The 240,976-nt window shown below is 36.3% G+C and overlaps 7 protein-coding genes across 8 annotated transcripts; 1 reads left to right on the plus strand and 6 right to left on the minus strand.

The window, feature by feature from the left end:
- Window positions 1–15,455: 15,455 nt before the first annotated feature.
- On the plus strand, window positions 15,456–18,632 carry MS3_00008805 (uncharacterized protein; the record flags this gene model as incomplete). The annotated part of the gene is made up of 2 exons (XM_012943596.3): window positions 15,456–15,479; window positions 17,999–18,632. 2 exons carry the CDS (start codon window positions 15,456–15,458, stop codon window positions 18,443–18,445), a joined length of 471 nt encoding a protein of 156 aa, XP_012799050.3. The 3' UTR covers window positions 18,446–18,632.
- Window positions 18,633–24,244: 5,612 nt separating this feature from the next.
- On the minus strand, window positions 24,245–56,092 carry GIPC3_1 (PDZ domain-containing protein gipc3). 2 transcript variants are annotated; one of them, XM_051217147.1, is made up of 5 exons: window positions 55,648–56,092; window positions 46,544–46,928; window positions 40,069–40,166; window positions 31,717–31,798; window positions 24,245–28,282 (listed from the first exon to the last, which is right to left on the minus strand). In XM_051217147.1, the coding sequence occupies exons 1-5, from the start codon at window positions 55,858–55,860 to the stop codon at window positions 28,095–28,097; spliced, it is 966 nt and encodes a 321-aa protein (XP_051065786.1). In that variant the 5' UTR covers window positions 55,861–56,092; the 3' UTR covers window positions 24,245–28,094. The 2 variants fall into 2 exon arrangements, with proteins under 2 accessions (XP_051065786.1, XP_051065785.1); XM_051217148.1 differs by lacking the exon at window positions 55,648–56,092 and adding an exon at window positions 53,706–54,250 and having other exon boundaries at window positions 24,245–31,263.
- A 3,894-nt stretch (window positions 56,093–59,986) lies between these two features.
- GIPC2_1 (GIPC PDZ domain containing, member) lies at window positions 59,987–136,698 on the minus strand. Its single transcript, XM_051217149.1, has 27 exons — window positions 136,517–136,698; window positions 128,132–128,420; window positions 126,659–126,957; window positions 124,918–125,278; window positions 121,314–121,611; window positions 116,777–116,976; window positions 112,761–112,989; window positions 110,579–110,944; window positions 108,972–109,253; window positions 106,700–106,923; window positions 103,240–103,480; window positions 96,889–97,200; window positions 94,590–94,787; window positions 89,292–89,450; window positions 86,234–86,727; window positions 83,584–84,097; window positions 80,387–80,555; window positions 78,643–78,714; window positions 76,957–77,035; window positions 75,651–75,759; window positions 73,092–73,458; window positions 70,656–70,860; window positions 68,715–68,878; window positions 66,333–66,604; window positions 64,322–64,521; window positions 62,917–62,977; window positions 59,987–60,472 (listed from the first exon to the last, which is right to left on the minus strand). Exons 2-27 carry the CDS (start codon window positions 128,348–128,350, stop codon window positions 60,450–60,452), a joined length of 6,117 nt encoding a protein of 2,038 aa, XP_051065787.1. The 5' UTR covers window positions 128,351–128,420; window positions 136,517–136,698; the 3' UTR covers window positions 59,987–60,449.
- A 3,335-nt stretch (window positions 136,699–140,033) lies between these two features.
- On the minus strand, window positions 140,034–157,724 carry GIPC2_2 (GIPC PDZ domain containing, member). Its single transcript, XM_051217150.1, has 6 exons — window positions 157,532–157,724; window positions 156,108–156,387; window positions 153,219–153,679; window positions 152,739–153,166; window positions 141,664–142,526; window positions 140,034–140,294 (listed from the first exon to the last, which is right to left on the minus strand). The coding sequence occupies exons 4-6, from the start codon at window positions 152,943–152,945 to the stop codon at window positions 140,249–140,251; spliced, it is 1,116 nt and encodes a 371-aa protein (XP_051065788.1). The 5' UTR covers window positions 152,946–153,166; window positions 153,219–153,679; window positions 156,108–156,387; window positions 157,532–157,724; the 3' UTR covers window positions 140,034–140,248.
- Window positions 157,725–167,493: 9,769 nt separating this feature from the next.
- On the minus strand, window positions 167,494–173,057 carry MS3_00008810 (uncharacterized protein). The gene is made up of 4 exons (XM_051217152.1): window positions 172,793–173,057; window positions 170,745–171,060; window positions 169,937–170,611; window positions 167,494–168,820 (listed from the first exon to the last, which is right to left on the minus strand). Coding segments are annotated over exons 1-4 (1,308 nt in total). The 5' UTR covers window positions 172,795–173,057; the 3' UTR covers window positions 167,494–168,505.
- Window positions 173,058–196,970: 23,913 nt separating this feature from the next.
- MS3_00008812 (uncharacterized protein) lies at window positions 196,971–208,212 on the minus strand (the record flags this gene model as incomplete). Its single annotated transcript, XM_035733624.2, has 5 exons — window positions 196,971–197,249; window positions 197,652–198,326; window positions 198,662–198,989; window positions 201,991–202,021; window positions 208,137–208,212. 5 exons carry the CDS (start codon window positions 208,210–208,212, stop codon window positions 196,971–196,973), a joined length of 1,389 nt encoding a protein of 462 aa, XP_035587904.2.
- Window positions 208,213–225,214: 17,002 nt separating this feature from the next.
- MS3_00008811 (uncharacterized protein) lies at window positions 225,215–230,327 on the minus strand. The gene is made up of 4 exons (XM_051217153.1): window positions 230,063–230,327; window positions 228,014–228,329; window positions 227,205–227,879; window positions 225,215–226,097 (listed from the first exon to the last, which is right to left on the minus strand). Coding segments are annotated over exons 1-4 (1,308 nt in total). The 5' UTR covers window positions 230,065–230,327; the 3' UTR covers window positions 225,215–225,782.
- Between the last annotated feature and the right edge of the window lie 10,649 nt (window positions 230,328–240,976).

The following is a 240,976-nucleotide window of genomic DNA, read 5'->3' on the forward strand; positions in this document are numbered from 1 at the left end:
TCCATGTACCTAAATAATTGGTTGCGCCGGTTGTCAGAAAAGGCATCCGCTTCGTGATCTTCGAAAGAAACCCAGATTTCATCATGAAGCGTTATGGTTCTTCTAGATGAAGATATTCTGATTCCCAGGGCAGAGTTACAATTGTTTGAATAATTATTTCTGGTTCGAGTTTGTTTAATTAATACAGTTTTGTGTGTCAAGTCTGTTGGGTACCTCAGGTTAAACTCTCTGTAGTACTGTATTTTAACATATTTCACATTATGGTCAATGAGCAGTTTATTCATTCTAAGAATTTGGTAAGTAGCACAAGATATATTTAATGAATACAGTTTTGAGCGTCACGTGTGTTATGTAACTCGGGTTTATCTGACTTTATTGATGTGTTTTAAGCTATTTCATTCTATTGTGAAGAGACATTTCACTTAATTTCACAGTTTATATTAGAGTAAATAGTTCAAACATTCTCACAGTTTATATTGGAGTAGTCATTCATATGGTTTGGTGGAATAAGTGTTTTGCTCATAATACATTTCTCTAACACTGTTTGATCAATCTCTATGTGGTATATTGTCTTTCAGTTGTGCTGAGCTTCAGACATCGCCTTCCCTCCTTACGTTAGGGAAGATACAAGAATATGGCAAATATTTGTTTATTTCTTATGTTTTGTAAATTCGTTCCGTTTACTTATCAATTAGATCTGCTTTAGTGTTTAATCAACCTCGTTTTCTGTGTATCGCACTATATTACTCGCTAATTATAAGTAGATTGAGTCCATTTTAAGCATGTATCTATTTGGATCTCTTCTTTGTGATATGTCATATAATTGTGTATTTATATGAATCTATTACATTCAAATCATTTATTAGTATATTTGAATCTCCCTTATGTTTTGTAAAGTTATTCAATGTACTTGTCCATTCCGTCAGTTTAATTGCTTAGCCATCCTCGTTTTGTGTATATCGCCATAAGCTACATGCACGCACTGGCAAAACCGATGGCAGAACGGAGCAGGGGAGTGAGCGAGTAAGTGTTCTAGGTGAAATGTTCATACGTGTAAGGCTGTACCAGTCACAACGAACTAAGCAAATAATGTGAAACTCGGTGATCGATCAAGACAAATTCATTCAAGCCGAAAATTCGTCCAAATCACTGAGTACGCAAAACGTCATTTAAAAAGAGTGAGAGTTTTAAAATATCACAGTTATGGTCATTCAAATGATAGTCGGACTAATATATATGAATATTGATCATGTGATGAATAAATAGGAAACTGGTTTAAACTCGTTGAAAAAGTCGATAGACCACTTTAAACTACATTTGAAATTCAGTTTGTCACGAACCACTCCGATATGCTTACACAAGTAATTCATAATTTGGTGAAAATCATACTATCTATCATCTCACTTTCACGAAACCTGTCATGAATTAAATCTGACTGAATTCACTATATTTATTAATTGCCGGGATCATCACAATAATGTGGTGAATACCTAACACATTCACTGTAGAACGAAGCATTTTATATTATGTTTAAATCTCATTTATTTATGTAATATAATCACATTGTGGATACTTCAGATCTGAGTACGTGCTTGTGACTTTCGAAATTGTAGACTTGTCAGAATTGGAAGTATTTCGTTAGATTATTTCAAATTCACAAATGACTTACTTTGATTGCATTGGTTCATATAAGATTCTGAAAGGCCGTTGAAATTTGTTAACAGTGATCATTTAGTCTTCCAAACTGTCGCATAATACACATTACTTTCCTTTAAAATTTGTGTTAAGAAATGTAAAAGTTAAACTCAAGCTTCCCATGATACTTTACTAGGAACTGCGTTGAATTGAATTGAATCAGCACACATTTCACTTAGAAGTGGTGATGATGTCGTTCAGAAGAACGATGAGAGTTCCACGAGGAAACCATCCAGCCTAGAGAATGAAACTCCATCAAAGACTAATGACGATAAACCGTTAATCGTAACTTATCCACGATATCGAGACATTAATTCAAATAATCTTATTGTCCTTTATCAAACGCTTTAGTAAAGTCGAAGTAGAGAATAACAACTAGCTGCCCTTCATTGGTATTGCATATTATATAATCAAATTATTCTAAATCACGGGTAATGCATAACTTCTTGGAAAACATTGACGTTGTGGAGACAGTCAATTGGTGCTTATCTTGATGACCGTTATCTCCTTATTAATCTCCATTGCTTTAGATGAGAAAGAAGTATGGTTAGTAGGGCAATACTTGACTAAATGCAGTCTGGATGCTCTTTCAACGTGAGGGATGATGTATGTAGTTTCTACTGGCAAGAGAAGTGCCTCAATCAAAGGACAGCTTGAATATTTTAAAAGGCTGGACATGATAGTCAGAAATCCTATATGTAATGAAATTATCCGACATTCAATCATAATCACACACGAGGGATTTTAATAAGCTTATTGAACCTCTCAAAATACTCGGAGTGCATTACAGGTCTGCTGATGTGCGTGACTGGTAAAAAGGCTCTTTGTTTATTCTGATTACATTTACTGAATGCCTGAGCAAATGTGTTGCTCAGTATCCCACACATTATAGGCAAATCAGTGACTTTTGGGGATGATTAGACCGGGTACAAAGTTTCTTCTCCACAGCAGCTGTCGAAGATTTATTTTTATTTTGTAAATTGGAAGATCATTGTTCAGTCTCCAATTTCTTTGATATTGCTAAATACAGATTGAATGTTTAGAATAGCAGAAAATTCATGACGGACAAAAAACATGTTTCGCAACTTTCTCAGTTTAATTCTGAATTTGATAGGAGTATAATGAGGGATGTATGATGTTTTCCGTTATAATTGTGACGTTTAAGTGCTGACACGTTTCCAGACTAGATTAGCACTTTTATAAATTTTGAAAAATAAGAAGGACTGCGTAATGTATCCCTTCTAACGCCATATTGAGCTCGCCACCTGTTAATGACGATAAGTATGAGAATCCTTGGTTTAAATGTGTATCCATTACATGAGCGGCATTTGGTGGTCTATAAATGCAATCTATTATAAAATGCTAAAGGTTGCAACTGTCTGTAGTCACTAATATAACATCGTCTAAGAATTCATATTCCTATGGAAATTATAGTGTACACAATACGAGATCGCACATATATTATTAAGCCTCCACCTTCGTCTGAATTGTGACCTAAGAGGTACATTTTGTAACTATCAACACAGTCTCAAACCAGAAATATCAGGTGAGCACTTGGTTTCAGCATTTAAAATACACCATGGATTGACCTGATAAGCTAGAGATCTGAAATTACCCATATTATTACCGAGAGAGCGTTAATTGAATAAAACAATGGAAAGCTGTGAAGGAATAATCAAATTAGATAAATCGGCATCCAATCTATCGAGTCAAAGGTTACTTCGTTCAATGTTGTTGTGATTGAGATTTGCGGATTATTCTTTTATAATTAGTCACTCATTTTTGATTGCTACAAGGCAAATATCCTTCAACTTAATTGAGTGTGTGTGATCAGTGAGGTTGTATACAACTGAATTGCAGAAGTAAACCACTGTTTCCGTTAACTTTCCAGCCACGAACTCTAAAATACATCCAGACTTGGTGAGTTTTTCAAGACTTTTATCAATATTATGATACCATATATGTGTGATGTGTGTTAATTAGTTAGGTCAACCGTTAATTTCGGCTAAAGAGTTTTGTAACCGACAGATAACATTGCTGAGTCGATCAGCATATTGTTATGTATGAGATAAACCACTGGAGAGTTTGCCGTTTGAAATTTTGGATTTCGGCCTTAATAAAACATGCTGACTGGTAGATCACGTTGACAATTTTATTTATTAGGGTTTCGGGCTTTATACGGTAACCAGTCTTAGAGTTGGCATACTGTACGAAGAGATAAAGGAGTTGTTGCACGGAGAATCAGGTAGGAACAGTGATGTTTGTGGATAAGATGCGGAGTGCTCGGAAGATGGAGGTTTGACATTGTCAGGTTCAGAATCGTCAGGCAAAGGGATTACAGGTTTTGCTCATTCAGTTCACCTTGAAGGTGGTGATAGTTCTGCTTCACTGGAGCTACTGGCCATAATTTGAAGCTGGATGAGAACATGTTTAACCATTATAATACCTGTTTATGTTATTATTATTAAGTATCAGCCAGGTTAATGCCATTATCTGAGATAATAAGTGTATAGTAAATTTCAGATGAAGGGCGCTCAGTTATTACTATAAAATGAAGCACTGGAAATAATTCACTCTGAACCATGCGATCATGTGACTGAAATTGTGACTAACAAGCGTTGTGATGTTAGCAAGTGGCAGAGACTGTTCTATGGAGCTTTCAACACGACACTAGATGAAACAATGATACACAGAGGTTTGAGTGAAATATGCGACGGTTATGTAGCTGAGAGCGATGTTTCAGCATGTGCATTCTACAGAGAGCTGATGAGTATACATCCAAAGGCAAAGGTAGGATCCCTGGTATTTTTCTGAGTGTTATGATTTTTGAGAAGTTGTTGATTTTCCCAATGGTTGATGACAAAGTTACAAGCAAAGACCGTTTATTATATCATCATTTCAATTCAATGTGACCGTCTCGCTCCAGACTGACTTTATTCTCATCTGATACAATCACAAACTGAAAGAGAAGGATTTGGCAATCACACAAACTTATTATTTGTTTGTGTTTCCTCTCACAAATCACTAGTACACTTCACACATCAGTCACTGAATTTCCCAATAGCTGACGAATTTTCCAATTCACTGAATACTTCAAGATTTAGTGGTTCTACTTGTCTAACTTCGCTATTCAGATTTAGTTTATGAAATGTTGAGTTTAATCAGTGTATACTTATATGAATATGGCTCTAAAATGATTAATCTCATGAATCACGATATGGATTGGAATAGTAGCTTCCACTCAACACTCAATGAATCACTCAACTTTTAAGTTTGCCAGGTTATCTGAATTTGTGAACCAACAGTCTTCCAGATGTATTAGGCAGCGAAATCAGCTTAGTTGTCGAAAATTTAGCTCGTCGCTCAAGGAGCACACCTATTACTTAGTTGAGTTTTGTCGCTTTTCTATAGTGTCTGAACATGACTTCTTCTCTTTGCTGTTATAGTCCATTTGGCTTCGTTTTCTGTATTATCCTGTTAATGTGATGGGATAAAAGAGACGAAAGATTGTTTTTCCAAAACTCAGAATCTACTGAGACTCACAAAATAACTGCATAATTTGCATTTGACTGAAACTTTTAAATTATATTAACACAATATAGTAAATTTCATCTATTGATTCACTCTGTTGTAGTTTCAATAAAACTACATCAAAGATTTTCACACTGTTATAAAGTGTGCTCCTTAAATGATTAATTCATTTTATGATTCATCTTCCTATAATAAGTGAGTCCGATTGGTTAAGAGCATCATTCTGGTTGATAATATTGTGCAATAAAAACACTTGGTATGGATTGTTTGAATGAGATTATAATGTATTATTCTCTATCAATTATCCTATTCTAGAATTACTGCCTATCCTCATAAACTAGTTACTTACTTAGAACTTAAATGCATTACTTTGTTGGTTTATAAGTATAGATAAATCTATCAGTTTACACTTCATTCCTTTCTTATCCTGTTTCTTTGTATATAACATTTATACTACTTAATAATATTCAGTAAACCATATCGTTATTAGTCGTTTTTTCAGCATAGAACCTTGGATGTGATATTTTCAGATATGAATCTTTGACATCTAGCTAACTTAATAATGAATTTCATGCTTGATATTACAGTTGTCGTTGGAGTTATCAATACAAACTCCCCTCAGTAACATAAGTTTATTGATAAGCACTTTTGCATTTTGTTTGTTTAATTCTGTCTTCTATTTGTTAGCTATCGTGGTCGAGTTGACATAACTACTGGACATTACCCAGTTCATCGTACGCTTCATTGCAAATAAGTCTTATAATAATATTTCAGAGAGAAATCCCTGTCTAACTGTGATTTTATGCATGTGAATACCTTGAATTCTTCATGAATTGAAATTTGTAATCAGAATGGGTTTTGTGGAGAGTTTTAGAAACTTCACAGGTTGAAATCATGAGTCGATTGAAGCTAGACCACCATGGGAAACTTGGCAGCACTGTACGGCCGTTCGATCCTAGCATGGGACTACTCAGCAGTGCGCATCCACGACCTCGCACCATGCGGAGTTCGAACCCAAGACCTACTGGCTTCGCGCGCGAGCACTTAACCACTAGACCACTGAGCCGGCATCCGACGGTGTTAATGTCTAAGATAAATTGCTTATGTTGTCGTTTCGTAAGTTGAATGTTAGTTATCACTCACCGTTGGATTGACTGATCCTAGTCTCTCAGAAAACTCAATGGTACCACTGCTTTTTGGAGATGTTTGTAGAGATTCGTTTAAGAGTTAAAGGAGAGTCTTGGAATAAATCGTATCCCTAACTCAAAATGCTTCTAAACTCTTACATAAAGTGACTAAGTAATCTCATGGATTTGATGAAAGGTTGCTGGAGATAAATTGATGTGGAGGGAAAAATAATAGAGCAATGATGGGCGATGGAAGTAATTGTTACGACGTCAGCTCGAGTATAGTTTCGAACAAATCGACTTCTCTATCAACCAGTGCGATCATAGGTCAGTAGTAGTATAGTTTTCTATTGTCTAACTTCAAGCCATTTCAGATATAATTGGAACTCACGTATTGCAAGTTTCTGGGGTGTTCTACGTAAATTATCACCTCAAAATTGCAAATTGATTCTTGATAGTCCGTCCGTCCTTAATATTATTAATATACGAGTTTCCGCAAAAATCAAGAACGTACCATGGATTCTTTCGACAAACTGATGTTGTTTTTATGCATAGTCCTTAACAGTCATTGCTAGCTGACATGTTTACATCATGTGTCGAAGACATATTCGAAGGCCTGTTCGTAAATATGCAAACTTGTAACAGACATTTGGGACATATACACAACGAAACTCAAGGTTCGAATCGATTATTGAGTATAGTTGCGAATGTTTGGAAAAAAATACCATTCGTTTATGCCAAGGAAAGAAGTAGAATGAGCTTTCAATCTCAAATATAGCTAACAGTTGAAAAGAAGATTGTTTAATCAGATGATATGTATATGGAAATTTTATATGAACAGGGTAGTACTTTGGTTTGTACAGCTACTGTACAGAACAATGTAAATGAGTTTCACTAGAGTGCTTGTTTAGTAGGATTGGTTGTTTCTACACATGTGATACCGTTGTGGACTAGATGAAGCTGTTATACAAAACAATATGCATCTGTCAACTTAACTGCCAATTGATGTTGCACTGTCATTCAGAGAGAAGTCAAGTATCTTGCATTGATACAACAGCTTAAATCGATTATTAGAAGAATGTACTACCGAACTGAGGTATGAACATATTGAACTTATTGCGAAGACTTCAGGTAGTCTTGGAAAACGACATCCGATTGCGATTTGTTGATTTATTGTCTAGCGTCGAGATGACTAAGATCACTGAGTTTGTTTTGTTTTATCTATCCGTTTTCGCTTTCCTTTGAGTCAGTGTGAATAGAACGTTTATCGTACAGCAAAAAGATTCAGATTTTAAAGGGCACATAAACTGTTAAATGCAGTAAGAAATATTTCAACACACGAGCTCATGGTCTTGATTATTGTTGAAGATTGATCAACTGGAGATGAACTTTCCTGTTATAAATGCAGAAATTATTCTTTGTTTGCAGCCCTGTCACCTTTGAACTCAGTGCCCACTTGAGGTTATAATTTTGATGCAGAATGTATTCATAATGTGATGTATGTTGTTTGTGCTGACAGGCACTAGTAGTATTTAGTAGAAATCGGAAACAGAATGCCTGCCAGCAGAAGATTGGTTTGACAACACGGGAGAGAAAGCAGAGAGTAGTTAGAATAGCAACAGAATTGGAAGAAACATGAAATATGTAAATGACACTGAAGGAGGATGTGTGAATAATGTCAGTGAATGTATAACTTCCACATTTTACGAAAGCACCATGTAGTTTGGCAGAACTATGGTCTACTTCGTTGTTAGTACTATCTTGATCATAGACTTAATCCTAAAATTGTAGATGTGTCATGATGTGACTGACTAACCCCATCGTAACGATTAACAACATGACTGGGGTTTCTAAAGAATACACTCAGGCTGGAGATAAAGCAATATACTTAACATAAGTAAAGACACGTTATACAGAATGACCACACCTGCAAGGCTGAGCCATGCCATCCGATGAATCGAACTAATGTTCTGCGTTCTTCACAGTTAACCTTCTCTTCGTGTCAAATGTTGAATATCAGTTTTTTCGATAATTATATGCTTGGCTTCAAAAGTCGCGTGATTAGGGTTCGACGCCACTACATTTTTGCACTAACCAATAAACTGGTTTTCCCTATCAAGTCTCAGTTCACTATAATACCTTCGGAGTGTCGACCTTTATGTTGCATTGTAAATAAATCTCGATGGATACAATTCTTCATCAGCCACAATGTGACCAAGCTGTTACAGCATGATATTTCGCCATTCCGTGAAGGTTTTCTGCAAAAACGTTTCTTGGGTTTCAACCAGGTTTTCTCATTATTTTAATGTGCTGAAAACCGACTTCAAGTGTAAAACAAGATGATTCTTGAAGATCTATAGAATATAATTCAAATCGCACTAATTTTCATAAGTGATAAAACTATTTTAACCTGCTATTCAGATGTGTAGGGCTAGTGAAATGTCACTGAACGCTAGCCAAGTCATCTGATAGTTGAATCAATGAATATAAGACAGATCATCAATCCCTGCCAAGGCCAAGGACAGCCAACGCGCATCGATTGATCGTATGTTATGGACTGGCACATGTGGTAGTGGTCTCACTATCTTCTCTGTACTCATTGTTACTAATATATTTCCTTGGTAACTCATTTCGTGTTATGAGGTCTTCAAAGCAGCCATAGTACTTTGATACGTTGAAGGAGCAATTCACGTAAGATGTTGACCGCGATGTGTGACTTCGAAATTAGATGGTTCATCACACCATTCCCGTCCGACTGGAGTAGGACCCTAATCATTCGAAATAGATCATATACGTTGGTGATCTACAGGCGAAAGATATGAATAACTGTCTAGTACTGTGCATTTTTTAAACTGTTCATTAAAAATATGATAAAAACAAACTAAGAGGCTATGTCATTGGTATGCTTTTATTTTTTTGTAAGGTTTGTCATGGAATTCACATTGTATGATCAATATTTATAATAATAATAGGTCCACTACATGTAACTTTGGTTTTCCTATATTTATCAGAATAAGGTTTTGTGGAGAAATTAGTAATTTATAAGTTGTATTCATGAGTCAATTGAAGTTAGACCACCATCGAAAACCTGGAAGCACTGGACGACCGTTCCGTCCTATTGTGCGACTCGTCACAATATTCAACGGTGGCAATCCCTAGCTTCAGTTAATCCACGAAAATGACTGACATATCCACCACTGTCGTTAATGAGTTACTATCTCACAACAGACCCAGGTGAGCTCCACTGGTCACTGCTTCTCACTAAAACTCCAGGAAATACCTCTTGAAGCCAGTCACTATTGGGCAGATGTTGAATGATATTAGAAGTTTCTATGGATATAATAGTAACCTCAGTGGTTGAGATCATGAGTCAATTGAAGCTAGACCACCATGGAAACGCTGAAAGAATTGGACGGATCTTTCTTTCTGAATGTTATTTGTAAATGAGATCGCATATGTTACTTACTTAGGAAGTTTGAAATCATTTTTTGAAGTCATCCGTTTTCTTCATTAAACATATGGGATAGACACTAACAAATTCTATGTACATAGCAAACCTGAAACAGCTTAACATTACAAGAATATTTTTGACGAGTGTTGGTTGTATTAAGTGTAAACTAAAAGGCTTACGTCTGACTACCATGGAAAACCTAGATATATTGGATGGCCATTTCGTTATAGCATAGGATTCCTCAGAAGTGAACATCCACGATCCTGCACGTGGCACTCGTACTCAGGACCTTCAGTCTCAGGGGTGAACGTTTAACTTCTACACCACTGAGCCGGCATCCAGTAGTATTATTATCTATAGTATAGTATCAATTCATGATATAGCTCGATATTCTAATAAGAAAGAAACTGATCAACTGCAATCCAAAACGTCAACAGAAAGAATAAATAAACCAATACAAAAAACAACAAACTTTTACTTGATTCACTTGGTGTTGTTTTACTTGTATCCTCCAATCGATGTTTAGGACTGTAATAATCAGTGTCTTATTGGCATATATGCATTCTTTGTGTATTGCCTTCATATTGCCTTAAGTTACAAGCTTTATAAGCAAAGATGAATAGTGGCCATCAGTTGGATCCAGGACTCGCGTTTCGTCCTATTTTTGGACTCATCAGCTGGATGTGCTTGTATTTCACTTGTATAGTAAACTATTCTATTTCAATTTACCCTTGAATCCATTATAATTTTAACAAACGGAATGTACTACACAACTAATTTCTATCAAAGCATAGTTTCAATGTTTGAGATCATGAGTCAATTGAAGCTAGACCACCATAAAAGACCTGGAAGCACTGGATGACTGTTTCGTCCTATTGTGGGACTCCTCATCTGTGCTCATCTATATAGTTTAAACAAACTTAGTTTACTTAGTTTTAAATATAAACAAAATTATTTATATTACATGAATTGAATCGAAACTAAACGGTCTCATATTGTTTATCAAATGTGCAATGACAATAATATACACAAATAAATGGATAGTTTCACATGTCATAGCTTGTTTACAAAAGTAGTTCTTATCTTAACCATAAACAATATTCAGATTACAATGTTACTGATTAATTTGTTTCGTTTTATTATAGAATTATCCTTAACCTTATTTACCATTGATAAATTTAATTGTTTATCTGAACAAACTGTTTTTATTCAGATGTTTGTATGGTGAAACCTACAATCTATGAATGAGCTTCGAGCGATGCCAAATTTACCTCGAGAATGTCCATTGTAGATCACCAACGTATATGATCTATTTCGAATGATTAGGGTCCTACTCCAGTCGGACGGGAATGGTGTGATGAACCATCTAATTTCGAAGTCACACATCGCGGTCAACATCTTACGTGAATTGCTCCTTCAACGTATCAAAGTACTATGGCTGCTTTGAAGACCTCATAACACGAAATGAGTTACCAAGGAAATATATTAGTAAGAATGAGTACAGAGAAGATAGTGAGACCACTACCACATGTGCCAGTCCATGACATACGATCAATCGATGAGCGTTGATTGTTCTTGTCTTTGACGTGGATCTCTGATTTGCTCAATATTCGTTGACTCAACTACCGTATACTTTGTCTTAGGCTCGGTGACATTTTATTGGTTCTACACCGTCTACTGACTACGACCAAATGAGTGTCTTAAACCTATGTGAAAGATACAGATTATGATTTTCAGTTGATGATTAAGGATAGGGATTAGATTTTGAGATTTTCATCATGAAATGACATCAGCTAAAATGTTTAAACGATATTAAGCCTATTGGATAATTGAATTTCGCGTCAAAATCCAAGATCTGTTATCATAAATCTGATTGATTGACCCATAAATTATAGTCTGGCCGATGTGTTCGATTTGGAAGCTAAGAGATTATTCCATTTATAAGTTTTTACATCTAGTGTCACGATATGATGTGTATCCTTCAATTTGTAGCGTAATGAATGTGTTCGAAGATAAAATTACAGAACGTCATACTTAAATCTGACAATCCTACAGTAAATACTTCATTTGCAAAATATCAATCAATCATCTCAGACTTCATTGTTGTTTTTTTTATTCCACACCGATTATTCTTTGTTCTCGTTCATTTTTCTTCAATGTTCCTATTCTTCTAGCGCTAGAAGTTTCACTTTCCATTGGTGATACACATGTAGTAAGGCGTTGAGTCACGTTTGACTATGATCACCACAACAAGAAGACTACGTGCTAGATAACCGACAAGATCCTCCGTAAGCCAAATATCAGAAGGCAGTTGATGGTTGTAGTCGAGATGTATTTGTTGACGATCTAGTGATATCGAAAGGATACCGAGATCGTGCCAGGTTGCAAGTGTGGTTACTGAGCGCAGCCGAATTCGTGCAAGGTCACAATCAACAGAAGAATGTTTGTATTTTGATACAGTTAAACAAACGAGTACGGTAAAACAATCCCTAGTACAATTGGTTATAATAATAATTATATGTGAAAATTATATTTGGAATATTCTCAGCGACTGAAATATAACTAATTTCAAACGTTTCGTCCAGCTAACTTGTCTCGACTTCTTCAGGGTAATAATCAATCTCAAAATTATCAAAGAAATATATCGCTTTTAACAATCAAGATTATACTGTGTTAAACCAATCATATTTGGATGTTGATTTTTTTGTGTAAAATAGGATAAAATGTGTCAGTTAACTACAAATCATGTGAAGAATTCAACTACATGGAAATACTTAACTGAGTAACCAAGTTTTATGTGTGTGTGTGTGTGATAATGTGATAATTTTGATTTTGATTATTACCCTGAAGAAGTCCAGACAAGTTAGCTGGACGAAACGTTGGAATAACACATTAAGATCGACATTAGTGAAAGTTAAGGACAAATTAGCAAAGGAAGAACAACAGAACATTGTGTATGAGATTCACTGTCATGACTGTAATGCTACCTGTGTTGGAAAAACATCCAGGCAATTGAATGTAAGATTGAAACAACACAAACAATGCTTGAAAAATGTTCCAAAATCCTCGGTCGATTTAAAGAAACTTGAAAATAAGTCAGCAATAGCATTACATGCTTTAGAAACATAACACAAGACTAATTTTGAAAGGACCAAAATACTTCAGAAAGTTTTTAACACCCATAAAGAAAGATTGACAACAGAAGCGCTGCATATATGGGCGAACAAGAACAGCCTGAACCGAAAAGATGGTATTCAACTGGCAACTACCTGGCAAATTTCGTTTGACAAGTAAAATTTGGAACCTATCTCTTGTTTAAACCTGTTTTTTTAATATCACATGCATCGTTATTATTATTGAAAGAACACAATGAGTATTTTAAACAACACAATTTATGTTTTGACATGTACATCGATGTTTCATTATCAATTTTTTCATCCTTGAACTTGAACTTTATTTATTTATTCCTAGATATCAATCTCTCACACATACACACATTCACACCTACACACACACACGCACACACACACATAAAACTTGGTTACTCAGTTAAGTATTTCCATGTAGTTGAATTCTTCACATGATTTGTAGTTAACTGACACATTTTATCCTATTTTACACAAAAAAATCAACATCCAAATATGATTGGTTTAACACAGTATAATCTTGATTGTTAAAAGCGATATATTTCTTTGATAATTTTGAGATTGATTATTACCCTGAAGAAGTCCAGACAAGTTAGCTGGACGAAACGTTTGAAATTAGTTATATTTCAGTCGCTGAGAATATTTCAAATATAATTTTCACATATAATGACTTCTCTATACTCGGCGATCAATTACTGTCAAACTATTCGATCTAATCTTGACGAATATTCGTATATATAATAATAATTGTTTTAATTATATCAATCGCGTTCCGTTGATAAAAGTAGGTCGCTACACATATACTACTTATGTCTGTCAACATCAGTAACACACAGCACATTTTATTATGTATAAAGCATCTCTATTTGTTTAATGCATGAATGATATAGTCAAGAACATTATTTTCATTTCAAGTTATAAATATCACTTCACTTACTATTCTCATTGAAGCAAATAGGAATGTGTTACACCGAGATGTTCATAAAGCACATATGTATAAAGTACTAAACGATCGAAATGAAACTATGCTCTTATATTTAGTTCTCATTTATTTAGTTGACTGAATGTACCCGAAAATTCCTAGACATTGCGGTTTTATTGAACAACAACAACAACAACAACAAATTTGGTTATATTCACATCTGATATGTTCTGCATTACTTAGTTACACCTCTTACTCCTCATGAAAGAGAATACGTCGCCCACCAGCATTCTCAATCTAACTCTATACTCGACAATCCTTTCCAATTGTTTCCACTTACTATTCAATCATTGCACTAGAAATTGAAGACAGACACTGAAAGAATGAAGAGAATTTGAAAATAACTGGGAAAGATCGGCCATAATAAAGTTCGATGAAAGATCATGGTGGGCGGCCTATCATTCTCCGTGAGAGTTAGCGAGCGTAAGTTAGCAAGTAAGTAATCACTAGTGAGCATGTAATTTCGCAAATATTATTAAATTTTCATTGATTAAATAATGAATCCGTTTTAGTTGATGCCCAATTTCGAGGATAAAACAACGATCCAGTGTTTTTAAGTTTTTATTAATGATTTAACTAAGATCAGTTTTTCACACTTCAATTCTCGAGTTAGTCTTAGCTAAACCGCCATTGAAAACCTGAAACCACTAGCGTTCGTTTTGTTCTAGTATGAGACTAATTAGTAGCACACATCCATGATCCTACATTTCGGATTCGGACTCGAAACCTTTGGTTTCGAATGTCAATTCTTAATCTCTAGAAGTCCAGCTTGGATCGACTCATGAAATCACTAATTAATTTTAATACCCGTTATGTAATTTGATTAGACATATTTTAACATTTATTCACTTAATTAATAGTGTTATGTCATCATTAATTCATTTAGAGAATTTTATATGATTTTTGTAGTTTTAGCTAAATTTATTTCGATCCATCAATCTCACAATCTATCTATGCATCTATCTATCTATCCACCCGTCTATCTATCCACACATCTATCTATCTATCTATCTATCTATCTATCTATCTATCCACACATCTATCTATCTATCTATCTATCTATCTATCTATCTATCCACACATCTATCTATCTATCCACACTTCTATCTATGTATCTATATAATAAGCACAGACATGTTAAACGAGTATTTCATTCGACCTATTTAAAGTATAAATACTATGTCATTCTTTTAATGACAATTGATCCATTAGTGATTATAATGATGATGGAAACTTCACCATCAACAACATCAACAACAATCCAAGTTATTGGAGCTGGCCTACCAAGAACAGGTACAAATAGTATGAAAAAAGCATTAGAAATTATTTATTCAAAACCATGTTATCATATGTATGAGATTATATTTAAAAAACAATCTGATATATCAATATGGCAACAACTTATTGATGAAACACATAAAACAACATCAGATAAAAGAAAAATCTATAATGGTTTAAATGAATTATTAAATGGTTATATAGCTACAACAGATCTACCATCATGTTCTTTCTACAAGGAACTAATGACTATGTATCCTAATGCCAAGGTAAATATAGATGTCAATATTTTCGTTTCTTTATTCTAAGTCATACTACATACTAAGTATTTCATTATGTATTTTGCTATAGTTGTGAATAAGATTTTGAATTTACTCGAGAGTAGAATGATTTTATGAATCAGCAAAAGTCCTGCTACGGCTGAGGGCGAAGCGAGTCAGCTTTCTCTCTTGAAATGCTCTCACATGGCCACGTGCATAAAACCACCGTTAAGCAAGTTATAATCACTGCCTTCTCGCGGCAGGGTCATTGTTAATGGAACTGAGGGGACCGAAAGTGAATGTCCGATACTTTAACCGAGTCGATGGATACGGCGGACCCAGGAATGGGAGCTGAAAAACCCTAATTTCAAATCAGTGGTGCACATGGGCTCCAGGATCCTGAGGGAACAAATGGTGCATGAACCAATGACTGGTCACTGGCTACTGTCAGACTTCATCTCCTGACGTTGCTCCACTACCATGTGGATCAGACCTTCAAGTTAAAGACTCCGAGATTTGTCCCCTGAGAAAACAACATTTTTCGGTGTAGGCACTCGGAAAGTATCATAGCTCTCACACAAATCGTGTGATTTATATGGCGTATATCTATTTAGTGCCTTCTTGTGCCAATGTTTGTGTGTTTAAATAAATAATTAAATAATAATACGTTAGAACATGAATAATGAATATCACTATATGCAAACGTTATTTAGTATAAACGAGGAAAAAAGGAAAGTGGTCATTTATATTTTCCTAATTATATAACTGAAAACCTATGCATAAAATGTATATAAAGTTCTTACTTTATATGTAGTGAATATGATATTAAGGACGTATAAAAGGTTTGTCAAACAATTAATAATTGCTAGTGAGAAGCTGTGACCATTGGAGTTTAACTGCATCTGTTATGAGATAGTAACTCACTGATGACAATGGTGGATGTATCAATCAATTTCGTGGATTAGTTGAAGTTAGACATCAACACCGATGGATGCTGATCAGCTCAGTGGCCTGGAGGTTAACCGTTCACGCATGAGAGTAATAGGTCCTGAGTTCGAATATCGCGAGGCGAGATCGTGGATGTGCACTGCTAAGTAGTCACACAATGGGATGAAACGGCCGTTTGAAGACAGAATAGAAAATTGTAAACTTCTTTTTGCCATAATATAATGAAATATATTCATGTGATTTTCATTGCAACATATACTTTATTATCAGGATGGTATTTTTTGAATATTGTAGTAATTGTTTTTAACAGTTGAATTCATGAGTCGTTTAAAGCTAGACCACCATCATAAACCTACAACAACTGGAACGCCGTTTCACCCTATTATAGGGCTCCTGAGGTGCACGCATCGAGGATTCCGCACGCATGACTCGAAGATAAAACCTCTGGTATCGTAAATAAAGGTTGAACTTCTACACCACTGAGCCGTCATCCAATAATCTTAACATCTAACTTCAAACAATCAAAGAGATTACACGATTGTTCACTATTGTTTTCAGTGAGTAACTGCAACCACAACAGATACAAAAACCCTATTCTGATAATGATCACCATGTGCTCACCAGTGGCTTAATTCATAAGGTATTTCCAGGAGTTCTAGCGAGAAACCGTAGCCAGTGGAGTTCAACAGGGTCTGTTTTGTGACAGTTACTGACTGAAGACAATAGTAGACGGCCGCGCAATATTGTGGACTGGTTGAAGTTGATGCCGGCCCAGTGGTCTAGAGGTTCAAGGTTCGCCCCTGAAGCCGAAGGTCGTGAGTTGGAGTCCCTCATGCGGGATCTTGGGTGCGCACTGGTGAGGAATCCTGTACTAGAACTAAAAGACCGGCCAGTGTTTGCAGGTTTTTCATAGTAGTCTGGTTTTAATTGACTGATGAATTTAACTGTTAAAAATAATTTTTGCTCTTATTACATATTCACTAACGTTCAGTTTTTAGCATAACTTATACCTAATTATCACATTTGCTTACCCAATTATCATTCTATTTGCATGAACTTTAAATCATAGATAGTTGTATTGATGATCGACCAATCTGTATGACATATGTGTTGAGGCCTAATGATTCAGAGGCTTCCACTACAATGGTTTCCTTAACCTATATGGAATGGAAGGATCAGGTCATCTGCGCAGTTCAAATCATCTAGCCTCTTTCAACCAGTCCATGATATTCTATCGTTCTCCTAAATATCGAGGTCTTCATGATTCAATCGACCACTGGAAGAATGTATATATCATTAAAGAAAAAAATCTTTGTTTGTTTATTATTTAAAAGGTTGTCATTCATTTATCTAGACAGTGACATAGCTTCCCTATGTTTTAGATATCCTCATTAGTTAATCAATGATTTGTTTGTCTAATTGCATAGATCCACTAGACGACAAGGATGTGAATCTTTCAAGATAACGAATAGATTTTGTTAACAAGTGTTAACTTTGATCCATAGTTCTTTGTCAAGATGTTAAATTCATTCAATTCATTATTAACTTGTACATATTTTATTCATCTATTTATCATTTAGGTTCTATTAACAATACGTGATAAATATGATTGGTTATATAGTTTACGTAAAGTAGTCTTACCAAAATCTACGGATCCATGGAAACTTAAAATTGAAGAAGGTGATCAAGTATTAGGAATTGATTCAAATTTTTATAAAATGAGTGAAGATTCATTAAAATTTGCATTTCAAAAAAATCATATTAATTTAGATGATGATGAAATTTTACTTGAATGTTATGATGAATATAACAGGTTAGTACAAGAAATTGTACCACCGGAACGTCTTCTAATACATCATCTTGGTGATGGTTGGGAATCATTATGTCAATTTTTAAATGTTGATATACCGAATGGTATATCATATCCTTGTGCAAATTCACATCATCAAATGACACAATTAACGGAACAATTAATTAAACATAAATCATTGGATGATATAATCCATATGTTTCCTGGATTGATATAAAATGATTATATATAGTTGTTCATTGATATTAACTGTAATAAAGTTATTCAATTTGTCAAGGTTTTTTTGATGATACAAATTAGTAAGTCAATCAATCAGTCAGACATTCACCAACAACATAGAACTTTGTACGCACATACATCAGTTCGAGTTGCCATACCACATTAGCACAGAGATGCAGTTGTCGATTCAAATCCCGTAGTGGTAGAGGTAGTAAAAGTATAAGCAGTAATTGGAAACATTGAGGTTTGAGGATGTTATTCAACGAGTGTAATGCAACGAGACATAAAAGGATATGAAAAATTCAGAAGATTAGAATTTGGGAGAACACAAAGAGTGGATGCACTTGCACCATTGCAAATGATTTCAAGACATGTCATTTAAAGTCTGTAATCATCAGTTGCTACTGTCACGTAGATCCCAACTAGGCAGTCTGATTATACGAATGATTATATTTTTATTAGAGTGGGGGTTTGTGAAGACTGTAGTAATTTCAATAGTTGAATTCGTGAGTCAATTTAAGCTAGACTACCAATGAAAATCTGGAGTCACTATACGTCCGTTTCTTTCTCACCCTAAATCGAAGGTCCTACGTTCGAGTCTCGAGTGTGGATAGTGGATGTTCATTGCTGAGGAGTTTCATGTAAGGACGATTTGGCTATTCGGTGCTGGGATATTCCACAAGTGCTCAAACCGAAGCATATGGTTTTCTTAGGGGGCCACACCTGTAGCCTTCGACCTAAAGGTTTGATCACAAGGCAGTGAAGCAACGTTACGAGATGCAGTCTGATTGTAGCAAATGACCAACGTTTGGTTCATACATCGTTTGTTCCTTTAGGATACTAGAGACCATGTGAACCATTGGTTTGGAATGAGGGTTTTCCACCTCCCCTAGGTGTGTGCTCCATATTCAACAACCCGGTTAAAGCACCGGACATTCGCTTTTCGTCCTGTCAATTTCGTAAACAACAGCAATGCCGCGAGAAAGCAGTGAGTACGACTTCTCTGTCAGTGGTTGTGTGCATGTAGCCGTATAAGAACATTTTGAGAAGGAGAGCTAACTCTCCCCAATCTCAGCCGTACCAGTGCATTTGGAAGCATTTGTACATCCTTTGCTGATTAACTCAATAGGGTCATTATATTACAAGATTTTTATGGGATAGATTAAATGTGACTTGTAATAGAATTCAGGATGCACATTTCTTTCTGTTTAGGATTTATTAATTTATTACATTACCGAACATCTCAGGATTGTCATTCACACTGACAGTCGAATTTAGTAACCCTTCTTTGAAACGTCTAACGTGAATTCAAATAGCCACTCACTAGTGTTTTCGTTCTCTTTTGAGTTGTCAATATTTTTAACTGGACCATATTGTATTCAATTGTCTAAGTAAACATCAATTCTAGGATTCAGATTCATTCCAACTGACGAAGCACCAATTAAGGCGAAACACATGTCCTTTACTACACTTTTAAGAACATTTCGTCCCCATTTATAAAAACATATTAAAAAGATTGTATATTATTATTAGTTGTACAATGTAAAATACATTTTGAAGATTATTCCTATCACTGTTTGATTCTTTGAATGAAAACACATTAGTTTATCTCTATAATCTAGTCATTAGTATCTCATTGAATTACATCGTAGCCGGTGGTTAACAATAGATTCCATGAAACCCTTATCATTCGAGTCTAGGACCTTTCACTCCTAACACTAAGAAGTTATTTACTAAGCACTAGTAAGGTATTTTTTTCTATTGAGAGAAGTAGGATTAAGCATTATATGGAAAGCTTTAGTTACTATCCTTTCTTTCTAAATGGAAAAGCTTTTTTGCAATATTTTGATATTTTTGAAATTAATTTGGTGGTATTTGAAAATAGCATGAACTGCTATTGTCGATTTAATTTGAGGTTTATCCAATTCTACAGAAATACTAGGTGGTTTCTTTGTGTACCTACATTCTTTGGCCTGAGTCAGGATTTCGCAAGGTGACTTTACAATATAGAAGGTGTCACAATCGACACAACATAATTTGTAAGCACATTTTTGTGTTGATATAAGGGGGAGATTTTCTTTTAAGAGAACTAAAGTAGTTCGAAGTGCGTTCGTTGTTTTGAAATTCTTTGGAGTTCTATTGTTGTGTCATTACAGTATGGTAAAACTGCAGTACCAACCCATGGTATTTCAGTCGAATTATTATCCATGTCGGATAGAGACAGGTATCTACCTCGGTACAATGGAAGATGGTCGCACAATTACGTGGATTGGTTAATGTTAGACACTATCACCATTGGATGCTGGCTCAGTGGTCCAGTAGATTAAGCGTTCGCGCGCGGTACTGAAGGCCCTGGGTTTGAATCTCGCTAGCGGGATGGAGGGTATGCACTACCATGGAGGGGTCTCACATTAGAACGAAACGGCCTTCCAGTGCTTCCAGGTTTCCAAAAATGGTCTAACATCAATCTGTTCATGATCTCAATCAAAAACTTCATAGTCTCCATAACCTCTATACTACGAATTATTATTATTATTACGCAATGAAATATCATGTTTTAAAATACTTCTAATAATCTTCATAGGAAAATTATTAAATTGTAAGATGTCAGTCACACTCTTTTGGTTTTTTGTTTTTCGTCTTCTGATGTGATGATCTTGTTGGCTCTTCTAAAAAGATTTAAGACTAGCGAGATCTTAGCACTGAAAGGATAGGCTGAATGGGAGTCAATATAGTGTGTAGGCTTTCGGTATATAGATAGATTTGAAATTCCATTGAGATTTCTTTTCACTAATCAATCTAAAATTGTTAGCTCACCATGTTCATTTTGATTCTCATTAGTAAGTTTGATATGAGATGAATGTGTATTGATCCGTTTTGAAAAAGATCTTAGATGAGTTTTTTATCATAACAAAATGTATCATTTACATATCTAAGCCAAATTCATGGTTTAATGTCATGAGCAAAGATATTTGATTCTATGTGTGTCATGAATAGGTTGGCGAAAACCGGAGACACAGGGGATCGCAATGCTACACCGTTAGTTTGTTTGTATAACATCCCGTTAAAAGTGAATGGAGTCGAATTTAAGAACAGTTTTATTATTATTGATTATTTAGTTAAATGTAATGAGCGATTCAAACTATAGTGCGAGATATGTGTATAAGAAATAGGTTGGATTAATATCAGAATCGATTTTTGTGGATAGTTTAGACCATGAGTCGATTGAAGCTAGACCATCTTGGAAAACCTGGAAGCACTGGACGGCCGTTTTATACGATTGTGGGACTACTTAACAGTGCGCACCCTTGATCCCGCCTCGTGAAATTCGAACGACGGACGTATCGGACTCGCATGAAAACGCTTAACCTTTACACCACTGAGCCGGCCGACGTCCAACAATGTTAATGTCTAACTTCAACTAATCCACGGAATTGATTGACACATCCACCATTGTCATCAGTGAGTTACTATCTCACAACAGACCTTGTTGGACTCCAATGGAATCCCATACTAGGATAAAACGGCCGTCCAGTGCTTCCAGATTTCGCATGGTGGTCTGGCTTCAAATGACTCATGATTTCAACTATATTTAAATTAGTTAATTCACACAAATATAATACTTGAATAAAAATATTTACTTACAATTTGATTAACTACTTAATAATCTTAATAAGTAGTCTAAAGATGAAATGATCACATGAATATTTGAATTGTGTTAGTAAAGCTAAAATCTTACTAGAAATGATCACTGCATGAGAGAATGTTCTAACGCAACATTTATTATTTTACATACTCAACATTTGCACTGATGACTTTGTTCATGAATAAAGTGTATTTACTGATAGTATTAAGGATCTTACTGTTTCAAATATTTACAAATATAAAATTCTACTTCAATGCAACAGTGTTGTTTTATCACCATGAGGCCTAAATATAATGTACGTCTTGGAGATTTACTACTGAAGTCGAAAAAAATTGATTGCTTGGGTTGTATTAGATCTCCTGTTATCGCCACATAATGATGTGATTTAGTTGTCTGACCTCTCACTAGCCCAATTATAGACTAGTTCATCCATATTACCAATAATACCAGTGACCTATTTATCAATTTACAAATAGACCAATGAACAACAGTCACAAGAGCGTGACGTTTATTTGTGGTCCAGCTACTTCCAACACAGTGATCAATCAAAAGATGAAGATAGAAAACGAACAAGTACTCATTTGTGTTCATCCGTTGTTTTATAAGTCAATCAAGAATTTCAATGGAACGTGTAAAGATTTGTAAGATATTCCATATTTAAGATGATCCTCAAACACAAGTGTAAATGAGAATATATAGATGTGTGAAAGCTCATGGGTTTTCTGATTGTCATTATGTAGTGAACAAACACTCAGGTGGTCAGAGTAAAAAGTGTTTTAGAATTTGATGAAGATTACTTATGGACAACATTTACTCGGTTACGATGGATACAAGCGTAAGTTGGTAAAGTATGAAAACCATATATTAAATAATTCATTTGCACATTTTCCATCACCTGTCTCTTACAAACTCAATCGTTCATTCATTCCTATTTTTATTACAATAACTCCCTCGCTATTTACATTCCTATTCTCTTCCATTAGATCTTCTTAACCTTCAGTTGCCAGGCATTCCACTTCTGACTGGTGTAACATACTACTTATATCTGTGGATATACGAGGCATACATAACCAATTCATTGTCCATAAAATGAACATAGGAAAACTATCTGAGAACACAATTCAACGATAATACTTGAGGTTGAAAAGATGTTGTACTGACAGGAAACAACAACGGAACAACTAGAAACTGGTTATCCAGTACAAGTATTCTGAATAACTAGGGCAGGTGTTTTTAGGAAAAAAATAGTGAAGGATGTATTGTAACTCATAAACTAATTAACACGACTCCTACTTTATAAAGGAAATTACTTCTTATGATGTTCAGTCAGAGTTATTCATAATCTTCAGAAGGGGTTTTGTGGATATTATATTAATTTCGTTAGTTGAGATCATGAGTGAACTGAAATAAGACCACCATGGGAAACCTGGGAGCGCTGGACGGCTGTTTTATCTCATTGTGGAACTCCTCAGAAGTGCGTATTCACGATCCTACCCTTCCACAAGATTCGAACTCAAGACGTATCAGTCTCCCGCGCAAACGTCTAACCTTTACACCGCTGAGTTGGTCGACATCCAATGCTGTTAATGTCTAACTTCAACAAATCCATGGAATTGATTGACTCATCCACTATTGTCTTCATTGAGTTACTATCGCACAACAGACCCGGTTGAACTCCACTGGTCACTGCTTCTCACTAGAACTTCAAGAAATACCATTCGAAGTCAGTCACTAATGAGCATATGTTGATCATTATCAAAATACCATAATCTTATCAGCAGTTTTAAACTGATAATGTTATCATCAATCTTTTTTTCTTACAAATAACTACACTATTTTAAATTCAATTAGTGTTGTTTTACTTGTATCTTTCTATTGTTATTTAAGACTGCAATTGATCAGTTTCGTGTTGACAAATAGAACGAAACGCGCATTTCGGATTCCATTGCTAGCCACTATTCATATTTGTTTACAAAGAACTACATTAGTGTTTCAAACATTTCAATGAACTATTCATATCATTTATATTAGAATGATTTAATGCACTTTGGTTTTTGTAAATATTTGCCAAAAACAAAATAATGAATTATGTAAACAATAACATAAATCATCATTAAAATGTTTACTGCAAAATGACATAGAAAAAAATACCTTTTGTCAATCAACTAATTAATCATCATTACTGGTTAGAATTTATTACGATTATGTAGTGGTACTATCATACAAATTATTCATAAATAGTTTTTATTAACAAGTATGTTATTATTATTATTATCAACAGAATGGGGTTTATGAATCTCTCAAGTGCGATTGGAATCCAAGACCTACGGTCTAGCGCACGTACCCTTAACCTCTAGACCAATGAGCCGGTATTTCACGATGTTATTGTCTAAAGTCCATCGATCTATGAATGGATGTGCAAATATCCATCCATTGTCTGAAGCAGATACTTGTTTCTGTCTGACACCGATGAGTTCTACTGGTTAAGACTTCCCATTAGAACTCCGAGAATTTCCATATAAACCTAGTCATTAGTGAGCACATGTTTATTATTAATATGGATAAGTGGAGATTGTTGCGTTTTTCATTAAGACCATGAATCGTTCGATGTTTATCTCTTTAGGAAAGCCAATAAAAGTACAGCCTCTGCCAGGGGAGTCCTACTCATTGCCTTCTCGTGGCGTGGGTGTTGTTTACGAAAATGAGAGGACGAAAAGCGAATGTCCGGCGCTTTAATCGGATCCCAAACCAAATCAATGATGCACATAGGCTCCAGTACCCTGCGGGAACAAATGGCGTATGAACCAATTTTCGGTCATCGGGTACCATGAGACTGCATCTCCTCACGATGCTCCACTGCCTTGTGGGTTAAACATTTAGGTCAAAGGCTCGGGGTGTTGCCCCCTAAAAAAACCACCTGCTTCAGTCTGGGCAGCCTGGCGGTATCACAGCCCACACACAGATATGACAAACTGTCGATAATTATGGAAAATACTTTTCTCGCTTCAATTAACAATCAAACGATTCACATTATTATTATTACTATCATTATTATTCACTACGTCATTTATTCACTCTCTTTTATTCCTACTCTGTCTATCCTTATTTTTTGACTTATACAGCAGCTCGCGTATGGTGAGAATTCGGCTCTATCTAAGTGTTCTCGAGTAGAGACGTTATCAGATATGGCTCAGAATAGAAGGCAGTGGCGATCCTACTGTAACCTTCATTTACGTTCTTCATAAAAAGTGGTTGCTTTTTCGTTAAGTGAAAGATTTCTTCTGATTGTACGTTTCTGTTTCCCCCATTATTATTATTATTATCTGTTCGTTATCGTTCTTTCTTTACGCTACTTACCCTTTTTTCCTTCTCTTCAAATTCTCATTGTTTTGTGTGACACATATCTATTTGGTGCCCTCTTGTACCAATATTTATGTGTTCAAATAAATAAATAAATAAATGATCAATAGAATGAAAGATCTTTTGATTCGTAAGACATGTGTCTATAGCATTTTCGAGGTATATTAAAATGTTGGCTATAGGTGTTTGCATACGTTAACAAAATCAAGGCATAATAAAAGACCTAATCAGTGTACTTTAAACGTATCACTGTGATTCACTTAAAATAATACAATTCCAAGGTCACTGTCGCATTGAATACATACCGGAATTGGATGGAAAGTTCATCGGTGTTCCAAAACTCATAAACAATAAGAATGTTGGATTATACTCCTACGTACAAGATCTTAGAAGATTAACTAGTAAACTCACATCAATCATTCTTATGCGAATTACCGTATGAAATGATAAAGAGAAGAAAAGTCGAATATTATCTACAAAATGAGCTATTCTTATTAAAAAAAGACTACATCGAACAAAGTGGACGCCTCCTTTATCTTCACCTGCATGAAAACCAACTAGCGATGGAATGCCACAATATATCTTTGCTTATATCAATGCATGTGGGCAATTGTGAACACATTTTAATTGGGAAAATGCTAAGATTCTGTATAGAAAGAACGCTAAGAATGACAGAAAATTTTCGGGAGCTCGACGCTCATCTCAATCAGTAATCAATAATCATTGAGAAATCGATTCAATTCATTGAACAACTAGAAAAATAAATGACAGTTATATATAACCAATAATCAGATGAAAGGGAGTTACAATCAAGGATACTTGGGAACAACTGGAAAGGAGAACTCAGAACAGAGTTGGTTCTAGATTTCTGATCAACGGCTTATGCTCCAAAGGGGTAACAAACGTATCTAGGTAAGAATGTTGTGTATGCTACTTCTGTCGACAGACATAAGTAGTATGCAACACCGAGCAGAAATGGAAAACCTGGCAGCGGAAGTTCAAAAAGCTCGAATTAAAGAGAATAGAAGTGAAAATAGAAAAAAATTGTGAATTGGAAAAGTCAAAAAGAATGTGAAGGATAAATGATGTAACTATGCTAATGAAGTAATCAGTATTTTGCGAAGATATTCTGTAGTTTTATGTTTAAAATACATCTGGTAGTTCCCACATATAGTTCTCCTTCGCAAAAAGCATTATCGTTAGTTTCCAATAATTTACTGGGCTAATGTCATTTTATAATTACATTTTGTTTTAATATAAATTTTGATTTACATTTGCAACCTAAAGTGAAAATTAGCCTGTTATACAACAAACATTTGGTGTTACTTCTGATGATTGTTTCCTTCCATATGTGTAAAAAATCTATTACTTACTAATTTTCTTTAAAACAACAATAAGCTACTAAAATGCTGACTATTATTGTTTATTCGAAGTGTTTAGATGGTTGAGAAGCTCTATGCTGTGACGAAACACTAGTTCAATATTCGTCTTCAAAACGAACAGTCTGTGTTAGATACAATTTATAAATCAAACGGTTGCAAGTTAACCGTTAGGAATAATCACTGAATTTCTTAGTATCAGAAGGGATTTTGTGGAGATTTTAGTAACTTTAATAGTTGAATTCGCGAGTCAATGTAAGCTAGACTGCCATTGCGAACGTGAAAGAAGTGAATGGTTGATTCGTACTAGTATGGGACTCCTCAGCAGTGCGCATCTCCGATCCTACAAACGCGATTCAAACCGAAGACCTTCGGTCCAGCGCTCGGACGCTTAACCTTTACACCACTGAGCCTGTCAGCATCTAACTGTGTTAGTGTCTAGCTTCAACTAATCCACTAAATTGAGTGACCCACCCACCATTATCTTCAATGTGCCACTATCTCACAACAGACCCGACTGAACTCCACTTATCACTATTTCTCACTAGAACTTCAGGAAATACCTCTTGAAGTCACGTATATATAATTTTATACAGTAATCTGACTTCACTAAAAGCATACCCATATTCTTTGATGGTCTGAATGATATCCATCATCAACTTATTTAAATGAATAAATATTATTATTCATATATCAATAAAATGTACACACAATAATCAGATAAATTATGCATTAAAATAATTTCATTCAATATATATTCATATTTAAAGCGTTGAAAATTATACATCGTTCAATAAAGCGTTTTCAATTAAACTATTTTCCAAACTTATAATTACAAGTAACCTAGAAAGAAAAAGAGAGGGATATAAAGAGAGTGAGAAAGAGAACGCCCAGAAGTTTATACGAGGGATAGAGAAGAATAGCGCATTCAGAAGAGTAGGGGAAGGATAACAAGAGAGAGAGAGAGAGAGATAGAATGAGAGATAGTAATGAGGAACGGGTAGACATGCGACAGAGAAATAGAGCGCAGGCAGAAGAATAGGGGAAGAATAACGAGAGAGAGAGAAAGAGGGGGAGAGAGAGAGGGAGAGTGGATGATTGATAGATAGTAATGTCTTCTTTTCACCGGTAGTGAAAATTCTGTTTCACCTATTCTATATTATCACATACATGAAATTGTATATTTATTCATAAACCAACAATGATAGAATCACTATCATATATAATATGATATTCATTCATTTCATTAAATTATAAAACTTTCAATGGTAATGATCATTATATTTAGTATGATTCATTGAATTAGATTCATTGAAATGAGCTGTTTTCCATAATAAATGAATTAATGTTTTAGGTAATATAAATTCAAATAATTTATTATTTCTATTCATATGTTGTTCTAAATCATTTGGATTTATTGATGATTTAGCTAATTTATATAGATAGAATGCTAATTATTAAAAGAAAGAAAAGAAAGAAAAAAGAAAACAAAAACAAAAACAAACAAACAAAAACAAAACAAAAGAATAAATAACAATAAACATGAGATTAAACATGAAAATATCTTTTGAAAACTATATGATATTGCAGTTTAACCAGGTCTGTTGTGAGATATCAATTCACTGAAGAAAATGGTTTATGGTGGCACAACTTCGTGGTATGGTTGAAGTTAAACATTATCACGATTGGATGCCGGCTCAGTGGTCTAGTTGGTTAAGCACCTGGCGCGAGATTGATAGGTCTTGAGTTTGAATTTCGCGGGGTGAGAGATCATGGATGCGCACTGCTGAGGAATCCCTTACTAGGACGAAACGACCGTCCAATGCTTCCAGGTTTTGAATGGTGGTCTAGCTTCACTTGACTCATGATTTCAATCTGTTATATTGAAAAGTTTGAATTCATGAATCTCCTGGAGTGAGATCGTAGGTGTGTACCGCTAAGGCGTCCGATACTAAGACAAAATGTTTGTCTAATGTTTTTAGGTTTTTCATGGTAGTCTAGCTTTAATTGACTTATGAATTCAACTATTGAAATTACTAAAATCTTTACAAAACTCCTTTTTGAGAATATATTATATTTCAAAGTTCAAATTTCAGACTCGATGTAATACATATTTTGTAGTTATTTTTAGTAGTTGAATTGATGAGTCAATTGAAGTTAGACTATCAAGAAAAACCTGGGAAGCACTTGATGGTTGTTTTGTTCTACTATGGGACTCTTCATCAGTGCACACCCACGATCTCGCCTCATGGGATTCGAACCCTTAGCTTATGTGTCTCGCACAAGTGCGCCATATAGTCGAGAGGTATGTGTTCCAGAAGGCTTGAGCCCATCATAGGTATGCTCAGAGACGTATTGATGTTGTTTAAAAAATTTCTAATGCTGCAGTTCGTTGACGTTCCGTCTTTATATGACCCAAGCTTTTGGAATTTAGTTTGATCACTCAGTAGGGAATTCATCTTATCTATGTAGTCTATCTTGTTTAGAATAACGATGCCCGATCCATTATTATGTTTGGTGATAGGAATGTGTTCATTCAATTTTTGCTTGCGAATAGCTTCACGATGTCTATCAGTCAATATACTATGTGTGTATACCAATTCAACTGCTCCTGTGGAGCTAATTTCATAGACCGTACTCAGTGGGCTTTATTTTTGCGTGTTCGTGAATATGTACCAGCATCGTTAGGAAAAGAAGTCACTAAATCGATCAACAGCACTATCCTTTCTCACTTGGTAGATAATGAACATCATATCAAAATAGAGGAAGCTTTCTCTGTTTTATATCAAGTTCCAAAATATCTACCTCAAGGATCTACATCACGGTTACTCTACATAGCCCAAGCCATCTAGATCAACTCCAGAAAACCAAACTTATGTATCCAGAAAAGGTATAGCCAGCCTCTACATTTGCTGGATCACTGAATACCTAAACTGAATATTATGAATATCTTGCCCCCTTCTTTTTTTGATTGCCTTTATCTTAATCTTCACATCCATCATTCCTAATTCGTTTATCATAATTACCGTAATATCCCCCTTACTACATATTATATTCACACAACAATATTATTATCATTGCTATCTCAATTGACAAGATGATATTCTCCTACAATGCACTTTATTCAAAAAATTTTCTTTACATTTTCGTATTTACTATATTACTATATTACTATTAACCTTTCTGATATGGATCAACATATGGTCATTAGTATCTAGCTTTAAGAATTATTTCCTGGAGTTCTAGTGAGAAGTATTGACCAGTGAAGTTCAACTGGTCTATTATGAAATAGTAACTCACTGAAGACAATAGTAAATGTGTCGTTCGATTTGGTGGATTAGTTGATGTTAGACATTAACACTGTTGGGTACCAGCCAGCTCAGTGGTTTAGAGGTGAACCGTCTACGCACAAAAGTAATAGGTCCTGGGTTCGAATCTCGCGAGGCGAGGTCGTGGATACGCACTGCTGAGTAGTCCCAATGTTTCCAGATTTTCCATGTTGATCTAATTTCAATTCACTCATGATCTCACATACTAATAGTTTTATTAATATGAATAAAGAATTAATTTAGTATTTATTTATTCTTATGAATATAAATACTCTCAGTCAATTTCCTATGATGGATACATTTTATTATGTATTACTTATTATATAATATGATAATGTATCACATTGATTTCATTAAAGTACTCCATTTTATCAATAATAATACTATTGTTAAGTAGGAGAAAATAAACGATTAACGATTTAATTGCTTTTCTTTTCTCTCTTTTTTCTTTCTCTTTTTTTGTCTTTCTTTCAAGTGCTTTTCTTTTAATTATTTATGTACTACTTTTATGTCGTTCATTATGAATTCCAGTGAGCAAACAAAAGAGGTTACAATTTTTATTGTGTAAAGGAAAAGATGGTAGTGTAGTGAACAATCAATGATTTGATTTGACAATGACTGATATATATGAGTAGTGAAGTTAGGTATGTAAATAAAATTATTAACCGATAGCATACGGAGTTTGATGATTGAAAATGTGAGAAATATGTCGATGTGAAGTTTTGTTTTTATTTTTCATGATCTGTGTACTTGACATGAATCAATAATGAAGAAAAAGTGTTTAACACTAGTTTTATTTGTAGTTAGCAACCAACTAACAATGTCTATTTATAGAAATCAAAACAATTTTCTGTCAACTAATATCAAAGTCAAAATTGTCAATACGAACGTTCAGACAGTTTTAGTGTACGGAGCTGAAACTTGGAGAACTACTACGACCAAGTATTTATAAATAGTTATCTACGCAAGATACACAACATCCATTGGTCGGATATCATTAGCAACAACCAGCTTCTTGCTGAAGAGGAAATTAAGAAATGGATAGGACATATATTACGAAAATCACCAAACTGCATCACGAAGCAAGCTCTAACTTGCAATCCTGAAGGGGAGCGGAAGAGAGAAAGGCCAAACAACACATAACGTCAGGAAGTAGAATCAGACATGAATAAGAACTGAAAAAAACTGGAAAGGATTGTCCATGACAGAGTTCAATGGAGAATGCTAGTGGGCAACCAATGTTCCTCCACTAAGGAGAACAGCTGGAACTATCCTATGTTTAGAATACGCTAATAAAAGTATTGAATCGTTCATTACGAGTGTGATTTAGATTTTGAAACAACGATGAACATTTGTAGCTCAGAATTACGTATTTAGTATAGTCTCATTCTCTGCGCTAGATAATGCTATTGAGGTGCTTGGGTTCTGTAAATATGATATTAGATATGTAATAAGTGATCTGAGATGTGATGCAGTCATAAACTATTATCTTTAATCATTATTAAAGACAATAAGTTTCTTTAAAAATAATAAATGAATTACACATTTCACTTACCAAGCTCATTATCTTCAAAACCAAGACTATCACCAAGTATTTCATTAATTCTTTGAATTCCTTCAATTTCAACATCTACAATCTATACATATATAAAGAAAATAACTCATCAAATAATGAGTGACATAATAATTTAAATAAAGTAATTCAACTTTTTAGATAATGACATCATCCACTTGCATAACCTTCCTATATCTTTCAGGTCTTAGATTTTGACGCGAAATTCATTCACCCATTTGTCTAAATAGAATCTTGGCATTATAGCTAATATTAGTTCGTGATGTAAATCATGAATCGGATGCCTAATCCTAATCATAGTCCCTGTTATTCACACAAGTTTATAAACTTCATTTAGTTCTAGTAAGTAGGTGGACATTCTCAACGTCACTTTAACGTCAATCACAGAAATTAGATTTACGGTTTCGATCACGAACTGACATCAGCTATAATGCCAAAAACTCTGTTTATCTGATTGAATGAGTGAATTCCGCGCCAAACTCCACGACCTGTTATCTTATACGTGACTGATTCATTCATAAATTATAGTCTCGCCTAATTTTCTATTGGAACCAATCAATAAAGGATATAACGATATAGAGTTACCAATTAAAAATATGTCAAGGAATCAAGTCAACATAACGAGTTAAGCATTGAGCAACATATGAATAAATAAATGTTAATCACTATACATTATATTAGAAGTTGTTTCAAGTCTAAATATTGAACTGATAAGAAAAATTACACATTTAACCTTTATTAATTCACTCTATCACTGATACCGTTTAGAGTTCCATATGTTTATCAGAGGGTGAGTATACTGAACAATTATTATTATTATATGATTTAACTGTTGTGAAACATAATATTTGTGGGCAGAAGATAGGGATACATCTATATATTGCAGTGGTATTTCTAATATACTTAACATATACGGTTGGAATTTCGGAGATGAACTCACAGTTCCGAAATATAATTAGTGAATTGATTGGTGAGACTATACTGTGCGGCAGTTCGTTCTGTTTTAATTTACGGTTGCGAAACGTGGCCATTAAGAGTTGAAGATACTCGTAAGCTACTAGTATTTGACCATGGATGCCTTAGAAATATTGCTAGGATGACCTGGCAAGTAATAGTGGGGTTAGACGCAGGGTATTAGGGAATGATGGTCAATCAGTTGATGAGGTTGTGAATCTTCATCGACTGAGATGATTGGGCCGCGTGTTACGTGTGCCTGAACACTGATGACCACGACGTGCAGTGCTAATTGGCGTTGGGAATGGTTAGAAGAAAGTTAGGGTTAGCGAAACCAAAACGTATCAGTGCTTGAAGTCACTAACTTCTAGTCTGAGTCATGTTGGTAGATGTAGACTACTTGGTTGGATACTGTGTGTGACATAGCTCAGAATCGATCACAATGGCGTAGGTGCATACTTTCTCTGTCTAACATAAAAGTAGGCTGTAAAATAACAAGACATAATATGAATTCATAAACTCATAATTTATGTTAGACAAAGCCTATTCAACATACACAAACTTTTTAGATAGAATAATCATGATTATTGTAGCCTATTATTAAGAATCTAATGTAATATGAGTCGGAATATATTAGGATGACAGAGATATATGACTTGCCATATTGTTTCAGTATTATTGTTTCTTATTCTTTAACTCGGATCATTTTCTCTTGGTAGACTGTACGATCTGAAGATAAATTAACCAGTCAATTGACTGTTGTCATAATATTCACTCTTTGTCTAGTCAATCGCTTAAGGCATTCTTAATGTATACAGTGTAATTAGTTCAATTAATGAGACCGAGTTAGTTTCTTATACGAATTGGTTAAACCAAGGAGGACTAGTCAGACATGAGATAGGTCACTACTTAATGATCATTTAAATGTAAATCTCTTGATCCCATAGGTCTAACACAATACAAATAGCTCAATGGTTACGTCTCAAAATGTAAAGTTGTACGACTCGGGTTCCGGATTCAGTTTATTAAAAATTATATGTAAATTTTACGGACTAATTATATTTATCATGAAATTTAGGTTCATAGTTCCCAGTCATTTAGAACAGTAGCCACATTGCAACCAACGATAAAGGACTAGACATATGTGATATTATTCACTACTCAGAGTACAATCAATTGTTAAAGATAAGAAAATTGAAACAATGAAGATATCAATTATTTAAACCTAGTTCGTTTTTCCAGCTTGATTTTATAATTAAAATCAGAGATGGATGAGGGTTAGCAGTGGAGTTTAGAACGCACCTTTCGTCCAGTCCGAGGCTCATCAGCTGAATGTACCTGGATTCTAGCGTTGATGTTAAAACCCCAACTAGAACATAGTACCACTTGCTTTAAATGCCATCATGATATCCAATAAGCTACTGAGGCCAGATAGTCACTAGCATGTGCAATGGAGTGAATTTTTAGTTCATTTTGTATTGATTGATTGAATATTCTATTAGATGTGAAGGCGGGAATCGACAAAGCAAGAGCAGGATATCTTAAACGGAAGAACATCGAGAACTCAAAACAAATTCCAACCAATACCAAAGTCAGAATTTTCAATTCAAATGTCAAGACAGTTCTACTGTATAGGGTGGAAACTTGGAGAACTACAAAATCCATCATCCAGAAGATATAAGTGTTTATGTTGGAAACGTCAGATCCCCAGAACTCACTTGGGAAAGAACCTAATTTTGTAATTTTATTTAAAAAATTTGAATTTCTTTGTTTCCGCGCTAAAGGCGCTCTTGTCAGCTTCATGTCATACTTCCCACTGGGAAATATCTTGAATGCTATTAGTCCGGTGCGTCTTTTAGTATGCTGTTTGGTGACTCTCCCCAAGGACGGTTTTGTACTGTATATATACGTTTTGAATTGTGTTTGTTGTTATCGCTTGTTTTTGGCTGTTTGTAGAATACACTTCCCCATTCCAAGCTTGGACTTCTCCCTCTAGTTAGCGGGGCTGCGACGCATCATTAGCTAGCTTACTGGTCTTTGGTCACCGAGTCGTGTTTCTCGTTCGTAGATTAAGTGAACTCGTGATAGCTTCAACCCTAGCAGTTTATTAACAGTTTTCTATGCAAAATACTTCGGATCCGTTGGCCAGACACTATGAACAACAACCTTCTGTGGGAGAGAACAAACCAGATCCCAGCGGAGGAAAAAATTTGGAAGAAACACTTATAGTGGATAGGACACAAATTGAGAAAAGCACCCAACTGCGTCATAAAGCAAGCCCTCACTTGGAGTCTTCAAGGAGTAAGAGGAAGACCAAAGAACACATTACGTCGAGAAATGGAAACAGACATGAGAAGACTGAAGAACAGTTGGATAGAACTAGAAGGAAAGGCCCAGGATAGAGTGGATTAGAGAATGCTGGTTGTCAGCCTATGCTCAATTGGAAATAACAGGCATAAGTAAGTAAGTAATAGATATCGAGGAAAGAGTTTGAACCGAACGTTACTAGGTTCACATCGCGAAACAATCATCAACTTTGGCATATAAGTACATTTAACGGATGAGTCTCAAATAAAACGAAATGCGCATCCTGAATTCCATTGCTAAACACCATTTATCTTTACTTATAATAATGATGACGTAAATCAATATCAAGACAATTTGCACAACATACACATATATCTATAAAAAAAAGTGATTAACTACAATTCTAAATGTCAATAAAAAGATTCATAAAACTAACAAAAAATAAATGATTATATCATTATTTTTATACAATCACTTATTGATTAATAGTTACTGTTACCATGACAACAGTGAAATATTTTAAATAAAAAAAAATAGTTTGGCAAATTGTTTTTGGAGAACAAAAAACAACAATATGATGAATTGATTTAAATGACTTTTATAAATTAAAAAAGGAAAAAAAAGAGAAAAATCATATTAACATGTGATACATATATTACGTCATACAGATAGTAATTCATTACTCCATAATTACTTTATATGGTAAATATTTTTATTCACTATATGATAGGTTAATTAAGTGAATTGTTATTATGTCTACAGTTTAAATTCTTAAAATATTCTGAGTATAAATTAAGATCATGAGTCAGTTGAAGCTAGACCACTATGGAAAACCTGGAAGCACACTGTTGGATTTCAGCTCAATGGTCTAATGGTTAAGTGCTTGTGCGCGAAACCAGTAGGTCTTGGGTTTGAATCTCGTAAGGCGAGGTCATGGATGCGCACTACTGAGAAGTCTCACAATAAGACGAAACGGACGTCCAGTGCTTTCAGGTTTCCTATAGTAGAGTAACTTCAGTTGACTCATTTTTCAATGGAAAAATTCATCTCAAAAGTTTTCAGTTAAACAATCTATGAAAACTAGGGAACAGTAGAAAGCTATTTCATTTCAACACTTCACTTCTCACCAGTATACATTCAAGTATATTGAAAATATTAGCTAATGAAACATCATAGTTAAAATAATCGATAATGTAGTTAAAATATATTAATAAATGCCGTTTTGTTATACACTATATGAACCGATTTTATCGTTTATAGCCCTAAAGTTCAAAAAAACTGATAGTTTATTTAAAGACTTATAGTCATTTAAAAGCGGATTTTTTTCATGAATGGAATGGACAGTCAAGTTTACTCCACAAGTTTATCTCAAATAACAGACACTTCAGTTAAAGGAGGTTTTCATGTTTACTGATTTTACAGTATTCCATTTAAACTAATTTTATGCAGCTTCATAGATTGTGTGTCAGATAATACTGTGAAAAGAGTTATTAGATTTCAAGAGTGTACAACATAAGGTGTTAAATTAAAATAATATTTAATATAAGGCCCAACATTTTCTTCTAGTAAGATTGAGAATCTATTTCTAATTCCATGTTTGTTGTAGCTAACTGACAGAAAGATATTTGAGTTGTGGTGACAAATAATATGCTTTTCATGATAGCGGTTTACTTAAATGATAATACAGACTAACTTAAATCAGGTAACTATGGAATATCAAAAACACTATGCAAATGTTTTATCCCAGTGTAAGACTCATCAATAGTTGGCATTCATTACTCAATCGGCGGTCTAACTTAGAAGGTTCAGGACAAGCAAAGAGTGACTAACGTTTAGGCTATTTGGTCGGTATCCAATTGTTTTCATATCCAATCATCTTGTACTACCTTCAATAAACAAGTGCCTCACACTAGACATTATTGAACTGTAATAGTTAATGCTCCTCATTAGAACTCTGGAAAATATCATTCGAATTCAATTCCTAATCAAGAAGATCAACATTGAATTCTAGCAAAAAATAAGTAAATACTTCATTACGATTAGTCAATAGAACAGTGTATTATAAATCATTCAATTTAATTGTCTGAATTATGTATCGGTCTAATTCCAAATTAAAGGAAAGCTAAATTTTTTATTACATCAGTTAATATATTAATGTAAGATCAAAATTGTAAGGATAGTCTATGGATAAATTCTGGGAAGCTTTATGAAGCTCAGAAAAAGTCGAAGATATTCCATTTAATCCTCTTTTGGAAGAATATTCCAGAATCCCTAAGTTCAGCTTCCCTATTGAACAGTTGATAATAACCTCTTACATCTGGATTAGTGAACTCTATAAATACCTAATAGTTTTGTACAATAACTGACATCATTTCAGAATAGCATTCCATTCACTTGTCTTCTATTTTCTCATTTGCAACTTGAGAGGGTTTATGCGTTTGACTAATCAAGTAATTATATGGGTTTTTTGTGGATATTATAGTAATTTCAATGGTTAAGATCATGAGTCAGTTGAAGCTAGACCACCATGGAAAACCTGAAAGCACTGGGCGACCGTTTCGTCCTATTGTGGTACTCCTCAGCAGTGTGCATCCACGATCCTGCCTTGCGAGATTCGAACCCGCGCAAACGTCTAGTCTTTGCACCACTGAGGTGGCCAACATGCAACGATGTGAATGTTTGACTCCAACTAATCCATGAAATTGACTGACACATCCACCACTGTCTTTAGTGAGTTACTATCACACATCAGACCTTGTTGAACTTCACTGGTCACTGCTTCTCACTAGAACTTCGAAAAATATCTCTTGGAGACCGTCACTAGTGAGCATATCATGATTATTATTATAATTATCAGAGAGGGGTTTTCTGGTTATCATGTTAATTCTATAAATGCTAACTTAATGATTTTTCTTCTAGAATTCTAGAAAGAAAGGTTGAAATAGATGTTTGATTCTTCGGAATTAGTGGATAAAAACAAACAAACATCTACCTTAGAAACATATCAACTTAATACTGATACATTGATTATTCTAATTATAAATTTGTTCTTTAGTGTTGTATTCAAATGCAACAAAATGCACAAAAAGTACAATCACTCAAATTACGGCCTAAATAAAACTTGAAATTAATACCAATCACACACACATACACACACACATACACATGCATAGATACACATGAAATATACATCAGTTGAAATGTTCTACATCAAGTACAATTTCTGATTGTTATATGGAGTGAAAATTCAATTTCATTCGACAATATAAGACATTGATTGCTTGTTTTTGTAATGTACTTTGATGTGATATAAAAGAAACAAAAAAAGAGTCTTTTCATGAATAGAATGAAAGCGTGAAAATATATAGTCTCTAAGTTTACATTAAATAAGTGAAATATAATTGATAATGGAATTGACGATTTTGCTATTTTGTTGTATTTAAGTCTAATCCGCTAAAATTTGAGCTATAAACATTGATGCATTTAAACTAAGGTAAATGTACCGGGCTCGAATATAGAAGTGGATATTAACTTTACAGTAAGGGTGCCCCCAAATGCCCTGTTATGGCCGAGAGTGGGGTGGGCCCGCCCTCCTTCTCGAAATGCTCTCACACAGCCACGCGTATACAGCCTCTGCCAGGGAAGTCCTACTCACTTCCTTCTCGTGGCGGGGGTGTTGCTCACGAAATTGAGAGTACAAAAAGCGAATGTCCGACGCTCTAACCGGATTCCAAACCAATGGTGCACATGGGCTCCAGTATCCTGCTGGAACAAATGGCGTATGAACCAATTGTTGGTCACCGGCTACCATGGGACTGCATCTCTTCACGATGACCCACTGCCTTGTGGGTCAGACCTTAAGGTCAAAGGCTCGGGGTGTGACTCCCTAAGTGTGCACCCGGGCAGTATAACAGCCCTCATACAAATCGAATGAGATTTGTGTGGCGCACATGTATTTGGTGCCTTCTTGTACCAGTGTTTGTTTGTTTAAATGAAATAAAATAAAATAAATTACAGTGAGAGTATGTCTAATTGACAAAGTTGAATTGTGATAGAATGAATGTTCTAAATTCCATTGCCACCTAACTTACATCTATTTTGTGTAAACGTATGTCGTAATATCAAAGTCATGCCAAAATATCAGTAATGAAATAAACCAAACCATTAAAAATGAAATGGCATTTAAATCATTCCACTTGCTAACGTACTTGATGATATTATTGTCAGTTCAGTTTGTGGTTTATAAGTGAATGCTACTGTAAAATGAACGACTAGGAAAAAACACACATTATGCTCTCTGTACAGTTTTAAATTGTCTGTTGACTCTCTGATAATAGTAAATAATAGTGAAATGAAACTTTACCAATGATAAGTGAAGATTTTAGAATTGATAAGCTTTACAATGAAAATGTTTACGTTTGAAGTATATATAGATATGGGGAACAAAATAAAGTGATATCAGCACACAGTAGAACAGTTTTAATCAATTTTGTAAGTTATCTTTTTAGCTATTCATCATGTTTGTATGAAAACAGTAATTCTATGTTGAACTGGTGATATTGTACTGTAGATCACCAAGATTGATGATCTATGTCGAATGATTGAAGACCTACTCGAGTTACTGAGACAACCACCTCATTGGCCAGCCCATGGTATATGATTAACTGATTCGCATCGGTTGTCCTTGATCTTGACAAGGATCGATGATCTGTTCGATATTCAGTGACCCAACTGCCGGGGGATTTGGCTACGGCTCACTGGCCCTACAGCACGATCAACATCCATTGAAATTAATGATATCTCAATGGTTGAGTTCATAAGTCAGTTGAAGCTAGATCACTATGGAAAACCTGTAAGCACTGAACGACCATTCCGTCCTACTATCGGACTCCTCATGATCTCAACCATTGAAATTACTATAATATCCACAAAACTCCTTCTGATATTAATGATATTTGTCTTGATCCCAACGTTACTAAACTCCATCAATTACAGAATTATTAATGATAACGACATAAATCTATAAAGTTTGAATTATATTTAAACATTAAAATTATAATTATTATTGTTTACCTCATTTTCTTCTAAATTTCCATCTTGTTTAAAACGAATAGTTCGTTTGCCTGATCCAACATGACTATTTCTACTTTTTGAACGTGAACTTATCATATCTAAATTGTATAGAATGTACAAAAATGTAATTATATGACAAGTCAGTAAAATATTGACTCTTATGTAGTATAAAATTATTTAATATTACATTATTAAAATTCTCTAATTAGATGAATACTGGCTAGCAGTGAAAATTAGGACACGTGTTTCGTCCTATTTCGGACTCGTCAACCAAATGTACCCGCATTTCAGAGTTGATGTCCTCCCCGGGACTCGAACACAATAACGTTCGTTTCAATTGCTATCCTTAACAATAGCTACAGATTCTTGGGATGAAATCTTTGATAAAAATCATACTTTATTAAGTAGTATTCAAATATTTAATGGATTGAACATAGAAGAAATTGTAAGTATATTCAGGCACTTCTCTTAAACTAATTTGATATTTCATGGTTGCTTTATATCTGTGTATATGGAAGCCTCTTTTATTCACAAAGTATTGTTGAGATAAGGTGGTGGTTGGAGGTAGTCTACAGGAAACCCCAGACCCGAGTTTCATGCTATTTGGCACTCGTCAGCAAGGTGTACCTGTAATCTCGAGGGAACTGGTGCTCCCTGAACGATTCGATTCGGTTTCACCAAGCTTCACAGTCAGAGATGTTGCCACTGAGCTATCTAATTTGCTGAAATTTCATTATCACACAGATTGTTAAACATATCTTGTGAGTCTTATCAGCCCTTGTGATCTGGTGTGTGACAAAATCTAAGCACGGATACAAAAGGCTCGATTTAAAGTGATGTATTTTGCGCTATACATTTTGAACAATCTGGTCAAACATATGTGTCAAGGCATTTTATACAAAAAATCAATTAAATTATTCGTGAAGCAAATACTATACTCCATCGATACAGAGAGATAAAATTGTGAAGATAAATACCAAAGCAGTCTAAATAGTATCAGTAGTAGTAGTAGTATCAGTAACAGTAAAAAGGATTGGATATAGATTTTATGTATCATGAAGAAGAAACCAAACAAAAGAAAAAAGTTTAAAATAATTTCGTCTTCCAACGAACAGGTGAGTACACTGTATACATATCTACTCAGTACGAATTCATGGCTGTAAAACGTGACTTTTAAAGACAGATGACACTTGTAGTTTACCAATATTTAATAACAAATCACTTCAAAGCATTAATCGAGTATGTTGTGCTCATTGAATAAGTGGTGCCTAGATTAAAATCAAGGTATTATGTAAGGATAACATGTCCGTTAATAAGATTTTAAGCCTTCATCTACTGAGATGATGATGACAGTCAGAAAGCAAACAAATGTCGACTTACACTCAGTTCTACTCTTCATATGAAAACATTAAATAAGCGACAAAACAAATTGGTACATACTGAGTATTATCTATTTAGTATGACAGTTGTAAAGATTAGTGAATTTTTACAAAGATCACAAACAAATCTAAGTTACAGAACTATTGAAAACTCTAGAAACACTGGACAGACATATTTAATTTGAGTTTAACTGTATCAGGTGTCTCGAAGGTAAAGATGGCCGCGCAATACCACTGATTCATTGCATTTAGACATATACACTAATGCATAACAACTTGATAGTCTAGAAGTTAAGAGTTTGTGAATACGAGACTAAAGGCCATGAGTTCGATCTCCAGTGCTATCGTCGTGGGTGTACATTGCTGAACTTAATAAACGTTTCTATTCACTTGGCATGTGGAATTTATGAATAGTTGTAATTTTAATATTTACATATCTATACTTCCATTTCATTGAAATGGTGTTACATTGATTACATAACAAATATTGTCTATCATACTAATAAATTGTTTATTTTTATAATTTCATCATAATCACATGAATGTATTTGTGTTCATGTGTGTGTGTGTGCGTACATGCGTGCATGATTGTGTGCATAGTGTGAGTGGATGTAGGAGAGTAGTCACGATAATAATGGTTCCTTTTTGTTGCAATGAAAATTGATTTCTTAATATGACTGTTTTTTGTTTTGTTTCTTCGACTTTTCTATCTCTAATCATTTAATATTTCGTTTTACTTGTATTAAAAGATTTTATTCTTGTTGTTGTTGTGGTGGTGGTGGTTGTGGTTATTATTGTTGATGTTGATATAATGTGTGAATATATATATGTATATAGAAGTGTAATAACTCATTGATGAATAACGGAAAACAAGACAGGTTTATATGAAACATTACTTTCTCGACATTGCCTTAAGTTACAAGCTTTATAAGCAAAGGTGGATAGTGGATAGCAGTGGAATCCAAGACACGCGTTTCGACCTATTTGGGACTCGTCATCTGGATGTACTTGCATCCGAGTTGATGTTCAATGTGGAACTCGTACCCAGTACCGTTCGCTTCAAATGCCATCACGTTATGTACTTACATACTGAGTCCCCATGGTCACTTGCTTGTATAATGAGGTGAAGTTTTAATTCACATGGTATTGTTTGTTTGAATCTTTCCATTGTTATTTGGGACTGCAATTTATCATTCTCTTATTGGCATATGTACATCCTGTGCGGACTGCTTCGATATTGCCTTAATTCACAAGCTTTATAAGCAAAGACAGTAACTATTAGTGAAATTTAGGACTCATGTTTCTTCTTATCTGGGACTCGTCAGCTGGATGTACCTGTATCTCAGAATTGATTTTCAATCTGGGAATCGAACCCACTAACGTTTGCAGTACAATCCGCATAGGATGCACTTATGCCAATAAGAGAGAGACTGATCAATTGCAGTCTTAAATAACAATATGAAGATACAAGTAAGCAACATTGAGTGAATTTAAAACTTCACCACATGGCACAAGCAGGTGACTATCGGGACTCAGTAGCTAAGTGGATAACTCAATGGCGCTTGAAGCGAACGTTACTGGGTACGCGTTCTAGAGTGATCATTAACTCTGGGATGCAGGTACATCCAGATGACGAGTCCCAAATAGGACGAAACGCGTGTCCTGAATCCCATTGCTACCCACTATCCATTTTTGATTATTTAGAAATTAGTTTAATTACAATGTGTTCTGAACCCTGAACATTGTATGTCACATTAGGTCTAAGTTTATTTAGAAGAAGTTACTATGTAAAGATAGTTGGTTATGGAAAATTGTATTAACTAGAAAACAAAACTAATGTGGATCGAACACGCTAAGTCATCACTGGTTATAAATATTTTTGGAAAAAATATTGATTGCTTGGGTTATTTTCGGCTACGTGTTATCAATCCGTAATGACGAGAAAGCAGTTGTTTGACCTCCCACTAGCCCAATTATCGACTAGTTCATTAATTCTTCCAATAATACCGGTGACCTGTTTATCAGTCTACAAACAGACCAATGAACAACAGTCACAAGATCTTGACGTTTATTTGTGCTTCAGCTACTTCCAACACAGTGATCAATCAAAAGATGAAGATAGAAAATGGACAAGTGCTCTATTGTGTTTATTTCCATTATGACACAAAACTAATGTTTGAGATATCTGACCATATAGCAATACAGTGAGAAGATTACAATATGAACATAACTTAGATATAAGTGAAACAAAACAAGTGATGATTAAACAAATCACAATCCTTCGTATGATAGTTTAAAAGGGTATACTGAAACTATCCAAAAATGCCATTTGTGACTAGTCCTAAACAAATGTCTATTGTGCGTTATACTGTTTCTCTCAGGTCGTCAAGACCATCCCTCATGGAGTTTCCTTCTGATGCAACTCAAGAGCAAGCATTCTTCCACAATGAAGAGAGCCAGGATGTGATAATCATCTTTCTGTCATTAATAGAAATCGATATCATCTCTTCCGCTACCAGTTTTATTGATTTACATCCCCATAGTACTGTCCTACGTTTCTTGACTGATATCATTGGTAAGATATTTATTTAATCATAGAAATTAAAAGTTTCGTGTCTTTGATTTCTTTAGAATTAAAAACAAACCATTCATTCAATATTTCTTAGTTTTGGTCATGGTTGATATTCCTTTGTGGTATAGATTACTTTTAAAATTGAAAACATTTTCAATTGCAAATAAGGCTTAAAAAATTTCATTTTGAAGAAAATATCACTGGAAACTTATCATAATTGAGATTTAATTTGAAGAAAGTGTGTTGAGAATTTTTGAATAATCTCGTGAAATTAAAAGTTACATTTCTAAACCGTTGTTGCTACCTTGACATGCTGGTCTAGCTTGCATATTGTGATGAACCAATCAAGCAACACTGGCTGGAACAATCGTTTCTCAAGGTCCTACCATGCCAGACAGGTCGGTTGAAGAACAGTAAGACTAAAAGCAGCAAACCCAAGGTCTGAGGACGAAGTTGCACTGCAAACTGTACAGTGGTGTGACGGCAGTAAGTTGTTTCCTTCAGACAACCAGCATAACAACGATGCTGCCTTCCTACAAGGAGGGGTGGGGTTAGAAAAAGTCCACCCTAGAAATGCTCAACTTGCCTTATTCCACGGATATCCGTCTCCGGTGGTACGGTCTCAACAAGTACGAAGCTAACACTAAAACTACCCACAGAATGGTCGTGCATGACTGATTTTAAGCACTACAGTCACGATATCAGATCACTAAGACCACTTTTAATCCGATTCCGTTTTCAGGTACCTTCAGAAGAACCCTTCCACGGTATGGCCAACCGGGAAGTGATAACCGCCCTCATACCTCTAACACGACTCAAGACCATTTTATTCATAGTCAGCCTTTCTCTTCACTTCCTATAATTCCTCCTAAAACGACTGAAAAGTCACATTTAACGAATTTACTCCAGAAGTTTAAACGATATTTTGATAAGATATTATACAAAAGACTTCAAATGATAAATCTGCATATTTGAACTTGACGGAGTCTATTTCGATTTGAGTGATCATCCGATAAAAATACAATAAGACTTCAAATAGATCATATAGCTTAAAATTAAATACAGAAATTTGTACTGAATAGGTAAGTCACAATACATCATAATTATATTACATATTTACAAGCAACATACATCCAGGATTTAGATATTTCCATTATTTACATAATCTATAAACTGACTTACAGAAAGTAGTTTTTTTACAAGTGACTGATCAATAAGTAATAATCAGTGTTATGTTTGTCTAGTACCATGGAAATGAATGAATTCTATTAGTTAAGTTAGGTTACTTGATTTGTGGTATTATTTATTCGTCGAATTCTAACCTTAAGTATATCGAATGATTATCTGTGTTGACAAATCATATTCAGATAATCAGGTATTTATCTGGAGTTTATTTCGAGAAGATCACGATTATAATATTGTCAAATGATTAACTGAAATAATAATGATGAATTGATTAATTAGACGACCGTTGGAAACTTGGAAGCAACCGACGTCTGTTTCAGTTTTATATAGAACTATTTAGAAGCGCACATCTACGACCCTGTCACTGTAGGTCAAATCCACGAACTCCATGCTACGAAGCGCTGTGTTTGACCTCCAAGGATTAGTAGCCGCACACTATTTATGAGTCTTATACTGAAACGAATAGTTTTTTCATTGCTTCCCAGCTTTTTACGGTAAGTTTATAATGTAAAAAAACAAAACTCAACCATTTCCACAAAACGCTCATATTAAAATGGAATGGCTTTCGAAGATAAAAGCTTTACATTTTTTTCAGTTCATAATGAGAAGTAGCTGTGTACTGAGCAAATTTCACAAGCTATCCTCATATACCAATTTACCAGTGTCTACCTTCAATCTGTTATGTTCTAAGTTTTACCTATGAAATATAGTCTACGAAATTAGAAAATATGGTTAGATTGTATGTTTTTGAATGAAGGTGTCTTTGAAACATTGCTTGCATCATGTGGAACGACTGGGTAGACAATGTTTGAATCAAACACATGATACTAGGTAAAGATGTGAATCTTTATTTTATGAGTTCGTTTAAACGTCTACTATATATGCTTAATCACTACCTATCATGACAAGCCTAATAGGTTAGAAGAACGTTGGGGTTGTTAAACGAAGACGACACTAATCCGTAAAATTATCAACTGTTGAGCTAGACGATTCTGGTAAATATACACTACTTGGTTGTGGCCCATTAAACTATCAAACCCAATAGTTCGCTCAAAATGGTCCATAATGTTACAGTTACATTTGTCCCTTTTCCACTATACTTTCGTGCATACCTTTACCCCATGTCTTTTCAAATGAATGAGGTATGACGACTTGGACTAAGGTACATCTGTGGGAAGCTCTAAGTTGATGATGTCTGTGTATCTATCTTCTGAGTAACACTTCGTCAATGAAATGCATTGTCATATTTTATTAAGAGATTACTTGAATTTTATTTTATAAATGGAATAGAATTTTTTAAAAAAATTTGGCAAAACAATACATGATATAATAGACTTACACATAGGACAACGTTCTGGTGAAATTAATCGTAGACAAAATACATTTGTTATAGGAATACTTTGTAAATAAGATGCTACATGATAATGACGTCGACCATTAAATGAAATATCATCAATTTTTTCAATTTGATCACCAGGTTGTATTAAATCATGACATGCTTTAGATACTTTATCCATAAAACCTCCAGGTTTAATACGTTTTATAATGACTACACCACAACCATTATCTGTTAATGTTAAACCAAATGATTCACTTGTTTTACGTATTTTAATCTCTTTTGGTTGTCCTTTAATATGTGCAAATAAAAAATCATTTAAACCAATTTCATAACTTAATAATTTATCCATATCTAATTTATGTGTATTACGTGTGCAATACATGATCTAAAATAGTAAGAATAGATAAAAGAAGAGATAAAGAAATGGGGGGGGGAAACAATGAATACATAGGTCATATTGGTGTGGTTAATTAAAATTTACATTATTGTCTGTATTGAAATGTAACTCAGTTACTTTGAGTTTATGCTTAAAATCATACTGTTTATATATACGAGTTGGTGGTATAACCTGGTCACTGAAAGTAAAGAAGGTGAAATAGATTTTTGAATCTGTGACCTGTTTAGTTGGAAGCATATTCCTTACAACTTCACATCATTTTTATTGTTGATGAAGAGATAAAAGGAAGAGCGATATGATTAAATAAGTAATCTATCAGTAGACAAATGAACTGATCTATTTAATAAGAAAGTCACTGGTTACAAAACATGTAACTGGTTGAGGATCAGTTTGAGTCGTTGATTATTCATTTTCATAATACTCAACCGAAGTTATACATTGCTGATATTAAGGAATGTATTCGATTATTCTCTGTTAGGATAGGTGAATCATGCAAGGACCACTATGATAATACCGTTCGTTATACGTTTTAGTAAATTTCGATTATCTCTTGTATTGTAATCTTTTATGCTGACTAAATATGTTGTAGTGAACGAGAATGCGGGTGGCAGAGAAAACCAACTCATTGTTTTGTACAGGTTACTTTGATAAAATACGAAAACTATACATTGAACATATTATTTACACATCATCTTTCAATTTTGCTGTACATGCTTCATTATTCTTTCAATCCTTTTGTTATCACAATTGCTCTTTACATCCTTTCCTGTCCTCTTCAATCCAATCTTCTGTTGAAAGGCATTCTACTTCCAACTAATGCTACATACTACTTATATCTGTCAGCATAAGTAGCATACACCACAGTTTAATTAGTGAGTCCTGAACAGGAAGAAATATGATGTCTGGATTTTATTATATTGCTACAATCCAAGTTTATTTAAACTTCACCACAGAGTTTCTCAGAATTCCTCTATTTCAAATTAAAGTAAAATCATGTTGAATTGATAATGTTTGCTTAATACAAAAACCAGACCTGTTAGATGATAACTTACCAAATACCTAAGAATAAAGTCGCTGAAAGAAGTCAGTCAGTCGACTACAACCTAAGATCAGGCACATATATGCATCGGTCTAAGTTGCCACACAAAATTAGCACAACAAGATGAACATCAATTTCATAGAAGGAGTTGATTCGATGAAATTAATGTATAAAAGAAAGATTGTGTGTAATAAAGGAAGAAGAAATTAGAAAAAAAGGTGGAAAGCAATATTAATCTCACGATTTACGGGAACACAAAGAGTGTATACATCTACACCATCGTGATCGATTCTGAGCAATGTCACTCAGTCTCCAACCATTGGTTACGATAGTCACACGGACCCCTACCAAGTAGTGTGCGTCTAGCAACATGACTCAGATTAGAAGTTAGTAACTTCATTTTGACTGATGCGACTTGTTTGTTTGGCCTCCGTTAACTTTCTTCCAACCATCTCCAACACCAGATAGCATTGTGCGTCGTGGTAATCGGTGTTCAGGCATGAGCAACACGCGACCCAACCATCTCAGTCGATGATTATTCACTACACTATCAACTGATTCGCCAGCATTCCCTAATACCCTGCGTCTAACCTCGCTGAAAGAAAGGTACACACGGTAAAATATTAAGATGTATAGAATAAGGAAAGCTTTTATAAGGGTATGTCGTGATCCACGTTATAGATAGTTTCATGAATGAATGAATTAGTTATTATTGGCATACCGGTTCCTTTTCTTGATGCCTAAATTTTATTTCCATTCAAAAATGTTAACACATGTTAACACAAAGAAGTTTATGAAAACTGTGGAATCTTTATAGTTTAAATAATAAACTGAACCGCCATTGAAAACCCGAAAGTAATGATTGGTCGTTTCATCCTAGTAGGATACTCCTCAACATTGTGTCTCTACCTGTGATATCAGTAACTTATATCCACATAAGTAGTATATAATGATAGTCAGGAATAGAATTTATTTCAGTAGAAGATCGAGAAGGAATGAACGAGAACGAAAAGCAATTAGTGTCAAAATGCAGGGACAATGAAGTCTGAGACGATGGATTGATATTTTGCAAATTAAGTAGTTACTGTATTGTTCTCAGATTTTAATGAGATATTCTATAATTTCGTTTTCAAATACATTCGATTATTCCCTACTCGTATTCTTTGTTCAATACATTACCTATTTTCAATTCATCTCAGTACTCATCGACAGAGTTGAACATGAGAAACAACGTTTAGGTTAATTCAATTGATTGTTAGTTTTTCAAATTTTACACTTGATCTTTATCTTGCCTAATTAGGTGATAACTTTTCTTTTTGTTTTTGATTGAGATCATGAACCAGTTGATGTTAGATCACCGTTGGAAACCTGGAAACCCTGAACGGCCGTTACTTCCTATTGTGGGATTCCTCAACAGTGCGCATCCACGATCCCGTTCGCGGGATTCAAACCCAGGGCCTTCAGTCTCGCGCGCGAACACTTAACCTACTGGACCACTGAGCCGGCATATAATGGTGTTAGTGTCTAACATCAACCAATCCACAAAATTGCACTACCATCTCTCATCGTACCGAGGTAGATACCTGTCTTTACCCGACACGGACTGGTTTCATTGGTCACGGCTTTTCAACAGAACTCCAAGAATTTTCTCACTAAGCTAGTCACTAGTGAGCACAAGTTAATTACCAATATAGGAGTTGTGGAGATTATTAAGTTTTTGAATGAGATCATGAATCTTTTTGTATCTACATCATAGAATTATAATTAGAAATTGAACTCAATTCTATTAATACATGTATGTGAATAGGTTATAATGAAATTGAGAATGATTATTTCATTTCATTGTACAACTCATCAGTTGATTAGAATTGAATCTTAAACTAATTAGATCACTATGACAACCATTGATTCATTGAGTTTTTTTTCTTCCTAAACTATATAGAGATGAAAAAAAAGATCTTTCTTATCAATGGAACTTTTGTTATTACTGACTTCATAAATTCACTATTAATTTACATAATTTATTCATTAAAGTGAAAACAAAAATTGTAAACCAAAAACTTTTTCTTGATTTTAATTTATTACTTATATGTATACTGAAACTATAATGAATGATTCATATTGAATTTTAAACAGAATGAAAATGTATATAGATGATTATAAAATGGAATTAAGTTAACAACAAGGAAGCATTGGACAGCTAACCTATCAATAATATTGATTATTTAGATATAAACAATCACCGTTTGTAAATCTTCATCGACTAAGATGATTGGGTCATGTATTATGTATGCCTGAACACCGATTATCACGACGCACAATGCTATCTGGTGTTGGAGATGGTTGGAAGAAAGTTAACGGAGGCCAAACAAACAAGTCGCATCAGTCAAAATGAAGTTACTAACTTCTAATCTGAGTCATGTTGCTAGATGCACACTACTTGGTAGGGGTCCGTGTGACTATCGTAACCAATGGTTGGAGACTGAGTGACATTGCTCAGAATCGATCACGATGGTGTAGATGTATACACTCTTTGTGTTCCCGTAAATCGTGAGATTAATATTGCTTCATATCTTTCCTTCTAATTTTCTCTTCCTTTATTACACACAATCTTTCTTTTATACATTACTTTCATCGAATCAACTCCTTCTATGAAATTGATGTTCATCTTGTTGTGCTAATTTTGTGTGGCAACTTAGACCGATGCATATATGTGCCTGATCCTACGGTGTAGCTGACTGACTGGCTAGCCGATTTACCGGTGGTTTACGACAGGGTCCTTGGGTCTCGTGGAAAGGGCTTAACTCTAAATCTATTCCATTGGTATCTACTAGTTTATATTTTAAAGTTCAGCAGGTTTATGATATATTGCAACCATCATCATTTGATACTATGCAGTGAATGCTTTCTTCATGTCAGTTTTGAGATTTCTAGCAGCTTAAACTGACAACCCAGCTTGGGATCAAACCATGGACTTTCTGATTTCACAAAGAACGCCTTAATATTACAACCAATCTGTCGACATCCGGTTGTGCAGTTTCAACTTCATTTAGTTTACAAGGTAACAACCTTCTAATCCACCTCGTAGAAAAATGTTTTTCTTCACTCTCAACATATCTCATCTCAATTAAGCACTGAAACTTTTGAAATACTTTGAAGTACATCACCACTGAGTTGGTCATCATAGTTTCATTGAAGGTATTTCGTGAACATTGACTTAACTTGTAGGTTTACAAATTGTACGAGACAGGAAACTGTATAGATGGCAGTTTACACACACATGTTACAATAATAAACTATAATTGTTTGCTTTTGTTACAAGTGTTCCATTCTTACCGACATCACATGGTATCCATTTTGTACATGCAACCTTTGTTCTAGGTCACTCTGTTTATATATATGTATATAGATTATTTTATAACCAAGTGGTTCTATCACAATAATAACGAAAGATGAAAATAACGAGCAAATGAATTATAAACAGATCGATATAATTAAGTGGAAACGATCATGAAAATGATCCATCATTAATATTCTGTTTCAGAAATGTAATATGTAAACTGTTTTTTTAATGGAATATTAGAACTCTATGCTCAAGAGTAGATGAAGTGTAAATAAATTTACACTATTGTGAACGATTCTGATCAATGTTTAAAAAATGTCTCCAGTCACTGATTGCAGTTATTATATGGATTTTAACAAGATGATTTGCTTCTGTCAATGTAGATCAAATCAAAAGTAAATGATCACATGAACTAATTCCATATCTTGGTTTGGTTGCATATAGATTTTGACCGACCTACTTCTGAGTAAACAATCATTGCCCATTAAAATAGGCGAGAGTTGTATATCGATGGAGTTTTGTTCTCTGGGCTGGATGGACGAGCAATATGTTGATAGAATAGGGGCTGTATGTATAAGTACATCAACGAAATAGACAATTGGTTTATAATGGGATAGGTTGCATGATAATAAATTTGTAGTACATCTACTTCTCAATGTGTAATACTTGTGCGATATATTTTCATTCATCTAGCGAGTAGATGCCCCCAGATGTCCTGGTACGGCCAAAGGTGGTGAGAGTCCGCTTTCCCTTTCCAAATGCTCTCACATGATCACGCGTATACAACAACCATCACAACCAGTGGTGCATATGGGCTCCAGGATCCTAAGGGAACAAATGGTGTATTAACCTATTGTTGATGACCAGCTACCATGAGACTACATCTCCTGACGTTGCTCCATTGCCTTGTGGATCAGACCTTTAGGTTAAAAACTCTAGGCGTTTCCCCCTAAGAAAATCACCTGCATCGGTTTGGGCATCTGGACAATATCACAGTCCACACACAAATCAAGTGACTTGTTTGGTGCATATGTATTTGGTGCCTCCTTGTACCAATATTCATGTGTTCATATAAATAGGAGGATGTCTTTTGCTTAGGTCTTCATTTCAAGGTCTAATTTCCATCCGACCTGTTCTTCTCACACAAAACGTGGAGATGAGCTACATATACTTAATTTATATAATTAATATATATAATTACGCTAATAATATCTAGAAATAAGAAAAGGCATCGAAGAAACTTCAGTCACACACATTCATCGTCTATGATATTGACAGGTAATAAAATTAATCTGCCATCATGGTATGAATCATGTAAAATCAAATAATAATCTAAATCACGTCACAAAAGAAAAACGTTATCTCAATATTAAAGAGGAAGAATTTATTTGCAAAATCTCAGCGAAAGAATTTGAAGCAAATCTAACGTTTCTCCTGGCAATCTGATCCAAGCTTTATCAAGGAAATATAGAATATGTATGGGTTGTAACAGAAGGGAATCGCCTACTATTTAATATATTGTTGCATCTCATAAAATATCGTTAAAATATCCCTTTTGACGACAGCCTCTAAGTAACAACCAAGAGAATATAGATCTAAACAAACTTCACGGTCGCCAAAAATTGGTCGTTTTTGAGGATAAAAGTCGTTGTTGAAGAAAAATGTTTACTAATAAAGTGCAAATCATGTTCAAACATATTATAGTTAGACAGAAAATTACCAAATTTAAACCTCAACATTATTATTGAATCCTACTAATATCTAATTTTTCTACAAACATATCATCAGTGTGTCATTGCTCAAAAGCAATAACCAATGTTGTATCAAAAGAGAATAAGAAGGGTTTGAGGTAGGTGAAAGTTGCATCTTATGCCTGCAATATACTTGCTTGGACAGATCACTTCTACTCATATTGAATTTCTTGGCTCAATCACCGACTAAATGAGTCGGTTTGCATTAATACAATGACGAGAGAAGCCATCATGATGTTCAAGAATATATCTTGTAAAGCTATAAAGAATGGTTTGATAGAACACGACAAAACTGGACCAAGATAATATAAATATGCTACTCATTTTTATGTCATCACAAACATAACTAAATACTGAACTAGATTTAGGATTGAAAGAACTTGTTACATGGTACCAACCACAGATTTGAGATGATGTCATGAAAATCTTATTTAGAAAATGTATTTTATTAGAAAGCAAGTCAAATATATGGTGCTTGATTCAGTCTATTAGAAAAATGTTAAATTGTCACAGAAACTGTTCGTTCACAAACTAAGCGACTGTGAAATTACTTAACTAAAAGACGGGCGATATAAAGTAAAACCTTTAGGTGATACTCTTTCAATAAAAACACAAATAGTGATTTAACACACCTTGTATTGTGAGGAGGAGGTATTGTTGATGATGTTCATTTGTGAAAAACACCCCACTACTGCGAAATCTACGAACATGCGATAACAATGCTTCACCCCCGAACCTTACATCTACAATTTGCTTTCTCACTACCATCCAGTTGATCTCCCTGGTGGGGAAGGAATTTGGGCGATAAGTGTTTCAGTAAACATACCTTTGCTGCGTAGTCACTATTTAAAAAACCCAACCATCATAGCGAGGCAGAAGGTATTGTTGGGTTTGAATAGAAATTCAAAATATTTACCACATAGCAGTAAATAAATTTGCGATCAAAGGGAGAGAACAGTGAATGCATTTATGAAGTTGCAAACGATTTTGGCCCATTTCACCCCAAGTTTCAAACCGTCCATTGCGATTGTAGGGCCAGTGAAATGTCACTGAGCCCTAGCCAAATCATCCGGCAGTTGGATCACTGAATGTCGAACAGATCGTCGCTCCCTGCCAAGGTCATGTACAAAAAACGCGCATTAGTTAATGGTATGCCATGGACTGGCCCATGCGGCAGTGGTCTTACTTTCGCTTGTATCTAATTTAACTAATATATTTCTGTAATAACGTCCTTTGTGTTGTACAGTCTTCAAAGCATCTATAGTACCTTGTTACGTCAATGGGGGTAGTCCACGTAAGGTGCTGACCACGAGGTGTGACTTCGACGTTAGTTGGTTCGTCACACTATTCACGTCTAACTCGAGTAGGCCTCCAATCATTTCGACATAGATCATCTACGTTGGTGATCTACACGATAATCACTCGGATCGTAATGTGGCAGTCTGTATTTAATAAAATGGCTGAGTTTAACGAGTACTAACTCTATGGATTGATAGTGGTGGTTAAGAATGTGGATTGCTACCCAGTATCAACCATTCGACATCAATATTGCTCATTAGGCGGTCCCAACATAAAGAAATGCTTCGAAACAGTCCATGATCACTCACAGGTAACCTACAAATGAGCTTTATTTTGAAAGGATAATATTAGCAAGAGTGGGTCAGAGTACTTTTTTCAGAGAGCTTTTCCTGACACAACAGCTACATTCATTCACACCAGAAATACAAGATTATCACACTCAAGCCACAACTTTAGGATGATAACGATTAAAATAGCTAACACGTAAAAGAATGTTGGGTTTTCGTGGAGAAAAAATTAACTCATTGAACCAATAAACATAAATTTCATTAAGTTATTCTTGAAGCTAAGATTACAATCGTAACAAGATGTAACAAGATTTTTAGTGACAAACGTCTCAAAAACAATGAAATTCTTGTAAGTCAACAGACTTATGGCAAAAATGTATGATTCGGCATAAGAAACAAGTTTACATTTCAGTGATAATGTGTATAAGTGACGCAAAAGTAGTCAAATATGAAGGTGATGAGAATATGATTACAAAAAGTTTGTATCTTTGCATAACTTCAATAACTTATAACCTCTAGCTGGCCTCATTATTTCAATCGTCTTCGTCTATTTGAATACAGACGTTATCAAGCCAAATACTTCACAACTGTTGTTATTCATGACTAGTCGAGGATGAAAGAGAGGGTGAGATAAAAAACAGCATTTATCGATCAAAACACAAATGCTTCTTTTTCGTGCGCATTTACCCACCTTAAAATATGCTTGCATGTCGTTTCCAAAAAGATATTAACATCGGCTACATTCAAATTCATGCTATCACTTCACATTCACATGAAAATATGACACAGTCTCTCATATGATAGTTACAAGATACATCATTTGACGTATTATTATTAGATATGCTTGAATAATCGGAAAAGGGATATTCTAAGGCATTTGTATGATGAAACCATACATATCGAGAAGGAAAGCAGCTCATAACCATTTAAAAACGACAAAAAGCAATCATAAACGGAAACATATACAGTTGAAATAATTCAACTCTACCTGAGATGGATTTATATCAAAACACTCCGATATTTTCGTGTGGAGCTGGCGGACTGTTTTAAAACCATGTATAATTCCGGTAGGGCTTCCATGAGCAAGTTGACAGAAAAAATGGTAATCTGGAAGTGGTTCGCATTCTGGTATTTTTTGGTTAAATGTATTGGAACAATTAGGATCATTCCTTTCAGAATATCTGACTCCACTCGACATCATGTTCCGAAGAACAAAATGCCGCGTAAACACAAACAAACTGGTTATGTCCAATAGTGAAAAATCAATAAACTCGTGACGAGCTCAAGTACGTCAAATAGTTCCTTTATGCTGAAGTCTCAAAGTTTTCTAAAGAAACGCTGTACGCTTTGAAGTAAACTAACTCATTCATTATCCATTTTGAGTAAATCTATTTTTAGTAATATCTGTTTGAGTGTCATCCCGTACTTTTGACATATTGTCCAGTTCCAAATGGTCCTGTGAATATGTTGGACTATGAACAGAATCCACACTTTAAGAAAGTTCAGGAAAAGGAGAAGCTCACATCATGGTGTCTATAGGCATGAGAGTTTCCTGAGAATATTACAGCCAAATACTCTGTCAAATTCTTGAAAAGTCCGTTCGAACGCAACTGCTTACATTCGCCTAGACGTACCACGTGCCGATAATCGTCCTGATAGTGGTGATTTATTTAGTGCGTTCCGCTAGACACATCCTGTTTGACTACGCCTTTTTATCGAGGATGAAATAAAATAAAACAAGTCAGTCATTTGATTTGAACATTTGTGGAGTCGATATTTAGAACAAGTGGTGAGCGTCGAACTCGTATACGGATGGTATTTTACAGTAGATCTAGTCCTTTGTCGAGAAGAGCTTGTAGCGATTCACTTTTGTCACGAGAACACGACTGGATTAATGAGAATAATTATTATTATAACCAACTGTACCAGTTTTAATGTGCTTTTGTTTAACTCTGCTAATTACAGCCATTTTGTGCTTCCATTACCTTCCATCATGGTTCCGCGGTTTTTGGCTTTGTTCTCACGTACTCCATTCTCCTGTTTTCGCTTGTACCATTTCTTGGCACGATCTTGGTATTCGATCGATACCACGAAATCGCCAACGAAATAAATCTGGTTACGTCAAACCTACGCCTTCTGATTTGTTTGGTACGCGTTTCCTTGTAGTGGCGTTCATAGTCAATCTCGACTCGATACCACGCTACAAGCTTCTAAGAGATCTTCACGAAGCAATCAATCACAGCTTCTGTTTTGCTCTAACATTTCCGTAATATTTGAGATGGGCACTAACCACTGCTTGAATTAGCAAGTCAACGGTTGATCTTTTTTCTATATTTGGTGTTTACAAACAATCATTTCGGCTGCCCGATTGGAAATTAAGCCAACTGACATTGCAGATACCGTTCAGCTTCTAGGATTGTATTTATGTATCCGTTTCAAAGAGAATTGTATAGTTCTATCTTTTACGTTGTGTCAGGTTTATTGGGAATGTTTCAACATTTTTCCTCTTGTAGTATTGGTACTGTTCAGGGTATATATGGTTGAATTACTTAGTTGTGTAACGCTTCGCAGTGAGTCATTGCCCCTCCCAGGTGCGTATTAAAGTAAGTTTCCAAGTTTCAGTTGATTCTGTAGAGTAGTTTTTTATTGTGTTTGCCTAGAGCATCAGTTTATTAGACCATATCAGTAATGAACTTGACCTCATGGTCACTCTATTTTATGAGTGTAAAGAACTCATCACTATGCGTGAAAACTCAATCCAAGGCAGATAAGAAGCTTTGCAGTTCACTTCCAAAAGAAGTTTCTTATTTGTCGAAATAAAGCAATGGTGATCGTAGTTCTTAACAATTTGCAATTATATGATGATTTTGATGACCTTACTTCTAAGACTTCCCAGTTTACCTTACATAAACCTCAATATTAATTAAATAATATTCAATATAATGACTGGCTCACCGGTATTACAATGTGCATAGAATCTCTTGGTTTGAATTCATTTCAACTAAGGCGTGTGAATTAGCACTGTCTGATATTATCATTACCTCACTACAAGATATTTGTATTGTTAAATTTTATTTGTGTTCTTCCTTGCTAGTCCTTCCGCGTTGTTTAAAATGACCTTAAAAGCTTCAGAAATTTGTGATGTGTCCCACCGTGTTAGTATACACGCAGTAATGCAAGTGGCTTGGAGCAAAGAACTACTTGTCGCATACGTTTGTCTTTTTATTTCCATTAAACCCTTCATTAAACGAATGTCTACATCTTTAAAAATGACTAATTTTGCGAACATCAACGTACGCTGTTGGTCATCAAGAAATAAAATATCTTTTTGTTGTGTTTGCCTGATGTGAATTCTTTTTCATCAACTATCAGCCTGTGTTGTGTAGTTTTTGACTTTCATATGCCCTATTAATGGGTAAAGTGACGTGATTGTTAACACATTTTGATAATCTTGATAAAATACTATACTTCTCCTGGCTTTTGTGTCGTATACGTAATGGAATCTGTACTCATTATACATCTTTGCGTGCATCGATTGTGTGTATATGTTGCTTGTCATTGAAGTATGTAATAACTTATCAAATTTACATCTATTTACGCCATTCTCTGTTTCATTCTACTGACCGTGGCGGTTGAACGAAGAGTAACATTTTGGTTTGTATATTTTAGACTTGTGTAACCTTAAATTTTTGTTGAACGTTTATTCGTCCTACTGACGCCAAGTATAAAAAAGAAAAATTTTTGACTAATCTAACTCCATACGCTTAGATTGTTCGAAACGTACGCCAAGTAATATTTTTCATTGATTATCTGCTCTCCTCGCTATTCGTTATACGTACATATTAGAGTACATTCTCTGTTTTTTATGTATACGTTGCGACTTGCTGTTACTTATAATTTTATCTTATTTCAGTCCTAGGTCTGAGTCACTACACATTCTAAACCTTGCTTTTGTGTACGTCAGAATTAAGACTTTTACTAGACGGCTACTTAATTCTGAAGCCCAATACCTAATTTATTGCCTTAATCGTTAGTATCCTTAATTCACATAGGAGGTAGTTTGTCCTCTTACTTACAGTATATGACCTAATTTCATTCGTCTTCGCTCTCCTTGATCAAGTTTTCACGATGTCATATACTTTGTTAGGCGAGGTAAATGAAGTGATATTAATGCTGTTTCCTATTGTAACTCATTTTCAAGTCAGTCTCATTACAACATTTTATTTAGAAATTTATTGTCGTGGTTGAAAATTTCACATTTTTTATGCTTTTATGGTTCACTTCAGTAGCCAGACTATAATTTATGAATGATATTTTAGCAGCACTGAAGTTACTCAGTGAAACTTTATTCACTTTCCAAAGTAAAAATATGTATATAAACCAGTATGAGCAGTTATAATTAAGACTGGAGTTACGTTCTTCATCATGAACACTTTAAATTTTATTGTCTGTTAGCGCCCTTGGGACTTCCTATTTACATCTAAGACTATCCACGTTTGTTACCATTGAATAAAGCACTGTACGAATCTCAAATCGGCATATATAAAGAATGAATACATTAATCTGATAGGTTGAAGCGAAATTCTCGATGAAAAGTATATTCCTGTACACAACATTCACACATGAGATAAAAATAAAAATGTTAAGTGTTGCAGTCAGTCAGAGTTTACGAGAAACCGTCAGACTTAGAAGAAATCCATTGGATTTTTTTGTAACCGTTTGGTTTAAATCATCGGTAGATGTCACTGCTGTTTCCACAACTGTTTGTACATCTTTATGAGCAACATCTGAGCCAGACTCGTCTTTAAATGTACCTAAATGTGACCACAGTTGTTGCTGGGATCTACTTTCGGCATTTTTGGGTTTTTACCTATTCCAACCTCACCCCTTCTTGTAAGAAAGAATCATATCTGTTATGATGGTTGTCTAAAGGAAACACCTTATTGCCGACACACTGATGTACAGTCAGCAGTGCGACTTCACATTTGGACCTTGGGTTTGCTGCTCCCAGTCTTACCGTTCTTCAGCTGACCTCTCTGGCATGATAGAACTTCGAGGAACGATTGTTCCAGCCAGTATAGCTCGATCGGTTCATCACAATATTCAAGCCCGACCACCACGTCAATGTAGAAACAACGGTCGGGTTAAATAATGTACATGTATTGAACAGTAAAAGGCGGATATACTACACTTTCCCAAGTACATATCCTCTAATGTCATATATATGAATAGATTTGATGTCAGTACTCAAGGGTGTACTATTTCAAATCTAATTGGTTCTTCTATACACTTTTATATCAACTATTTCTTTTTTTTTAGTTTATAAGTAGTAAGTCATAATAATGGAAATGATCTTTTATTTCTTAATGCTTAAACTGTGAAAAAATCATTTAATTACATAATTATGTAACCATATGTAATACAGCGTATTTCACTCATTCAATCATAATTAAAAAATAGATGTAATTAATAACATAGAATAGATTTATAAAAAAAAAGGAACAACGTAGTTTCACATTTAAAATGTGACTATATTAGAGAATAGATTGATATAACAAAAACTGTATGTGTAACTGTTTGAATTGAATGTCTTATCACTGTTTGTCGGCCCTTTTTTTCATTGTTACCTAATTCACTTTTGTTCAAGAGACTTAAATGAAAGTAATCTTGTTACGTAATTTTAGTTAATTATTCATATAATACTTGAATAGATATTTATATGAAGTAATTACAATGATTAATATGTTTAAAAGAAAGTATTGGTAAACAATTGGAACTATTGTTTGTTCATTATATATTTTCATAGATTCTATCTGAAGAATAAAATAAATATATTTAGATAAAAGTATAGTAGAACATATTCATATTTGAGAGAATGATTACTGACTAGGTCATGTAGAACTGAACCGATTTCAGAAAATCTTATTTATTACGCTGAATTAGGAAGTCTTGGGTGTAGATCCTTAACCTGAAGGGATGAATTCATCCACGCTCCCAAATCCTCTGGTATGGCCGAGAGTGGAGAGAGTCAGCTCTCCCTCACGAAATGCTCTCACATGGCCACGTGCATACAACCACTGTCACGCAAGACGTATTCACTGCCTCGCAGCTTGGGTGTCATCTACGAAATTGAGAGGACGAAAAGCAAATGTATGGTGCTTTAGCTGAGTTAATAGATATGGAAGATTTACCTAGGGGAGTTGAGAAATCCTGATTCCAAACCAGTGGTGTATATTGGCTACAGGATCCTGAGGAAATAAGTGGTAGATGAACCAATCATTGATCACTGGCTACCATGGAAACGCACCTCCTGACGTTGCTCCACTGCCATGTGGATTAGACCTTTAGATCAAAGACTTCGGGTGTGGCCCTTTAAGGGAACCACCTGCTGCGGTTCGGGCATCCACGCAGTATCCCAGCCCTAACACAAATCAAGTGGCTTATGTCGTGCATTTCTATTTGATGCCCTCTTGTACACACGTTTATGTATTTAAATAATCACAAATAATAATATTTTATGAGCGGACTAAATAAACAATGCTACTTGGAATATTGTATGTATTTCATTCATCTACACTACTTCAGAACGTTAATACAGTTCAACTTTAAAATCACTACCCATAAATCCACAATTTCTAATCTAAACATTTAACCTTATCAGAGAACAATGTAAGGAATCTTGAAGATCTCATTGAGTTGTGTAAGGCTGAGATTAAACTAATCATTTCTAGCTGTATCAATGAGTTTTAAAGTGGTTATTCTTTCTGATTTCAGACAGGTTAATCTGTAAAAACTTTTATCAAATCAATAAATATGCGACCTCAATCTTCAATTTATAACAATAATGTCAAATAAAAAAGTCGTTTTATGTTTGACTAAAAAATGAATGAAAATTAATCAAAATTGTTCTAAACACATCTTTATACTTTTACTCTCTTCAATAAACACGATGTATTGTTGATTACTGTGAATGCTTTCAACAATTCAAAATAGAAGCAAAGATGCCACAACTGTGAACTGAAAGTGAACGACTAAGATCAAGTGTATGATATGATATAATACCATCCATACCTTGCATAACATTCCTTATCTAATCACTACTTACTCCGTGGTCTCGAGATACACTGGCAATGCTTCAAAGATACCTTCGATCGAATACTAGTGATCTATGAATTTCCTCTATTCTTACTTTCTGTGTTTCACACTCAAAAAATATGACGGAGCGAACTGCTGAGGACGGATATCTCGCCCGCGCCATTAGTGACGCTAGTTGGCGAGAGCCGATATTTCGTTAGATGCTGGACCATTAGGACTAATGAGACTCTCAGGATAATTAAAATGGTTGAGGTATTCAAATAATGTATTCCTTATCTTTAATTAACGTGCTTACTCAAGCTAATTTTGAACTAACAATTGTGGGGACAAAACCATATCCCAAACATACTTGCAATGCTGCTTAAGGTGGTCAAAATATTCTTCATTCTGGCAGTGTATTGACCAAACAGAAATATTTTATCTGCTTTTTCTAAGTCAACTAGTGAATATCCGGGTAGATGACCAAGCTTTAAGAAGTCAGACAATGAAAGTGTTATCTATTAAGGTATGTATATGACAAAGTAAAATAAAAATGGGGAAAGCGGACAAACCTTGAAGTAACCAGTTTCAATGATAGTTCGCCAACAGCTTAGAATTGACCATTATTGTTCGAGTAGAGAGCCTATGCAAGGTTAATGTACTTCCTTAATACTCCTTTCAGTGACAGCCGATATCACAGAACCTCAAGATTAGCACAGCCGAACCCACCGTGATGATCAAGGAATACAACTATACTCAGACGTTAATAAGTATGCATATTTTCCAGGACCTACGGATATGTGAATATTTGGTCCATACATCTACGGTCAAGTTTAAAACGAGCCTTATTTTGTCACGTTCGCTCTTTACAGCTTAATTTAGACGTCCGATATACACATAAACATTTACACTCATAATCCGATAATACTCTGTTCATAGCTCGACGTTTACAACATTCAATTCCGTTTCAGGTGAATATTCATCAACAATTAAGTGTAAGCTAAAATCAAATGAACTCTGTCTGAAACTCTTCCAGAATTCCTGTCAGTTTCACACCTCAGATAAAAGAGAGTTAGGGATGGTGTTTTAGTCACAACATTCTATAAAAAAAGAACCTTGGTAGAAACAAATCATTTAAACTATTTAAACTAAATAATAGAAAATAAAACATAATTAAACTCACTTTGTTCTTTCAATTGTTTAATAAAACATGATAAACATTCATAGATAAATATATACTGATCCTTTTGAAAATAAAAGAGAAAAGAGATCATGATTACTTTGTTTGTTTTTTTCTTTGAGATAACAACGCACTGAAGATAATGGTGGACGGTGGCGCTCTATTTCGTGGATTGCTTGAAGTAAGACATTAACACCGTTGAAAAACCACCTGCTTCGGTTTCAGCACCCGGGCAGTAACACAGCCCATACACAAGTAAAATGAAGATATTTACTGGAAATACTACTCACTCTTAGACTGACGGTAAAACAATTCACATTATTATTTTTTTACCACGTCGCTTACTCACTCTTTTTTATTCCCACTTTGTGTATCCTTATTTTTCAACTTATACAACAGCTCTTCCATAGTGGAAACTCTGTTCTATCTAAACGATGTGGAGTCACTGACTGGTCAAAATTGAATGCTACCACCGGATACAAATACTGAAAGTTTTTCTGAAATCGCGTGCACCATTCAAACTGTCTACCTTCAACGTCCACACACTTATGCGGATCAGACAACGGCTAAGGCTGGCTATGTCTTTAGAAAGCCTTAATATCGATGTTTGTTGTCTATCCAAGACACGTATTTAAGACTCTGGTGAAGTACTATAAATTCGCTCTCCATCTGTCGCTTCAAAAGGCTTGTTTTACGTGCGTTTATCCGGGGACCCTGTGGCATCTTCGTCTGGTCATACTGGAGGCAGCACGTAATCAGTTGGTATTTAGTGTCCGTAGGTACAGTATGTGCTTTGCACCTTCGAGGTGCAAAGTACTTCTACAAGAATTCTAATCATGTACTCACGCTGGGTGGTGAGCAGATAGAAGTAGTCAAAACGTTATCAGATATGGCTCAGAATAGAAGCCAGTGGCGTTCCTGCTGTAACCTTCTATTACTTCATAAAAAGTGGTTGTAACTTCCTCATCTGAAAGAATTCTTCTGATTGTACCTCTCTGTTTCTTCCATTATTATTATTATTACTACTACACTACCACACACTGATCTGTGGTCGTTATTGTTTTTTTTCCTATATGCACCCTACCTTCTTTTTCTCTTCGAATTCTCATTGTTTTATGTGGCGCATATATATTTGGTTCCCCCTTTGTACCAATATTTATGTGTTCAAACAAATAAATAGATCAATAAATAAAACCGTTGAATGACGACTCAGTGGTCTAGTGGATAAGTGCTCGCGCGCGAGACCGATAGAACCCAAGTTCAAATCCCGTGAGGCGAGATCGTGGATGCGCACTGCTGAGTAGTCCCATACTAGGATGGAACGGCCGTTCAGTGCTTCCAGGTTCTCCATGATGGTCTAGTTTCAGTTGAATCATCACTTCAACTACTGAAAATACAATGGACTTACCATCGTTTGTACCATATGACTACGTTTAGATCGTAGCCATAAAACAGTATTGAATATATTTAAAGATTGTGTATTATTATAATTTCGTCGATGAAATAAGAAACGTTTTGTACGTTTTTCATTGTCGATGGATATATTTAAAGAGTTTTTATGAAGAAGATTTTCGTGTATAGTTGAATGATGATCTTCCATGGATTCATCTTGATTTGAATGAAGATTTGAAAGAAAGAAAAAAAACACAAATGAGTAAAGATAATTGTATGAACACAGTTAACTCATAATGGAGACCAGTATAATATGAAAATATAGGTGGAGATATTAATGAAGAAGATGTTTTCGGTGTTGTTGAATACTTCGAAGTAGATAGTTTTGATAGAGGAAATTTTATTATTGATCTACACTTAATCATTGGTGTCTACATCATGTAGAAAGTTCTTAGTTATTACACACAATGTGCTATCAATGATCTCAATGCCTATAGATAACTAATAATATGAATGTGACTGGGAAGAGACAAACAAATTCTACATTGGGTGGTTTTGAAGTATATCAAATCCTTTTCACAGGCTTAGGATTCCGATTAATCAACAATCAAAATATCCATTGTCACAGATTCAATCTGTTAATTCTTAGGTAAAAGGTCACCAAACTGTCCGGTAACATGTCAACCGAATAAAGTAATCAGTGAAAACACATGAAGAGAACAAAAACATGGTGAGGATAACTGACTTATCGTTCAATGCAAAACCACACAGTGGTTTAGTTAAATGTAAGCATCATTCACACATTTTCTTTGAATTATTTCTTACACATTTCATAGGTTCTTTATTCTTATTGTTATCTAGATTGCTTTTAGTTTTATTCTCTCTTCTGTTCATTTCAGTTTTCTGAATGTTCCATTCACATGGCTCCCAACTTCCAATTGGTGCTACATACAACTCATAACTGTCAAGATAAATAGCATACACCACATATAGACAGATGGAGACAATGAAATCAACAAAATCAACCAGTCACAAACAATAACATCAGAATGAACTGCTTTAATACATGTGACACAACGTAAACTATCATTTCAAAGTGAAGTCGATGTTGATGTTTTTGTTTAGAATGACAATGCTTTGATGAATAGTCCTTAAATAAATGTGGCTAGAAGTGGGATCCAGTATGCATGGGTCTAATTCTTCACGACCCTCGTTCAATTCAATTTACTTGCATATTTGTGTTCATATTCACAATAAAGTTAAAATCATCAGCATATCGCTCAAAATATCAATGTAGAGTATTCATTTAACACCTGTTAAGTTCAACTCATTTTCATTTTCAACGCCTGTTACTCACAATTGAGCATAGGCCACTGAACAGCATTCTCCAACCCGCTCTGTCCTGGACCTTCCGTTCTAGTTCCATCCAATTTCTGTTCATTCTCCTCATATATGTCTCCATTTCTTGGCGTAATGTGGTGTTTGATCTTTCTCTTCTCCTCTGACCTTGAGGATTCCAGGTGGAGGCTTGCCTTGTGACGCAGTTGGATGCTTTCCTCAATGTGTGTTCTATCACCTATTAAGTGATATAACTTCAAATTGTTCGTGTGTTTTTGGCAGGGTTGTTTTCTATGGGATAGTGTTGCTGACCCCATACCCAACCCCCATCGCTTACTCAGGTTTTGGATCGACAGTTACCCTAGAAGAGCTATGGGTAAAAATAAGAAAAAGACGTTGGAGGTGGATAGGACATACATTCCGAAAATCATGAAACTAAATCGCAAGGCAAGTGCCAACTTAGAATCCTGAAGGGAAAAGGAGAACAGGAAGACCAAGGAACATATTGCATCGGAAATTGGAAGCATACATCAGAAGAATGAATCAAAACTGGAAATAACTAGGATCAGGACAGAGCTCGATGAAGAATGCTTATGGGTAGCCTATGCTCCTCCACGAGGGCTAATAAACGTAACTAAATAGTATATAAAATATTAAATTATTAAACTGTTGTATAGATCGTTACTTACTTTGTTTATTACTTGACAAATTCTCATTTCTATTATTGAGTTTTATTGATATTGATGATAATGATGATGATGCTGATGATGATTCTTCATTGAAATCACCTATTTCACCTTCATCAACTCCACTATCTTCTTTATTTAAATTAACATAAATTGGTTCATTGATTTGATTAATTTTATGTAGAAAAATTTGTAAATTTGGTTGTAAATAATATCGAACTTGTTGACATAATTGATCTAAACAAATAAATGTACCAGTTCTTCCAACACCAGCACTAAATCAAAAGAGAACAAAATTGATTGAAATGGAGTTAAAACAAAACAAAACAAATCTATCAGTTTTATAGTTGATCGATCAATAAATAGGATCAAGTCTTCCTTAATGTTGATTACATTCAAGTCGGAATGAGAATACTAGTCTAGGTGAGTTGACATCATGTGATTAGATGGTAGTTGGAGGTAGTCAACAGGAAATCCTGGATCCAGGTTTCGTGCTACTTGGCACTCGTCAGCAAGGTGTAACTGTAAACTTGAGGGGACTGTTGCACCCTGACGGATTCGATCCCGTGTCACTCAGATTCACAGTCAGAGACATTACCACTATGCTATCCTGGGCTGCGACCGACCTCCTGTAATCACAATTGATTGATCACTGGGTGCTGATCAATGTTATGTATGTCAAGTCCTTAAAGCAGATCGGATGCTTTCGACCAAGTTGCACCAGTTCCCCCAAGATTACAGGTACACCTTGCTGACGAGTGCCAAGTAGCACGAAACAAGGGTCCAGGGTTTCCCGTTGACTACCTCCAACCACCATCTAATCTCAACATAGTGCACGCAATGTGGAGGCAACTAGACTAGTGGCCACATTGAAACTTGGTCAATATGATTCGATCTGAACTAAGAAGGACTTGACACATATGACATTGATCATCACCCAGTGATCAATCAATTGTAATGACATCATATGGTCTGACTGTGAAGTTGTGCGACACAAAAATGAACCCATTAGGGAGTATCAAACTCTTTGGAAGGTAGCAAATAATAAGAAACTTAGGTCCAGCGTTTTATGTTTGTACAATTCAACCACCATCTTCAAAGACGAACGATTTATTGAGATTTTTATAGCTGAAAATTATTGTGGAAATCATTAGATTTAAGGTTTTATATCACTGACTGACTTTTGCTGAACAACTATTAAAAATCAAGAAGTTCTGGACAGTTGTTTCAATCCGAATACCTAGTGAGATATTGTGATCAATGAGATTCAAACATGTGGAGTGTGAAGCAAAAGTTATCAATGATAATGGAAGACATCAGCTCACTGGTACGAAGGTTAAGTGTTCGTTCAAAGGTCAGAATGACTTGTACACGATACATCGCGAGGTCCTGGATGGTCAATGCTATGGAATCCCATGCTAAGACGAAACAGATATCCGGTACCTGGTGGGTTTTAACAGTGGTATTATCAACGGTAGTACATGATGTGAAATGTCAACGTATTTAGATTATTTTAGGATTTGACGTGATGGTTGGCCTGAACAAACTATCATCATATATATAAATCTACTAACAATAAAAAAACACAGTAATTGCCTACCAATATTTGTTCAAAGTACACAGAAGGACAATAAGGAAAATATACCATCCTTTTAAATGATAGCTCTTGAGTTTCTCAGTAATTCACTATATGATGCGCTACAGCAGCATGTTCATCACAGAAGATAAGTTTCTTGATGCTTACTTACTTATTCCTGTTACTCCTCGTGAAGAAGCATAGGCCGATCACCAGCACTCTCCATCGAAATCTGTTGTGATCCATCCTTTACAGTTGTTTCCAGTTTCAATTCATTCTGATTATAAATCCCGGTGCAATCTGTTCCTTGATCTTCCTTTTTTAGTATTACCTTCAAGATTCGGAGTTAAGGCTCGCCTTGTGATGCATTTTGATAATTTCCTTAAAGTGTGTCCGATCCACTTCCACCATCGTTTCCTAATTTCCTCTTCATCGGGAAGCTAGTTTTATCTCTCTCATAGTAGGCTCTTGATGATGCCATCCGGTCAATGGACATTGAGTTTCTTACGTAGACAATTGTTTAGAAATATTTTTACGTATTTGATGACATCTGAAGTAGTTCTCCAAGTTTCAGCTCCATACAGTAGAATTGTTTTGATGTTCTTATTGAAGATTGTGACTTTGATATTGATCGAGAGATAGTTGTTTTAAGTCGTTTATATTCTTCAACTGTAGGAACACCGCCCTTGCTTTACCAGTCCTAGATGACTGAACTGAAATCCATCCGTGAAAATCATTCTCATTATGTTCAGTAGTCATCCAACAAATAAACGAAAAATGAAATGCTTAAAAATGCTAGATGTAATTACCTGCAATGTACAAGAACTGGTGAATTATTCATTGAAAGACGTCTTTCAGTCCAATAAGCATAAAGTAAACGAAGAAAATCTTCTTTTGATGGTGTTGAAAAGTCGGGCCAATTAAGCATATGCAATTGAACAATATTTCGATATTGTTCATTGTTTAATGTTTTCTATTTTTTTAAAACAATGTTAAAATACACAGCAATATGGCTGATAAACTTGAACAAAGTTAGACCAACAGATGGGATCATGAGTCAGTTGAAGCTAGACCACCATGGAAAACCTGGAGGCACTGGATGGCGGTTTCGTCCCATCATGGAACTCCTAGGCAGTGCCTACCTACGACCCCGCCTCGCAGGGTCCGAACCCAGGGCCTATCACTAAGCCGGTATCCAACGGTGTTAATGTCTAACTCCACAAAATTGAGCGACACATTAAATCAATAAATTTCATCGAATGAGAACGCGAAAAAGCAGAGAAAAGTAGAATGTTTCAAAAGTGTTTTGTGGTAGGATGTTTAGTTCAATATGGACTTCCTGGACTATTATGTCAGTCAGCTAAAACATTGGATCAGGTACATATATACATCGGTTCAAGTTGCCATACCACATTAGCACAACAAGATGAACACCGAATTCATGGAAGTAGTTACTTCAATAGATTTAATTCGGAGAAAGAATGATACAAAGTGATTTTGATCTCACGGTTTAAGGAAAGACAAGGAGTGTATACACCTACACCATTGTGATCGATTCTGAGACATGCCACTCAGAGTCTCCAACCATTAGTCACGATAGTCACACGAACACCAACCAAGTAGTCATTAACCAACAACATGGCTCAGACCAGAAGTCATTACTTTATGGAATGCGCATTCCACCTCGCGAGATCCGAACCCAGGACCTATTTTCTCTCGCGCGCGAGCGCCTAACCTCTAGACCATTGAGCTGGCACTTAGTGCTTCCAGGTTTCCCATGGTGGTCTAGCTTCAGTTGACTCATGATCTCATCTATTGAAATTACTATAATATCCACAAAAACCCCTTCTTATATTACAGTAATTTTATATAATATTATATGTTTTGAGCTGGCCAAAAAGATGCTCCGCTCGGCTCAGTTTTTCATGGTAGTTGTCACTTGTCAATAAGTTATACTTGTAATCCTGAAGGAACTGATGTTTGTTGAAGAATTCTAACCCACGTTACCCAGTTTCCGAATTTTATATTTTACCGTTGAGTAAAACGAGCCACAGTAGATATCATGTAGAACTGAGATAATTAAACTCAACTGACCGATGAGTAATAACAAATATTGTAATTATCTAGTTTTTAGTAGTGACTGAATGACTGATTAGGTTATACAATATGGTCACTTGTCTAAGTAATTGTATGCATTATGCTTAAATCTTACATAGTTGAATGTATGTTTCGCGCTAGTTGACACTTGTCATAGAGGGCATACCTGAAATACCGAAGGAGATGATGCCTACAATGGGATTAGAACCTTACTTACTTACTTAATTACGCCTGTTACTCATCGTGTAGGAGCATATGCCGCCCACCAGCATTCTCCATCCTAGATTATATATATATATATATATATATATATATATATATCCTTGAAGATGAGGTGGAAAAAATCATAATTACATATTTTTTGATTGAGATCATGAACTGATTGATGTGAGACCACCATTGAAAACCTGGAAGTACTGGACAACCGTTTCGTCCTATCGTAGGACTTCTCAGTAGTGTGTGTCCACGATCCCGCCTCGAGAGACTCAAACTCAGGGCCTTCAGTCTCGCGCGAAATCGCGCAACCGTCTTACATTGTACCAAGGTAGATATTTGTGTCTACCCGACAAGGATTAGCTCCACTGATCACGGCTCATACTCATAAATACATAATTAACAGATTCAATGTAATTAAACCAGAAATGTCAACTTACACAATCGTACAGTTTAAAACTACGTCTAATATATATTGAATAATTTGTTTTTGACAAAAGATGAATTTTAAACCGTCCAAATTGAACTATACGTTTTGAATTAGCTTGAAGATATTTATTGGAATATAATTCTGAGGTGTCATCATCATTATCACTATCTGTCGGCCAATAGACAGAACATTTTTCTTTACCATTTTCCATTGATCTATTGTATAGTTTTAGTGAAAAAGGAAAGTAGAGCTGAAGTAATCGTTGTGTTAATCCATTTTTATATTTTTTGCTTAAATGTTCCCCTTGTTATTTAGGACTGCAATTGATCAGTCCCTTATTGGTATATGTGTATCACGTACAAATTGCCTCATCATTACCCTTAGTCATAAGCATTATAAACAAGGATGAATGGTAGCTAGCAGTGGGATCCAAGATGCGAGTTTCGTCCTACTCTTGAACTCGTCAACTAGATGGATCTGCATCCCAGAGTTCAAGTCCATTCCGTGTACATTCAGTTGACGAGTTTCAATACGAATGAGATGAGCGTCCTGAATTCCACTGCTAGCCGCCATTCATCTTTGCCTATAAACGTTGTATCGTTTTACCTCTGTATGTAGATTTTGATAGTACTTAGTTAAACGATAGGTTTGATTAAAGGGAATATATTATTATTATTATTATTATTATTATTATTATTATTATTATTATTATTATTAATGGCTTTATTCAGTAGAATACTTTGGGTAAATTACAGAATTCTCAGCACAAAGTATTTCATTTCCTTATTTCTTCATCTATTCTCATGATAATTATTGAGTGATCACTATTTGGATGTTGGTATTTCAGGAATCGACGTCTGAATAATGTTCATTCTTTTCAATGCATATTGGTATTCACCGAATGTTAATTAAAGTAATGAGATTGCTGTAGTTAAGAATACGAAGATTTTTGGCGTGGTATCTGACTCCAGTTTGATTGTACAAATCTTAATGAGATATAAATCTTCAATTTAACTCCACCTGGAACCCCACTGTGGCTACTACTTGTCTCAGGCACCGGATAAAGGAGGAGGGTTGGGCATAGGGTTAGCGGCTCTATCCCATAGAAAACTAACTCTCCAAAAAAGCGCTAACCATTAAAACTAATTCAAGTAGGTATTGCCCAAGTTAATCCCGTTTGTATGACAGCGGCAATAAAAAGTCAAATACGGGTTGCGTTGACTAACTGTATTTTAAGCACTCATTTATCTAGACAGACGTTCGGAATAAGAAGCGGGAACGTAAAGCAGAGTGGAGAAGGCGTCGGAGCCAACTCCATTTGATCAAGCGAAACTCGATATTTACAGTCAGACGAAAATAAGTTATAGACATGTTATAACTAGGATATGCAATACATACGCATACACTTATAGAAAAACAGTCACGGTTACTAATTGAACAATTGACAATTGGTCTGAAAAGTATGAATACATCGGGCTGCCAAGAAGCTAAAATATCTCACGTAGGCTTGTCATAGTACTAGCCACTACGATATAACCACATGAGGAAAATCAGAATCCAGCACATAGATCCTACAAAGAGAGCTATACTATCATCATAAAGATATCTTTAAAAAACGTTACAAACCTCAATTGATAATGTATTTGCAACGGTTAACATGTCAGTGTATCGAGAAACAAAAGCTATCGCCTAAACTAATGACACAAGTATTATTTACAACGATAGTAGAACATCTGTGTTTGAATTTAACAATGAGTGTTAGCAATCGAAACGGATAATACTTATGTGTGTCACAAAGTGTGTTGAATCTTTTTCCTAAAATAAGTAAAGTAAGGTTGACTACTCAATATTATCAAGTAGTATAATGTATAATACAAAAGATTATTGAATTGTAAGAAAAAAAAGTGGAATTTATACGTAGCGTTAACGGTTACCAATTTAAATCAACTGGTCTAAATGAATTGATAACGTTCTACTTCTATTGTGTTGAAATATGTACAAGGTTCTTAAGATTGGACAAATCAATAATTTGAGTAACATCAGAAACAGATCGATGTAAATGCAAGTGATGATTTGTTTGTAACGTTGTGATATGGCTAAACAGATATCAAATGAACTATTAGTGGGTATGAGACAGTTATCCATCACTAACAATGAGATCAAGATTGTGTTGTATTGTGAACTGATCAAAGCTAGATATGTACACCATCGAATGACAGCTCATGGATCTAGAACTTAGATGTTCGGATGCAAAATCGGTGGTCCTAGGTTATATTCTGGGTTGCAATGTTATGGATGTGCATTGATAAGGAATCTCATATTAAAACGAAGTGGTCGTACAGCGTTTCAAAGATTTATTGATAGTCTAGCTAAGACTTATTTGTAATTTAATCTGCCGAAATTTGAGTACCAATGAAAAATATATCTATGAAAACTTGTGACTCACTTAGTAAGTGTGACAATCAAATGAACATGATGATCCCAAATCATTTGCCAGAATAAACTGCGTGTATGATCAACTGGCGCTTGTGAAGCAATATATTTACAAGGTAACTGTCCACTGCTAACTATTGTACTTGAAATTCCTGGTATTTTACTTGGGATCCAACTAGCATTCATATAATTGGATGGAATCCATTGTTCACTACCAATATCAGGCAGTCCTTGAGAGACATTGATAATGTCTTCATTCTGATTGGTATTTTCATCGTTATGCGTAATAACTCCATTTTCTTTTGACTGATCAACTGAATTAATCTGTTCCGATTCAGGTAATATCAAGGCACTTGACAATTGCACATAATTTTGATCAACTGTTGTTAGGAGAAACAAGCAAAGCCAAGTGAGTATTAAGATATATTTGAAAAAATCCATACTGTATAAGTCATTGTTAATTGACGTTTTCTTAACTCAAATAAAGATATTTTGTTGATATAGTGTGTGTTGTATGGTGCAGTTTGACTATTATTGTGAATATGTAAGGTATTCATATGACGATCATCTTCAGTTAATTGACACATTAACAATAAAGAGTAACGTATGAACCGCTTAAATTTGAACGAAATAAAACATACCGCAATTGAGATCTATACAGATCATCATGGAAAACCAGGAAGCATTGAACGTCCCTTTCGTCCTATTATGAGACACCTCAGCAGTACGCATCCACGAACCCACCTCGCGAGATCTGAACTCAGGACCTATCGATCTTCTAGGTTTCCCATAGTGGTCTAGCTTCAATCGACTCATGATCTCAACTAATGAAGTTAACATTCATTATCCTTATCCTCTTCATATTCGACCACATTTTTGCAAATCACTCTATACTACTTATTAATATTCAGTAGCTGAAGTCATTTCTAGTGACATTCAAATTTGTAGTGCTACGATATTTTTTGACTTTACATCAGCTGACAATATTTAGTTTATTTATCATTGTAATCGTATATATATATATATATATATATATATATATATATATATAATAGTGTATTTCCCATAACAATCCCCATGTTTCGATTTAATTCGTCTTCGACATAGTCATTACTTGTCAAGCTGTTCTATGTAACTGTGTATGGCCCTATTTTAAGGAAACACTTTTATCTTATTGTATACAAACTTAATAGATGCAATTTTCAATTGAAATTTATGATTTTTTTCAGATAACTTCATGAAAGAGAACTTTGTGTGAAACCAAGAGGTGCATAATACAGAAGTTGAGCGTTTAGAATTAGGTAAGGTTGGATAATTGAATAATTAAGTTTGAAATACCTGTTGACTGAAGTAGTTTCCATATGGATTACAAAACCTTATTTATCTACTCTGATAATAAGTTGGATGAACTGTGGATTAATTGAAAGAAAGAGGTTCGACAGCGCTAACAACTGTTTATCAACCATCAAAATGAGAACTTTGAACACAGAGTTGTGGTAGTTGTTAAGTTCAAACAAAGATTCAATGAAAGCAAATGAAAGCTGGAAATGATTGTTACAAGAATTGAAAGAAAGTGATTATAATATTAAATACAATAAATAGAATTGGCTTCTGTATATACACAACAGATAAATTTGCGCTACACTATAGAAATTATTAAACATTAACACCATTGGATGCCGGATCAGTAATCTCAGGTTCGAGTCTCATATGTGGAATCGTGGATGCGCACTGCTGAAGAGTCCCATATCAGGACGAAATGGTGCTTTAAGGTTTACTATGGTGATCTACCTTAAATCGAATCGTGAATTCAGTTGCGAAACAATGTGTAAATGTTTAGCCAAAATTTTTGTAAATTGTTAGTATCCTATTTGACAGAGATTTGTTCACTTCCTCTAAATTGATAGTATAAATTGGTATCACTATGGGGATTCGTGGCAGTTGTAGTATTTTCATTGTTGAATTCACGAGTCTATGTAAGCTAGACAACCAATGAAAACCTGGAAGCATTGGACAGCAATCTTTCCCTAATATGGGAATTTTCAGCTATGCACATCCAGTCACGCACTCAGAAATCAAACTCAGAACTTTCAGTAACGCGCACGAAGACTTAACTTCAAGATTAGTGAGCCGGTATCCAACGGTGTCAATCCTTAACTTCAGTTGATCCATGATCATGTGCAGCTATCCATCAATTATATGAGGTGGATAACTGTTTCACACCTGACATGGATTGGACTCCACTGGTCCTATACTACGACTTGATAGCCATCCAGTGCTTCCAGGTCTTCAGTGGTGGTCTACCTTAAGTCGAATCATGAATTCAACTGTGAAAGTATAGATTGTAACTTAGTTTCTGTCCAACTATTTTGAAGAAACATTTTTCTATTGACTGTTCCATAGACTATCTTATCGACATGATAGAAGTCTCGCAATTTGGAATTTGTAAACAATGATTAATTACAACGTATTTTAGTCAAACTGTATAATTTGATATCACGATTTTACGAATGTAGCTCATATATAGAATGAATTACACAAGGGGTAATGTAATAATTAGAAAAAAGCTTACAAGGTAAAAGATTACGATACTTATTACGAAGACGATTTTCTGGACGTTGACCAATGGCACATGTAAGATGTTTCGCTTGTTCTTGTCTATATGAATGAATATTCAATGACTAAAAGGTGATTTTTTTGAACAAACAAAAAATCCGTATTCAATAAACAAACAAATATATACATTAATGACAATAACTATTTATCAGAGATAATTACTGATACATCATTGTTCTAAGTGAGTAAAGGATGAATCCATGAAGTGGGTTTGGTCCTATTTAGGACTCGTCAACTGGATGTAAATGTATCATAGAACTGATGTTTACTTCAGGACACGAACTCAGTACTGTTCGCTCCAAACGTCACTTAACTACTGAGTCCACTACGTCACTGATTTGTGCAATGGGATGAAGTTTCATTCATATTTTTATCGGTTATTTGAATCTTCCGATTGATTTTAAGGTCTGTAATTGATCAGTCTTATTTTGGCACCAACTCTGAGTATTATATAAACTTATGTGAATTTACTTCGGTTATTCATTAACTCACATGGAATCCTCAAGGCCAACGGAAGAGAGGAAGAACAAAGAACACATTACGCTGAGAAATGGAGACAGACATGAGAAGAATGAAAAACAATTGGATAGAACTAAAAAGAAAGGCCCAGTACAGAGTGGGATGGAGACTGCTCGTCGGCAGCCTATGCTCCATTGGGAGTAACAGGAGTAAGTAAGTAAGTAAGTAAGTATTCATTAACTCCGAAGAAATGGTTTACATTTAGTTACGAAACGTTAGATATACAAATTTCCCACTCATTGGGATATAACGAAAATAGTACATAAGAAAGTATAATGTAGCACGATGATAATCCAATCCTGTTGGCGATAAGTATCTCATTGTCGATATGTTTGAACTCTACCTTTCAAGATATTTCGCCAGACCATGAACATAATTGAAGTGAGTTATCAGCGAACTAACTGCTATAGTTTATTAGGATAGGGATTTATGAAGATAATTGAATGTTTTACAGAGTTGATACTTTCAGTTCAGCGATGTAGAGGCTGAAATTTGAAGAGATAGACTGAAGATTTTTGGTAAAGTTCACTGTGCAATTGTGGATACGAACCACTGAGGAGTCTTCTGCCAAGATGAAACAACTTTATAGCGTTTCATAGTTTTTAATAAAACTAAGAAATATTGACTAATGGCTAGATCTAATCGTCTTAAAAAAGGTTTGAATTAAACTAATTACAAGTTAACTCTGTTATTTAAAAATCAAATATAATGATTTAACATGAACGGAACGTCTTTTCATTTACCTTGAATTCTTCTCTTAAACTATTCCTATTCTTTTCAGACCAATTCATGAAGTCGTGAATGTTTATCGGATCTGGTTGTCTGAAATAGAAAAAAACCCCAGTGAAAAAGAAACATTTAATGAATTGTTAATGTTGCATATCAGTTATATATAATAAGTTATATAATATACCCTTGTGGGCCAGGGTAATTTTACATTGGTTTTTAGGAGAACCAGACACCATCCGGATTTTCACATGACAACCCAAACAGTACAGCTCAACCCCGTTTAGCAGGAGAGCCAGACACCACCCAGGCTTAAATTTTATAAACCGAGCAGTACAGCTCAATCCCGCTTCACAGGAGAACCAGACACCATATAGGCTTTAACGCTACAATCTGAATAGTACAACTCAATCCTGTGGCGCAACCACACAGGTACCAAGCACCCTGGTGGACCATTAGCACCAATCATATACACATGCACATTACGTGTATAGTTATCGCGATCAATGGTCACGTGAATCAATTATGCACAGCACGAACAGGCCAAAGTTGACCTATTCCGCTTACACGACAGTTAAACTCGTTAATGTTAGCAATGGCAACATGCCTTACAATGTCCCAATGACAATGGTCCTCGGGAAAACTGAAAAGTAACCAACAGTATGAATGAAATCGGTTAACCAGCAAACCAATTTGTGCATGAACAGTAAGCAAAACTTGCCAAAGAAATGCTGAACCATCCACAATACCAATGACGAACCTCCAGCCTCATATGAGACCTTTAGCTCTACATAGCCATATAGCTTACACATCAATCAATCTTTATGGTTCACGTATTAACTTGCTTTGAAATGGATTTCCGAAGGTTCTTGTGAAATATTTTAGAATAAAGTGGAATCACATTAAGTTCATAATCGAATAGAAAAATAACCGATAGATGTTGTTCTTAATTGGTCTGGGCGAACAATGTCCTCTGAAGGGCATGAAGTTCCTGGGTTTAATGTTATTTAAAGCAGTGTTTAATTACTACGTTTGTTAGTTTACGTTACCAGCTGCATTTAGTCAGGGTTCCACTAATGCCAGCATGAGACTCTTCAATATTTGGCATACACGATTTGTATCCAAGACACTAAGAGCTTGGATTTTAGAACAATCAAACGGTATCCAGTAGTTTAGATTTAAGATTTTGATGAATGTACAGTTTGATGATGGCATCTCCCATTGCTACTGGTAAGTAAACGACTCATAGTCGACAATTTTGGACTCGATTGATCTGAACATCTCACTAGGACATCAGTAATTAACAATCAAAATTAGTATTTAGAACTTCGTCTGGAGCCCTTTTGAAGCTACTGTTGGTCGCAATCGTGGATGAAGGAGGAGGATTGGGCATGGTGTTAGCAACCCCATCCTTTAGAAACCTAACTCGCTAAAAAAATATTAACTAGAAAAAAAAACAAATGGTTATAACTGGCACAGGTATTTGCGAAGATTGTTGAATTGAATAGTTTGATCCTCAGTCGACTATAGGGTTCAGATCTCAGAGGAGTCTCATACTAGAATATGACATCAGTTCAGTTCTTCCCAGTATTCTAAAAACATTCCGTATAATAAACGATAAAATTCAACAGTTTGCAACAACTGAGATTCCATTTGTAGTGAAAATGAAATTATTAGTTAATAATTGATACAAATTAACTTACCGAGGAATTTTTAAGGGAATAACTGGGGATTTGTACTCTTCACGTAATTCATATCCATCTTCTTCGTCTTCACTGGAAAAATATGAAACATGATTTAAGCTTACCAAAAGTTCAAATAATAATTTCATCATAAATACTATTACTACTAACAAAAGTATTAGTAGTGTCAACAGTATACTGTCAAGAATTGACCATTGAGGAATAACTCACAGAAAGCATAATCTTGACAGAAATTTTATTAAAATAGAAGTGAAAAGCTTCTCGTTCAATCCCATAGTGGCCTCGCGTTGCTGAAAAATTCCAAACCCTGACATTACAGTTATCCGATGCACTTTGATTCACAACGATTCTGACTATAAAGTGTCAATCTCTGTGATGAAGTTTAATCTTAGATTGTGTTCATATAGCAGATCCAGTTAAAGTTTTTATTCAATATATTCAATTTACACCGGTGAAGTTCGATCTTCCCTCTACTTTTGAGAGAAAACTATTCAAATCCAAGCTAACAACAGTCTCAACAACGTTCTCAAAATGTCTCAAGTACGTCCATCGCTTTCCCCTCTAGAGAAATGTTAGTAGAACTGGTGGTGGAAGTATACGTTAATAACCAACTAATCAGTATTGAGATACCAGCTATTAGACGTTTGAGATTCTAAACCGGAAAGCGGATAGTCTATAACACATTACCGGTGAAGTTGAACCTATCAATATTTAGCTATTAAGAAGCTTCAAGTTGATATATCTGGGATCAATGAAGAATAGACACCGTGACTTATAAATCTTTCACAATAAGGCAAATATCGTCGAGGTTTAAAATCAAAGACCTAAGTGGACAAGCGAAAAAATGGTGGAAATATATACATCTACATAACCGTCTTTAATCTTCCCTAAAGTTCTGTATCGGAAAAAAACGATCTCAAGTTGAACTTTTACAAACAATGATTAACATCGTCAACTTATGGAAAATAATCCTGAACAACGGCAATACGTGGCCATAGTTGACTAGGTGTTCCAGGATTGAACTGTTGAATGACTTTCTTTCTCCGATACCCATGCCGGCAAGGGATCTGATTTTTCCGGTATGATAACTCCAAAGTTTGTAAAACAAATGTATCACTCTCTCTTTAATACACATTTGAATATCGAACTTTTCCCCATACGTATTTGTTTTCCATGTAACCGGCTGTTCGAGTTGATATCAGAAAAAAGTTCAGTTGTCATTATGGGGTTATGGAGATCACTGAATTTTGATGAAGTCGTGAACTGATCTAAGTCACACCACTAGTGAAAACCTAAAAGTACTGGGCGGCCGTCTCGTCCCTCAGTGGTGAATATCTAGGACCTTAAACGTGTGGATAAAACCTAGTACCAGTGGATCTAAAATGTGTTAGGTGTGAAGCTGTGACCCAACAAATACAATTGAAGATGGTTGCGTGATCCCGATTAGTTTATGTTAGACACTAACACCACTGGATACCGCTCATTAGTCTTTAAGTTATGTGTTCGCGCGCGAGATTGAGAGTCTTGGGTTCGATTTCTGAGTGTAGGATCGTGGATGTACACTGCTGAGAAGTCGCATACTAGGACGAGATCGCCGTCCAGTACTTCCAGGTTTTCAATAAAACCTTTAACTATATGGAAATGCAGTATGCTATAGACCAACACAAAACATCTATAGGTAATTATCCTTATCTAGATTTAACGTAATTTTAATAGGAAATAATTCAATCAACTAAGCACATACCAATATTCAACAGTATGTAGTCCAATGAATTTTGTCTGATTTAGACGATTTCTCTTAATAATAAACACAATGAATATTGTTATTGAAGTAAACAAGAGTAATAATATAAGACAACTGACAATAAACACGATATAAATTGTTCCCAATAGATTTGACGACATTAATTCATCTACGAATGCAATACAAAAACAAACAATGTATGTATATGTGTGTGAAAAATTAGCTTTAGTAAATTGTATACGAAGTTACTTTAATATTTAGTGACGTGGTGTTGAAGTTAGTCATCTGGATATCCTGCTTGATCCCACTTTCAAGCAAGTTGATACTTGTCAGAAAGATCTGGCATTCTTTTTGAGATTCAAATTAGCGTCATTCAGTTCGAAAGTTCGAGATATCCTATGTAAAGTGTTAGAGCCATAACTAGCCCACCGTACGACTGAGATATTTGCATAAATTCATTACTGTATAGTGATCAATGTCGGCTATCTTCAACCGCTTTAAGTCGTAACATGATGGACACTATGTGATTACGTTATGTGATTACGTTTCAACTTGGCCGTTAGAATTCGATCATAATCTAATAGTCCGGCACTGTACATGTTTCATCTATTGACTGAACCAATACTATAAGATATTCAGTTTACATGATTCAAGTTATATGAATTTGATCATCTTCAAGGCGAGACTGTGATTTACGGACGAGCCAATCAGAAGCGTTTGAGGGATTTCAAGGTCACGGCGCTAAATTCAGTACTTAATGCTAACGTACGATCAGTTCACAGCGGATTTTATACAAAACGTGATAATTGAAAGGCTACAACAAATAAAACGACGAAACTATAATTTGTGGACGACTCAACCAGGTATAAGATAATAGATCTTGGATTTTAGCGTGAAAGTCTTTCATCCATTTGGCTAAATAGAGTCTTGGCATTATAACTGATATCAGTTCGTGATGAAAACCCGATATATAATTCCTACTTAAGGCAAATTATGACAATTATTGAGAACTGGATAATAAAAGCAGCAGTAACACTGGTTTTAGCTACATTATCATGGCTTCAGAGGCCGACTATTCTGTAGCCATATGGATGATTTCCTCTGCTGCATGCATTACGATTTTAGAACCTCTGAACCATCTTCTAACCTTCACAAGTTTCTATTATTATTATTATTATTATTATTATTATTATTATTTTTATTATTATTATTATTATTGTTATTATTATTATTATTATTATTATTATTATTATTATTATTATTAATATCTTTATTCAATATTATATTTTGGTACAATATAGAATTCTCATTACAGGATATTTCAACAAGTTTCTTTTGCAAATTGAAGGAGGAATGGGTGAAAAAAGATCTGAATCTGTACAACTTTTCAAATTAGAGACATGGTTAAGAATACAGGTTATTGATTAGGTTAACTCTAACAACCTGTTCGTCACAGAGTATATTTGCTAGGTAAGATATTACAGAACTTTTATACTTTTGCTTGCGTGCATGGATTTTAATGTAATTACGTCACGTTCTACCAGAAGATATACAAGGAGAAAGGAGAGTGAAGGGGATGGTTAGTATCTGATAAAATAACACCTGCTAGGAGTTTGCATGATTTTAGATGTCTATGCACAACCATATTAATTATGACCTCAAAAGATTCACGGCATATCGTGCTAACTGCCTTCAGCACTTTCCGCAATACAGCAAAGTCTTTTCTCAAAAGCCTGGGAAAGAATGATGGAGAACAGTAAAGAATAATAGGTAATATGCAATAATTGACAAATTGTAAGAGTAAATGACGAGTAATCCCAAGAGCATGCAATCTCTTTATGTAGTAGGTCAGACGGAAAACCTTCTTCGATAACAATAAAACGTGATAAGACCAAGAGAGATCAGAGGAAAATGTAACACCAGGATAATTGACCTTCAACACTGAGTTTATCAAAGAGTCTCCAATGGCACAAGCATTATGGGATCTCAAAATGATGTTTAGATGCCGCTCATGTCCCATGCTAAAGTTAACAGCTTGACATTTACACGGATTAAGTATGAGACTGTTTCTATGGGATGTAAAGAGGAAAAGATAGGCATACATACAATGAGATCATCCACATAATTCATAAAAGTATTTACTGTGGAAGATGCAGATCATGCAGAAAAAAAAGAGAAAAGAAGAGATGCAAGAACAGTTCCTTGTGGTACACAGTCATGAGACAGTAGAGACTCTGAACACTTTGCTCCAGATACATATATGGCTGACGACTTTTAAAAAGTGAGGAATCACGCGTCTTGGATTCCCTACTGTTAAATTTAGTCCATTTATTCAAAAGAAAGCATATGATAAATCAGACCACGTATAACATTTTCAAGCAAGATTTTTATTAGTATCATCAGATTTCGCTGTATTGATTAAATGGTTGTATAATCCACTAATTGATATTTGTGGGCGTATCATTCAAAATTAAGTAGGACTGTAGTATGGATCCAGGATCATCAAAGCATCCTTCAAAACAAAGGAGGAGGGAAAAACGATGAATGTTATCCAATCTTATGCACCCACCAATGATAGCAACAACGAAAATAACGATCAGTTCTATGAGAGGCTGCAATCAATCATAGAGAAGTGTACAAGAAAGGACCTCACCATCCTGATTGGGAGAACTAAACGCCAAAGTCTGAATGAACAGCATCGTATATGAAGATATCATGAGCAGCATACACAGTCCTTCCTATAGATGTAACACCACCAGCAGTCGAAGAAATCAGGATGGCCATAAGACAAATCAAGAGTGGGAAAGCATCAGGATCAGACGATATATTAGCTGAAGCTCTGATGTCAGCCATAGAAGCAACTGCAATCATGCTCCACGTACTATTCAGGAAGATCTAGGAGGAAGAACAAGTGGGCGGCCTATACTTCTCGACGATGAGTAACAGGCGTAAGTAAGTAAGTTAGTAAGTAAGCAGTATGGGACTCAGGAAGCACGAAAGCTAACATCCCTGACAGAGTTTAAACTCAGATTATTCAGGTCTCGTGACGAATAGTTGTCCATTAAAACTACAAGATCTGCGTCTCATGGTATATTGATCTGTTAGGAATTCAACATACAGACTGGCAATAACTTTTCCATAAAAAACCTTTAACTAAAAGGGTTATTATTTAAATGAATAACTATTCAACTACTTACTATTTATTCTCCATTCATGCTTAATTGAATAAATAACATCATTTGCCGTGACCGAATATACAATAACATATCCACTATGCTGTGAATCAACAGTCTTTGAAGAAGACGACGATATTGTTGTTGTTGTTGTTGTTGTTGATGATGATGATGGCAATGATGATGGTGACGAAACACTTTGATTCAATGAATATAAATCTCGTTTTACAATAATAGATCTATGTGAATATTTAGAATTCATTATTGATATTATAGGATTGATTATGTAATAATAATAATCAAATTTGTATATTGTTTCATTGTATGCAATTTGATTGAATTCATTTAGTTGTAATGTATTTAATTTCATTTGTAAATTATCTATAGCTGATAATAAACTATTTTGATTAGTTAGATCATGAAATAGATTGTATTGTATAGAATAAGTATTCAATGTAGGTTGATATGGGTTCCCGTCTAATTTACAGATATCAATTAATTTTCTTAATTTTTCCAAAACATTCGGATGAACATTTCGCTAGAATGATGAATAAACAGAAGCGAAATCATTGATGAGAAAAGAAAAACAAAGAAGGATGGATGGACTCAATACATAAGTTGATAACATGATTATGTTTAAAGCAAACAACATTGGGTTTGAGTCCCGGAGTGACACATCAAGTCCAGGATGCAAGTACATCCAACCGATGAGTCCTGAAATAGGATGAAACGCATGTCATGTATTTCACTGCTAGCCACTATCCATCTTCGCTTATGAAGCAATATTCAGGCAATCCATAAACAGTTATTTTATTATAAGCAAAAGTGGATGGACTTAGTAGATATGTGGATAACATGATGGTGTTTAAAGCAAACGGTATTGGGTATTGAGTCCTGGAGTGACATATCAACTCTAAGATGCAAGTACATCAAACCGATAAGTCCCGAAGTAGGATGAAAAGCGTGTCTTGTCTTCCACTGCTAGCCACTGTTCATAATGCTTGTGACTTAAGATAATCTGTACAGGATGTACGTACGTCGATAATTGCAGTTATAAACATCGATGGACAACATTCAAACAACCAATACGAAAATGAATTAATTTTTTTATTAGATTTACAATATGGGTGTTGAAGAGATTATTGAATTTTATTGAGTTCATAAATCGATTCGAGTTAGAGAACTATTGAGAACTTGAAAGCATTAAAAAGTTGTTTTGTCTAGAGAGCTTACGGCCTAGGGTTTGATTTCCGATTGAGGGATTGTGGCTGAGCATTAATGAGAAGTCCTGTCCCAAACAGAGCGGCCGCTTAATGGTTCTAGGTTTTCAGAGCTGAACACAAGCAGTGTAGCAAAAAACCTCTACATCAGTAGGCCTTAACATACACAAAGGAAAACGCAAGATCCTCAAATTAAACATGGAAAACACCAACGCATTCAAAGTTGGTGGAGAAACTGTGGAGACATTCACGTATCTAAGTAGCATCATCGATGAACGAGCAGGATCCAATACAGATGTAAAAGCGAGGATTGGAAAAGCAAGGACAACATTTCTACAATTGAAGAACATATGGAACTCAAAACAACTGTTAACTAATATCAAAGTGAGAATCTTGAATACGAACTTCAAGACAGTTCTGCTGTACGGGGCTGAAACTTCGAGAACTAATTCAGTCGTCGTCATAAAAGCACAGGTATTTCTAAGCAACTATACGCACGATCTCGAATGTCTGTCGACTGGATACCATTATCAACACCCTACTGTGGGAGGAAAGAAACCAACTTTGAGTTGAAGAGGAAATTAGAAAACGATACTTCAGGTGGATAGAAAATACAATACGAAAATCACCAAATTTCATCACGCTGCAGCCCCTAACTTGGAATTTTGAAGGGAAACGGAAAAGTGTAAGGCCAAGGAACACACTGGGTTGAGAATTGGAAGCAGACAACAAATGTATGGATCACAATTGGAAAGGATTAGTTAGGACAGAGTTCAATCGCGAATGCTTGTGGACAACCCATCCTCTTCCAGGAGAGGTAACAGGCGTAAGTAAGCAAATAATTGGTTGAAGTTAGTGTTTGTCGCCACCAACGGCTAAAATCTTTACGTGTCTAGAAATCGTTCACAATAAACTCGCCTGAGTCTTTACTTAGAACATGTATCATAAAATCTCTTTATAGCTCTTTTTCTTTATATATATTCTTTAATACTAATACTGAAAACTTTGGATCAGAGAACCAGGCGAAACGTTGAATTTACTTCGAATTCTTTCACTGAGATTTTACAAATTCATTCTTCTTCTATAATACTGATACTGTTCAGAATATCATTATATACTATGGAATGAATATAAGCAGAGTGAAAAGTTTAGGATAATTTTAAAGCTTCAGATTTACGAGGCCAATAAATAGTAACCATATGTTCACAACCTCATTACGACTACCTCTGAGCTATGTTACCTAATGTCTGTAAATCAATTATTTTGATGATCACTCAGATCCAAAGTAGATTATTTGGATCTACCTACCAAACCAACAATATATGATTTAAGAGATAGATCTTAATTTGATCTAGTCTACTATAGTCTCCTTTCAATTTACTCTCTTATATCATTCATTATAACGTATTAAATGAAAGTGATCAATAGTAGAAGATACTGATAAGAATACATACCAATGAATAATTTCCTAAACATCCATTACATGGTAACCAAAGAAATTGTACACATTGTTGTAATAAATTCATATTATTATGTAATTGATCATCCATATTAGGTGAATTGAATGGGATAAAAAATTGTATTGCAAAACCTAATAATCCATATAAATTCCCTGAAATATTCCATTTCATATGTAAACAATAACTATTCTTATTTAATAAACTATGATTGATAGAATATTGTCGATCAATATAATGGGTATTATTATTATATTGATTGAAATCATAGGTTTTTAACATGGTTGTTGTGGTTGTTGTTGTGGGTGGTGGTTTTGTTGTTGTTAGTGGTGGTGGTGGTGATGGTGATAGTGAGTTGTTACTAAGATCATTGTTATATTCATTATTGAATAAACATTGATAATGATAATAATCATCATTGTTCCCATTGGATTTGTGAATTTCCATTGGACGTTGTACATTCAATGTGAAATTGTTAAATTCAAAATGTGCTGAAACAAAACAAAAAAAATAAAAAGTATAGTTTTAAAGGTTAAACCAATTACAATCAAATATCATGGATAACAATTGATATATGATGTATGCCACTTATGTAGACAGATATAAGTAAGTTAAAGTCACTGACAAGTGAACTGAATCATGTTGGTAGGTTTACACTACCTGGTTGAGGACCGCGAGAAGATAACAACCGATGGTTGGAGACCCTGAATAACATGGCTCAAAATCGTTTGCAATGGCGCAGGTGCATCCACTCTCTGTGTTCTCCCAAATTCTAATCTCCTGAATCCTCCTTGTCTCTTTTTTTTCTCTTTCCAAATTTATTTCACTGGATTATACTCCTTAATTAACATCTTCAAACCCCAATGTTTCCGATTACTGCTTATACTCTTACTGCCTCTATCGCTACAGGATTTGAATCGACAACTGTTTCTCTGTGCTAATGTGGTATGGCAACTCGAACTGATGTACGCACGTACGAAGTCCTACGTTGTTACTGACTGACTGAAGATGTAACACCAGTCGTATATGAAAAACCTGGTAGTAGAAGGCTACAAAAGCTCGAGTTGAACAGAATAGAAGTGAAAATAGAAAGGAATTGTGAAATGGTGAAATACAGTTCACTGAACCTTTCCTTATCTGATTTCCTCTATATGCAATTACTTGTTCACTTGTCATTAGGTCGAGCAATGTTCATAGTCTATAGTCAGATCTCACTTTCAACATGGATATGAGAATATATTCCGACTTGATTTTACAAGGTCAAGAAAATAAGTGGCTTGAAATTCAATTTTAAAAACTGTCCAGTGAACTCATATTATATTTAAGTTAAACAATTAATAAAATTGTAAAAGCACACGGTGAACGTTTCGTTCTAGTATGGGATTCCTCAGTAGTGTATATCCACGAGCTCCTGACCAAGAATCAAACCAAGGACTTTAAGTTTTGTGAGCTAACATTCCATCTCTGGAAGGTCGAATAGAAGTTCAGTGGTGTACAAGTCTAACTTCAATCAATCAATTATATTAAGATACTATTCTCCTTCGTCTAAAGTAGGTAACTTACATTCGACACAGCTTCTCACTACACTATCGGGTTCTGGGCCTAATAGTCTGAAGATTAGCCAGTCTTGTTCAAGACTGAATGCCTTGAGTTCCCTACTAAAAAACTAGGCTATCTAATGCTCCCTGTTTTTTTTCAATGATTGCCTAACCTAGATTCATTCGTGATCTTAATAAAAATCCTCAGAATCCCATATTCATGATTTAAGGATTGATGATAGAATCCCTTCTAATCAACCAAAATTTCTTCATCTTCAAACTGTCAAAAGTAGAAGTGGTTCTAGCTCTTCATGAAAAGGAACTTGAATTCTGTGTACTAAAATTGTACCATCTTGTCATTGTCGTTCACTGTGTTCTTCGCTTGTTTTTCTAGATATATTTTTATCTCATCGGTTCATCCTTCGAAAATTTGCCCTTTTCTCAAAAGATTTCTTAAACCCCTTTGATTATTTGTTCATCATTGTTTTCATACATCATTTCATCTTAATCCATTTATAATATAATCTAACACTAGCTTATCAGGTCTACATTGTTTTTCTTTCATATACACACATTCTGTACGATCTATACATTATTGTTGTTAACATTGAAGCAACACAACACATTACGAAAATCTTTCTATTACATCATCATCATTTATTGGAAATTGATTGATACCTATATCGTACATTGAACCAGCAGTGCGAAAACATTATTTAGATCCTACGACATCAAAAGATTCCAAGTTCAATCCATGTTAGGATTGAGCTTCAGCACTATTCTAAAAGTCGATGCAACAACAAAGCAATTATCTAGTCTTTCCTTACTTACTTACTTATGCTTGCTAATCCTCGTGGAGGAGTATAAGCCACCCACCAGCATTCACCACTGAACTCTGACCTGGGTAATCCAATCCAACTGTTTCCAGATGCTATTCATCCTTTTTATGTCTGCTTCCAATTCTCAGTGCAGTATGTTCTATTTTCTTCCGCTTTTTCGTTTCCCTTCAGGATTCTAAGTTCGCACCTGCTTTGTGATGCAGTTTAGTGATTTCTACAATGTATATCCTATCCATCTCTAATGTCTTTTCCTAATTTCCTCCTCATCTAAAATCTGGTTTGTTTTCTCCTATAATGGGCTGTTAATGATGATATCCGGTTAACGAATATTGAGTATCCTAAGTAGACAATTGTTTAGGAATAATTTTACTTCTTTGGTGATGGTTGTGGTAGTTCTCGAAGTTTTAACACCGTACAGTAGAAATGTCTTAATGTTTGTATTGACAAATGTTTTAAGATCCAAACTTTTTTCAACTGCAGTTATACTATCCTTGTTTTACCAATCTTCACCTTCACTTCTGCATCGGATCCTCCTCGTTTGATACTGCCCATGTATGTAGACGTTTCTACCACTTCCCGACCTTTTCCATCAAGTTTAGTCTTTCTTAATTTACAGTTATTGATTTTAATCAATTCATAATGAGAGATTGTAAATTATTAATCCAATTAAAAACTTACACATATTTGCATAAAATAGAGTAATTGGGGCCCATTGACTAAATTTGAACATGTCCATTTCATTATGTAATATTGACGTAGAAACTGATTCATTTGAACGTACTCGTCCACGTAATTGATATAACATTCCACGTTGTATATTATTACGAAGAATAACTTCTATAAATAACAAAAATATTTAATTCTTTGACGGAATATTATCAAACACATTTATTTAGTAATTTCAATAATTCATATCATGAGTCGATTGAAGCTAGACCACAATGGAAAACCTGGAAGCACTGAATGGCCGTTTCGTCCTATTGTGGGACTTTTCAGCAGTGCGCATTTACGATCCCGTTTCTCGAGATTCAAAACCAGGACCTATCAGTCTTGCGTGCGAGCGCTTAAACTCTAGACAACTGAGCCGGCATCCAACGGTGTTATTTAGATTAATTTAACTCAAATGATAATCTACATAAGTATGGCCCAACAATTAGGTTGATTATAACAATCAAACAAGTGATATTTGTATGAATTTGAGTGTGAGTTTATTTTTTAGATTGTACGCAGAGGATATAAATGTATTGAACTTTGTGATGTTTGTAGCTTTGCTATGTTTGAAGGATTGTGAAATCACCTAAAATCGGCTAACAGAACTAAAGTCTGCAAAACAACAGGACAAGCTAAACTATTTCAATGTATCCCAGCCACTTCAACTAGAGGGAGTAGACCGGATTCAGTCGAGGGAAAAGTATATTCTATAATCAGCCGAAAGCACGAACGAACCAAGAATGCCACTCAAGCGTATATATACAGAATAGAATGGTGAATAGGGAACGTCACAAAATAGCGTATTAAAAGAGGCAACAAACTAATGACATTTAGGGTCCTTTCAAGTGAGAAATATAATCTGAAGAGAAAAATTACAGAGATTTCTAAGGATCTAACATCCCTAACAGGTTTGAAAATAGTTTACAGTCTTCTAATTATAATTCTATCATCATAGATGTTTATCGGTATAGAAGGTGTATAGGGTAGGAATAGTTTATAATATTCTTGGGTTAGTGGTAGTGCAGGTAGGTGAAGTGCTATGTGTCCTGCACATCCTTCAGATATTGATTGAGGACCATATCACTATACATGAAGGTAACAATCTTTAACACAACATGAACGATATCCAACTGCTTGAATTAAAAACCGTACTTGTATGGTTGCGATCAGTATGTTTATTAATATATAAATGGTGATGTTGTCTATAAAAATATAGAATAATAGTGTGAGCTCGTGATTGGAGGTATTCATTAGGAAACTCGAGACCTATGTTTCAGACTTTTTGGCAGTCATCAATAAGGTGTATATGTAATCTTGAGGAAAGTGATACTCTATGGCAGACTCGGTCCCGTGTCACAGCTTCACAGTCAGAGACGTTACGGCTGGGACATCCAGGCCGCAAGATGTATTTACAAGTGGATGATCACTGAGTGTTGACCGATCAAGTTGCGATGTGGTCACTAGTCTAGGTAACGTAATCGATATAATTCGATCTGCACTAAGAGAGAACTGATATGATATTGATCATAACTCAGTGAATAATCAATTGTAAATAGAATAATGATGATATTGTTGCCTCCTCTAAGCTTAGATGAAATAATCGTTGACATAATTCGACAGAACGGTAAAGGAAGCCTCGCAATACAGATCAGTGAATACAACATTATCACAACCGCCTTTCTCATCATTTCATAAACGTTTGCGTGTATGATAAAATTGTTTTACTGAAACACTGAGCTCTACAGATTATCTTATGTTAGCAATATTCCGCCTGTTATGGAATAATAATAATAATTTCACCACAAAAGGATGCGAAAATCTCCATCTTTTGATCCATGGTCTTAATTAACAACAAGACAAGCGTTATATTGGTTGCTGATATAGTGGACCAATTAAAATTCACCCTAATGACAAAATCATATGACTAGCCATGAAATGGTGTTTTTTTTCTGAAGAGTGCATAAATAAACAAGTCATTATGGAAGTACATCAGTTAAGTTCAATAATCAACCTCCTTCATGATTAAACTTCTCAACCAGTACCCGATTGTAGGCTTGCGCGTTGAAAGCTTGTATTACCAGTATCAGTGTCGATAGAGCGCAAATTGAAGATCATGCCGTTTAACAATTAATGGAAAGCAATAAAGAAATCACTTGAAACAAAACGTTTTGATGCAAGAAGCGTTGGTTTGTGTTATGTCCCGATGAGAATAATGAATGGTAACTGTCAGAATCTATTTCTGAACTATTACTAAACGTATACTTTTATCGTATAATTTTTAAGTAACTAAACTACTCATATTCATATCCCTCGTAGTAGGCGTCGAGTCGCGGTTGACTGTGATCACCACTACAGAAAGACTACATGCCAGTTATTAGGTTAGATCCCTCTGTAGGCTGGATATCAGAAGGTAGTTGAAGGTTGTAGTAAGATATATTTGTGTGGCGATCTCGTGGTATCGAAATAATACCGAGGTCGTGCCAAAGTTTACAAGCGGGATTACTGGGCGTACGTGAGTTCGTACAAGGTTACAAAGAAACGGAAGAGTGTGTCTTTTAGTACACTTAAACAAACAGGTACAGTAAAACAATCACTGGTACAATTGGTTATGATAATAATTTTTTCCATTATATCGATCGTGTTCTCTTCATAAAAATAGGTCACTACACCCTCTTATTATGAGATTTATTTTGACCTATGAACTATTATTGTACGATTTACCATTCTTGAGTTATGCCCAGTCTATTTATTACAGTCTCCCACATTCACAGCCACTTTTGCCTAAATCTTGTACAAATGTTGTTTTCGATTTCATGATGCGACGTGGTTTGTCTGGTTGGTATATAAGCCCAGTATGCTTGAAATAGATGATTCATATTGCAGAGGCTAAGATTAGTGTTCTGGATTTAACTGGCTGGGGTTAGGCAGGAAACAGAACCGATAAGTACTCTAGACTACTTGTACGGGTTTTATGCGTTATTGGTCCGATCGATAAATTAAAGTTCTCTAATTGGCGGTATTATCACGTTATTACATTATCAGGAAACAGAGCACTAATTATAACAGTTAGTCAACTGGTTTTTAAACGGCAAAACAAAATAATTATAACTGATAAGTCGACATTAAACTATATGGAGAAATATGACACATGAAATACGATCAACTATTCTCAATTATTTTGATGTGTAATGAATTCGATTGGCCTGTTGTTGATATTTTAACTGAAATTTGAATAATCGTAGTTGGCACATGTACATTTTTTGTGTGGACGACTGTTATAACTGTGACGGCAGATTAAAGGACAGTGAGTTATCGATCGGATCAAAGACGCGTAAACACGTAAGAACAACCTAGAGTTCTGATTAGTGCCACTTCCCTGTCTAGCCTAGCCAGTTGAGTCCAGAACGCAAGTCTCAGCCTCGGAGAAATGAATCATCATATGTCAAACATACTCGGTTTATATACCAATCAAGCAGACCATATCGTACCATAAAATAGAAAATAACATTGTACAATATTGACCAGTAAGAAAACGACACGTGAAATAAATATTGACCAATAAGAAAATAACACCATTTCAAGTCCAAGGATAGCGTTAGACTTAACAGAATAATTTTTGGGATATTTTCCTGAATATCCCAACAACGACCTCAATATATTTATTATGACATAAGTTTATATCTAATGTAGACGGATATCACCTCTGAGATACGGTATATCCACAGCTGATAGGTTCAAAATATAACGAAACGCACGTGTTACATCCCACTTCTAGCCATTTTCCATTTATATTCTCAACCAATTTATTTGTGAAAACGAAACAATCACCAATTTGTAGTGAGCCAGAAATTAGATGTGATCAGTAATGCTAAAGTAAAGAGTTTTCATAAAGTCTTTACACTTCTTTGATACACCAATTAAGTGACAAATACTTCCTAGAAAACTTATCATCTACAAAGTTTATTTCTGTTACTCAGGTCGAGAAATGATATTATTGTCAAACGTTTATCAATATAAATGAGTTCCAAGAACTTGATGGAAGAAGACTAATTGACCGATAAACTGAAACGAATAGGAAAGCGTCAAAATATTGAATCAAGCACATTTAAAGAATCCTGGAGAATTTCTAAACATATTGCATTCAAATCAATTGGCAATCAACAGAGATATTGAAACAGATCTAAACTATCAATCATACCAAAAAGGTCAACCGACTAAACTAGACATTCAGTGGAAACAGAAAAAACAAACTGTTATATCCAAGAGAAGATTAAATCATGAGTAACTTCTGAGACCTATTAATTGACTAATATTATGTCTACATTCTTATGGTATAACTATTCAATAGTTAGATTCTGTATATTTATACTCCTCTTATTATAAGCTTTATTTTGACCTTTAATTTATTTTTGTACGATTTACGGTTCTTAAGTTATGTCCAGTTTATCAACTACTGCCTCCCACGTTCACAGACCCTTTTTGGCTTTATTGTGTGCAAATGTTATTTCCTATTTTATGGTGCGTTGAGGTCTGCTTGATTGATATATAAATCCAGTATCTCTGAAATAAATGATTCGACTCGATTCAATCCGCATAATGGAATCTGGTATTTGTGTTCTGGACTCAAGTGGACGGGCTAAGCGAACATAGGACCAATAAGGACGCTAGGTTGCTCATACAGGTCGAACGTCATTGGTTTGGCACAGTGCTAAGATTCTATAAGTCGTATTTTGATTGGTGGATAAATCACGTGATAAAAAACCGGACATAAAGTCATAACACCAACTCACACAAAGAAACCTACAAATACACTTGTTCACAAATTAGGCTATCAAAACGAACTCAGTCAGTCTAAAACAACCTGTATATCGGTTCAAGCTACCGTACCACATTGGGAAAACAAGATGAAATTGTCAAGTCAAATCTGTAAGTAGTCGAAGTAACAACAGTATAAGCGATCATAGAAAAGATTAGACATAAGAGATATGCTTCTATACAACATAACTTAGTGAGATAAAATAAATTGATGACCTTAGGATATAAGAGATTACAGAACGTGAATGGATCTATACAATTATGAATGATTCTGAACTATGTCACTCAAAGTCTCAAGCTAATCAAATCCCACAATTAAGTAGTTTCGCAGTGACCTTCTCAATATAACATAGATATCATTGATATTACCTTCTAAGATATTCAGTATTAAACCATCTATGTTAGAGAATTCAAAGAAAGAGACAACATTTAGAACATATTGAAACGTACCAGGATTAGATGAAATGATAATCATAGGATTTTCTTCATCATTATAAATATTGATTAGAAATTCATATTGAACAGGACAATAAATGGTATAATTCAAATGAATTTGTAAACTTAACATTATGATAGATGGGTTATTTGATGTTTGTTGTTTATTAGGTTGTATTATTTGACTTGTCAATATTGGTATATTTGTAAAAGCTGAAAAATATATTGAAAATGAAATTGAGATAATGAAGATTTATAGTTGAGGTGAATGATTTGTATGGAGAAGTAGACAATGATAAGTTTGAGGTCAACAAGAACTAATCAACATCAAGGTCTACAGGACAAGTTGTGAACCATTGTTAAGTTTGTCTAACATTGTTCCTAGTCGCTTCCTTTCCACTCTTTTGTATATTGGTTTATACTACTTATTTACATTGAGTAAGCAACTGTATTTTCAACAATTTTTGAACTTATGTTGTAACCTAGGTTGTAGTGTAATATTCTGAAATGCTCACATGTACTTATAGCGTTTATTGTACTTATCATTGTATTTATCATTATAATCACTGTACCTTAATCGATGTGGCGGTTATCCACAGTTTCATGCATTTGTTTAAACGCAACAGTTTCCATATTGTTTTGCTCTTGGTTCGGGTTTCGATTGTTCATAAACTGTTAGCAAATTTAGACAGCTATCAGCTGTCCTTTGTAATATCGTATGTTGTAATTATTCTTTATGTTACTGTTACAGAAAGCCTTTTTATTTCATACTTAAAGGACGAGTTTAAACGCCCGGAACACCTCACAAGTTGAGGTTTGTAACTCAATTTTGTGTATTATTCAATAAAGAACCGCTAATGTAGACAAATGATTGTTTTGGAAACTTCGGTTTTGCGCGTATCTCAATCGGGTAACTTGGACGCTTAGATAGATCTAACAACCATATATTGGAGAAATTCGAACAATTCACTTCTACTTGAAGTTTGTGCTGCCGATGATGTCGTTCAGAAAAACGCTGAAAACTCCATGACGATCCAGCTCAGAAAATGAAATTGTTTATCTTAGTTAAAAGAATCTCATTTAAATTATCATTGATAATCAGTAAGTATTGTGCAACTATCTTGTTTTAGAATAGGACATTAACAAAACACCAAGTAGAGAGCCTAGGATCTTCTGGTATTGTGGTGAATGAAAATTAGGTGGTGAAAACCAATTAATGGTTTAATGCAAAATTACAAAGTGAATTAGTAAAATATGAAACTCATATATTAAATAGATTATTTGCACACTTTCCTTCAGTTGTCATTTACATACTTCCTGATTCTTTCAATTATGTTGTTATTACGATTGCTCTCTGTTCCCCTACTTATATTCTTCAATTCAATCTTCTTCTGGCAGGCATTCCACTCATGATCAGTGCTGCATGCTACTTATATCTATCAGCAAAAGCAACATAGACGGCGACAGTACAAATGGAAATTTTTCGAAATAATTGTTCATCATAAATCTTTATATTAAGTGTACATTAATAATGATAACATTATCAGTAAAGATGGATTGTATCTAGCAGTGGAATCCAGGTCGCGAGTTTTCTTCTATTTGAGAATCATCAGTTGGATATACCTGAATGTCAGAGTTGATGTTCACTCTCGGTCTCGAACCCATTACTATTCGCCTAAAATGCCATCGCGTTGTCTCTTAGTTACTGACTACAGATAACCATTTGTTTTTGCAATGGAGTGAAATATCAATTCATTCTTTGTATTGATTGTTTGAAGAGAAAGTTACTGAGCTCGAGTCACCGAGTGACACATCGACTCTAGAATTCAGGTACATACGGATGTTGAGCACAAAAATAGGATGAAACGCGTTCCCTGGATTTCGCTCCTAGTTAACATCCATCTCTACCTATGATGTGTATGACTTAAGGCAATATCGAGGCGATTCGCACACAATACACATATGCCAATTTTAGACATAAACAATAATAGGAAGATTCAAACAAACAATACAGGAATGATTTCAATAGCTGAGATCATGAGTCAATTGAAACTAGACCATCATGGAAAATCTGTAAGCACTGGACGGCTGTTTCGTCCTATTTTGAAATTACTCCTCAGTAGTGCCCACCCACATTCCCGCCCAGCGAAATTCGAACCCAAGACGTATCAGACCCACGCACGAGCGCTTAACCTCTAGAACACTGAGCCGACATCCAGTGCTTCCAGGTTTCTCATGAATTATAAACATAATTGAAATGTAAACATACCAACACAAATATGTATTCAATAAAATAAGTAAGACAGTAACTAACCTGCTCGTTTAGTTCTATTACAAATTCTATTTGATATTGGTCCTATACCAGCTTGATTAATAAATTTCATTTTAATACAATATAATTGACATGGTCTTAATGAAGATATTCTTATATGTTCTAATGTATATTCTGTATCAATATTATACCATTCTTCATTCATATTATCACTATCATCACTATTCATATGTTTATAATAAACAATAATACGTGATGGATAACCACAATAAATATTTCTTGATAAATACCATTTAATTGAAAGAGCGTGTGATTCAATTTTATAGAATTCCATATTATCTGGTTTACATGGAACTATACATTGTTATGTCATAAGAAAATAAAGCAATAGTAGATCAAGAAATGATATACTTTGTTTTAATAAAATCATTCAAATCTCTAATTGAGATCATGAATTGATCAATGTTAGATCATTATTGAAAAATTGGAAGTACTGGATAGTTGTTTCGTCATAGTATAGAACTCCACGATCCCGCATGTCGGATTCGAAATCAGGACCTTCAATCTCGCTCACGAATGCTTAACCGCATACTTGATCGTGGATTTGCACGAATGAGGAGTTCTTTATTTGAATGAAACGGCCTTCCAATTCTACATTGATCGATTCATGAATTCAATCAGAACCCAACAATTTCCATAATCCTATACTGATAATTCAAATCTTATTCAATACTTTTCATTTAGGAATAATAGTACTATCATAAGCTAACAGACTGTAATAAAACTTCTTTAGAAAGGTCACTTATGACAAAGGAATAAAAAGTCAAATACTTCTAAAATGGATTTTAAACGATAATTTTGTAATTTGCCAAAAGGAGAGTGTTAAGATCAGTGGTATCCGAAATCTCATAGTGAGACACGACGAGCTACGCACTAACCACCCCGCAACCCAAATACATGAGCAAGAATAGAAGAGTGAATGAGAAATTATATAAGGCTACCGAATAATATGCACAAATACTCATGTATATATGTACAACTCTACCGTTTTACAAAATTAATCCATTTCTTAGCCAATGATTTGCACTTGTCCTACGGGTCACTTCAGAGTGCCATCAATCGACCATCTCATGAGGCTAATTCTGACTGAATTACCATATCAGAGAGAGTAGGACAGTATCTCAGTCATCATTACTAACGAATATCTCCCTTTTTCCATTTTTTTTTCAATATTCCAATAAAGAAATCGGTGAGGCTTACGAGGATCACAACGTAAACCAATTCTATTAGGTATATACTCTGGTAATTAGTCATACCACAACTTTTCAAAAGATGAGATGTTAGAAAAAGAAGAAGAAATAACAAATAATGAAAAGTAGTTTATATGACATTAGTTACTAACATTTTATGTACGTGACTGTCTGAATCTTTCCATCATAAGCCATTGTTTAATCTACAATCTAATGTCATATCGTCTTCAACTACAAATTTGATATAACTTAAGCATTACTAATGTATCCGAGATGTAGATTGGTTGAAGTTAGAATTGTACGCTAGTGGGTGGAGGTTTAGTAGTTTAGAGGTTTTCCTTCATGCGAAAGCGAAGCACCTTAGTTCGATTCTAGTTTGCAAGGTTGTGTAAAGGCACCGCTCAGAAGTCCCATGCAAGGATGAAACAGTGATTCATTGTTTTCAGATCTTCAATGATCATCTAATCAACATCATTTCATTATCTTAATGATATACATATTCGCTTGTTAAGTGATATTCATTCATATATCTTCACCACTATGTGATCTTTGGTTGTATGATTTCAGCCGTTTGTAGAAATAGAGCTACTGTCCAATCGACTGATTTACCAAGTATGATAGTTATTACAATCAGTTCTTTATTAAAGTGTTTATTTATTGAAAATAGTTCCCAATTACATTGTTTACAAAGATAACGGATGGATCAAATGAATTACAACAACATATCTATAAGCCTAGAAGCGATAATCTCAGAATTCATGAGTTAATCAGTGTGTCTAAATCATTCTAGCTACATTCAATAAATGTTGTCATATGAATTACTTCCAGCCCTGAAAATAAGGAACCACGTCTGATGTTGGAGACGGGTTAAATTAAAAACCAATTGAATCTAAAGAATAAAACATCTAAGAAGCATGACTTCTAAGAACACCTTACTAAAATCTGAGAACCATACAGTAAATACCTAATTTGCAAAATATGAATCCATTGATTCATTGGATTATATCCCTTGAATAACATCTTCAAACCCTAATGTTTCCGATTACTGCTTATACTCTTACTACCTCTACCACTACGGGATTTAAGTCGACAACTGCATCTCTGTGCTAATGTGATGTGGCAACTCGAACTGATGTACGTACGTACGAAGTTCTACGTTGTTACTGACTAACTGACTTCATACTAATTGTTTTCCGTTCCTGTTCTCTTTTCTTTCCGATTTTCTACTGAAATATATGTTATTCCTGACTAGCATTATATATACTACTTATGTGGATATAAGTAGCTCACATTACAATAATAATGATAAGTATCTAATACCATTTAGAAATGCATATTTTTTTCAAGGATCGGACACACTTTCAATCGGATAGAATAATCAAATTGGTTATGTACTACATAAACATTCAGTAAATATTTACAAATAAACAATTTTTTTCTTCATTTTGTTTTAAAATAAACATTCAAATTTTTCATTAAATACACTAAAACATTTTAAAATTGAACGGATCATTTAAATAGAACTAATATTCATTTCAATAGTTGAGATCATGAATCAATTAAAGCCAGATCATCATGGAAAACTTGGAAGTAGTGGATGACTATTTCGTTCGATTGTAGGACTATTCCTCAACAGCGCGCATCCACAATCTGGTCTCTTGTGAGATTCGAATCCAGTACTACCTTGAACTCGTCTTCAACTTTGGAATGCAGATACATTCAGTTGACAAGTCTCAAATAGAACGAAGCGCTCCTAGCCATCATTCATTTTTGCTTATAGTTACAGTTGAAATTCTAAATATTCTGCACAATGTTTAATGGTATTGTAGTGAACAAGAACACAAGTGAGGACAATCGGATGCTACTGACACGAAATTACAGAGCATCTCACTAAAATCTGTGAACCATACAGTAAATAGTTAATTTGCAAAACATAAATCCATCGACTCAAACTTGACTGTTCCTCTTGCAAATATCTGTCCATTATCTCAGATTTGATTGTTCATGCATTTTCATACAAATTACGTTCCGTTTCCGTTCTTTCCTTCTCGATCTTTTACTGAAATATATTCCATGCATGACCACCGTTACATACTCAGTCAATCAGTCAGCTACAACGTAGGACCAGGCACATATGTGCATCGGTCCAGGTTGCCATACCTCATCAGCACAACAAGATGAACACCGGATTCATAGCAGTGGTTAGGTCAAAGGTGGTAATATATAAGAGAAAGATTGCATATAGAGATATAGTACAAGAAGAAAAAATTGGTTTGTAGAAAGAAAGGTATGAAGCGATTTTAATCTCTTAGTTTAAGGGAGGATAGGGGGTGTATACACCGACGCCATTGTGATCGATTCTGAGCCATGTCACCAAGAGTCTCCAACCATTGGTTACGATAGTCACGCGGACCCCAACCAAGTAGTCTGCATCTACCGTTACATACTACTTATGTGAATATAAGTAACCCACACCTTAGTGTCAGAATCAGATGTCAGACACCATACATCAAAACAGTAAAATATTTCATTCAGTCAAACACAACATAGAACCTGGTATATATGTCCATTGGTTCACGTTGCCGTACTACGTTAGCAAAGGACCAATTCCGCAGTTGTAGTTGTAAAGATAAGAATATTATCAATTAAAAAGATTAAACATCAGAGATCCAAATCGATGAAACATAAATTATTGAAATGATAAAAAAAAGAGTTTAGAAACTCAGAACTTAAGGGAAAACAAACAGTATGTGTATCTACGCTGTTGATGGTGATTTTCAATCATCTCATCCGAAATCTTCAATAATTGGTTATACTAATCACTTGGAACTCAAGAAGGTAGTCATCGGTAGTTATGACGATGATACTCTCTGCCACTTGGTAATTCCTATTGGTTCTCTATGGATACGGTGAGTTATTTAAATTTCTGCCCCATTATTCTTAAAAATCCTAATTTTATTTCATACATTTGTTTTAATTGCAGTATTATTTTTGTTACAAGCTAGTACGTATGAGTTTTCGTTCAAAATATCAACTCACTCACCAGGTACTTGCATATAATACATACTCTAAGTGTGAGAGCTAATGATACCATCCGGCAGACCAAACCAAAGTAGGTGGATTAGGGTTCAAACTTGAAACTTATTAAGTGCAAGTCGAATAGTTTAGTCACTTAGCCTATCTGGTGGCGGTAGCAACAACAGATCAAGAAACTAAGTGTAATCAGGATCGTCATGTGCGCATTCGTTCAGTACACTCATCTCTTTTTCCCAATTGAGGAAATGAGAAACGACTTCAGTCGGATTCATGCAATAAATATATATGATGATCAAAATACTAAGACTAATAATTAACAGTTACTAACGAATATAAATGTCAATTAAACGCTGTTTAAAGGCGTTTTACATATACCTTTCCTATGTTCACAGGTTAAATGCTTATGATGGCGAAAGTGTTGTTGTAGCACTGTAAAACCTATACTGAGAATGCTTTGATGTAATAAAGCATATGCTATTGTATTAAGCGAGTACTATGAATACATAGTATTGTGAAAACTTCCGAACATATCTCCTTAATGATAGAGATTTGATTACTGATAGGACATTTGATGCGTAAACAGGCAGATATCATCAATGAAGATCCTGAAATAAATATGCGTTGACCTAACTGACCACATCACATTACCTATTTACTTACGTCTGTTATTCCTCGTGGAGGGATATAAGCCGCCCACCAGCACTCTCCATCCAACCCTTCATTCCTATCCAGCTCTTTCTATTTCTCGACGTGTTGTGTTCTTTGGCCTTCCTCTTTTCCGCTTCCACTCAGGATTCCAAGTCAGAGCTCGTCTCGTTATGCAGTTTGGTGATTTCCGTAATGTATATCCTATCCATTTCCATCGTCTTTTCCTAATTTCCTTTTCAGCTGGAAGCTGGTTTATTCCCTCCCACAATAGGCTGTTGCTGATGGTTTCCGGCAAATAGATGTTGAATATTTAGCGTAGACAACTCCGCATGTAGCTCTCCTAGAGTTAGTGCCGGCCCGAAGCTTGTGTAAAGGAGGAGGATTGGACATGGGGTTAGCGACCCCATCCCGTAGAAAATTAATTCGTCAAAAAAAGCTAACCAGAAAAAAATATTTCAAACCATTTAAAATCTGCCCTAGGAGTTAGAAGGTCTTCATTTAGAAGAGTTATGATGCCTCATGCAGAAAGCCGAATTCATTCAGAAGTCGTGAAGCTGATGCCCCTTCCAACAACCAAAGCAACAATTTTTATTGCAAAACGAAATGTAAGTAAAAAAACCGATCAAAATAATGTAGTAGTAGTGAATAAAAGAAAGAGTAAACTCGGTTTGAAAAGTTGTGAAGAAGTAATAAGGACTAAGAGAAAATGTAATTCAAGAGTGAAGAATAACTAAATCTTCACCAATACGAACAATTTTGAGTCATATAACTTAAAGCCTCCTAATCATTGATTAAGGTTATCTTGTGAACTTTAACCAGACAGGTTTCTATTTACTAATATAACTTCGAATAGAAGTCAATAACTTCACAGACTGATATCACAGATTGTCTTGGCCTTCCCTAACTTTCTTCGATTCTACTTTTATACTACTGTTAATGTTTTTATTTATTTATTTTAACACATAGATATTGGTACAACGAGGCACCAAATACATATGCGCCACACAAATCTCATTCGATCCGCAAGGCAGTGGAGCATCGTATGGAGATGCATTCCTATGGTAGCCGGTGACCAACGATTGGTTCATACGCCATTTGTTCCCGCAGGATACTGGAGCCCAGATGCACCATTGGTTTGGAACCCGGTTAAAGCGACAGATATTCGCTTTCCGTCCTCTCAGCTTCATAAATAACACCCCCACCACGAGAAGGCAGTGAGTAGGACTTCCCTGATAGAGGCTATATACACGTGGCCATATGAGAGCATTTCGAGAGGGAGAGCGGACTCTCTCCACTCTCGGTCGTATCAGGACATTTGGGGGCATTAATGTACACCGCTGAAGTATTTTATGACATATAGGGAAATCAATATGAAATGCTTCCTTCCTTTCTTATCTATAATGTACTGTCAGTGATAGAAAGTAACAATATTGATTATTATAATAAAAGAAATTCTTACTTGCAATTGTAGTATAGATTTCTTGTCTCCAATTTGATCCTGGTTTACCATATTTATTAAATGGTATAATATTAATCTCATATAATGTACTTGGTATAAGTTTATCAAATATTATCATATTGGATTGTTTTAATTCAGGATATGAATAGGTTGTTTGTCCAAGACATGATATAATTAATGATTGAATAATTAAATCATGAAAATAACTTTTCCAATTTTCATGAGTATCTTTGGAAATAACCTACAAGATTATAATAATAATGATAATAATAATACTCGAGTTACAAGTATTATAAGCAGAGATGGATGTTGACTAGAAATGGAATCCAGGAGATATGTTTCGTCTTAGTTTAGCACTCGTCAGCCGGATGTACCTGAATCCCTAAAGTTGATGTTCATCTTGGGACTCGAACATGGTGATTTAAGGCAATATCAAGGTAATCCGTATAAGATACACATATATCAATAAGCGATATAGGGGTTGTGGAGGTTATTAGGTTTTTGATTGAAATCATGAATCGATTGATGTTAGACTTAATAATCTCCACAACCCCTATATCGATAATTATCGTGTGCTCACTAGTGACTAGCTTCGTGAGGGAATTCTCAAAGTTCTAGTGAGAAGCCATTACCAGTGGGGCTAATCGGTGTCGGGTAGAGACAGGTATCTATTTCAGTACAATGGAAGATGGTCGTGCAATTTCGTGGATTGATTGAGGTTAGATATTAACATCATTGGATGCCGGCTCAGTGGTCTAGTAGGTTAAGCGTTCGCGCGTGAGAATGAAGTCTTGCGGGCGGGATCATGATGCGCACTGCCAAGGAGGAGTCCCACAATAAGACGAAACAGCTTTTCAGTGCTTCCAGGTTTTCAATGGTGGTCCAACTTCAATCGGTTCATGATCTCAATCAAAAACTTGATATGTTTTGTTGATTGAATACTACTTGTTATATCTGATCGTCGCTAATTGTTGTTTTGGAAACGCTTATCACTTATACTGGAAACGAGGGATCTCTGCAATTCCCACGAGGCGAAAGTACGAACACAAGGTCTGGTTAAAGTGAAGAATTATTAAACCCAAAACACAACCACGACGACAACAACAACTCTAGTCGAAAATACACTCATTTATATATTGCTTGTACATCCAATTTGATTAATAATTAGGATCAATTCATATATGAAAAATACTTACAGTTATCACAGATCACATATAGAGCATAGTTCATGTCAAATGGATACAAGAATATCGTATGTTATATATAATTAAATATCACTCTAATAAACAGAAACAAATACTACACTGAGTAATTAGCACATTGAATCAAAACGGAAGTTAATGTCGAACAAAACTCATAATAAGTAAATCAATCGAATTTTGACTTTTCTTTCCATCATATCACAATTGCAACCCTGAACATCAATGGAAAGATTTAAACAACCAATAGAAAAATGAATTAAACTTCATCCCATTTCACAAGCAAGTGGCTGTGTAAATTCAGTAGTTAAGTGAATATTGTGTTGGCGTTTAAAGAGAATGGTATTGGGTTCGAGTTTCAAAGTGAACATCAACTTCGTGATGCAGCCTGACGAGTCTCAAATAGGACGAAACACATCCTGGATTCCAGTGCTAGCCACTATCAATATATGCGCATAATAATAATAATAAAGATGATAATTTGCAAACCAATATACAATAAAATTCATAGGTCAACGAGATATTCAGTCAGTGAATTCACCGATTTCTATTAATATCAGTATGTTAGACAATCATATCCAGATCATTACTCAGTGACCGTTCAATTACTAAGTGTTAATCAACCTCGAAGATTATTTGAACTCTCAGCAACAAGTCATGAACAACGAACTAGATTAACTCGGAAGTCAGATATTAACCTATGATATATGGTAACTGTCGAAATGATTGTAGACAATTGACTACGGTCAAGCACATGGATTATTGATCATTTGACTTCTATTCAGTGTTAGTAAGGGTGAGACTATTAGTTATAGACAAACCAGTCGGATTTAAAGTAGCGAGCTTTTGAATTGGTGCGAAATTTGCATATCTATATGACGAAATAACGTTTTGGCTTTATAATTGATGCTAGTTAGTAGTAACAACTCAACAACAACAACAACTCTAATTCCTAAACCAAACTTTTAATTCTAAATTTTCACACTAGATCTTAATCCTATTTTGACAACAGTAGATTCATGAATTCTATCAGGGTCACTTTGATGTCACTCAAAGGTCGTTTACAAATTATAGTCTCACAGAAGTAAGAAATTAAAGTCTTTTATTCAACACTTAACACATTAGTTTGAGCACATGCAAATTACCACAAAATCCATTGTAAATTCAAGCTTAATATACGTCCATCTAGTTGTAGAGTTCATTAACTATGAGTTCACTATACGTTTATCAGAGTGATGATCTTCGCTCTAACTTTTATTGGTCCATGCAGTTCCTTCTATCTCCAGTAGCCAATCAGAAGACAAAGATAGCTTCCTGACTAACAGGATTATATATACATATATCGATTACATAACAACTGTCCATCACAGAAGTCACAGTTTCTGTACAACTAGGCTATCTGTAACATAGAACAAACCGAGTAGTAGAAGCCTGATAATTTACCGATAATTTAGAGATAGCAAAAGATATATCAAGAATTCCCCTGGAGTCTTTCAACGATTACCGTTGAATTCAAGCCAGAGATAAACGAGGAAATTCCAACATGAGATTAGCAACCCCTTCCTAATAAAAAGGAACTACGCCTACTAAAAACACCAACCAGAAAAAATCATCTAAACGATTTAAACTCTATCCTAGAAGTTGAAAGATTTTCATAGAACAAGAATCTGAGATTCTTCAGAACTTACAAGACTGATTCCCATCTAAAAAATCAGAGAAACAAAAGAACTATTTCAATAGTTTTAAAAGCAAAGATGGACAGCATTGGAATCCAGGACACGTGTTTCATCCGCTTTGGGACACGTCAAGTGGATGTATATGCATCTCAGAGTTGATGTTCAATCAAGGACTCGAACACAGTATCATTGGCTTCAAACCCCATCGCGTTATCCACTTATCTACCGAGTCTACCCAATTTTGCTTATGATAAAGTGTCTATGGATTGCCTCAATATTGCTTCATGAGCGGAGATGGATGGTGGCCAGCAGTGGAATACAAGACACACACTTTATCCTATTTAGGGACTCATCGGTTCGACGTACTTGCATCCTGGACTTGATGTGTTGCTCCGGGACTCGAACCCAATACCACACACTTCAAACGCCATCGCGTTATCTATTTAGCTACTGAGTCCTAATAGTGACTCCAGACAATATCGAGGCAGTCGGCACAAGATGCACATATCCAAACAAGAGACTGGTCAATTACAGTTCTAAATAACAGTGAGAGGATACAAGTAAATAACACCATGTGAATCTTACCACAAATGAATATTGAGCACATACTCCATGTTTAATTCCATAAAATTCATTCAACTGATTTAAAATAACTAAATAAGAATCAGGTTTCATTTGATCATTATTATGAAAATCTAGTTGAAATGAATTATTTCCTTGTAATGATAATTGAGTTGTTAACCATTCAATTTGTATGGTGGATGAATTAGCAATGATAGATTTTGGCAAAGTTACACATGGAATAACAGCTTGATATCAGCATACACATAGATACAACATAAAATAGAGAAAAGACAAGGAAAATTATGAGAACAAATGAAGAAAATACCTATAATAAACGATCATATGAGCCCTGATTGATGGAACCTATATGAATATCAGTATAGGGTTGTAGAGAGTTTCATTGAAAGCATGAACCGATCAATGTTTGACCACTATTGGAAACCTGGATCCACTGGATGGTTGTGTCGTCTGAAATATGGAACACCTCAGGAGTGCACGACTCCACGCATGAGAGTCGAACTCATGACTTTCGGTCTCGCGCGAGAACACCCAAACTGCAGACCACTAAAGCCGTATTCAATGGTGTTAATGCGTACTACTGAGGAAGCTAATACTACAATAAAACAGCCGTTCTGTGCTTCTAGGTAGTCTAACAATGATCAGTTCGTTGTCTCAGTGAAACGCAATATGAATACCTCAATCCTATGAGAAATCAGTCGCGACTATAATAACTCAATAGCAACTGAGTGACATGGTTGCCAAAATCAAGAAGCATTAGTTATCTCAGGGTTGTAACTAAACCTTGCTGACAATTTCTAACCAGCACGAAATCTAGGCTGTCGAGGGTTTTCTGACGATTAAATTCAATCAGCTTACATTAAAACACATGATGCTAAACTAATTAGACTTGTGGTCATATGTCAACTTGCTCAATAGAATTCCACCATGACTAAGAACGAGACATATATTACATCAATCACCGCAGACCACTGATACTTCAACACAGATCGAACAAAACGATTCATGAAGTGAAGTCGTTGATATTCCAATCATAAACTATGATTTATAGCGTCAAAAAAGTGGGTAGTAAGAAAGTAGTTCCTCATCAATAATAATGAATTTGGACAGTAAATGTAAAACATGGTTAGTCACTGAGCATAGATGGACAGACATTCAGCCCACTAACTATTTAGTGAGATTCTTTGCTGTTGTAAATTTCAGCCTGAATGTAGACTGCTTCAGTCATGGGCATGATGTGATTCTAGCTTGTGTACAATATACTGATCGAGTATTCATTCTGATGGTACTATAATTTCCAGCACTGGTCATACTAACGTATTATAGTGTGGTGTGCGCTACTGATGTCGACAGATATAAATATTATATATCATCAATAGAAAGTGAAATACCAAGTAGCAGAAGGCTAAGAAGATAGAAGAAAACAGGACGAGAACATAGAATGATCGCTGTGGAAATGACTGAACACTGAAGTCTGAGACGACTGATTGGTATTTTGCAAATTAAGTATTTATAGTATGGTTCTCAGATTTGACTAGGACATTCTGTAATACGTCCGGTTGTCTTTACTTGTGTTCTCGTTCACTCCAATAGTAGCACATTAGAATTTTCAGATATACTCACTTATTATGATGATTTATCACAAACTGACTAATATTGAACTTGAAGTCATCGGATATACTATACAATAGGCTTTCGTATGGCTAGACAGTCTTCGAAAAATCTACTACTCAGATTGTTTACACGAACTAGTTACCAAGTAGAAAAACATATTCATTTTGAATGATGCTTAGTGCTGATTATTAGTCATCAGTCATGTCATGACTAGTTGTTCATTTATAGCGATCTTGTCCAAATCCCATAAAGTGTGACATTTCAGCTTAGATTAAAGCTATCAAATGGTGGATGATTACCAACTAGAACTGAATTGAGATGAAAATCGAAATTCTGCTCGATCATCTTCAACAAAATAACATCTTAATGTACTACATTCTATTATCAAATGATTAAATGATTGAACAATGATCATAAGAGTTTTAGTGAATCAACAATGACTAACTAGATTATCTTGATGAAGTTTTGTTCTCTGAGCTGGATGGTTTGGTCGTGGAGCTTTCATCATTCTTCTGATGATAATGTCGTTTAGAAGAACGATGAAAGCTCCACGACCAAATCATCCAGCTCAGAGAACAAAACTCCATCAAAATCATCCACCTGAGCTACAAATCTTCTCCATTAACTAGATTATCATATAACTAGTATGCAATAAACTTACCAATTTCATCACATGTAGGAACAAAACATGTTTTAATAGATGAATAAGTATCCATACAAAATGTATACTCGGATAATTGTATATCTGAATTAAATTGACATAATCTAGAATGACTATTAACTTGATCTATCATTGTTGAACATTGAAAAATTTGTAAACTATTTTTTATGGTTTGAGGAATTACATAACTTTTATGTTGACCTATATAATTATAGTGATTTAGTATTTGTGTAAATCGATAATATGGAGGTTGATTTGGCCAAATACAATCTAAATAACAATCTGAAACATGAAAGAAATCAAAGAGAAATGTATGAATTATGATCATTTTAAATTGAAGCGATCATCAAATTGATCAATTTGTGTTGATGGTCTGAAGTCTATGGAATATTCTAGAACCCTACTAAACATATTGTAATAGGATAGGTAATCATACAATCAGAAATGGGATACGTAACTCTTCACTGAATAGTTTTACTAGTCTTACTGTATGATTGATTGATACTGATTCGGGTCAACTAATTTGGTGTATGATAAACTATCTGACTGGACACTTGAATCGATTTGTTAATAACCCCAAAATTTAATCTAAACAACAACTTGAACACGAGAGAAAAGGAGTGAAATATGGAAAGAACGCTCTACTGAAAGGTACTTATGGCATTTCAGATAGCCTTAGGGTTATGGAATATTCTGGAACTCTACTAAACATAGTAGCAGGGCAGGTATTTATCTAATCAAACTCTTAACTTTCTAGATCGTTTTGAGGAACATCTTTTCAATGTTGATTGGATAAAATGATTCCCAATTTTTTCTGAGCCTCTCTCAGCTTTTTTTTCGAAGAATACTCTGGGTCTCCCTAACGGTATATAGTTGATGATCATGGTTTTGTTACCATGTTGATTAAATCATCATCATCACAGCAAAAATCGGATACAACTGGAAAGGAAGGCCCAGGACAGGGTGGGTTGGAGAGTGCTGGTCGGCAGCATATTCTCCTCCATTGGGAGTAACAGGCGTAAGTAAGTAAGTAATCATCACAGGTAAACTTAATCATGTCATGAAACTATTCATCTGACGCATGATGTTAACCATTTAAATTATTATAATATCCACAAAAGACCCCTTCTCATATTAATCAATATATGCTCACTAGTGACTGGCTTCAATAGGTATATCCTGAAGTTCTAGTGAGAAGTACTGACCAGTGGAGTTCAACCAGGTCTGTTGTGAGATAACAACTCACTGAAGACGATGGTGGATGCGTCGCTCAATTTCGTGGATTAGTTGAAGTTAGATATTAACACCGTTGAATACCAGCTCAGTGTTCTAGTGGTTAAATGCTCGCGCGTGAAACCAGTAGGTCCTGGGTTCAAGTCTTGCGGGGGGGAGGTCGTGGATGCGCACTGTTGAGGAGTCCCACAATGAGACGAAACTGCCGTTCAGTACTTCCAGGTTTTCCATGATGGTCTAGCATCAACTGACTCATAATCTTAACCATTGAAATTACTATAATATCCACAAAACCCATCTGATATTATTCACTAAGCTTAGATCAATCATGACATAGTTATACATGACATAACAATTTATAATCTAACATTTACTTGAATTTATTAATGGAATGTTTAAATCAATCCAATTTTTATCATCCATTGGAATAGATTGAATACGAACTGAAATAGAACTAGCTGAAGGGTATGGATTATTAAGAAAGAATTGATCACTTGACATGGTATGATATGCATGTAAATGTGAATTCATGTTATTTTGTAAATCATTTAGATGAATAATTGTGAAATTTCTATAATGATATGATTGAATGGTTTGATATTCATCATTATTATTAAACGACAAAATATAACCATATGTATTGCAATGATTAAATGTTGATGGATTCGGTTTATTCATTTGAAATAGAATCATATTATTAGCTAATACTTTTGCATAAACATTTGATGGGGATTTGGGTACTGCAAGATAGATGGAGAGCGAGAAAGAGAGATGGGAAAAGAAATATGTTATACATAAACATATTGATTATATTGTTGTTAAAGTAATTTCAACAAAAATGTCAGTTATTTACAATGTGGAACCTCATACGTTTGTACACCGGTTTTCCAGTAGTTAAGCGTACTTACTTACTTCTTCATTTGCTTGGTTACTTATCCCTGTTGTTCCTCGTGAAGCGGCATTGACCGTCCATCACCATTGTCTATCCAACATTGTTATTGGCAATCCTTTCCAATTGTTCCCAGTTGCTATTCATCCAATTTTCGACGCAGTGTGTTCTTTGTCCTAACTCTCTTCAGTTTTCCTTCAGAATTCCAAGTTAGTAATTGCCTCATGATGCAGTTTGATGATTTCTTCGCAATGTGTCCTATCCAACTCCATCGTCTTTTTCCTAATTTTCGTTTCAACTGGAAGTTGGTTTTTTCTCTTTTACTCTCCATCGATTTCTGTTCTGATCCATTCTTTCCAGTTGTCTCCAGTTTCAATTCATTCTGCTTATAATTCCCGGTGCAATGTGTTCCTTGATCTTCCTCTTTTCCTATTTCCTTCAAGATTCGGAGTTAAGCCTTGCCTTGTTATGCAGTTTGATGATTTCTTTAATGTGCGTCCTATCCACCTACATTATAGTTTCCTAATTTCCTCTTCAACTGGAAGCTATTTTAATCTCTCTCATAGTAGGCTTTTGATTATGCCATCCGGTCAACGGATATTAGGTATTTTACGTAGACAGTTATTTATAAATACTTGTACTTCTTTGATAATGATTGCGGTAGTTCTCGAGGTTTCAGTTCTATACAGTAGAACTGTCTTGACGTTCGTGTTGGAGATTGTGACTTTGATATTGGTTGACAGACAGCTGTTTTGAATTTTATATGTTCTTCAAATGTAGTAAGGCTGCCCTTGTTTTGCCAATCCTTACCTTTGTGTTTGCATTAGATCCTACTTGTTCATCGATCACGCTGTGCAAGTATGAATCCATTAAGCATAGTGAGATTAAATTGTTCAAGTAAATTTCAGAGTAGTCAGGGTAATCATAGTATTAGTGGTAATAGAAAAGACTAACTATTCAAGATGCAATGAAGTATTTTCTAGAGAATTTAGAAATTTGGTAATTGTGAAGAAACGAAACGTGAATGTACCTGTCCTATTGAGAATGATCCTGAGGCATTTTACGTGATATCTCTGACCATTGGTTATGATACTCAAGTGGAACTCAACCATATAGTCTGCACCTGTTAACAGCGCTCAGACCAACAGTTAGTGTATTCATGCACTGATGTCATGTCTTGTTTTGGCTAGATCTAGTTTTCTTCCAACCTGCTCCTACACCAGACATCATTCACCAGGTTAGGGGGTGAATAGGCCTGTTTATCATGTGTCCCAACGACCGCATTTGATGATGATTTATTACGTGATCAGTCGATTTGCCATCAATACCTACTACCCTATATTCGCTCTTTGGTTAGCAGACGGATATCTAGCCTATGCCACAAGTGACTCAAATTAACTAACGTCAATCAAACATATCAAATGCATATCAACGTTTCATCAGACATCAACCAACAACAGCTAATGAGACTTCTAAAATAAGCGGAGTTTTCGATATGCTCAACTACTTCAGTCCCTATTATTAGTTTAGGTATTACCATAGATTAGTTCTGGAGTATACATTTCCATTCTTCATTGAACAGAACTATATCATTTGGATATTTTAAACCAACAAGTGAATCTCCTAATAGAAGATCAACATCAATGTGGTAAACAAACATTACTTACCTAAACCATTTCGTATAAATCGTCGTTTACAATTGAATTCATTAATAAATTGATTCTGATATAAAAGTCGAATAGAGATTTCATATAATTTACATGGTATTAATGGACAATTGAAGGTAAATTTTGTTGTTTCATTATAAATAGGTAGTTTAATTGTGAAACAATTTAAACGTTGTGGTTCATTTTCCAATTGTGGTAGAAAATTCAGGACTTTTTCTGATGAATTACCCTGTTGAAATATGTATTACCAAAGAGAATTAGAAAACAACAAATAGAATAATAAATTAATAGTTGAATTCATGAGTCAGTTGAAGCTAGACCAAACCTGGCGGGCACTGAACGGTTGTTTTGTCTTACTGTGGGACTCCTCAGCAGTGCGCATCCATGTTCCCACCCAGGATATATCGGTCTCGCATACAAGCACCTAATCACCAGACCACTGAGCCGGCCGACATCCAACAGTGTTAATGTCTAACTTCAACCACTCCAAGAACAGCATAATATTCATATGATCCGCATAAAAAATTTAAGTCATTCAAAATTAGATTTGATCAATTCTAGTTAGTATATACGTATTCTTTGAGGATTACATGGTTGTCAAATCAATGTATTTTCATGGTAATGTTAATGTTCACAATAAAACTCACACCTTTTAGCCTTAGCTTTAAACATCAACATGTTATTCACCTAGCTATAATGTCTAGAAAGACGCTAGCTTGTTCTAAAAGTTTAATTTTTATATGATCATTGAGAAGAGTTTGGAATTTTGATTTTGATTTTGATCAGCTCTAATTAGCATATGTACATCCTGAATAGATTGTTTCGTTGGCTCCGAAGCGAAAGGTAGTAGATTAAAGTCTTACTGTCGACATGAACACAGACTTGCAGATACATCCACCTAACAAGTCCTAATTACATCAAAACACATATGGTGATAAAGATAGTTCATATGACATTGTGGGTAAATGTCTCGGTATTTCGTTGTAGTTAAAGAATCATTAGCTACAATTAGTCCATGATGTAGGTTGTATATTTTTTAATTTTGAAAAACAATTTAAGAATTCCTTACATCAACACTACTGAACACTAAATTCATATTCTTACATCCTGACGAAGAATAAATGAATGGTAACGGCCAGGATAACCATTAAGTAACTAAATTATGTAAACGATTGATGTCTGAAACATACGATTCATATAGCGAAGGCTGATACCAATGTTCCGGACTCAAACGCACAGGGCTAGGCGAGAAGAACCAATAAGTACTTAGAGTTGACTCAAGGCAACTCGTACTGGTTAACGCGTCATTGATTTGGCACAGAGCCAAGGTAATATAAGTCGGTGTTCTACTGGCGTTTAGTCACGTGACATATTAACAAGTCTCTAAGACATGATACATATCCTTTAAATTAACAACGATTGATCCAACAATATAAAAATCGGAACTGTCAAAAACCAACTATATTATGAAAAAGACCACTGTAAACAATCAAAATTACCGACTGAATGAAAAATCAAAATTAAATTTAAATAGTTAACAGAAATAAAAAAGAATATAAACGAAAAGTAAGAGATCCTAGATGTAAGTAAAATAGTATATGTAACACCGCCGGGAAATACAACAAAACTTCATATACAACATGGCGAGTAAGGTGTAAATCGTCAAGTACAAATCTCAATGTACGTGTACATATTATACATCATTCAATAACACTCAATTAAATAAGTAACACCAAGCACGCCACATTGAAAAATATTAATCCGTTCAAAAGTTATGGAAGAAAAGGTGACCCGGAAACATCCTACAGAAAGTGCGCGAGTCAAAATCCTATAGAAATGCCCGAGATAGCCAATTTCGTCAATACACATTTGAACATAACTTTCGAACGGCTTAACCGATTTCGCTCATTGATTTTCTGTGGGAGTTCTCTTGCATATATCTGCTTGACAACTTACAACACATTGTAAGATGAATGAATGAAATGCAAGATGTATCAATGAAATCGGTTAATCAGCAAACCAATTTTACGTATGAGCAGTGAGAAAAACTTGCCAAAGTAATCATGCTGAACCATCCTTAGTATGAATGGTAAACCTCCAGTCTCATATGAGACCTTCAGCTCTACATAGCAATATAGCTTATACAGTATATCACATATATGTAGGGTAGTAAATGAAATAGCCCAGCCTGAAGCGTTAGGGCTTGAACAATGCTTAAAACCCATTGTCTGCTGTCGGAATACTATCAATTTTGACTGTGACGTTCGAACATCTTAATCGATTTTGCTCATTGATTTTCTCTGGCAGTTTTCTTACGTTTTATTTCGTTTACAATATGACGTTTACAGGTAACATTCTATGTTTGGATTTAAATTTATCTGATGAGAAGGAGTAATGGTTCTTTAAAAAGATCCATCTTTAGAAAACAAACATGGAATGGACAGCTAACCAACTTCTATAGCTGGGTTCCGTTAAGTAGAAAGAGAAATCTCATCCACTCTTTATGTTATCGAATACGTCAGATATGCAGTAAGGAATGCATTAACGAAGAACTTGAATTCCTCAAGAAAACCCTGACGGAAAATGGTTACCCAGAACGGTTCATAGAAAAGAATATGAATAGAAGTAGTTGTGATAAGAAACCTAGTTGCTCCGTTACGAAGAAAAACCTTTACATAAGTCTGGAATTTAAAGGTGATCGAACATCAGAAGTAATCAAAAATCGTCTAACAACAACTATCAGAAGAACATTTAATGCAGCTAAATTGCGAATAATCTTCACGAGTAGGAACTTAATTTCTGTGTCCATTAAACACAAGCTTCCGCGTCTGGTCGCCTCCATGTGCATCTACCAGTTCACCTGCTCTTGTGGAGCAAGGTACATTGGCCGTAGCCAGCGCTCGCTTTCAACTCGGATACGGGAACATGTTCCAGCTTGGTTCTATAAGAGGGTAAGGAAAGCAGTTAGAAGTTGTATACTTGAACACCTAATCGACTGTAACCATCCCACAGATCCAAAAAATGAATTTAAGGTTGTTTATATGATTCGTTCAAATCTGCCCAGATTTCTTCGCATCCAACTTTTAAAAATAGCCGAAGCTCTTACCATCCAGGAGCTTAAACCAGAACTATGCGTACTGATAGAATCACCAAGAAACAAACAATTATGTGAGGATTAATTACTAGTTTGATGATGGATCATTAGAATGTCTTGTCCAGATAGTTGTGATAATGTTACAAGTGACTAATTTATTACATGACCACTAAATGTCTTGATGATACTCAGTTAAATCGTTAATTTATCGTCTGTTTAGATGTGTCGGAGAGAATAAACATGTTTTTTTTGTTCAGTTGCTTGAGTCGTGTGAGATTGAACCATATAAGAGGAGAACAGTTAGGTTGATCTAATCTGGCTCTTTACTAGCTCATCTAGATAGTCCACTAATATAAGTGACCTGCGGCTAACCAATGATACGTGAAATATGAAGTAACAGCCGAGAGTAACATTAAAGGACTATTGGTCCAAAATGCAGTTCCACACATTCGTTCGTTCAATGAACAAAATAGAGAACAACCCAGCAAATAGATAAGATCTAAATTATGCACTTCGAATTTGTGAATCATTCATACAGTAAAAAAAAGAGCAAATTACTGATTACATATCCACAAGTGAGATTGAGCTGTACCGTTTAGGTTGTCACATAAAAGTTTGGACGGTGTCCGAATCTGCTGAAAACCAATGTAAAATTACCCTAGCCCACCAGATTATATTATATTATATAACATTAATGACCGAACTTTAAAAAAATAAGAACAATCAGATTCTCAATCAATGGTGCATAACTATAGTACATGTTATAGATCCTGAAATTAGGAGTGGGGGGGGGCCAGGGGAAGAATTCGATCACATCTAACAATGCTGTTGCTTATTGATAATAACTTACAACAATAAGTAAAAAAAAACTGTTTTGATCTTGAAAATGTACATCAAGTGATCAACATAAGTAGTATCTTACCATTGAACAACTATGTATAAAGCATGTCTTTTCTAAATTCTTTTCTGGTCTACCAATATGTGAAATTTCAATTAAATACATAGAATTATTTATTATATTCAATAGATTGGATCTAATTAAAGATGGTAATGACCAATAAATGAAACTTTCATTATGATTTATTTGTTCAAATGTTAAATTACAATCCATGGAAGGATTCACTAACAGAAAGAAAAAGAAAATATAGAACAAGAATAGTATAATTAATCCTTAAAACAAATATCATTGATACAATGATAGTTTGTAGTTTCTAGTACCATGGCATACCTACATAAAACTTGTATAAAAACACTGCCAGGCAAGTTCGACACACTGCCTTTTTGTGGCATTACTTTGATTTACGAAATTGAGAGGATGAAAAGCGAATATCCGGCAAATTAACCGGGTTGGTCCACCTAGGAGAGTTGGAAAATCCTGATTCCTAATCAGTGGTGCACATAGGATCCAGGATCGTCAGGGAACAAAAAGGTGTATGAATCAATCGTTGGTCACCGGCAACCATGAGATTGCATCTCCTTACGTTGTTCCACTACCTTGTGGATTAGACGTTTAGTTTAAAGGATCGGGTTGCGGCCTACTAAGAAAACCACCTGATTTGGATTAGGAATCCGGACAGTACCCCAGCTTTCGCAAAAATCGAATGATCGCATATCTATTTGGTGCCTTCTTGCAACAATATTTATATGTTTAAATAAATAAATAAATAAAGTAAGTAAATTTAAATCGGTTGTTCTCCCTTCTGGGCAGACCGATGTATTCATACTTTTCAAGTCAATTGTTCGATTATTAACCTTGACTAATTCTATGCGAGTGTATGTGTATTCATTATTTATCCTATTCATGACATATCTGTAACTTATTTTTGTCCGACTATAAATATCGAGTTATACTTGATCAAAACAAGTTGTTTCCCTCGAGTTCTTCGCTTTGCATCGCTTCCCTTTCCTGCTTCTTATTCTGAATGTCTGTTTGAGTAAACGAATGTTTAAAATATATTCCTGCAGCATGACGCATAATTGGCTTCTTATTACCGTCGTCACACAAACGGGGTTAGCTTAAGTAATAAATGGAGCTAAACGAAATATTCCTATTCATTTCTGTTCATCCAAACTGAAGTCAGACAATATCATCATACCGGGCATAAAACGTTTATGGTATAAAAAAGAAAGCAATCATATTGAAAAGTGTGTAACAATTTTGAGTAATTGATAGATCCATCAGTGTCTTCTACAAGTTTCTCTATCTATAAACTCTGAAAAGACAACGACCTGATGGATAAAGTGTGTTTATATTCTAGAAATCCCTCAAAAGATTCAAACAGGCTGTTAAGAGTTCGAACGATGTTCCTAGTAGTTAGAGCTAAGTTCTTAGGGTTAGCACTAAGCGTTTAGAGTCTTTTTTTGCATTATGAAACCACATCAGCTATAATATAATCAAACGGATATCGAAATTAGAGCCTGGATTAATCTTTTATATTTAATCTAAAGAGTCAAGATTAAGGGTTTGATACGCGGAACACTATCAGATTTATATAAATCGCGCTATGACCTGAAAGTCGAAATCTTGCTTCCGATTCGCTCGTCGTTATACACCGATTTCACCTGCAAATTAATCTGATATTGAGCCAATCGGAAATCGGTCAGATGATGGGTGTACGTAGTTGATCAAAAGTTGTTTTACATTGCTAAGGAATGAGACATAATAAAGACATAACGAATATCTTCCTCACTATATCTTTTCATCCGAGCAGCCCATTGGGTTTGCGCATAGGACGACTGTGTGTCAAAATTAAACTCACACAATGTCCAATGTAATACATAACATTCCGTTAACATGTATCATACTGCAATGTTTGATAGTTGAAGGTATTACATGGAAATCCAGCGTGACTTAGGTTTTGTGCTAGTTGAGATTTGTAAAAAAAAGTTGTTCCCGCAGTCTTCAGTTAGTGGAGGCTGTATTCATGATTCAAACCTGAATCAATCATTTTAATGATCTAAAAAATTGTCATTAAGATACTGAGTATTCAAACGACCAACTATAAGACTGGTGTTCGTACACTGATCAATAGCTGAGTGAGTAGTAACCAAGGACATATTTGTCTAGTCTATGAGTGTTAATCACAACAGCATTACTTCATTTAAAATATTAAGTCATTCCACTATATTTACAGAGGCTTCGAATTTGGTCAGAAAGAAGTCTTTGCGATTAATCAGTCATTAAATCCTAACAACTATAAGTATGTTTAACTACCATCTACATAGTTGTGTGATGTTAGTTAGTGTATAAGTAAGTTAGAATAAAACCAAACTACGATGTGACATCAGTCTATGAAATTATTAGTTATCGGAATGGGCTTCGTTGGTAAGTTCAGACTATCTGGTGTAAATGTCTAACTGATTCTCGTAGTTAATTGTTTGAGACATCGATTGGCTTGATCGAGAATCGGTTGTAATGGTGCATATAAATATATTCTTTATCTTTCCTTAGACTTCGATTTTTTTAGATAAACTTGGGCTTTTTACTTCACTAATTCCTTCCGCCTGACATCCCCTACCAACACTGATATTGTTGCTCATCGCATATTTGTCTTGATTACCTCATTGAAGATGTTCATTCGGTGTGGTATATCAGCTGATTCATATATGTTACGGATACTACGTTGATTATGACTGACTGACATATATATGAAGCTTATGTGTCTGAGTCTAAGTAGATTATAATTGGTTGTCAGTCTAACACGTTGAATAGATTTAAATGAAAAGCACATTTTATTTACTCGATGGGAAAAGTTAAGTTTGTGATCGATTGATAACTCGTCATTGTCAAAATCCAAAATGGTTCATTTCATTCTGTTAATGGTTTATAGTTTATTTTTTTTAGTTGAAGTTAGCAGTCCATGACGAATGAGTTATTATGGATTGATATCATGTCTTTGTTTAAAAATCATATGATTTGTCCTACTCGACTACTGCATTATTCGAGTCCAAGTAGGCGGTATTTGGACATACATATAACACACGTCGACAAAATGAGTCAACCGAACTATCACAATAACTTAGAAAGCTAGACAGGACTAGTCTGATTCACAGTGTGCAGTAACGACTGTCCTAGGGATTGAAATCACGAACCTTAGGTCGAACAATGGTTATTGATTCGAATTTCCAATCTCAATTAGGTCGTGGTACTGTATGAACATCAACTATTTCCATCCGTTATAAATTTTTATTCTTGAAAAGGTTAAGGAAAAAGGTTTATGAAGGCTACAAGTATCTGATCATGGGATATTTAGAGAACCGTTCTTGCATACTGTGGAACCATCAAATGAGTAATTCTGAGGATGAAGGCAAGGTACTAAGTGGAGAAAAAAACTCGCTGCTGAGGCTGTAAACTTTAGTCAACCAAGAAAATCATCACATCGGTGACACCTACTAACGGAGAGATCAATTTTAAAAAATGAAGTAGCAAAGCACAAATCAAAACGGGCTTTTAATCTACAAAGTCAAAAAATTTAACTTCTAATGGTTTGCTGTTGCACCGATATAAGTATTCTTGATCGAACCTTGGAATATGTATGTGTTCTGAGGATTTTCTCGATATGACCACTTTGTAACAGATTTAGTAGAAAAGATTAATTATGGCTAGCAGTGGAATCTAGATTGCGCATTTCGCCCTGTTGAAAACTTATCAGCTGGATGTAACAGAATCCCTGAGTTGATGTCCACCTTCATGAATCGAACATATTACCTTTCGTCTCAAGCCCTAAAGGGGTTATTCATTAAACTACCGAATCCACAGAGTCACCAGTCCGTGTAATACATTTGAGTTTAATTCGTCTCTTCTATAAAACTTGGCAAAAAATGGCTATATCTAGGCAGTTAGCACAAGCTACACCTATGGGTACTAAAACCGATTAAGTCCAAATATTAACAACCGGATAGTCCAAACTATAACAAATTAAAATTCATACCTGTTACACAAATGAATGGACTATCCGGCCTTAGTAGTTTACTGAGTAACCCATTCGGCATTTGAAACGAACAGTACTGAAGTTGATTTCCAGAGTAAACATCAACCATGAAATACAAGTTCTTCTAACTGATGAGTCGTGGATAAGCCGAAATGCACTGTAATTTATTATTCAGTAAAATCAAAATAATTTGGATTCATTCCTTCAAATTCAACAATCTTAGTTGATGATTAACATCATGAACTGACTAGCATTATAAACCTGGAAGCATTAAATGGCTGCTTCGTCCTATTGTGGAAATACTCCTCAGCAGTACTCATCCACGATTCCACCTCGAGAGATTTGAACACAAGGCCTTGAGTCTCGCGCGAAAACGCTTAACTTCTACACCATTGATTCGGCATCCAACAGTGTTCATGTCTAACCTCAACCAATCCAATCTTTGTTGAATAGATTATTTAAATTAATAATAACAATGACAAGGAACAACGACAACAACAAAAGGATAACAACTTTACACAATCTTACATTTATTCGTTGTAATTGATTCAGCAATTCCTTTATATTTATGAAATATTGGTTCAATAATTATGTCATATTCTTGTAATGGTGTAAGTTGATTTAATTCTATATTAAATTCATTAATAGATCCCCATTCATCATGATTAGTTTGTTGTTGTGATTCAATAAATGGATTCCATTCTGGCCATAAATTACTTAAAACATTGATTTCCTTATAAGTAATATTGAATGGACATTTCGAGGTAATATTATGTGAATAAACATATTGTACATATGACATTATAATTGATTTTGAATTGTAAGCCTTGTTTTATTTAATATAGAAAAAAAAGGGAGGAAAGATAGATTATCATATTTTGTATCAAAATGGTTGAGATCATGAGTCAATTAAAGCTAGATCACCATGGAAAACCTGGAAGCATTGGACGATCATTTCGTCCTATTGTGGGACTCGTCATTCATACATCTATCTCTGATTATATTAATTGTGACTTTAAGCAACATTGAGGTAATCCGCACAGGATACACAAATGTCAATAAGAGTCAGTCAGCTATAACATGCATCAGTTCAAGTAGCCATACCTCATTAACACAACAAGATAAACACCAAATACATAGGAGCTTTTACTTCACTGGTAGTAATATATATAAAGATTTTGTATAGGAATATAGTACAGTAAGAAAGAGTCAATTCATAGAAAGAAAGGTATAAAGTAATTTTAATCTCACAGTTTAAAGGAATAAAAAAAGTGTATACACTGACGCTATTGTGATCGATTTTGAGCTATATTTCACCCAGAGTCTCCAGTCATTGGTTACGATAGTCCTGCGGACCCCCAACAAATAGTCTACATCTATCAATATGGCTCAGACTATAAGTTATTGACTTCAAGCACTGATGCCACGTTTTGGTTTGACCGCCCTTAACTTTCTTCCAACCGTCTCCAACACTAGTCATCATTACGAGTCGTGGTAATCGGTGTTCAGGCATACGTAACAGGTGGCCAACACATCTTAGTCGATGAAGATTTCTTGCTTTAGCCATAAGTTGGCAAACGCCAAACGAGCTTTTTGAATCTGTACAGAAAATTTGTCAGACACCAACCCATTTGAGCTGATCAGACCTCCAAGATAAGTGAAATTGTCGACGCGTTCGACTACTTCACTCCCTATCCTTAGTTCAGGTGTTGGCATAGGGCAGTCCTGAAACAACAACTTGAAATAAAAGTGGAGGAAACGTATTGCAAACGTCCTGGAATTGTTGCTCAGTGCTACCAAAACACTTATCATTTTGTCAGCGTCTTCACCAAACAGTACTATATCATCTGCGTATTCTAAGTCGATAAGTGGACCTCCTAGAAAGAGATCAATGTCCGAAAATTCAGTCGATAAGAACGTTATTTCCAACAGTAGGTCTATGATTGAGTTGAATAAAAATAAAGATAGTGGACAGTCTTGCGGGACACCACTTGAAAATGCAAAATCAGATGACAGTTGGCCATAAGCTCTGACTCAACCGGTAGTGTTCTAGTCAACAGCCTTCACAAGGTTTATGTACTTCTGAAGTATAACTTTCACTGACAGACACTACCACAAAACCTCTCAGTCCAGAGAGTCAAATGTTGCTTTTAAGTCAAGAAAAACTACAATCAGAGACTGGTCAGTTCTAATCCTAAACATCAATGGGAAGATTCAAACAACCAATACAAAAATGATTTAATGATATATTTGATAATCATATTTTTACAAACAAAATAGATTATATAAGATTGCGATTACATTCGATACAGTGAATCTCAATCTATTGAAGTCACATCCGGTTTAATGTAGCCATTTAATAAACAAGTTCTTCTTTGTTTTAAGAAGTTTACAAAAACAAAATGAGAAAAACTGGTCACACATTCAATTATAGGATAATTAATTAATCACCTGACGTGAAAGATCACCTCTTCAAATCGTGACTTCATGAAGTATAGAGTAAGTGTCACAAATTGTACCGAACTATATTACTCAACATTGAATTGTACTTGAGCAATGACTGTTGATCAATAAGTAACGTTTATCAAAGTATCTAACAAAATAGAGCGATATCAATGTCATATACGCAAAGATAGTGAGACAAACAACTGGGAGTGGAAGGGAATTGAAAATCAATGAGAGGTAAGAGTAATGCATCGTTTTTTGCTCATACAAGTTTTTCTCTGGTTGTTCCAATAAAACATTCAATTATCTTGTTAAAAGGCAAATGAAGAGGGGGATATTTTTGTCCTTGTTGTTTATCAGTATAGGGTTGCGGAGATTATTAAGTTATTGATTGATGATAGACCACCATTGGAAACCTGGAAGCACTGGACGGCCATTTCGTTCTGTTGTGAGACTCCTCAGCAGTGCGTATCCACGATCCCGCCGGCGGGATTTGAACTCAGGGTCTTCAGTCTCGCAAGCGAACACCTAACCCCTTAGACCATTTGCTCACTATTGACTGGCTTCGTTAGAGAATTCTCGGAGTTCTAATGAGAAGCCGTGACCAGTGGAGTTATTCCGTATCGGGTAGAGACAGTTATCTACCTCGGTACGATGGAAGATGGCCCAAATAACAATGATGTTACCATCACTTTTGTTGAACAAGATAATGGGTATCTGGACTAGACTTTGGCGTTTGAATTGAAATGTCCACGGTTTAAATTTCGATAAATGAACACTGAAATTGCGATGTAGGTACATACATTCAGGATGACAGACATGTATTGAATTGGTCACAATTCATCTATTCAAGAAAACAGAATGGCTATATACAGGCAATCCGCACAGAATGCATATACACTATTAAAACTGATCAAAATTTAGTAATGATTATCAACAACTGGATAATTGAAACCCTTTATATTAGTTCATCTAGAGTAGATGGATTGTGGTTGGTTAGCAAAGGGATTCAGGATACGCATTATGTCCTAACTGGAACTCATCTGCTGAATGTACTCTACATTCCAGAGTTTATGTTCAGTCCACGACTTTAAGACAATACCGTTCGCTTCATATACTGAAATGTTATTCACTGAACTACTGGGTCCAAACAGTCACTCATTTATGAAACAGTTATGAATTTCAATTTCATTTGTGATGGTTGATATTTTGAATAAAAGTAGCTGAGTTCGAATCTCTGAGTGAATATTAGCACATGGATGAAGATGTATCCAGGTGACAAGTTCAAAATATGACAAAACGCGTATCTCGAATTCCCCTAATAACCACATCTTATACATTCCACAAAATTTTGTGACATAATTTACTACATTGTTACAATCCAGGCGATTTAAACCGTTTTAAACTTCTAAATAGTGATTTTCTATTTGAAAAGGATTATTGTTTATATAGAAGATGATTTTTAACTTTGCCTGGAGTCCTTCTGAGGTTACTGTCACTCCAAAGCCCGGATAAAGGAAGAGACTTGGGCATAGGATGAATACTGGAGAATGCTAGTCAGCGGCCTCTGCTCCATTAGGCGTAGGTACGTAAATAAGTAAGAAGGTGATTGTTAACACCAAATTCAAAGCACATCAATGAGTGTATAGTATGTAAATCCAAGTTTGAAAACTAAACATAAATTTACCCATGGTGCTTGAATACTATAAATTCGATCAGTACAATGAATGGTTTTAAATTTCCCCATAGCAACAATTAGATATCCCATAGGAATTTCATTAATTTGCCAATATAATGTTTGTGATATTGGTAACCATGTTAATTGTAACCAATTATAACCGAGATTTTTAATTTGTAATTGATTTATTGATTTTCGATAATGATTAATAGATCTTTGTATCGTTGGAATTGTTTTAATAATACAATTCCACGATGAACTTTTACATGTGTATAATGTTTCAACAATACAAAATTTATATTGACTACCTTCTGTTAAATTTTCTAAACATATTGATGTACTATGAGTTTGATATTGAAGTGTATGAGTTCTGAAATAGAACCAAAAAACGAAATCAACTAATCAATCAAAGGGAAAGAAGTCTCAGTTACTAAGTTACACAAATATATACATTTTGATGGTTATGTTAGTCATTGATTGACTTCAATTGATGGTACTATTGAAAATCAGAGAATAGTGTATTGATAGATGATTTGTCCAAATATTGAACACAATAACATTGACCTTTTATGATTCTAAAGGCAATCAAATCCCAGAATATTCAAGTCTGAAGGAGAGTATTTAACTATTGAACTACCCTGTAACGGCCAAGAGTGAGTAGAGTCCAGTCTTCTTCTAAAAATGCTCTTACATGGAAGTCGTACTAACTGCCTTCTCGTGGAGAAGGTGTTCTTTACGAAATTGAGAGGATGAAAACTGAGTATCCAGTGTTTTAACCGAGGTTAGTGGATATGGAGGATTCACCTAGAGGATTTCGAAAACCCTGATTTCAAGCCAATGGTGCACATGATCTCCAGGATCCTCAGGGAAAAAATGATGTATAAACTTATTTTTGGTGACCGGCTACCATGGGACTGCACCTCCTGATATTCCTCCACTGCCTTGTGGAACTAACCTTAACGTCGAAGGCTCCGGGCGTGGTCTCCTAAGAATACCAGAAGCTTCGGTCTGGGCACCTGAGTAGTATCACAGCCCATACACAAATCAAGTGACTTGTGTGGTGCATATATATTCGGTGCCCTTTTGTATCAACATTTATGTGTTCAAATAAATATTATAAATAACCGAAAAGCTTCAGAGGATTGATACTTCGTATGAGATTTGAACTTAGGTTATCTAGCATTAAAGCTGCTTATATTTACATAAGTAGTATATGACGTCAGTTGTGAACAGAAAGTCTGGCAGTAGAGAGACAAGAGGATCGAACAGTAAAGAATGGAAACAGGATGCAATTTGTATCAAAATACAAGAACAATGAAGTCTGAGTCATTTTTAGACAATCGATAGACATTTTGCAAATTAAGCATTTACTACTTTATGATTGTTAGATTTTATTAACAACTTCTGTAATTTCATGTTAAGTACATTCGATTGTTCCCCATCCATGTTTCGTTCATTAAACCATCAGTGAATATCTATCTCTTAATGATTGATCTCCACTCATTTTTTTATCTCCTCTCTCTCTCTCTCTGTGTGTGTGTGTGTGCATTATGATGAAACATGATAACCAATAACTCCGCCTAAAGTCCCTCTGTGACTACTATCGGTCCCATTTGAGGATAAACGAGGAGAATGAGAGAAGGGTTTGATATGCATAAGATTAGTGACCTCAATCCCAAGTAAAACAAAACAAACACACAAACCAGAATAGAATCACTAATACATAAATAAGATTGCAATTATCACTTACATATTGTAAATGAATAGAGTAAAATCAGTTTGTTTTAATGTAGACCAATATAATTGAAAATATTTAAATGATTTTTTATTCTCATTTAAAATTGGCACAAAATTTATTTGTAATTTCGATTGTACATTCATAGAATGATGTGCAATTAATTGTAATGTTAATGTTATACTAACTTGTCTTTGACTAGTTATATAGAATGCTTTTAAAATTGTATTGGATTGTGATAGATTTTCTCTTGTTCTATATATTCTTAATTCATAATTAGATAATTCATCAAATTCAATTGAATCTATTGAACCCTAATAAACGATAATAATAATATTAAAATAGATTATGTCATAATTAGGAATACGTAATGAATCATAATATGTATGTACGCCCCCAAATGCCCTGACCGAGAGTGGGGTGGGCCCGCCCTCCCTCTCGAAATGCTCTCATATGGCCACGTGTATACAACTACTGCCAGGGAAGTCCTACTCACTACCTTCTCGTGGCAGGGGTGTTGTCTACGAAAATGGGAGGACGAAAAGCGAATGTCCGGCGCCTTAACCGGATTCCAAATCAATGGTGCACATGGGCTCTAGTATTCTGAAGGAACAAATGGCGTATGAACCAATCGTTGGTCACGAGCTACCATAGGACTGCATCTCCATACGATGCTCCACTGTCTTGTGGGTCAGACCTTTAGGTCAAAGGCTCGGGGAGTAGCCTCCTAAGAAAGCCACCTGCTTCGGTCTGTGCACCCGGGCAGTATCACAGCCCTCAAGAAGAAGTATCCATCTATAATATGGGTAACCGGAAAGTGAAAACCACTCTTTTAACCCTTAACATTCACTAAACCCAAAACAGCCTTGATGAAAAGTAGTATTTTGCTTGGCTCTTGATAAAAATCATTGTAAAACCAGTGAAATGTTTCATGTTGTCTTCAAAATAAGTAAATAGGTAATTAGAGGTAGCTTTACGATTCAAACATTAAAGTTTGGATCAGCAATTTCATGATTCAATTCCCCATATAGACAGTGTAACTCAAAACTGGAAATAATTTATATTAATCAACATCTAATAATAGTAACAGTAGTAATAATAATAATAGTATTAGTAAAAATAATGCTGGTAGTAGTAATAGTAATAATAATAGTAATAATTTCAATAGTTGGGATCGTGAGTCAATTGAAGTTAGACCACCATGGGGAACCTGAAAGCACTGGATGTCGGCTCAGTGGTCTAGTAGTTAAGCATTCGCACACAAGACTGATAGGTTCTGGGTTCGAATCATACAAGGCGCGATCATGAATGAGCATTGCTGAGAAGTAATCCCACAATACGATGAAACGGCCATCCAGTGCTTCCAGGTTTTCCGTGGTGGTGTAGCTTCAATTGACTCATCATCTCAACTATTGAAATTACTACAATCTCTACAAAAACCCCTTCTGATAGCAAGAATAGTAATAATAATATTAATAATCAGCTTACCTTAATTTTCAAATTATATGACTGTTCACAATCCCATTTAATATTCATAGAACCTTGAAAACTAGAATATTTACATGTGAAACATGGTGATAATGAGAACGCTACACCTTCAGTTGGTTTAATCCATTGATTTAAACATTTCATATTGGAATTATCAATTACAGTATTATCAATAACATTGATAGATGATATAATAAAGTAAATGAATAAAATATGCATAGTTGATAAGTGTTTACATCTTAATTCAATTCAATTCAATTGATGAGAATGATGGAAACTGTTAAGAAAACTATAAAGGAATGATATAGATTACTAGTAATAATTTAAGTAGTATAAATAGATATACATATATGTTAATTTATCATTTATTGATTGAGATCTTGAACCGATTGATGATAGACCACCATTGAAAACCTGGAAGCACTGGACGGCCGTTTCATCCTATTGTAAGACTCCTCAGCATGCACTGTAAATCCACGATCTCGCTCGCGGGATTCCAACCCAGGGCCTTCAGTCTCGCGATCGAAAACTCAACCTACTAGATCACTGAGCCGGCACCCTAAGGTAATAAAGTCTAACCTCTTAATCCTAATCAAAAACCTAATAATCTTCACAACCCCATACTGATATTGACCATGTGCTCACTAGTGACTAGATTCGTGAGGGAATTCTCAAAGTTATAGTGAGAAGCTGTAACCAGTGGAGCTAATCCGTGTCGGGTAGAGACAGTAATCTGCCTCAGTACAATGGAAGATGGTCGTGCAATCTCGTGGATTGGTTAATGTTAGGCATTAACACTGTTGGATGTCAGCCGGCTTGGTGGTCTAGAGGTTAAGCGTTCGTGCGCGAGACCGGAGGCCCTGGGTTAAAATCGTGCGAGCGAGATCGTGGATGTGCGCTTTGTTGAGGAGTCCCACAATGGGACGAGACGGCTGTCCAGTGCTTCAGGGTTTTCAATGATGGTCTATCATCAATCGATTCAAGATCTCAATCAGTGACTTAATAATCTCCACAACCCTATATTGATATTTTATTATTTATCAAAAAACAATTCACAATTTTTTCAATACATAAAAATAATATGGAACCCGAACCTAAACACTTTCTAGCCCATCATTTAGTATGATATAATTAAAAATCCACAAATTGCATGTTCCTGATAGGCTAAGGTTATATAGACATATCACATGCCAATGTGTATACATCAACTGAATGTCAAACAGTAGGTGAGATCTTATGAATGAAATAGGTTATGTAAGAAGAAGTCTAATACATTTGTGTAATCTATATAGCTATTTACTCAGTTAGTCATTTACAGCTCCGTAACTATTTTTCCATCTTCTCACTCATATAGCTAGTTAAACAAGTGTATAGAAAGCATATGTAATTCAATTGAATATCACTGACTAACGAAAACACTTCTAAATGGCAATTCGAAGAAGTCATTTCAACTACAATTATCAGTTCAGCTAATGTGTGAACAAAGTGACTACCTAAATACAGAAATATGAATAAATGGACTTTATTTGTTTTTGATGGAGTTTTGTTCTCTGAGCTGGATGGTTTGGTCGTGGAGCTTTCATCGTTCTTCTGAACGACATCATCAGCACAAACTTCAGATAGACTTTATTTGTTCAATCTCCCTTTACAATAATTTATCTACAATTATAATTGTACCATAAATACTGTAGTGAAAATTCAATGCTGAGACTATAAATTATGGATGACCTTTGAGCAACTCTAGACTAAGCTTGAGATTGACCACCTAATAACCAAGACCAAATGAAGGTTATAAACCTGTGTAAGGAATTATAATTATAATTTACAGTTGAAGATTGAGATTAGGAACTAGATTTAAGGTTTTCATCAAAAACTGAGATCAGTTATAATGACAGGAAACTTTATTCAAATGGATGAGTAAATTTCGAGCCAAAATCCAAGATCTGTTATCTTATATGTGATTGATTCGTTCATAAATTATACTGCAACCACTATCTTATCTCAACACAATACATGCAATGTCAGGTCACCCTCAATGATGGCTACATGGTGACTTGGTCAATATGATTCGATCTGAACTAAGAAGGACCTGACACACATGACATTGATCCCCATCCAGTGATTAATCAATTATAAATTATAGTCTTGCCAATTCAATATTATTGTTTACTAAATTTCATTTATTTTTTCTAATAAGTATTAAACATTGATATTATTTCATTGATGAATTAAACCTTATTTAATGTTTATTTGTACTTTGATAGTTGTTATAGGTATAATGTAATGATCACATCAAAAACCGAGTGAATTTGGAATAATTAAAAGAAAAAAATCAATAATTTGCACCATGCCACGCTCTATCACATTTGATCAATAGCATTTATATAATAAACAGAAACAAATCAATCATAATGATCTATCAATATAGAGAGTTCGGTCTCATCTTTTACATATATAGTAGAAGTTATCGAGATTCTATTTAACAAGAAAAGACCTTGTTAACTATGACAAATTTTTTAACCCTTATCCTTATCTTGATTAGATTAGATTTGGCAAACAATTCTACTTATATGCTTCACTATTGATGAATATGTTTTTCTATCTTTCATGTTGATTGGACCATTGGACACTGATTGGTTTTGAAGCCAATTAGGTACATGGACGCGGTAATACTTGGATTTCCATGGTTTATGTCCACTGCAATACAAGTGAGGTATGATTAAATGTCTCTTAAATAGGATTCAAAGAATTTGCACTACTGATACAGCTAAAGAAGATGAGAAGTTTCTGACTGACAAATTAATAGCAGATTGTTATCCACTAAAACTATTAGCAACAACCTACTGCGGAAGAGAACAAACCACATCTCAGCTGAGGAAGAAATCAGGAAGAAGTGTTGGAATTGGATAGGACACACACTGAGGAAAGCACCGAACTGGAATCCTCAAGGACAAAGGAAAAGAGGAAAATCAAAGAACACATTACATCAAGAAATGGAGACAGACATAAGAAGAATCAACAGCAATTGGATAGAACTAGAAACGAAGGCCCAGGACAGAGTGGGTTGAAGAATGCTGGTCGGTGACCTATTCTCCTCCATTGGGAGTAACAAGAGTAAGTAAGTGAGGTTATCCACCCAAGTTTATTAATAGGTGCAAAAGTCAGTTAATGCCAAGACCTCTAATTTATTCAGTGCCAAAGAAAAAGGTTTATATCAATCTATCATATAGAGGTGAATCCAATAGTATAGTTTCGAGACAGAGATTGAAAGCAACCATCGAGAGAACCTATTATGCTGCTAAATTGGTTATAATTGAAAAGTCTAAGCCAATAATTCCAAATAGATCTAGACAATGTACAAATGATTACGTCACATGGCATTGTGTGGACACATATACATAGGGAGGGGTAAACGAACAATGCAATCAAGGGTCATGGTACATGTGCTTAAATGGCTTCAAAACCAATTCTACTTATTATTATTATTATTTTCTATAACCTTTGTTAGTCTATTTTTATAGACCTTATTTCAAGTTTGTTCTTTATTATCCAATTATTTGAATACTTATTACGTAATCTTAGCGGTTTTAGTAAAATGTATGTTTACATTTCCGATTCTATGACCTACTTCCGATTACAAGACATTAACACACACCTTTATTATTCTGACTATACTTATCATCACTGAGTAAGTTTGTACCTCTTACCTATGATATGTATCTATACAATCGTATTGTAATAGTTGGATTCACGAGTCAATCTATGCTAGACCACTATTGAAAACCTGAAAGAAGTGGATGGTCGTTTCGTCCAGGTATGGGGCACCTCAGCAGTGTGCATCTATGATCCCGCACACATAGTCCAATACTAGGACGAAACAGCTGTCAAGTGCTTCAACGTTTTCTATGGTGATTTAACTTAGGTTAACTCGTGAATTCAACTGTTAAAGTACTACAATCTCAACAAATGCTCATACTGATAATGACTTATTTTGTTGTAAAGCTGCTTAGTCCAAAATATAGTACGTTACGCATAAGGTAAAATCATAATCATGAGAACTATGGCATAAAATGAACACGTTTTCTGTAATTTAGCTAACATAATTTTGCGATGACAAGAGTGAGACATAAGGTTTAGGGAAGAGTCAAAAACCAACAGCAGTTTTAAATGTGAACATCTGGATTGCGAATAAGCGGAAAGATACGAATGTTTAGAGTTCGATCCAGCATATATTAAACTATATATGAGTTAAATTCAGTCAGTTCAAACCAGTGTAGAGTCTGGAATAAATGTTCGTTAGATTAAGTTATTGTACTACATTAGCACAAGATAAATTGCAAACAAGTTTAAATAATCTTAGCACCAATGATAGTGGGAAAGATAAGACATTCAGAATATGGTTGAATAACACCGAATGAAAATGTGTATACAGTGAGTAATTGAACTCGAAATCTAGAGACAGACAAAAAGTGAATACATTTGCTCCACTCTGATCAACTTTAAGCCTCGTCAGTCAATATCGCTAACCTTTGGCTTCAAGTAATCCACAAGCTTTAAGCAGGAAGTTTCTATTTTATAAGGACATGACTAAGACCAGAAGTTAATGCTTTCGTAGATTGGCTTTGTGCTTTAATTCATCTTTTCTAAACGAAATCTATGTCAAACAGTAGTGTAAGTCGGAGTACTCAATCATTGCTTCATGTACAAATGTGTCAATACTTTGTAGTTTCAATTAACTTATAATACAATATTTCCTCGTCCCATTCAGTATCTATTGGAAAAAATCACTTGGTGATGTGTTAAGATAATTCCAAAAGTCACTTAATGAATAGATAATTATGAGTTTTGTAATATTAATAGTTGAGATCATGAGTCACTTGAAGCCAGACCACCATGCGAAACGTGGAAGCAATGGACGGCCATTTCATTCTAGTACGGCACTCAGTGGTCTAGTGGTTAAGGGCTCGAGTGCGAAAATGATAGGTCCTGGGTTTGAATCTCGTGAAGCGGGATCGTGAATGCGCGCTTTGCTGAGGAGTCCCACAACAGAACGAAACGGCCTTCCAGTGTTTCCAGTTTTCCCATGGTGGTCTGGCTTTATTTGACTCATGATCCCAACTATTAAAATTACTATAGTATCCACAAAACCCCTTCTAATATTTTTGTAATAAACAAGATTTTCTGTGCTAACGGTGTTCTCTCTTCGCACGCCGGTCAATCTTTAGCTGCAATGGTGTGTTTTAAATGGATTTAGGTATTTCTGGGGGATACACCACATTCGGCACTGTTACTCTTTCCAATAACTCGTGGAGGATAGCTGATAGGTGACTAAATTAACTAGCTTTTAACACAAGTACAAAATCTAATTTTATTAGAACTAATAATCATGAACACAGAGTTTAATCCCAAGGCTATTGTACCACAAAAATGATTTTCACCGTGGACAGATACCTGGATACAATACACTGGAAAACATTGAAATGTTACCTGATGATTTAAATTTAACAATTTAATACGGAAGATATTAGTAATCATAATTGATTTGTTGGTAAACCATCTGTGATTGAAGTAAGCAGGTACATTCAACAAACATTCATCTATGTTTTTACTTAATAGAAACAATCTAAGAAAGTTATGAGCTAATCATCTAATCCACATGATAAATGCTTTGTTTTAGTCTCTCAGATGTGAAGGTATTATATACATTCTAGTTAGGTGTCATCTCACAGACTAATAGTAATAATGTTCTAGCTTTATAGTTATTTTTCTTAACTAATGCCGTGACATATATAATCGGAAAGGCAAACATCTACAAAAAGGACAATTTTCGGAAACCTGGAAGCAATGGACAGCCGTTTCGTCCCATTGTGGGACTCCTCAGCAAAGCGCGAATCCACGATCTCGCTCGCACGATTTTAACCCAGGGCCTCCGGTCTCGCGCACGAACGCTTAACCTCTAGACATCCAACGGTGTTAATGCCTAACATTAACCAATCCACGAAATTGCACGACCATCTTCCATTGTACTGAGGCAGATTACTGTCTCTACCCGATACGGATTAGCTCCACTGGTTACAGCTTCTCACTAGAACTTTGAGAATTCCCTCACGAAGGTAGTCTTTAGTGAGCACATGGTCAATATCAGTATGGGGTTGTGAAGATTATTAAGTTTTTGATTGAGATCATAAAGAATCCCACAAAAGGACGAAAAAGCCGTCCAGTGTTTCCAAGTCTTAGATGGCGGTCTAACATAAATCGGTTCATGATTTCAAACAAAAACTTAATAAGCTCCACAACTCCATACTGATAATTTTCGGAAAGACTATAATTTATGGACGAACCAATGAAATTGACGATAATAAGTCTAAGGTTTTGGCGCAATATTCATTCATCCATATAGTTAAATAGCATCTTAGCATTACAGCTGATTTGAATTCATGATGAAAATCCTAACTCTAATTTTTAACCCTAGATTCTAATTAAAACTTAGTCGTAATTCTTCATGATAATTTACAACTCGTTTTTGACCATTTTAATAAGTGGGTTTTCTCACAGTCAATATAGCGTCCCTCAAAGGACGTCTATGGAATGGAATGGAAGACCACAAAGTTTCATAGTGATCAAAACACATTTAGATCACTTAGTTAAATCTCTATAATCCAGTTTTTCAAGATTTATCAATTTGAAATCTACACCGGCTGTCTCATTATAAAGCTGATCAAGAAATTAACAAACTTCTAACATGGTTGATTCCACAGCTATGACCTCACATTAGAAATTAGAAAAATATCGGACGAAAATCTAAATTATCAGTTTGAAAGCATGAATATTATTGAATCAGGTGATGTAGAGAAATCTTGTTCAACATGAAGAGGGTTTTCGTTTTAAGCCGAAACTAGTTAAATAATCATAGGTTACAGTTGATTGATCTCTGGGTGGTGATTAATGTCATGTTTGTCAAATCCTTCTTAGTGCACATCGAATACAATCAACCAAGTTGTAATGTGGCCACCAGTCAGGGTGACTCGACATTGCGTACACTATGTTGAGGTAAGATGGTGGTTGGAAGTAGTCGACAGGAAACCCTGGATCTAGTTTTCATGTCACTTGACACTTGTCAGTATGGTGTACCTGTAATCTTGAGGGAACTGATGCTCCTTGACGGATTGGATCACGTGTCACCCAGCTGTACAGTCAGAGATTTTACCACTGAGACTTCAATGAAATCTCTATTGAAGTAGATACATCGGTAAGACAGTTAAACTATTCCGATATGTTCCAATCACGCCAATTAGAGGGAAAATGTCAGGTTCATACAACTGAAAGTATATTCTACAAGCCGCTAGAAGCACGAACAACAACAAGCACACAACTCAAGCACATATATATACAGCATTAAAATGTCCTTGAGAAATGTGATAAAACAGCATATAAAAAAAGCAACCAACCAATGACATTTAGGATCCTTTCAATTAGAAAATAGGCCCTTTTGGTGTGAAAACGAGAAATTGAAATTTCCGAAAATTACAAAAATCAGACGTTTACCAAGTGATTTCTGAGAATCTAGCATCTTCAACACAATAATGGTATCAAATACTATGTGACGTAGTAGTTTAATGGAATGGAACCAATAGTATAGAGAATTGCTTTTAGTACCTAATTGTATTGGTTTCATTTTCATTATACTTGAAACCTGATACGGATTGCACTGATGAGAAGTCCCATACTAGAATGCAACGACCGTCTAGTACTTCCAAGTATTCAATGGTGGCCTAGCTTAAATCGACTCATGAATTCAACGATTAATAAGCTTTGAAAAAAAAAACCGATGAACTTCATAAATTGTAACAATTTACATTATTTCTGTCACAGAATGGAGTTGATTTATACGAACTACCAATGTTAAACTTTTAAGTGACTTAAAAACTAAATCCCTATACTGTACTTTAACCACCAACAACAACACTACATCTTAGGCTATTTCCGTGTCATTTCAAGAAGGTATATTTTCAAAGGAACTTGGCTTTCACTGAACTATGCTCTTTCATGAAGAGTAACAAGTGTAAGTAAGTAATATATTCAAAGACAGAACAGTCTTGATTGTCAAAGAAAAACAAACAAAAGTACTAACTAAACTGATTAAACTCCAAATCTTTATGATGAAGTTTTGTTCTCTGATCAAAGTTTGTTTGTTTTTTTGATGCTGGTGATGTCATTCAAAAGAACGATAAAAGCTTCACAATTAAAATATTCAGTTCACAGAACAAAACTCCGTCGAAATCATTCAGCTGAGCTACAAATCGTCTCCATCATCTCAAAACTTCAACTTATGGAATAAGTATTATTATGATTATTATTATTAACTAATAAATCTTAATTACTCACTTGATTTTAATTATGATTGTCCAAAAATGTACATCATTTGTTTTCATTTAGATAGTAACAAAATTATGCAATATGATTACAAATATTCATACAGTCATTGGTACCAAACGAAAAAATCAATAATTTATTCATTCACTTGTACTAGTAACAACGAAAAAATGTGGCGTCTCTCTCTCTCACCCTCTCTCTGTACACACATATATATATATAGATTCACATCCTGTGACCTTGACAGATAGACCAATCATCTAGCGACTTACAAATAGTGGTCACTAATATATATATAATGAGTCAATCCAATAAACTGATAGAATGATATTAAAAAAAAACATGTCTAGTATTGTGTACTATTCATTGACTAATGGACGAAATTGAAACTTGAAAGGATTACAGTAAAACAAAACTTCAGGAATTGTATTGTTTATAAATAAAACTAGATAGTGGCTAGCAGTAGAAATCTAGGAGGCATGTTTCATCCTATTTGTGACTAGGTCAGGACATAGTAGCTAACTGGATAATGTGATAGTGTTGAATGCGAATAATGAATACTGGGTTCAAGTTGTAGAGTGAACATCAATTCTAAGATGCAGGTACATTCAGTTGATAAGTTCAAAATAGCACAAAACGCACTTCCTAGATTCCATTACTAACCACTATCCATATTTGTTTATACTACTTATGAATTAAGGCAATATAAACAATATGTAAATATGCTAATAATAGACTGATCAATTACAGTCCTAAACATCAGCCGGAAGATTCAAGTAAACAATAGCAAGTGTTTTGTTTATAGTTATTTCTCAATAAATTGTTTTCAATATAATATATGTATGGTCTGTATCCATAAGCTTCATTCTGATTTCGGACCTACATTCTGGTTTTCATATATACACACTTGAATATCAATGTACTACTTTATTCGAGATAAATAAGTACACTAGTACTATGATGGTGTAGTAAAATTTGAGTATAATTTCTCATGATTAGTTGATAGGATGGTCTAACAGGTACTAGATGAGTAATCTATATATTCTCTTACTCTTATTATTACTATGATGGATTGTTGTCAGCTGTTGGTATAGAAATAATATTTACACTCTAATCAAGCTAATCACATGTTCTTGATCTGAGTTGTATTGACATCTTGTAGAATAGACAATGCGAGTGAATCCAGTGTAAATATTTGTATAAGTCAAATTAGAGTCCTATTCGTGTAGACGAAGAAAATGTGAAAGTTATAAAAAAAACACCCCAACGGAATAGGCCAACAGTTAGATTGTCATTTAGCGATCTAGTACACCACAGTAACATAATATATATCCGGAATTTCATGCCCAGAGAAAAAAAAGGGAGATCACATAGACGGTTTATAAATTTGTATATAATTTCATATTGAAAATAATTTATTCTTAGTTACTAAGTATTGAAGATAATAAATTCTATCAGCAGAACAAAGTTATACTGCACATGATTATTTTTAGTTTCTGTGGTGAATTATCAACAAAAAGATTATAAGGATTGTGGAAACTTCTAAAGTCTATTAATTTATTTAGTGACGTGGAAAATCTTGATTGCTTAGATTGATAACGCTTTTCATCAATCAATCGATAAACTATATACTTTCTAGTGAAAATTAACTTGTCATTATATGTCGGGTAAGCAGCGGTACTCTTCACTTATAGACCTTACTTTGGAATTCGATAGTTAACCGAGAGAGGGGGAAACTGTTCCATCCTAATGTGAGACTGGTCAGTAACAGATATCGAGAACCACAAGGGTGATCGAGACAGAAATTTCAAGATTCGATAAGCTTATAAACACTATACCACTGAGTTGGCAATCAAGTTTATTCATTTTCAAACTCAATCAAAACAGCACAGTACAACGATAATTGGTGCAGTATACTTCAAATTCGACACAGTAGGGCTTTGGAAGTAACGAATTCCCGCGACCATAATTATTACAGAGGGTTGTGTAGATTAGTTTATTTTGTAAATGACATTCATCACAGATGGTTGTTTGGATTCTTATATTTAAACAAGTACATTTATTTCCAACTGTTATAATTCTCTCTTACGGTTATAACCCAACTATTCCTGTTGCTTAGTATCCTCAGACACCAATTCACTCGACAAGTCCCCACCCAAATCAGAACACGGCTGAACAGGAAAGATTACATTCCAAATAACAAGGTAGATGGACGTAAGAAGCACAACAGGAAAAACGTTAGTATATTTAGTTTTTACATGAGAAGACTTCTAGAGTATTCTCCAAGTATCGACTAGCGCTGATTGGATAACAATTAGGTAATCAGCGTGAACCAAAGCAATCGTGCATTAAGCATGCTTCAATCTAATCTATGTCCCACTAACACCCACAGTTCGTCAGTTGAACTGTTCGATTATGATAAGTGAATATATAACTCAGCCTATTAGTCTTTTGTTGATAAAACATGAAGATATGAATTCAGAATCGTTAGTTGATCTTCCACATGACATGCTTTATTTTACTTTATACAGTCGAAACTGAATATCATGTTAACGTTAACATCAATTAACCAATTTTAATTAACAGTTAGAGATTGCTCAACCACAAAATACACTCCTACGATGTTCTGTTATTTTAACCGATCTCAGAACTATTTAGCCAAAATTCACATTACATGCAAAACATAACTTGAGTACGTAACCATTTCTGTACGTCAAAATATCCTATTCTTACAAATCTGTATCTATATTGTTTAAAGCACTACGTAATGACTGACGGGTTATTTAAATGTAGTCACCAGCCAATTCTGTTTTTTGGCCTCTGACCTGTTTCTAGTATATATATATATATAGTTATTATTGTAATCCAGTTATTTACACTCACTTATGTCAATTGTTTCACACAATCTCCATGTAAAGAAATTCTATCACAATCTTGGTTTGTAAGCAGCTGACGATAAACCTCGAAATAATATGAATTCATACTATTCTGCATCAATGTTTGTTCTTGCTCTATTTCAATTCTGTTCCTCCTACTGTATTGGTTGTATATGATGCAATTATCAAGTGAGTAATGTTGAGGGTTAAATGCATATATTATGCTGATTTAAGTGCTTTAAGATCATTTGAACTCTATTAGACATTATTCCGACGTCTGACAAATTTTCACAAAATTCATGACTAACTGAAGTTAAAAATGACTTGATAATGATGTATGTTAATGGATTTTAAGATATACTTGTTAGTTAAGCTTAAAGAAGAGTTGCGCAAGATCATGGATCGAGTGAAGTTTGCCATTAACATTGTTGGATGCCGAGTCAGTGGTCTAAAGGTAAAATGTTGGAGCACAAAACCGTAGGTCTTAAGTTCCAGTCCTGAATGCTAGATCGTGAATATGCATTGCTGAAGAGTTCCATACTAGGATGAAAATGCAGTCCAGTGCTTCCAGTTTGTTTGTTTTTTCAATGGTAGTAGTTTAGTTTAAATCGACTGATGAATTCAATTATTATAAAATACAGAAAACATAATAAAACCAAATAAATATATTTATTTACTTATGAGTTATAAAATTTAATAAAAATATAGGGTACACTAAAAAAGAGATTGGTATACAAAAATAGTCTTGGGTAAAAGCACAAATAATATAACATTAATAAAAAGGTCATATATATAAGGATTGAAAATGGAGATTCATACGTGTGATGAATTAGGTGCACAAATTGTGTTGACATTGATCAATGCTGTCCTATAGTACTGATTTAACAGTTTTGTGAGTAGTAGGTTTGAAGAGCCTGATATAAAATACAAAGAACAATAGTAACAATAATAAGCATAATCATCTAGAGTTTCTGAGGAAATATAATAAATTATTAGTATAGTGGTTACTAGTTCTTATTTGCTCAACATTATGAAAGAATGATTCTTCTTGGAATGTTTAAAAAATAGATATGTGACAAAGATGATTTTGACGAGCCAAGAGCATGACTACAGAGTTCAGGGGTCGAATGCTTGAGGCTAGTCACAAAAACAATTTGGGTTCAGTTGATAAGTGTTTGGACACGTAAGGTGAAATGGTTCAATGGTGTTTACAACGGCACATATGGAGTCATTCTCCATCTTCTGCTAAATTTTAATTTTCCCAATTCCGTTAAATATGTTATTTTATTTTAATCTTTTCGAATAATATTCCTGATAATTATTCTTTATCATTACTATTGTGGATAATACGTTATTTCAATTCCTTTCCCATTCTCATCGTATTAATGTATTTATTTAAACACATAAACATTGACACAAGGATGCGCCAGTCATTCAACATGTGTGAAGGCTGAGGTACTGCTCGGGCGTCAAAACCGAAGCAGGTGGTTTTCATAGGGCATTACTCCTCAAGCCTTTCACCCAGAGGGTTAGTCCACAAGGCAATGGAGCTACGTGAGCAGATGCAGTCCCATGGTAGCCGGTGACCAACAGTAGCTTCGTACTCTATTTATCCCCTAGGATCCAGGAGCCCATGTGCACCATTGGTTTGAAATCAGGGGTTTTCAACTCCTCTAGGTGGTTCCTCCATACCCACCAAACTGGTAAAAGCGACAGACACTTGCTTTTCATCCTCTCACATTTGTCAACAACACTCCCGTTGCGAAAGGCCAATCAGCAGAACTTCCCTGGCAGGGGCTGTATATGCGTGGTCATGTGAGAACATTTCGAGAGGGAGGCATTTGGTAACTAACCAAAAATTAGGAAGTAATATTTTTACAGGTAATTCATGTTAGTGTAGTAGTGGATATTCGTGATTTGAGATCGAATATATAAAGTACAGGCCTGGATCATAACAAGTTGTAAATATGACATTTTTGTTCTAAGCAGCAAAATGTAGAGCACCTATTGATAATATTATCTAAAACGATAGTCTTCGCAAATTAAGCTATACAGTTCAAAGAACAAACCTTCATTACTGAGATTTAGATGCATCCAGGTGACGAGTTCTAGACATTCCTGGGTCCTACTGAAAGCAAAAACTAAACTTTTTTGCAACTATTTCAGCTATAATATCGTAATAACTATGCCAGGACTACAGACTTGTATTTCTAATTACACAATATAACATGAAAGAGTAGCTACATATGTGCAAAGAATAACAATAAACACATAAAACTATACCTTGATGTACAAATACTGTTGCGTTTATTTGATATTAAATCTAAATTTGAATTCGGTGAACAGTTGATTGGTGAATGCAATAAATCCATTGTTCTATGAGACAGAGATGGAGTTTTATTGCAACTACATGAAGGTGAACAAGTTAAATTATTTGATATACAACTACCACCACTACAACCACCTTCAAGTAATGGTTCATTACTTAAATTTATATTTTCTAAACAACGTTGAATATGTATAACATTTGTATCATCATTAGAACAGTGGTGTTGTTCATCAGTTACAGTAGAAATAGGATAATGATTTTGTATGTAATGATTTATATGTGATTGAAGACTTTCATCAGTATTTGAATCAAGACGTTTCAAAACATTATGCAATTGTACATCGATCGAAGCTAATGATACTGCTAGATCACGTGAAACTGAAGTACTATCATGTAAATGATGAGATGATATATGTGGATTATTTGAATTTCTGAGATAATTACATGAAATTGGAGAACGAGGCACTGACACTGAACGTTTTACGCGTGAAACATTAGGATTTTGATGATAATGATGACAATAAGATAAACGAGAATGTAATCTATTATTAACAGATTCATTTAAATCATTAATACATGTAGTGACAATTGAATCCTGAGGTAGTAATGGAATATTTGTATCGTTTTCATTCGTTAAATTTGTAAACACTGATGAATTTCTTTTCTCTTGGATATTTTTAGTATTAATATTTTGTTTGTCTGTTTTAGAGATTGGTAAAACATTAGAAGATGGTTGTTCTGTGTTAGTCTGCTCTTGTAATGCTGATAAACTGGCATCTAAATTGTCTAGACGTCGTTTGTAAGTTTTATAAAGTAACTAGGAAGTAATAAGAGTAAGATATAAACTTCAATCAAATATACACAAAGAATCAAACGTGATAAAAAAGGTAATATTAAGAAAAATTACATATTGTAACTATTTGTTCGTACATTTTTATCAGTTAATAAGAAAGTCACGGTTTATATTAAATACCGATTTCAGTTAAACAGAAACTGAAAACCAGGAAGCACTGTACAATTGTATCATCCTAGTATGGAACTCTTTAGCAGTGTGTCCATCCATTATACTAACAGACATCCAAACCCAGAAACATCAGGCCTCACAGCGATCGCAGTCACTGGTATACATATTTAGCTTGAATCGATCCACCATATTGTGTAATCATTTTCCATTGGATGGAGGTTCAGTGATCCAAAGATTAAACACGACGCAGGACCCTGATTTGATCTTTAATGGGGGTGTGGATATGCACTGCTGAGAAGTACCGTATTGGGATGGAAAAAGCTGTCTAGTAACCCCTGATTATCAATGATTGTCCAACTACAACCAGTAAGAGTTGTAAACTTTAAAATTTGGCAATCACTACAAACTCCTATTAATAATTCCCGATCGAAGCTGCTACCTTGACGCGGTGGTCGGGCTTGCCTATCGTGATGACCCAACCGAGCTATATTGGCTGGAACATATGTTCCTGCAGGTTCTACCATGCCAGGCAGGTCGATTGGCGAACGGTAAGACTAAAAGCAGCAACTCAAGGTCTGAGGGCGAAGTCGTACTGCTGACTGTAGAGAGGTGTGACAGCAGTAAGGTGTTTCCCTCGGACAACCAGCATCTGTAGTGATGCTGCCTTCCCACAAGGAGGGGTGGGGTTAGAAAAGGTCGACCCTAAAAATGCACACCTCACCTTACCTCACGGATTTCCGTCTCCGGCGGTAAGGCCCCTTGAAGAACGGAGCTAACACGTCAAAAACCTTCCACAAAAAGGCCGTGCGCGACCGGCCTCAAGCAGTTGTCCCTTGGGCTCTGCGGTCACGCTCCCAGGTCGTCAAGACCAACACTAATCCAATTTCCTTTTCAGGTTCATCAAGAAATACCCTTCCACGGTGTGGGCAGCCGGGAAGTGACATCAGCCCTCATACCCGTAACAGCACAAGAGACCAAGGTGGTCACATTCAAATCCTTCCTACACCTCCTAATACCTCTCTTATCCTCCCGACTAACCCTCCTTACGTCTCTTTATCACCTCGCACCGCTAGGGCAAACGATTCGAGTACGTGGAACGCCATCCCTGGTCTCCTGAAACCACGCTCTAAACTACACGTAGGAGCTTTTAACGTACGAACACTGTGCCAAATAGGACAGCAGGCTTCCTTAGCTAGGACTTTAGAATCTCGCGCCATCGATGTGTGCTGCGTCTCCGAAACGCGCATACAAGATCCGAGTAGCGTCATTCATTTGACCTCACCATGCCAAAATAAAGAACCGACTCGATTTACGCTTCGTGTATCTGGAAGCCCTGATTCTGCTTCCCGTGGCCTCGCCGGCGTAGGTATAGCATTGAGTCCTAAGGCAGAACTAGCTCTCTTAGAGTGGATCCCAGTAAACAGTCGTTTGTGCGCTGTCCGACTAAACGGAACAGTAAGAATCCGGAAAGATAGGGACACTCGTCGTTGCCTCTTCGTCGTCTCTGCCTATTCTCCCACTGACTGCAGCTCAGATGATGTAAAAGATGAGTTTTACAGAAAGCTTTCGGACCTTCTCCGAAAAGCTAAGCGCTCGGATGTAGTAATAGTGGCCGGTGACTTTAATGCTCAAGTAGGTAAACTAAGCGATAAGGAAAGACACCTAGGTGGATCCTATGGTGTCGTGGCTCAAAGAACAGATAATGGCGACCGTCTGTTGCAGCTATGCTCAGATAACCGCCTGTTCCTTGCAAATACTAACTTTAAGCATAAGGAAAAACATCTTTTAACATGGCGACCCCCTAATTCGTCCCAACGTTGGACCTAAATAGATCACATCGCTATCAGCCACCGATGGAGGGGCTCGATAGAAGACTGTCGCTCATTCTGGAGCACATGCCTAGATTCAGATCATGCTCTAGTGCGAGCGCGTATTTGTCTGCGTCTTACTGGACGTAGGAAAGATCCTGCAAGGAAACCTCTTAGGGCCCTACTTAATGATAGTCAAGCTAAGAATATATTTCAGGAACAACTAGGAAAACAGTTAGGCAGCCATATATGTGATGCCCACCCCGAGGCAGCATGGAACGATATCCGAAAAGCTGTGGAAACAGCAGTGATATCTGCTAGTAAGGTAAACCGTAAAGTTAGGGAGCAACACTGGATCTCAGCAGTATCTATCGCACTGATAGATGCTCAAAAACTCATTCCACCTGGCTCTGAACATAATGAAGAGCGGAGTCAGCTTAAGCGCAAGCTGACAAGAAGTCTACGCAATGATCGCGAACAGTGGTGGGTAGCGAAAGCAAGAGAGATGGAAAAGGCAGCGGCAATAGGTAATAGCAGACAATTGTTTAGACTCGTTAAGGAAACCGGAATTAGGAACCCGACCGTTAGCGAAACAATCTCAGAGAAAGATGGACATATTATTCATTCTCAATCCAGGAGATTGGATCGATGGGCAGAACACTTTAGGGATCAGTTCAACTGGCCTTCAGCCACACTTCGGTTTCCCACGATCTCCAGTCAACCTGAATGGCAAGTTAATTTAAGTCCTCCGACTGTTTACGAAGTTGGAAAAGCCATAGGAAATCTGAAGCGAGGGAGAGCAGCAGACACTGACAGGTTTACTCCTGAGATTTTTGAGGATGGTGGTCCAGTATTAGCAGTGAGATTAACTGAGGTCTTAGGTAAAATTTGGGAACTGGACGTAATCCCATCTGACTGGTCTCAATCACTGATTGTGTCAGTCTATAAGAAAGGACAAAAGTCCTCCTGTGACAATCACAGAGGAATCAGTTTGACAAATATAGTATCTAAAATATTAGCTTCAATAATACTTCGACGCCTAACTAAAGCTCGTGAAGAGCAGACTAGAGAAAACCAGGCTGGTTTTCGACCTGGACGTGGTTGTATAGATCAGATATTCACACTACGTCAGGTTCTAGAACAGAGACACACATTCAGACGCCCCACAATGGTAGTATTTCTCGACCTTAAGGCGGCATTCGACTCCGTTGATCGTGAGGTTCTATGGCAGTGTTTGTCACTGAAAGGAGTACCAAAGAAGTACATTAACCTTATAAAGGCTCTCTACTCGAACACAACAGGTAGAGTGAGAGCTTATGGCGAACTGTCATCAGAATTGATTACGTCAAGTGGTGTTCGTCAGGGCTGCCCACTCTCCCCATTCTTGTTCAACTTTGTCATTGACGTACTTTTAGAGATAACACTCTCCTCATCTAAATTTACAGGGGTTGAACTTCTACCAGGAGGTTCACTTGTTGACTTAGAATATGCTGATGACATAGTTCTATTTGGTGAAGACGCTGACAAAATGCAGAGTCTTCTGACCACTCTAAGCAACAATGCAAGCATGTTCGGGATGCGATTCTCTCCCTCGAAATGCAAAATGTTGCTTCAGGATTGGGTTACATCGACACCCGAACTAGTGATAGGGAGTGAAGTAGTTGAGTGTGTCGACCGCTTCACTTATCTTGGAAGTCTCATCAGCCCTTGTGGTTTGGTGTGTGACGAAATCTCAGCACGGATACAGAAGGCTCGACTAGCTTTTGCCAACTTGCGTCATTTATGGCGTAGGCGAGATATCCGTCTATCAACCAAAGGACGTGTTTACTGCGCAGCAGTTCGTTCCGTCCTACTTTATGGCAGTGAAACATGGCCGGTAAGAGTAGAGGATATCCGTAGGTTACTAGTATTCGATCATAGGTGTCTTCGAAACATTGCTCGTATATCATGGGACCATCGAGTAAGTAACACAGTTGTTAAGAAAACGGGTACTAGGTAAGGATGGCAAATCAATTGATGACGTAGTGAAACTTCATCAGTTGAGAAGGCTGGGACACGTGTTACGTATGCCCAACGACCGACTGCCTCGATGTGCGATGTTCAATGGTATAGGCGTAGGATGGAAGAAAGCTAGGAGCGGCCAGACCAAAACATGGCACAAGTCCATGAAGTCACAGACAATTGGTCTGAGTCATGTTGGTAGGTGTAGACTACCTGGTTGGGGACCGCGAGATGACAGCAACCGATGGTTAGAGACCCTGAATGACATGGCTCAAAATCGTTCGCAATGGCGCAAGTGCATCCACTCTCTGTGTTCTCCCAAACTCTAATCTTCTGAATTATTCATGTCCCTTTTTCCCTCTTTCCAAATTTCTTTCACTGGATTATACTCTTTAAATAACATCTCCAAACCCTAATCTTCCCGATTACTGCTTATACTCTTGCTACCTCTACCACTACGGGATTTGAATCGACAACTGCATCTCTGTGCTAATGTGGTGTGGCAACTCGAACTGATGTACGTACGTACGAAGTTCTACGTTGTTACTGACTGACTGACTGACCTATTAATAATTAGAAAAAAATAGTCTCTACATTTTTACTGTACTTGTATACCACTTAAATATCTAATAATTTTCAAAACTGAACAAAGGTGAACTTCCTATTTAAAAAAAAAATTAAGTGAATAGGAAATTCAAAAATATGGTTATTTATCAGTATAGAGGTTTGTGGAGATTACCAAATTTTATTGATATCACGAACCAACCTGAATTAGACACCCGTTAAAAACTAGAAAGCAACTGAACAGCAGTATTATCCTAGCATAGGGTTCACCAAGATTATGCATCCACAACTGCCACTGTGGAACACTTAACCTCTAAGTACACACTACTGAGGAGAAACAGCCGTCCAGTGTTTCTTGTGAATATCTACTTAGGTTATTTGTTGAAGTTTCGTAAACACTAGTTTTGTGAATTGGGTGTATTTTCAAAACACTGACTATAAGTTTTCTTCACTCTTTATCAGGTTGTGAAACAAAAACATACCTACTGACGACCGACTATAGTTGTACTTATTGATTTTAAAGCAGTATTAGATAGGCTTCATGGCAGTGCCTATCATTGAAAGATTTATAGAAGAAGTATGACAGCGTTGTACAAGCTCTATACACGAATACTGATCAAGTAAAAGCTAATAGGGAACTGTTCCCATTTTTCCATTAGTCATAGACATGCTTTTAAAGACAAAGCTCTCACCGTCTGACTTTCCAAGAGGTGGTCTCACTTGCTGACTTAGAATACACAGTTGACATAGTTCTGTTCGGTAAAGACACAGTCTTCGTGGTTAGCATCTGAAGAAATCTCGACGTGAATTTAAAAAGTTTGTTTAGCTTTTGTCAACTTGAGTCACTTGTTAAGAATTGAGATATCCGTTTGTCGACCAAATGATAAGTGCACTGTGCAAAAGGAGCAACTCAATGTCTGAGGACTAAGTCGTACTGCTGACTGTAGAGAGGTGTGACAGCAGTAAGGTGTTTCCCTCAGACAACCAGCATCTGTAGTGATGCTGCCTTCCCACAAGGAGGGGTGGGGTTAGAAAAGGTCGACCCTAAAAATGTCACACCTCACCTTACCTCACGGATTTCCGTCTCCGGCGATAAGGCCCTATGAAGAACGGAGTCAACACATTAAAAACCTTCCACGAAAAAGCCGTGCGCGACCGACCGCAAGCAGTTGTCCCTTGAGCTCTGCGGCCACGCTCCCAGGTCTTCAAGACCAACACTAATCCAATTTCCTTTTCAGGTTCCTCAAGAAATACCCTTCCACGGTGTGGGCAGCCGGGAAGTGATATCAGCCCTCATACCCGTAACAGCACACGAGACAAAGTTAGTCACATTCAAATCTTTCCTACACCTCCTAATACCTCTCTTATCTCCATGACTAACCCTCCTTACGTCTCTTTATCACCTCGCACCGCTAGGGCAAACGATTCGAGTACGTGGAACGCTATTCCTGGTCTCCTGAAACCACGCTCTAAACTACACGTAGGAGCTTTTAACGTCCGAACACTGTGCCAAATGGGACAGCAGGCTTCCTTAGCTAAGACTTTAGAATCCTGCGCCATCGATGTGTGCTGCGTCTCCGAAACGTGCATACAGGGTCCGAGTAGCGTCATTCACTTGACCTCACCATGTCAAAATAAAGAACCGACTCGATTCACACCTCGTGTATCTGGAAGCCCTGATTCTGCTTCCCGTGGCCTCGCCGGCGTAGGTATAGCATTGAGTCCTAGGGTAGAACTAGCTCTCTTAGAGTGGATCCCAGTAGACAGTCGTTTGTGCGCTGTCCGACTAAACGGAACAGTAAGGATCCGAAAAGATAGGGACACTCGTCGTTGCCTCTTCGTCGTCTCTGCCTATTCTCTCACTGTCAGTCAGTCAGTCAGTAACAACGTAGAACTTCGTACGTACGTACATCTCACTGACTGCAGCGCAGATGATGTAAAAGATGAGTTTTACAGAAAGCTCTCCGACCTTCTCCAAAAAGCTAGGCGCTCGGATGTAGTAATAAGGGCCGGTGACTTTAATGCTCAAGTAGGTAAAGTAAGCGATAGGGAAAGACACCTGGGTGGATCTTATAGTGTCGTGGATCAAAGACCAGATAATGGCGACCGTCTGTTGCAGCTATGCTCAGATAACCGCCTGTTCCTTGCAAATACTAACTTCAAGCATAAGCAAAAACATCTCTTAACATGGCGACCCCCTAATTCGTCCCAACGTTGGACCTAAATAGATCACAACGCTATCAGCCACTGATGGAGGGGCTCGACAGAAGATTGTCGCTCATTCTGGAGCACATGCCTAGATTCAGATCATGCTCTAGTACGAGCGCGTATCTGCCTGCGTCTTACTGGACCTAGGAAAGACGCTGCAAGGAAACCTCTTAGGGGCCTACTTAATGATAGTCAAACTAAGAGTATATTTCAGGAACAACTAGGAAACCAGTTAGGCAGCCATGTATGTGATGTCCACCTCGAGGCAGCATGGAATGATATCTGAAAAGCTGTGGAAACAGCAGTGATATCTGCAAGTACGGTAAACCGTAAGGTTAGGGAGCAACACTGGATCTCAGCAGTATCTATCGCACTGATAGATGCTCGGAAACTCATTCCACCTGGCTCTGAACATAATGAGAAGCGGAGTCAACTTAAGCGCAAGCTGACAAGAAGTCTACGCAATGATCGTGAACAGTGGTGGGTAGCGAAAGCAAGAGAGATGGAAAAGGCAGCGGCAATAGGTAATAGCAGACAATTGTTCAGACTTGTTAAGGAAACCGGTATTAGGAAACCGAATGTTAGCGAAACAATCTCAGAGAAAGATGGACATATTATACATTCACAATCTAGGAGATTGGATCGATGGGCAGAAAACTTTAGGGATCAGTTCAATTGGCCTTCAGCCACATTTCGGTTTCCCATAATCTCAAGTCAACCTGAATGGCAAGTTAGTGTAGGTCCTCCGACTGTTTACGAAGTTGGAAAAGCCATAGGAAATCTGAAGCGAGGGAGAGCAGCAGACACTGACAGGTTTACTCCTGAGATTTTTGAGGATGGTGGTCCAGTATTAGCAGTGAGATTAACTGAGGTCTTAGGTAAAATTTGGGAACTGGACGTAATCCCATCTGACTGGTCTCAATCACTGATTGTGTCAGTCTATAAGAAAGGACAAAAGTCCTCCTGTGACAATCACAGAGGAATCAGTTTGACAAATATAGTATCTAAAATATTAGCTTCAATAATACTTCGACGCCTAACTAAAGCTCGTGAAGAGGAGACTAGAAAAATCAGGCTGGTTTTCGACCTGGACGTGGTAGTATTTCTCGACCTTAAAGCAGCATTCGACTCTGTCGATCGTAAGGTTCTACGGCAGTGTTTGTCATTGAAAGGAGTACCAAAGAAGTACATTAACCTTGTCAAGGCTCTCTACTCGAACACAACTGGTCGAGTGAGAGCTTATGGCGAACTGTCGTCAGAATTGATTACACCAAGTGGTTTTCGTCAGGGCTGTTCACTCTCTCCATTCCTGTTCAACTTTGTCGTCGACGTACTTTTAGAGATAACACTTTCCTCGTCTAAATTTACAGGGGTTGAACTTCTACCGGGAGGTTCACTTGTTGACTTAGAATATGCTGATGACATAGTTCTATTTGGTGAAGACGCTGACAAAATGCAGAGTCTTATGACCACTCTAAGCAACAATGCAAACATGTTCGGGATGCGATTCCCCCCCTCGAAATGTAAAATGATGCTTCAGAATTGGGTTGCATTGACACCCGAACTAATGATAGGGAGTGAAGTAATTGAGCGATTCAATCACTTCACTTATCTTGGAAGTCTCATCAGCCCTTGTGGTCTGGTGTGTGACGAAATCTCAGCACGGATACAGAAGGCTCGACTAGCTTTTACCAACTTGCGTCATTTATGGCGTAGGCGAGATATCCGTCTATCAACCAAAGGACGCGTTTACTGCGCAGAAGTTCGTTCCGTCCTACTTTATGGCAGTGAAACATGGCCGGTAAGAGTAGAGGATATCCGTAGATTACTAGTATTTAGTCATAGGTGTCTTCGAAATATTGCTCGCATATCCTGGGACCACCGAGTAAGTAACACAGTTGTTAAGAAAACGGGTACTAGGTAAGGATGGCAAATCAATTGATGACGTAGTGAAACTTCATCAGTTGAGAAGGCTGGGACACGTGTTACGTATGCCCAACGACCGACTGCCTCGATGTGCGATGTTCAATGGTATAGGCGTAGGATGGAAGAAAGCTAGGAGCGGCCAGACCAAAACATGGCACAAGTCCATGAAGTCACAGACAATTGGTCTGAGTCATGTTGGTAGGTGTAGACTACCTGGTTGGGGACCGCGAGATGATAGCAACCGATGGTTAGAGACCCTGAATGGCATGGCTCAAAATCGTTAGCAATGGCGTAGGTGCATGCACTCTTTATATTATCCCAAATTTTGATCGCCTTATTTCTTCTTGTCTCTTTTTTTTCCCAAATTTATTTTACTGTATTATACTCTTTAAATAGCATCTCCAAACACTAATTTTCCCGATTACTGCTTATACTCTTATCACCTCTACCACTACGGGATTTGAATCGACCACTGCATCTCTGTGTTAATGTGGTGTGGCAACTCGAACTGATGTACGTACGTACGAAGTTCTACGTTGTTACTGACTGACTGACACTGCAACAGCTTGCTATGCTATACTTTATGACTATGAAACGTGGCCTGTAAAAACAGGGAATTCGTATATGACTAGTATTTATTAACAGATACTTTTGAAGTATTGCTCTTGTATGTTGGGACCACTGAGTGAATTGTTTAAATAAATAAAATCTATGTTCATATGCTTAAATAAAAAAACCTGCCTCGGTATGGGCACCGCGGCAGCCTCCCAGCCCTCGCACAAATCGAATGATTTACGTGGTGCATATGTATTTGGTGCCTCCTTGTACCAATATTTATGCGTTTATGTACTGTCTTGTACTTCGCTTTCTTCATTCATTCTTCATAAATTATATTGTCCATATCTAATCTTTTATACCGTTGCTCATTCTACCATTTTGTGATTTGCCTGCATAATTTTATCTTGCTGTGGTATGGTGTTGCAGTCTGAACGGATGCACATATCTACCAGGTTTTACGTTGGTTATAACTGAGTGACTGACTCTATCTATGAACTCGATCAACAAAATAATAGTGTAACAGAACAATTGCCTCGCTTTATGAGTTTCCTCTGCCGTTCTGCTGATTTGAAACTTAGCAACTTGGACCGAGGCACATTTGTCCTGCGTCCAATGTTGACCATAACTGAGAGTGAATGTAAACCCACAAGTAGTTTGTGAATCTAAGTTTATGCAATAAGATTTGGAAAGATGCTTACCTTACTCACTAACTACTTAAGTCACAGAGTATTGATAGAAGAGTTTTATTTCTCTGTGCCCTCCAAGTTGTTCAGTCATAAGTCGAACTCCTGTGTTACAATCCTCAAGGTTGTATCAAATAACTCATCATTTCAAGGTAGTAAACCGGGTCGAAACAACTATCTTATCTGCTCGATATATTAAGTATGACCTAGTGAGCAGACAAATCAAGATCGTAACAAGTAAAATAAAGTACTAGTCTTTAGTCTACCAAAGTCACTTGAATATAGTGACATAATTATATTCATCAAAAATAGCTTACCTTAAGACGAAACAATTTGCCTTGTACACGAGAACGTTCTTCAACCAAATGACTAATACATTCTGATAAATTAATCAAGCTTTTATTGGGCTTCGACTTCATATTACTTTGATCCACTTGAATTCCATCAGTCGATTTTTCTACACTGCCATTTTGTTCCGTTAAACACGTTCTACCTGGAGTGAGCTGATATGTAGAATTTTTCATATTTTCAGGAAGTATAGATGAAGATAATTTTGAATTGGCATCTAAAGACGATACACCATGGCCAATATATTTATCATTTCTATTAGACGACTCTGTTTGAATGACAGCAGTTGGAGATATACCAACTTCAGGGCATAGTATATCTTCATTAAATGTATTTTCAATTTTTTTCACAGGACTAGAAAATGCCTCTAATCGTTTACAATATGTTTGATTGTTATCTACAATGTTCAAAAGATCCGATGATGAGAAACATCTAGATAAATTGCTTACAATATGTGAATTCTTCGTTATTGTCGTAGGATTGTATTTAGTGAGTGAATTTGGTGTTGCATTACTGCAGAGATTTGAGTTGGTTTTTTTATGACTGCTAGTTAGTAACAAGGATTCTCTTATTTTTGACTGTAATACAGTTAGGTTTTCATCTGCTTGACGAAGATTTTCTTTGTACATTTCTGACCAATATTTAAAACCTTCTGATGAAAGATGGTCTTTACGAGAGGATCGTTGAAGTTTCTCATGATTATTAACAAGTGCTTTCTCATGTATCTTATTTTTGGATAATTTTATCTCAAGATATTCAGTAGGATCATCTGTAACTGGCAGATGATCATCGTTTCTAGTAGTAACAACTGGACATTGAAAGCGAGGTTCTGCAAGAGCACTGGTCGAGAGTTGATTATCGCTTTCGTGCTTTTCTACGAGTTCTTTGGAATTATTTGTATTCAGCTTGCCTACAGATAGTTTATCGAGAAGTAAAAGTGAATTTAAATGTAATGAAAATAGTAAATAAACATTAAATTAGTCGAATGCATTTGTATACTTGAATAAACATATCTTTAAGGTAAGATTATAAATGGCTTACATCTATCGTTTATTATCACCCGTTTGGACCAATATGAGATTACAGTTTGTAGACTTAGTCTAGAAACTGTAATCTCACCCAGAAATTAACTTGGCTTTCCCTCTCATTAACACGAACGCATACAAAGAACTGCTTTCAGGAAAGTGATGAACAGGAGTAAAATCCAATCTTGAAATCATGGGAGAGTAAAATGCACAAAAACTGGAATGTGGAAAAGTGAAAGGAAGAAAAAACTAACCACGTAAAACGTGTACAGGAAGAGTACCTGGTGTTGATGATACTCCCTGGATCCTAAAACTGAAGTATTTGAAACAAAATTTAAACTCGCAACTAAATGAATAAAAGGCAGTGTTTTTCACAACCTTACAGTTATCGTGGGATCACAATATACTCTCATGTTTGAGAGACTAAAATATGTGACGAGTGATAAGCGTATCTTACTATGTAGGCCACAAATCCATAAAGCACCCAGAGTAACGACTTCGCTTTATGACTAATATCCTTACGTCAAATAATGTAGTCATTCCAAGGACAGGCCTCTTAAACTTCACAATGTGTGGCGAATGATATTTTAAAACATCTAGATAAGGGAAAGTTAAGTGAGAAGGTTAACTCGAGTTATGCAAGAACTTTGTGGGTAGTTATCGATGCTCTCAACCACCGGAAATCCGTGTATCGAGGTCAGCTAGGATACTTGCAGAGCCGATCATCCTAACATATTTCCGTTATGAGGATGGATAATGTTGACTATCCACAAGAAATGTCTTACTAATACCACACCACAGTGCAATGCTTGTATGACTTCGTCCCTGGGTGATAAATTTCTTGATTGACTGACTGACTTGAAGTCTTAAAGAATCTCAACAGACTTATCTAATATAACAGAACCACAAAGAATCAACTTATTTATTTAAAGACATAAACATTGTTACAAGGAGGCACCAAATAGATATGCACCACATAATTTCTTCGATCTGTCTGAGGGCTGGGATACTGCCCGGCTGCTCAAACCGAAGAAGGTAGTTTTCTTTGAGGGCCACACCCCGAGTCCTTGACCTAAAAGTCTGACCCACGAGGCAGTGGAGCAAAGTCAGGAGATGCAGTCTCATGGTAGCTGGTGACCAACAATAGGTTCATACGCCATTTGTTCCTTCAGGATACTGGAGGCTATGTGCGCCATTGGTTTAGAGTGAGGGTTTTCCAACTCCCTAGATGGATCCTCCATATCCACCAGTTCGCCTAAAGCGCCGAACATTCGCTTTTCGTCCTCTCAATTTCGTAGACAACACCCTCGCCGCGAGAAGGCAGTGAGTAGGACTTCCCTTGAAGCGGTTGCATGGACGTGGCCATGTGAGAGCTTTTGCAGAGGAAGAGCTGACTCTCCCCATTCCCGACTTCATAAGCTAGTGTTTCAACCAATGTGCATCATCGCCACAAAATTCGATCACTGTCAGTGTAACAACCACAATAAAGGATTACGTAATTATACATGTATGATAGTTAAGGATGAGAACACGAGCCGATCTGAGTTGACGGGAGGGTAAAAGTTTAACTCTCCTAATCAGTAGGACATAAATTACTTTATTCAGGAACGTAAATCCCAATAAAGGCAGGGAAGAATTGAGAAATAAAAATAAAGCGACAAGATTGTGAAGAAATAGAATAGAAAAGTAGTAAAATTAACACAGAAACGAACAGTAATATTCATTAGTAAATGATAGTCTAGTTGAAAAATATGACCAAGGTAGACGGAAGATAACCTCAAAATAACTTACACAATGATTTTTTCTCGAGGATATCAGACACATGCGTGCTTTAAAATTCAATCGCAGGTCTAGGGAATCACAAATTTTCATTGATTCTTCCAGTCGACGGTTAGTGAAGAAATAACTTATTTATCAGTTAATCGAGGCTACGTATATTTACAGTAGCGATTCACCAACACAAGAACAGTTTATTAGCCATATATAGACGGAAACCTTTAATAGCTTATGAATACAATATTGAAGTCAGTTGGTTGGAGGCAATTAGCAGCAAAATCACTTATACGCACGACCTGAGCCAATTAGGATTCATCAGATGTGCATCCTTTATTATGAGGAAACTGCTATCAGTAGAACTAGAATCCGTTACCCAGCTTTGAACCGTCTGAGATGTTACCAGTGAGCTACTCGAACAGTTGCTAATCTCCTGTAGAACCGGTATATTGATATTTGCTGAATAATTCCGTTTCGATTGAAATAACGTTATAACAAACGCAGTACAAAAAAACCGAACGGGCAAAGAACAACACTCACCTTCATGAGGATCAGAATGGGTTGGTGTATATCCTCTTGCTACCTCTTTGTTGTTTATGGATGATTTCGAATGCGGGCGCATTAAACCATTTGACACGACGCAACCAGTTTCCACAGATTTATCATGAGCGATTTTGCCAGAACTACTTGTTGTATCAATGGCATCTTGTTTCTTTTGACGAGCTTTAGCAACACAATCTCGAAAGTATCTATCTAATGGATGCTCCCATAAACTAATACCAGATGCACTGTCATAATAGAATATTTGGTTATTTTCATCCTACGGAGAAAAATAATTAAATATAAATGTTAATTTAGCATATGCGAATAAATGGTTATGAATTGTTTGGTTAAAGTAAATATCACTCCAATAGTGATGAACAGTACAAAAATCATTACTACTTAGTCCAAGTATCTGGATAATTTAACTAGAAAAACAATGGTTCATATTATTTTGACACGACAACATATTGGCATCGCAATAAAACTCAGAAATAATCAGTTTCGTAATCTTCTAGTTACCAAGGGTGGCTCACAGACCAAACTACTAAGCTTTTAATTAGGTCGTAGCTTCGAATTTTATTTCCTCTGCCTCGACTTAGTCAATCAAAAGGGATTACTACTTTCCACATTCACACACACTGACATAGAGCTTTGTTAAATGTAGACTAGGAAGCCTTCGTCGTCAGAGTTTGCCGGTTGTATGATATCAGCGAAACCTGATCAAGCTACGGAATTGTTTTACGATACTGTTAAGAGATCTAATCATATCTTCAATTTGCTTACATGCTTAATTAAGTGAATTACCGTTGCACTTGAAACAGATTTGTATATGAATAAAAAAGTGACCACTGCAAGAGTGGCAGTCCCCTGGGTTACATGTTTTGAATTGTGCTGTTCCAAGCAGTGCCTGAATTCGGTTAAACTAAATACATAAACTTGTGACACCTGAATATAACAAGAAGCCAAATAACATGAGACTACATCTACTTACTGTCATTCTCCAATAAACAAAGCATAACTACTACAAAACATACCCAAATTAGGTCAAAAAAGCGTAGATTAACAACCAAATATTCCTGCCACTTATTTTACTTACATAGGCATAAGACTAACGTCAACAGAATATTGAGATTATAATATGAGTATCTAAAGAATATCTTATAATACTCAGATATTCTGGTTGGAAAAAATAGAATCCCAAGGATTTTCTAGCTCTTGATCTACAATGTAATTCCTACTGTGGATGTATATTATCTTGATATTTACAAAATTCAAAAAATCCCCTGTTAACGTTTTACACTTTTCAAGGCATGCAAATAGGATATAATGAAATAGGGAAATGAGGAGCGGGAACATTAAAGATAACTGATGCTATCAAGCAGTAAACTAGAAGTGGCAGTACTTCGTGAAAATATGGTTACCTTAAGAACTTGCCAGCCAGTCGGTAAATGTGCAGAAATCCCTTCCTTAGCGATATAAAGCAAGTCTTGCTCCTTTTCAACATCGATTCCCAAACTTTCAGCATACAACATCACTTCATCTTCCGTGGGTTCATCAAAGACACTCTCCTCCAACAAGACAGCCTTAAGCATTTCCAAAGTTGCGCACCTTTTCGAAATTCTTACTTCCGATCCGTATAAAAATGGGCAACAATTCAGTCTTCAATAATAGATAGTGTAGATAATATTCACTTTTTGGTTCTGCTATTTGGTGACCCCAGGTAATTGGGCAGCCAACCAGACTCTCATCTTCAAATTTATTGTAAAGGTTGGAAGTCATGTAATGTACAATTGTAAAGATCCAGTTTACCTAAAAATGTGTTGTCAGGTGTTAGTACGACGTACTCTGTAAAAAAACAGAATTCCAATATCACCGGAGCCATCTAGTAAAATCAATGAACTACGTATACACCGGTTATACGGCACGCTTTCAGGCCATCAGTAACTGTCAATGTACGCAGTGACCAGTTATCCGTAGAAGTCCTAGCAGATTTACAGCCGCTTTGTAGTTTTATTTCTCAAATTTGGCTTAAAACAATATTTCAGTGTGTTGGAACTACTGTAAATATTATACTTATGATAAAGTAGTCAAGTCATAATATATGGTAGAGCGAAACCAAAGAATGTTGTAGCGGTAAATCAATCCCCAAAATAAATAGCTCTGTAAGTCTTAAACATTGGACGCTGGTCACATTAATTTTAATGGACTCACCTAGCTGAAGGCGCTAGGTCATGCATCCGCAGCAGATCACGAGTGGGAACGCCATGCTCAACATCCTCTGCGATCACTAGTCAGATTTGATCAGTCGATTCACGGTACGTTGATAGCCTATCAAATATATCTACGAACTCACTGGCTTCTGTCTTTTGATTTCACTTGGTGAGTACAATTCATAATAGAATTTGTTACTGGTAAAAGCGCTGTCAAACTTTGAATGCCTGCGGCATATTCATTGCTGAGTCTGACGTGATCTGGTACGCCAAATCGCAAACGGTGAGTCTGTTCCTTTTTCTAGTTCTGTACATCACTGTTTTATTTTAACTTTGATATATTGTGATATTTTTCGTGTTTCTGGATATATATATTTTTTCACGCGTTCGTTCTCGTACTTGATATTTAACCATGACGGAATAGGCACCCAAGTTACTTAGGCTAAAGAATATGTTCACACCTTCGTCTCAACTAATGCTCTTCTGGCCAGATAACATCTTCAACGTGAAATAAATTTATCTTGTGGTATTTGTAAGTAACGCTCATTATGAACAGAAACGTGATTATTGTGCATCTATTTGAAAGGACTTAGGAAGAGTCTTTTTATCAAGTCTGTAACATGGGCGTTAGAGATAAAATAGACCGGTTGTGAGAAAAAACTACCCCTTATCTTGGTGTTCAGTGGCTGATATATATGTCTTTGAGCAAAATTTCTAGGTTGAAACGTTTTCACTGTAAAAAGATTGAGTTTGGCAGTATGGCAAATTAGACTGTTAAAATCTCTGATACTTACAAGCTTGTGTAACATTAAAAACTAATCTTCTGATAGCATAACGACCTTATTAGCTAACTAGTAGTTATAAGCAGGTGGAGATATCCAAGGTTCGCCTGAAGTTTTTTCTTCGGCTTGACTTCGAAAGACTTCTCATCTTCCCTTGCACTTAGACTGGATCTGTTCCTTCCAGTTTTATGACTAATTATGAAGTTGATACTCTAGTGTTTTGCGTTTCATAAAAATAAGCAAGAATATTTCCTTGTAGTTTTGATCTGTAAGCAAAAACGCTTAATCTACATTGATCTCGTCTTTTGGGCCAAGCCATCCGTATAACTAATTAAGGACGTATTATTATTTAACATTAGATGCTCTTATTGACTAAACGACACGCGAATATGATTTGTCCTGAAATGGTTGTTGTTTGCCGATCATTCTTGTAAAATGACTGATTTCATTGTGCACCATATTAAATATTGGATCTCAGAATGTCTGTCATAGTCCAAGTTGCCGAACGCCAACAACAACTTACTGTATTGCGCAACGCGAAATATCTACCAGTTTAACTCGATATATCATTATTCCAGATGGATAGATAAGAATCATGAACCACCGTGATAAGTCAACGTCTCTAACCCGAACACTGCTCAATAATCTATTATTTTGGATTAGTGTCCAGATGTCTTATATCACTGTGACTCAAATTCATTGAGGCTGGTGTGAATTTAAATGCGTTCATCACCTTCCTTTGTGTAGAAAAATGCAAAGAGACCTAATTGAATGTCCGTAGCACGTATGTCTGACATCCAGTTGTTTCAACAAGCCAATTTACTTTTGTTTGTTTGAACACATCATTATATCCATTTAAAACACAACCCATATAGACGTTTTTATGAAGCGTTTACAATCTTTCGCTGTCTGCTTACAAAAAGTATAATCAACAACATCGGAAAAGATGTACGTTTTTCAGATGTCAATTTTCGAACTGTTTAGTGAATATCACTCAAAATTTGCAGTTAGTACCGGTCAGCAAATAAGAGAACGAAACGTGTTGAAAAAAATTTGTTCTGATAATTTTATATTGTATCAAAAGCATAATAATGGATGAAGCTAATAGTGAAGATTGCTCAAACTAACAGACCATTATCTAAGTTTCGTATTCACAACTGTATTAAAAGAAACTTCGACGTAAACACAATTGACATACCCAAACATACTATCCCGGTCAAAAACAATAACTTCGTCTCATTTTATCATCCTAACAATCAGGAAAGAATAAAAAATTTAAACTTTAGTTAATCGAAAATAATGAAAGACGGATTTATAATTGAACGGTCGTTTTATTCCAAAAGTTTATTAAGTTTCACAAATGAAGACGAATTGCAACACAATTAACTGATTTATCAAAATTTATTTTGAATACGTCACAAGTAGCAAGTGCTGTAATTTACTTGGACACTACTCCTCCAAGACATTAAATCAAAACAAATAGGAAAGTCTCATGCTGATGATGACGGTTTCCATGAGTTTCCGTAGATATGTCTGTTCAAAGAAAAGAAGAAAATACTTCAAATATTTAGAAACCAATCTACATAACAGTGCAAGTAACTCCCATATAGATCATTTTGAGATCTGACGAATTCTGCCTGATGTCCACCTTTATCTTGATTTCTGGCCAATAAACGTGCATTACGTAACAGAGATACACTGAAATTATGTAATATGACCCTGTCAGCTGAGATCAGTAGTGGAGCAGCGAACATGCACCACATACCCATTTGCACTCGTTTATGATCGTCAAAAGAAATGAAAAATAATATTTTCTGATGCACACAGTTATATGATAAAAATTAGTCAGGTTGACCTCCGTGTGAATACTTTAAGTATACGACGCAAAATATTTTGTATAATGCATTTAAAAATAGATGTCTACGAACCTGACATACTAGTCACTACCTAGAATAGAGTCGTGATCATATAATTCAGTAATACGTATCACATGAAACGCTAAAGAATTGACTGCCCATCTGATCATTATCTTCATATCAACATTTAGTTATCAAACAACGGTGTAAAGCAGTCAGCATAACACATATTGGCATTTTCTATCTAAATCAAACATCTCAGTTTCTGTTTCAACTGGAATGGATTGTATGTATCTCCAAATGAAAACATCGGATATGCGTATTTAAAACTCTAGCGTCAATATGTTGATTAGTTGCAATGTGTGTTATGGATATCCACATACTCTAGATGAAAATTCATATAAGTGAAAATATAAATAGAGACTGGTGTACTTACTTACTTACGCCTGTTACTCCTAATGGAGCATAGGCCGCCGACCAGCATTCTCCAACCCACTCTGTCCTGGGCCTTCTTTTCTAGTTCCATCCAATTTTTGTCCATTTCTCTCATGTCCATCTCCATTTCCCGGCGTATTGTGTTCTTTGGTCTTCCTCTTCTCCTTTGACCTTCAGGATCCCATGTGAGGGCTTGTCTTGCGACGCAGTTGGGTGCTTTCCTCAATGTGTGTTCTATCCACTTCCAACGCTTCTTCCTGATTTCTTCCTCCGCTGGGATCTGGTTTGTTATTTCCCACAGTTAGTTGTTGCTAATAGTGTCCGGCCAATAGATCTGAGGTATTTTGCGTAAACAACTGTTAATAAACACCTGTATTTTCTGCATGATGGCTTTTGTAGTTCTCCAGGTTTCTGCCCCATACAGTAGAACTGTCTCGACATTTGTATTGAAAATCCTGACCTTGGTGTTGGTTGACAGTTGCTTTGAGTTCCAGATGTTCCTCAGTTGTAAATATGCTGCTCTTGCTTTGCCAATCCGCGCATTCACATCTGCATCATATCCACCGTGTTCATCAATGATGCTGCCCAAATACGTAAAGGTATTTACATCTTCCAAATCTTCCCCGTCAATTGTGATTGGATTGGTGCATTCTGTGTTGTATTGGAGAATCCTGCTTTTCCCTTTGTGTATATTGAGACCTATTGCTGCTGAGGCTGCTGCCACACTGTTCGTCTTCTCCTGCATCTGTTGTTGCGTTTGATATAGAAGGGCCAGATCGTCTGTGAAGTCTAGATCATCCAACTGCATCTTAGATGTCAATTGTATCTCGAGCTTCCCTTCAGACGTTGACGTCTTCATGATCCAGTCGATCACCAGGAGAAAGAGAAAGGGTGAGAGTAAGCAGCCTTGCCTGACACCGCTCTTCACTTCGAACGACTTTGTCAACTGTCCTCCATGCACAATTTTGCAGTTTGATCCATCATATGAGTTCTGTATGTTATTGACTATCTTCTGAGGCACGCCGTAGTGTCGAAGAAGTTTCCATAGTGTTGTTCTGTCCACGCTATCAAATGCCTTTTCGTAGTCAATGAAGTTGGTGTAGATTGATGAAATTCATTCAATTGATTGTTCCACAATGATCCGTAGAGTTGCGATTTGGTCTGTACACGATCTATCCTTACGGAATCCTGCCTGTTGGTCACGAAGTTGGGCGTCTACGCAGTCCTTCATCCTGTTTAACAATACCCTGTTGAAGACTTTTCCCGGTATTGAGAGAAGAGTGATGCCCCTGTAGTAATCACACTTGCTGAGATCGCCTTTCTTCGGTAGTTTGATCAGAAGTCCTTCGTTCCAGTCTGTTGGTACTTGTTCCTCATCCCAAATCTTATTGAAGAGAATGTGGAGTATCCTTGCAGTTGCCGCTACGTCTGCTTTTAGTGCCTCTGCTGGGATGTTGTCCGGTCCTGCTGCTTTGCCACTCTTGATTTGTCTGATGGCCATGCTGATTTCTTCAATTGTTGGTGGGCCAACATAGATTGGGAGGTCCGTGGGTGCTGCTTCGATGTTGGGTGGATTCAGTGGAGCTGGTCGATTCAAGAGTTCTTTGAAGTGTTCTATCCACCTGTTTTGTTGCTCTTCAATGTTGGTGATTACCTTGCCTTCCTTGCTTTTCACTGGTCGTTCTGGTTCGCGGCGATGTCCAGAGAGTTTCTTTTTCGTGTAATACAATTGTCTCATGTTTCCTTCTCTTGCAGCCTTTTCCGCCGTCGTTGCTAAATCTTCCACATATTTACGTTTGTAGGTTCTGATACTCCTCTTCACTTGTTTGTTTACTTCTGTGTATTCAGCTTATGCCTTGGCTTTTTCTGCTCTTGTTCGGCTGGTATTGATTGCGGCCTTCTTGTTCCTCCTTTCTTGAATCTTATCCAGTGTATCAACAGTGATCCATTCATTGTGATGATGCTCCCTGTGACCCAGGACCTCATGACATGTTGAAGTGATTGCCTCTTTGATCACCTTCCAGTTGCTCTCCACAGTAGTTCCTTCTGTATTGAGTAGATCATGAAAGGCCTTGAACTTGTTGCTGAGGACTATCTTGAATTCGTTGAGTTTGTTAGTATCCTGAAGAAAGGCCGTATTGAAATTTTGTGATATTGTGCGCCCCGTTGTCCAGTACTTCCTGACTTTCTATTTGATCGTGACGACCAGCGAGTGATGATCTGATGCTATGTCAACTACTCTCTTGGTTCTCACGTCCTCCATCGTCCTCCTGAACTTTTTATTGATGCGGATATGGTCAATTTTGTATTATGTAGAGTGATCCGGTGAAGTCCATGTGGTTTTGTGTATGCGTTTATGTGGGAATATGGTGCCGCCAATGACCAGCTTATTGAGGGCACATAGATATGCAAATCTCTCACCATTTTCGTTTCTTTCTCCCAGTCCGTATCATCCCATGATGTCTTCATATCCAGTGTTGTCCGTTCCAACCTTGGCGTTGAAATCTCCCATCAGAATGGTCAGGTCCTTTGTTGGGCACTTCTCGACGATTAACTGCAGCCTATCGTCGAAATGATCTTTAACGTCCTCATTGTAGTCGCTTGTAGGCGCATAGCATTTGATGACGTTCATTGTAGTGCCCTCTTTCTTTGTTTTGAACGAGGCTTTGATGATCCTTGGTCCATGAGATTCCCATCCTATAAGCGCATTTTGCGCTTGTTTGGACAGCACCGATGCAACTCCTTGTGTATGTGGTGCATTTTCTTCTTCATGGCCGGAGTATAACAGGAGCTCTCCTGTAGTTAGTCGTTGTTGTCCAACTTCTGTCCAACGTGTTTCACTGATCCCAAGTAACTCTAGGTTGTATCTTCTCCTTTCTGCAGCAATTTGAAAGGCTCTCCCGGTGTCCCACATTGTACAAACATTCCATGTACCTAAATAAATGGTCGCTCTGGTTGTCAGAAGGGGCATCGGCCTCGTAACTTCCGAAGGGATTCGGCTTTCATCATGAGGCGTCATAATTCTTCTAAATGAAGACCTTCTGACTCCCAGGGGTGAGTTTAAAAGGTTTGAATAATTTTTTCTGGTTGGCGCTTTTTTTGCGAGTTAGTTTTCTACGGGATGAGGACGCTAATCCCATGCCCAACATTACACTTTTATCCGGGCTTGGGGCTGGCAGTAGCCCCCGGAGGGACTCCAGGCGGAGTTGTGACTGGTGTACACATCGATAATTTTAAAAGAGCTTTAAGGATACGTTTCCATTTAAAAAATCATATGCAAAACATATTCCTGCTATCTATGAAAACTCCAGTAACTGAATACACGAAATCAGTCGTTTTCGAAACATGCTGATCTTAGCATTTACATCAGATATAATCTCTATTACAAGTCTACCTCCAGTCCACCGTTCCGTAAAAGCTGATTCATATATGAAGTGCACGACTTTTATGATGTCAAAACGGAACTTTAAAACAGGGCAAGTTACTAGCAAAACGATAAGTACCAACCTTCATAAGGAACTCTTTCAAGATTCATGAACATCTCAATCATGTCTAAATCACGTGTTTTGGCTGACTAACAGTCATCAACAAGACATATGGATAACCCGAATCTCTTCAAACAATGGATACATATATGTCGGCTGTACGTTTGATGAATCTCTCTCACTGATAAAATCTTCTGAATGGTCCTGACAATCATTTTGACTTCGATGTTGTTGCCATGTCATCCAAGTCGCTGGTTGAAATCTGGCTATTCTATTATCTAGACTGGACACACAACTGAGAGTGTGAATAAAAAAATACAAAACCAAAACCTTCGAATGTGAATTTCGAACACAATAGGTTTGTAAACATAAGTAACTTTGAGTATTTCGGCGTTTTAACTACTCTCGATTTGACGGCTGGTGTTGAACTACTTAGGAGGTAACTTGTGAATATAAGCAGATATTCATTTCTTATTAGAGAAGTCTTAGAATTTGTATCAAAAATTTATGATAGGCCACATGGGTAAAAATAAACTGATCGATAGTCAAATTACACATTTCAAAGAAGCAAAACAGTACGCTGTAGAGCGATCAGTTTTATGAATAATGAAAACTAATACTTGCCAAAGGGAGGGTACATGTAGAGATACACTGTTGTCGGAAACAGATCTTACTCGCTATCCGGTAGACTGAACGACAGTTGAATCAAAATAAACATACTACTTTTATAGAGTCAACTGATGTTTGATATTAATTAACTGATAAATAAAAACAGCATAACTGAGAGAAATGCTGAAACCTATTTCATGCAAATTACGTTGCTGGATGTTTTACTTGATGGAATTCACTGTGAGCTAGTAATAAACAGATTGTTATTGTGAATACATGCCAGACTGAAATAAAATGAACGTCATACAGGACAAAACATCAGACATCACTACGAGATTAAACAAGCGTTTTGGAATAGGGATAGAACATAAATCAACGAAATCACTTCAAGCAATCCTCCGCAATCCAAAGGACGAAATGACAAAAAGGAAAAGCCCGAACATCATCTACAAACTAAATTGTTTCGGACTGTGAAAAACACCACATCGGACTAAAAGGACCCCCTGCCTGCATAAATATCAATTGGCGGTCAAACGCTATGACATACTCTCGATTATATTAACGCATGTGGACAACTGTGAGCACACATTTAACTGGAAAAATGTTGAGAACTTGGGTATATAGAATTATAAAACACCAGAGAATTTTCAGAAGCTTGACATTCAGATCAATCAGAAGTCAACAAGGACATTGGAATCCACCCAATTTATTAGCCGATCAAAACAGATATGAACAAATAGAGGACCAAGAAACAAATCAACGAGATACACAATCAAAATAAAGAGGTTAACAATGACAAGATTAAAGTCAGTAATGACCAATCAACATCGAGGTCGACAGGACAAGCTGTGAGCCATATGTGGAAAAATTTGAACGCTTTACCATTACCTAAAGTTTGTGCTAATGAAAGATCCACGGCCAAATTGTCCAACTCAAGGAACAAAACTTTGCTAAAATCACCCGCCTGAGCTACAAATTTTCTTTCTTTCGATACGTCTCACACTTCTGAGACATTTTACCGACAAACTAATCACGTTCAAGATGTAATTCATCGATATACGTTTAAGGAAATTTGTTTAAAAGTGAAACAAAGATCTATATTTCACACTTGAAATCACTTATCTACCTGCTCAATAAACAAAAATATGGCAAAAATTGTTTGATGTGAACTTTAATCTCAATCAAATAAAGCATGGGTGTGTAAAGCACAGAAGGTGATTATGTAATAATGATTCAGCAATTTTATTACAGAACTATTAGACACCTATTAGGCTGTCAAATATTTAAGGGTTGACGTTGAAAATATTTGTGCTACTCATGAATTCTCTACATACTGACAACATAGATTTCATACAGTTTATAACATTTACAAGAACACATGAATGTTTTAAGAGTTATCAAGCTACCATGAATTCATCTGTACAGATCAAAAGCGTCCAGATTGATAAATTCGTGATCGGAAAGTATGATGTGTATACAAAGCGGTCTTTAATGTTCGGACTTAAAACCATGTGATGACAGATTATGAAAATATACATGTGAAATGCATGCATCGGTTAGGGTGTTTAGTGACTCAGTTTTGACAAACATTTCACAGACATAGACTACTTAGACAGATGCTTAGTTGATGTTCACCTAAAACTGATCTTCACGAATATCGTCAAGTATTGACTTATCATTCTTATTATACTATAACAGATATAGATGTACAATTCGAAAACCGTTTATCCCGTCATCTGACAAACGCTTTTACGAGTTAACTGAGTTCTGAACTCGACTTACTACCCCATCTCTATGCGTTTAACTGAAATATTCCAATAATGACTAAATAAAACAATGATACCTTTACATGTTAATGATAACTATGATGATGTAATTACTTATATTCTTCGTAGAATTGAGTTAAACACTTAAACAGTGCCTATGTTACTCAAAAGTATATGTAGTGAAACTATCGCCCTTCTGTTTAACTTAACTAACGACTTACACCAGCTAAAGTGTTTTGTATGAGTGAAATGACACTTCTGTGACGTAGATAGCAACAACAACCCACGAACCTACATACTTCATTCAAGTAGTTTCAACATTCACTACATTTATTTACTGATTGGGCAAACAAAGTTGGTCATCACTGATAATTGTTGAAAACAAGATGAAGTCAGTTTTGTTTGTGCCAATACAGTAATTTCAAAATATAATCAGAATTTCATATCAAGATAGTCTTGGAGAAACATTCGAGTTAATGAAAGTTTTTTCATATCCGATCATTTCACAACCGATATATAAATAAGCGGTTACGAATACCGACTATGACTAACACTAAGAAGAGTCCAAATCAACACATATGATTTAACCTCTGTTTAAAATAAGGTGACGCTACATGGATTCTTTTCACAACACAAAGTTATGTTGAACAACTCTTCAAATTTGTGCTACAAAGTCATGTGTTCTCAATGTAACTAACCATACAACTCAATATATATTCACTCTATGTACCTAAAACAGTAGACAGAATACACCGCGGTATAATATTGACTGAAATCCAGTCACTTAGTATTCCTTAACATTTTAAAGGAGAGGTCGACATGGAGCAGTACCTCACGTCTGAATAAACTTAAAAACAAAAAAGAAGTCATGAACAAAAGAACACTTGATGAGATGAGCAAGAATACGTTTATCAATAGTGGTCTCATTGAATTCACTACTCATCGAATATAACATCAGGTTTTCGTTCATTCATATACTACTGGCTCATTATCATTTTCATTCATGTAAGATCAATCAATAAATCCGTGCGTCACTGACTACTTCCAATAATTTCAGGGATTACTTCACAACATTACTAAAATATCGATAGTATTTTGCATCGTAGCAAGTGCTTCAACCGAAATAAAATCACATCACACTAATGGGATAAGTGACCGAATGGATTGACTTCTAAAACACCATGTATTAAAATAGTTATCTCAATTAAGAACTGTTCAGTTTATATGATATTGAAGCAATGAAGTGGATTTCTTAAGGCGATAACAATGTCTGAAACGGTCCATCAATTTCTTCAGAAACAGTCTCTAATTGAATACGTTTAACTCGATACATCATTATCCCATTTGGATTGATGGAAATCATAAACTTCTCTCTTCGTTGAATCACTTTCAATTTATCACCATTGAACACATCCAATAATTCAAACTGATCTCCAGATATCCTATACGATCGTGATTTGAATTCACCAAGACTTGTGTAAAAGTGAATTGGTCCACCACCATCAGTTGTGTAAAGAAAAGCGATTGCCCAACCAATTGGATCTCCATCTAATTGTCTCATCCACATCTATATGGGAGAAGCATTCAAACAAACGGAAAGGTTTTGTTCACGTAATGTATTTAAGAAACGTACCACCACTTCACCTCATAACATTTGAGGAGGACATGAAATGAAACGCAAGACAATGCACAAGAATGATAAGAACTGTGTCATTTAGAAAAGTGTATAATAGCTTGAAGCAATTGCTCACTTTCAAATTTGATACGCAGTCGTTAATGGCATATCAACATGGATTTCGATCATTTGTTATCGAGAGTCAACTCCTTGGAAACTGCATCCACTACTTTACGAAGTGGTTGGAAGTCACATCACTTTGTCTATTGTCTTACTGTGAATTAAAACCCGTTGATCTAGTTGTGACATGACTGCTCGTCTGTTTAAGTAGAAATCACAATCAAGTGATTTCGATTTCGTCAAGTTATGATTGGTTAGAACAAAGTCATCCTGTGTTATGCAGTGATGAAGTCTCTAAACCCACATGTATCGGTTGTTTGGATCTTCACATTGATGTTTAAGATTACATTTGATCAGTCTGTTTTGCTATATGTTTATTCTGCGTGAATTACCTGCATTCAAATTTTGCCAGTCAATATGAGACTCCAACCCATTACCACTCGTTATACATGTCCTCTAAGTCCTCAGTACCAAACGAAAGATTTGAATATCCATATATATATATATATATATATATATATATATATATATATATATATATATATATTATATATGAGATACTATAAAAATCATCCGACTGCACAAGCCAGTGGCTATCTGGACTCAGTAACGTAACGAAAGACGGGAAAACGTCTGAAGTACTGTGTTCCAATTTAATTGACAAACATCAAACTTTGATACAGGGACATCCGGCTGACGAGTCCCAAATATATCAAGACGCGCGTTCTGGATTCCACTTTTACGCATGATCCATCTCTGTTTCAGATAAATACTCTAACAGCCACATTTTTAAAAGCTTGTTTAAATCTCTGGAGGATTGTCACTCCAAAGAAGACCACAGTCTTATTTTACTGATATGTCCGAACAAGCACGAAAACGTATTCCACAATTTCACACTGATACACCACATTGTTGAAATTTATTAGTACAATAGTATGATAAACTCACCTGTACATCATTTCGTGATCTGATGAATTCCGCCTGATGTCCACCTTTATCCTGATCTATAGCCAATAAACGTGCATTACGTAACAGAGATACACTGAAATTATCTAACTTTTCCATGTCAGCTGAGATCAATAGTGGAGCAGCAAACATACACCACATACCCATTTGAACTCGTTTCTGATCATCTGAAAGACCGAAGTTTCCCATCAACAACATATCAGGATCATTCCAATGTCCTGGACCAGCCAACTTCGGTAACACATCATTTTGGAGTTTATATGCGTTTATAATACTGATAACCGATGACCAACTATCTTGAACGTCGCCCAGCATACGCCACAAGTTACAATTGTTCTTCAGTTTCTTCCAGTCAATCAAACTAGTATTTTTCATCCAAGGAATGTAAGCAGGATAACTGCATGAGAACACTATTGGTCTGCCAGTTGCATTCAATAATCTGGAAAACTTTCCATAGCCCTCTGGCATACTTTCTTGCGGACTGTTACATCCATCCATCTTCACATAATCTGCTTCCCACTTAGCCACACTATCGGCATCCACCTCCAAATAATTCATACTTCCTGGATAACCTTCACATGTTTGAGTTCCATAATCGAGATATATGCCAAATAGTAGATGTTTAGAATGTAAGTATTGTCCAACACTTTTAATGCCCTACAAACGAAACATATCATACAGATTATCAAATTGTGAACCAATCCAAATGGAAATGGTAACCAAACTACGACATTCAAACGAAAAACACGAATTATGCACCACATACGAAAGATAATAAATAACAACTCACATTGGGAAATCGTTTATAATCTGCAACTATTTCATTTGTCTTCGAATCCCGTTTCCATTCTGGCCAACAATCATCTATTATTACATAACGATAACCTAAATCTCTCCAACCATCTAATACTAGTCTGTTAGCAGTACGTTTAATCAACTTTTCACTAATACAATCATCTGGGTAGTTGTGACAATCAATTTGACATCGAAATCGTTGCCATGTCATCCAACCCATTGGTGGTAGTGTTGCCATTCCATTATCCAAACACAATACACATGAGGCAGTGAGAATGAACACTTCCAAAACTATCGTTAAAATGTGATACCTATAAACGAACAATAAAGGCTACATGATGACACAGAAAGAAACAATTAGTCAATTGAAGTGCTTACACATATGAAGTGTATGTAGGCATAACTTATTACACAATAAATGGTGTGTATTTTCATCTATCAACTTTTACTGAAGTAAGTATCATTATACATAAGCGAATAAACAACTAAGTAAATATCTATGTTACAATATGTGAACTATTGTAACGTGTATCAAGTACCGTTGACTAATTCTAGTGGTAACGTGGAGAATACAAATATCTGATCAATCCACATATTCAGCGGATGCAATTTAGGAATCACAGATTTTAATCAACCACAGTTAATATCTCAGTTAATCGAAGACGTCGACCATTTCAACCGAAATTATTGTGTTCCATATTTGAGTGAAATAGATGATTTAAAACATCGCTTATATATTGAAAATTCAAATACTAGAAAGAAAAGTGTAAACATGTCAAGACCATGTCGACACACACACAGTTCATCTAACTGTGATCTTTATATTGTCGAAATAATGAACAAATATTCAGAGAGCCAGCATTCTCAGACGGCACGTCTTCCAACTGACTATAAGACAGTGTAAAATTATGAGTTGAGGGAAGTGGTAGGAGGAATGATGATCTATGGGGTGGTCTCAGGATTGGATAAACAGTGGTTGGTCAAATGACATTAGTAAAATACGATACAAACTTGAGATTTTGTGCCAACTTAACTAGTAAATAAACGGTACATAATAATGATGTTAATATTGTAAAATTAAAATCACTTATTATGACGCTGTTTAATTGACGTAGTTAGTGACCTTTTATACGATAGGCATAGACAATAGGCTTTATAGTTTATGTTTTGTACGGACAACCAGCAATCCATGGTCTTATAAGTACTACATGGTATTTTATTTGTCGGCATGAAAATGTTAAATAGTCGATTATTAACATATCGATTGATATTTCTTCGATTAACTTAACGCCACATTGAACTCTCCAAATGATTCCTAAGTATATTTCTCAATTATCGTGTTCAATGTAAAACCGAAAGTGAAACCATTGAATGAGAGATAAGTTAAAATAAACAAGCAGGAATTTCATTCTCTGTCAACAAGGACTTTGAATGTTTATCGTAAGTGAGAATCAGTTGTTGGACACTCATTTTATTGAATTCATAACAACAAATTACCTTCTAAAAGAAATCGTATTGAATCTCCATGATTGATACTCTTTGATATGATGATTACAAACAAACGATTCCCTCAAATGCTCAGGTACGGCAGAGAAGTAGGGAGAGTACAGTCTCCCTCTTCAAATGCTCTCACATAGCCACGAGTATAAAGCCTCTCCCACGGAAGTCCTACTCACTGCATTCTCGCACCACGGATAATGTTTACCGAATTGAGAGGACAGAAAACGAGTAAATAACTGTCGAATGATGACAACATCACTGAACCTACATCATCTACTACACCGTGAACACACATAAAACACATAAAATCCTATACTTTTTGAACATTCATAAACATCTCAGTCTGTAATCAATGAGAATAATCATACAAAATTATAGACTCATTACAATCTGAACACGTGTTTGATAATTCAACACACACAATGCAACTGTAAAATGGACTTTAGTAGACACCTTCAATACAAATATTCTTATTCAAATACAATTCAATGTTATGCATTTGCAATGTAAAATTCAAACATAATTCACATTTACAACACTTACATTCTACTTGAATTATCCAGTTAGCTAAACTATGAACACACACTTATATATGTATATATATCTGATTTATTCCGTATGACATGGTAATTGGTTCAATCAGTCATATCAAACTATTCGTTAATTTGCCAATTGAACTAGTTATCTAGCGGATTAGTTACATGAAATAGAATGAAAACAATTTTCATTCTATTGATCATAGATCATGAATCAATAATGTGATTTGGGTGACTGAACTAATTCTATTCTAATATGAACAAATAAAGCGAATCATTCAGTTTTATTCATAATTATGAAGAATGAATTCAGATTGATTGATTGTTTAATAATTTTATATGATGACAAATGATGAAATGGTATACAATAAAAATAGGCAACTTAAAAGCAATACAGGCAAGATTTATTTATTATTATTTATTTGAACAAATAAATACTGGCACAATGGAGCCCCAGATACATATGCTCTACATAAATCTCATTTGATTTGTATGAAGGTTGTGATACTGCTTGGCTGCACAAACCGAAGAAGGTGGTTTACATAGGGGGTCAAACTCGGAGCCTTCGACCTAAAGGTCTGATTTACAAGGCAGTGGAGTATGGTAAGGAGATGCAGTCTCATGGTAGTCGGTGATCAACGATTGGTTCATACGCCATTTGTTCCCTCAGGATACTGGAGACCATGTGCACGATTGGTTTGAATTGAGGGTTTTCCAACTCCCCTAGGTGAACTGTTCGTGTCCACCAACCCGGGTTAAGTGCCGAGCATTCGTTTTCTGTCCTCTCAATTCGGTAAACATTATCCGTGGTGCGAGAATGCAGTGAGTAGGACTTCCGTGGGAGAGGCTATATACTCGTGGCTATGTGAGAGCATTTAAGGGCTTCAATTATTAATCGTAAAATTAAAATAAATGGCCGATCTATGAATCAGAATTTAAATTCATCTGTTGTATAATACTCACTACTGAAAGGTAGCTCTTTTTTACCTTCTTTAAGATTATCTGTGAGTCATTCTCTGCACTAACATATCCATTAAATTGTATTGTTATTTTATTTATCATTACAAAATAGATATTAGAATATTAATGATTCCCATTGTGAAAATTAGAACACCACATATAAGCGAACAATATTGTTTTCAACTAGATCGTCATCAGGCCTTTTCTCTAATATACGTGAATATTTATACGAAAATGTTAAACCAATCAAGGAAATATGGGTCAATAATCACAATGAAATAGAATAAGTCTACACATAATAAGTAAAATTACAAGTCAGTAATAGGGAAGACAAGTGTACTGATAGTGAGTAGTAAGAATAATAAAATATGATAACAAAAGTCTTATCAATAGTTAGACATTGGAAATAGAAGGTCAAACAAACGTGGGTAAATAGACTTGGAAAAGTAATCACAAAACATTAACATGATTATGCCAGTCAGTCAGTCAGTCAGCTACAAACGTAGGACCAGGCACATATATGCATCGGTCCAAGTTGCCATACCTCATTAACACAACAAGATTGACACCGGATTCATAAAAGTAGTTAATTCAGAGGTGATAATATATAAAAGAAAGATTGCAATAAGGGTATAGTACAGGAAGAAAGAATTAGTTCGTAGAAAGAAAGATATGAAGCAATTTTAATCTCTTAGATTAAGGGAAGATAGAGAGTGCATACACCGACGTCATTGTGATCGATTCTGAGCCATGTCACCAAGGGTCTCCAACCATTGGTTACGATAGTCAAGGGGACCCCGACCAAGTAATCTGCATCTACCAACATGGCTCGGATTAGACGTTAGTTACTTCAAACACAGATGCTACGTTTTGGTTTGGCCACCCCTAATTCTCTTCCAACCAACTCTAACACCCGTTAGCATTGTACGACGTGGTAATCGGTGTTCAGGCATACGTAACACGTGGCCCAACCATCTCAGTCGATGAAGATTAACAACCTCATCAACTGATTTACCATCATTCCCTAATAACCTGCGTCTAACCTCACTATTACTTACCCGGACGGACTGCCTTGCAGTATACTCGTCCTTTTATTGATAGACGGATATCTCGCCTTCGCCATAGGTGACGTAAGTTGGCAAAAGTCAAACGAGCTTTTCGAATCCGTGCTGAGAGTTCGTCAGACACCAACCCATTAGGGCTGTTCAGACTTCCAAGATAAGTCAAGTTGTCGACGCGTTCGACTACTTCACTCCCTATTCTCAGTTCAGGTGTTGACGCAGACCAGTCCTGAAGCAACAACTTGCATTTCGAGGGAGAGAAGCGCATTCCAAACATTCTGGCATTGTTGCTTAGTGCTATCGAAAGACTCTGCATTTTGTCAGCGTCTTCATCAAACAGGACTATATCATCTGCGTATTCTAAGTCGATAATTGAACCTCCTGGAAGAAAATGAATACCCGAGAATTCAGTCGACGAGAATGTTGTTTCCATCAGTAGGTCTGTGATGAAGTTAAGCAAAAATGGAAAAAGTGGACAGCCTTGACGGACACCACTTGAGGTTGCAAAAGTAGATGATAGTTCGCCATAAGCTCTGACTCGACTAGTAGTGTTCGAGTAAAGAGCCTTCACGAGGTTTATGTACTTCTGTGATACATCTTTCAATGACAGACACTGCCACAAAATCTCGCGGTCTACCGAGTCAAATGCTGCTTTTAAGTCAAGAAAGACCACCATTGTCGGACGCCGATAAGTATGCCTGTGTTCTTGAACCTGACGAATGGTGAATATGTGATCGATGCAGCCACGACCAGGTCTGAAGTCAGCTTGAGTCTCTTGTGCTTGCAGTTCACTAGTCTTAGTTAGGCGTCTAAGAACTATCATGGCTAGTACTTTAGATAATATATCAGTTAAACTAATCCCTCTATGGTTGTCACAAGATGATTTTGACCCTTTCTTATATATTGAGACGATAAGTGATTGTGACCAGTCAGATGGAATAACGTCTAACTCACAGATCTTAGCCAAAATATTAGTCAACCTAATCGCTGAAATTGGACCATCATCCTTAAAGACTTCTGGAACCAATTCACCTGGACCAGCTGCCCTTCCTCGTTTCAGATTAGCTATAGCCCTTTGAACTTCTAATAGAGTTGGGGGACCTACTTCAATGTTCCATTCACACTGTCTGGGAATGGAGGATAGTTGTAAAGTAGCTGAAGGCCAGCTGAACTGTTCTCTGAAATGTTCTGGCCATCGTTCTAAACGTCTGGACTGAGAGCAGATGAGGGTGTCGTCTTTTACCGAAATAGTCTGACTTACACTTGACTTATCAATTCCAGTTTCTTTTATTAGTCTGTAAAGCTGTCTTGTGTTCCCTATAGTCGACGTCTTTTCCATCTCTTTTGCTTTCGTTACCCACTACTGCTCACGGTCCTACAGTGGTGCGTGCTACTTATATTGATATAAGTAGTATATAACGTGAGTCAAAAGAACGTAATGGCTGGGAGCCGAAGATGGAGAAGATCAAGAAAAGAAGAGCGAGAAAACAATGGAATTTGTAAGAAATCGCATGGGCAATGAAATGCGAGACAATGGATTGATGTTTGCAACAGCAACAGCAACAGCCCGGTTTGATATGATAGAATGATATTTTGCAAATTAACGATTTACTATATGGTTTTCCTATTTTACCAAGTAATTCTGTAATTTGTCCTAAATACAATTTGGCTGTCCTCACCCGTGTTCTTCTTCACTACATTTGGTGTCGCTGCCTCCACTGAGGATGAAGATCCCATGGCCGAAGGAGTTTGAGGACGGAGATGTGCTGAGCTTCCTGAAGGAGTTTGAGGCCGTGGCGGAGCTGGTGGGAGTGAAGGAGCCGAAGGCGAAGTTGGTGGTCCTGGGGACGCTGCTGAGAGGCAGGGCGAAGGCGGCGTTTGACAGCCTGGACGGTGCTGGCGGGAAGACCACATGGGAGGCAGTCACGGAGCAGTTGGCGGCGGAGTTTGACAGCCCAGTGGACAGAGAGGACGCGCTGCAGAAGTTCCGGTTGGCGAGGTTGCCGGTCGATGGGGACCCACTGGTGCTGGCTGTGGAGCTTACCAGATTGTTACGCCGTGCGCTGCCGAGTCTGGATGAGGAGTCGGAGGCACAGTTGTTGGCGTCACAGTTTATCGAGAGTGTGCCTGCCACCGTCTCCCAACAGCTGAAACTGGTGAACGCAGCGCAACCGATGGATATCAGTGAACTGGCGAAGGTGACTCGTCAGCTGATGACGCGAACAGTAGCTCCGGTCGGGTGCGGAAAGCAGGAGATGAGTAATGTCGAGAAGAAGATTGAAGAGCTGGAGCGCGAGATTGCAGCAATACGAGTGAACAATAAAAGGAACGATAAATGTTACGCTTGTGGAGGGACAGGACATTGGAAGATAAACTGTCCAACAAGACGAAGACGCAGATATGTTAGACGTTACAACGAGTGTTCTTTCTATCCTAGGAATCTGGGGATTGTTGCGTTAGTAGACAGAGGGGCAGTATATACGAGAGTGAACATAAATGAGCGAGATTTAGTTTGTCTGATCGATACAGGTGCAGCAGTATCGTTAATAGGCAAAGAGCAATGTAAGAGAATCAAGCCGTGTACATTAGCTGTCCATACGATAGGGGGCCATATGTTAGAGGTGTTTGGTGTATCTAACAGTATCGTAAAAGTGGGGGATGCTGAGATAAATTTTCCGTTCGTCGTAACCACAAGCTTATCGAGACCGATATTAGGAGCAGATTTCCTAAGAGAAGTAAAAGCGATAGTTGACTTAAGAAGCGGTAAGGTGGTCACGAAATATGGTTCATTGACAATATACGAAAGTAGCGAAGTGGCTGAAATAAGAGTTGCAGCGGATGTCTCGTCAAAGAAACCAAACATTCACGAGTTATGCAAAAAGTATGCGAAACTATTCACTGGAGATGGGGAGCCGTATGGATTTTGTGACAGAGTAAAGCACGAAATACCGATAAAGAACAGTCGAGTAAATATATTTGCAACACGTCGTGTCCCGGTGCATTTAGAGGCCGAGGTAAATCGTCAGGTCCAGGAAATGTTAAAAGAAGGTATAATTGAGGAAGCGGACAGCCCATATAGCTCGCCGGTACTCTTGGTAAAGAAACCAAATGGAAAGTATAGATTTTGTGTCGACTTCAGAGAATTGAATAATATAACAGACCTGAAGCCTTGTGCAATGCCAACAGTGGTGGAAACATTAGATCGGTTACAGAATGTCACGGTGTTTACAGTGCTGGATTTACGGTCAGGTGATCGGAGCAAGACAGCGTTTACTGTACGGGATAAACAGTATCAATTTAAACGAATGCCGTTCGGGTTGGCGGGTGCACCGTTCACGTTCAGAAGATTAATGACACTACTGCTCAAGAATCTAGATAATGTCGAGGTATATGGCGACGACGTAGTTGTGTACAGTCAAACAGAAAAAGATCACATCAAACATGTGGAAGCGGTTTTAAAGCGAATTGATGAATTTGGACTTCGGATTAATAAGGACAAGTCGCAGATAGCGAAAAGTAGCGTCACATTGTTGGGACATAAAGTGGGAAATGGAGAAATAAAACCATTGCCGGAGAAAATTCTTACCATAAAAAATATTGCAGTACCTAATTCGAAAAGGAAGTTGAGACAGTTCCTGGGAAGAGCGGCGTTCTACAGTCGGTTTGTCAAGAATTTCAACGAAATAGCAGCACCCTTATATAAGTTATTGAGCAGCACCAAGTTTACGTGGACTGAGACTGCCGAACAAACGTTCAACCGAATCAAAAACATGCTAGACGATCGCCAGATGACGCTCAGACTGCCTGAACCGGGAAGACTGTTTACAGTGGCCACAGACGCGAGTGATCATGGTATAGGTGCTGTGTTGAGTCAGGCTGATAGAGTGGTGGAATACGCGAGTCGCGTCCTCACACCTGCTGAACAGAAGTATTCAACTATCGAAAAGGAGTGTTTAGCGATCGTGTGGGCAGTGGAAAAATGGAGACCATACTTTTTAGGTAGACGGTTTCACATTGAGACCGACCATAAACCCCTGCAGTGGTTGAAAACAGCAAGAGACCCCCGAGGGAAGTTGGCGCGATGGATGATACGCCTGCAAGAATACGATTTCAGTATCGGCCGCGTTCCAGGAAAAGAAAACGTAATGGCAGATTACTTGTCAAGACCAGATATGGAAGCCGACCCGCCATTAACAGCATACGCGTTGAATAGTTTAGAGGGAGACCCATTAGAACTCGTCCGGCAGCAGAAAGCTGACCCTAACCTTCGAGAGGTAATCAGAGTGATAAAAGAGGGAGCAGACGTAGATAAACGAACAATGGACAAGGAGGTAATAACGCTGCTTCGGCAAAAGGAACGACTGAGAGTGAACTCATATGGAGTGCTGACCTGGCAGGACGATGATGAAAATTGGGTGGCGGTGATCCCGAAAGACTGGCGGCGTAAAGTGATACACGAGTGTCACCAGGTAGCACATACAGGCATCTCAAGAACGACGGACTTACCACGACAAAGTGCATACTGGCCGAGCATGAGAGACGATGTGGCTGAATACGTGTTAACCTGCCAGCAGTGTCAGCTAATGAAAAGCGATCGATACACACAACCGCCATTACAGTCAATCCCAGTAACCACAGTCGGTGATCTATGGTCGGTTGATGTGATGGGACCGTTTCCACAGACGGCGAGCGGTAACCAGTATCTGTTAGTGATGACGGAACATGCCACACGTTGGGTAGATGCCGTACCCATTGCAGACCAGCGGGCAAGGACAGTGACCGAGGTGGTAATCCGGCATATTGTAGCGTGTCACGGAATACCGAAGATGATATTAACTGACCAGGGTCCCTGTTTTGAAAGTTACGAGTTTAAAGCCCGTTTAAAGCAGTTTGGCATCAAGAGAATACGAAATACACAGTATCATCCTCAGACAAACGGGCTTACAGAGAGAAACAATCGGACGTTAAAGGAATGGTTAGCATCAAAAGGAGGAAATTGGGAGAAAGAGTTACCATTGATTTTGCTGGCACATCGTTCCTCAACACAAGGAACAACCAAGAAGTCACCTTTCTTGCTCATGTATGGCAGACAACCACGACTTCCAATGCATAATAAAACCTGGCCACAACAACAGAAGTGGACGACAACAAGGTTAAGAAAAGAGAGGAGAGAGGCAATAAGGAACGTGGAAAAGAAACAAATATCAGACACAAAGAAGGCAGAACAACAGAGGAGAACGTGGAAACCCTTTGCAGTGGGGGACCTAGTAAAGTGTAGAGAACGAAAAAGTACCTTAGCAGGGGGAGCAGGGTCGGGGAAGCTGGCTCCAAAATGGGAAGGACCGTATGTAATCACGGAGAGACGCGGCTCGGTCTACACGATCCGGAGAGAAGACAAGCAGAAGCGCGTAAATGCTAGTCAACTACAGAGATGGTTTCAAGATCATCATGGGTGTGAATCACGAAAAGCACCAAAGAACACAGCGGTACGGAGATCAGAAAGACTACGACAGCAACTTGTTAAAAGGGGGGACGAGTGTGGTGCGTGCTACTTATATTGATATAAGTAGTATATAACGTGAGTCAAAAGAACGTAATGGCTGGGAGCCGAAGATGGAGAAGATCAAGAAAAGAAGAGCGAGAAAACAATGGAATTTGTAAGAAATCGCATGAGCAATGAAATGCGAGACAATGGATTGATGTTTGCAACAGCAACAGCAACAGCCCGGTTTGATATGATAGAATGATATTTTGCAAATTAACGATTTACTATATGGTTTTCCTATTTTACCAAGTAATTCTGTAATTTGTCCTAAATACAATTTGGCTGTCCTCACCCGTGTTCTTCTTCTCTACACTACTTAAGACTTTTTCTTAACCTAGATCTGATTTCTTCACGCTCTTCATCATGTTCAGAACCTGATGGGACGAGTGTGCTAGAATCCATCAGTGTGATAGACCTTGAAGTAATCCACTGGTCCCTTGCAACTCTGTGGTTTAAGTCTCTAATAGATGTCACTGCTGTTTCCACAGCTGATTGTATGCCTTTCCAAGCAATTTCTGGGTCAGCCTCGTCTTCAGAACTACCTAAAAGTGTGCCTTCAGTTGTTCCTGGAACCTATATTTGGTTTTCTCGCTACACAGTTCGGTTCGAATGGGTCATTTTACTGTGGCTTTTTTGCGTCCAGTGAGGCGCAAGCAGATGCGTGCCCGTATTAGGGCATGGTCGGAGTTCAAGCAGGTACTCCTGAATGAGCGACAATCTTCTACCGACCCTCTCCAACGATGACTGATGGCAATATGGTCTATTTGAGTCCATCGTTGGTTTGCTGTAGAGGGTCGCCATGTTAGACGATGTCTCTTCTTATGCTTAAAATTTGTGTTTGCTAAAAATAAACGATTGTCTGAGCATAGTTGCAGCAGACGATCACCATTATCTGTTCGCTGTGCCGGTATACTAAAATACCCACCTAAATGCCTTTCTGTTTGGTTTAAACTACCTATCTGTGCATTAAAGTCACCTGCTACGAGTACTTTGTCTGAGCGTTTAGCTTCCTGAAGACGTTCAGAGAGCTTTCTGTAAAATTAATCTTTCACATCATCCGAGCTGCAGTCGGTGGGAGCGTAGGCAGAAACGACAAAAAGGCAACGACATGTGCGCCTATCCTTCCAAGTTCTTACGGAGCCGTTTAGCCGAACAGCACATAAACGACGGTTAACGGGGATCCACTCTTACAGTGCTTGTTCGGCCCTCATGCTTAGTGCTGTCCCTACTCCTGCCAGTCCACGGGAACTAGCCGTCAAGTCACCAGATACACAGAGTGTGTATCTCGTTGGCTCTCTGTTTTGCCGAGGTGGGGTCAAGTGAATGACCACACTGGAATCCTGTATGCGTGTTTCGGAGACACAGCATACATCAATGGTACGAGATTCTAGGGTTCTAGCCAAGGAAGCCTGTCGACCGATTCGACCTATGATTCGTACGTTGAAGGCTGCAATGTGTAGTTTGAAGCGATGTTTAAGTCGACTTGGGATAGCGTTTTGAGCACCAGAATCGTTGGCTATGGTGACATCTGATGCGGAAGCCAATAAAGGAAGTTAAGAGGTGAAAATCGATGTAGGAGGAATAATGGAAAGTGAAGACGGTGGTTGATTATGAATACAGTGGTCTTGAGTGATGTTAGAGGTATGAGGGCGGTTATCACTTCCCGATTGTACACACCATGGAAAGGTTCTTCTGGAGGTGCCGGAAAAAGAAATTGGGTTAGGGGTGGTCTTAGTGACCTGAGTGATTGGCCCCAGTGCCCAAAGGACAACTGCTTTAAGTTGGGCACACACTAACGTTTTGCGAGTAGTTTTCCTGTTAGCTCCGTACTCGTTGAGACCTTACCGCCGGAGACGGATATCCGTGGGATAAGGCGAGGTGTGCAATTTTAGGGTCGACCTTTTCTAACCCACCCCTCCTTGTGGGAAGGCAGCATCGCTGTCATGCTGGTCGTCTGAAAGAAACACCTAACTGCTGTCACACCTCTGTACAGTCAGCAGTACGACTTCGCCTTCGGACCTTGGGTTTTTTGCTTTCAGTCTTACCGCTCATCAATCGACCTGTCTGACATGGTAGAACCTTGAAGAACGGTTGTTCCAGCCAGTATAGCTCGGTTGCTTCATCACGATAGGCAAGCCCGACCACCGCGACAAAGTAGCAATAACGGTCAGGACATCATTATGTAATAAGAAATGTGTAACTAATTACATGGTGAAGAATACAAACGGGAAGAGGCGGAAAATTACAAACGATTACTAGATGTGAAAACAAGGCTAATAATAACAAAATAAAATAAAAGTCGCTTGTTAAGTTATAACTGGCCATAGATGGAATAGTGGGGTTACGAATTTCTTCTGCACCCATAAATCATTATCTTCAAGTAACAGTGGAAGAAGTAGGCTTGAACGGATGCATTTTTAATGAAACACTAAATAATTTCTATTCATACAGTTTACAATCTGGAGAGAATATCATGTAAAATATTTGCTGGTTATTTCAATTTACTCAAACGAACACTGGTTTCATTTCATGAACTTTTGGAACCATGTTAAAGGAACTGACTAGGTATGATTGATGATACTGCATTTACCCAGTTGATAATAGAACCGCATAAATCCTAACTCAATAGTATAAGAAATGACATCAAGTGTGTTAAACGATTTGGCATATTGGATTTGATTCTATTGAATTCACACAAATAAACAATGATAACTCCTACTTTGAAGAACTTTTTATGATAAGCGATTTTTAGCGAGTTAGTTTTCTACGAGATGGTATCGCTAACCCCATGCCCAACCCTTCTCGTTTATCCGTATTTGTGACTAGCAGTAGCTTCCGGAGGGACTCCGGGTGGAGTTAATGTTACCTCTGCTGAGATGTATATGGCGAACATCATACAAACACTATCGAATCTTGTGTACTACTGCATTTGTGAGGAAACTCGAAATACTCTTGTCACAACACTTATGTATCAACCAACTGATTATAAATAATGATAATAATCTCATTCTCAGGTAGCCTTTTGAAATGACCCACATGTTATTGTGTCAGTCAGGCGAGAAATGTTCAGAGTCCCATATGTGCACTATATCCGCAGACCAAAGTAATCCCTGTTCACCGCAAGTCACATGGAATTAATTGATTTGTTAAGGACTATGTCATTAAATATTCTCACTCTCAAGTCATTGAATAGTTACATACATAGTAGATAAATACAGTGTAGATCACCGACTTAGATAATCTGTGTAGAGTGATTGGGGGCCGACAAAAGTTAGGAGGAATGTCGTGAACAACGTTCTAAATAATACATCACACCTCATAGTGTGTCTAGGCACTATGGCTTCTTTGATCATAGTATTGCAGAAATATAATAATAATGATAGCTACAAGGAACCATTGCATAGCTTGTGATTAACTAACGCACGTTTGTTGACCTTTATCATGATAAAGGTGTTCAAACCGCTCGATATTCAGCTATCTGACTGTCGCATGATTCGGCAAGGATCATAACATTTCACTCGGCCTAAAATACTCCATCTCCGACTCTCGTGCTAGACGAAAGTGGTCATAGTTTTCTTATATAAAACGTTGAGCTTGAAAAATTAGCTGACCCTTAGCATTCAGTTCCAAGCACAAGTGAGCTGTTGTTTGATTGAACCACATTGTTTAGACAATCCATTATATTCTCTATATTTCAGGCATCAAGCAACGTCAAAACGCACAACACCAACCTAATCTAGCATTTACGTTCACATTTATCCACCATAATTCTGAATTCTAACAAAAGGTCTTTTTCCTTCATAAACCTCCTCTTTCATCACGGTAGCTGATCCATTGCTTGTTCAGAATTGTCCAGTCACTTTGATTTTCCATACTTCCGGGGTAAATGAGTTTGCAAATTATCATCCATTAGGCTAGGAATCCATATATTATCTCGAAAGTCGCATTGTCCCCGACAAAATGTTACTTATTAAAATAATTGAAATTCTTGAACTCATGATTATTCCATATTCTTGTATTCGATAGTACATCCTGGGTTGAAGAAAACGAAACACAATTATTTCGTGTACTGATCGATTTTTGCCGTGTGATTCATAAACATCCAACCAACTTGCGTAGGTAGGCGAACGCGTTTCGCTTTGCCGATGTTGTTCTGAAACCCAAAATGTGCAACAGGCATCACAGCAAATCGAGAGCCCTAACTTTTGCTCTGTCACTTCGGCAGATTTATGTCTTTTCAATGTCCTCGACCGCTTAATTGCTGCTTTTGTAAGGCTTCTGCATCACTGTTAGACAAACTCCACATCACATAGTGGATGCTTATTTTCTAACTTCTTTATCAATGAACGAGGGAGGTGCATGAAACTAAAGTCGTGAGGACGTAGTAACTCCAAATCATCAACATGTATTTCATCAGGAATGTAACTCAATGTTGTGAATGTACTTGACAAATCTTCTATACACCTATTATTATATTTGAACATTGTGTTTAAGCATGCATTTATCCCTAATCAAGTCACCTAATTTCCATCAATTTTGTAGAGCTTATCATAAATGATCAAAATTTCACATTTCCAATCGTTAGCAGTCACGTCCATAGTTGGACGTTGCTTATTTTCTTATTGTTATCAACACTTCAACTGCTAATCGATAGACGCCTAAATTCTGACCGCAGTTTATCGATCCTGCATTGTTTATCGTTTGTCTCACAGCTTTTCAGTAAATCCGTCTGTTTTATTTCCATACGACTAAACACTCTCCGAAACTATTTTCACTTGCCAGCAATAAGAAATATAGCCTGAATGGACGCACTAAACATACAAAAGTGACTGTATTCGTTTCATAGGTTTCATCATCTGTAAATGATCCCACTCAAAATATCCGATCACTGAGTCTCTTTACATTTGTGACTAAGGGCTCTTATTCACGAACATCGTAAAACAAAACGTAGAAACGAATAAATCATTGACGCTCATGTTTCATTCGTTAAGATATGAATTGCTTATCAAAGTCCTTTGTCAAAGGTATGAAGAAGACGAACCACATTTGCGAAGAGAACTTTTATGGTCATACCACTAACAAATGTCAGATTGAATCCCAATTTTCCATGGCTGTTCAACTGAGACGAGCTCAACACCCCAATATGGTTGAAAAGTGATAATGCAGTTGAGATAGATAGCCTATTTCACATTGTATGTCCCGTCGATTAATCGTTACGCAAATTAAAAAGCAAATATGACTTTCATTCACGACATGGATACATCAAATGTTCGAACCTGAAAAAACAATGAACGAGTGATCGTGGCAATTGAATAAATAATAATCAGAGAGGCATTAAATACCTGTTCGATGAATGACGGATGACTTATCCCCATAAAAAATGAACAATTTATTAACTTCAGATAGTAAGTCAGGGCATATATATAAGACATGAAATGCCGGTTCAAATTAAATATGACCAAATTTAATGAAGAATAATTTGCTGGCAACCCATTGCCTTCAAGCTCCAAGTAATCGATTGTGTCTTCACGTACGAGGGAAGTATTTACAGTGCTGACTAATATTCTTCAAACTTACTTCGATACTAACGATTTTCGCTGGGCCAAAAGCCAAACAAGCATGCGACGAGTTTTAATCCCCAACCTTATTCACTTTGAAATTCATACCCTCATCAATACTTAGCATAATATGATTCTGGAACCTGCAACCTCCAGTATAATAATTTAGATCCGGGCTTTATCTCACTGTCAAGTGACTGACAGCAATGCAACTGATATAGTATAGAAGTGGTGAAATACAAGGTAATGTCTTGTGTCCTTTGCTCTTTTTAGTGTTTATCAATGATATTTTTGAAAGTTTTTGTGAGGATAAGCTCTTTCTTTATGCAGATGATCTTAAAGTAGTATATTCATTTTCTCCACATGAGCTGAAAAGTATGCCAATTTGCATCAGCATGGAGCTTGATAAGGTAGCGTAGTGGCGCTTAAAATGGCAACTGGAGCTCGACACGGCTAAATGTGGATGGATATGCTTCGGCGATACACCACTAAAATATATCTTACCATAAATGGTGAAGTGTTATCTAGGTTACATACAGTTGTAGACTTAGGACTTAGGTACTCCTAAGAATTGTTTTTTACTGAACAGATATTGAAACAGATCTCTAAGTCTCAACGTCTCGTAGGCTACATAACTCGAAAACTTTATAACAATGTGTCACATATTTTAATGTTAAAAGTTTGTGTTCGACCTCCTGTAGAATATTTCGTGTTTATATTTAGCAGTGCGCGCATAAAAGATAAATTAAGGCTACAATCAGTACAGAGACGATTTACACTTCGTATTCTTAGAGCTGATTGTACTTTAAATTATAATTCCAGATGTAATAAACTTAGCCAAGACCCTTTATGGAATGGAAGACTGAAAATAAATCTTATCTTTTTCTTCAGACTACTTAATAAACTGTCCTATACATTCAATCACGTGATTGAATATGCCGAAACTTCTCACTATGACCCCAGTAATCGCTTCGCACTAGTGAAACAAACTTATACTAAATCATCTCTTTATATGAACTATTTCACCCGTGAATTTTCTAGACTTTGGAATAACCTACCACAATCTATCCGAACGATAAAATCACTCTCATCATTTGTTTACCGCATCAATGCATATTGCTCCTCTGGAGATGCACTGAATGTTCTAGCACATGTAAATGTATGTCTTTCCACAAATGATATTATAGGAACTTTAAATGTTTAGCCACCTTCATCAGTGAATTCTCTCAGTAAAAGCACCTACTTGCTGTCACTTTATGCTAACACCGTCCCCAGCACGTTTAACTAAATTGAATAACATCAACATTATATCACTTTGTCACATGACACACGCATTTGGGTAGGCCTGATCAACATATTTTGGTCATCATTGCTTTGTTGTTCCGTGCTCTCTGTTTTCATTTTCATTTCTCTAGTTGCAGATAATTATCATTCATTCGATCTGGCACACGAAATGACCTTAATTACACCGTTCATAAATCAACACGCTCTCCATTTAAGAAGAATTAAAAGTTCCCGACTGATACATTGTATCGCTGTAATATACATGTACTACCTAAACAATTACTGAACCAGTATACTTTAAAATTTTCTCTATCACATGTTTGTTCTGTACATGAAATGTTACTATTTATATAAAATTGATCATACCTGTAAACTGACGTGAATTCTGTAACTATTATTTTCAGAATACATAAATTACTATTATATGACCTTCGGGTCAAAGACTCCATGTTTATCTCCTTAGCAAAAGTATCTGCTTCATTTTTCGCGCCCGAGTAGCATCACAGCCTTCATACAAATCAACGACAACCAATACTGATCTCAGTGTTATCGTGTGGAGCATATGTATTTGGTGCCCTCTTATACCAATGTTTATGTGTTCAAATAAACAGATAAATTATACGAATAAAACTCAGGAAAAGACCTCAACACTTACGTTGTTCAGAAGGTGAAAATTATACAATATCATTTCATTATGACTTCAAGGCATATCAGTTACAGAATTTGTCAGCCAAGAGAGTATTGTTCTTAATTACAATTCAAGAAACGGTTCCACGATGAGTTGTGATACCAAAGTTTACTCGATCGAGAGATTAAGAAAAATAACAAAGCAAGAATGAAACCTAGATATCAAGGTTACGGATGTCAGTTAGACTATTTCAATTACTTAATAGATGAAATACCACAAAATCAGTTCAGAAAAGTAGTATTTACGAGGATCGACAACAGTGAGTTAAATCCATCTATCTTCACTTACGACACATTTGTCATTTGTGATTTTCAAAATGACGTAGTTTTGAAGTAATAAAAATCCATCCTTCTTGCAGATAAAGTTAGGATTGAAAAGGTTTGGAAAAAGTTACACAATGAAGTTTACCAATATAAATCATGCCAGTTACCAAGATATACGACTGTATTACCAATAATAACCAAATTATTCATCTAACAAAACATTAGGCCATCAAGTCCTGAGAACAGAAAAATTACTTTATTGACCATATGCTTCTCTCAACATCTAGCGACGTATTGTTGTCAGTCAATGATCCGACAATCACTTGGAAGCGAGCCAAAAGAAAATACAATAAATGGCTGTTTGTGTAAGATCGAGGAATTGTTCATTGAGAAAGATATGTGGCTAAATGTTCTCACTAACAAAACACCTTTAAATATTTTGATCGACAATATTACCATTTGACGGAAATTTCTCTCCATTCTTCCAATCAGCAACAATTTAAGACCAAGGAAGCAAAATGACAGCCGCCTAATGAAGAAAGCGTAAAAACGAAGTAACCTCCGTCGGTAAAAACCGTCAAACAGTTTATTACACAAAGAACTAAATTACAGATTGTGGGCGAACGTCGCTGCAAGGTTTGAAGACTTGCCAGATATATTATTTGTAGTGTTCAATGCAGAAATGACAAACAGTAAAGAGAAGAAAGAAATAACAAAACATGCTTGGACACAATTCGCGCTTTCAAACATGGAATATCTACGATCTACTGACATTACACTCCATCAAGGAACTGGTCGTCGACAATCCACGAGAATCCAGCTTAACAATGTTGATCAATCTATTGTTTGCATGCATCCCAATCAAGCCAACGAAATATGATTCAAATATCCATGAAAACCCCTTCTGATTTTCTTTGTTCATTCCAAATTATATAGCCTTTTTCAAAAAATACTCAATCTTACTACAAAAAAGTACTCTGAATTACAGTAAACGAAAGTATGAAGAATGATGAGAAGTCAAATATTCATCTGAGCTGTGATGGATGAGATGTTTGCATGGAACTCTGGAGGACCAGATGATGTGAACGTCAAAAGTATCAACAAAGTTAATTAAGATCAACGATAATGTTAATATATATAAGTTAATTGTTACAAATACAATAGAAGATTGGGATTTTACTTAAGTTCAACAAATTGATGTGTGTTCAGATTTGGTCTGGTAAAGAAAAACAACAATTATAGATGCTTGGTTATTTCAATCAGGTTGACGAACTCTCCAGTAGTGTAATCCAATATAAGGTATGATATATTCCCACTCACAGTTTTTAAATGTAGGTAATATATGGTTTTGATTTCAGTTAGCTCAATCACAAATGAAAATAGAACGAGGGATATGTGTGTGGCAATGCATTTGTTAGCAATCAACAGAATGTCACGCGTTGTGAGTTACACAAAGGAAAGTGTGTTCAAGGTCATTCACTTAAACAACACGTACAGTCATTTAATGATAAAATGTACATACAGTGAAAAATTGACAAACTAAACACAAATAACATTAAAAACTATTTAAAAAACAAGCTTGTCAGGTCTATCTCCACATAGCACCCCTCAGAGTGTCCGGAGGTAACACTGGTTATAATAACCACAACAAAAAATGTAAGAATACTGGATATACATGTATGCAAAAAAACTAATCACAGAAATAAACAACAAAGATGTGGAGATGCTTATGATTTGTGAGATATGCCGTGTGTTATTCTGTGAGAATAGCGGTGATGTAGCATAGCATAACAAACACAAAAGTAGTGAGAATACTGTCATTTAAAGTCTTGGCTTGCTAACAATGATAATATTGTGCAAAACTGTTAATAAACTCACACACACACACAATTGAAATGTTTATTTTAATGTGCGATGGATAAATAATTTGGATGAAGTTTACTCGATTATTATTGTAACGAAATATTTTTTATGAAAAAATGTGACAAAACGAATTATTGTGGGAAAATTTGAGTAATTATGAACACTGTGAAAAGAAAAAAAATTGTGGGTGGACCTGGTAGTGTAGGACTTCAATAATTGGTTGCGTCGATTTTTTTATACGGCAAAATGTACATAACGCTTGGGTATTATGATCAGTCTAGTAGAACGTGTTTAACAAGGAGGCGTAGTGCTAAGCTTTTCCTCCTCCTCTTGTTTTGCAGCAATTGATGGGAGAGATTGTTTATTCGCAGAGTTGTCTTCTTTGTCTTAAGGAGCTTCGTAGGAAGCTGGTTTTATTTTGTCTATGGAAACGGTCTTCTTTTTCCCATTTTTCTTGATAATGAAGTATTTGTAAGTGCGTTTCATTACTTTATAAGGACCATCATCTTGTGGTGTCAGCGACTTTTTCACAGCGTCTACTCGAACAAAAACAAATTTGCACATTTCCATATGTTTATCGAGTTGGACTTGGTTGTTATGTTCTCGCGGAGATATTGCTTTGATGTTCTGCATAGTTTGCAGTAAGCGGCTTACAAAACGAAAAGGATCCACAGAAGTTGTAGGTTTACTTTTCACCAGTTGTCCTGGTAACGTTAAGGTCGTGCCGTAAACTAGCTCGGCGGCCATGCATCCGATGTCTTACTTTATAGATGCACGAATTCCAAGGAGTTTGAGCGGTAAAGCATCGATACACTTTGAAGAGTCCGCTTGTGCCATCAGTGAGCTTTTTAGTTGGAGATGGAATCTCTCTACCAAGCCATTAGCTGCCGGATGATAAGCTGTCGTTTTGATGTGGTTTACCCCGAGAAGTCGAGTGAATTCCTGAAATAGGATGGATTGGAATTGGGGACCACGAACTTTAGTGACGGTGGATGGTACTCCGTAGTTTGCTATTCAACGGTCGAGGAATACGGAGGCTACTGTTTCTGCGGAAGTGTCAGCAATTGGGCATGCTATCACCCATCTGGTGAATCTGTTCACTGCAGTGAGGATAGGCGTGAATGGATGGTGGTGGATGGTGGCAGTGGACCGAATATGTTTAGATGGATATGTTGAAAACATTTTCCTTGCAGTGGATCCTCCCCACTGGGACTGATTGTATGCTTTTGAATTTTGCTGCGTTGAAACTGTAGGCAGCTTCGCGCCCATCGTTTTATACCTGAATTTACCTTCGGCCACACGAAACGTCCAGTAATAAATTTAGTTGTAGCTCTGATTCCTGGATGTGAAAGGTCATGGAGTTGACGAAATACTTGCCGACGACAGACTAGAGGGACAAAGGGGCGATTGTTACCCGTTGAAACGTCGCAAATGGTAGATGTATTAGAGAAAGTTATAGGTACGTGTTTGAATGTCAAGTTAGACTTCCCCAGGCAGGTTTTCATTTCTGCGTCGTCTACTTGCAATTTCGCGATTGTTTCTAAATCGATATCTTGCTTACGTACCAGAATATTTACATCCTTTCGTTATAAAGCGTCGGCTACGACATCGGTATAACCTTTCACATAATGGATATCTGTTGTAAACTGAGAAATATAGTCCAATTGTCGTGCTTCGCGAGTTGAATGCCGGTCGTAGGAAGAGTTGAATGAGTAGCACAAAGGCTTGTGATCAGACATTATAGTGAAAGCTCTCCGTTGAAATAAGAAGTTGAAATGTTTGACAGCTAATTAGATGGCTAGTAACTGACGGCGGAAAGTACTATAGCGTTCCTGAGTTGATGACAGTCTTTTGGAAAAACGCTATGGGATTAGTCACGTTGTTTACCTGTTGTTGTAATACTGAACCGACGGCTTTTTGAGATGCACCCGTACACAAAATCAAGTGGATTATGGGGTCAGTATTTCGATGTTGTAGCATGGTGGCATTAGCTATTATCGACTTTGCTTCTTCAAATGCTGTTTTGGCGTCAGGAGGTAGGTTGAATATTTGAAGTACTTTCTCTCCATAATTCGAATGATACCAACAAATGCCAGCTGCCCGTTTGGGTGACCTAAGACGATGTCTGGTCAGTGATCTCTTTCTGGACGTAGATCTAGCAAGTCGAGAATGAATCGTTGCAATAGTCGCCCGAAGTTATGCTAACTGCCGTGTTAACTGTGTTATCTGTTGCTGAATGTTGAGTGCGTGACCCGTATCTTCTCTACAAGAGGATCGTATCGCGTTAACTCCGCGACTACCGGGATGTATTTTTATCATTTTTTCGGCCATATCAGCTAAATCGTTAAGGGTGACAGAGGTTCCTGATATACTGAGGATTTGTCTAACGTTATGTGGTAACCTTTTTAACCACATTTGATTAAGTAGTGCCTTATCTAGTTCGTTTGGGTCGGCTAGCTGTCTCATGTGTTGAAGTAACTGTAAGGGTCTCTTATCCCCTAGGTCGCATGAGGAAAGCAATTGTTGTAAACGTTTCACATCTGAAACCGATGTGCGTTGAATTACGGCGGCTTTTATCTTGTCAAAATGGTCGATTTCTGGCACGTTATTGATCAGGTCACCAAATTTCGTTGTTACTTCTATAGATAATGCGCCGACGACGTGAGGATATTTGGTCGCTTGCAAACGTATACCCTTTGCCAAAAATAGTGCTTCTACCTGTGAAAACCTAATTCTGGGCTGGTTAATGCCGTATGTTGGTAGTCTTAACTCAGAGGTAACAGTGATTGAGTTTTAAACATTACTTTCGGAAAATATAATCACTCAGAAGCGCTCATTACGAATTTCAATTACATTACCTCCGACTGTATACACGGAGTTCGTCTAACTTAAAGACTGGGCTGTGTGTGCCTAACAAAGTGCTTAAAAGATGGTTCTGATTACAACCAGTTAGCATGTGGAATTCGCTTGCCTCTAATTATCATATGATTGTGTATATACTGGATACTCAGCAAGTACATACATGCAGTATAATAATACAGCAATATACAAATAATGCGAAGTGTTCATTAGCCTACTGCATTTTGCCTGAATAACGTTCAGTATTCGATGACAAATTTACGTACTTTATCGAAGATAGAGATTGTTGATTTGAAAGTTGAATATAACAGCTACCGATTAGGCTTTTACGGACTTAAACACACAATTTACATTATGCCGTATTTCAGAGAATATTCATGAACGACTCGACTATACAGTGATAATTATCTGAAAAAATGACAAATGGACTAACCATCATCCGGTTTCAGTTTAGGTAACTAGAAAAAGAGGAATAACACATTTTGAAACTATTCAATGTGCATCCCATTACTAATCAGCTATTCTATATTCCCCAATGGTAGATCAATAAGATTTTGAGAGACTTCATTCATAACCTGAAATGACCAACTATAATATGTGATAGTTGACTCTGAGTATTCTTGAAACTGTTGTTGTAAAGATGGTGTCTACATTCCACTGTGGCCTGTTGAGTGTATTTCAATATGAATGTGAAATCGATCGACATCATATGAACCGACTAATGAACAGTTGCTCTTTAACACAAGTTTAACTGGAGATCGACCAAGTTGCAATTTGACCACTGGTCTAAGTTACTCGATACTGCATGCACTATGTAGAAATAAGAGTATAAAAGTATACCCTGGGCCTAGGTTTCGTGCTATGTGACACTCGTAAGCAAGGTGTACTGTGGTGTTTATATGAACTAACTATTCATTTGTACTTGTTGAATGCTTGATTTCGAATTATGAATACAGCACATTCTTTCGTGCTTATCCAGTAATTCTTAACTCAATTGAGTTATTTCTGGGATTCCTAGTTCGTATTATAATTCCAATGCTTCATATTATCAGATTGGCGTCGCGATGGAGCCTGTGATGGAATTATTGGATATACATTCAGATCTTGATGCATTTGGGGAATACTTTGAAAGGTTCAAAATCTGGTCTTTGATCATGGAAGATGTTGAGGACGTTAATATTGTGACACATTTCCCCACATTCATCGGAAAAGAAGCATATAGCTTATTAAAATCTCTGGCTTTCCCGCAAAAGCCCATTTCGCTTTCAGATACAACTCTCAAGGATCTACTGCTAGACTGTGTCAGGTATACAAATTTCGAATGCAGTAAAGGAAGATTTCGTAAAATGATATACTAGGACATCAAAAATTCCACTACATGACTACGTCACCCAAATCCAGTGCATACTCAAGGTAAGCAGGTAATTCACGAAGATGGGCACAGGTTTGGTCAATGTTTGTGATCTGGCAAGTTTCACTAGTTTAATTCGTATGTATTTTGTAATTCCCAATGCTCTAAATATGTTGAGATTGGACGCATTCAGTCACTTTGTCATACCACAATTCGTTCGGCTGCAACTGATGCTAAGATCTGTAATTCTGATCATGTTAGGTTGGGTGTTTCTGATGATCATTATCTTTATCCACGGCTTCAAAAAGCGGTATAGAGTCACGTGGCGAACCAGATTTAAATCAAAATCAAAATCCTTGTGGGAAATCAGTTTATACTCAATTAAAATTAACTAATTCCCCAAGTTATTGCGTCAAATATGGTTTGTACTAATAATTCCCATATTTTCTATGAAATTTCCCACAAAACTGAAGACAATATGTTTAATGAACCTACTTATGATGGAAAACCTGATGAAATTTTGGTAGATCCTGCTTTTTCTAATCATTATTTACTGTGCAAGGATATTCTGAATAAATTCGAAGAAACTATTTCAAAAGAATCAAATCCTAATGTCATATCAAATATTATCAGTCCTCATAATGCATTTGTTTCTTGTGGGAAACTTGCCCAATACGAAGCACCAGTACTAAATGATTGTAGTGTTAGTCATTAGTTTTAGCCCAAAATAGTTCTTATTCTAGTTTCCGGACATTCCGTTCTATTCATTCTACTTGAGTCATGTTTTGACCTTGTAAATTATTCGCTTATTAGCCTTGACTGATTACATGTGAGCGTATATGTGTGTGTTAGATCCATTTTGAAGGTTTTATGTGTTGGTGAAAATCCATCCATGTATATACTTGTACTTTATTCCTAATGATCACATTAGTTGTACATTGTTGTATTTTGATTACATTTGAATTGTTAATATTTGTATTTTTGTTATAGTTTTTGTTTTTATTACGCATTCACTAAGTTTGTGTTTCTTCCTGAACTGCATCTGCGTTGTTTTACTTGACACTTGTTCTTGGCGGTAGCCATATTGATTCGTTCCTCATGATGTGTGTGATCTATCCAGTCAGGATAGAATAACGTTCATTTGTTGTGAATGGTAATTTTTCCTCATCTTCTATCAACTTCTTTATTTATTGTAATTTACATTTAATTGATTGAACAATCATTGGTTGAATAGCCGGGTGATAATATTTGTTTAGGTAATGATTTACATTAATTTTATTACGAATTATAGAACCGCTAGTTACCCGATTACTTGTTCTGATTTCGACGGGTAAGAGCGCGTGTCTAAAGTCCCTGGTAGGCTATTCTTCAACATCCAAACCGTAGTTTGGATCCTACAGTGTGTACACTTCATGTCCCATGAGACATCACATGTCTGTAGTTTATTTTGTCAGTCTATAAATATTGAGTAATGCCCGGCTTGAAATGGAGTTGGCTTCCCAGCCATCTTCCATACGTGTCAAAATTGCTTTGCTATGGCTCTCGCCCGCTTGCTTGCCTTTCAGCACAACTCTTCTACGCTTGTTTAACGCATCTGTACATTTGGATATATGTGTGTGGTCTCGTAATAAACGTAATCAACACTTCGTATTTGTCTTCTGATTATTATACCGTTGGGACGTTATATAGAACGGCTATCAAGACGAGCTGTATACGAAGTTTAATGATTATATCGAATACCGATCAACACACGATCTCGATTTTGATTACAATTCATATGATTTCATATCAACTGCTGTTAATCCTTATTACAAAGTTACTTCTAATATTTACTATAACCAATCTGAGAAATATCTTTTAAATGAAGCCACATCATTCACAACTTGAGGATAAAATGATCCAACATTATTTCGTGGGGAGGATAGTGTTGGAAAATCTGTGGTTCAAATTCTAGATATAAGTGGTTTCAGTACACAACCGAAATCGTTATTGTATACAATCTCGGGACCAAGGTGAGTTTGTCCCGACTTTCATTGGTAATTCTAATACTAATGAGCATATTCTAGATCATACACTCTGCATCCAATACATGGTCGGAAAGACACGACAAACCTACGAATAAGAGGTACAGTTTATTGCAGAAATTCGAATTCTCATTTAAGCTATGGTGGATGTGATGTTTATCTGAACTGACGATTTCTTTGTAATTGTTGAATGCTTGATTTTGAATTCCAAATACAGTGCATTCGTTTGTGTTTATCTAAGACGTCTTGCTGCAATTGCACTTTTTTTTGAATTTTTAGTTTTTACTACAATTCACGTACTCCTATTTATCACATGTACCTGTAATCTTCAGGGAACTGATGCTCCCTGACAGATTCGATCACATGTCAAGAAGCAGATTGTGTGATGCTATCACGCAGATACACATCTATTCTATCGTAAACATGCTTCTATTTAAGACAACGCACAATTTCAATAGACGATTCAGGTATCTTTTGTGCAACATTCATTCACCAGTAGACAAAAATTACAAGTTAAGAAACGAGTTTATAGTTCAAAATAACATTGAAGGAAAAAAAGGAGAATGACAATCTTTTCTTTTCCGTGTAAAATAAATTTCACAACAACTGAGCAAATTAAGTGTGTTGATGAATTGTGAATCCATTACCCGAAATCTAGTTACTTATCAATCTGACAATCAACAAATCATCGAAATTCGCTTCGAACAATTAGTAAAAACTATCACCAATTTACTGAAAACTGGTAATCAAATGAAACGGAATGATTCGAAACATCATTATTCCAGATGGATTGATGGAAATCGTAAAGTTCTCTGTCAATCTCACGTCTTTGAATCTATCACCCGTGAATACATCCAGTAATTCAAACTTATCTCCTGATATTGTATACATCTGTGATTTGAATTCATCCAGATTCGTGCTAAAGTCGATTGGTCCACCATCAACCTTTGTGTTGATGCAAGCGATTGCCCAACCAATTGGACAATTATCTAATTTTCGTATCCACAACTGTATGAAGAGAAGTGTATGAATAGATGAAAAACGTCTGTTAATATTCAGTACACTGATGAATGAAAAAGATGTTAAAGGCATGTCGTGACCTAGTTGAAGAAAGAGTAATGAAAAAACGTAGTTGGTGGCTACATAATTGCAGCTGCACCGGTAGTGATTGGATACATTAACAAACTAATGATCATGTCAGCCGACTAATTTATGAAATATTTTTAGTTAGTGCATATAAATGCTGTTGTTTCGTTCTACCATTTTAGTACGATATACTGTGTTCAAATATATGATGAATTATTGAAAGTCGCTTTTCGTCATTGGAACATTCTGTCAACGATTTTACGACAGAAAGAAGAGTATCTCAAGAATTATGTATAAGAATTCCAATCTAATGCATCAACTCACCTGGACATCGTTTCTTGTTTTCACGAATTCCGCCTGATGTCCACCTTTATCCTGATCTATCGCCAACAAATGTTTGTTACGTAACAGAGATGCACTGAATTCATCCACCTTGTCCATGTCAGATGACATCAGTAGTGGAGCAGCAAACATACACCACATTCCCATCTGAACTCGCTTTTGATCATTCGAAAGTCCGTTGTTTCCCAAGACTAACATATCGGGATCATTGTAATGTCCGGGACCAGCCACTTTCGGCAAAATATCATTGCGAAGTTTATATCTATTTATACCATCGATTATAGATTCCCAGTTGTTTTGCACGTTGAACGTCACTCGCCACAAATTACAATTATTTTGTAATCTTTCCCAGTCAGTCAAATTAAATTTTGAAAGCCAAGTGCTAACTACTGGATAAGTACACGAAATCACTATCGGCCTGCCAGTTGCATTGAGTAGTCTGGCAAATTTTTCCGAATCATCTGGTGCAGTATTCTCCGCAGGGTGACAGGCAAGCATCTTCACATAATCTACTCCCCAGTCAGCCACTGCTTTTGCATCCAATTCCAAATGATTTATACTTCCAGGATAACCAGAACATGTCATGGCCCCGTAACTAAGAGTTACACCGAGTTGAAGGTTTTTGGAGTGCAGATATTTTGCAATGTATTCAATACCCTGGAAACGAAATATATTCTCGAAGTTTAAATGTATACGAATTATGAAGGTAGAACACAAGGAAATTTAACAAATGTCAAAGCAAATGGAAACTAATCCATAATCAATCAGATCGGCTACATCACATTGATTTACACTAGGAAAGCTATATCCTTGATGATTAGTCTAGTGAGACTAGAAATGACGCTGACAAGTCATTCCTGAAGAAGAATTCTTAAGTAACCTCAACGGTCAGTGTTTGAACTGACTTATTTAGGATTAGCAGGATTTCATATTTTTAAAACAGAATGCAAAAATTGTGGACGTTTTATATCAAAAGTTATGAATCAACTCACGCTCGGAAATCTTGAAGGATCTGCCATAAGTCTATTTGTTTTCGGATCACGTTGTTTTGCTAACCAACAATCATCAAGTATCACATATTTATAACCCAAATCTCCCCAACCATCCGATACAAGTTTATCGGCTGTTCGTTTGATTGCATCCTCATTAAGACAGTTGTTTGGATACCTCTGACAATCCACCCGACACCTGAATGCATGCCACGTATTCCATCCCATTGGTGGTGTTCTAGCCAACCCATTGTCCAGACACATTACACAATTCAGAGTGAGAATGACTGCTCCCGAAATTATCGTTACCACTGTAAACATGTCAGCTAAACTGGAAAGATGATGAGTGATTTAGTTTTAATTGATCGAAGTGTAATTTCATCGAGGTGTATAATAACATCAAACATCGTTTCATCGAAACATAATCATCGAATTCATTTAATCAAAACAATGTCCATTGATTTGCCAGCTCTTTCAACACGCATCACATCATAGTCTCACTTCTCGTTCAAGTTGCGACACCTCAATTAAGCACACCTAAAAATGATTCGTTCGGACACGTATGAACTCTTCGTTTACTCGCAAATTCAGTATGTTGCACTCAGTGCGAATATAACCCAGAAAAATTCAGAACACCTGTGAAAGCGTTCAATTTGTAGTTGCAATGCACCATAACCACAAAATCCTCAAAGCTGAATACGAGATAACCCGGAATTAGACATCCATTATTTAACGCGGAGAAAAACCTCACGATGGAGAAAGCGTGAACAAGGAATTGAATGAATGGGAGTTGATCGGATGGCATGGCTTGGCCATGCAGGCGTGGTCCCTCTGAATGTTACCTTATATCTTCTATTCATATTAAATATATGGATTCTTCTCTAGCTCAACCTTGGTCTACATCATGTATTGGCAATTGATACGATACAGTGAGTTGATGTAGTCGATGATGTGACTTCCACGTAAGATCTTACAGATTAGGCAGATATATCATGACAAATCTACAATTTTAGGATCAGGTCTATTATTAGAGCAGTACTGATATCATAGAAGACCAAAATTCTACAAATTCAGTGGTGCCAAGAAAAATGCAAATTATCCAATACTTGCTAATTCAGAATAAACTAGTGAATGTGTAATAAAAATTCGGGCATTTTCAGATTTCAGTAGTCTGGAAAATCCTTCATACTGGAGGTCTTCCCAACTGTTGACCGCTTTATTCTACTAGATATACCACACTTAACTACCTATATTGATATACATGAAACCATTTACTTAGAATATTAATCTAAGTTATCATTGTAAACCACTTATCCCGAGATTAACAAAATCACTTGATCTTACAAGCAAGTCATTCGTGCATATCATTATAGGCAAACAGTGATTCCTTCACAAAAAGGCGATGGCTTGAATAATTGAATTCAGCAAATTATTGTGGGAACCGAGAAGAGAATGTTGAAAGAGAATATCACTTGACCTGAACGTGCTTTAAAATATATATCTCAAGCAATGTTCATGTCTGTCTCGATCGGACAAATATTCTTGCCAAATCAGATTGCATTCACGACGATTCACTCCAAATCATCTCGAATGACAAGACTGTGCAAAATGACAGACACAACTGAATCGCCTTCTCCTACTTAAAGAGACAGCATAGGATGTGATAGCTTTCGTCACCGACATCAAATTCCCAGTCGAATCAACTGTATGGCCACCATTATAACAAGCGAAACCCTGTCCACCAAAACACTTTGAAACATTCACATCTGAAGTATAAGGACTGAGTGTGAAACAAGCACAATCATTGAAATACACACACCAGAAAGATTCAGTGTTCTACAATGTATACCATCATTGAATGATATTTCCTATAAGAATATTCATGTCGAAACATGATTAACAGAAATAAAGCACACCTGGAATTGAAACATGATCAATGTAATATGTATTGGTCAATATATAATTGCTAATCAACACTTACATTTCATAAGAATTACCCAGTTGACTGAATTCGGAACTGATTCGTATTTATACTACAATGAATAAGGTCAGAGTATGAGAATGAAATAGAAATGACCAACGACACAAAAGCTTTGAAAACAAATATACAAGTCCATATGCACGTCGATTGTCCGTTTTCATATAACCTTATGAGGACAGAAACAGAATATGACGGGTCGTACCACTATTCTTCATAATGGTCATGTGTATGGGATTAATGTATTATGTAAATCGTGTTGTGTTTTGCAGTTGGAACAATAAGTCGAAATAAATGGTGTTACCTTAGTGTGTGTGTTTGAATGAGTGAATGTGTTTCTTGAGAAGAATTTGAAGATGACATTGATTTGCGTGTTCTACTCAATTCACTTGAATAGAGTTGCAGCTTTGTAAACTGAACACTGTCACGTTCAAACTTTGACGACATTCAGCACAATTTCTTTAACAGTTGTGATTCTTTGAGCATCATAGAAAGCCACCCAAAGTGGTCCGTTTTAGGCGGCACAAGATGAAAATTCATAGGCTTGATGGATTACTGTGATTGAGTTTAGCGGTTTTGAGACAATGTGGTTCAATCGTGAAACGTGCATTGTGGTTGTGAGAATCATCATCAGGATAACGAATTGTAAATTCTGTTCATACATTGACGATAAGACGGAATTACAGAGCGTTGTGCATGGTGATTTAAATTAAGTGAAACCTGAACATACTAAATGTTGTTGAGCAACATTTATGATGACGAATCATGTAGTCTCCTATCAAGTATGATGTTGGTAAACTTCCCTTGATTGAACGATTCACGGGGTAATTCGAGTAAGCTCTTAGGAAATCAGAAAAAACCAAAGACATTTCATCCAATCACCTTCTAGAAGAATATCACTGATTCAACTGACTTGATTAGTGTTAGCATTTCATATGTGAATATAAATGTTACGGTATGTTAGAGTGGGCCTGATGAGAATCTACTTGAAAACAATATTGTTCGACTGAATATGCTGTTATTAAAGCGGCCATTTATTTTACATACTTACTTGACACAAACGACACCGATCAGCAATGACCCTCATCTCCACTTCACCAATCCCAACTACATTCATCTCACTCCTTCACCATTCTGTGTACTCCAACATATCAATTACTAATAGTGAGTAGTTCATGTGTGGTGTGATGTGAATCGTTTTTCATCACATAGCTTGCTCATCGTGTCCTCACTATTACGAAAACCCATGAAATACAGTGCAATTACTATTGTAAGTGTATAAAACTGAATAAATGTGAGCATGTCATCTTATTCAGACTTGTTTGCATCAAGCTGTTACCTGATAAATGCTTACTGCGTTTCTTTACTTGACATATTCTGAGACGCTTGTAGAGTACGAAAACTATCAAAAAATTCGTTGATAAATCTAGTTTAGGTATATGAATTAACCTTGTTATGAAGCTCTTAGTCACATTTGTAGTCTTTTCTATGTTGTTCTAATTCACATTTCGAAGAAATATTGGGTTAAAAGTAGAGTTCCAAAGCCGGTAACAAGTGTTCAAGTAGATGTCTAAACAAAACTACCCAATTTTATAAACTCTAAGAATAATCAATCTTACATTCATCAAGATACTTCCACTTTTTCTATGGTTTTTCTAGTGTCATATTGTAAGGGAAGACAACAGGCAGTAATAAATCATATTTCTTGAGAGATCTTACAAAACGTTTACATGATACATATATATATATAACAGTCAGTAGGAAAGTGAAGATGCCAACGGTATTCGGAGTTTGAAAACGCTTAAACCAGTAACACCTTCTACTATGAATCGTACCAACTTGGTGAAATCAAAAGTCAGAAGTGAGGAGGTTCAACGATATATTTGATAGGCTATCAACATATCGAGAAATGACTGAACTAGATTGGCTAGCGATTGCAGGGAATGTTGAGCATGGCGTTCTCACTTGTGATGTGGTGCGGATACACGACTGAGCGTCTTCAGCTAGATGCGTCCAATTAATCTAATGTGGTCAGCGTCCCATTTCGAAGACTCACAATGTTATATATTTTAGGGATTTATTTACCGCTACATAGCATTTCCCTACAGGTGTGATTCTTATCCATTCTCTAGATTGTCGAGCACAGAGTCTTGGTGTAGCCAAAATCAGAACAAGTAAGCTATTAGACCTGATAAATTTCATCTGTTTCTAAAACGTAAATAACCACTGTTAGTTTACACATAAACAATATAGTCTGTTAAACAGGGGAAAGAAAGGACTAAATAACACACCGAACAGTAAGTAGAGGATAGGAAAACCAGTCAACGAAGTGAATAATGTTGTGATTGGTGAAAACACAAGGCATAGTCATACAAGATCAAAGAAAGTTAATCTGATTTAGTGCATTTCATATAACCACTGGAGGGTTCGTTTGTCGATCACAATTTTTACTTTCAATCATCGATCTGCATCTTCCTACGTGTTCTACGATCTGTGTTGTGATATGTATTCATACAATCACTGTTTTGTTAATGAGTAGTACTTACACATAATAGTTTTTGTTTTGACATGAATTGAATAGGAATTTTGAAACTTCATTTTCACATTCGCAACGCAGTTGAACAGGACCGTATCACACGAAACAAATATTTGCTGTCTTGCAGGACTTCAAATCACTGACATAATGTAAAGCATAACAATCGGAGAAGAAATACGGAAAAAACGAAAATCTAGTACAGTAATTTTTAGAAGAAGGCAAAGCGTTTCCATTCACAATGTTGGGTCTCACTGAAGCAGAAAACAAATCTGATCGGTTCTCCCTATACGAGGACCAGATGAATCTCAATCGAAGATACAATCAATATCGAGCTGCATAAACCACTATAAATGCCGGTCAACGTGTATACACACGAAGAATCATTCTGGAACATCTGAAGCAAAACAAAAACGTGAAATAGCACCCATGGCTTCAGAGAAGACTGTCTTCATGAATATTCGGCATCATGATGAAACAACAGCTGAAAGTCTGTAAAACAGACCTACAAGATTTTTAGGATATTATGTTGTGTTAGGCATAGGAGCTCCAAAACACCATTATCAGCATCCATAAGAATAGAAATATTCTCACAATCCTGCAAAATCGTTCGGACGTTTGTCAACGTGCAAATGATCTTAGTATACGCATTCAAAATAACGACAAAAATACAAACTGTGATAACAGAGATTTATGTGAAAATATGTCTTTGTTGATTGAGAAACGAGCTGGAAACATGAAATTAGGAGATATTTCACTTGAATTGATTGACAAATACAGATGAACTACTAAGCATATAGTAGTAGTACGAGACAAAATATCACAACACGGAATCGACTATTACAGATGCACGGTGGAAAGAAATAAAACGGTCAAGATCAGATCACATGTTTGCTTATATTGGATGTGGTGAAACATCAGTGTATTTGAATGTTTCATGCAAGCCACTGGATTACTCCAAAGTGTAGATATAGTCGACCGGGATTGTGTCAACTTGTCGATGGCAACTTGTGTTCTACTCATATGTTTCATGGGTGTACTTTGCGGCACTAAGAGTTGTGTCTGACGATTTCTATTAAGGAAAGATGATGGTTCGGAACTACATTTATCAATATTGTAAAAATCTATTATTATAGCGTCTATTTTGCATTGAAGTCGTTCCGCCGTACAAATCGGATAGTGAATAGTATCTCGTCTTTAATGACAGATAGAACAGCTTTAAATTGAAAGAACTTCAGATCGAGGGAATTTCGTGAGGATCATACCAAGGTTGAACACTACATATTTCGTCATCACAGTTGTTAGTGAATAAAATTTAGTATGTTCAGGTGTCACTTGAAATAGATCATTATACACAACGGTATATAACTCCGCTTCATCAATGATGTACGAACAGGCTTTTTAATTCGTTGTCGTACAAATATGCAACTCTATTCATGTAGATTGAGTAGAACACGCAAATCAATGTCATTCTCGAATTCTCCTCAAAATTATAATTTATTCCTTCATATTCACACTCACACCAAAATAACACCACTTATTTCGACTTATAGTCCTCACTGCAAGACACAACATGATTTACATAATCCATTAATCCCAAACACATGACCATTATGAAGGATAGTGGTACGACCCGTCATATTCTGTTTCTGTCCCCATAAGGTTATATGAAGACGGACAATCGACGTGCGTATGAACTTGTTTGTATGCGCAGATTGAAGAAATCTTTGAAGCGTGAGGTGGCATCAGTATTCATGTGAGATACATATGCACTTCCATGTATGTCTGATCGCCTTCTACAAAGTATTCATATTCATTCCTACTTCACGCTTGCCAACTTCTCATTTCCTTCACCTTTCTGTGTACTCCACTATAATACTTACTACTGCTGTGTAGTTCATGTGTGATGTGATGTGAATCGCTTTTCATCACATAGATTGCTCTTCGTCTACTCACCATTACGAGAACCAGTGAAAAACAGTAGACTTCCTATTGTAAGTGTAACATTTCAAGCACATGATTTTCTTGTCCAAGTGTTCTCTCAGTTTGTATTTGTTTGTGGAAAAGTGCATGATTCGTGTGCATGATTCTTGTTTGGGAATGATGAGTGAGTCCGTTTGCTAAATTGGGATAACATCGTTTGTTTATTAAATGATTCTTATTGCTACATCTTTTATGTCACCTTGAACGACAGAATTACTATATCAACCTGACGAATTAAGGTTTGCAAACGGCACTAGTTATGGTGTTACTAGTGATATAATGATTGTATTGGCAGATCGTTTGTTTGTGCTTCTGTGTTAGTGCTTGTCTGAGCTCTCTATTGTCAATCTTTGAATTGATTCTAATGTCGCAACTCGAGGATCAGTCAAATTACTTGACGTTGAGCAAAACAATATTTCTATATATATCATCAACATGTGGTATTGTTGTCGTGAAGAAATATGTTGTTTGACGGAAAACTCTAGATAGTCAGTTATTCCAGTCTCCAGATTTTGGTGAAATTTTTGGTCTTTCGCCAAATTCATAGATTTCCACAAAGCCTGGGGGAAAATTTACTGGGAATAATTGTATGAGACACGAAATTTACTCAAACAATTTGGTCAGTCTCTCAAAATAACTTGACGCTTTTTCAGAATGCTTCAGTACAGAGGACGTATCTAGGGAGTTTTGATGGCATTTTCATAAAATTTCACAAAAAATGATAAATGTTCACACGATATCAGGAGATTGGGATAGAAACAATGAACATTTGGAAGAATTTACATTGTGGTAGTTAACCATAAATTATTAACTATTAAAAGCGACATGAGTTGAGATCAGTCGTTGGAATTCAAAATTCCAGAATGGAGAGAAGTGATATAAATAAGAGAAGGGAGAGAAATGTAATAAACTGACATCAAAGTCACCATGATAAAGGAATATTCGCAACTGCTTCCTATCGAATGCGCTGGTCTGACCTGAGGCGTTTGATGTCTGTGTCTTCCGACGTTTCAAGACAAACGTAAATTGACCGTAGATCGATGATCCTGAAAGAATTCAGTCTCTTTTCTGAACTCTAACAATAAACCCTTATAATCTGCAACACAGAAATATTTGGCAGTAACACTGACGACGGCTTTTAATCGCAATGAACTGATACCTTTAGAGATGTGTACGTAGAATCAAACAAAGACCCTACACTCTGCTCTATCAGTGTAAATGCTTTGGTAGATAGGTGTTAATTTGTACAACGAGTTGCCGATGACAGGAAAAGATTTTCTGTCGAAGTTTGATCGGCCTAGAGAGAACACTCTTTTACATGAGCTTGACATCATATCATCTCAAATACGCAAATCTGTCTACGTTAAGATTTGTCAAAGCCGTTTTGTGGCTCGGGGTATGAATCCACCTAAATCGTATGACTATTGTCGTTGAAATATAAATTTCGTATATCCTCGTACATAATTATCGGCTCAACTCGCGTTAATGGATAACAGAATTAAATAAGTCAAATACGAGAATGGATGTTTGAATAGATATATTTAGTACACTCAATGATCTGGACCAGCAATCTGAGGGACGAAGCGAAGGAAGCGAAGAAAAGAGAGTGAATCGATGAGACGCGCAGTGGAGACGAAATGCGATCCAACGCCTTTTAATCAAGAGTAAATCGAAGTTTATAGTCATCCAAACATAAACTACCGACATGTGATGAGTGAGAAAAGATCTACTCATAAACACTCATAAAATCAGTTAGGGTTGATAAATGAATAATTCACAAGGCAGTAACGTGACTTAGGTGTAATGGATAAATTGGCATGTACAGAAGCTAGACTAAGTTATATGGAATTAACACAGTACGTGACACTACATGCTTCAATCAACGTGTTTAGCAAGCAGCGTTATTCAAATAGTAACGGTTTGTTCCTATCTTTGTTTTATTCTCATCACTATCACGTCTGCATGAACAAGTATGTTTGGTCAAGTGTGACAGCCCGCACACACATCCCTCTAACCAGATTGAATGCTAATTGCCAAAACCACTCAATGAATAGTTCACTTCCCTATATGTGTTTGAATCTTATCAATTGATTCGAAAAAGTGTAGCTTCGCTGCATCTTCTGTATACAGTCACAACACTAAGTTTTGACGGTTTTATTCACTGCACATGCAATCACTAAGATCTTGTTGTCTTGATCTGTTTCGTACTACTGTTATATGCATGCTAGTATATCTGATCATGTCAGTCGATTCTCTTTATTCAATACCTATTATCGTGTATTCAGCTAATTCTCAAATTGTGAGTGACATCATTTGGGAATAATATCTGTTGCAATTGTTGTCGTATATTCAATGCAGATTAGCAAATTTGAACGTGGACATCGAAAAACACATCAATGTTATGAAGAAGGATTGTTATTGTAAGCCTTTGTCAACATTTTAATAGTACCACTTATTTTGTCAGATCATTTTGCGAGCTCAAGAAAACCGTATTAAATTTTTACTATCTGTCAACCGTTATTCAGACACTTGATCCAGTGTTTGTAGGAACGTGTCATTTTGACTGAACGCAAGTTTGTTTCCTCAATCTCTATTTATTCTATTACCAGTAATAAACACCGACAATCATTCACTTGGATAGGCTCACGATTTTAATTGTCATTGATTATTTTTCTCTCTTATCAGTTCTAGTGTGTTCCGGACACCTAATTAATTATAGCGATAGACACATTATCAAAGTGACTGGTATCTTGGACGTTGAACATTCTCAAGTCGACTTGTCACAACGTTTGAAGAATGAGACTAAGAATATACACGCGGTTAGCAGGTTGATACGGTTTGGAGTTCAATTGCGGAAGAAACTTCAATGACATTAACGACTGTATTTCAGTAATCTCTTGGACGAACTTAGTCAGACTATAGGTATCGTTACCAAGGTTTGACTTGATAATTTCGAATAAATTGAGTAATACTAGTTAACTTACATAATTTAACAAAAGATTCGCCCAATGAATTTGAATCAAAAATATAGGAATAAACCATCGGAAAGAATGAAATCATGGTAAGCTATGATGTTGTAACATAATACAGTAGTATTCCTATCGATAGATGCTTATGATTCATCAGTGGTTTACTAGAGGACGACAATATTATTTCTGACAGATATCCATCAAACATTAGCCTGATCATAAAATCCTTAAAACTATGCCTAAATTCGACACTACATGCTTTTAAGGGGATAGTATACAAACAAACCAACTATGTGGCAGTGGGATCCTCCGTGTCGCCAATTGTAGCCAACCTCTTTATGGCATACATAGAATCGAATACTTTCGCAAGTGAAAATAACCCACGAATTCAGAGGTGATTATACCTGTGTTGTGATAAAAAGATTATGAAAGTAATGCAACATGGTGACTAGCAATAGAATGCAGAACGAGTGTATCATTCTAATCGAGACTCGTCAGTCGAGTGTGCCTGCATACTATAGTTTTGTCCACTGCAGGATTCAGTCAAAATCAAAGAACTAATGTGAAATGAACTGAGGTTGACAGAATCCACGAAACAAGAACATCCATCAATTTATTGGTGAGAATAAACCAATTTGTATGGATTTACTCGAAACATCATAAATCGAGATGGATTGATGGAAATCGTAAAGTTCTCTGTCGATTGCACGTCTTTGAATCTATCACTCGTGTATACATCCAGTAATTCAAACTTATCTTGTGATATTGTATTCATCTGTGATTTGAATTCATCCAGGTTCGCGCTAAAGTCGATTGGTCCTCCATCAACCTTTGTGTAGATGGAAGCGATTGTCTAAACCTTTGGACGATTATCTAACTTTCGTATCCACAACTATATGAAAAGTAATTTGTGAACAAATGAAAGTGTCTTGCTGACTTTCCTTACATCAGCAAATAACGATTTCATTTCATCCCGTGATATTTGCCGATAGTAAGAAGTAGAAAGAGACTAATACAGAACTGAATGGGTAATGTCATGCGATTTGGAATCTGCATAGTGTTTTGGATAGTGTCAGATGAACAGTCATTCATCAGTGGTTTACTAGACGACGACAATATTATTTCTGACAGATGTCCATCAAGCATTAGCCTGATCATAAAATCCTTAAAACTACGACTAAATTAGACACTATTTGCTTCTAACAGGACAGTATACAAACAAACCAACTGTGTGGCAGAGGGATCCTCCGTGTCGCCAATTGTAGCCAACCTCTTTATGGCATACATAGAATCGAATACTTTCGCAAGTGAAAATAACCCACGAATTCAGAGGTGATTATACCTGTGTTGTGATAAAAAGATTATGAAAGTAATGCAACATGGTGACTAGCAATAGAATGCAGAACGAGTGTATCATCCTCATCGAGACTCGTCAGTCGAGTGTATCTGCATACCACAGTTTTGTCCACTGCAGGATTAGAAATCACTGCCGTTCGCTTCAAATGCCATCGCGTTATTCACCTACATACTGAGTCCTGACAGACAATTACCTGTGCAATCGGGAGAAGTTTAAATTCACTTGTTCTTGTTAACTTGACTCTTCTCATTGTTATTTGGGATTGCAATTGATAGAAGAGTTTCAATTCTCTGTGCCCTTCAAGTTGTTTAGTCATGGGTCGAACTCCTGCGTTACAACCCTCAAGGTTGTATCAAATAACTCATGTCAAGGTAGTAAACCGGGTCGAAACAACTATCTTATCTGCTCGATATATTAAGTATGACCTAGTGAGCAGACAAATCAAGATCGTAACAAGTAAAATAAAGTACTAGTCTTTGGTCTACCAAAGTCACTTGAATATAGTGACATAATTATATTCACCAAAAATAGCTTACCTTAAGACGAAACAATTTGCCTTGTACACGAGAACGTTCTTCAACCAAATGACTGATACATTCTGATAAATTAATCAAGCTTTTATTGGGCTTCGACTTCATATTACTTTGATCCACTTGAATTCCATCAGTCGATTTTTCTACACTGCCATTTTGTTCTGTTAAACACGTTCTACCTGGAGTGAGCTGATATGTAGAATTTTTCATATTTTCAGGAAGTATAGATGAAGATAATTTTGAATTGGCATCTAAAGACGATACACCATGGCCAATATATTTATCATTTCTATTAGACGACTCTGTTTGAATGACAGCAGTTGGAGATATACCAACTTCAGGGCATAGAATATCTTCATTAAATGTATTTTCAATTTTTTTCACAGGACTAGAAAATGCCTCTAATCGTTTACAATATGTTTGATTGTTATCTACAATGTTCAAAAGATCCGATGATGAGAAACATCTAGATAAATTGCTTACAATATGTGAATTCTTCGTTATTGTCGTAGGATTGTATTTAGTGAGTGAATTTGGTGTTGCATTACTGCAGAGATTTGAGTTGGTTTTTTTATGACTGCTAGTTAGTAACAAGGATTCTCTTATTTTTGACTGTAATACAGTTAGGTTTTCATCTGCTTGACGAAGATTTTCTTTGTACATTTCTGACCAATATTTAAAACCTTCTGATGAAAGATGGTCTTTACGAGAGGATCGTTGAAGTTTCTCATGATTATTAACAAGTGCTTTCTCGTGTATCTTATTTTTGGATAATTTTATCTCAAGATATTCAGTAGGATCATCTGTAACTGGCAGATGATCATCGTTTCTAGTAGTAACAACTGGACATTGAAAGCGAGGTTCTGCAAGAGCACTGGTCGAGAGTTGATTATCGCTTTCGTGCTTTTCTACGAGTTCTTTGGAATTATTTGTATTCAGCTTGCCTACAGATAGTTTATCGAGAAGTAAAAGTGAATTTAAATGTAATGAAAATAGTAAATAAACATTAAATTAGTCGAATGCATTTGTATACTTGAATAAACATATCTTTAAGGTAAGATTATAAATGGCTTACATCTATCGTTTATTATCACCCGTTTGGACCAATATGAGATTACAGTTTGTAGACTTAGTCTAGAAACTGTAATCTCACCCAGAAATTAACTTGGCTTTCCCTCTCATTAACACGAACGCATACAAAGAACTGCTTTCAGGAAAGTGATGAACAGGAGTAAAATCCAATCTTGAAATCATGGGAGAGTAAAATGCACAAAAACTGGAATGTGGAAAAGTGAAAGGAAGAAAAAACTAACCACGTAAAACGTGTACAGGAAGAGTACCTGGTGTTGATGATACTCCCTGGATCCTAAAACTGAAGTATTTGAAACAAAATTTAAACTCGCAACTAAATGAATAAAAGGCAGTGTTTTTCACAACCTTACAGTTATCGTGGGATCACAATATACTCTCATGTTTGAGAGACTAAAATATGTGACGAGTGATAAGCGTATCTTACTATGTAGGCCACAAATCCATAAAGCACCCAGAGTAACGACTTCGCTTTATGACTAATATCCTTACGTCAAATAATGTAGTCATTCCAAGGACAGGCCTCTTAAACTTCACAATGTGTGACGAATGATATTTTAAAACATCTAGATAAGGGAAAGTTAAGTGAGAAGGTTAACTCGAGTTATGCAAGAACTTTGTGGGTAGTTATCGATGCTCTCAACCACCGGAAATCCGTGTATCGAGGTCAGCTAGGATACTTGCAGAGCCGATCATCCTAACATATTTCCGTTATGAGGATGGATAATGTTGACTATCCACAAGAAATGTCTTACTAATGCCACACCACAGTGCAATGCTTGTATGACTTCGTCCCTGGGTGATAAATTTCTTGATTGACTGACTGACTTGAAGTCTTAAAGAATCTCAACAGACTTATCTAATATAACAGAACCACAAAGAATCAACTTATTTATTTAAAGACATAAACATTGTTACAAGGAGGCACCAAATAGATATGCACCACATAATTTCTTCGATCTGTCTGAGGGCTGGGATACTGCCCGGCTGCTCAAACCGAAGAAGGTAGTTTTCTTTGAGGGCCACACCCCGAGTCCTTGACCTAAAAGTCTGACCCACGAGGCAGTGGAGCAAAGTCAGGAGATGCAGTCTCATGGTAGCTGGTGACCAACAACAGGTTCATACGCCATTTGTTCCTTCAGGATACTGGAGGCTATGTGCGCCATTGGTTTAGAGTGAGGGTTTTCCAACTCCCCTAGATGGATCCTCCATATCCACCAGTTCGCCTAAAGCGCCGAACATTCGCTTTTCGTCCTCTCAATTTCGTAGACAACACCCTCGCCGCGAGAAGGCAGTGAGTAGGACTTCCCTTGAAGCGGTTGCATGGACGTGGCCATGTGAGAGCTTTTGCAGAGGAAGAGCTGACTCTCCCCATTCCCGACTTCATAAGCTAGTGTTTCAACCAATGTGCATCATCGCCACAAAATTCGATCACTGTCAGTGTAACAACCACAATAAAGGATTACGTAATTATACATGTATGATAGTTAAGGACGAGAACACGAGCCGATCTGAGTTGACGGGAGGGTAAAAGTTTAACTCTCCTAATCAGTAGGACATAAATTACTTTATTCAGGAACGTAAATCCCAATAAAGGCAGGGAAGAATTGAGAAATAAAAATAAAGCGACAAGATTGTGAAGAAATAGAATAGAAAAGTAGTAAAATTAACACAGAAACGAACAGTAATATTCATTAGTAAATGATAGTCTAGTTGAAAAATATGACCAAGGTAGACGGAAGATAACCTCAAAATAACTTACACAATGATTTTTTCTCGAGGATATCAGACACATGCGTGCTTTAAAATTCAATCGCAGGTCTAGGGAATCACAAATTTTCATTGATTCTTCCAGTCGACGGTTAGTGAAGAAATAACTTATTTATCAGTTAATCGAGGCTACGTATATTTACAGTAGCGATTCACCAACACAAGAACAGTTTATTAGCCATATATAGACGGAAACCTTTAATAGCTTATGAATACAATATTGAAGTCAGTTGTTTGGAGGCAATTAGCAGCAAAATCACTTATACGCACGACCTGAGCCAATTAGGATTCATCAGATGTGCATCCTTTATTATGAGGAAACTGCTATCAGTAGAACTAGAATCCGTTACCCAGCTTTGAACCGTCTGAGATGTTACCAGTGAGCTACTCGAACAGTTGCTAATCTCCTGTAGAACCGGTATATTGATATTTGCTGAATAATTCCGTTTCGATTGAAATAACGTTATAACAAACGCAGTACAAAAAAACCGAACGGGAAAAGAACAACACTCACCTTCATGAGGATCAGAACGGGTTGGTGTATATCCTCTTGCTACCTCTTTGTTGTTTATGGATGATTTCGAATGCGGGCGCATTAAACCATTTGACACGACGCAACCAGTTTCCACAAATTTATCATGAGCGATTTTGCCAGAACTACTTGTTGTATCAATGGCATCTTGTTTCTTTTGACGGGCTTTAGCAACACGATCTCGAAAGTGTCTGTCTAATGGATGCTCCCATAAACTAATACCAGATGCACTGTCATAATAGAATATTTGGTTATTTTCATCCTACGGAGAAAAATAATTAAATATAAATGTTAATTTAGCATATGCGAATAAATGGTTATGAATTGTTTGGTTAAAGTAAATATCACTCCAATAGTGATGAACAGTACAAAAATCATTACTACTTAGTCCAAGTATCTGGATAATTTAACTAGAAAAACAATGGTTCATATTATTTTGACACGACAACATATTGGCATCGCAATAAAACTCAGAAATAATCAGTTTCGTAATCTTCTAGTTACCAAGGGTGGCTCACAGACCAAACTACTAAGCTTTTAATTAGGTTGTAGCTTCGAATTTTATTTCCTCTGCCTCGACTTAGTCAATCAAAAGGGATTACTACTTTCCACATACACACACACACTGACATAGAGCTTTGTTAAATGTAGACTAGGAAGCCTTCGTCGTCAGAGTTTGCCGGTTGTATGATATCGGCGAAACCTGATCAAGCTACGGAATTGTTTTACGATACTGTTAAGAGATCTAATCATATCTTCAATTTGCTTACATGCTTAATTAAGTGAATTACCGTTGCACTTGAAACAGATTTGTATATGAATAAAAAAGTGACCACTGCAAGAGTGGCAGTCCCCTGGGTTACATGTTTTGAATTGTGCTGTTCCAAGCAGTGCCTGAATTCGGTTAAACTAAATACATAAACTTGTGACACCTGAATATAACATGAAGCCAAATAACATGAGACTACATCTACTTACTGTCATTCTCCAATAAACAAAGCATAACTACTACAAAACATACCCAAATTAGGTCAAAAAAGCGTAGATTAACAACCAAATATTCCTGCCACTTATTTTACTTACATAGGCATAAGACTAACGTCAACAGAATATTGAGATTATAATATGAGTATCTAAAGAATATCTTATAATACTCAGATATTCTGGTTGGAAAAAATAGAATCCCAAGGATTTTCTAGCTCTTGATCTACAATGTAATTCCTACTGTGGATGTATATTATCTTGATATTTACAAAATTCAAAAAATCCCCTGTTAACGTTTTACACTTTTCAAGGCATGCAAATAGGATATAATGAAATAGGGAAATGAGGAGCGGGAACATTAAAGATAACTGATGCTATCAAGCAGTAAACTAGAAGTGGCAGTACTTCGTGAAAATATGGTTACCTTAAGAACTTGCCAGCCAGTCGGTAAATGTGCAGAAATCCCTTCCTTAGCGATATAAAGCAAGTCTTGCTCCTTTTCAACATCGATTCCCAAACTTTCAGCATACAACATCACTTCATCTTCCGTGGGTTCATCAAAGACACTCTCCTCCAACAAGACAGCCTTAAGCATTTCCAAAGTTGCGCACCTTTTCGAAATTCTTACTTCCGATCCATATAAAAATGGGCAACAATTCAGTCTTCAATAATAGATAGTGTAGATAATATTCACTTTTTGGTTCTGCTATTTGGTGACCCCAGGTAATTGGGCAGCCAACCAGACTCTCATCTTCAAATTTATTGTAAAGGTTGGAAGTCATGTAATGTACAATTATAAAGATCCAGTTTACCTAAAAATGTGTTGTCAGGTGTTAGTACGACGTACTCTGTAAAAAAACAGAATTCCAATATCACCGGAGCCATCTAGTAAAATCAATGAACTACGTATACACCGGTTATACGGCACGCTTTCAGGCCATCAGTAACTGTCAATGTACGCAGTGACCAGTTATCCGTAGAAGTCCTAGCAGATTTACAGCCGCTTTGTAGTTTTATTTCTCAAATTTGGCTTAAAACAATATTTCAGTGTGTTGGAACTACTGTAAATATTATACTTATGATAAAGTAGTCAAGTCATAATATATGGTAGAGCGAAACCAAAGAATGTTGTAGCGGTAAATAAATCCCCAAAATAAATAGCTCTGTAAGTCTTAAACATTGGACGCTGGTCACATTAATTTTAATGGACTCACCTAGCTGAAGGCGCTAGGTCATGCATCCGCAGCAGATCACGAGTGGGAACGCCATGCTCAACATCCTCTGCGATCACTAGTCAGATTTGATCAGTCGATTCACGGTACGTTGATAGCCTATCAAATATATCTACGAACTCACTGGCTTCTGTCTTTTGATTTCACTTGGTGAGTACAATTCATAATAGAATTTGTTACTGGTAAAAGCGCTGTCAAACTTTGAATGCCTGTAGCATATTCATTGCTGAGTCTGACGTGATCTGGTACGCCAAATCGCAAACGGTGAGTCTGTTCCTTTTTCTAGTTCTGTACATCACTGTTTTATTTTAACTTTGATATATTGTGATATTTTTTCGTGTTTCTGGATATATATATTTTTCACGCGTTCGTTCTCGTACTTGATATTTAACCATGACGGAATAGGCACCCAAGTTACTTAGGCTAAAGAATATGTTCACACCTTCGTCTCAACTAATGCTCTTCTGGCCAGATAACATCTTCAACGTGAAATAAATTTATCTTGTGGTATTTGTAAGTAACGCTCATTATGAACAGAAACGTGATTATTGTGCATCTATTTGAAAGGACTTAGGAAGAGTCTTTTTATCAAGTCTGTAACATGGGCGTTAGAGATAAAATAGACCGGTTGTGAGAAAAAACTACCCCTTATCTTGGTGTTCAGTGGCTGATATATATGTCTTTGAGCAAAATTTCTAGGTTGAAACGTTTTCACTGTAAAAAGATTGAGTTTGGCAGTATGGCAAATTAGACTGTTAAAATCTCTGATACTTACAAGCTTGTGTAACATTAAAAACTAATCTTCTGATAGCATAACGACCTTATTAGCTAACTAGTAGTTATAAGCAGGTGGAGATATCCAAGGTTCGCCTGAAGTTTTTTCTTCGGCTTGACTTCGAAAGACTTCTCATCTTCCCTTGCACTTAGACTGGATCTGTTCCTTCCAGTTTTATGACTAATTATGAAGTTGATACTCTAGTGTTTTGCGTTTCATAAAAATAAGCAAGAATATTTCCTTGTAGTTTTGATCTGTAAGCAAAAACGCTTAATCTACATTGATCTCGTCTTTTGGGCCAAGCCATCCGTATAACTAATTAAGGACGTATTATTATTTAACATTAGATGCTCTTATTGACTAAACGACACGCGAATATGATTTGTCCTGAAATGGTTGTTGTTTGCCGATCATTCTTGTAAAAAGACTGATTTCATTGTGCACCATATTAAATATTGGATCTCAGAATGTCTGTCATAATCCAAGTTGCCGAACGCCAACAACAACTTACTGTATTGCGCAACGCGAAATATCTACCAGTTTAACTCGATATATCATTATTCCAGATGGATAGATAAGAATCATGAACCACCGTGATAAGTCAACGTCTCTAACCCGAACACTACTCAATAATCTATTATTTTGGATTAGTGTCCAGATGTCTTATATCACTGTGACTCAAATTCATTGAGGCTGGTGTGAATTTAAATGCGTTCATCACCTTCCTTTGTGTAGAAAAATGCAAAGAGACCTAATTGAATGTCCGTAGCACGTATGTCTGACATCCAGTTGTTTCAACAAGCCAATTTACTTTTGTTTGTTTGAACACATCATTATATCCATTTAAAACACAACCCATATAGACGTTTTTATGAAGCGTTTACAATCTTTCGCTGTCTGCTTACAAAAAGTATAATCAACAACATCGGAAAAGATGTACGTTTTTCAGATGTCAATTTTCGAACTGTTTAGTGAATATCACTCAAAATTTGCAGTTAGTACCGGTCAGCAAATAAGAGAACGAAACGTGTTGAAAAAAATTTGTTCTGATAATTTTATATTGTATCAAAAGCATAATAATGGATGAAGCTAATAGTGAAGATTGCTCAAACTAACAGACCATTATCTAAGTTTCGTATTCACAACTGTATTAAAAGAAACTTCGACGTAAACACAATTGACATACCCAAACATACTATCCCGGTCAAAAACAATAACTTCGTCTCATTTTATCATCCTAACAATCAGGAAAGAATAAAAAATTTAAACTTTAGTTAATCGAAAATAATGAAAGACGGATTTATAATTGAACGGTCGTTTTATTCCAAAAGTTTATTAAGTTTCACAAATGAAGACGAATTGCAACACAATTAACTGATTTATCAAAAGTTATTTTGAATACGTCACAAGTAGCAAGTGCTGTAATTTACTTGGACACTCCTCCTCCAAGACATTAAATCAAAACAAATAGGAAAGTCTCATGCTGATGATGACGGTTTCCTTGAGTTTCCGTAGATATGTCTGTTCAAAGAAAAGAAGAAAATACTTCAAATATTTAGAAACCAATCTACATAACAGTGCAAGTAACTCCCATATAGATCATTTTGAGATCTGACGAATTCTGCCTGATGTCCACCTTTATCTTGATTTCTGGCCAATAAACGTGCATTACGTAACAGAGATACACTGAAATTATGTAATATGACCCTGTCAGCTGGAATCAGTAGTGGAGCAGCGAACATGCACCACATACCCATTTGCACTCGTTTATGATCGTCAAAAGAAATGAAAAATAATATTTTCTGATGCACACAGTTATATGATAAAAATTAGTCAAGTTAACCTCCGTGTGAATACTTCAAGTATACGACGCAAAATATTTTGTATAATGCATTTAAAAATAGATGTCTACGAACCTGACATACTAGTCACTACCTAGAATAGAGTCGTGATCATATAAATCAGTAATACGTATCACATGAAACGCTAAAGAATTGACTGCCCATCTGATCATTATCTTCATATCAACATTTAGTTATCAAACAACGGTGTAAAGCAGTCAGCATAACACATATTGGCATTTTCTATCTAAATCAAACATCTCAGTTTCTGTTTCAACCGGAATGCATTGTATGTACCTCCAAATGAAAACATCGGATATGCGTATTTAAAACTCTAGCGTCAATATGTTGATTAGTTGCAATGTGTGTTATGGATATCCACATACTCTAGATGAAAATTCATATAAGTGAAAATATAAATAGAGACTGGTGTACTTACTTACTTACGCCTGTTACTCCTAATGGAGCATAGGCCGCCGACCAGCATTCTCCACCCCACTTTGTCCTGGGTCTTCTTTTCTAGTTCCATCCAATTTTTGTCCATTTCTCTCATGTCCATCTCCATTTCCCGGCGTATTGTGTTCTTTGGTCTTCCTCTTCTCCTTTGACCTTCAGGATCCCATGTGAGGGCTTGTCTTGCGACGCAGTTGGGTGCTTTCCTCAATGTGTGTTCTATCCACTTCCAACGCTTCTTCCTGATTTCTTCCTCCGCTGGGATCTGGTTTGTTATTTCCCACAGTTAGTTGTTGCTAATAGTGTCCGGCCAATAGATCTGAGGTATTTTGCGTAAACAACTGTTAATAAACACCTGTATTTTCTGCATGATGGCTTTTGTAGTTCTCCAGGTTTCTGCCCCATACAGTAGAACTGTCTCGACATTTGTATTGAAAATCCTGACCTTGGTGTTGGTTGACAGTTGCTTTGAGTTCCAGATGTTCCTCAGTTGTAAATATGCTGCTCTTGCTTTGCCAATCCGCGCATTCACATCTGCATCATATCCACCGTGTTCATCAATGATGCTGCCCAAATACGTAAAGGTATTTACATCTTCCAAATCTTCCCCGTCAATTGTGATTGGATTGGTGCATTCTGTGTTGTATTGGAGAATCCTGCTTTTCCCTTTGTGTATATTGAGACCTATTGCTGCTGAGGCTGCTGCCACACTGTTCGTCTTCTCCTGCATCTGTTGTTGCGTTTGATATAGAAGGGCCAGATCGTCTGTGAAGTCTAGATCATCCAACTGCATCTTAGATGTCAATTGTATCTCGAGCTTCCCTTCAGACGTTGACGTCTTCATGATCCAGTCGATCACCAGGAGAAAGAGAAAGGGTGAGAGTAAGCAGCCTTGCCTGACACCGCTCTTCACTTCGAACGACTTTGTCAACTGTCCTCCATGCACAATTTTGCAGTTTGATCCATCATATGAGTTCTGTATGTTATTGACTATCTTCTGAGGCACGCCGTAGTGTCGAAGAAGTTTCCATAGTGTTGTTCTGTCCACGCTATCAAATGCCTTTTCGTAGTCAATGAAGTTGGTGTAGATTGATGAAATTCATTCAATTGATTGTTCCACAATGATCCGTAGAGTTGCGATTTGGTCTGTACACGATCTATCCTTACGGAATCCTGCCTGTTGGTCACGAAGTTGGGCGTCTACGCAGTCCTTCATCCTGTTTAACAATACCCTGTTGAAGACTTTTCCCGGTATTGAGAGAAGAGTGATGCCTCTGTAGTTATCACACTTGCTGAGATCGCCTTTCTTCGGTAGTTTGATCAGAAGTCCTTCTTTCCAGTCTGTTGGTACTTGTTCCTCATCCCAAATCTTATTCAAGAGAATGTGGAGTATCCTTGCAGTTGCCGCTACGTCTGCTTTTAGTGCCTCTGCTGGGATGTTGTCCGGTCCTGCTGCTTTGCCACTCTTGATTTGTCTGATGGCCATGCTGATTTCTTCAATTGTTGGTGGGCCAACATAGATTGGGAGGTCCGTGGGTGCTGCTTCGATGTTGGGTGGGTTCAGTGGAGCTGGTCGATTCAAGAGTTCTTTGAAGTGTTCTACCCACCTGTTTTGTTGCTCTTCAATGTTGTTGAATACCTTGCCTTCCTTGCTTTTCACTGGTCGATCTGGTTTGTGGCGATTTCCAGAGAGTTTCCTTGTCGTGTCATACAATTGTCTCATGTTTCCTTCTCTTGCAGCCTTTTCCGCCGTCGTTGCTAAATCTTCCACATATTTACGTTTGTCGGTTCTGATGCTCCTCTTCACTTGTTTGTTTATTTCCGTGTATTCAGCTTGTGCCTTGGCTTTTTCTGCTCTTGTTCGGCTGGTATTGATCGCTGCCTTCTTGTTCCTCCTTTCTAGAATCTTATCCAGTGTACCAACAGTGATCCATTCCTTGTGGTGGTGCTTCTTGTGACCCAGGACCTCATGACATGTTGAAGTGATTGCCTCTTTGATCCCCTTACAGTTGCTATCCACAGTAGTTCCTTCTCCATTGAGTAGATCATGAAAGGCCTGGAACTTGTTACTGAGGACTATCTTGAATTTGTTGAGTTTGTTAGTATCCAGGAGAAAGGCCGTATTGAACTTTTGTGATACTGTCCGCCCCGTTGTCCAGTGCTTCTTGAGTTTCAATTTCATCTTGGCGACCAGTAAGTGATGATCTGATGCTATATCAGCTCCTCTCTTGGTTCTCACGTCCTCTATAGTCCTCCTGAACGTTTTGTTGATGCAAATATGGTCGATTTGGTTTTGTGTAGAGTGATCCGGTGAAGTCCATGTGGTTTTGTGTATGCGTTTATGTGGGAATATGGTGCCGCCTATGACCAGCTTATTGAAGGCATATAGATTTGCAAATCTCTCACCATTTTCGTTTCTTTCTCCCAGTCCGTGTCGTCCCATGATGTCTTCATATCCAGTGTTGTTCGTTCCAACCTTGGCGTTGAAATCTCCCATCAGAATGGTCAGGTCCTTTGTTGGGCACTTCTCGACTATTGACTGCAGCCTATCGTAGAATTGATCTTTAGCGTCTTCATTGTAGTCGTTGGTAGGCGCATAGCATTGGATGATGTTCATTGAAATGCCCTCTTTCTTTGTTTTATACGAGGCTTTGATGATCCTTGGTCCATGAGATTCCCATCCTATGAGCGCATTTTGCGCTTGTTTGGACAGCATCAATGCAATTCCTTGTGTATGTTGTGCATTTTCTTCTTCATGGCCGGAGTATAACAGGAGCTCTCCTGTAGTTAGTCGTTGTTGTCCAACTTCTGTCCAACGTGTTTCACTGATCCCAAGTAACTCTAGGTTGTATCTTCTCCTTTCTGCAGCAATTTGAAAGGCTCTCCCGGTGTCCCACATTGTACAAACATTCCATGTACCTAAATAAATGGTCGCTCTGGTTGTCAGAAGGGGCATCGGCCTCGTAACTTCCGAAGGGATTCGGCTTTCATCATGAGGCGTCATAATTCTTCTAAATGAAGACCTTCTGACTCCCAGGGGAGAGTATAAAAGGTTTAAATAATTTTTTCTGGTTAGCGTTTTTTTAGCGAGTTAGTTTTCTACGGGATGAGGACGCTAATCCCATGCCCAACATTACACTTTTATCCGGGCTTGGGGCTGGCAGTAGCCCCCGGAGGGACTCCAGGCGGAGTTGTGACTGGTGTACACATCGATAATTTTAAAAGAGCTTTAAGGATACGTTTCCATTTAAAAAATCATATGCAAAACATATTCCTGCTATCTATGAAATCTCCAGTAACTGAATGCACGAAATCAGTCGTTTTCGAAACATGCTGATCTTAGCATTTACATCAGATATAATCTCTATTACAAGTCTACCTCCAGTCCACCGTTCCGTAAAAGCTGATTCATATATGAAGTGCACGACTTTTATGATGTCAAAACGGAACTTTAAAACAGGGCAAGTTACTAGCAAAACGATAAGTACCAACCTTCATAAGGAACTCTTTCAAGATTCATGAACATCTCAATCATGTCTAAATCACGTGTTTTGGCTGACTAACAGTCATCAACAAGACATATGGATAACCCGAATCTCTTCAAACAATGGATACATATATGTCGGCTGTACGTTTGATGAATCTCTCTCACTGATAAAATCTTCTGAATGGTCCTGACAATCATTTTGACTTCGATGTTGTTGCCATGTCATCCAAGTCGCTGGTTGAAATCTGGCTATTCTATTATCCAGACTGGACACACAACTGAGAGTGTGAATAAAAAAATACAAAACCAAAACCTTCGAATGTGAATTTCGAACACAATAGGTTTGTAAACATAAGTAACTTTGAGTATTTCGGCGTTTTAACTACTCTCGATTTGACGGCTGGTGTTGAACTACTTAGGAGGTAACTTGTGAATATAAGCAGATATTCATTTCTTATTAGAGAAGTCTTAGAATTTGTATCAAAAATTTATGATAGGCCACATGGGTAAAAATAAACTGATCGATAGTCAAATTACACATTTCAAAGAAGCAAAACAGTACGCTGTAGAGCGATCAGTTTTATGAATAATGAAAACTAATACTTGCCAAAGGGAGGGTACATGTAGAGATACACTGTTGTCGGAAACAGATCTTACTCGCTATCCGGTAGACTGAACGACAGTTGAATCAAAATAAACATACTACTTTTATAGAGTCAACTGATGTTTGATATTAATTAACTGATAAATAAAAACAGCATAACTGAGAGAAATGCTGAAACCTATTTCATGCAAATTACGTTGCTGGATGTTTTACTTGATGGAATTCACTGTGAGCTAGTAATAAACAGATTGTTATTGTGAATACATGCCAGACTGAAATAAAATGAACGTCATACAGGACAAAACATCAGACATCACTACGAGATTAAACAAGCGTTTTGGAATAGGGATAGAACATAAATCAACGAAATCACTTCAAGCAATCCTCCGCAATCCAAAGGACGAAATGACAAAAAAGGAAAAGCCCGAACATCATCTACAAACTAAATTGTTTCGGACTGTGAAAAACACCACATCGGACTAAAAGGACCCCCCTGCCTGCATAAATATCAATTGGCGGTCAAACGCTATGACATACTCTCGATTATATTAACGCATGTGGACAACTGTGAGCACACATTTAACTGGAAAAATGTTGAGAACTTGGGTATATAGAATTATAAAACACCAGAGAATTTTCAGAAGCTTGACATTCAGATCAATCAGAAGTCAACAAGGACATTGGAATCCACCCAATTTATTAGCCGATCAAAACAGATATGAACAAATAGAGGACCAAGAAACAAATCAACGAGATACACAATCAAAATAAAGAGGTTAACAATGACAAGATTAAAGTCAGTAATGACCAATCAACATCGAGGTCGACAGGACAAGCTGTGAGCCATATGTGGAAAAATTTGAACGCTTTACCATTACCTAAAGTTTGTGCTAATGAAAGATCCACGGCCAAATTGTCCAACTCAAGGAACAAAACTTTGCTAAAATCACCCGCCTGAGCTACAAATTTTCTTTCTTTCGATACGTCTCACACTTCTGAGACATTTTACCGACAAACTAATCACGTTCAAGATGTAATTCATCGATATACGTTTAAGGAAATTTGTTTAAAAGTGAAACAAAGATCTATATTTCACACTTGAAATCACTTATCTACCTGCTCAATAAACAAAAATATGGCAAAAATTGTTTGATGTGAACTTTAATCTCAATCAAATAAAGCATGGGTGTGTAAAGCACAGAAGGTGATTATGTAATAATGATTCAGCAATTTTATTACAGAACTATTAGACACCTATTAGGCTGTCAAATATTTAAGGGTTGACGTTGAAAATATTTGTGCTACTCATGAATTCTCTACATACTGACAACATAGATTTCATACAGTTTATAACATTTACAAGAACACATGAATGTTTTAAGAGTTATCAAGCTACCATGAATTCATCTGTACAGATCAAAAGCGTCCAGATTGATAAATTCGTGATCGGAAAGTATGATGTGTATACAAAGCGGTCTTTAATGTTCGGACTTAAAACCATGTGATGACAGATTATGAAAATATACATGTGAAATGCATGCATCGGTTAGGTTGTTTAGTGACTCAGTTTTGACAAACATTTCACAGACATAGACTACTTAGACAGATGCTTAGTTGATGTTCACCTAAAACTGATCTTCACGAATATCGTCAAGTATTGACTTATCATTCTTATTATACTATAACAGATATAGATGTACAATTCGAAAACCGTTTATCCCGTCATCTGACAAACGCTTTTACGAGTTAACTGAGTTCTGAACTCGACTTACTATCCCATCTCTATGCGTTTAACTGAAATATTCCAATAATGACTAAATAAAACAATGATACCTTTACATGTTAATGATAACTATGATGATGTACTTACATACGTTCTTCGTGGAATCAAGGTAAACCCTTGAACAGTGCCTATGTTACTCAAAAGTATATGTAGTGAAACTATCGCCCTTCTGTTTAACTTAACTAACGACTTACACCAGCTAAAGTGTTTTGTATGAGTGAAATGACACTTCTGTGACGTAGAAAGCAATAACAACCCACGAACCTACATACTTCATTCAAGTAGCTTCAACATTCACTACATTTATTTACTGACTGAGCAAACAATGTTGATCACCACTGATAATTGTTGAAAACAAGATGAAGTCAGTTTTGTTTGTGCCAATACAGTAATTTCTAAATACAATCAGAATTTCTTGTCAAGATGGTCTCGAAGAAACATTCGAGTTAATGAAAGTTTTTTCACGTCCGATCATTTCACAACCGATATATAAATAAGCGGTTACGAATACCGACTATGACTAACACTAAGAATAGTCCAAATCAACACACATGATTTAATCTCTGTTTAAAATAAGGTGACGCTACATGGATTCTTTTCACAACACAAATTTATGTTGAACAACTCTTCAAATTTGTGCTACAAAGTCATGTGTTCTCAATGTAACTAACCATACAACTCAATATATATTCACTCTATGTACCTAAAACAGTGGACAGAATACACTACGGTATAATATTGACTGAAATCCAGTCACTTAGTATTCCTTAACATCTTAAAGGAGAGATCGACATGGAGCAGTACCTCACGTCTGAATAAACTTAAAAACAAAAAAGAAGTCATGAACAAAATAACACTTGATGAGATGAGCAAGAATACGTTTATCAATAGTGGTCTCATTGAATTCACTACTCATCGAATATAACATCAGGTTTTCGTTCATATACTACTGGCTCATTATCATTTTCATTCATGTAAGATCGATCAATAAATCCGTGCGTCACTGACTACTTCCAATAATTTCAGGGATTACTTCACAACATTACTAAAATATCGATAGTATTTTGCATCGTAGCAAGTGCTTCAACCGAAATAAAATCACATCACACTAATGGGATAAGTGACCGAATGGATTGACTTCTAAAACACCATGTATTAAAATAGTTATCTCAATTAAGAACTGTTCAGTTTATATGATATTGAAGCAATGAAGTGGATTTCTTAAGGCGATAACAATGTCTGAAACGGTCCATCAATTTCTTCAGAAACAGTCTCTAGTTGAACACGTTTAACTCGATACATCATTATCCCATTCGGATTGATGGAAATCATAAACTTCTCTCTTCGTTGAATCACTTTCAATTTATCACCATTGAACACATCCAATAATTCAAACTGATCTCCAGATATCCTATACGATCGTGATTTGAATTCACCAAGACTTGTGTAAAAGTGAATTGGTCCACCACCATCAGTTGTGTAAAGAAAAGCGATTGCCCAACCAATTGGATCTCCATCTAATTGTCTCATCCACATCTATATGGGAGAAGCATTCAAACAAACGGAAAGGTTTTGTTCACGTAATGTATTTAAGAAACGTACCACCACTTCACCTCATAACATTTGAGGAGGACATGAAATGAAACGCAAGACAATGCACTAGAATGATAAGAACTGTGTCATTTAGAAAAGTGTATAATAGCTTGAAGCAATTGCTCACTTTCAAATTTGATACGCAGTCGTTAATGGCATATCAACATGGATTTCGATCATTTGTTATCGAGAGTCAACTCCTTGGAAACTGCATCCACTACTTTACGAAGTGGTTGGAAGTCACATCACTTTGTCTATTGTCTTACTGTGAATTAAAACCCGTTGATCTAGTTGTGACATGACTGCTCGTCTGTTTAAGTAGAAATCACAATCAAGTGATTTCGATTTCGTCAAGTTATGATTGGTTAGAACAAAGTCATCCTGTGTTATGCAGTGATGAAGTCTCTAAACCCACATGTATCGGTTGTTTGGATCTTCACATTGATGTTTAAGATTACATTTGATCAGTCTGTTTTGCTATATGTTTATTCTGCGTGAATTACCTGCATTCAAATTTTGCCAGTCAATATGAGACTCCAACCCATTACCACTCGTTATACATGTCCTCTAAGTCCTCAGTACCAAACGAAAGATTTGAATATCCATATATATATATATATATATATATATATATATATATATATATATTTATATATGAGATACTATAAAAATCATCCGACTGCACAAGCCAGTGGCTATCTGGACTCAGTAACGTAACGAAAGACGGGAAAACGTCTGAAGTACTGTGTTCCAATTTAATTGACAAACATCAAACTTTGATACAGGGACATCCGGCTGACGAGTCCCAAATATATCAAGACGCGCGTTCTGGATTCCACTTTTACGCATGATCCATCTCTGTTTCAGATAAATACTCTAACAGCCACATTTTTAAAAGCTTGTTTAAATCTCTGGAGGATTGTCACTCCAAAGAAGATCACAGTCTTATTTTACTGATATGTCCGAACAAGCACGAAAACGTATTCCACAATTTCACACTGATACACCACATTGTTGAAATTTATTAGTACAATAGTATGATAAACTCACTTGTACATCATTTCGTGATCTGATGAATTCCGCCTGATGTCCACCTTTATCCTGATCTATAGCCAATAAACGTGCATTACGTAACAGAGATACACTGAAATTATCTAACTTTTCCATGTCAGCTGAGATCAATAGTGGAGCAGCAAACATACACCACATACCCATTTGAACTCGTTTCTGATCATCTGAAAGACCGAAGTTTCCCATCAACAACATATCAGGATCATTCCAATGTCCTGGACCAGCCAACTTCGGTAACACATCATTTTGGAGTTTATATGCGTTTATAATACTGATAACCGATGACCAACTATCTTGAACGTCGCCCAGCATACGCCACAAGTTACAATTGTTCTTCAGTTTCTTCCAGTCAATCAAACTAGTATTTTTCATCCAAGGAATGTAAGCAGGATAACTGCATGAGAACACTATTGGTCTGCCAGTTGCATTCAATAATCTGGAAAACTTTCCATAGCCCTCTGGCATACTTTCTTGCGGACTGTTACATCCATCCATCTTCACATAATCTGCTTCCCACTTAGCCACACTATCGGCATCCACCTCCAAATAATTCATACTTCCTGGATAACCTTCACATGTTTGAGTTCCATAATCGAGATATATGCCAAATAGTAGATGTTTAGAATGTAAGTATTGTCCAACACTTTTAATGCCCTACAAACGAAACATATCATACAGATTATCAAATTGTGAACCAATCCAAATGGAAATGGTAACCAAACTACGACATTCAAACGAAAAAACACGAATTATGCACCACATACGAAAGATAATAAATAACAACTCACATTGGGAAATCGTTTATAATCTGCAACTATTTCATTTGTCTTCGAATCCCGTTTCCATTCTGGCCAACAATCATCTATTATTACATAACGATAACCTAAATCTCTCCAACCATCTAATACTAGTCTGTTAGCAGTACGTTTAATCAACTTTTCACTAATACAATCATCTGGGTAGTTGTGACAATCAATTTGACATCGAAATCGTTGCCATGTCATCCAACCCATTGGTGGTAGTGTTGCCATTCCATTATCCAAACACAATACACATGAGGCAGTGAGAATGAACACTTCCAAAACTATCGTTAAAATGTGATACCTATAAACGAACAATAAAGGCTACATGATGACACAGAAAGAAACAATTAGTCAATTGAAGTGCTTACACATATGAAGTGTATGTAGGCATAACTTATTACACAATAAATGGTGTGTATTTTCATCTATCAACTTTTACTGAAGTAAGTATCATTATACATAAGCGAATAAACAACTAAGTAAATATCTATGTTACAATATGTGAACTATTGTAACGTGTATCAAGTACCGTTGACTAATTCTAGTGGTAACGTGGAGAATACAAATATCTGATCAATCCACATATTCAGCGGATGCAATTTAGGAATCACAGATTTTAATCAACCACAGTTAATATCTCAGTTAATCGAAGACGTCGACCATTTCAACCGAAATTATTGTGTTCCATATTTGAGTGAAATAGATGATTTAAAACATCGCTTATATATTGAAAATTCAAATACTAGAAAGAAAAGTGTAAACATGTCAAGACCATGTCGACACACACACAGTTCATCTAACTGTGATCTTTATATTGTCAAAATAATGAACAAATATTCAGAGAGCCATCATTCTCAGACGGCACGTCTTCCAACTGACTATAAGACAGTGTAAAATTATGAGTTGAGGGAGGTGGTAGGAGGAATGATGATTTATGGGATGGTCTCAGGATTGGATAAACAGTGGTTGGTCAAATGACATTAGTAAAATCCCATATAAACTCGTGATTTTGTGCCAACTTAACGAGTAAATAAACGGTACATAATAATGATGTCAATATTGTAAAGTTAAAATCACTTATTATGACGCTGTTTAATTGACGTAGTTAGTGACCTTTTATACGATAGGCATGGACAATAAGCTTTATAGTTTATGTTTTGTACGGACAACCAGCAATCCATGGTCTTATAAGTACTACATGGTGTTTTATTTGTCAGCATGAAAATGTTAAATAGTCGATTATTAACATATCGATTGATATTTCTTCGATTAACTTAACGCCACATTGAACTCTCCAAATGATTCCTAAGTATATTTCTCAATTATCGTGTTCAATGTAAAACCAAAAGTGAAACCATTGAATGAGAGATAAGTTAAAATAAACAAGCAGGAATTTCATTCTCTGTCAACAAGGACTTTGAATGTTTATCGTAAGTGAGAATCAGTTGTTGGACACTCATTTTATTGAATTCATAACAACAAATTACCTTCTAAAAGAAATCGCATTGAATTTCCATGATTGATACTCTTTGATATGATGATTACAAACAAACGATTCCCTCAAATGCTCAGGTACGGCAGAGAAGTAGGGAGAGTACACTCTCTCTCTTCAAATGCCCTCACATAGCCACGAGTATATAGCCTCTCCCACGGAAGTCCTAATCACTGCATTCTCGCACCACGGAGTATTGTTTACCGAATTGAGAGGACAGAAAACGAGTAAATAACTGTCGAATGATGACAACATCACTGAACCTACATCATCTACTACACCGTGAACACACATAAAACACATAAAATCCTATACTTTTTGAACATTCATAAACATCTCAGTCTGTAATCAATGAGAATAATCATACAAAATTATAGACTCATTACAATCTGAACACGTTTTTGATAATTCAACACACACAATGCAACTGTAAAATGGACTTTAGTAGACACCTTCAAAACAAATATTCTTATTCAAATACAATTTAATGTTATGCATTTGCAATGTAAAAGTCAAACATAATTCACATTTACAACACTTACATTCTACTTGAATTATCCAGTTAGCTAAACTATGAACACACACTTATATATGTATATATATCTGATTTATTCCGTATGACATGGTAATTGGTTCAATCAGTCATATCAAACTATTCGTTAATTTGCCAATTGAACTAGTTATCTAGCGGATTAGTTACATGAAATAGAATGAAAACAATTTTCATTCTATTGATCATAGATCATGAATCAATAATGTGATTTGGGTGACTGAACTAATTCTATTCTAATATGAACAAATAAAGCGAATCATTCAGTTTTATTCATAATTATGAAGAATGAATTCAGATTGATTGATTGTTTAATAATTTTATATGATGACAAATGATGAAATGGTATACAATAAAAATAGGCAACTTAAAAGCAATACAGGCAAGATTTATTTATTATTATTTATTTGAACAAATAAATACTGGCACAATGGAGCCCCAGATACATATGCTCTACATAAATCTCATTTGATTTGTATGAAGGTTGTGATACTGCTTGGCTGCACAAACCGAAGAAGGTGGTTTACATAGGGGGTCAAACTCGGAGCCTTCGACCTAAAGGTCTGATTTACAAGGCAGTGGAGTATGGTAAGGAGATGCAGTCTCATGGTAGTCGGTGATCAACGATTGGTTCATACGCCATTTGTTCCCTCAGGATACTGGAGACCATGTGCACGATTGGTTTGAATTGAGGGTTTTCCAACTCCCCTAGGTGAACTGTTCGTGTCCACCAACCCGGGTTAAGTGCCGGGCATTCGTTTTCTGTCCTCTCAATTCGGTAAACAATACTCCGCGGTGCGAGAATGCAGTGAGTAGGACTTCCGTGGGAGAGGCTATATACTCGTGGCTATGTGAGAGCATTTGAAGAGGGAGAGTGTACTCTCCCTACTTCTCTGCCGTACCAGAGCATTTGAGGGCTTCAAGTATCAATCGTAAGATTATAATGAATGGCCGATGTATGAATCAAAATTGAAATTCATCCGTTGTACAATGTTCACTACTGAAATGAAGCTCCTCTTTTACCTTCTTTAAACTTCATTGCACTACCATATCCATTAAAATATATTGTTATTTTATTTATCATTACAAAATAGATATTAGAATATTAATGATTCCCATTTTGAAAATTAGAACACCACATATAAGCGAACAATATTGTTTTCAACTAGATCGTCATCAGGCCTTTTCTCTAATATACGTGAATATTTATACGAAAATGTTAAACCAATCAAGGAAATATGTGTCAATAATCAGAATGAAATAGAATAAGTCTACACATAATAAGTAAAATTACAAGTCGGTAATAGGGAAGATAAGTGTACTGATAGTAAGTAGTAAGAATAATAAAATATGATAACAAAAGTCTTATCAATAGTTAGACATTGGAAATAGAAGTTCAGACAAACGTGGGTAAATAGACTTGGAAAAGTAATCACAAAACATTAACATCATTATGTCAGTCAGTCAGTCAGCTACAACGTAGGACCAGGCACATATATGCATCGTTCCAAGTTGCCATACCTAATTAACACAACCAGATGGACACCGGATTCATAGAAGTAGTTAATTAAGAGGTGGTAATATATAAAAGAAAGATTGCAATAAGGGTATAGTACAGGAAGAAAGAATTAGTTCGTAGAAAGAAAGATATGAAGCAATTTTTATCTCTTAGATTAAGGGAAGATAGAGAGTGTATACACCGACGTCATTGTGATCGATTCTGAGCCATGTCACCAAGGGTCTCCATCCATTGGTTACGATAGTCAAGGGGACCCCGACCAAGTGGTCTGTATCTACCAACATGGCTCAGACTAGAAGTTAGTGACTTCAGGCACTGATGCCACGTTTTGGTTTGGCCGCACCAAATTCTCCTCCAACCATCTCTAACACCCGTTAGCATTGTACGACGTGGTAATCGGTGTTCAGGCATACGTAACACGTGGCCCAACCATCTCAGTCGATGAAGATTAACAACCTCATCAACTGATTTACCATCATTCCCTAATACCCTGCGTCTAACCTCACTATTACATACCCGGTGATCCCAACAGAAGCCAGCAATATTTCTAAGGCATCTGTGGTCAAATACTAGTGGTTTACGGGTGTCTTCTACTCTTAGTGGCCATGTTTCGCTGCCGTAAAGCAAGACAGAACGGACTGCCGTGCAGTATACTCGTCCTTTTATTGATAGACGGATATCTTGCCTTCGGCATAGGTGACGTAAGTTGGCAAAAGTCAAACGAGCTTTTCGAATCCGTGCCGAGATTTTGTCAGACACCAACCCATTAGGGTTGATCAGACTTCCAAGATAAGTCAAGTTGTCAACGCGTTCAACTACTTCACTCCCTATCCTTAGTTCAGGTGTTGACGGAGACCAGTCCTGAAGTAACAACTTACATTTCGAGGGAGAGAAGCGCATTCCAAACATTCTGGCATTGTTGCTTAGTGCTATCAAAAGACTCTGCATTTTGTCAGCGTCTTCACCAAACAGGACTATATCATCTGCGTATTCTAAGTCGATAATTGAACCTCCTGGAAAAAAATGAATACCCGAGAATTCAGTCGACGAGAATGTTATTTCCATCAGTAGGTCTATGATGAAGTTAAGCAAAAATGGAAAAAGTCGACAGCCTTGACGGACACCACTTGAGGTTGCAAAAGTAGATGATAGTTCGCCATAAGCTCTGACTCGACTAGTACTGTTCGAGTAAAGAGCCTTTACAAGGTTTATGTACTTCTGTGATACACCTTTCAATGACAGACACTGCCACAGAATCTCGCGGTCTACCGAGTCAAATGCTGCTTTTAAGTCAAGAAAGACCACCATTGTCGGACGCCGATAAGTATGCCTGTGTTCTTGAACCTGACGAATGGTGAATATGTGGTCGATGCAGCCACGACCAGGTCTACAGTCAGCTTGGATCTCTCGTGTTTGCGGTTCACGAGTCTTAGTTAGGCGTTTGATAATTATTGAGGCTAGTATTTTAGATATTATATTATTTAAACTAATCCCTCTATGGTTGTCACAGGATGATTTTGACGATAAGTGATTGGACTAGTTAGATGGAATAACGTCTAACTCACAGATCTTAGCCAAAATATCAGTCAACCTAATCGCTAAAATTGGACAACCATTCTTAAAGACCTCTGGAGCCAATCCATCTGGACCGGCTGCCCTTCCTTGTTTCAGATTGACTATAGCCTTTTGAACTTCAGCAAGAGTTGGGGGACCTTCTTCAATGTTCCATTCACACTGTCTGGGAATGGAGGGTAGTTGTAGAGTCGCTGAAGGCCAGATGAACTGTTCTCTGAAATGTTCTGGCCATCGTTCTAAACGTCTGGACTGAGAGCAGATGAGGGTGTCGTCTTTTTCCGAAATAGTCTGACTTACACTTGTTTTATCAATTCCAGTTTCTTTTATTAATCTGTAAAGCTGTCTTGTGTTCCCTATAGTCGCCACCTTTTCCATCTCTTTTGCTTTCGTTGCCCACTACTGCTCACGGTCGTTCCTTAGACTTTTTCTTAACCTAGATTTGATTTCTTTACGCTCTTCATTATGTTCAGAACCTGATGGGACGAGCTTGCGAGAATCCATCAGTGTGATAGACCTTGAAGAAATCCACAGGTTCTTTGTAACTCTGTGGTTCAAGTCTCTAATAGATGTCAATGCTGTTTCCACAGCTGATTGTATGCCTTTCCAAGCAACATCTGGGTCAGCCTCGTCTTCAGAACTACCTAAAAGTGTGCCTTCAGTTGTTCCTGGAACCTATATTTGGTTTCCTCTCTACTCAGTTCGGTTCGAATGGGTCATTTTACTGTGGCTTTTTTGCGTCCAGTGAGGGGCAAGCAGATGCGTGCCCGTATTAGGGCATGGTCGGAGTTCAAGCAGGTACTCCAGAATGGGCGACAATCTTCTACCGACCCTCTCCAACGATGACTGATGGCAATATGGTCTAATTGAGTCTATCGTTGGTTTGGTGTAGGGGGTCGCCATGTTAGACGATGTCTCTTCTTATGCTTAAAATTTGTGTTTGCTAAAAATAAACGATTGTCTGAGCATAGTTGCAGCAGACGATCACCATTATCTGCTCGCTGTGCCCGTATACTAATATACCCACCTAAATGCCTTTCTGTTTGGTTTAAACTACCTATCTGGGCATTAAAGTCACCTGCTACGAGTACTTTGTCTGAGCGTTTAGCTTTCTGAAGACGTTCAGAGAACTTTCTGTAAAATTAATCTTTCACATCATCCGAGCTGCAGTCGGTGGGAGCGTAGGCGGAAACGACAAAAAGTCAACGACATGTGTCCCTATCCTCCCAAGTTCTTACGGAGCCATTTAGCCGAACAGCACATAAACGACGGTTAACGGGGATCCACTCTTACAGTGCTTGTTCGGCCCTCATGCTTAGTGCTATCCCTACTCCTGCCAGTCCACGGGAACTAGCCGTCGGGTCACCAGATACACAGAGGGTGTATCTCGCTGGCTCTCTGTTTTGCCGAGGTGAGGTCAAGTGAATGACCACACTGGAATCCTGTATGCGTGTTTCGGAGACACAGCATACATCAATGGTACGAGATTCCAGGGTTCTAGCCAAGGAAGCCTGTCGACCGATTCGACATAGGATTCGTACGTTGAAGGCTCCAATGTGTAGTTTGAAGCGATGTTTAAGTCGACTTGGGACAGCGTTTTGAGCACCAGAATCGTTGGCTATGGTGACATCTGATGAGGAAGCCAATAAAGGAAGTTTAGAGGTGAAAATCGATGAAGGAGGAATAATGGAAAGTGAAGACGGTGGTTGATATGAGGGCGGTTATCACTTCCCGGTTGTCCACACCGTGGAAAGGTTCTTCTGGAGGTGCCGGAAAAAGAAATTGGTTTAGGGGTGGTTTTAGTGACCTGAGTGATTGGCTCCAGTGCCCAAAGAACAACCGCTTTAAGTTGGACACACACTAACGTCTTGCGAGTAGTTTTCGTGATAGCTCCGTACTCGTTGAGACCTAAACGCCGGAGACGGATATCCGTGGGATAAGGCGAGTTGTGCATTTTTAGGGTCCACACTTTTTAACAACACTCCTCCTTGTGGGAAGGCAGCATCGCTGTCATGCTGGTTGTCTGAGGTAAACACCTAACTGCCGTCACACCTCTGTACAGTCAGCAGTACGACTTCGCCTTCGGACCTTGGGTTTTTTGCTTTCAGTCTTACCGCTCATCAATCGACCTGTCTGACATGGTAGAACCTTGAGGAGCGGTTGTTCCAGCCAGTATAGCTCGGTTGCTTCATCACGATAGGCAAGCCCGACCACCACGACAAAGTAGCAATAACGGTCAGGACATCATTATGTAATAAGAAATGTGTAACTAATTAGATAGTGAAGAATACAAACGGGAAGAGGCGGAAAAATTGAAACAAATACAGGATGTGAAAATATATTTAATGATAACAAAAATAAAATAAAGGGTCGTTTGGTGAATGATAACTGGCCACCTGGGTTACGAATTTCTTCTGCACACATAAATTGGAGTTATATGTACGAATTCCTATGGCTTCAGCTAAATGTAGAAGGCGGGAACGAACTCCATTGATAATTAATGGATCTATATGATGGATAACTCGAAATGATTTTGATTTATCTACAGTATGACCGCTATCAATAAGATGTGCCAAGATAGATATTTATTGTCAATAAATATTGTAAACTGTTATTGATTCCTATTGATATGGTTGACTTAAACAAATTATAATTGTTACATAATCATAATATTGGATTTTGATACAATCATTCTTGTTGTTCTTCGATCTCACTTAACCATTAGTGAATCTGTCCGATTAGCCAGATTTCCTGTTTAGGCAGTAATTATCACTTGTTGTATTTGTTTTCCTTTTTTTACTTCAGTCTGAACAAAACATCAGGATCGATTGTTGTTGTTAGTCAGATATGTGGTTTTACTGAAATATAAGCCGAAATTTCAAACTAAATCCGTGTAAAGTACTCTATTTAGTGGTTTGAAACAAATGTGCTATGTTCTTGTTGGAGTGATAGTGTAAATTTCTCGCAAAAGAAAAGCAAGGATCAAGGAACACTAAGAAGCGTTATTTCCAATCAGCGTTCACTTGAAGTTTGAGCCAAAAATATCAAGAAGGCGAGACGTCACATGCAGAGGTTCGGATTGGCTGATTGCTACACTGCCATTATGCTTATTGGCATTCCAGAATCTTCTAGCAACCCAAAGACATATTACAAAAACCTTGTATTTTCTGTATTGAAACGAAACTTGGAGTAAAGTACTTGTCGCATACTTTGCGTCTTCTCCCTCGTTGTTCAGGTCGCTGTATAGTTCTAGCTTGGAGGTTACAGAATAGCTCACAAAACGAATATAGTGTTCAATCCGCAAGACTTATCAGTTCTTTAATGATTCATTGAGAAAAACTACAATTCACTACAAGTTCAAAGTTTGTTTAATTCGTGTGATTTTATTTCGTTGTCTTATTGTGCAAATACATCTAATCAACTGTAAGATACTTTTGTTTTATTTCTATTCAACTAGCACTCCTTCATCAAATAGTGCTTATAACATGCATACCATACTTGTAGACGTAAAGGGTTGAACTACTGAGAAATACATTTAACAACAGTCTTTCCTCCTGTGTTCATGTTAATGTGACCAATAATGGAAATATTTATGATGAGCAAAGTTTGAGGCTTTAAACATTTAGGCGTAATCGTTAACATAGATAATCTAGACATTGAACTCTCTTAAAGATGGGAGCAAACGATAATGTAGAGAGGTTACACAACCTTTTCCAATATGTTATGGAATTACAACCAGTTCAAACTGTCAAGACAGAAAATCAACAGCTGAAATAATCTTTTGATGACCAATTAGGAATCCTTTTGATGTTTTTAACCAAAAAGACAGAACAAATGGACTACAAAAAAATATAAGAAAACGAGTTGCCCGGAGACTCGAGAATTTAAAGCAAGTGAATTAGTTTAAACACGTGATTTCCGGCCAGGAAAGCCAAGACGGATATTTGAGTGTATAAGGAAAAGATACGGGAATGTATCGTATCAAGTGTTAGTTGGAAATACGCTAATTATTAGACAGATAAATCAACTATGAGAAAGACAAAATGTTGCTGAGTCATCTCAACCCAAACCTTTGCTACTGGAAATATTATATGATACATTCAATGTTCCATCATCATCACCATTACAAGTTGAAACGATTAGAAATGAGTCGAAATCAGAAGCTAGCCGAAAGTCATCAAGAGAACGGATGCAAACGATATGTTCTCAAATATGTTTTGTTTATTTAGTCGGAATATTAGATAGTCTGACGGGCACTAAGTGAGTTATGCATTCTGTTTCCCTTATTATTATTGTGATTATTGACGGATTGTTATAGGCTTTTGGTGTGAAAATATACTGACGTCCTAGCCAGGCTAATCACGGGTTACCGACTTGAGTTGTGTTACTGTCCTGTAAAATAGACAACGGAGAATGGGAATAATCTAGTGTGGACATTCGTTTAAATTAAATTAGTGTCCAACTGGTGTGGTCGAAGAAAATCTGAGCGTAACAACAGGGAGTTAAATACATTGATGTTCACTTACGACAGAGTTATTATTTGTGACTTCCAAAACGACGTAACTTGGATTCTGTACAGTCTCTTGGTAAGTATGAGATACTCAACCCTCCCACAGATGGATTTAAAATTCCATGGTTAGGTTACACATAGATCTTAACATAAAGTTTCGAAACATGAATCATGTCAAATACTCAAACACATGGCTCTATTGAGCCATATTAACAAAAGCAATCATTTATCGATAAAATAAGCTTTCTCCAGACAATACTCATTTATACTTTGAGCAATACTTCGAGTTACATTCAATGAAAGTGTGAAGAATGACTCAAAGTGAAGTATTTTTCTGAGCTGTGATGATTGAGATGTTAGTATAGAGCTATTAATCCTCTGTACGTTATTTCGCGCTCATTACGAATTCCAAGTACATTATCTTGGGTATCTATATTTATTGTTTATGTTAATGTGAGACATCAAAAAATAAACTCTACCTAATCAATTGAAAATCTCTGCCATACCTATAATTGTTTTGTACTAAATGGAATGCGGTTTAATGGCTCATAAGTGTGTGTATCGACCTACTTTTATCAATAGAACGCGATTGGTTCAATGGGAACAATTATTATTATGACCAAATATACCAGTGATTGTTGTACTGTACTTGTTTGTTTAACTGTGCTAAAGACATTCGTTCTTCCGTTGATTGTGACTTTTCGCGAGTTCGGTTAAGCTCAGTAACCACACTTGCGTTCATTTGGCACGACCACGATATTCGTTCGATACCACGAGATCGCCAACAAATACATCTCAACTACAGCCATCAACTGCCTTCTGATATTTGGCTCACAGGAGATTTTAACGGTTAACTGGCACGTAGTCTCCTTGTAGTGGTGATTATAGTCAAACGCAACTCGACGACAAACTACATATGTAACTCACAAATCCCCTGAAGATGGGAAGGTGGCATTTTTGCATGTCCTATTTTGGCCTCTGTAAAATATCACAATAATCATGGACTTATAACTACAAAGGATGATGATGAAGTAATTGGAAACAATGATTCAGTCTAATATTCCTTACTTATGAATTGAGACTAAGTGAACAAGAAGACACATGATTGAAACTGAAGGATTCATCTCATTTGTTAATATAAGAATTTAAGTATTTCGGTCAACTATATAACATACTGATTATGACCCATTAGGGTGACATGAAAATGTTTGCATAATATTTCAAATAGACAACCAGTTCAACTGACAGCCTAGCAAATTGTCTGATGTTGCCAGTTGAAATAATTATCACCTTTTGCGTAATAAATCATATATATATGATTTTGTTCGCAGTTTAATTAACTGTGTAATTCATGTGGAATGTAAGTGTTGTTACTTACTTACTTACGCCTGTTACTTTTCGTGAAGAAGCATCGGCCGCTCATCAGCATTCTCCATTCAGCCCTGTTCTGGGACAACCTTTCCAGCTCCTTTCAGTTGTCATTCATCCTTCTCATACCTGATTCTATTTCCGGACCTAATGTGTTCCTTGGCCTTCCTCTTTTAAGCTTTCCTTCAGGATTCCAAGTTAGGGCTTGCATCGAGATGCAGTTTGTTGGTTTGAGTAATATATGTCCTATCCATTTTCACCGTCTTTTCCCAATTTCTTTTTCAGCTGGAAGCTGGTTTGTTCTCTCACAGTTGTTACATAAAATTTTGTAGTATGCGAATCCAGATTTTTGAGGAGTTTGTTTTACAGTTGTATTGTGTGAAATAATGAAAACATATGCAAGTATCAATCAATCTACACGTTCATATAATTATTCTGATTCCATACAAACTGGGATGTTCGTGAAAGTTCAATGAATAGGATTTTGTGTGCTCTTCTGCTTACGGTGTAGTAGATTGTGTAGGTTCAGTGTGAATGTCATAGTTCGAGGATTAATAAATTTCACATTGTAATCGAAACTTGTTTTTTCTGATGGATGTCCATATATATTTCATTTATTAATAATCATCATATCGACAAGTATCCATCGAAGAGACTCGAAATGATTCTTTTAAGAAGGTGATTGTTTGTGAATTAGTTCATGAAAGTCTCGCGTAATAAATTCAATAAAAAGAGTGTCCAACAACTGATTCTAACTTACGATTAACGTTCCGAGTCCTTGTTGACAAAGAATCAAATTTATGTTTATTCATTTTAACTAGTCTCCCACTCAGTGTTTTCACTTTTGGCTTTATGCTGACGATAATGAGCCGGAAATGTACTGCTGAATCATTTGTAGGGGAATGCGTGTTAAGATGGTGGGAAATATTTGTAGCTCAGGAGAATGATTTTGATGATGTTTTGTTCTATGAGATGGATAAATTCGAACGCTTCCCTTCTACCTAAAGTTTGTACTGATTATGTCGTTCAGAAGAACGACGGAAAATCCTGGAACAAACCATCGAGCTCAGACAGCAAAACTCCATCAGAAGGCGTGTCAAGTTTATCGAACAAATATCAATCAATATGTTATTTATCGACCATCAAGCATTTCAATCTCGACGAATAAGTGAACACTTTGTACAGATAACACTGTGACTTGATGGATTTTCGTACAAAACATAAACTATAAACCTTATAATCTATGCCTATCGTATAAAACGTCACTAAATACGACAATTAATTAGCATCATATTAAGTTATTTTAATTTTATAATTTCACAATATTGACATCATTATTATGTACCGTTTATTTACTCGTTAAGTCCTAGGTGTCGTGATATTTTACACTCGTCAGCAATGTGTACTGTGGTGTTTATATAAATTAAAGAATCTTTTGTACTTGCTGAATGCTTGGGTTCGAGTTCCAAATACGGTACATTCGTTTGTGTTTATCCAGCACTTCATAATTCAGTTGCGTTATTTCTGAGATTATTAGTTCGTATTATAATTCTAATACTTCTTATTATCGGAATGGCGGCGCGATGTAGTCTGTGATTTTGATGCTTTCGAGGATTAATTTGAAAGTTTCAAAATCTTGGCTATGATCAAGGAAGATGCTGAGGACGTTAATATTGTGGTACGTTCCCTTAGATTCATCGGAAAGAAACTCTGGATTTACCAGAAAAGCCCATTTCGCCTACTTATGCAACTCTCAAGGAACCACTGCTAGATTATGTTAAATATACAGATTTCGAATGCAGTAAAGAAAGTTTTGGTAAAATGATATACTAAAACATCTAAAATTCTATCATATTACTACGTCCTCCGAATCGAGTGCGTACTCAAGGTTACGCAGATAATTCACTGTCGAACTCCTATGCAGTCCACGAAGATGG

The sequence above is a fragment of the Schistosoma haematobium genome, chromosome 6 (genome assembly GCF_000699445.3).
Source record: "Schistosoma haematobium chromosome 6, whole genome shotgun sequence".
NCBI lineage: Eukaryota > Metazoa > Platyhelminthes > Trematoda > Strigeidida > Schistosomatidae > Schistosoma > Schistosoma haematobium.

What these genes read in the sequence shown, in the direction of transcription:
- GIPC3_1 (XM_051217147.1), bottom strand. Translation starts at nt 55,860, where the DNA reads ATGATGTCGAGTGGAGTCAGATATTCTGAAAGGAATGATCCTAATTGT. An exon ending in TTGATATAAATCCATCTCAG is followed by an intron (nt 46,929 to 55,647) that starts GTAGAGTTGAAT and finishes TTACTATTTTAG; the next exon opens with ATCATGTATTGCACACGTAA. An exon ending in GAAATTTAGAAGAAAATGAG is followed by an intron (nt 31,799 to 40,068) that starts GTAAACAATAAT and finishes ATATATGTATAG; the next exon opens with ATTGTAGATGTTGAAATTGA.
- GIPC2_1 (XM_051217149.1), bottom strand. Translation starts at nt 128,350, where the DNA reads ATGCATATTTTATTCATTTACTTTATTATATCATCTATCAATGTTATT. An exon ending in TAATAGAACTAAACGAGCAG is followed by an intron (nt 94,788 to 96,888) that starts GTTAGTTACTGT and finishes TATATTTTTCAG; the next exon opens with CTTTTACAAATATACCAATA. An exon ending in GTTTAAGAGAAGAATTCAAG is followed by an intron (nt 75,760 to 76,956) that starts GTAAATGAAAAG and finishes ATCACCTTTTAG; the next exon opens with TCATTGAATATTCATTCATA.
- GIPC2_2 (XM_051217150.1), bottom strand. Translation starts at nt 152,945, where the DNA reads ATGAAAAATTCTACATATCAGCTCACTCCAGGTAGAACGTGTTTAACG. An exon ending in GCAAATTGTTTCGTCTTAAG is followed by an intron (nt 142,527 to 152,738) that starts GTAAGCTATTTT and finishes ATTACTTCCTAG; the next exon opens with TTACTTTATAAAACTTACAA. An exon ending in AACAGTATTTGTACATCAAG is followed by an intron (nt 140,295 to 141,663) that starts GTATAGTTTTAT and finishes ATTTTATATCAG; the next exon opens with GCTCTTCAAACCTACTACTC.
- MS3_00008810 (XM_051217152.1), bottom strand. An exon ending in ATTATAAACGATTTCCCAAT is followed by an intron (nt 170,612 to 170,744) that starts GTGAGTTGTTAT and finishes TTTCGTTTGTAG; the next exon opens with GGCATTAAAAGTGTTGGACA. An exon ending in GATCACGAAATGATGTACAG is followed by an intron (nt 168,821 to 169,936) that starts GTGAGTTTATCA and finishes TCTCCCATATAG; the next exon opens with ATGTGGATGAGACAATTAGA.
- MS3_00008811 (XM_051217153.1), bottom strand. An exon ending in ATTATAAACGATTTCCCAAT is followed by an intron (nt 227,880 to 228,013) that starts GTGAGTTGTTAT and finishes TTTCGTTTGTAG; the next exon opens with GGCATTAAAAGTGTTGGACA. An exon ending in GATCACGAAATGATGTACAA is followed by an intron (nt 226,098 to 227,204) that starts GTGAGTTTATCA and finishes TCTCCCATATAG; the next exon opens with ATGTGGATGAGACAATTAGA.